At 44.2% G+C, this 205,286-nt stretch overlaps 4 protein-coding genes across 8 annotated transcripts; 3 read left to right on the forward strand and 1 right to left on the reverse strand.

The window, feature by feature from the left end:
- Nucleotides 1-3,780: 3,780 nt before the first annotated feature.
- On the forward strand, nucleotides 3,781-12,352 carry TAF13 (TATA-box binding protein associated factor 13). Its single transcript, XM_029063407.2, has 4 exons — nucleotides 3,781-3,857; nucleotides 7,109-7,187; nucleotides 8,656-8,753; nucleotides 9,537-12,352. Exons 1-4 carry the CDS (start codon nucleotides 3,831-3,833, stop codon nucleotides 9,705-9,707), a joined length of 375 nt encoding a protein of 124 aa, XP_028919240.1. The 5' UTR covers nucleotides 3,781-3,830; the 3' UTR covers nucleotides 9,708-12,352.
- A 5,494-nt stretch (nucleotides 12,353-17,846) lies between these two features.
- WDR47 (WD repeat domain 47) lies at nucleotides 17,847-87,750 on the forward strand. 2 transcript variants are annotated; one of them, XM_029062899.1, is made up of 15 exons: nucleotides 17,847-17,904; nucleotides 50,178-50,344; nucleotides 51,658-51,741; nucleotides 55,145-55,229; nucleotides 57,594-58,396; nucleotides 61,312-61,435; nucleotides 63,658-63,836; nucleotides 72,894-73,154; nucleotides 74,152-74,227; nucleotides 76,722-76,879; nucleotides 79,830-79,999; nucleotides 81,565-81,735; nucleotides 81,966-82,097; nucleotides 82,788-83,006; nucleotides 86,367-87,750. In XM_029062899.1, exons 2-15 carry the CDS (start codon nucleotides 50,187-50,189, stop codon nucleotides 86,507-86,509), a joined length of 2,763 nt encoding a protein of 920 aa, XP_028918732.1. In that variant the 5' UTR covers nucleotides 17,847-17,904; nucleotides 50,178-50,186; the 3' UTR covers nucleotides 86,510-87,750. The 2 variants fall into 2 exon arrangements, with proteins under 2 accessions (XP_028918732.1, XP_028918733.1); XM_029062900.1 differs by lacking the exon at nucleotides 17,847-17,904 and having other exon boundaries at nucleotides 50,255-50,344; nucleotides 51,658-51,740; nucleotides 55,143-55,229.
- A 5,388-nt stretch (nucleotides 87,751-93,138) lies between these two features.
- On the forward strand, nucleotides 93,139-124,069 carry CLCC1 (chloride channel CLIC like 1). Of its 2 annotated transcripts, none has more exons than XM_029063341.1 (13): nucleotides 93,139-93,162; nucleotides 106,293-106,435; nucleotides 108,848-108,961; nucleotides 113,329-113,436; nucleotides 116,579-116,800; nucleotides 117,009-117,149; nucleotides 118,434-118,524; nucleotides 119,544-119,641; nucleotides 120,217-120,363; nucleotides 121,802-122,131; nucleotides 122,657-122,734; nucleotides 123,332-123,589; nucleotides 123,824-124,069. In XM_029063341.1, the coding sequence occupies exons 2-13, from the start codon at nucleotides 106,304-106,306 to the stop codon at nucleotides 123,845-123,847; spliced, it is 1,743 nt and encodes a 580-aa protein (XP_028919174.1). In that variant the 5' UTR covers nucleotides 93,139-93,162; nucleotides 106,293-106,303; the 3' UTR covers nucleotides 123,848-124,069. The 2 variants fall into 2 exon arrangements, with proteins under 2 accessions (XP_028919174.1, XP_028919176.1); XM_029063343.2 differs by lacking the exon at nucleotides 93,139-93,162 and adding an exon at nucleotides 93,363-93,458.
- A 6,401-nt stretch (nucleotides 124,070-130,470) lies between these two features.
- Nucleotides 130,471-186,007, reverse strand: GPSM2 (G protein signaling modulator 2). Of its 3 annotated transcripts, XM_029062813.1 has the most exons (16): nucleotides 185,936-186,007; nucleotides 166,400-166,721; nucleotides 148,392-148,613; nucleotides 147,867-148,002; nucleotides 147,487-147,629; nucleotides 146,587-146,710; nucleotides 145,574-145,689; nucleotides 144,182-144,337; nucleotides 143,765-143,873; nucleotides 142,284-142,413; nucleotides 140,059-140,129; nucleotides 137,918-138,094; nucleotides 137,731-137,775; nucleotides 133,284-133,443; nucleotides 132,470-132,687; nucleotides 130,471-131,214 (listed from the first exon to the last, which is right to left on the reverse strand). In XM_029062813.1, exons 2-16 carry the CDS (start codon nucleotides 166,459-166,461, stop codon nucleotides 130,975-130,977), a joined length of 2,109 nt encoding a protein of 702 aa, XP_028918646.1. In that variant the 5' UTR covers nucleotides 166,462-166,721; nucleotides 185,936-186,007; the 3' UTR covers nucleotides 130,471-130,974. The 3 variants fall into 3 exon arrangements, with proteins under 3 accessions (XP_028918646.1, XP_028918647.1, XP_028918648.1); XM_029062814.1 differs by lacking the exon at nucleotides 137,731-137,775; XM_029062815.1 differs by lacking the exon at nucleotides 166,400-166,721 and having other exon boundaries at nucleotides 185,936-185,993.
- Nucleotides 186,008-205,286: the final 19,279 nt, after the last annotated feature.

The following is a 205,286-nucleotide window of genomic DNA, read 5'->3' on the forward strand; positions in this document are numbered from 1 at the left end:
AATGGCAGAGGCAGGATTAGAACCCATGTCCTCTGACTCCCAAGCCTGGGCTCTTGCCATTAAGCCATGCTGCTTCTCTATGTTGAGCCAAGTGCTTATTCCATCCCACCTTGAAGAGTGCATCATTCATTCATTCATTCATTCAATAGTATTTATTGAGCGTTTACTATGTGCAAAGCACTGTACTAAGCACTTGGAATGTACAATTCAGCAACAGATAGAGACAATCCCTGCCCAATGACGGGGTCACAGTCTAATCGGGGGCGACAGACGAAACCAAGACAACATAATCACGATAAATAGAATCAAGGTGATGTACACCTCATTAGCAAAATAAATAAGGTAATAAAAATGTATACAAATGAGCATTCATTGAATCGTATTTACTGTATGTGGAGAGCACTGTACTAAGCGCTTGGAATGCACAATTTGGCCACAGATAGAGACAATCCCTGCCCAACAACAGACTCACAGTCTAAACAGGGAGGGGACAGACAAAACAAAACAGTCTAGCATCGATATCATCAAGATAAATAGAATGATAGAGACATCATTAATATAATAGAGTAATAAATAATATATACACAGAGGCACAAGTGCTGTGGGGAGGGGAAGGGAAAGAGCAGAGGGCGGGAGAAGGGGGAATGGGGAGGAGGAGCGGAGGGAAAGGGAGGGCTCAGTCTGGGAAGGCCTCCTGGAGGAGGTGAGCTCTCAGTAGGGCTTTGAAGAGGGGGAGAGAGTTCGGCATCAGCCTCTGTGTCACTGTGCTCCCTGCTTCCTGCCTCTCCACTTCAAGTCATACTTCACTCTGCTGCCCAGATCATTTTTCTAAAAGAAAAGGAAAAAGTTCAGGCCATGTGTTCTAATCTTGCTGTATGACCTGGGGCAATTCACTTCATTTCTCTGGGCCTCAGTTCCCTCTTCTGTCAAGTGGGGCTTAAGACTGGGAGCCCCATGTGGGGCGAGGACTGGGTAAGCGCTCAGTACGGTGCTCTGCACACAGTAAGCACTCAATAAATACGATTGAATGAATGTGTCCAACTTGATCTTGTATCCACCCCAGCGCTTAGAACAGTGCTTGGCACATAGTAAGCGCTTAACAAACACCATAATTATTACTTATTATTATCTACCCCGGCGCTTAGAATGGTGCATAGCGCATAGTAAACTCTTATCAAATATCGTAATTATTCATTACTCTTGTCCACCCCAGTGCTTACAACAGTGCTTGACACTTAGCGAGCTCTTAAGAAACACCAAAATAGTTATCATCATCCACCCCGGCGCTTACAACAGTGCGCAACACATAGCAAACTCTTAACAAACACCAAAATAATTAGTTATCATCATCCACCCCAGCGCTTAGAAGAGTGCAGAGCACGTAGTAAACTCCTACCAAATACCATCATTATTCATTACTCTTATCCACCCTGGCGCTTAGAACACTGCTTGGCACATAGTAAGCTCTTAACACTACAATTATTCATCATCATCCACCCCGGCGCTTAGAACAGTGCCTAGCACGTAGTAAGCACTAACCAAATACCATCTTGTCTCCCCCCGATTAGACTGTAAGCCCGTCAAAAGGCAGGGACTGTCTCTGTTACCGATTTGTCCATTCCAAGCGCTTAGTACAGTGCCCTGCACATAGTAAGCGCTCAATAAATACTATTGAACGAATGAAAGAATCATTAGTCATGACTCTTAGCCACCCCAGCGCTTAGAACAGTGCTTGGCGCACAGTAAGCTCTTAACAAATACTATTATGATTCCTTATCATCATTATCATCATTCATTCAATAGTATTTATTGAACGGTCCCACCCCGGCGCTTAGAACAGTGAAGCAGCGTGGCTCAGTGGAAGGAGCCCAGGCTTGGGAGTCAGAGGTCATGGGTTCGAATCCCGGCTCTGCCACTTGTCAGCCGCGTGACTGTGGGCAAGTCACTTCACTTCTCTGGGCCTCAGTTACCTCATCTGTAAAATGGGGATTAACTGTGAGCCTCACATGGGACAACCTGATGACCCTGTATCTCCCCCAGCGCTTAGAACAGGGCTCTGCACATAGTAAGCGCTTAACAAATACCAACATTATTATCATCATCCACCCCAGTACTTAGAAGAGTGCAGAGCACGTAGTAAACTCTTAACAAATACCATCAATATTCATTCATTCAATAGTATTTATTGAGCGCTTATCCACCCCAGCGCTTAGAACAGTGCTTGGCGCACAATAAGCTCTTAACACGACAGTTATTAATTATCATCATCCACCCCAGCGCTTAGAACAGTGCCTAGCTCTTACCAAATAACATCATTATTCATGACTCTTATCCACCCCAGCGCTTAGAACAGTGCTTGGCGCACAGTAAGCTCTTAACACGACAGTTATTAATTATCATCACCAACCCCAGCGCTTAGAACAGTGCCTAGCTCTTACCAAATAACATCATTATTCATGACTCTTATCCACCCCAGCGCTTAGAACAGTGCTTGGCGCACAGTAAGCTCTTAACAAACACTAGAATGATTATCATCATTCATTCCCTCAATAGTATTTATTGAGCGCTTCCACCCCGGCGCTCAGTACAGTGGCCAGCACGTAGTAAACTCTTCCCAAATACCATCCTTAGTCATGACTCTGATCCACCCCGGCGCTTAGAACAGTGCCTAGCACGTAGTAAGCACTTCCCAAATACCGTCACTATTCATGACTCTGATCCACTCCGGCGCTTAGTACAGTGTCTAGCACGTAGTAAGCACTTCCCAAACACCATCATTAGTCATGACTCTGATCCACCCCAGCGCTTAGCACAGCGCTTGGCGCACGAGGCCTTAAAACAGACCCTATAAGGCTTAATTATCACCATTCATTCATTCAATAGTCTTTATTGAGCGCTTCCACCCCGGCGCTTAGTACAGTGCCTAGCACGTAGTAAACGTAGTAAACGTAGTAGAGAAGCAGCGTGGCTCAGTGGAAAGAGCACGGGCTTTGGAGTCAGAGGTCATGGGTTCGAATCCCGGCTCGGCCACTTGTCAGCTGTGTGACTTTGGGCAAGTCACTTCACTTCTCGGTGCCTCAGTTCCCTCATCTGTCAAATGGGGATTAAGACTGTGAGCCTCATGTGGGACAACCTGATTACCCTGTATCTACCCCAGCGCTTAGAACAGTGCTCGGCACATAGTAAGCGCTTAACAAATACCAACACTAATTAATTAATTAATTAACTCTTAATCCAGACACCATCGTTAGTCACGACTCTGATCCATCCCAGCGCTTACAACAGCGCTTGGCGCACGATAAGCTTTAACACTATGATGATTCATTATTATTATTATTATTATCTGCCCCGGCGCTCAGAAGAGCGCAGAGCACTGTACTAAACGCTCAACGGACGCCACTAAAAACAACAGACGGGAAACAAGGAGGACGCCCTGCTGGAGGGGGGGGGGGGAAACAGAACGCGCCGCGCATGCGCGGGGGGGGGGCAGAGCGCGCTGCGCATGCGCGAGGGTGGGAGGGGTGGAGGGGGGAGGGGTTGGGCTCGCGCGCAGGCGGGAGGCTGGGAGGGCGGGCAGAGCGCGCCGCGCATGCGCGAGGCTAGGAGGCGTCGGCTCGCGCGCAGGCGCGAGGCGGGGAGGCTGGGAGGGGTGGGCTCGCGCGCAGGCGCGAAGGGGGGAGGGGGCCCTCCCGCGCCCGGGAGCCGGCCGGCGCCGGAAGTGACGTCGGCGGAAGTGACGCGGGCGGGCGGTGCGGGGGCCATTAGGGCCGCCGAAGGAGCGGCGGGCGGGAAGCCAGGCAGGCGGCCGGGCAGGCGGCCGGGCGGGCGGGATGGCGGACGAGGAGGAGGATCCCACGGTGAGGTCATCGGCGCCGCCGCGCTCACTGCCCCGGGACAGCAAGAATAGCAGTGATGATGATGGTGGTATTTGTTGAGCGCCCACTCTGTGCCGAGCACCCTTCTAAGCGCTGGGAGAAACAATAACGGTGGCAATTGTTCAGCGCTTACTCTGTGCTGAGCACTCGCGTCTAAGCGCTGGGAGAAACAATGCTGGAGGCAATTATTAAGCGCTTACTCTGTGCCAAGCCCTCTTCTGAGCGCTAGGAAAAATAATAATGGTGGCAGTTATTAAGCGCTTACTCTGTGCCAAGCCCTCTTCTAAGCGCTAAGAGAAACAATGACGGTGGTATTTATTTGCTATTGTTTTAATGAGATGTTCTTCCCCTTTAATAATAATAACTATGGGATTTGTTAAGCACTTACTACGTGCAAAGCACTGTTCTAAGCGCTGGGGTAGAAACAGGGTAATCAGGTTGGTCCCACGTAGGGCTCACAGTCTTCATCCCCCATTTTACAGATGAGGTAACTGAGGCACCGAGAAGTGAAGTGACTTGCCCACAGTCACACAGCTGACAAGTGGCAGAGCCGGGATTCGAACCCACAACCTCTGACTCCCAAACCCGTGCTCTTTCCACCGAGCCACGCTGCTTCTCTATTTATTGCTATTGTTCTTGTCTGTCCGTCTCCCCCGATAAGAGTGTAAGCCCGTAAAGGAAGCGCTCAATAAATGCTATTGAATGAATGGTATTTGTTGAGCGCCTACTCTCTGCCGAGCACCGGTCATTCATTCAGTAGTATTTATCGAGCGCTCACCCTGTGCACAGCACATCATTCTTTTTCCCAACACTTAAAATTGTACATTCCAAGCGCTTAGTACAGTGCTCTGCATAGAGTAAGCGCTCGGAATGTAGAATTCTAAGCGTTGGGGAAAATAATGATGTTGGTATTCGTTAAGCGCTTATTCTGTGCCAAACACTCTTCTGAGCGCTGGGAAAAATAATAATGGTGGTATTTGTTCATTCATTCATTCAATAGTATTTATTGAGCGCTTACTATGTGCAGAGCACTGTACTAAGCGCTTGGGATGAACAAGTCGGCAACGGGTAGAGACAGTCCCTGCCGTTTGACGGGCTTACAGTCTAATCGGGGGAGACGGACAGACAAGAACGATGGCACTAAACAGCGTCAAGGGGAAGAACATCTCGTAAAAACAATGGCAACTAAATAGAATCAAGGCGATGTACAATTCATTAACAAAATAAACAGGGTAATGGAAATATATACAGTTGAGCGGACGAGTACAGTGCTGTGGGGATGGGAAGGGAGAGGTGGAGGAGCAGAGGGAAAATGTTCAGCATTTACTATGTGCAGAGCACTCTGCTAAGCGCTGGGAAAAATAACGGTGGAATTTGTTAAGCGCTTACTCTGTGCCGAGCACTGTTCTAAGCACTGGGAGAAACAATCGTGGTGGCATTTGTTAAGCGTTTACTATGTACCTAGCACTTTTCTAAGCGCTGGGAAAAGCAATAATGTTGGTATTTGTTAAGCGTTTACTATGTGCAGAGCACTTGTCTAAGGGCTGGGAAAAATAATAATGGTGGCATTTGTTAAGCGCTTACTCTGTGCTGAGCACTCTTCTAAGCGCTGGGAAAAGTAATGATGTTGGTATTTGTTCAGTGCTTAGGGGAAGCGGCATGGCTCAGTGGCAAGAGCCCGGGCTTGGGAGTCAGAGGTCATGGGTTTGAATCCTGGCTCTGCCGCTTGTCAACTGTGTGACTTGGGGCAAGTCACTTCACTGGGCCTCAGTTCCCTCATCTGTAAAATGGGGTTGAACACTGTGAGCCTCACGTGGGACAACCTCATTCCCCTGTATCTACCCCAGCGCTTAGAACGGTGCTCTGCACATAGTAAGCGCTTAACAAAGACCAACATTATTATTACTATGTGTCAAGCACCACTCTACACGCTGGCAAAGATAATGATTTTGGTATGTGTTAAGCGCTTACTATGTGCCAAGCACTGCTCTAAATGTTGGGAAAAGTAATAATGTGGGTATTTAAGCACTTACTATGTGCCGTGCACTCTTCTAAGCACTGGGAAAAGTAATAATGTTGGCATTTGTTAAGTGCTTACTATGTGCCGAGCACCGTTCATTCAGCGCTATGTGCTAAGCGCTTGGAATGGACAATTCTAAGCGTTGGGAAAAATAATGATGTTGGTATTTAAGTGCTCACTATGTACCAAGCACTCTTCTAAGCGCTGGGAAAAATAATAATGGTGGTATTTACTAAGTGCTTACTATGTGTTGAGCACCGTTCAACACACAGTACAGAAGCAGCATGGCTTACAGAAGGAATGTGGCTCAGTGGAAAGAACCTGGGCTTAGGAGTCTCAGGTCATGGGTTCGAATTCTGGCTCGGCCACTTGTCAGCTGTGTGACTGTGGGCAAGTCACTTCACTTCTCTGGGCCTCAGTTCCCTCATCTGTAAAATGGGGATGAAGACTGTGAGCCTCACGTGGGACAACCTGATTACCCTGTATCTACCCCAGTGCTTAGAACAGTGCTCTGCACATAGTAAGCACTTAACACATACCAACATTATTATTACCATTCTAAGCGCTGGTAAATATTATGATGCCGCTATTTGTTAAGCGCTTACTCTGTGCCGAGCACTGTTCTAAATGCTGGGAAAAGTAATAATAGTGGCATTTAAGCGTTTACTATGTGCTGAGCACTCTTCTGAGTGCTGGGAAAAGTAATGTTGGTATTTATTAAGCGCTTACTATGTGCAGAGCACTGTTCTAAGCGCTGGGGTGGGGTAGGTACAATGTGATCAGGTTGTCCCCCGTGGGGCTCCCAGTCTTCATCCCCAGTTTACAGCTGAGGGAATTGAGGTCCAGAGAAGTGAAGCGACTTGCCCAAAGTCACACAGCTGACGGTTGGCGGAGCCAGGATTAGAACCCACAACCTCTGACTCCAAAGCCCGGGCTCTTGCCACTGAGCCACGCTGTTGTTCGAGGCAGTGGCTCCTCTCCCATCCCTGCCCGGCCCTGGGCTGGTGGGAATTTCCTCGGGAATTTTGCACACCTCCAAGATCCGGCCTCTACCCGGTAAACTCCGTGCGGGCAGGAAACCCGTCGCCCAATTCTCTTCGATTCGACTCTCCCCAGTGCTTAGCTGAGGGCTCTGCACGCAGTAAGCGTTCAGTAAGTACCTTTGAGCGATGCAAACAACTGCCTCTTCTTTTCTCCCCCCTGGGCATTCCAGTTTGAAGAAGACAACGAAGAAGCCGGAGGGGGAGCAGACGGAGGGCAGGGGAAGAGGAAAAGGCTTTTCTCCAAAGAACGTAAGCTTCAGGGACGCGGCACAGTTCCCTCGTTGACTCTGCAGGACGCATTGAGGCCTGTCGTAATAATCATGATATTTCTTTAGTGCTTAACTCTATGCGAGAAGCATGTATGTTCATTCAGTCGTATTTATTGAGCGCCTATGTGCAGAGCACCGGACTAAGTGCTTGGAATGGACAATTCGGCAACAGATACAGTCCCTGACCAATGATGGGCTCACAGTCTAAAGAGAAGCAACGTGGCTCAGTGGAAAGACCGGGCTTGGGAATCAGAGGTCGTGGGTTCGAATCCCTGCTCCGCCACTTGTCAACTGTGTGACTGTCGGCAAGTCACTTCACTTCTGGGCCTCAGTTACCTCATCTGTAAAATGGGGATGAAGCCTGTGAGCCCCAAGAGGGACAGCCTGATCACCTTGTATCTCCCCAGTGCTTAGAACAGTGCTTGGTACATAGTAAGCGCTTAACAAATACCCACATTATTATTATAATTCCGCAACAGATAGAGACCATCCCTGCCCCGCAACGGGCTCACAGTCTAAAAAGGGGAGATGGGCAGCTAAACAAGTAGTCCAGTGTCAGTACCATCAAGGTAAATAGAATCATAGATGTATACACCTCATTAATAAAATAGGGTAATAAATAATATATACACAGAGACACAAGTGCTGTGGGGAGGGGAAGGGGAAAGAGCAGAGGGCAGGAGAAGGAGGAATGGGGAGGAGGAGCAGAGGGAAAGGGAGGGCTCAGTCTGGGAAGGCCTCCCGGAGGAGGTGAGCTCTCTAGAAGCATTGTGGCTCAGTGGAAGGAGCACGGGTTTGGGAGTCAGAGGTTATGGGTTCTAATCCCAACTCCGTCACTCATCAGCTGTGTGACTTGGGGCAAGTCAGTTGCCCAACTGTACTCAGTGCTTAGTACTCTTAGTACACTATGTGCTAAGTGCTCTGCACATAGTAACCGCTCAATAAATACAATTGAATGAGTGAGTTAACTTTTCTGTGCCTGTTCCCTCATCTGTAAAATGGGAGTTAAGACAGTGAGCCCCACGTGGGACGACCTGATTACCTCGTGTCTCCCCCCAGCGCTTAGAACAGTGCTTGGCACATAGGCGCTTAACAAATATAATCATCATTATCTGCCAGATATTGTTCTAAGTGCAGGGCTACATAAAAGATAATCAGGTTGGACACAGTCTCTGGCCCACAAACGGCTCCCAGTCTTAATCACCATTTTACAGATGAGGGAACTGAGGCACAGAGAAGTGAAGTGACCTGCCGCAGGTCACAGAGCAGATGATGTCTGCTTACTTGTATTGATGTCCATCTCCCCCCCACCCTCTAGACTGAGCTCACTGTGGGCAGGGATGGTCTCTATTGCTGTTTTGTACTTTTCCAATCTCGAACTCCAGTTTGAAGAATTTAGGGGACAAAGCAGGATCTGTTCAAGTGCAATTTTTTTTACCCCCCCGCAGTGAGGTGTATGATGTATGGATTTGGAGATGACCAGAACCCTTACACGGAATCGGTTGATATTCTTGAAGATCTTGTAATAGAGTTTATCACTGAAATGGTAAGATTTCTCAAGTGTTTATAGTACTCAGTTGGGGATTGAACTTTGTTTAAACTAACACTGGGGATTGAACTTTGTTTAAACTAACACTCGCAGTGTCCTATTTGAAAATATTGTCGGTGATATTTGAGTGCTTCGTGTGTGCAGCACGCTGTACTAGGCACTTGGGAGAAACTAGAGATGGAAGGTGTGATTCCTGTCGTCAGAGAGTTTACAGTCTAGCTGTGGAGACAGCTATTAAATTACAAGCAGGGGTTGCAAATGGATAAAAAGATCTGGATGTAAGTGGTGGGAAAGCACCTAAGTGCTTTAAGTAAGGATTAAAGACCTTTAAGTAGGATTAAAGACCCAAGTGCTATGACAATAAAGAAGGGAGGGAGAAATAGGGAGGGAGAACGGTGGGGAGAGGAGAGGTTAATGAGGGAAGGCTTTCTGGAGGAGATGTGATTTTTAGTAGGATTTTAGTAAGACGGGAATAGTGGTGGTCTCCTGGATATGAAGAGGGAGGGAGGTCCAAGCAGGAGGGCGCGAGCAAGAGAGACTGGAGCGAAACGGCGAGGCGATCAATGGAGTGAAATGTGCAGGCTGGGTTGTAGCAGGGGAGAGGGGGCCGATCGAGTGTTGCGGCAAGGAGTTGGTGCATAGGAATGAGATGGGTTCCCTCCTTTTAATTCCTCCTACTTTTATTGAGAAAGGGAGATGGAATTGTTTAGGGATCGCAGGGGAAAGGCCTATTTGGAATATTTTCCAGCTAACTGATCTTATCGCGTTTCCTCGTAACAGACGCACAAAGCGATGTCGATTGGACGACAAGGTCGGGTGCAGGTTGAAGATATCGTCTTCTTAATCCGTAAGGACCCAAGGAAGTTTGCCCGGGTTAAAGACTTGCTTACTATGAATGAAGAACTCAAACGAGCCAGGAAAGCTTTCGATGAAGCCAATTATGGATCTTGACATTTTTGTAATTTGTTGAACAGCCTTAGAGCCATCGTGTGTATGTATACTTTCCATTTGGCTAAGAATGCGTGGCCCCGAAACAAAGTAGCCAGACAGACACAGAGCTATAGCAGTATAAAAGGAAAGTGGATCGTAAACTCAAATTTTCAGGCTTTATTCTGACTTTCTAAATTTCAGATGGGCTTTTGGGGTCCTTAATTGTCCTTTATTTCCTAGACATGAAAGGTTTACGGATGTTTTAACAACGTTAGGGTAGCGCATTTTCTCTGACCTACGCTTCAGCATTCTGTTTTGGTGCTGTTGTGTTTTGCTTCTGGATGGTGACTTCAGACTTGAGTGAGAATTTTTAGTAGTCACGTGTATTTGTTCACCGCTCCTCTGTATGCTGGCCCCCTGGGAATGCACTAAGGATAACTTTTTCTTTGCAATGGTCTCTCTTTCTCCTTTCTAATAAACAACCCTAGGTATTTTTAAGTTGCCCCAAGCATTCTCCAAATTCATTTTTTCAATATGCCCGTTGGCTAGTTCTTCGTTTGGTTCCCCCCGCTTACGCCTGGAGATCTCCTCCTGTTCTCATGTTCCGTTGGGTTAGCGTTCAAGCCGCAGCCCACACTTCGATTTTCCTCACCGTTATCTCACGTTTCAGTCAGTCAGTGGTATTTATTGAGCAGTTAAACTTTGTGCAGAATGTCTGGGAGAGTTCAGTACAACAGAATTGGTAGACACAGTCCTTGCCCACAATGAGGTACAGTACTCCTAGATTGCTGCCCTAGCAAGGGCTGATTTGGGCTGATAATGATTTTAGTAGAGGTGCCAGGGCAATCTTTGACTGCAAATCAATAAAGACTTTCTAATTGGAGAATTATTTATGCCCTGGGGATTGTGCTGCAGTTGTTTATGTGGTCTGAGCCCCCTTTTTCGGTCTATGGTTTTGGAGAATTTAATTTGTCTTCAAGGTCCCAGAAAAATAGAGAATTTAATCTATCTGCAGGGTCCCCCCAAAAATAGGGAATTTTATTTAATCTGTCTGCAAGCTCTCCGAAAAATACCTGCTTAGGGATGTATTTTTTTTTTTACAATAGACCATGCCTGTATTACATGAGTAAGTCAGTGTTCCAAAAGGCTAATCATCTCTTGTAGTGATTTTACTTAATTTTCTTTCCTCAGTTCTAGAAGTGACTTATAATTAATGAGAATTGAATCAGTTGTGAAATTTTGTATGCAAGCCTAAAAAACAAAGGACCCTTCCCTGTTTTTTGTTTGTCAACAGTTTGTTTTGGGTCTGTGCATGCTGGATTTTAGGCAAGCCATTTGCACAAAGGAGTTCTTGAGAGGGAGTTTTGATTGTACTCTCCTCAGCGCTTAGTACAGTGCTCTGCACATAGTAAGCGTTCAGCACATACCACTGTTTTTGAGTCTTAAAGGTGATGTAATTTAGTCCCCGGTGGTAGAAAAATTGGTGGTTGGGATCAGTGGTGCCTATTGAGTGGAAAGCACTATAGTAAGTAAGCTCTTGGGAGAGTACAATACAAGAAGTTTTTAGGAAGGCTTTTCTGATTTTGATGTTGTGAAAATGCTTACTTGGGTAGAAACATTGACCTGTATGTGCTGCTATTATTTTTCTGAATATACAGTTGTGTGGGTTTGGGTATATTCTGTGTCTAAAATTTTTTGCACTTAATAGCTTATACATTTTGAGAAGTGAAATAACATTTGAGGGGATCATGGAAATCTTTTTTTATGAAGTCCTACATGTTTGCAAACTTATTTTGAGCGGTCAGCTGGCCTGTTCTGGGGGATTTTGCTGGAATAAACTTAAAAAGTTCTGAACCAGTAAGTGGCTGTATTCTGTCCTATGAGGTGGGTCTGTCTTTTCAGCGGTGTTCGTGTCTGTGACTCAGCTTGCCCAGCGTGCCCATGTGGATAACGAGCATCTCTTCAAATCAGGCGTGGAACAAATTCCACGCTGGTGCTGAGGTAGTTTTCCTTATCCCCTGGATGTCGTGATTCAAGTGTGGATAGAAGAAGAGAGGAGTTTGGAACCTCAGATACCTCTGGCACTTGTGGTTCCAGGATTTGGGAATGCGCCAGAGCAGGATGAACCTCTCCTGAGTGGTAGCAGTTGTAATAAAGTTCAATAAGCGCTTGCTGTGTGCGGAGCGCTGTGCTAAGCGCTGGGAGAGAATCCCTACAGTTGCATTTGTTTTGCAATGGTATTTAAGGGCCTACTCTGTCAAGCATTGTTCTAGGCGCTGGGGTAAATAGAAGGTAATCGGGCTGGACGTAGTCCCTTTTCCACTTACGGCTCACAGTCTGAGTGACTGTTTTTAGAGTTGGGGAAACTGAGGCACGGAGAAGTTAAGTGACACAGCAGATCAGGGCTGCCATCTCTGGACCCAATGTGACTGTCGCCTAGAAATCGCATTAGAGTACTATTATCTTCCCAAAAGAGTGGTGGGATTGATGTGTGGATTCCCCTCACTGACTTTTCCCAGACCATCTAACCTTCAGGAAGTGCTCTACCTTTATGATGGTGCATCAGAGTCATCAAGTGATTTAAAAATGCAAATGTCAATATGTGATCAAAGGAATGTAAAAGCAGAGTAATAAAAAAAGATTTTGAATGAGAATTTTTACCTATATATGTGAACACGGTACTTTATTGTCCAAGGTTTGTCCAAGTCTTACCTTGGATATCGTATTTAACAAAAAGGTATCTTGTGCTTAGCCTTCTGCTGTTATTTATTCTAAATAAATGTCATTGTGCTAAATTGAAATAGGCTTTAGTCGTTCTGTCAGTATTTCAGAGGGAAAGACCAGGAATGGCTTAAAGGTAGGTGAACTTGGCAGCGTTACCTGAAAGAGCTGAAACAGATGTCTTCCACACTTTCATTCAGTAGTATTTATTGAACACTTACTATGTGCAGAGCACTGTACTAAGCGCTTGGAATGTACAAATCGGCAACAGATGGAGACAGTCCTGTCAAATGCCTATGGACGGGTTGCCTGTGTAGTTATGAATTCATACATGGGCCTCAAAAAAATCTTCAGTGGTTACCTCTTCTCTGTCAACCAGAAACTTGTAACCGTTGTATTTGATCGATCAATCAGTCAATCAGTGGTATGTATTAAGCGCTTACTGTGTGTAGAGCCCTGTCCCTAAGCATTTGGGAGAGTGCAATACAACATAATTGGTAGATTGTTTCTTGCCTACAGAGGAAAGGAGAGAGATTGTTTCCTGTTTGTTTCCTGCCCCTCTACACCATAAGCAGTGTAGAGGGGGAGACATACATAAATAAATTAGAGATATGTGCATAAATGCCAACGGAGAAGGAGGAGGAGAAGGAGGTAGTACCGTGTGCCCAAAGGGTACAGATCCATGGCCATAAAGACACTCCGTTTTCTTCCTCTTGCTTATTCACGCTCTTCTTCCACATACCCCTCTTCATTTCTTTCCAACTAAGCTAATCGCTAGGGCTTATTCTCGTCTCACACCGCATACGGGGAGACACGTATAAGTAAATTAGAGATATGTGCATAAGGAGAAGGAGGTATTAGGAGGTAATACCGTGTGCCCAAAGGGTACAGATCCACGGCCATAAGACACTCCGTTTTCTTCCTCTTGCTTATTCACGCTCTTCTTCCACATACCCCTCTTCACTTCTTTCCAATTAACCTAATCGCTAAGGCTTATTCTCATCTCACACCGCATACTCCTTCTTCACATCCTTTTCCTTCCATACCCCCAGTCTAAAACTCCCCTTTCAAATCTGCCAGATGACAGCTCTCCATGTAATAAGAATAATCACAATAAAGAGGATGGTATTGGTTGAGCGCTTAACTATCTTCAAAGGCCTTCCGGAATCACAGTTCCAAAATGTTGTCCTCCATTAACTGCTTCTACTTCCAAGTTATAATCCCTCCACCTACCACTTCAGTACTTTTGCATCAATAGAAGCAGCGTGGCTCAGTGGAAAAAGCAAGGGTTAGGGAGTCAGAGGTGGGTTCTAATCCCGGCCCCACCACTTGTCAGCTGTGTGACTTTGAGCAAGCCACTTCACTTCTCTGGGCCTCAGTGACCTCATCTGGAAAATGGAGATGAAGACTGTGAGCCCCACGCGGGACAACCTGATGACCAGTGCAAGCGCTTAACAAATATCAACATTATTATTATCAATTGTACACTTGCGATTGGAAGTACAACCACCCATGGCATTTTTCTGTCCATATTGATACATACCTTACTATTTCAGGACTTACATATACCTATCCACGTCCTCTTTTTTTATGGTATTAATATGCTTACTCTGTGCCAGGCACTGTACTAAGCGATGGGGTAGATACAAGTTAATCGGCTTGGACACAGTCCCTGACCGATGTGGGGCTCGCCGTTTCAGTCCCCATTTACAGATGTGGTAACTGAGGCACAGTGAAGGGATTGCCCAAGGTCCCATAGCAGGCGAGTAGGGACCGGGGATTAGAACCCAGGTCCTTCTGACCGCCAGGCCTGTGCTCTGTCCACTAGGCCCTGCTGCATCCTGCTTCCCGTCTGCTTTCTCTTCCTCCACAGGGCCTCTTGTCTGATCTGATTGTGTTGTATCTGCCCCAGCGTTTGCCATAGCGCTTAGCGTTGCCGCGGCTTTCTCGGCCGGTTTCCTCTCTCTCTTCATTCCAAACTTCCATAGTACCGGTTTCGAGGTTTCTCTGTTCTCCCTCTCCCCAGAGAGGGACTTCCTCGAAATTGGTAAAGTGGAAAACGGATGGGTGGCCGGATTAATGGCCTCAAGCAAATGATCCAGTTGAGATTAGAGAGGCGAAGTGCACATAACCACAAATCTTCCGCTATTCTGCTTCTGCTAAGAGGCAGCATGGCTCATTGGAAAGAGCACAGGCTTGGGAGTCAAGAGGTCATGGGTTCGAATTCCGGCTCTGCCACTTGTCAGCTGTGTGACTGTGGGCAAGTCCCTTAACTTCTCAATGCCTCAGTTACCTCCTGCAAAATAGGGATTATCTGTGAGCCTCACATGGGACAACCTGATTACCCTGTATCTCCCCCAGCACTTAGAACAGTGCTCTGCACATAGCGCTTAAACACCAACATCATTATTATTGTTATTACCTTGAGCAACCAGCTTTGGGGGTTTGGTGAAAAGTCAGCGTTCGGCAATTGTCGGTGACCGCTGGTAAGTGCATCTTAGTTATATCGACGTGATCCCCTAAGCAAGGGAGTATGCTTCTTCCGTGAAGTTCAGTGAAATGTAATACAGACTCATTGATCGCTTGACCTCAGCAGTAATCCTGAAAATAGATGGAAGATCACAGGGGCTACCCAGCCAAACACGTGGCGGAGTGGATAAAGTCCGGGCATGGGAGTCAGAAGGTCGTGGGTTTTGATCCCGGTTCCGCCACTTGTCTGCTGTGTGACGTTGGGCTGGTCACGTCACTTCTCTGTGCCTCGGTGACCTCATCTGCAAAATGAGGATTGAGGCTGTGAGCCCCAGGAGGGACAGGGATTGTATCCAACCCGACTTGCTTAGATTCACGCTCCAGCCTGGCACACGGTAAGAGCTTAACAAATTCTACGATGATTATCTGCCAGTTTATGATTTTACCACACAGTATCGCCGTGATGCTGAGGTCACTAAGGCAGTATATAGATTTTGAAGATTAGACTTTTGCATCCATTTTGCAGTGGTCCATCCCTACCTGCTCTCTTGTTGCACTCACTGCACCAGTGAGGCAAGGATGAGAAGAATGTCAGCAGTGTCACATAAACTGGCATCGAAATCAACTACTTCGGGCAGGTTTTTCCACCCCGAAAACTTTGGGACAGGACCGAGGAGCATACATCACTATGACAGGAGCCTCCATCATCAGGATTCACTGAGCACTATTAGCCTTTCGCTAATAAAATCCCAGGTGGGGGAAGGCTGAGGGAGTCGATCGGTGGCCCGGGTGTTGGAAATTTCAGCTCTGCCACTTGTCTGTCCTGTGATCTTGGGCAGGTCCCCGAACTTCTCTGTGTCCGTTTCCTCATCTGTAAAATGGATAGTGGAGAGGGCACGGGCCTGGGACTCAGAAGGTCGTGGGTTCTAGCCACTCGTCTGCTGTGTGACCTGGGGTAAGTCACTTCTCTGGGCCTCAGTGACCTCATCTGTAAAACGGGGATTGAGGAGACTGGGAGCGCCCCACCCCGTGCGATGTGCTTGGCTCCACCCCAGCACTTACAACAGTGCCTGGCACATAGTGAGCGCTTCACAGATACCATGTTGATGATTATTCGACCGTATGCCCCTTGTGAGCCAGGGACGGTGATCGAGCTGATTGTGTCTCGGCCAGCTCTTCACCAATCCCGCTCCTCCGCCGCCCACCTCCTCACCGTCCCCCGTTCTCGCCTATCCCGCCGTCGACCCCTGGGCCACGTCCTCCCGCTGTCCCGGAACGCCTTCCCTCCTCACCTCCGCCAAACTCATTATCTTCCCCTCTTCAAAGCCCTACTGGGAGCTCACCTCCTCCAAGAGGCCTTCCCAGGCTGAGCCCCCCCTTTTCCCTCTGCTCCCCCTCTACCTCCCTCTTCACCTCCCGTCAGCTAAGCCCTCTTTTTCCCCCTTCCCCTCAGCACTGTGCTCATTCGCTCAACTGTATATATCTTCATTACCCTATTTATTTTGTTAATGAAATGTACATCATCCTGATTCTATTTATCGCTATTGTTTTTGTCTGTCTGTCTCCCCCGATTAGACTGTAAGCCCGTCAATGGGCAGGGATTGTCTCTATCTGTTGCCAATTTGTCCATTCCAAGTGCTTAGTACAGTGCTCTGCACATAGTAAGCGCTCAATAAATACTATTGAATGAATGAATGACTCCTCCTCCTCTGCTCCTCCTCCCCTCCCCATTACCCCTCCTCCCTTCCTCTGCTCTACCCCCTGCCCCTCCCCACAGCACTGGTCTATATTTTTTTGGTATTAAGCACTTACTACTACTACTACTAATGTTGGTATTTGTTAAGCGCTTACTATGTGCAGAGCACTGTTCTAAGCACTGGGGTAGACACAGGGGAATCAGGTTGTCCCACGTGGGGCTCACAGTCTTCATCCCCATCTTACAGATGAGGTAACTGAGGCACAGAGAAGTTAAGCGACTTGCCCACAGTCAGCTGCCAAGGGGCAGAGCGGCATTCGAACCCAGGACCTCTGACTCCCAAGCCCGGGCTCTTTCCACAGAGCCACGCTGCAAGCACTGTTCCAAGCGCTGGGGGGAATACAAGGCCATCGGGTTGTCCCACGTGGGGCTCACGGTCTTCATCCCCATTTTACAGATGAGGTCGCTGAGGCCCAGAGAAGTGAAGTGACTTGCCCACAGTCCCCCAGCTGACAAGGGGCAGAGGCGGGATTCGAACCCCTGACCTCCGACTCCCCAGCCCGGGCTCTTGCCACTGAGCCACGCTGCTTCTCCCCCTCCGGCTTCCCTCCCGTCGGGGAGGCCCCCGTGGCCGTGGGCGGCTCCCCCGCTCCCTCCCCCTCAGGGAGCCGCTTGGACGCCCCCGGCCCGTCGGCTACGGCGGCCCTCGTCGGGTCGGGCGCACGCGCGCTGGCTCTGGGGCGCACGCGCGCTGGCTCTGAGGCGCGCGGGTCGGGGCTGGCGCGCGGACTAGGGTGGGCGCACGCGCACTGGCTCTGAGGCGCGCGGGTTGGGGCGGGCGGGCGCGCGCTGGCTCTGAGGCGCGCGGGTCGGGGCTGGCGCGGGCACTGGGGCTGGCGCGGGCACTGGGGCTGGCGCGCGGACTGGGGTGGGCGCACGCGCGCTGGCTCTGAGGCGCGCGGGCGGGCCGTGAGGCGAGCGGGTGGGGACTGGCGCGGGCACCGCGGCGGGCGCACGCGCGCTGGCTCTGAGGCGCGCGGGCCGGGGTGGGCGCACGCGCCGTGGCTCTGAGGCGCTCGGGTCGGGGCTGGCGCGCGCGGGCCGGGGTGGGCGCACGCGCCGTGGCTCTGAGGCGCGCGCGCTGGGGCCGTTGCGCGGCTGGGGGCCGGCGCGCGGGCGGGGGCTGGCGCGGGCGGGGCGGGGCGGGGCTGAGGGGCGGGCGCAGGCGCGCTGCGGGAGCGCAGTGAGGGCGAGGCGGCCGGCGGCGGGGGCGGCGCGGGGCGGTGCGGTGCGGTGCGGGCTGCAGCCGCGGCGGGAGCCGGGACTCCGCAGGTCAGTCTCGGGAAGAGCGGGGCGGGGGCCCCGCCGCCCCCACCCCGCACGGGGAGTGGGGGGGGAGGGGAGGGGAGGGAAGGGGGGGCGCCCCACCAGCCTTTGTCTCCGGCTTCTCTCCCTCAGTCCTAATCGTTGGGCGCTTACTACGTGCACGGCACTGCGCTGAGCGCTTGGCACCCACAGTGCCCCGCCACGGGGCGGCCGGGCGATCGGTCTTCTTTAAGAAGGATAATAATAATATTCCATCGTGTTGAAGGAGCGCTTACTAGATGCAAAGCCCTGCGCTGAGCGCTTGGCACGGACGGTGGGACCCCAGAGGGACCCGCCCCGCCCCGCCCCGCCCTACAACGGCTGCGAGGCCTGCGGGGAGGCCGCACGCTCCGACCTTTTTAATAATAATATTCATTTCATCATATTGAGCGTTTATTATGTGCACAGCACTGGACTAAGCGCTTAGCATGCCCCAGAGAGGGACCATCCCCGCCCCACAACGGGCTTCGCGGCCTGCGGGGAGGCCGCTCGGGCCTCTTTAATAATAATATTCATTTAATCATCTTGATTGAGCGCTTACTAGGTGCGGAGCACTGCGCTGAGCGCTTGGCACGGACAGTGGGGCACCAGAGAGGCCCGCCCCGCCCCACAACGGGCTGCACGGCCTGCGGGGCGGCCGCTCGGTCTTTAATAATAATAATAATAATCATTTAATCATATTGTTTGAGCGCCTACTATGTGCACAGTACTGGACTGAGCGCTTGAAATGCACAATTCCGCACCAGAGACCAGTCCTGCTCCACAGCGGGCTTCACGGCCTGCGGGGCGGCCGCTCGGTCCTCTTTAATAATAATAATAATCATTTAATCGTGTTGATGGAGCGCTTACTAGGTGCACGGCACTGGACTGGGCGCTTAAAAGGCACCAGAGAGAGACCCGCCCTGCCCCACAACGGGCTTCACGGCCTGCGGGGCGGCCGCTCCGTCCTCTTTAATAATAATATTCATTTAATCATATTGACTGAGCGTTTACTATGTGCACAGCACTGGACTGAGCGCTTAAAAGGCACCCGAGAGAGACCCGCCCTGCCCCACAACGGGCTCCCAGGAGGGTCCGTCCTTGGCCTCCCCCGCCTCCAGCCCCCCCTGCCCTCAACTCTTTGTAGATTTCCCCCCCAAACCTGCCTTTTCGTCTTTTGAAAAGCCTCTGAGGCATTTTATTTCCGCCCGAGAAAGGCTCCGTGATAGAATGATTGTTAATGGGGGGCGATTGGAGTCCGCCCTAGAAGCAGGTGCCTGGAAGGAGAGAAATCGTGTAAATATGGCCTATGGGGGGGGGGGCCTCTGCGTTTTTCTCTTTGTTGTTATTATTGTTGTTAAAGAGGGAATTACCTGCATCCTGCTAGGCCTTCCTTTTTTTGCAAAAGACCTGACTATTTCAGTTTTTTTTGTTAGCCCGCTTGCAGCCCCCTGGGCTTCGGAAAGAACAAAGAGTGGAACTGGAAGTATAATGGGATGCAAATGTTAAACGTCTCATGCTTCGCCATTATATTTCTACAGCTTAAATTGCTTACTAATAGTCACGCTTGGGATGGCGTTGGGGTTTTTTTTGGGGGGGTGGGGGGTGAAATCCATTATTCTCCCTACGGTTTTTGTTTTTCGCTCATAAAGACCCCCAGAGAGGTTGTGATCATCACTGGTGTGGCCGTGGACAGCGCCTGGCACAGAGTAAGCACATTAATACCATAAAAAAAGAGGACGTGGATAGGTATATGGAAGTCCTGAAATAGTAAGGGATGCATCAGTATGTACTGAAAAATGCCACGGGTGGTTGTGCTTCCCATCGCAAGTGTACAATTGATAATAATAATAATGTTGGTATTTGTTGATTTGTGTCCTTTTTATTTTTCTTCTTTGCTGTGAAATCGAGTACCCTGCTCTTTGTTAGGTATAGCGAATGTTAATGCAAGAGAAAACCCTCCAACCCAAAATGCCGTGAAATCTGGGCCTCGGAAACCTGGTCTGTGGTCCTAGCTCTGTAAAATGGGGTGACGTTGTGTAAGTCACTGCCCTCTGCATTTTGGGGTCTCCCTTTTTGAACTAGGGGTATTAACTGCTAGGAACTTCAAAGGAGTATTGAGAAACGGCAGTTTTAATAAGTGCACCGGACTGAGCTTTGGGAAGGAGGTACGTGGTTGGGTTATGAACAGGATCCTGGCCCCCAAGAGGCTCGCGATCCAAGATGACGGAGGAGGAGCAGAGTGGCGACAAGCACATGAAGAAGGAGACGAAAAGATAAAAAGGCAGGGACGACGACAAGGCCCGAAGCAGTTGTGAGGTTTCAGGCTCCTCGTGGCTCAGATTAACGGTCACAACCGCCACTGCAGCCGGGCGGTGGCCTTCCCACCTTCTTAAAAAGCCCGGCCTTCCTGCTGCCCGTCCTTTCCAGACTGGAGCAGGGGCCCGGCCAAGTCTCCAATGAGATAATCCATGCGACCTGACTTGACCACCTAAAGGAGGGCAGTGAATCTTAATGAAAAGACCTGGGGATTTTTTTCCCCCCCAGCCTTATCCTTCTCCCCACTCTCATCCAGTAGCTGATCCCTAGCTTTTAATCCCCTCCTTCCATAGCCTTCTTCTTGTTATAGTCTTCTCTTGTTATATCCCGGCTAGACTACTTTGTCAGCCTTCTCTCTGATCTCCCTTCCTCCTCTCTCGCCCCGCTCCAGTCTATTCTTCACTCCGCTGTCCGGCTCATCTTCCTGCAGAAACGATCTGGGCCTGTCACTCCCCTTCTTAAACACCTCCAGTGGTTGCCTATCAACCTCCGCTCCAAACAAAAGCTCCTCACTCTAGGCTTCAAGGCTCTCCATCTCCTCGCCCCTTCCTACCTCTCCTCCCTTCTCTCTTTCTACCGCCCACCCCGCACGCTCCACTCCTCTGCCTCCCACCTCCTCACCATCCCTGGGTCTCTCCTATCCCGCCGTCGATCCCTGGGCCACGTCCTTCCGCGGTCCTGGAACGCCCTCCCTCCTCACCTCCGCCAGGCTAATTCTCTTACCCTCTTCAAAACCCTACTTAAAACTCACCTCCTCCAAGAGGCCTTCCCAGACTGAGCTTCCCTTCTCCCTCTACTCCCTCTATCGCCCCCCCTTCACCTCTCCGCAGCTTAACCCTCTTTTCCCCCCATCTCCCTCTGCTCCTCCCCCTCTCCCTTCCCATCCCCTCAGCACTGTACTCGTCTGCTCAACTGTATATATTTTCATTACCCTATTTGTTTTGTTAGTGAAATGTACATCGCCTTGATTCTATTTAGTTGCCATTGTTTTTACGAGATGTTCTTCCCCTCAACTCTATTTATCGCCATCGTTCTTGTCTGTCCGTCTCCCCCGATTAGACCGTAAGCCCGTCAAACGGCAGGGACCGTCTCTATCTGTTGCCGACTTGTTCATTCCAAGCGCTTAGTACAGTGCTCTGCACATAGTAAGCGCTCAATAAATACTATTGAATGAATGAATGAATTCTTCTGCCTATGCTCTCCAGCTGGACAGAAGCCCCTGTGTGAGAGAGAGAAGAGTTAAAGGGGTGAACGTGAACACCTGGGAAAAGGAGAGCGGTAGAATAATGCAAGTTAGAACGCGATCAGGCACTCTTCTTGCTCTTCAAGCCATCTCCGAAATGATCTTTGTGGAATAATGCAAGTTAGGATGGGATCAGGCACTCCTTTTGCTCTTTAAGCCTTCTCCGAAGTGATCTTTCTGTTTGAGAGCCATCCATGGATAAGGCTAAAACTACCTGATTACCCTGTATCTCCCCCAGCGCTTAGAACAGTGCTCTGCACATAGTAAGCGCTTAACAAATACCAACATTATTATTATTTCAAGGTTCCACGCAAATCAGGACCCTGATTCAGTTGCAGTGGGCCCTAAGATTGTGTGGATTCTGTGCATCTTAAGTGTTTGAATTTACAGTAGATGCACTTCTCTATCTACATCTTAAGTGGATGTCATCACAAAATATAGAGCAGGGAATGAGAAAATTGAATCTGTTCAGAAATTCTAGTTCGCTTTCCTCAGAAATAGAGTGTGAAAGGGTGTTGGTATGGAGGGGGCGAAGGAAGAGGCCAGAATGAAAATGTAAGCTGAATGTTTGCGGCTTGGTCACCTTCGAGTGGGAGACCACCGACTCTGAAATTCCACTCTGACCACAACCTCCTCACCTGCCTTCAGTCATCAGGGGTATTTATTGAGTGCTAACTGGTTGCCAGGCAGTGGACTTAGCCCATGAGGGGGTATGATACAATGGAATTGGTAGACGTAATCCTTGCTCACAAGGAGCTTTGACAATCTAGAGGAGGGTGCAGATGTTAAAAATAAATTCAGAGGGGAAATAGCGGGGCATAAGGATATCTTCTATCCTGATATATACTCGGAAGTACTGTGGCGCATAGAATTAGGTGCGGAGGTGATGCAGGAGGGAGAGAGAGTAGGGAAAATAAGGGCTTAGTCGGGGAAGGACCCTTGGAGGAGATTCATTCATTCATTTTATCGTATTTATTGAGCGTTTACTGTGTGCAGAACGCTGTACTAAGTGCTTGGGAGTGTACAGTCCATCAGTAAACAGTCACATTTCCTGCCCACGGCGGGTTTACAGTCCAGAGTGGGGGAGACAGGCATCAGTACAAATAAATAAAATTAGAGAGATGTACGTAAGTGCTGTGGGGCTGGGAGGGGGAAAGAACAAAGGGAACAAGTCAGGGCAATGCAGAAGGGAGTGGGAGAAGAGGACAGGGGAGCTTAGGGAAGGCCTCTTGCAGGAGATGTGCCTTCAGTAAGGCTTTGAAGGGGAGGGGAAAGTCAGATTTGAGGAAGGAGGGCGTTGCAGGCCAGAGGCAGGATGTGGGCCAGGGGTCAGGGACGAGATGGATGAGATGGAGGCACAGTGAGAAGGTGAGCCTTCGAGGAGTGAAGTGTGTGGGCTGGGTTAGTTGGAGAGTAGCGAGGTGAGGTAGGAGGGGGTAAGGTGATGGACTGCTGTAAAGCCAAGGGTGAGGAGTTTTTGTCTGTTGTGGAGGTGGATGGGCGACCACCGGAGTTTTTTGAGGCGTGGGGTGACGTGTCCTGAATGTTGTCGTAGAAGAATGATCTGGGCAGCAGAGTGAAGTATGGACTGGAGTGAGGAGAGACGGGAGGCTGGGAGGTCAGCAAGGAGGCTGATGCAGAAGCAGCGTGGCTCAGTGGAAAGAGCACGGGCTTGGGCGTCAGAGGTCATGGGTTCTAATCCCAGCTCCGCCACTTGTCAGCTTTGGGCAAGTCACTTAACTTGTCTGGGCCTCAGTTACCTCATCTGGAAAATGGGGATGAAGACTGTGAGCCACCCGTGGGGTAACCTGATCACCTTGTATCTCCCCCAGCGCTTAGGACAGTGCTTTGCATATAGTAAGCGCTTAACAAATACCAGCATTATTTATTATTATTATTTCCTCCAGGTGGGATAGGATGAGTGATTGCTTTGCACACAGTAAGTGCTCAATAAATGCAATTGAATGAGTGACGGTATTAACGTGATGGCAGCATGGATAGAGAGGAAAGGATGGATTTTAACAATGTTGTGAAGGTGGGACCGGCGTGATTTAGTGATGGATCGAATGTGTGGGTTGAATGAGAGAGAGGAGTCAAGGATAACGCCAAGGTGACAGACTTGTGAGATGGGAAGGATGGTGATGTGACTCAGTGATGGATTGAATATGTGAGTTGAATGAGAGAGGATAACGCCAAGGTTCCGGGCTTGTGAGACAGGAAGGATGGTGGTGCTGTCTACAATAATGGGAAAGTCAGGGGGAGGGCAGGGTTTTTGAGGGGGAGATGAGTTCTGTTATGGGCATGTTAAACTTGAGGTGACAGAAGGATATCCAAGTGGAGATGTCTTGAAGGCAGGAGGAAATGTGAGACTGCTGAGAGGGAGAGAGATCAGGGCTGGAGATGTAGATAGTAATAATGTTGGTATTTGTTAAGCACTTACTATGTGCTGAGCACTGTTCTAAGCACTGGGGGAGATACAGGGTCATCAGGTTGTCCCACGTGAGGCTCACAGTCTTCATCCCCATTTTACAGATGAGGGAACTGAGGCCCAGAGAAGTGAAGTGACTTACCCACAGTCACACAGCTGACAAGTGGCAGATCCGGATTCGAACCCATGACCTCTGACTCCCAAGCCTGGGCTCTTTCCACTGAGCCACATTGCTTCTCTAGATTTGGGTGTCTTCCACACAGAGGTGGTAGTTGAAGCCATGGGAGCGAATGAGTTCTCCAAGGGAGTGGGTGTAGCTGGAGAGTAGAAGGGGACCCAAACTGAACCTTGAGGGACCCCCCCCCCCCCAACAGGGGGTGGGAGGCAGAGGAGGAGCCCGTGAGAGAAACTGAGAATGAACCGTCAGAGAGATCAGAGGAGAGAACAAGGAGAAGACAGAGGCAGTGAAGCCAAGGTTGGATAACGCTTCCAGGAGAGGGGGTGGTCAGCAGTGTCAAAGGCAGCTGAGTGGTCGAGGAGGATTTTTAGGATGCCTTTGTAGGGTGGTGGTCTGTCTGATAGCAGCATGGCTTAGTGGAAAGAGCACGGGCTTGGGAGTCAGAAGACATGGGTTCTAATCCCGACTCCGCCCCTTGTCTGCTGTGTGACCTTGGGCAAGCCACTTCACTACTCTGGGCCTCAGTTACTTCATCTTAAAATGGAGATTAACCCTGTGAACCCCCCTTGGGACTCACCACACTTAGAACAGTGCTCGGCACAAAGTAAGCACTTAGCAGATAACATAATTATTGTTGTTTTTTATTTGAAGGGTGGGAGTTCCGGGCCTCGGGGAAGGCTACGCATAAGGGCTTGGCAGCGAGGTAATTGAAACTGAGGTACCACGAGTAGGTCGGCCTTAGATGAGCCAAGTTAAATTGGGACAGAAGAGCCTATCGAGTGCCTTGAAAGGAAGTAGTGTGGCCATGTGGAAAGAGTACAGGCCCGGGAGTCAGCTCCACCACCTGTCTGCTCTGTAACCTGGGGTAAGTCACTTCACCTTCCTGTGCCTCAGTTTCCTCATCTGTGAAATGTAAAATCTGTGAAATCCTCCTCTCTCTACTTAAGCTGTGAGCTCCATGTGGGACAGAGGGACCTTGCCCATATGCAGATTGTATCTGCCCCAGTGCTTAGTACAGTGCTTGGCATATAGTAAGCACTTAACAGATATTGTTAAAATTGCTGGTAAAGAATTTCTCTTTGATGTGGAGATGTATGGGCAACCACTGGAGGTTTTTGAGGGGTGGGAAGATAGAAAGTGAACTTGTTTTTAGGAAAATGAACTAGTCAACAGAGGGCAGTCTGAATTTGTATGGCCAGAAAGGGAGGTCAGGAAGGAGGCCATGCAAGTGGTCAGGGTGGGATTATATATATAGTAAGTGCTTGGATCAGCATGGTAGCTGTTTGGATGGATAGGAAAGGGCAGATTGAAGAGATATTGTGAAGATAGAATGGAAGAATCTGGTGACAGATGAGTTGAAAATACTGCCAAGGCTACAGGCTTGTGGGGCAGAGAAGATGCTATATAGTCTTTGAGAACAGCAATTGTGTGGGAAAATGAGGAGGTCTGTTTCCTACATGTTGTCTCCTGTCTGTTCCCACTCCAGTCCTGACTTGGCTCTTCTGCCCAGATCACTTTTCTGAAAAAACATTCTGTCCACTTCTCCCTACTCCTTAAGAACCTGCAGTGATTGTCCATCCACCTGCACATCAAGCGGAAACTCTGTACCATCAACTTTAAAACAATCAGCTTGTTCCCTTCCACCTTGCCTCCCCGCTTTCGTATTACAACTCCAGCCCGCACACTCTGCTCCTCTAACACCAACCTACTCATTGGACCTCGAGCTCATCCATCCTGCTGCTGCGTCCTCTGCCCGTTTTCTCCCTCTGACCTGGAACTCGGTCCCACTTCATAGACAACGCACCACCACTCTTTCCAGCTTCAAAGCCTTATTAAAATTATATCTCTCCAAGAGGGCTTTTCTGACTTGTACACTGTACACTCAACCCTGTGAGTTCGAATCCCGGCTCTGCCACTTGTTAGCTGTGTGACTGAGGGCAAGTCACTTAACTTCTCTGTGCCTCAGTTACCTCATCTGTAAAATGGGGATTAACTGTGAGCCTCACATGGGACAACCTGCTTACCCTGTATCTACCCCAGCGCTTAGAACAGTGCTCGGCACATAGTAAGCGCTTAACAAATACCAACATTATTATTATTATTATCACTTGGAAAAGTACAGTACAACAGTAAACAGTGACAATTCCTACCCACAGCGAGCTCACAGTCTAGATCCGGGGAGACAGACATTGATATACATAAGCAGACATCAATTGAGTCTATCAGGGAAACCCACGCTAAGTAAATTGTAGATGGGAGGAAGAAAGCGAGTGTAAATATATGTCATAGAGTAAATTATTGTAGCATCCGTATCCTACCACTAGATTATGAAATTCCCAAGAGCAGAGGTCATCTCTATGAACTCTTCTGTGCCTGTCAAATACCTAGTACACTGCTCTGCACAGTAGGCTCTCAATAAATACTACTGATTGAACAAATGGCCTGGCTGGCTGCATGATTCAGTAGAGTGAAATTTAATCTTAAAGAAATTGCAACATTTTAGTTAATTTCACTTTTTTCCGGATTGGTTCACCATTCAAAATATATAGGCTTAGGTTATTTAAACATCTTTTTAAATCAGAATGAGTTGCCGTTCCAAGTTCCTTGTATTTCTTGCCGTAATTGACTGTTAAGACTCTGTGGATTTGAGCTTGCTGAATTGTGGCAACTTTTTTACTGAATTAACTTTGTGGAAAGCACACTGTGCCTTGGAGACCAGGCTGTTCTAACCATTTATCCTCTTTGTGTTTTGTGTCTGGTGGGTACTTATCTATTTAAAAAACAAAACAAAAACGCAGTGTAGTTGCATTTTGGAAAATGCCTTGTCTTGGGAATCATCGAATCAGTGGGAAATGCTAGGTGCCCATCACTTGTGTAGGCAAATGGGATCTGAGCTCTCAGTGAGTCAGAAGACCCAATTTCCTAGAGATGAGATGTGGGGGACCTAGTTTTATCCTGGGTTTTGGAATCCTTGACTCCCTGAATCCTTCATGGAGTCACTGAGTTGGAAATCACCTTTTGGTGAATTGTGAATCTTTTAGAGTCATGCTATTCAAGATGTATCTGAACACCTTAAGAGGTTTCGATATTATTTCGGAATGCCCATAAAAAGGAAGTGATCCTTTGAGGTTAGATTGAAGAGGAAGAAAAAAAAGAAAGCCAAAGGAACTTGATGAAACCAAACCTAACCACAAGTACACACCACAAATCTTTTGGTTTGACTTTTTCTGGTTTTCTTTTTTATATTTTTAATTCATGCTAGTAACACTACAGTTTTTTAACCTTTAGTGTTAGTACTGTTATTGCAATAATAATATGAGAATAAAAGGACAACATTGTAGATGAGGTCTTAAAGGCCATTATTTTGAATACTCCAGTACACTAATATACTGTATTTTTTCACTGGTACATAAAATGAATAAATTTAGATATTTTTTATATGGCAATATACATATATGCACACACCTACATATACATATATCTCCCAAAAGACCCTTCATATTTGAAGATGTCTCTGCTGAATTTCCCTTATGGATGTTGGTGAATTGGGCAAGGTAGTTGGAGACATTTGCTTTGGAAATTCAATATATATTGTTTGTCTTTTTTTTTTTTAAAAGACTGGTATTTGTTACATGCTTACTATGTGCCAGCATTGACTTAAGCGCTGGGGTAGATATAAGATAATCAAGCTGGATGCAGCCCTTCCTTATCCCACCTGGGGCTCCCAGTCTTAATCCCCATTTTACAGATGAGGTAACTGAGGCCTAATGAAATGAAGTGACTTGTCCAGTCACACAGTGGACAAGTGGTGGAGTTATGATTATTATTACTATTATTATTATTATAGTATCTGTTAAGCTCTGGATTAGAACCCAGATCCTCTGACTCCCAGGCCCATCTTCTTTCCACTAGGCCAAGGTGCCTCTCTAATAATTAGAGCAGCGTAAGTGATTCTTAGAAATCGATCTAATTATTGTGTCAGATTATTGAAGTGAGGATCCGGTGGTTAATTCATTTTCTAATTTGCTACACTTCACGGTGACTGGAAATGAATTTTACTTTGGCTACCGGTGAAAGACTATCAGGCTCTTGAAGAAATGCATGTGTGTCTCTGGTTCTGCACAACCACAACATGTAAAATCCCAAAGCACGAATTGCTGACGTAGCCCCGGTCCGCAAGCCCCACCCCATTCCTCAGGGGAATTGAATTTGCTTCCCAAACATAAACTGGAAGCCCACGCCTCTGCTCGAGGTGAAAGCAGGCCAGAATTGAGACGTGATAGAAAACACTGCCTAAATCCAGTTAAGGATTCTGTTCTTCTGCCTCACCTGAATCCTGTGTTGTTTTCAGATGAGAAAGAGAAGCCCCCGCTCCCCAGTGATGGAGATGGTGGAGGTTATCATGGCTGTCGCTAAAGCCGAAATAGAATTTTAGCTCTGCTAAGGGGTAAGATTTTGGGGATTAAGCAGACCAGCACCAGTTTTCTAGAAACCAGATGAACTTTTATAAATCTTTGAAGGCCCCAGTAGTGGGGTATAGAAGGATTCAGCTTACTATAAGGATTGTTTTGAAGAAAAGAAAGCCTCAATCAGACCACTTTTTACTAAAATCGATAAACCACTCCTGCAGTCAACAGAGCCAGCTTCTACTTCAGCAACCTCCTGCTAAGACTCATAAACATAGTATAATCACTTATTTAATGTTGTGGTTTTATAGTTTGAAATACTTTGAGAATCAATAATAGCTTTCTGATGTTTGATTACCCAATGTGTTATTTTAAAGGAATTTCATATTATTTCTCCAGAGATTGTGGAATGGCTTCTGATTTCTAAAATGTAAGCGTCTGGGAAAACCTACCTCATGATTCAGCCGTTCATGCTATGTTCCTCTTTTTGAGGAATATACTGCAGCCGTGTCATGGGTTATACCTGTTTTTAAAGCCATTCAATAGTGGTGTAGTTAAGTTTCCATAAAAACTTTCTGTATTCATTTTTTAAACTTTAACAGTTGTATTCAAGATAATACAGTTTTCCCTCCCGACTCCTTCGTCATGTACTGATAATAATAATGATGGTATTTGTTAAGCTCATACTATGTGCCAAGCCCCATTCTAAGCTGACCAGTTTTTGCACTGCCAAGTTATCGTTCATCCTACCTCTAGGATTCTGTTGCTGTTGGCATCCTGGCATATGACCTGCCTAGGTTTGATTCTAAAAATAAAGCTTTTTGAACCATAGGTGGTTTTAAAGAAAGTTCAGAAATTGCCCACATATGTGAGAGAATCGGGCTACTGTGAATTATATACAGCCAAGTCTCAGTTTTCTGGGTCAGCCTCCAGAGAACCAGCAAAACAGAAATGCCGGAACATTTGAAAAAAATATGCCTCACCCTGAAGACTGAATATGTGTCTTTTTTTGGCAAGGGGGTGGGAGTGGGGGGTGGGAACCCCTTGTAGTGAAGGCTGCTGGGTTGAGCTGGGCTCAATATATCAAGGCCTGCTCTCACCACACGACCCTGCTCAACACTTCAAATCTCACCATGTAGCCTGACAGCTTGTTGCTTGGGTGCACCATTTCCTTCAGCATTTACTAGCACCACAGAGGGCTGTTTTTTGAAATAGTTGCATACTAAATCCTGGGTGGAAGATGTGGATCAACCTTTAGATCAGGGGTTGGCGACCTTTTTTATTTCTACAGAAGAGCCAGACAGAATGAAACTTTTGAGCAGTTGGTGCCCAAAGAACCATCCAATTTATTTCCTTACCCATGATGTCATCACATCACACTGTGCACAGCACGGAGGAATGTTGTCGTGCTACCAGGCTACTTCAGTCCAACAGCTGTTGCCGCCAGCAGGGTTGGAAAAGGGGAAGAGAGAGGGAGAAGTCAAAGGGGGAAAGGCATGGGAGAGGGGAAGGAGAGGTTGTGGGTGAGAGGGGAGAGGAAGGAGGAGAGGGAAGGGAAGATAAAGGTTGGGGAAGGAAAGGAATCGGCAACAGGAAGCCCATCCGAGACCCTCCACCCAGTGGAACCGCTTCTTTGACAGACTGATCTGATTCTCTTGTATCCACCTCAGTGTTTAGCCCATAGAAAGCACATAGAAGCAGCATGGCCTAGTGGAAACAACATAGGCCCGGAGGTAAGAAGACCTCGGTTTTAATCCTAGCTCCATCAGTTGTCTGCTGCATGACCTTGGGAAGGTCACTTAACTTCTCTGTGTCTGTGAAATCATCTGTAAAATGGGGATTAAATCCTCCCTCCAATTTAGACTGGAGCCTTATGTGAGACAGGGATTGTGTCCAATCCGATTATCTTGTCTTAGAACAGTGCTTGACAAATACTTAACAAATACCATAAAAAAATACCATCTGAACTATCTGACCTGGCCACTCTTCCTCCTCCTTTTGATCTGAACTATCAGATCTGGCCTCTCCTCTGCCTCCCACCCCCTAACTGTGGGGGCCCCTCAAGGTTCACTTCTGGGTCTCCTCCTATTCTCCATTTATATCCATTCCCTTGGAGAACCCATTCACTTCCATGGCTTCAACTACCACCTCTATGCGAATGATACCCCAAATTTTCATCTCCAACCCTCTCTGCAGTCTCATTCCCTCGAGCCTTCAAGACATCTCTACTTGGATGTCCTCCTGTCACCATGGCGTAGTATGAGAAGCAGCATGGCATAGTGGATAGAAAACGAGCCTGGGAGTCGGAAGGTCATGGGTTCTGATCCCACCTCTGCCACTTGTCTGCTGCATGACCTTGGGCAAGTCACTTCATTTGCCTGGGCTTCGTTTACCTCATCTGTAAAATGGAGAGTGAAACTGTGGGCCCCACATGGGACAGGGACTGTGTCCAACCCTATTTGCTTGTATCAACCACAGTGCTTAGTACAGCGCTAGGCACATAGTAAGCGCTTAACAAATACCATAATTGTTATTACCTTAAATTTAAGGTGTCTAAAACAGAGCTCCTTATCTTCCCACCCAAACCCTGTTTTCCCCCAACTTTCCCATCACTGTAGACAGCACCACTATCCTTCGTGTCTCACAAGACCGTCGCCTGTTGGTTCAGTCTTCACAACATCACTAAAATCTGCCCTTTCCTCCCCATCTACACTGCTCCCACGCTAATCCAACCACTTACCCTCTCCCTCCTGGATTATTGATTAGCCTCCTTGCTGATCCCCCTTCCTTCTGCCTCTCCCCATTCCAGCCCATGCTTCACTCTGCTGCCCTGATCATTTTTTTTACAAAACCGTTCAGGCCACGTTTTCCCTCCTCTTCAAGAACCTCCGGTGGTTTCCCATCCACCTCCGCATCAAACAGAAACACCTCACCATCAGCTTTAGATCACTCAAGCTCCTTGTCCCCTTGTACCTCACCTTGCTACTCTGCTACTACAACCCAGCCTGTACACTTCGCCTCTCAAATTCTAACCTCCTCACTGTACCTCGGTCTCATCTATCTCACCACCGATCTCTCGCCCACATCCTGCCTCTGTTCATGGACCGCCCTCCCTCCTCAAAGCTATCAGATTTGCCCCCTTCCCCCCATGTCAAAGCCTTATTAAAGGCACATCTCCTCCAAGAGGCCTTCCCCGATTAAGTCCTCTTTTCATTTTCTTCAACTCCCTTCTGTATCACCCTGACTTGCTCCTTTTATTCATCCCCCTCCCAGCCCCAGAGCACTTATGTGCCTATGTGTAATTTATTTGTATTAATGTCTGTCTCCCCATCTAGATTGTCAACTTTGTTGTGGGCAGGGAATGTGTCTGTTATATTGTACTCTCCCAACTGCTTCGTACAGTGCTCTGCACACACTAAGCGCTCTTTAAATATGATTGCATGACTGATTGACCTGCTCTTCCGAGGTCATAGACAAGATTGAAAGTTTCCAATCAGCCGAAATGGCCCAAAATGATGGCTTTCTAGCCTGTTCCGCTCTTGGAAGCCTGAACCCCTCCCAGTCTTCATTGTCCCTCAGATCTCTTCCCCCTTTTGGCCCCCGGGCCCAAAATGAAAAGTTGGCACCCGTGGCTGGAATGATCGGGAATAATGTCCAGTTTTTTTAGGTGTTTTTTTTTTGACCTCTCTAGTTGCACGTGTTTTATGTTTACCTCCCCTGTTAGAGTGTAAGCCCTTTGTGAGCAGGGAACGTATCTCTTGGTTATTCTGTACTTCCCAAGCGCCTAGTTCAAGGGCCCTCGGTAAATTCTGCTGCTTCCAGGGTACCATTCCAGCTGTAATTAATTCAAAGCGGGTGCTTTTTTACTCCAGGGGTGCCACAGCAACTGGGTGAGCTCTCATCAGCTCCTTTGCCAAGGAGCTGACTTGGCCCCGAGGCTACCTTATGGGGCTTGAACTTCAACCTTGCCCGGCCTTGGTGGACCAGGACTGTGGTTCGGGGAGGACACTGGCCAAGACATAGTCTACTTTAGGGGCTGGGAAATCATTTGAGGCTCTTCTGCCCCCCATCCCGGTCCACAGAACCCATCTCCCAGCTAGTGCAGAGAGACAGACACTGTGCTGAAACCCCCATTAGGCCTAGGAGACCTGGCTCAGTGGGGGTCCCCTGTAGTGACTTGGGGGCACTTTCAGATCCAAGCTGGGTCAGGTACATTTTTAAAGTTCACCCAAAGTATATGTTACCTTGAACCCCCTGTTGTAGATTGACTTTGCTCTATTTCTAATCCTAAAACAGTAGGAATTTAGCTCTGACTCAGAGTTTGGAAATAGGTGATGTTCAGCTGTAATTTTTCTCTGATCAACTGTGAATCAGAGGGGCAGTTGTCTAACCCCGATCTTTGCCCCACAATCCTTAACTTTTTTTTTTAATGGTAAATGTTAAGCACTTACTCTGTGTCAAGCACTATTCTAGGTTCTGGGGTAGATACAAGATAATCAAGCCGGGGGCATCCCTGTCCTACATGGGGCTCACAGTCAAACAAAAGGGAGAGCAGGTATTGACTCCACATTTCGCAGTTGAGGAAACTAAGGCACAGAGAAGGAAGTGACTTGCCCAAGGTCACACAGCAGGCAAGCAACTGAGTGGGATTAGAACCAAGGTCCTAGAGTTGGGCAGCAGTTGAGCACCCTGTCAGGTTGTCTTGTATTTTGAGCCTTCTTAGCTGAACCCGGGGTCTTTTCGTTTGGGATCTGGCATTCCTGAGCCCAGGTTCCCCAAGTCTGCATCTGTTAAGCCTGAGTGGGGTTTATGAACCCACTTCAGAACTGGAGTTCCTTTTAAAAAAAAAAAAATTTCAGGGCTGGTCAAGAATAGGAATAAGGGAGGTAACTTCTCCACACCCTTCCTAGCTTTAATTTGAGAAAGTAAGTAGCTACTTTATAATAATAATAATTGTGGTATTTGTTAAGCACTTACTATATGCCAGGCATTCTACTAAGCATTGGGGTGGGTACCAGCACATCAGGTTGGACACAGTGTCTGTCCCACATGAGACTCACAGCCGTTATCCCCATTTTACAGATGAGGTAATTGAGGCACGGAGAAGTTGAGTGACTAACCCAAGGTCCCACCACAGACAAGTGGCAGAGCCTGGATTAGAACCCAGGTCCTTCCTTCCCCCAGGCCTGTGCTCTATCCACCAGACCTTCCTACTTCACATGACAGAGAGTTGAAAGCTCCAGTACCTGACCCCAGGAAGTGCTTTGTTAACTCTCTCTCTCAAAAAAAAATCCTTAGAAAGGTTAAATGTATATTTCCAGATCCTGATTATAATGCCTTAACCCCAAACGATCCATCGGATGTATAAACAGGTGATGAGAGGCTGAGTGCCCTTTCAGATCCGACAGGATCAGACATCAAACGAGAATTAGATTTCACGGTAAAAAGATCAAAAGATGTGGAGACCGTTCAGGTTACGGGACGCAGCATGGCCTAGAGCATGAGCTAGGGAGACGGGACCTAGGTTCTAATTCCAGCCCTGCCCCTTGCTTGCTGTGTGACCCAGGCAAATCATTTGTCTTGGCCTCAGTTTCCTCAATTATAAAATGGGAATGAAATTCCTCTTCTCCCTTTTAGACTGTGAACTCCACCGATGGGATTGGAAGTCTGACCCGATTATCTTGTACTTAGTAAGCGCTTAACAAATACCATAATTGTTATTACCTTTAACTTAAGGTGTCTAAAACAGAGCTCCTTATCTTTAGTGAGTACTTAACCAATACCACAATTATTATTAGTCAAGTAGATACCAAACCTCACCAATGCTCTCTCGGTGCTATTTCCTAGTCTGATTACCCTGGATCTGTTCCAGTGCTTGGCACAGAGCTTGTTCCCTTGCAAGTGCTCCATAAATGTCATGATTTTTATTATACAGTGGAGTCAGCTGTATGGACTCATTCAGTCGTATTTATTTATTTCAAAACACTGTACTAAGTGCTTGGGAAAATATAGTAGAACAACAGACACATTTCTGCCCACAATGAGCTCACGGTCTAGACGGTGAGAGAGACAGTGATATAAATGTAATATATACTCCCTCCCTGACCAGGGTAGTCACCTATGCCCTTGGTTGTTGGTGGTGGTGGTTGTTTTAAATGGTATTTGTTAAGTGCTTACTATGTCTGGGAGTCAGGATCATGGGTTATAATCCTGACTCCGCCACCTGTCAGCTGTGTGACTTTGGGCAAGTCACTTAACTTCTCAGTGCCTCAGTGACCTCGTCTGTAAAATGAGGATTAAGACTGTGAGCCTCATGTGGGACAACATGATTACCCTGTATCTACCTCAGTGCTTAGAACAGTGCTTGGCACATAGCAAGCGCTTAACAAAGTGCTTATGTCTCAAACACTGCGCTAAGCACAGCAGTAGATACAGGCTAATCAGATTGGACACAGTCCATGTCAGTCGTATTTATTGAGCACTCACTGTGTGCAGAACACTGTACTAAGTGCTTAGGAGAGTACTATGTAAGAGACACATTCCCTGCCCACAATGACTTTACATTTAGAGGGCTCACAATCATAATCCCCATTTTAGAGATGAGGTAATTGAGGCACAGGCAAGTGAAGTGACTTGTCCAAGGTCACACAGCGGGCAGGTGGTGGAGCCAGGATTAGAACCTCGGTCCTTCTGACTCCCAAGCCTGTTCTCTATCCACCAGGCCATGCTGCTTCTCTGGTTTTGTACCCTTTAAGCTCTCGATAGTCTCTCTGGCAACAACCCCACATCACTTGTGTACATATGTCATTTATTTTCATCTCTTTCTCCCCCTCTAGACTGCAAGCTCCTTGTAGGCAAGGAAAATGTCTACCCACTCTGTTGTGTTGTTCTCTCCCAAGCACTTAGTAAAGTGCTGCTCAACAGACAGTGAGTGCTCAATAAATATCAGATTGATTGGCAGAGGAGAGCTTCACTTACTTTAAACATGTATAATTTCTTTACTTTAATTATTTCCTTTATCCTAGAAGGTAAATTGGAGCATTTGTTGAATCAAGAACTACCATCAGCAAAAATGGGCAGAAACCCTCCCTTGACCCCACAGCTCCCTCCAGTTATCGCCCCATCTCCCTCCTACCACTCCTCTCCGTCCTCCTTGAGCGAGCCATCTACACCCACTGTCTTAAATTCCTCTCCTCCAATTCTCTCCTGGACCCTCTCCAATCTGGCTTCTGTCCCCTTCATTCCATATAAACTGGCCTCTCGAAGGTCTCCAGTGATTTTATACTTCCGAATCCAATGGCCTCTAGTCCATCCTAATCCTCCGTGACCTCTGAGTTGCCTTCGACACTGGACCATCCCCTTCTCTTGGAAACATTATCCCATCTCAGTTTCACTGACACTGTCCTCTCCTGGTTCTACTCGTGTGTCTCTGGCCGTTCATTCCCAGTCTCCTTCGCGAGTATCTCCTCTGCCTCCTACCCCTAAACTGTGGGTATCCCTCAAGGTACAGTTCTGGGTCCTCTTCTATTCCCCATTTATGCCCACTCCTTAGGAGAACTCATTTGTTTCCAAGGCTTCATCTACCATCTCTGTGAATATGATACGCAGATCTCTGTCTCCTCCCCGATCTCTTTCCCTCTCTCCAAGATCGCGTCTCCTCCTGCCTTCAACACATCTCTACTTGAAAGAGCTCCCGTCACCTCACCTTCCTGTCAGAGAAGCAGCGTGGCTTAGTGGAAAGAGCCCGGGCTTTGGAGTCAGAGGTCATGGGTTCAAATCCCGGCTTGGCCACTTGTCAGCTGTGTGACTTTGGGCAAGTCACTTAGCTTCTCGGTGCCTCAGTTACCTCATCTGTAAAATGGGGATTAAGACTATGAGCCCCACGTGGGACAACCTGATTCCCTTGTGTCTACCCCAGCGCTTAGAACAGTGCTCGGCACATAGTAAGCACTTAACAACATTATCATTATTATTATTACCTCAAACTTAACATGTCTAAAGCAGAGCTCATCTTCCCATCCAAACCCTGTCCTCTCCCTCACTTTCCCATCACTGTAGATGGCACCACCATCCTTTCCGTCTCATAAATCCATAACCTTGCTGTCGTCCTTGACTCCTCTCTGCCATTCAACCCACATATTCAAACCATCACCAAATCCTGTCAGTCCCACCTTCATAACATCGCTAAAATCTGCCCTTTCCTTTCCATCCAGACTGCAACCACGTTAATGCAGTCATTCATCCGATCCCACCTGGATTACTGCATCAGCTTCCTTTCTGACCTCCCAACCTCCTGCCTCTCCCCACTCTAGTCCATACTTCACTCTGCTGCCCGGATCATTTTTCTTCAAAAACATTCAGGACATGTCACCCCCCTCCTCAAAAAACATTAGCGGTTGCCCATCCACCTCCGTTTCATATAACTCCTCACCATTGGCTTTAAAGCATTCCATCACCTTGCCCTCATCTACCTCACTTCTATCCTTCTACGACCCAGCCCACATACTTTCTACCTCCAGTGCTAACCTCACTGTGCCTCAGTCTCACCTCTCTTGCTGCCGACCCCAGCCCACATTTTGCCTCTGGCCTGGAACGCCTGCCCTCCATAAATCCAACAGATAATTACTCTCTTCCCCTTCAAAGCCTTATTGAAGGCACATCTCTTCCAAGAGAACTTCTAGTCTAAGCCCCACTTTTCCTCATCTCCCAAGCTTTTTTGCATCCCCCTGACTTTTGCTCCCTTTGCGCTTGTCCCCCCCACCACCCACAGCCCCAAGGCACGTATCTACATATCTGTTATTTTATTTATTTGTATTGATGTCTGTCTCCCATCTAGACTGTGATCTCAGTGTGGGCAGAGAATGTCACCGTTTATTATTAGTGTATTATACTTTTCCAAGAGCTTAGTATAGTGCTCTGCACACAGTAAGCACTTAATAAATACTATTGAATGAATGAACATACCATCAGGATAAAATTGTGCAACTTCGGGATTTTTGATTTATTTAAAAAAATCTGAACCAAACTGAGACCGTGGATTCATTTTTTTTTCTTAAGCTAGACAGACAAGTATGTAGGCTACATTTCCAGTATCCTGGAAACTCCATGCTGCACAACACCCTGAAGAATTCTCCTGGGATTTGTTTTAAAATCCCTATCTTAATCATGTTGGTTTAAACTAAAAGTAATTCACTTGCCTGGCTTAGACAAGATTATGCTTTCTCAAAATAGTCTGACCATATAACTGGGTAATTGTTTTTGCCAACTGCCTTGGCAGAAGCACACTAAGAATATGGGATATAGTAAAATAGTAAATAGTACAATGAATGATACTTTCTTTTTTATGTAAAGAATAATATATATTTTATATTAAGAATGATGGCATTGTAGTTTAGACTCTTATAAGGTATTTTGTCATATCAGTTTCCTTTGATGGATATTTAATAGCTTTAATAATTAAATATTATTGTTGATTCTTAGGTTACCCTTACAACTTGAAGAAAATACTCCTTAAGGAGTGGAAGTTAAAAGTATTATTTATTGAGGGCCTTCTATGGGCAGGCTACAATGCTAAATCTTTGGAAGAGTAAAAAGGATTAGTAGGCATGATCGCTGTGTCCTCATGGAGTTTATATCCCAATGAGGAACAAATACTAAAATAAATATGAAAGAATAGACAATATGAGTCCCCATTCAAGCCCTTATTTTCCCATCCTATTCGCCCTCCACTCTGTCATCTATGTTCTTGAGTGTGTACCCCTTAAGCACTTTGATGCCCCACCGCCCCACCCCCGCTGCTCCACAGCATTCATTCATTCATTCATTCATTTATTCTTGCAGGCCAGAGGTAGGACATGGGCCGGGGTCGTTGGAAGGACAGGCGAGAACGAGGCAGAGTGAGAAGGTTAGCACCAGAGGAGCCGAATGAGAGGGCTGAAATGTAGAAGAGAAGGGAGGTTAGGTAAGAAGGAGCAAGGTGATGAAGAGCTCTGAAGCCAATAGTGAGGAGTTTTTGCTTGATACGGAGGTTGATGGGCAACCACTGGAGATTTTTTGAGGAGGGGATGACATGCCCAGAACATTTCTGTAGAAAGAGAATCTGGGCAGCAGAGTGAAGTATAGACTGAAGTGGGGAGAGAGAGGAGTTGGGAGGTCAGAAAGGAGGCTGATGCAGTAATCCAGTCACGATAGGATGAGTGATTGAAACTAACTTGGTAGTGGTTTGGACAGAGAGGAAAGGGTGGATCTCGGTGATGTGATGGTGAGACCGGCAGGATTTGGTGATGGATTGGATATGTGGGATGAATGAGAAAGCGGAGTCAAGTGACACCAAGGTTGCACGCTTGTGAGATGGGAAGGATGGTTGTGCCGCCCACAGTGACGGGAAAGTTAGGGAGAGGTCAGGGTTTGAGTGGGTAGATAAAGAGCTCTGTCTTGGACATGTTGAGTTTTAGGTGGTGGGAGGACATCCAAGTAGATGCGAGGAGGAGATGTGAGCCTGGAGGGAGGGAGAACAGGGGAGGAGATATAGATTTGGGCATCCTCCTCTTAGAGATGATAGTTGAAGCCATGGGAGCGAATGAGTTCTCCAAGGGAGTTCTCCAAGTGAATGTAGATGGAAAATAGAAGGGGACCAAGAACTGAACCTTGAGGGACCCCCCCAGGGGGTGGGAGCGGGAGGAGGAACCCTTAAAGGAGACTGAGAATGACCGACCAGAGAGATAAGAGAAGAAACAGGGGAGGACAGAGTCAGTGAAGCCAAAGTTGGATAATGTATTGAGGAGAAGGGGGTGGTCCACAGTGTCAAAGGCAGCCGAGAGATCGAAGAGGATTAGGATGGAGTAGGAGTCGTTGGATTTGGCATGAAAGAGGTCATTGGTGACCTTTGAGAGGCCAGCTTCAGTGGGGTGGAGGGAGGGGAGTGACTTGAAAGCTTTATTAAAGGCACAGCTGCTCCGAACGGACTTCTGTGACTAAGCCCTCTTTTCCTTTTCTTCAGCTCCTTTCTCTGTTGCCCTGAGTTTCTCCCTTTATTCCCTTAGAGAAGCAACGTGGCTCAGTGGAAAGAGCCCGGGCTTGGGAGTCAGAGGTCATGGGTTCGAATCCCAGCTCTGCCACTTGTCAGCTGTGTGACTGTGGGCAAGTCACTTAACTTCTCTGGGCCTCAGTTCCCTCATCTGTAAAATGGGGATTAACTGCGAGCCTCACGTGGGACAACCCAATTACCCTGTATCTACCCCAGTGCTTAGAACAGGGCTCTGCACATAGTAAGCACATAACAAATACCAACATTAATTATTCATCTCACCTCCCAGGAACAAGAGCACTTAATTACATATTTGTAATTTATTTATATTAATGTCTCACTGTCTAGGTTGTAAATTTGTTGTGGGCAGGGAATATGTCTGTTGAATTGTACTCTCCCAAGTATTTAGTATAGTGTTTTGCACAAGAATGAATAAGAGGGAAGTTTGCGATTGCCTTAAAGCCAATGGTCAGGAGTTTCTGCTTAATGCTCTGAGAAATGGGCATTTGAATGGTTACAAAAAGCAGAGTAGTGATGTGTGCAAAATGACATTACAGAAAAGTGATCTGGGCAGCAGAATGAAATCTAGACTGGAGAGGGGAGAGACAGAAAACAGGGAGATCAGTGAGGCAATCAATGTAATAGTCAATCCAGGATAGGGAAATTTGTGGCCCAGTTTGGCGGCCGTTGTGGTTGAGAGAAAAGTGTGGATCCCCAAAATGTAGCAGAAGAAGAACTGACAGGCAATAGACTAAATATGGGGCTTGAAAGATCTGAAGGAGTCAAGAATTAATGCCAGAGAATTGCAGTTTGAGATATGGGGAGAAGGATGCAGTGGTGTCCCCTACGATAGGAAAGTTAGGGGAAAGAGAGGATCTAGGGAGTTTAAAGGACACTCCCCCGTCCCCCAACTGTCGGGACCCTTCAGGATTCAGTTCTGGGTCCCCTTCTATTCTCCATCGACACCCACTCCCTTGGAGAACTCAATCACTCCCATGGCTTCAACTACCACCTCTGTGTGGAAGGTACCCAAATCTACATCTCCAGCCCTGATCTCTCTCCCTCTCTGCAATCTCACATTTCCTCCTACCTTCAAGATGTCCTCCTGCCACCTCAAGCTTAACATGTCCAAAACAGAGCTCTTTATCTTCCCACCCAATCCCTGTCCTCCTGACTTTCCCATCAAAGTAGACGGCACCACCATCCTTCCTGTCTCACAAGCTTTGGCATAATCCTTGACTCCTTTCTCTCATTCAGCCCACATATTCAATCTGTTACCAAATTCTGTCGGTCCCACCTTCACGACACTGCTAAAATCCGCCCTTTCCTCTCCATCCATACTATCACCATGTTAATAAAATCACTCAACCTAGCCTGTCTAGATTACTGCATCAGCCTCCTTGCTGACCCACTATTTTTCCCCACTCTAGTCCATACTTCACTCTGCTGCCCGGTTCATTTTTCTACGGAAACGTTTTGGACACATCACCCCGCTCCTCAAAAAACTCCAGTGGTTGCCCATCCACCTTTGTATCAAACAAAAAGTCCTCTCCATTGGCTTTAAAGCTCTCCATCACCTTGACCCCGCCTACCTCGCTTCACTTCTCTCCTTCTACAACCCAGCCCACACACTTCGTACCTCTAGTGTTAACCTTCTCACTGTGCCTCGATCTCGCCCGTCTTGCTGCCGACCCCTAACCCATGTCCTGCCTCTGGCCTGCAACTCCCTCCCTTCTCTCATCCGGCAGACAACTGCTCTTCCTGGCTTGAAAGCCTTATTGAAGGCAAATTTCCTCCTAGAGGCCTTCCCAGACTAAACCTTACTTTTCCTCATCTCCCACTCCTTTCTGCATCCCCCTGACTTGCTCCCTTTGCTCTTCTCCCTTTCCAGCCCCGCAGCACATATGTCCATATCTATAATTTGTATTGATGTCTGACTCCCCACCGCTAGACTGTAAGCTCGTTGTGGGCAGGGAATGTGTCTGTTTATTGTTGTACTGTATTTTCCCAAGCCTTTAGTACAGTGTCTCGTACCCAGTAAATACTTAATAAGTATGATTGAATGAATGAATTTTGGAGGGATGATGCATGGATCATTTTTTTACAAAAACATTCAGTCTGTGAATTCACGCTCCTCAAAACCTCCAGTGACTGCCCAACCACCTCCGCATCAAACCAAAACTCCTCATCGTCAGCTTTAAAACACTCAGTCAGCTTGCCCAATCCTACCTCACCTTACTCATCCTGTAATACAGCCCAGCCTGCACACTCCCCTCCTGTAGCTCCAGCTTACTCACCGTGCCCAGTTCTCAACTACCTCACCCCCCGACCCCTTTCCCATGTCCTCTCCCTAGCCTGGAACTTCCTCCCCCTCTACATATGCCAGACTACCACTCTCCCCACCTCCTTCAAAGCATCATTAGAGTCACATCTCTTCCAAGAGGCCTTCCCTGATTAGCCCTGTTTTCCTGGTCTCCCTCTCCATTCTGTGTCATCTGTGCCCTTGGTTCTGTGACATTTGATATCTGCCCACCATCACCCCTGCAGCACTTATGTACATATCTTTAAATTATATATATTGCAGATGATTCATTTATATCCTTGTCTACCCCTCTAGACTGAAAACTCATTGTGGACAGGGAACATGTCTCCTAACTCTGCTGTACTGTCCCAAGCACTTAGTACAGTGCTCTGCACATAGTAAATGCTCAGTAAATACCATTAATCAATTAATTTAATTAATTAATGATGAGGCTTTCTTTTGGGCACATCTGAAGCTCAAAGTGCCAGCAGGGTATGTGTGCTAGAGATGTCTGGCTGGGATTGCGGAGGAGGTAAGTCAGGGTTCGTGAAGTAGATTTGGGAGTGATCAGCATGGGATGCTAGTTGAGGTCAAGAGAACAGATGTTTGCCAAGGGCAGGAAACGTCTGCCAATTCTCTTGTATCGTACTCTCCCAAGCGCTTAGTACAGTGTTCTGCACATAGTGAGTGTTCAATAGATGGGATTGATTGAGTGAATGAATGTTAATTAAAAAGGAGAAAAGGGGACCCAGAACAGAGAGGGCTTCTGTTAGGGCAGAGAGAGACTATGAAGGGAAATAAGGGAACTTAGAGAGGTGTCAGAAAAACCAAGGTGGGAGAGTGTTTTCTCCTAGAGAATGAGTAGTCCCTGGTGTCTAATGCAACTGAAAGGTCAGTCAATTGATCAGTGGTATTTATTGAGCACTTACCAAGTGCAGGGCACAGTACTAGCGTTTGGAAGAGTACAGTATAATGGAGTTGATAGACATGTTCTCTACCCACAACAAGGTTACAGTCTAGAGGATCCACATATCTGGGGGAAAGAAGTCTGGGATCCAAAGTTATGTGAATGAGATACATGGGTACATTTCTGCTTCCAAAATTGGGCTGGAAGGTAGCTTTGGAAACAAAGATATTCTTGGTAATTAGAAGAGGTGTTTCCTGAAGCTGAATTTTTCTCATTCTTATGGTGTGTCCTCTTCGATCATATTCTGAATCAGAGGAGTGTGCTGCCGGGGGGTTCTGGAGTATGGTAGAGTTCTCTTATGAATAAATGGGGACAGCCCCCTTCTTTTTTGGGGGACAGGGTTCTGTGAATGGACACATCTTGGTAGGCTGAGGATTAGGACAGAGATGGGTCTCATTGATTTACTATGGAGGAGATCATGGGTGACCTTACAGAGAGTGATTTCAAAGGAGTAAAGAGATGAGAATCCAGCTGCAGAGTCAAGAAAAGAATTGGGGGAAAGGAAAGCTGGCTCTCAATTGGAATGTTAAATATTTAAATAAAATACCTCAACTGTACTCTTTTGCTTCAGATTGTTATTCTGAAGCCCATCAGTATAGTAGGCTCTGTCCTTAAATAGAACAACGTGACCATGTGTGTCAGTCACGCATCAGTCTTATTAGTCATCTTTGCATGCATGAATAGGCTTGTCACATTGATAGGATCATCAGTAGGCCTCTTTGAAAGTGAAGGACAACTGGCCACAATTCCTTTTGTTTCACTGATAATTCCAAATGCTCTTTAAGGGCAGAATACCTCAGTAACGACTATTAATGAAAATTCCAAAGATTTTTTTTTTTTTACAGGTCACCAGTTTGCTCTAGAAATATTGACACATTGAGAGATTTTTTCAGTCAGTGGCATTTATTTGGCACTTACCATATGCAGAGCACTCTGCTAAGCACTTAGGAGAGTACAGCACAACTGAGTTGGTAGACAAAGCTTAGAGGGGGAGACAGACATCTAATGGAAAACCCTAACGACAAGGATGGGATTCAAAGCTGTGTGGCAGAGCACAGTGGATTAGCACTTGGCCACCCTGCTACCCTCTTTCCTGATTGATTTAGCTTTTTTCTTCTCAGTGCCATTGTCTCTTACCTTATGAATAAATTGCTCTGGCAAACAGAATGCAGTGTGCTGTTGTAGCATGACTTGGGCTACCCACTAAAATTGAAAAATTACAGTTAATACCATTTCTCATTTATTAAGCCTGACTCTGTCTTCTCAGGGCTAGTTTAGAGTGGTATTAAGCCTTCTGGGGATACTTCCAGATTGAAGTTGTGCTGCAGAGAGAATGTATCCCTCCCCTGCACCCCAATCAAAGATGTTATAGGACATCCTGAGGCTGAGAGGCACGGGGTCCCCTCAGCAGCTGGTGGAGATTCTGCTCTTCATTGTGGCTCTGCTGCTGCTGCTCAAGTCCCTTGACACTTTGGTAGTGTGACTGAAAAAGCCACATTGAAAGGCTGCGTAGCAGGTGGTAGCACCGAGCGCTGCCGTCTGGGCAGTGGATGTCCTTTGAATTGCCGTGAAATAAATGAAGCGTAAATCGGAGTGGGAGAGATGGCTTTAGACTCCCCACTTCAGGACTCCCAAGGGTGCTTTGTGGATAGAAGACTTGTCATTTCTAGGAGAGAAATGATTGTGTTCTAGTGTTTGCTTCTGATATGTCCAGATGTTTTCAGTTTCATGATTAAAGAAGGATACTTAAAGTCATGAGATTTGTGGTTTATTCTGTAAGAGTTCTGCTGTTTCGAATTGCATGGGAAATAATCTGTTTATAGTTGAGTAATTCAAATTAAAAATAACACTTTAGTAGCCCAGCAAAAGATCATCTTCTCTCTGATGATTTTGAGATGATTATACATTCATTGTACAAGTGTTTATTCATCTTTTTAGCTGTACCGGTACATATGCCTTAAATTTATAATCAGCAGTGTAGTCTTCGAACACACAAGATAGCGTTCATAAAAATATGTTTATGAAATATATATTTAGGTTATATATACACATATATCGGAAACGACTCAGACACTTAAATAAATATATCCACATATATCTAAAACAGTTTGAGTTCTAATCCTGGTTCTGCCACGTGTCTGCTGTGTGACCTTGGGCAACTCCCTTCGCTTCTCTGGGCCTCAGTTATCTCATCTGTAAAATGGGGATTAAGACTATGAGCCCCATGTGGGACAGGGACCGTGTCCACCCTGATTACCTTGTATCTACCCCAGCGCTTAAAACAGTGCCTGGCACATAGTGCTTAACAGATACCATCATTTTAAAATGTAAAGGAGTGCTTGAACAACAAATGTGCTATTGGAAAAGGAGGTTTAGAAAAGGAAAGTTCCAATGCTAAGTCAACCAGGGAGCTTTCTAATCCCTTAGATGCTTTGTATAATCGCCACCGCAACCAAATTGAAGGTATACAAAATGCTTGGCACACTCTCCAGATATATTTACACGGTCACCAAGAGCCAAGGGCGTAGTTCTGAACCCCGCCTTTTCTTTTCCCACTCTCAATGCTTTTGTTTTTCAGCTGGGAACTCTGGAGGTGTTTTAGAAGGATGGGAGATTAATTTCCACTCACCCCAACTGTAACTTCTGCCCCCCTCAAAACTAGTTTGTACTGTACTAAGAGCCTCCTGAAGCACTGGTGTACATATTTTTCCAACTCTAACACATACGCACTAACTCTTGTACAGATTCCCTTTTCCTTCTTCCTGTCCATATAATGTATTTTAGTTGCTGTCTCCCTTGCTGGATTGTAAGATTCTTCAGGGCAGTGATCATGTAGGCTTACTTGGTTGGACTTCCCCAGGTAATAATAATGATGACATTTGTTAAGTGCTTCCTATGCTCCAAGCACTGTTCTAAGCACTCCTCAGTGCAGTGCTGTCAGGTGCTCAGTGTTATTAAAATTCTAGTAATGTAGTTCAGCCAATATTGTTTCCTACAAATTTTTACTGACTAGAAGTTTGCTACTTTAAATGCTAAATGCACAAAACATAGCCATATTTTTCTAAAAATAGTCATACCTTCTCCGCTTGAATGCACTGTCCTTGTGGGAGCAGTCCTTAAGAACACACTTCTTTAGCTTTAAAATTCAGCTCTCCAACCACTACTTCCTGATTTTCCTACTCTCCCTTATTCCCCTGCCCCGCAAATCTGTCTTGTTCCCCCACTGTGATCCCCTATCTTTTGACCCCCTCCAGTTTTCCAAGTCATCGGGCCCCATCTGGTCTCTCTACCCAACCCTACCTTCTCTGGATACACAAATCCACACCCCTCAACGTCACCCTCTCTACCAAACTCACCTCACTCCCTTATCCCTTCATCTACCTCGTACCACCAACCTGCAGCCATTGTTCATCTCCACAGTATGCTTCCTCCTCTCTCACACAGGACCTGTGGGGTTCTGCTGGCAGAAATCTAGACACTAGGCCAAACTCATCCATCCCATTGTATCTTCACTTGCTTTAATTCTTCCCTCTTATCTCCCCAGCAATGGTATTTCTCCATCCCTGTTGAGTCCCATGCTCATTGCCCACGACAGTTGTTTCAGACTTTTAACTCCTTCCTCAAACCCCCTGCCTCCCAATGTCCATCCACTTTTGTCCCTAATGATTTGACCATGTAGTTCATTGATTAGATTGCAACCATTAGGCATGGCCTCTCTGAAATCTCCCCTAATAATAATAATAATTGGTAGTGATGTTTGCTAAGCACATGCTCTATTCCAGGCACTGTTCTAAGTGCTGGGGTGGTTACAAGCAAATCGGGTTGGACACAGTCCCTGTCCCACATGGGGCTTGTAATCTTAATCCCCATTTTACAGCTGAGATAACTGAGGCACAGAGAATTTAAGTGACTTGCCCAGGATCACACAGGAGAGAAGCGGCAGAGCTGGCATTAGGACCCAGGACCTACTGCCTTCCAGGCCCTACTGCCTCCCAGGCCCATGTTATATGCACTAGGTCATGCTGCTCCTTTACACTCTCTTCCTCCAACTCCCTCTTTTACTCTCCCGTCCTTTTGAGCTGTCTCTGAAAAGATCACCCGTCTCCTCTCAAATTCTGCCCCCTCTACCTGTGCTTCTAACTCCGTCCCTTTTCATTTTGTCACAGCAGTTGCCCCCCTCCCTTCTTCCCTCTCTGACCACCATCTTCAACTGTTCACTTTCCAGTGGCTCCTTCTCCACTGCTTTCAAGCATGTCCGAAATCCCCTATCTTAAAAAAACCCTCCCTTGACCCCACGGCTCCCTCCAGTTATTGCTCCAGCTCTCTTCTACCACTCCTCTCCAAACTCCTTGAGTTTGTCTACACTTGTCTCTCTACTGACTCTTTTCCAACTTTCTCCTCGACCTCCTGCCGTCTGGCTTCTCCTTCCCTCGCTTTCACAGAAATGGTCTTCTTTAAAGCCACCAACGTCCTTCTGGCCAAAACCAATGGCCACTACTCCATCTTATTCATTCAATAGTATTTATTGAGCACTTACTATGTGCAGAGCACTGTACTAAGCGCTTGGAATGAAAAAGTCGGCAACAGATAGAGACGGTCCCTGCCGTTTGAGGGGCTTACGGTCTAATCGGAGGAGACAGACAGACGAGAACAGTGGCAATAAATAGAGTCAAGGGGAAGAACATCTCGTAAAAACAATGGCAACTAAATAGAATCGAGGTGATGTACATTTCATTAACAAAATAAATAGGGTAATGAAAATATATACAGTTGAGCAGACAAGTACAGTGAGGATGGGAAGGGAGAGGGGGAGGAGCAGAGGGAAATGGGGGGAAAAGAGGGTTAAGCTGCGGAGAGGTGAAGGGGGGGTGGTAGAGGGAGTAGAGGGAGAAAGGGAGCTCAGTCTGGGAAGGCCTGAGTTTTAAGTAGGGTTTTGAAGAGGGGAAGAGAATCAGTTTGGCGGAAGTGAGGAGGGAGGGCATTCCAGGACCGCGGGAGGACGTGGCCCAGGGGTCGACAGCGGGATAGGCGAGACCGAGGGACGGTGAGGAGGTGGGCGGCAGAGGCTTCTCCTCTGCCTCCCACCCCCAAACTGTGGGAGGCCCTCAAAGTTCAGTTCATGGTTCCCTTCTATTCTCCGTCCACACCCACTCCCTTGGAGAACTCATTCGCTTCCATGTTTCTAGTGCAGATGATTCCCAAATGTACTTTTCTAGCCCCAACCTCTCTCCTCTCTGCAGTCTCACATTTCCTATCACCTGTCTCGTATTGATGAAATAGTTTCTGATGTTATTGGGAGTAATGGAGAGAGGAGGTGGGGCACTAGACACTTTGGAAGAAGGAAGTTCATATGATGGTATTTATTGAGTGCTTACTGTGGGCAGATCGCTGTACTAAGCGCTTGAGAAAGTACAGCACCAGATTCCCTGCCCACAAGCTTACAGTCTAGATGGGAGAGACAGACATCAATACAAATGGATAAATTACAGGTATGTATGTAAGCGCTATGGGGCTGGGAAAGGGGCAGAAAAAATGGAGCAAATCAGGGGTGATGGAGAAGGGAGTGGGAGAAGAGGAAAGGGATCGGGGGGAACCGGGACTGGTCTGCGAAGGCCTCTTGGAGGAACTGTGCCTTCAATAAGGGTTTGAAGTGGGGGAGAGTAATTGTCAGATTTGAGGAGGGAGGGAGGACATGGGTCAGGGATCAGCAGCGAGACAGGCGAAACCGAGGCACAATGAAAAGGCTAGCCCTAGAGCAAAGTGTGTGGGCTGGGTTGTAGAAGGAGAGTAGTGAGGTGAGCAAGGTAGTGGAGTGCTCTAAAGCCAGTGGTGAGGAGTTTTTGTTCGATGCGGAGGTGGATGGGCAACCATTGGAGTTTTTTGAGGATTGGGGTGACTTGACCTGAACAATTTTGTAGAAAAATGATCCGGGCAGCAGCGTGAAGTATGGACTGGAGTGGGGAGAGACAGGAGGCTGGGAAGTCAGCAAGGAGCCTGATGCTCCAGGGAGGAAAGGATAAGTGATTATATTAATGTGGTAGCAGTTTGGATGGAGAGGAAAGGGCAGATTTTAACGATTTTGTGAAGGTGGGACTGACAGGATTTATTGATGGATTGAATATGTGGGTTGTGTCTCCCCCCTTCTAGACTGTGAGCCCATTGTTGAGTAGGGATTGTCACTATCTGTTGCCAAATTGTACTTTTCAAGCACTTAATACAGTGCTCTGCACACAGTAAGCACTCAATAAATACGATTGGATGAATGAATGAATGAATGAGAGGAGTCAAGGATAACACCAAGGTTATGGGCTTGTGAAACAAGAAGATTGGTGGTGTCATCTACAGTGATGAAATTGAAGGTCCCGGGGTTGCCAAGGTGAAAGCAAGAGAGTGACTGAGTTGAGAATACTGGAGAGGAGAGTGTTGAGCTTCAAGGCCCTCCCATATAGGAAGGATGTTTAAATTTTTTACCCCCTGCACCAAAAGGAAGGTAGCATCTTACCCCTTCCCCAAAGTGTTCTTCAGACAGTTTGCTCTCCCCTTTTGTTGATGGCAAAACTGCGTGTATTTATTGTACTTAATTGTGTTCGGAGGGCTCTCCAAAATCAAATTAAAATGAAATGCTCTGAAGTACCCCATTGGCAACAAAGATATCCTTATCCTGTAAAAGTGATTGAAACTTGGCATTTTCTAATTTATTTTGTCACTGATATTAATTTTATGCTAAGATTGTCTGTTCCTAGAGACCAGGAGCTGAATTAGTTTAATTTGCTTTATTCAGCATTGTGTTTAAGGCCACTTAATAAATTGTGCATTTTTGATGTCTTAAAATTATTTTCAACCCAAGTTAACGATTTAAGTCCACTTGGCTCTGAAATGCTGTTAGGCACTGTTGTGATTATCAGTCAGTCAATCAGTGGTATTTATTGAGCACTTGCTTTTTTACTCTTTTTGTTAGTAGTATTTTGTTAAACACTTACTATATGCCAAGCACTGTACTAAGTATGGAGATAGATACAAGCTGATCAGATTGGACACAGTCCATGTCCCACATGTAGTCACCGTCCTAATCCCCATTTTGCAGATGAGGTTACTGAGGCATAGAGAAGCTAGGTTATTTGTCCAAAGTGACATAGCAGATAAGTGGTAAAACCGGGATTAGAATCCAGATCCCCTGACTTTCAGGCATGTGCTTTTTCCATTAGACCTTACTTCTCTTGCTGTTTGCACAGCACATGCGCTTGGGAGAGTACAGTTTAGTAGAATTGGTATTTTGCCTGCCCACAAGGAGTTTACAGTCTAAACTATTGTTTAGTTTCTAGACAGTTAATCTTCAAAAAATTATGGATCCGGTTTTTTTTTTTAAATTTTGTTTTCCCTTTCAATGTTTAGACCATCAACATGACGGCTGAAGAAACAGTAAATGTTAAAGAGGTTGAGATCATTAAATTAATCTTGGATTTCCTGAATTCAAAGAAGCTTCATATCAGCATGTTGGCTCTTGAGAAGGAAAGTGGAGTCATAAATGGCCTATTTTCAGATGATATGCTTTTTCTGAGGTATGTTTTAAGATTTTATTTCCTCATAGAAGTACTCTGAGATTTAAGTGATTTGAATTCCATGGATGAAATTTCAGTGTATTGTGACAGAAGATATACTTAGCCTTGAAATCAAGCTTTCCCTGTTAATAACCCATTTTATAACACTCATCCTTGCTATGAACAGACTCTTTCTAGAAATCTTTGGTACTTTCTACCTACCCAAGTTCATATAACAATGATATCCTTCTGCTTCTGTTCCAGCGTTTGAAGTGCCTCTTCCTTTATGTTAGTTTGAGCTCAGACTTTCAAGCTTCTGTGGTTCACCTCACCCTGAAATTGTGGGCATTGGCAACCACAGTCAGTGTTCACCTGTTCCTGACCTACTTTTACAGACTTGAGTCGTGTCTCTCATTTTTTTAGAGACTTGAATTGTGTGTCTCATATTTTTACAGACTTGAATCGTGTTTCTCTTCAGTCATCTTTTCAAGACTGAAGAGTTCTGATATTTTCAGTCTATTCTTGTGGAGATACTGCACCTTCTCGTTTATCATTTTAGTCCCCCTCCCCTGTCCCTTTCCTGCCCTGTTCTGTCCATTCTAAGATATGGTGATCAGAATTATATGCAGAGTTACAGGAGTAGCTCTTTTATGATTATATTTGTTTTCTCTAGGCTTCCAGTCTGATGGACTCATAATAATAACGGTGGCATTCGTTAAGTATTTGCTGTGTCCCAAGTACTGTACTAAGTGGTGGGGTAGATAGGGGATAATCATGTCGAGCACAGTCCCTGTTCATCATTGGGTTCACAATCTGAGGAGAGAGAGTAGGAATAGAATCCCCATTTTGCAGAGGAGGAAACTTGGGCACAGAGAAGTTAAATGACTTGCCCATAGTCACCCAGCAGGCAAATGGCAGAGCCGGAATTTGAAGCCAGATCCTCCAACTCCCAGACCTGTGCTCTTTCCACTAGGTCACTGCTTCCCCTCTTGTATTGTCCCCAAGGCTTAGTAAGTACTTTTTTTTAATGGTATTTGAGTGCTTACTATGTGCCAAGCACTGTTCTAAGCACTGGGGTAAAATCTAAAGTAATCAGGATGGGCACAGTCCGTATCCCGCAGAGGGTTCACAGTCTTAATCGCCATTTTACAGATGAGGTAGCTGAGGCTCAGAGAAGTGAAGTGGCTTCCCCAAGGTCACCCAGCAGGCAAGTGGGAGAGCTGGAATTAGAACCTAGGTCCTTTTGACTCTCAGGGTCGTGCTCTATCTTGGTAGATGATGAGTGATAGCATCACTGTTGTTATTAATTGCAATATGTTTGTTTTTTCATTCAGACAGCTAATCCTTGATGGACAGTGGGATGAAGTTCTTCAGTTCATTCAACCTCTTGAATGTATGGAAAAGTTTGACAAAAAAAGGTACAACTGTATTTAGAATTTTCATGCCATTGCCAATAGCTTTATTTAAGAGTTGCTGATGGAGTTGGGAAGCTTCAAGATGATTTTTAAGAGTAGTTTCTATTATAAAAAGCTTAAGTTTCTGTCCTCTGTGATACAAAATTTAAGTTCTCAAAAAATGAAGGAAATGATTTGCCAAGATTTGGTTCAGGCGATTAACATTTCTTGATACCTCTTTCCTTTTTTTAATTGTGGTGCTGCAATTGATGGACTCAGAGTAATGGAACAAGAAAGCAAGCAGAAACTCCAGTAAACAGTAAAAATTGAGAGAAGCAGCTTGATGATTTACTGATGATTCTTTCTAATTTCGGGACTATTTGGCACATCAGTTTTAAATTTGAAATCCATGACTTAATTTTTCTAAGAGATGAATATTTGTAATTATTTTTTAATTTTGACCCCTTGAAGTCTGAGAGCTAGGTTTTTTTGACTTTTTGGTATTGTTAGATGCATATATTGTAGAGAAGCAGCATGGCTCAGTGGAAAGAACCCGGGCTTGGGAGTCAGAGATCATGGGTTCGAAACCCGGATCCACCACTTGTCAGCTGTGTGACTGTGGGCAAGTCACTTCACTTCCCTGTTCCTCAGTTCCCTCATCTGTAAAATGGGGATTAACTGTGAGCCTCACGTGGGCCAACCTGATTACCTTGTATCTACCCCAGTGCTTAGAACAGTGCTCTGCACATAGTAAGCGCTTAACAAATACCAATATTATTATATATTTAAAGTGGGGAGGGAGAGATTATGGGGACTGCACTTCTTAAAGGAGGCTCCTGCAGTTCAGTGCTCTTGCCTCTGGCCATCAGTAGTATTTATTGAGCACTTACTGTGTGCAGAGCCCTGTGCTGAACATTTGAGAGCATTCAGTAGTTTTAGTAGACCCGCTTCCTGTCATTGAGGATCTTACAGTCTATTATTGGGGGAGACAAAGACATTATGCACCTAAGGGCTGTGGAGGTGGAGGAGAGGTTAGTATAAAGCGTTTAGAGGGTATGGATTGAAGTGTGAGGTAATGCAGAAGGGAGGGAGAATAGTGTGGGGAGATGAAAAATAGTCAAGGGAGACTTCATGGAGGAGATATGATTTTAGTAGGAACCTGAAGATGGAGAGAATGGTGGTTTGAGAGAGGATTCCAGGCGAGGGTGTGCCTGGAGAGGGGGAAGACTGGAGGCTGGGAGGTCATTGAGGAGCCTATTGCAGTAGTCGAGACAAGATTCTGCTGCCATTTCTTCCTCCCATTCTTCCCCCTGTTTTGCATCTCCCTTGATCCTAGAGGGGACTCCATGTTCCCTGTGTGCAGAGGAAACAGAGCACTGAGGGAGGTGGAGGGAGGAGAAGGAGGGGACATCAAGATGATAGAGAAGGACAAGGTGGGAATCTAGTGGGGTGCATGGAGAGGACCCCTAAGGCTTCTGGGACTAATGTCTGCTTCTCATGACCTGAGGGAGCAGTGGTATTAGCAGCAGTAAAGCTAGCAGGGAGACCATGGACAATGGCTAGGACCATTCTTGTACCTTGTGAGAGCTCCAGGGGTTCTCAGCCCTAAATCCCTGCTATCAAGTCACTGAGAAGAGCCTGGACTCCATGTCATCAGGATCCTAAAGCCCTCCTGTTCTTGCCTTCCTGGGATGAACAGAATTTGGGGCTCCCTGCTTAGTGAACCCCAATCTTGAACCCCTTGTTGTTCACCCTAGCACCCCCTCTGAACCTTAGGGATATCATTTGGTTTATAGCCAGCTGTCCCCCCTCCCAAGGTTGACTACAGGAAGCTCAGGATGAAAGGGCTGTCTCCCCATCAATCAGTCAAAGTAAAGTATCTCTTAGCATTCCCGATAAATGTATCTCCCAGGCACCCGGACTTCCCCAGCTCAAGGAACCCTACTGCAGGCAGACACGCCGGTTAGAGATCTGAATACGATTTCAATGGGTGCCCTGCAAGCATAACCAACCCACTAACAGGCAGCAAGTAACAGAATTCCAATCCTACTGGCTTTTCCTTTGTCTACCACTTTTCCCTTTCCCCCCAGGATCCTTTCTTTTTTCCTTTCAGCATCATGGTGCATACATTCTGTGCGTTTCCGTAATTCTTTCCAAGAGTCCCAGGTTCCAGGCTTCTCTTCTCTGAGTCCTTTCCTTAAGATCTCTGGGTGCCAGGGTAGTTTTCCTGATGATCTTCCCAGTTTTTTCTCATAGAAGCCTCACTTGTCTGGAGTCCTGAATTCAAGACCCTAAAACTTCTGAATATCTTAACCAGGAGCACTGATGAATGAACGAGCATATCCTAACATGTGCCCTTCCAGGATTGCAGCTTAAACTTTCTGCCCCCAAAATGGCTGAGGGAGTCCTTCCCTAACTACCTGGCCCACCATGTCCTTTTCCAGTCCTTCCCTCTGATTGCCTACATTCCAGGTGACTTGCTTAAAAGGTCTGGTACCTTCTTCAGTTAACCTTCCCTCAGGGAGCAGAGATTGGGAGTGAGAGAACTAGGGTGGTTTAGTGGAAAGAACACGGGCCTGGGAATCAGAAGACCTGGGTTAAAATCCTGGCAGAGTTGCCTGCTGTATTACCTTCAGCAAGTCACTTCACTTCTCCGGGCCTCAGTTACCTCATCTGTAAAATGGGGACTAAGACTGTGAGCCCCATGGGGGACAGGGACTGCGTTCAGCCTGATTAAGTTGTATCTACCCCAGTGCTTACATTGCTTGTCACATAGTAAGCACTAAAGAGATACCATAAAAAACAACCGAAAAAGTTTCTTTCTGGGTTTCTCCCCGCCTTGGGTAGGGCTAGGTTGAGTGACTGTCACACCCTCCTCCCACTTCTTCTGATCCTGGAGAGGAGAGGACACTAATTTTCTCAGCAAAGTGAGAAAACCCAAATTCCCTAAGGGGACTTTGATCTTGGAAAAGCCTGATTACTGTATCCTCAATCATCTTTCCTTCTCTTAATGAACACATTTCAGCATGTACACAACAATCAATGTTATGATGTGTTTTATTATAATGTAAGCCACGAAGCCTATTTTAACGAGCACACCCTGTCACTTTAGTGTGGTGCTTGCCACAGAGTGGCTAGAGCACGGGCCTGGAACCACAGGATCATGGGTTCTAATCCCAGCTCTGCCACTTGTCTGCTGTGTGACCTTGGGCAAGTCCCTTAACTTCTATGTGCCTCGGTTCCTCAGCTATAAAATGGGGATAACAACTACGTGGACAGGGACTGTGTCAAACCCGATTATCTTGTATATACCCCAGCATCAAGAACAGTGTCTGGCACATAGAAAGCGCTTAACAAATATCATTAACAGATACAATTATTATTTGTACTATTTCTTTATCTACCTCCCACTGTTGTTTGCTCATAGGTTTCGCTATATTATCCTGAAGCAGAAGTTTTTAGAAGCCCTATGTGTGAACAATGCAATGTCAGCTGAAGATGAACCTCAGCATGTAAGATTTTTATTCCTGAAGGTTTGCGCCAGTCTTGTTTGCAGTTATATATTTTCAGTTCATGAAAATTAAAAAGAAGAGGCAAAGCCTCAGTCTGGCATGATGGGTAGAGGGGTGGCAAGATTCTCCAACGTGATTTTTGCAAGTACAACTTAAAATCTATGATTTTTGCAAATACAAATTAAAATCGACCCTTTTCCCCTATACTCAGTCCCATAACTTTACTTGAACAAAGGTGATAGTGACAGTTTATACAGTAATTTCTAGAAGAGCCAAATGATTACCATGAACTACCATGAAAAGCCAGTAGGATTGGAATTTTGTTCCTTGTTGCCTGTTAGTGGGTTGGTTAAATCAACATTTTAATTTGATCTTTCCAAGGAGAGAAGAGTTTAGTTGATGTTTTCACTCTAGTTAGCCTATTATATTTTGAGTGTTAAAACAAACTATTTAAATATATTCTTGGTATTAAAATAAGAAAATGGGAAATTAGGTAACAAATAGACCATTAAGTACTATCTTCTTAAAGGGAGTGGTTTCAGTTTAGAGGCACGCATGTTAAAACATCAGATTAGGGGTTCTGCACTGCAGACAGTTTGTGTTCAGTCAGTATTTGTTGATTACCTAGGCCCTGCATTGTACAGGGAGAATCCAAATAGTTTTATAGGTGTAGCCCCTCCCCTCCCCAAGCTGAACAGTGTATTGGGGAAGACATATACTAAAATATATTCCAAGCAGGGGGAAAGCAATAGAGTATGACGATATGTATATAAGCACTAAAAGTAGGGGTTGGGTGGTGTGAGTACCCAGGTATTTCATTCATTCATTCCCTCATTCATTACTATGTGCAGAGCACTGTACTAATCGCTTGGAATGTACAGTTCGGCAACAGATAGAGACAATCCGTGCCCATTGACAGGCTCACAGTCTAATCGGGGGAAACGGACAAAAACAAGACAACATAATCACGATAAATAGAATCAAGGGGATGTATACCTCATTAACAAAATAATGTTACAGGTAATAAAAAATATATACAAATGAGCACAGTGCTGAAGTGCTGAATTGGTAGCTAGGGGATATAAATCGGAAGGAAGAACATTTCCTCAGGGAAGGTCTCCTATCAAAGATGTGATTTCAGAAGGACTTTGAAGATGGAAAGAGCAGTGGTCTGCCAGCTGAGCAGAGGGAAAGTGGGCAAGGCCAAAGGGAAACTTTGACTGAGAGATTACTACCTTTCTGAACGGAATAGACTTCAGTTCTGTTATGCATATATCTAGTACCAAGAAAGTAACTGGTTTTTCACATGTCAATGAATGAAAGGCGTTATGTAGGACAAAGATCTCATTTGGCAAGATGTCTTAATGGGTCATTTTTAAAAGGAATGTAGCACCTGGTACAGCTCCAGTATTCTAAAAATTCGTAATAATGATTATGATGAAGATGAAAAAATAGATGACTCATGGATACTTTCAGATGTCATTTTGAAATGGCCAGTGACGATAAGTGATGGAAGAAAATGACCATATTTGCTCTCATAATTTGCCCGGTTTTAACACAGTTTTTGTTTTACTGAGACGTGGGTGGGGTAGTTATGTGGGTCACAGCAGGCTTAAATCTTGTTATAAGGGGAGGAGAAAAAAGAAGAAGAAGAGGGGGAAAAGGAAGGCTAAGGCACTTGTGACCATCTCTTACTTCACTTGCACTCTTCCAAGTGCTGCATTCAGTTGGCTCTCCGTGAATTAACTCCCTCTCCCTGCTGCCTTGTCGTGGGCTCACTCTCTTCTGGTGAGTTCAGCTATCAATGCTGACGATTACGTGGTACAAAAATAATCTTTTATTTTACTGTGAAAGAAGATCTATCCATTCTACCAAAAATTAAGTGACCACCTTCTTTCAGAGTTTAACCAAATTAATTCGTTCAGTTGTATTTATTGAGTGCTTACTGTGTGCAGAGCACTGTTCTAAGCGCTCGGGAAAGTACAACAGTACACAGTAACATTCCCTGCCCAAATGCCATGTGCAAGTGGAATCTCACCTACTACTCAGCTTTGTCCAGAGCTTTTACATACACCAACTCTGAGTCACACTGACATCCATGAAAATAATTATTTTAGCCTGAGTTGCACCTTAGTGACTATCCTCTATTTTACCAAATCACTTGATTGAACATTTTGCGAAAGAGAAGAGCATTGCTGAAGTGCTAGCGTGAAAGCCAGAATAGGAGATGTTTATGTTTTCTAAAAAGTATATAATTTTACTCTGTAGAAGATTAGTTCTTGGCAATGTAGGAAGTAACTTTAATTTTAAATATATGTGGGTTATCTTTCAGTTTTTAAAATTGATTTTGATATTTGCCCTTAGTTGGAATTTACCATGCAGGAAGCGGTGCAGTGCCTACATGCCCTAGAAGAATACTGTCCTTCTAAAGATGATTACAGCAAACTCTGTTTGCTATTGACGTTGCCTCGCCTAACTAATCATGCAGAATTCAAGGACTGGAATCCCAGCACTGCCCGGGTCCACTGTTTTGAAGAGGCTTGTGTCATGGTGGCGGAGTTCATTCCCGCTGACAGGAAGCTTAGCGAAGCTGGTTTTAAAGCCAGTAATAATCGCTTATTTCAGCTGGTAATGAAAGGCCTACTCTATGAATGTTGTGTGGAATTTTGTCAGAGTAAAGCCACGGGAGAAGAAATTACTGAAAGCGAAGTGTTGCTCGGCATCGACCTTTTGTGCGGCAACGGGTGTGACGATTTGGATCTGAGCTTACTGTCCTGGCTTCAGAATCTCCCATCTACTGTCTTCTCCTGTGCTTTTGAGCAAAAGATGCTGAACATTCACGTCGATAAGCTTCTGAAACCTACAAAAGCGGCGTATGCCGATCTTTTGACACCGCTTATCAGCAAGCTTTCTCCTTACCCGTCATCCCCAATGAGACGGCCTCAGTCAGCTGACGCCTACATGACCCGCTCTCTGAACCCTGCCTTAGATGGGCTGACTTGCGGATTAGCCAGTCAAGATAAACGGATCTCAGACCTCGGAAACAAAACTTCACCAATGTCACACTCCTTTGCCAACTTCCATTATCCGGGGGTGCAAAATCTCACTAGAAGTCTCATGCTTGAGAATACAGAATGTCACAGTATTTATGAAGAGTCACCTGAGCGGTAAGTGTCTTCAGGTAGTCACAAGAATAATTTCTAGGTTTTGATTAAAAAAAAAAAAGCCCTGAAATTCATTGACTGCATTATTTACATGCATGCAGTGGAATCTTTGGAATTTCTGATAACCAACGGATGAAATCGGTTCATAAATATTAAAGAAAGGAGTAAGAAATGACTGTTAACTTTTAAGAATTAATTTTCAGACTATCTTTTTTAGTAGAAAAGTGCAGAAACAGACTAGGGAAAACAGCCAATGCAGCCTAGCCAAAGCAGCTTCTGCCAACGTCACACATGACAGTAGATGGGAGAGCAACCAGGACTGTGGGTTTTGTTTCAGCCTTTTCAATTAAGCGTCTTCAGCACCTCAAACCCACTATTTCTAAAACCATTCCTCATCTTAGCTCCTAACCCCACTCCTCCCTCTTTCCTCCATCCTAGAAGTCCCCAATCCTGGTGTCGTCCTTGACTCTTTGTTGTCACGCTCCGCCTAAAGCCATAACATTTCCTGGATCTGCCCTTTCCTTTCAAACAAAGGACCACCATACTCTGGGACAAGCTCCGATCATGCCTCGGCTAAACTGTTGCATCAGCCTTTCATTTATCCATTCATTTGTATTTATTAAGCGCTTACTGTGTGCAGGTCACTGTACTGAGTGCTTGGGAAAGTACATGAAGACGTGTGGTGTAATGGATAGAGTATAAGTCTGGAGTCAGAAGATCATGGGTTCTAATCCAGGATCCACTACTGGTCTGCTTTGTGACCTTGGACAAGTCACTTCACTTCTCTGGTCCTCAGTTACCTCATCTGAAAAGTTGTGATTGACTCTGTGCGTCTCACGTGGAACAGGGACTTTGTCCAACCCAATTTGCTTGTATCCACCCCAGTGCTTAGTACAGTGTCTGGCTCATAGTAAGCACTTAACAAGTACCATAGTTATTATTATTATTGCATCAGGCAGACCATAGCTCTCTCCACAACTATATGCCTCCTAAGAACCCACCTTCTCCACTAACCTTTGCCATAGCATCCCTTCATCCGTCTCTAGAACATCTGAACTTATGTGCACCCTCCTCCTTAGCTCTCCACTTAAGTCGTGTGTTTTGACAGTGCTATAAATGTTTTTATGTGTGCCTTCTCCGTTAAGAGTGTATGTTCCTTGGGGACAGAGAGCAAATGACTTCACTGTTCTGTGCTTCCCAAAGGCCTGGTAGAGTGCAGTGAACTACGTAGTGTTCAATAAATGCTGCTCTTGCTGCTATTACCATTACTTTTCCTTATTCTAAAAGAGCCTATTCTGATCTTCTTCCCTCTCTGACTGCCTCATCTGCTCACTCTGTGCCTCCCAACACACTCACATTATTACTATCATTATTAATTTTATTGACTGAGCGCTTACGGTGTGCAAAGCATTGTGCTAAGCGCTTGGGAGAGTACAGTATAGCATCAAGCACACTCCCCGCCCACAACAAGCTCACATTCTAGCTCATGGTCTAAATGTCTCCCCTTTCCTAAAATTATCCTCTCTGCATCCCGCTGCACCGTCCCTCGCTCCATCTCCCTCTGTCCAGTTCTTTTCCCAACTCTTCAGATGCTTATGTGTGCCCGCTGCCTCAACTTCTTTTTCTCCAACTCCCTCCTCGACCCTTTACCATTTGGATTCCTTCTCTTTGACTCCATTCAGACCGCTCTTACCACCGACCCCTTTCCCACATCCTCCCCCTCCATATATGCCAGACCACCACTCATCCTATCTTCAGAGACTTATTAAAGTCACATCTCCCCCAAGAGGCTTTTCCCGATTAAGCCATCTCCGTTCTGCATCATCTTCGCACTTGCATCTGTACCCTTTGGGCACTTGATATTTGCCCCACCTTCAACCCCATAGCACTTAGGTACATAATTTAGTCATTTTATATTAATGTCTGTCTCCCACTCTAGACTGAAAGGGAACATGACTCTGTTGTATCGTACTCTCCCAGACACTTAGTACAGGGCTCTGCACGCAGTAATTGCTCAATAAATGCCATTGGTCAATTAATTGACTAACTTGGTAGCAGACTGCATTTAAGGGTTGAGAGAGAGAGGAGCCAAGATTCACACCGGGGCTGGGGGCTTCAGAGACAGGGAAGAGGTACTATTAACCTTGATGGGAAAGTTATTCTAAACCAGTTCACCTATTGTGGTAATAATAAAAATAATTATGTCAGTTGCTAATCAGTCAGTAGTATTTACTGAGTGCTTACTGCAGAGGTGATAAACATGTTCCCTGCCCAGAAGGAGCATACTACAGTGTACTGCTACTTCAGGTCTCTCTAAGTGGTGGGATGGTCAGGGCGGCTGCTTATGGGCACCATGTTCTCTCCCCGACTGAATTTCTCCTCCCAGGACGTAGATGGCTGCTCTGCTCTCTTTCCCTCAAGGCAGGGTGGTATGGGCCGAAACAGTGGTGGGCTGTTAGGGAAGGGGGAGAAAAAGAGGGAACTGGACAGGGCAACCCCGGGACAAGATGGAGTGCAGTCTTGTCGTGGCTAACCCGATCACATCCAAGTGGCCGCGGTTGCTTATTCACTCATTCACCTCCCTGGTCTACCTCATGACGTTATTGAGGCCCTGTCGGGTCAGGTAACCTGAGCATTTGGATTTGGAAGTCTTGTTCACGAACAGGGCTTAGAGACTGTTCTAGAATTTTCTCCACCAAGTATTCCCTTAGGCTTTGGCTATAAAATTAGATTTGTCACTTGGATGCTGTAACTTTATTTTTTTACTCTTATATAGCGTTCTATAAATTTTATGGAAACATGACCATAACAATGAATTTTTTCAAGATGCTTCTCTCATACAGAAATGCTCTTTTCACACTGTTTTTAGTCCAACTATTTCCTTTCCTTTTTTTCTTGTTTCCTTGATGTTGGAATAGTGATACTCCAGTGGAGGCCCAACAACCCATTGGCAGTGAAGCCTTGGGACAGAGTTCAGTCTCAGAAAAAGAGCCAGCCCCTGGAGCCCCAAATCAAGGACCAGTCAAGCAAGAAAGAAACGAGGTAATGGTTTATCCTTTTAAATAGCAAATTTCCAAGCTCTCCATTTTAAAAAGTTGTATTTTGTTGACTTTTATTTCTTCTCTCCCTTTGGGAGTTGGAGCTTCCCTTTTTCTTGTAACTCAGGGGAGAAAAGCAGTTGTTTATATAGGGCATTTCTTAAAATAATGTAAATGAGAATGGTAGTATCTAACGTTATGTTAAATCACTATTTTTCACGCGCTAAGTATGTTTCGCAACTCATTCATTCAATAGTATTTATTGAGCACTTACTGTGTGCAGAGCACTGTACTAAGCGCTTGGAATGAACAAGTCGGCAACAGATAGAGACAGTCCTTGCCGTTTGACGGGCTTACGGTCTAATCGGGGGAGATGGACAGACGAGAACAATGGCAATAAATAGAGTCGAGGGGAAGAACATCTCGTAAAAACAATGGCAACTAAATAGAATCAAGGCAATGTACAATTCATTAACAAAATAAATAGGGTAATGGAAATATATACAGTTGAGCGGACGAGTACAGTGCTGTGGGGATGGGAAGGGAGAAGTGGAGGAGCAGAGGGAAAGGGGGAAAAGGGAGTTTAGCTGCGGAGAGGTAAGGGGGAGGTGGTAGAGGGAGTAGAGGGAGAAGAGGAGCTCATAAAGTATAGAACATAAGAATATCTTTTAAACTGGGGTTGTTATCTGTAACCTGCAGCCCAAGGAGTAAGCAATGTTTAAGGACCTTAGAGTGGGTGAAAATACATCTAAAGAGATAAATAGCACAAAGATGATGTATTATGCTATATACTATTATATATTTATGGTACAGAGCAATACTACCTTCTATCCAAGTTTTGTTAGGAGAAAGGGTACCTGATTCTTCTTTTTTTTTAAGAATCTGTATTATCTTCAAAAACAAAATGAGGTAATGGTATCTGGATTTTTTTTGTGAGGATTTTTAGTGTTTATTTTAAATTGAATTCTTGGCAGGGAAAAACTGGTCAATTTAAAATCGCCAAGGTAAAACATTTGGGTTAGAATTTTTCAGAAAAGATACCATATTATTCAGATTGTTTGCACATTTTTTCCAGTCTTCCTAAACATGTGTTCATCATTTTTGGAGTTGCTACTTCCCAAAGGGTGAACGATGACTATAAGTTCCACAGAGAGTAGTTAATAACGAATTGGCTGAGAGAAGAATCATTTTTTATCTTTCATCCAATCTGACCATTTGTTTTTACTTTTTTTTTAACCTATATAAATATAATGAATGGGAAACAAATGGTATTGTGGTATTGTCAGTAGGATACGGTACTGTAATATTTTACCAAATCAAGCAGACTAGAGAAGTGGCATGGCCATATAGAAAGCCTGGGTTCTCTTCCTGGCTTTTCCACTTGTCTGCTGTGTGGCCTTGGGCAAGTCACTTAACTTCTCTGGGCCTCAGTTCTCTCATCTGTAAAATGGGAATTGAGACTTGTGAGCCACGCATGGGATTGTCGTGTATCTACCCTATCTCTTAGTATGGTCCCTGGCATGTAGCATGCACTTAATTGATACTATTAAAAATACAGATATAGTTTTTTCTTCAGCCTTTGAGAAATATTGTTGGAGAGTAGGCTCTTCTGATGATCCATACCAAATAATGGCAGTCAGTGTAATACTTGAAATGGGGACTCTGCATGGCAGTCATTGCCATTGGCTCCAGAGAACTGCCAGAGATTCTGGGCTGATCAGAAACACCACAATGCCTGGAAAGGAAAGAAGAATGGAAATATAATGGAAAAGTGACCAGTGTATATTGCTCAGCAGTGAAGCCTTGATGTATGTGATGTCCTTTTCCGGCTTTTGCACAGGCATTTTTCTAGATTAGATGCCTTGGCGAACAGCTGTGCTTAAAATTCTGCCCTGCCTTCTCCTATTTTTAACAGAGGTTAAATAGTAAACTGGATAAGTAAGGTTTTCTGAATTTTTTTCCTTCTTGATAATGTCACATTATGGAATTTTTATATTTAAGTTAAACACAATTGGCCCAGATGTCTAATTGAGTATTTTATAGAGCATCCAATTTATTTTGGGCATTCAGATATTTTTTTTAAGCCAGTGCCTAAGTATACTCCTGGGCAGGAGGGATATTTGATTGTGTTTGGAAGTAACTGCAACTGGTTAAATAGGTGTATGTTTTACTGGGGTTTGAGTGAAAAAGAATGTATTTGAATCACTTAATTCTAATGTTTTTAAGCTTCGAGATTCAACAGAGCAATTTCAAGAATATTACAGGCAGAGACTGCGCTACCAACAGCACTTAGAACAGAAGGAACAACAACGCCAAATATACCAACAAATGTTACTTGAAGGAGGTGTAAATCAGGAAGACGGAGCTGACCAGCAACAGAATCTTACAGAGCAGTTTCTTAATAGGTTGGGTGTTTTTTTTTTTACATTTTAAAAATTTTCTTTTGTTATAAAATGACCACTTTAAAATACATATAAGGACTACTGATGTATAGAACTTTGAGTGTACATTATGTTCCCAAATAGTTCGTCTAAAGTATTAGAATCTGGACCAGTGAGGGGTCCTCAAGAGATCATCTAGTCTGGCCCCAGGCTTCCAGAATAATCTGCATTGAAATCTCCCAGATCAGTTGCCTGTCCTGTTCCTCAAGATAGCGATCAACCCAGATTCCACTCCCTGTCCCTATATTTAGCGAGCCATTCCCCATTTTGATTCTTTACTGGATCAAATGATTTTGATCCATTTTGATTACTTTCTGGATCATTCGTTTGTTTTTATTGAATTTTTGAAAATAATATATTTTCCAATTATCCAGTCTATCACTGTGAATTCTGCCCCAATATCATTATTTATCCCTGCCCTATAAAAGCTTGTGAACCAGTTTTAGAAGTAATTGGCAAGGTCCCTACCCTTGAGGGGCTTCCATTTCCAGAGATGTTAGTCATCTTTCTGAAGTGAGCGTGTTTTTCAATCGCGGAAAGTCATTAGTGCAAATATATCGGAGCCGAAGTCCAAAATATATATTCCTATGTACACATTAAAGTGTTGTGGATGAAATCAGAAATCTAGTAATATTATGTCCATTGCTTGTTTCCAATAGATGGGAGTATTATACTTGCCCTAGAAAGGCATTCGATAGATATCAATCAATCGGTTATATTTATTGAGCACTTGTAGAGTGCAGAGCCCTGTACTAAGTGCTTGAGAGAGTACACTATAACAGAGTTGGTAGACACTTCCCCTGCCCCAGATGAGCTTAGAGTCTAGAGGGGGATACAGACATGAATGTACATAAATAAATTATGGATATATACGTAAGTACTATGGGGCTAAAGGAGAGGTGAATCAAGGGTACAAATCCCATATCAGAGGTGACACAGAAGGGAATGGGATAAGACGAAATGAGGACTTAATAAGGGAAGGCCCTCTTGGAGGAGCTATGCCTTCAATAAGACTTTGAAGGTGGGGAGAGTTATTGTCAGATTTGAGGAGGGAGGGTATTCCAGTCCAGAGGCAGGACGTGGGTGAGGGGTTGGTGGTGAGGTAGATGAGATGGAAGCGCGGTGAGTAGGTTGGCATTAGATGAGTGAAGTGTGCCAGCTGGATTGTAGCAGGAAAGCGTGAGAGATGAAGTAGGAGGGGGCAAGGCGATTGAGTGCTAGCCTACGGTCAGGAGTTTCTGTTTGAACTAGAGGTAGATGGGCAACAACTGGAGGTTCTTGAGTGGGGAAACAGGGACTGAACGGGGACTGATATGGTGCGTTCTGTCCGGAGGCAAGTGTCTTAAGTGCCCTGCTGGGTTAGGAGATTATAGTGAACCGGAATTTCTCCAGCTCCAGCACGGTACTGCCCCAGCTACTTGCCACCACAGGCCGAAGCCTTCAGAGGCTGCTCAGTCCTGGGCCAGGAGATAATTCTGCCCTGGGAGCAGAGAAGTTGCACAGCTTTGTGGGAACCCCTGGCCCAGAGTAATCAACAACCCCAATGCCTCTCCTTCCCCTCCATGAACCTGAGAGAAGTACTGCATCCTAGCACCTCCCCTGTCCAGTTTGGAGCAGCCAGAACCACCTGGGCACTCTAACTGTAGTATTCATTAAGCACTTACACTGTGCCGAGGACTGCCCTAAGTGCTGGGGCAAATAAAATACCGTCAGATGAGACACAGTCCCTGTCCCACATGGGGCTCACTGCGTAAGCAACTACTTCAGCCTAAACCAAGGTTTTCATCTCGGTGTCTGGCTCCTGCAGAACCAGGGATGTGTTAACCCCTGGACGAAACCTCAGCCCAGGCTGGGACAGTTTGCAGGGACAACTTGGATAGTCACATCAATCAATCAATCGGTATTTATTGAGCACTTACTCTGTGCAGAGCACTGAATTAAGTGCTGGGGAGAGAACAGTGCAATAGCGTTGGTAAGCAAGGAGCTTACAAGCTAGAGAGGGAGACAGACTTTAAAATAAATTACAAATGTGTATATAAGTGCTCTGCGGCTGAGGGTGGGATGATTATCAAGTTCAAAAGGAGTGTCTCTCCAAGAGCATAAGCAATGCAGAAGGGAGAGTGAGTCGGGGAATCGTGAGGGCCTAATCGAAGAAGGTCTCTGAGAGGAGATGTGACCTTAGGATGGCTTTGAAAGCGGGGAGACTGGTTGTCTGTCATGTATGAAAGGGGAGGGACCTCCAGTGCTGAGGAGGATGTGGGGAAAGGGTCGGAGGGGAGATTTGACGAACTTGAGGTACGGTGAGTAGGTTGGCATTACAGAATGCGCGGACTGGGTTGTGGCAGGAGATCACTTAGGAAGAGGGGAATTGATTGAATGCCTTAAAGCCAATGATAAGGAGTTTCTCTGTTATTTAGAGGTAGATGGGCAACCAGGGGAGGTTTTCGGAGACTGGGGAGACATGGGCTGAACATTTTATAGGAGAATGATCCAGGCAGCATAGCGAAATGTAGGCTGGAGAGGGAAGAGATGGAAGGCAGGGAGGTCAGTGAGAAGACTGATGCAGTAGTCCAGGCAGGATATAAGTGCTTGGATCAGCATGGTAGCAGTTTGGATGGAGAGGATGGGGCAGATTCAAGAGATTTTGTGAGGATCAAGCTGCCGGGCCCAACAGAACCAAATATACAAGCGATACCGTCTTGATTGCTTTTGTAAGGTTTGCAAGCTAGATTGCCAGCGACTTTATTTTTCTAGTATCTTGATAGCAAAGTTAAATTTATCAGTTTATCGGTTCCAGGGTATCCATCTTCCTCTTTCTATATCGACTGAACAACGTTGAGTGTGGGGGCTCTACATCTGCCCTCCGTGAATTGTTGGCTGTGAATTGTTGAGCCGGTGGCTCTGCAGCATCGTATGCCAGTACCTGATGCATGCCGTCAGCTACCTTCAGCCAAGTCCTTCCCATTTTTTGTTGGATTTTCCACACTTCTATTTTAGGTGATGCACACCCCTGCCAAGTCCTGAGGCTAAGCCCTGTGGAAGATGAAATCAAAAAGCTATCTTTTCTGAAACCTTCATCAGTTTTGAACCTGACCCTGTTGAGCTTTTGAATCTACATTAGAGTTCTCTTGGCATGCTAGTGGGTATGTGGCCTAAAAGGTATTTGGGGCATGTTGGAAAAGCCTATTGCTGGGCCTGGTCTCCCACTTTGGGCAGGAACACACTGTATACATAGCATATTCCATTTTTTTGTGTGCCTTATGGAAGGCACATCTCCTCCAAGTGGCCTTCCCTGGCTAAGCCTTCATTTCCTCTTCTCCCATTCCCTTCTGAGCCACCCTTGCACTAAGATTTGCACCCTTTATTCACCACTCCTCAGCCCCAGAGCACTAATGTACATATTGATTATTCATTATTATTATTGATTATTTATATTAATGTCCGTCTCCCCCTCTGGACTATAAGCTCATTATGGGCAGGGAACATGTCCGCCAACTCTGTTATATTGTATTCTTCCAAGCACACACAGTAAGTGTTCAGTAAATAACGATTGAGTGATTGTTAAGCGCATACTAGGAGCCAGGCCCTGTCCTAAGTGCTAGGGTAGATACAAACTGATTAGGTTGGACACAGTCCATCTCCCACATGGGGCTCACAGTCTTAATTCCCATTTTACAGGTAATGTAAGTGAGGTACAGGGAAGTGACGTGACATGCCCAAGGTCACATAGACAAATGGCAGTACCAGGCTTAAAACCCAGGTCCCTCTTCCTCCCAGACCCGTGCTCTGTCCACTAGGTCACACTGCTTCTGTTTCTAAACATACTTTAGTAAATGGAAAAACATGGCAAGGTCAACAGTGGGCAGAAGCACGAGTGGTTTGAGAAGCCTTTGAAGAAGTGGAAAGGAGAAAATGTAAGAAGAAGTTCACACCAAAAAGAATAGAGACCAGACGGCTTTGCAGGTGGCAGATGGTCGAGGAGGGATGGGTTGTTGCTTGAGTCTTCAATTTCCCTTTGCTCGTTATTGCCTGCTCCCCACCCTTTCCAACTGGCATGACTCCATAGCCGGCAGATGGATTGGGAAAAGCTTGATCATTAATGAGTTAACTGTGGCATTTCTAGGTAAATTTAGAAAAGGCATAGTGTTAAATCAGGAAAGTGTGTTTAAGGCAATAAAAGTTTGCAATTTTCCTGGCAAAGTTGAAAGGTGACCTTTTTTCATATTTTGAAAACAGAAGGTGCTTTCTCCATTTCATGATGACACCTTTTGGAAACTGATTGTTTAATCAGGATTATTCAAACCTGTCATATCTCTTTTACTGTTGCCTCCGTCTATGATCCATAGCTTTATGTTAAAAGAAAGGCTCATCACCACTTGGTTTGCCACCAAACTCTGTGATTGGCTGGGATTTCCCTACCAATCACAGAACTCAGATCCAGGAATTTGGGCAGGGAATTAAATAATAATTGTGGTGTTTGTTAAACTGTCGCTAAGTGGCAAGCAGTGAAGTAAGCACTGGAGTGACTATGAGATAGTCGAGCAGGACACAGCCCCTGTCCCACATGATGCACACAGTCTGAAGAGGGAGGGTGAAAAAGTATTGGATCCCCAATTTACTGATGAGGAAACTGAGGCACAGGGAAGTTGAGCGACCCTCCCAAGGTCACACAGCAGGTAGGTGGCAGATCCGGGATTAGAACCCAGGTCCTCTGACTCCCAGGCCCAGTTTCTTTTCCCTTTCCTCTGCTGGTTGCTCACTAAGGAGCTGCTACAACTCCTGTTTCCTTTCTCAATTCCCAGTACTGGCAGGACCCAGGCAGCTCTAGCAGCAGAAGGAAGGAGGAGTTAGCTGCCGGATCCCTGGCTAATGCTGCAGGTTGGGCTAAAATCCCAGCATGAATTCTAAAAGAGCCAGCAGGAAAAACTATCCAGCCGGGAACCGGGCAGAGCAACAGGGCTGGGAGATTCCTGCAGAGTGCGGAAACAGGAGTGCATACCTTTCATTCATTCATTCAGTCCTATTTATTGAGCACTTACTGTGTGCAGAGCATTGTGCTAAGTGCTTGGAAGAGTACAATAGAACAATAAGTAGTCATATTCCCTGCCCACAGCGCATTTACAGTTCAGAGCAGGAGACAGACATTAATCTAAATAAAGAAGTACTCCGGAATCCATGCTAAAGGAAGAAACGATCCATACCTATCTTCCGCTGATGCAAAGACTGCTGTTTTGTCTGGACCCGGGAACAGAGATGCCCCTGTGGGCATTTTCCTTTCTGCCAAGGTATTCTTGGGTGAGAGGCTAAGTGAGGAGTGTGAATATGATTAGCAAAGGGGCAGGGGAGCCACTAGGAAGAGACCCGCGTTTTGGAGGTGGAGCCTGGAGAAAGGGTGACGCTGGGTGTGTGATACTGGCTTAAGTACATAACCCTCCCAGAAGTCAGGTATCTCTGCTGGTGGAGGGTATAGAGCAGTCCAAAGCTTGATAGGAGAATGACCAACTGACTAATGACTGACACCAGTCAGTCAAAGGTTCTCATTAATGAGAAGTCCGGGCCTCTCCAAGGTAGGAGATATGCGTAGCCAATCACATAGAGAGACAGTGAAAACCGCTTAATTAGAAATAAGTCCCAACAGAAGCCTGTCGCGTGCATTTAAGCATAGCCAAGTTTCAGTATTTTGCAGGGATGTTATCCCTTTAAACCTTCCATCCAGAGACAGCCCTACGAGTATTCCCCAAGACAGTGTATATGAAAAACTTCAGGAGAGTAGAGTGCAGCTTAGTTTTTTTCAGGCTTGGAGGTATTCCGACGATGGGGATTCCTATTGAATAGGGAGTGGGAGAGATCCGAAATGCTAGTGACTGAATGTGTGGACCTCTCGTTGTCGTTGGTCGTATGTATAGTTGTTCTTCAGGTTCCAAGGTGATACTGCTGATGATGAGAATGCAGCCAGAGTTGTGTGCCATTGAGAGACAATCCCTTGCCCACTATATCGACAAAAATAGTTGGGCAACCTTACTGGCCTTTTATTTTTCTTGGTGAATATTTTATCACTAAGTTGGGCTGCTCCGGGTTAGGCGGAGGGAAAAGGTATATAGCTTACTGTCATCAGGAGGACACGGGCTTGAAGGACACAGGTTTTTGAGTAGTAGTGATGAGTTTCCCTGAACTATCTGCATTCTGTTTCATGTCCCCTGCCTCTGCCCAGCAGTAAGTATTGCAAGGTGACTGGCAGGAGCAGGAGGTGCAGCTAACATATGCGAGACACCGCCGCAGCAGCAAGACACTGCTCTCCCTCCACCCCTTGCTTAAATCAGTATTAGGTGTGGCTCTAAAGTCGGATTTGGTAAGGGCTTGGAAAAGGCTGTGTCTTCTGTTTTTCTTGCAAAGAAGCAAAACCAATGCAAAATAGAAAAAAGAAAAATAAGATCCTACAGAAGTGCCTAGAGACTATACAATGCTAATTTTCCTATTAATCTCTTGAATAATGGGTTCCACCTTTCCACCCAGCCAACCTCCTTCCCCTCACTCCTTACCCTTTCCCATTGCTTAGCTCCTTAGCAATAAAGCCAATCCTTTCAAGAGACTTTCCTCACATAATGGCTATAATACAACCACATTTTAAGGACACTTCAAACTTAAAATCTAAAATTACTTAGTTTAGCTTGAGCATCACCCTGGTCACACAGCATTGCATCCTGCCATTAGGTCTACGCACATGTCCTATTCAGCAAAGAGGTGTGGAGGCAAACCTAATTTGATGGTACGCTATTGTCTTTTTGTCCAAGATCCTTTCCTTCCACCTGAAGTTGAGTGCGGCATATAGGGAAATCAGATGAGAAGCAGCGTGGCACAGTAGATAGATCATGGGCCTGGGAGTCAGAAGGTCATGGGTTCTAATCCCATCTCCGCAACCTGTCTGCTGTGTGACCTTGGGCAAGTCACTTCTTCTTTGTGCCTCAGTTACCTCATCTGTAAAATGGAGATTGAGACTTGGAGCCCCCTGTGGGATGGGGATTCTGTCCAGTCTAATTTGCTTGTATCCACCCCGCACTTAGTACAGTGCCTGGCACAAAGTAAGCGCTTAATAAGTACTACAGTCATTATCATTATTATTATTATTCATCTGTAAAATGGGGATTGAGATTGTGAGCCCCACGTGGGACAGGGATTGTGTCCAACCTGATTTGCTTGGATCCACCCCAGCACTTAGTGCCTGGCAAATAGTAAGCGCTTAACAAATACCATTAATATCATTATTATATTAATATCTGTCTCCCTGTCTAGACTGTGAGCCCTTTGTGGGCAGAGAATGTATCTTTTTACTGTTATTTTGTACTCTCCCAAGCTCTTAGTACAGTGCTCTGCACACAGTAAGTGCTCAATAAATGCGAATGAATGAATGAATGTAAGTTTCTTGAGGTCCGCGATTATGTCTCCTAACTCCTGTTATACTTTCCCAAGTGCCTAATAGAGTGCACTGCACAGAGTAAGCACTCAGTAAGTACCACTTTGACTGAGTGATGTCTGGGGTAGGTCCAGATCTCACAACTATAAATAGAAACTTGGGCATTATCACAATAGGCCTTCATTTGGCCTGGATCTTGACACCATATTGCTCTTCCTGATCCTGACAGGAAATATTAGAATCCGTAATTCATTTACATTAATGTCTGACCCCTCCCTAAGCTCCTTGTGGGCAAGGAATTTGTTTACCAAGCCTGCTGTATTGTACTCTCTATATTGAGAAGCAATGTGGCCTAGTGGAAAAAGCATGGGCTTGGAAGTCAGAGGATCTGGGTTCTAATCCCCATTCTGCCACATGCTTTCTGTCTGTTCTTGGACGAATCACAACCTCTCTGTGCTTCAGCTTCTTCAACTGCAAAATGGGGTTTCAGTACCTGTTATCCCTCCTGCTTAGATTGTGTGCCTCAAGTGGGACAGGGACTCTGTCGACCCTAATAACTTGTATCTGCCCCAGCATTTAGAACAGTTCATAAACCCATAATAAACGGTTAATAGAAACTGTAATTACAAATACTCTCAAGCACTTAGTACGGTGCTCTTCACAGAGTCAGTGCTAAATAAATGATTGATTGATTGAATCTGCCTATTTTAGTACTTGTTAAAAGCTGTGGTAGAGACCAATGATAAGTCACGGAAAAGGAAGTTGAATTTCAGGACTAAAATGGAGATATTGGGAATATCTCCTTATTTCATTTATGTATGCTCTCCCAGCTAACACAGATAACTGAACAGATTGAAGTTTAAATGTTTTTGGCAATTGATAACTTTGGAACAATTTGTTTTTCACTTTTCCCACTTAATGTTAAGTTGTCATCTGGGGCTATTCAGAGGGGCCCCTCTGGAAAGAGCCTAAATCAACCTGGGTCAATTGAAGGCATCCCCCATGTCTGTTATGGCCCCTGAGGCGGTTTAGTCCCCAGAAGCTCTGGCGCCATTTGGGGATGCAGACCGGCGCCATTGTTACCAAGCAATGAGATGTTTCTAAGCCACATTCCCCTGCTGCCCATCCAACAATAAAAAAAAATAGCAGGGGATGACAAAATGACATTCTGCTATTCATCCAATAGCACGTGTGGAGTATTTAATGAGTACAGAGCACTGTACAAGACACTTGGGAGGATGCAATAGAAGTTAAAGGCACAGGAGCTGACTTAAGACATCTGTTTTGATAGAGTGTGACATTAAATGGTTATCGAACAACTTTTTATGCACTATTTCATGTCAAAAACAAGGATGCCGAGTTAAGTGTTTGGCTTTTGTTCGGGCTTATGACGAAACAGTGAAAAGCACAACTGGGTACTTGCTCTCTGTAAGCAAGCAGTCTGCTCTCTCTCACACTGGCATTCCTCTCAGCAAAGCAGCAGATAATCCCAATTGTAATCTTTCCATTTTTGTAGTCATTAATTTTTCCTACTTTTCAAATTTCTTGTCTTTGGGGGAAAAAGGGACCAATGATTTTGGTTATTAAAAAATGATTTTTCTACCTTACAGATCTATTCAGAAGCTGGGAGAATTAAATATTGGTATGGACAGTCTTGGAAATGAAGTTTCAACACTCACCCAGCAATGTAATGGGAATAAAGGAAATGCCTCCAGTAGTACTTCAACGTCTAATTTTGCAGTGCCGCCTCAAGACACTAGTCTGAGGGTAGTCCAGGACCCCCAGAGTATTAGTACAAGCACTCCTCGAAAGAATGGTTCCGTAAGTCAGATACCTTTCCTCGAAGAATCACCTGTCCGCGGAATGCAGAGGTGAGCATTTTGACTGTGCTGAACTTTCATGCCCCTGGGGAGTCGTCAGCTTTGAAATATAGAATTGAATTTCTTGTAGTTGCCTGCGACTAGTTCATTCACCTAATAACATAAAATACCCCACGTTCGTTTACCGCTGTCACCTGCCATTCTCTTCCAGTGTTTCACTCACTTTCCATTTTTTTTTATGCACTATTACTGCTGTTATATCACAATCAACCAATCAATCAATTAGTGGTATTTATTGAGGGCTTACTGTGTGCAGAGTTCTGTACTAAGCACTTGTCAGCTTTGTGACTTTGGGCAAGTCACTTAACTTCTCTGTGTCTCTATTACCTGTAAAATGGGGATTAAGACTGTGAGCCCCACGTGGGACAACCTGATCACCTTGTATCCTCTCCAGTGCTTAGAATAGTGCTTTGCACATAGTAAGCGCTTAACAAAAGCCTCATCATCGTCATCATTTATTCCTCTAAGGCATTCCCATCTCTTCTGATATTGTGCCACCAGAATTATCCCCAGAGGCATTCTCTCATTTTCTGTGGGTTTTTTTTTCCCTGACCCATTCATTCACCCTCATTAAGGTTCAGAGCACATTTAGAATGCCATAAGCAGTGATTTCAGTACCTTAAGCCCTGCCAGAATGTGTGTTTTCACAGAGTGTTTCAGCTAGAAGATGATATGAGAGCTGGGGCAGCAAGCCCTTCTGGATAGATACGATGTGCCATGGTGTCAGAAGAATCAGATGTTTGCTGTGGTACAATTAATACTTCAACTTGCATTTTCCTTAATGGGGTTCCGCAAGAATGCAACCCCACATGTTGAGAGATCTGGTGTGCTAGTCTCAGCAACAGCATTAAATTACTGTTTGTCACCCAATTTTTCATGAGCCAGGACTCGTTCTTTCCCTCCGGTAAATCGGTGGAGAAGTGCCAATCTGCGTATCTGCTTTTTGCTTTGGAAATTAACTGTTGGCATTTTCATGTGAATATTTCAGCTCAACAGACCATTCCGTCATTCAGCCACATTTCGGAGAGTCTTCGGGTACTCTCTCAAGGGCAAGAGGCGAAGAGGTAATTCTTTTAAAGGAGCCTGTATTGTTTTTATACAAAGTAATAAGCATCAAATCTCAATGTTTGGTTTATGGAAATGTGATTCCAAGGACAGTAGTGAGCTTGTTTCTCCCCTATAATATTAATTATGGTATTAAGCTCCTACTAGATGTCAAATTTTGTGCTAAATTGGGGATAGTTATAAGATAATCAGAACCTGCTTAAGGTTTGAGAAGTAGAGAGAGGCCGCTACTTTTTGCCCGTTATGTTTGAATTGATGAGACAGGCACAGAGCTTGGGCAAGTCACTTCTCGATGCTTCAGTTACCTCATTCGTAAAATGGGGATTAAGACTGCAAGCCCCATATGGGACATGGACTGCGTCCGGCCTGGTTATCGTGTATCTGCCCCGGCGCTTAGTACAGTGCCTGGCACATAATGCTTAACAAATGCCATCTAAAAGCATTGTCTAAAGTCACAGATGGGACTTGGAGTAGACAGAATTTGACTCCCAGGCCCATGCTCTTTTCCACTAGCTTTTCTATTTTGAATGACATTTAATTCAGGTCTCTTAGAGCAAAGGGATAATTAAACCCACATCAGTCATCACAGCCTACTATTTAAAACATCTTTGTCCTAATTAACAACTGTCTACCTGCTCTTCAAAGGAAGGGAGAACTGAGCCCATTATGTCAGTTACAGAACTGCTTCTTATGTAGACCATTTACACAAGGGTGACAGAGTCTTTTTTCAGGAACAACAAGTGAATCTCAATCCTAAGATTTGAGGACTAAAGATTTGGATAGAAGATTTGATGAGAGTGCTGGCTATTGTTTCACCTTTCCTTAGGTGTCAGATGCCAACCTTCCGTCCACCTATTCTTAGATGGTGAACCCCTTGAGCCCTGGGGTCTACGTCTAATTCTCAACTATCTCTATATTCTTTCACAGCATTTAGTACAGCGCTTTGTAAACGGGTACTTAGTAAATACTTCTATTACTATTACTATTAAGAAGCAGCATGATCTAGTGGAAAGAGCCCAGGCCTGGGAATCAGAAAGACCTGGGTTCTAAATCCTAGTTCTGCCACTTGCCTGCTGCGTAACCTTGGGCAAGTAATGTCACTTTTCTGTGCCTTAGTTACTGTGCCTGTAAAACGGGGTTAAGACTGTAGTTCCTGTGTGGGTCAAGGACTGTGTCCAACCAGATTAGCTTGTATCTATTCCAGCGCTTATTACAGTGACTAGCACATAATAAGCGCTCAATACCATTTAATTTATATATTAGTATATTTTAGTCATAGTATAAATATACATATATATATATATTATATATATATTTACACACTGTTACTATTAGTGGCTTCTTCAGTATAACTCATACCTCTTGTCCCTGCCAAGTTGTGTTCTCACTGGAGCATGGACTGCAGTGAGCAAATAGGCAGGCAGGGATGCAGCGGACTGTGAAGTGCACATGCAGTCTTAACCAGCTAAAGGCAGAAGTTTAACTAGAACCCAAGTCACCTGATTTCCAGATTAGTTCTCTGTCCTCCGTAGCCCAGGGCCATACGTTGTACAAGTGTGAATGAGAAAAACACTGCTGTGGTGCAAAAAAGAAATTCAGAGAACTTGAATTTAGGATGAAAACATTCAGAGTAATTAAATTTTACAAGTTTGAAAAAGTACTGTATGATTTTAATCATGCAACGGATGTAGTTGGTTGCCAGAAATCATCCTATACCATTACATTTTCCTCTCTATCTTGTAGGTGATTATCATTGATTCTAACAGTCTTTTCTGCTCCCTTCTTTTGCGTCTTGTTTTCAGTTATGGGATTGGTTCACAAACTATAGACCATTCAGGAAAAGAATGAATAATTTTATAATGATTGAATATATTCATTATTCCAAGTACAAATGTCTAGAAAAAACCTAAGTATTCAATCATCAAGCAAGACTGATAGGTTTAGTGTATTATGAACGAGTATTTCGAACATCAGTTTATGTTAGGGAGAATTCCAAAAAATGGTAAGACATAGTCCCTGTTCTGTTGATTTTTGTTTTTTATATAAGACCCATGCCTGAAAAATCTCTCAAAGATTATAAATTCAGATTAGTTAATTCCATTAGTTAGAGCAATTATTGGTGTCTTTTTCTCCCGCCGAGCAGCATTTTGTTTATGAATCCTGAAAAACATATAAACCAAGATCTTGATTATGGGAGAACCTCACTAATATCTTTCTTAAAGCATCTTTGCCTGAGCCTAATAACATGGTTCCAAGATCTCTCTATTTTTGATCCAGTAAGAAAAGTAGGAAATCTGGTCATCTGAAGAATTCAAATATTTCTGTGCCACCTCAACCTAGTTTTGCAGTGAATGAAGAGTGGGAGAGACCGTAGGCCTCTTTTAAGAAAGGACCATATGATTGTACAGCGCCTAAGTAATGAGACATCTCCAATAGTTTAAAGTACAGTGTTTTCCAAGTTGGATAATTAACTTTAAAGCCTTCCTTCCACAGGATGACAAATCAAAAAAACAATTTGTTTGTATTAACACCCTAGAAGACACACAAGCTGTCAGAGCTGTGGCTTTTCATCCAAGTGGGGGTTTGTATGCTGTTGGTTCAAATTCCAAAACTCTGAGAGTGTGTGGCTATCCAGAAGCAATTGATCCCAGGTAAGCTTGTGCAAACAAGGCTTCACAGTGTACTTGAGTCTTTCTGAGTTGCCATGTGCAGACCCCTTCTTGGGTCTGTCTTCTTTCTTTGCCTCTCTTGATTAACGGCCTAAGTATTTGTCCCCGGGTCATCGGCTATGCCTGGGCTATGATGAGAGGCTCTAGTGGTGAGTGCCTTTGTTTAGATTTTCAAAAATAATAAACCGCTGACTTTCAACAATGTGAATTCAGGGGCCAAAGTGCATCTTCCGTATGATCCTAAAAATTGGATTCATCTCCATTGTCAGTTGGGAAATATTATACTTTAGCTCATATTCCTACCTTATTCTTGGATTTGCAAGTAGCTTAATGGTTTCCTTTCTATTCTGTAATAATTCCTATGCTGATACTTTTTAATTATTGTGTAAAAAATGATATAAACCAGAATTTTTAAACAGGAGCCAGAAGGAGCATTTTTCTGTCTTCAGTTTTGAAGCCTAATGTACTAGTTCTTATATATGTCCAGTTCTAATTTGGTTTTTCATGTGATCCCATAGTTAGAATATTTTCTGCATTTCAAGTTTGTATTTTTGTGCTATTTTTTCCCCTTTCATTTGGGGTTAAAATCCATAAGGAGTTCCTACTCAGGGTCCCTCTTCCCACTGTGGTCTGACTCAATTTTGCTATTAACTTGGACACAATTGCTGGTTTTCACTGGGTTCTTAAGATGAACAGAACACTATTCTAAGCACTTTGGATTCTGCTTTAAAAGGTTGGTAGGAAGATTTGTTCCTTAAGTTTTAGTTTTTTAAAAGTTTAAAAGATGGATGTGGTCTCCTTCTCAGGTGGTGTCCTGCCCCACATATATCATCCAAATCAGTTACCATGTTGTTATTTTGAAGGAACCCTGAAAGGCTCCCTTATTGCCCCTCAAAAGTCCAACATCAGTCCAACAGTGGTATTTATGGAGCCTTCACGGTGTGCACTTTAGTGAGCACTCAGAAGAGTCCAATACAACATAGTTGGAAGACACGTTCCCTGCCCACAAGGAACTTACAGTATCTTAAAACAGACTTGACAAATCCCCAGCCCTTGTTCAGAGGGCAATACGTCAGGCCATTCTTCCTGGCACACCGGCCTGTGATACAACCTGGTTGCCTCCGATCCCGTTTTTGGGTCACTTTCTACTCTTACGTGTGTTACCCCCTCCCTCTTTCACACTGTTGCACTTTTGGGCCCTGGCCCTGGCCCTGCCCCTCGGTCCCTGCCTCAACTTGGGCTGGCGTTTCAAGGAAGGGCCCACAACAGGTGGCCAAAGGGATTATGTTGTGGAGCAGCTGTAGTCTAGGAGATTGTGACTGAAAATGATGCACACATTAATCAGGGAGGAACGGCCTTTTTTGTGTGCACAGAAAGGCTAGGACTGGGACTCCCAAAATGGCCTTTTCAGCCACACACTTTATCATCAGTGGTGTCTCTTCACAGGCGAAGAACAATTTATTCTTTATGCTCTCCCAAATGCTTAGTGCAGTGCTCAGCACGAGTTGGCCCTCATGAAATACTTTGAATTGGTTGGGGTTAATTAGGAAAGAGAAGAGCTCAGATCCACACCGGTTCATGAGGCTTTGGATTTCTGTGTTTCAGAAAGGACGGAAAACGCCCATGCTTTGGGGGCAAAAGACTGTGAATGACATGTAGAAAGCCAACAATCTCCCCGCCACCCCCTAATGAACATATGGTCAGAGTGGGCAAGAACTGCCAGATTGGCATGGAAATTGGCTTTTGTTTTTCCTGAACATAGAGACCCTAGATCTGTTCGTTTGTGACAGATATCACTGGGGCTTCACTCTCAGTGACAGAGAAAATGGTTGTGATGTCCTTAGAGGAGCAGGAAAGTATTCTATGAGATTTGCTCTTCCCACCTCAAAATGACAACTTTCTGAGATGACTTCTGTTAGTATTGTACCTGGGGTATATCAGTGTCTTGCAGTGGACTTTATAGTTACACAGTAAGAACTGCAGTGGTATTTATTGAACACTTTACTATGTGCAGAATACTGTGCTAAGCACTTGGGAGAGTACACTCTAAATTATCTTGGTTCCACAGAGTAAAAATAGCTCTCCATCGGGAGTTTTTCTGGCTTCTCTATAGGTCCCTATTAATCTTCCCTTTTGTGTTCTCTCCCTTTCTCCTCTCCCCCTGGCCCTGTCTTCCCTGGGAGCTCTACAGCAGCCCCAGATTTGCGGTGGGGGGCCATGCTCCCCAATCTCGAAGCAAGAGCCCTGTTCTCTACCCCTCCCTCCAGTTTCTCTGCAGGCAGTAAATGATTTTAACACAGCATAGCTTGAGTCTGTTTCTAAGGCGTGACTTGCGTGTCACACAAGAAAACAAAATAGTATCAGAAGCATCATGAAGACTCCCTGAGCTTGCAAAGCATGATGTGAGATTAGAGGGTGCACTTGCCCCACCCTGACCCAGAGAAAGGAAGCATAACGAAACACATGAAAATAAAGTAGACATTTAATTGTATAACGATTAGATTTCTGGTTGGTGCACTGAATGATTTGCGAGCCCTAACTGCAAATTTAGTACATGTAGTGTAATCAGTCCATTGAAGTTTTATTAGACGCTTTCAAATTTAGGGCTTTGGATGAGGGGGGAAATTCACATTTTTTAAAAAGGTAATTGATTTTTTTTCTGTAAGATTTAGAAATACGGAAGCCTGTTGCCTGACCTTCAGAAGAACCAAGAATTTAGACTTTGACACGGTTTTATTGGTAGAAGTAATGGTATATATTGAGCACTTACTGAATGCAGTACGCTGTAACAAGTGTTTATGAATTGCACCAGTAGCACAAGATAGGTGCCCTGCCCACCAGGGACTTTCTGTTACTAAAAGAGTTTTTAGGTAAAAGATTCCCAAATGAAAATTCCAGGGTCATCTTTCACTAAGACATTTTCTCTTCCCAGTGGCTATAGCACTCCTAAGCAGCCAGTTGTACGTTTTAAAAGGAACAAGCATCATAAAGGATCCATCTACTGTGTGGCGTGGAGCCCCTGTGGGCAATTATTGGCTACTGGATCGAATGACAAATATGTCAAAGTACTTCCTTTCAATGCAGAGACCTGTAATGCCACAGGTAGGACATGTAGTTTACAAACAGAGCCTAACGGGTATCGCGCGGTCCATTCTGTGCTCCAGACATAATAGTCTTTTAAGTGCTTACTAGGTGCCAAGCACTGTTCTGAGCTCTGGGGTAGGCACGAAGTAATCAGGTTGGACACAGTCCCTATCCCACGGAGGGTTCACAGTCTAAATCCCCATTTTACAGATGAGGTAACTGAGGCACAGAGAAGTTAAGTGACCTGCCCAAGGTCATACAGCAGCCAAGTGGCAGAGCCGGGATTAAAAACCACATCCCCCAACAGTCAAATCTGTGCTTTTGTCAGTAGGCCATGCTGCTTCCCAGTGTCCATGTTGTTCATGGGGATGAGCTTGGGGCTGGGCTCTGAGGGGATAGCACTTCAACAGAGCATGACTTCCAGGGCCAAAAGACCTCAACCTGGCTCTTAGTGGAGTGTCCCTTTTCTCTGTTGGAAGCTTTTCTTTGGTCCGGCACCATCTGGTCTAAGGGGCAGGGGCAAGTTAGCTGTGACAACCACCCCTGTGCAAAAAGCTATGGCAGTAAAGCTGCCGACCCCTTGGGTAAACTCTCTGAGGGCTGGAGGCGATTCTCCAGTTATTTCCCTCAATGGGTGCTCTATAAAACTGAAGTCATTTTTCCTGAAGTGAATTTTTACTAAAATTTAATAGCGATATCACTTTTTGACACTTCCGATGCAACTTACATTTCACAAATGTAGAGTTTTTTCTCAGTTGTGCAATTTTAATGTCAACTCTAGAGCCTAGCCTTGGGCAGTTACCTTTAATCCAAGAGTAACTTTGGAATATTTCCCAGTGACTTTGGAATATTTCCCCCAAAATATGCTAATGGAAAATTTCCACTTATGCCTCTGCCTGCCAAACTATTTTCTGGTCAAGAAAAGACACAAGAGAGAGCATCAGTGTGGTCAAGCAAACTTTTCTTGTCAGTTATACTAGACCTCACAAGGTCGCTGAGAGGAGCAATGTATAATGTAGAAAAATAAATTACATGCTATCGATTGCTCTGAAATATAAACAGACCTATTTGATTTAATCACTGTGATATTTCTTAAACACTTGCTTGGTGCCAAGCACCATACTAAGCACTAGGGTAAATACAGGATAAACAAGTTGAATGCAGTCCTCATCCCTAATTTTCTTCCATACAATACTAACAGTATCTGTTATTCTGATGCCTAGAGCCTCCTCAAAATTATATTGTCTTCAATTATCTGGATATTTCATATGGATGGGGTTTTTATGTATTTATTGAAATGAATGAAATGAATGTATTTATTCAGCTGCCTGCAGGGGTAGATGGATTTTTATTTTTAGTTGTGGAATATTGCATAGATTTTTTCTCTTTTTTTTTAATCAATACTAACTTGGCTCTTCGATACAGTAGGCCCTTTTCAAGCTAAAATTTAGTTCTAAATTCAAAAACAAGTATATATTAGTGTATCTTTCCCGGAGGCAGATTTCAGACGCTCATTCTATTGTGGTAGTATATAGTATCAGGATTTCCGAGTTTAAAAAAAAAAAATTCCAATATTGTTTCAGGACCTGATCTGGAGTTCAGTATGCATGATGGGACAATTAGAGATTTGGCTTTTATGGAAGGCCCAGAAAGTGGTGGAGCAATTTTGATAAGCGCCGGAGCAGGAGATTGTAATATTTACACAACAGATTGTCAGCGTGGACAGGGCTTGCATGCTCTGAGTGGTCATACAGGTATGTAATTCTTGGTCTTGGTTACATTTTGTCTTTGTTTCATGAGCATTTCTTTTGCCATAATAACTGGAAACATGCAATGGACATTTTACAGAGTTAGCTATTGGAATCAATTTTATATCATTTGGCGTGAATTACAACAATTTATTGCCCAAAGGAAAAGTATGTGCTATTATGGAAACTCAGGATTTTTTTTGTTTTTTTCAATTACTGTTATTTTCAACCAACAGGTCACATTTTAGCACTTTACACTTGGAGTGGATGGATGATTGCATCCGGTTCCCAAGACAAGACTGTCAGATTCTGGGACCTGCGAGTTCCTAGCTGTGTTCGTGTTGTAGGCACAACATTCCATGGAACTGGTAGGACTCTTCTGGGACTAGTAAGATTACTAGTAAACCAGGAAATTTTCTTCAACCTGCTGTTGGTTTTAGGTTTGACATGGCTTATAGTTACAGATCCTTAAGTAAAGGAATAATGTCCCAAGTAAAAGCGTCTAGTTCCACAACATTCACATGAGAGCACCTGATAAACCAGGCTCTATCTGTACCAAAGCCACTCCCAAGTAAAAAGGTGACCTCAGAAGCAGCAAAATAATGCTTTCAGGCCTCTAGTGTGTTTCAGTATATTTCCACGTTTTAAATAGTACAAGCTTACTGGCAGCTGAAACACAGGAATACTCTGACGCAGTAAAAATAATAATAGTAATTATGGTATTTATTAAGCGCTTAGTATGTGCCAGGCACTGTACTAAGCACTGGGGTGGATACATGCAAATGAGGTTGGATACAGTCCCTGTGCCACATGGGGCTCACAGTCCCGATCCCCATTTTACAGATGAGGTAACTGAGGCACAGAGAAGTTAGATGACTTGCCAAAGATCACACAGCAGACAAGTGGCAGAGCCAGGATTAGAACCCATAACCTTCTGACTCCCAGGCCAATGTTGTATTCACTAGGCCATGCTGCTTCTCTAAAAAGCAACGTCCATGTGAATGCAGTGATTTCAGACTGGTTTTCTTTGTGAAACTTTCCCTTTTTTCACCTCGCAGGAAGTGCAGTGGCATCGGTGGCTGTCGATCCCAGTGGCCGACTCTTAGCTACGGGTCAAGAAGATTCCAGCTGCATGCTGTATGACATCAGAGGAGGCCGGATGGTCCAGAGTTATCATCCCCATTCCAGTGACGTTCGTTCTGTTCGCTTCTCTCCCGGTGCTCACTATTTGCTTACGGGTTCCTACGATATGAAAATCAAAGTGACAGACCTGCAAGGTACGGTGATTTAATCCGATACGTCAGCGAAAGGAAGTTTTCTCGATACGGAACTGAGATTGGTTTGGATATGATATAGTCTGTTTAGTCTTCATGAGAAGCTGTCGAAATCAGTGTAAAATCATTCCTCTGATACTCCTCCCTCCTCACCTGAAGTAATGCAGTGGTTAAGCTTGCCCTGTTTTATGCCGTTTTCTTTTTGAGGCCTGAAGTGTTTTCAGATTATGAAAGTGCACTTTTAGAAATATGCGTATTAGTTAAATTCCTGACCCTCAAGGGGGTCACAGTCTAAGGGGAAGGAGGAAGAGGGGCTTGGAGAGTGACACATGAGAAAGGTGATGCAACAAAAACACAAAAACAACATAAAAGACGAGGCTCAGAGTCAAACAGGCCTGATCAGGAGCCTTCTGGTGCTGCCGCTCAGGTCATCTAGGGTCCAGTGACCACGTGAGTCATCCCAGCGTCTTAAAATTTGTGGCGGCCTAGCTTTTGAGTCCCTTGCGTATATGTAAAAGAAGCAGCGTTGATTAGTGGAAAGAGCCCCGGGCCTGGGGTTATAGACTGTGAGCCCATCATTGGTCAGGGATTGTCTCCATCTGTTGCCGAATTGTACATTCCAAGCGCTTAGTACAGTGCTCTGCACATAGTAAGTGCTCCATACATACTATTGAATGAATGAATGAATAAGTCCAAGGAGCTGGGCTCTAATCCGGGCTCCACTGCTTGCTTGCTGTGTGACCTAGGGCAAGTCACTTTACTTCTCTGGCCCTCAGTTCCCTCATCTGCAAAATAGGGATTCAAAACCTGTTCTCCCTCCTACTTAGAATGTGAGTCCCATTTGGGGGCTGATTATCTTGTATCTACCCCAGTGCTTTGTACAATGCTTGGCATATCATAAGTGTTTAACAAATACCACAATCATTATGTAAAAGTTTTTTAGAACCTGATTGTACATTTACCTCAGTAACATTTCGATTGTATATCTGGCCCTCCTTTCCTCTGTTATTCAATAGTATTTATTGAGCGCTTACTATGTGCAGAGCACTGTACCAAGCGCTTGGGATGAACAAGTCGGCAACAGATAGAGACAGTCCCTGCCGTTTGACGGGCTTACAGTCTAATCGGGGGAGACAGACAGACAAGAACAATGGCAATAAACAGCGTCAAGGGGAAGAACATCTCGTAAAAACCGATGGCAACTAAATAGAATCAAGGCGATGTACAATTCATTAACAAAATAAATAGGGTAACGAAAATATATACAGTTGAGCGGACGAGTACAGTGCTGTGGGGAGGGGAAGGGAGAGGTGGAGGAGCAGAGGGAAAAGGGGAAAATGAGGCTTTAGCTGCGGAGAGGTAAAGGGGGGATGGCAGAGGGAGTAGAGGGGGAAGAGGAGCTCAGTCTGGGAACGCCTCTTGGAGGAGGTGATTTTTAAGTAGGGTTTTGAAGAGGGAAAGAGAATCAGTTTGGCGGAGGTGAGGAGGGAGGGCGTTCCAGGACCGCGGGAGGACGTGACCCAGGGGTCGACGGCGGGATAGGCGAGACCGAGGGACGGTGAGGAGGTGGGCGGTGGAGGAACGGAGCATGCGGGGTGGGCGGTAGAAAGAGAGAAGGGAGGAGAGGTAGGAAGGGGCAAGGTGATGGAGAGCCTTGAAGCCTAGAGTGAGGAGTTTTTGTTTGGAGCGGAGGTCGATAGGCAACCACTGGAGGTTTGTAAGAAGGGGAGTGACATGCCCAGAGCATTTCTGCAGGAAGATGAACCGGGCAGCGGAGTGAAGAATAGACTGGAGCGGGGCGAGAGAGGAGGAAGGGAGGTCAGAGAGAAGGCTGACACAGTAGTCTAGCCGGGATATAACGAGAGCCCGTAATAGTAAGGTAGCCGTTTGGGTGGAGAGGAAAGGGCGGATCTTGGCGATATTGTAGAGGTGAAACCGGCAGGTCTTGGTAACGGATAGGATGTGTGGGGTGAACGAGAGGGACGAGTCAAGGATGACACCGAGATTGCGGGCCCGAGAGACGGGAAGGATGGTCGTGCCATCCACGGTGATAGAGAAGTCTGGGAGAGGACCGGGTTTGGGAGGGAAGATGAGGAGCTCAGTCTTGCTCATGTTGAGTTTTAGGTGGCGGGCCGACATCCAGGTGGAGACGTCCCGGAGGCAGGAGGAGATGCGAGCCTGAAGGGAGGGGGAGAGGACAGGGGCGGAGATGTAGATCTGTGTGTCATCTGCGTAGAGATGGTAGTCAAAGCCGTAAGAGCGAATGAGCTCACCGAGGGAGTGAGTGTAAATGGAGAACAGAAGAGGGCCAATAACTGACCCTTGAGGAACTCCAACAGTTAAAGGATGGGAGGGGGAGGAGGCTCCAGCGAAGGAGACCGAGAATGATCGGCCAGAGAGGTAAGAGGAGAACCAGGAGAGGACAGAGTCCGTGAAGCCAAGGTGAGCCAAGGTTATCTGGTGTTGACTTTTTATACCATTCTTCTTTCTCTCTTCCTGATCTCCCTTTGTCAGTATTCACGTGGCAGATTCAGCTGTTCCAAATTGTAATGCCCTGAAAGTGCTTAGCATTCTAACACTAAAAGAGCAGTAAATATTCCGATCTCAGTTTGTTGAGGTTGACTCTTAATGAAAGATGCCAAATTAAAGTCACAGGACCTTTTCAGAAAACAAATGATGTTAGATGTTTCAAAGAATACTTGGGATACTTTTTAGAACTTGGATGGGAGCCTTCTAGCTGGAGATCCCATGAGAGAAGGTGGGTATTTCCTAAAATCTTCAGAGGCTCTCACCATCTCCCCTCCCCAACCTTCCCTTAGTTAGCCAGCTGAAAGGTTGGCCTCCTTGCCTGTATAACCTACGTGGTCTGGAGATGGAAGCTCTCTCCAGATTTCCTCCCCATACCATCTAATTAGCCTATTCCTGGTTATAGTGACGGTTGTTCCCATTAAACCAAAGGCAAACTGATCTTTTCCAGCGGCCGACAAACGTTGGAGCCAGTTTAAGGCATTAGTGGACCTCTGACCAGTGGAAATAAGGTGGCAGGCTGGAGTTTGTTCCCTCCACTTAGCTTCAGCATGCCTCCGCCCCAAGCTCTGGCTTCTTTTCTCCCCGGCATTTCCAGGATTTTTCTGGCCCACAGCGGGCAATGCCACCCGGGAGCTAGAGCGGGAGAACTGTTGAGGTGCCGTTAAGTCAGCCACCTACAGCGGCATGAAGTTCCCTCAGGGCACAGAGAACTAGGCCCTGGGCATATCTCTACTTTCTCATCAGGTGAAGCAGCCTTATCTAATCTTGGATTTTTGAGCGTGTGTGGCTATGTGCGCATGTGCCCATCCTAAGCAATATTTTCTTGTCTTTTAGGGGACCTCACCAAGCAGCTTCCAATCATGGTAGTCGGAGAGCACAAGGATAAAGTGATTCAATGCAGATGGCATACCCAGGACCTCTCCTTCTTGTCATCTTCGGCAGACAGAACTGTAACCCTCTGGACGTACAACGGCTAAAGCGCACCTGTGGGCCACTTAGGCAGATCAAGCACAGAGACTTCAGACTACTGAACTGTAAAAATTAGGAGTTAAAAGGAGCAGCAGGCAACCGGGAGAGCGGCTTAACAAGAGGAGGCACTCGGGTGACAGTTTAGCTCATTGCTAGGTGGTGTTGGTGTTTAGTATTATTTTTGCAGTGCTTTCAAGTCTTCCATGTTGAACTCACGCTGCTGTGCCTCTTATAGTCTTGTTGCCAAAATCTGTTGGAAGAGCTCTTTTGTTGTCACTGTGCACTCTAAGTAAGATTAATGATGTGTTTACAGTTAAGAACTTAAATGCATTCCTTGGTCTTTGACTACATGAGGATTTTCTAGATACACTAAAAGTGAACCTTAAGCAATTCAAAATATGGACTGCAACTCCACAAAATCAACTTCAGTGGTCATTTTTATTTTTATTTTTTTGCCGTTTTCACACATCCATTGTATGCCTCACTTGTCAGGTAGAGGTCAGACTTTTATATGCCTCCAAACGTTACCCAGGTGATTTTAGTACATGTAAGGATGAAGCAAAAGGATGGATAACTGCTTCTTTGTTTCAGCTCAGTGGATGGGTTTTTCTTTTTCATTTAAACCAGGGACAATTTTGCTGTTTTTTGGCATAGATTTTTTTTTTTTTTCAGTAAGCTAAAAGGTAAAATGTTGGCTTCAGAAACCAGTAACACTCCACTGTTTTGAGTGCAACAGGATACCTCCATTAACTGATGTTCTGTAGAAGAAACAGATGCAACTAATGCAGCACTTGATGGTACCACACATTTTCTGGCTAGCATTTTTCCTCTTAAAAACAGAAACCTGCAGATTTTAACCACGGACTTGTAGAATGGCTTGAAATGCTATGCCTGCATGATAATTTCAAAAATAAAAAAAAAGGAATTTTCCGGTCCAAAAGCTTATTTGGAATTGTTTTCTTGCACTGTTGTATGTAAAGCGGAGATATGGTTTTGTTTCTACAGAACTGTAGAATCTAATGTTTATGTATTGTTATATTTTCATATTGTATAGTTATTTTACTTTTAAGTTATGATAAATATTAGGTTATTTTATTTATTTAAAATGCAATTGTGTTTTAGTTCTAATAATAACTAAACTGTCTGTGCACTGTAGCAAGCGTTTTTTAACGGTTATATACAAGTGGAAAGGATATTAGAAGTGTAACTGTGCTATAATCTCAATAAAGACATCTTGACACCTAAAAAATCCTTGTCTTCTATTTAGGTTTTATAGCGTGTGTTTGCCTCCTTTCTTAAATTTACCTGATTGCAAGGTGATCAAATGGACAGAACACTGGACTGATAGTTGCTACTTGCAAAGTATGTTTCTGGGTAACGTAACATAGGTCTCTTGCTTTTATACCTTTGCCCAAGACTCTTGACTCATTCATTCAGTCAGTTATATTTATTGAGCACTTACTATGTGCAGAGCACTGTACTAAGGACTAGGGAAAGTTAACTGTAACAATAAGCAGACACATTCCCTGCCCACAATCAGAGGATTCTCTGAGCGTTTGCATGAGTCTCCTAAGGGTTTGAGGGAAGGGGTGTGGGAGAGATGCGGATGTCATTGTGTTCTCCGAGGCTCTCTTTACCTGAATATCTTGGAAATAGGCCCCCAGGCCCTCTATCCTTATCTGTGGGGCTCCTACGGCCTAAGTGGATTAGTCAATCAATGGCATTTATTGACCCCTTATTTTGTCCAGACACAAGGAACTTACAATCTATCTCACAATGCACCCAGAACCCCTAGACTTGACCGGTGTGGTAGAGGGGGCTCCAACCAGAGCATGGTGCTTTAAAATCCTTTTCCCCTAGCTTGAAACTCTCCCCTAGCAAATTCACCAGCCTTTCCCCTTATTCAAAGTCCTCCTGAAAGCCCAAAGACCTTCCCCAGTCAATCCCCAGCACCTCAGCTGAGGTAAATCCGTCAGCCATCTCTAGCACTTACCTACTTCTGCTCATCTTTAGCATTTAAGTATATGCATTTCTTCACTTGTACATTCAAATCCTTTGATTACTCTCTAAAAATTTTTAAATCTGTTTTCCCCCACCCATCAGAGAGGGAGCTTCTTGGGAGCAGGCAATGTGCCGTTGTCTTGTTGTACAGCCCAAGCGTTACCTCAGCTGTGAGCCCCATCCAACCTGATTTACTTGTATCTTCTCCAGTGTTTTAAACAGTGCTTGGCATGTGGCACTTAAGTAGTAATATCATCGCCATTATTAGTAGTAATATTTAAGCACTGTGTGTAAAATATTACTATTACTGCTACTGAGGAGGCCTGGCAGGAAAATTGCAGAGAAGGAAGCATGGATTTGAAGCCCCATGTTTAAGTGGGCTGGTTTCACCTAAAGTCTGGGGGCAACCCAAAAGGAGCCTGGCTTGTCTGATAGTCGTGAGAAAGTTCACCCCCATGAGGAGAGGATGGGATGGTGAGGAAAGAGCTAGGAGGAGGCATTTAGGTTTGGCCATTGCTATGGTGTACTTTATTCACCTGCTCTCCTGAGACCCAGCCAGCAGAGCTCTCCATGTGGCAAATATCCGTCCCTCTCTGTTTAAACTATATCTGAAGTAAAAGTGAGTTTATTTGAAGGTTAACTTTTGTGGTATTTTGTGGGGGGGTATTTGTTAAGAGTTTACTATGTTTGATACTGGGGTAGATACAACTTAATTAGGTTGGAACACAGTCCCCCCATCCCAGTTTCACAGTCTCAATAGGAGGGAAAGCAGGAGAACTGAGGCACAGAAAAGTTAAGTCATTTGCTCAAGGTCACACAGCAATAACTGGAAGAGCTGGGATTAGAACCCAGGTCCTCTGACTCCCAAGTCCATATTCTTTCCCACTGATCATGCTGTTTCTGCTTATCAGATCCTCAGTATAGGCTTTAAATATAACCTTGTAAACTTCAGCTTCAGTCATTACTGTAGTAATCCTTTACAGTTTGTGGTAATGACTGATTCTCAACTTGGTCTTGTCTTGTTCAGACCGCAAGCTCGTGGGCAGGGAATGTCTACCAACTCTGTTATATTGTGCACTCCCAAGCGCTTAGTACAGTGCTCTGCACACAGTAAAGCACTCAGGATTAATTGATTCAGGAAAGTGGTTTGGACATGTCACCCTTACAGAACTATCGACTGGCCCCTGGCTTATACTTTTAATCTTGTATTTTCCTTGGATAGACCTAAATTTCAGATGGGTGACTTTGGTCAGGTGATTTGCTAGCATTAGCAACAACAGCTGTTCTTTATTTGGATCCTTCCACACAACCCCACCCAACTACCAGCACCTGATTCAAACCTGCATCCTAATACCAACCTACTACTTTGCTGTGGGTCTGGTAAAATACAAGTGTGCCTGTTTCTAACTCCCGTCCCGCAGGTCCACTTGTGATTTCAAGCTACCTATTTTTGATCTCAGCTCCAAAGCAGATGGTGCTCAACTGGGACCCAGGCTGTATAAAGAGCTCCGCTCCGGCTTCCTAGATAACAGTACTAGAGAGTCAACTGGAAACTGCAAAGTCAACTAAAAAACCAACCTTAAAAAAAGAGGACAAAGGAGTCCAAAGACCTCTACTGCAGATTATCAACACCTGGGGATTCTTCAAGGCACCATACGGTTAGGGCGGGGGGTGCTGCAGTGGGAACTCAAACCAGCAAGAGTAAGGAGGAAAAGAAAGGCAATCCTGGAGTGGCCCCCAAGGCCACGAACATGCTGTGCCTAGCACTATATGTAGCAAGGACCAACCACCACCAACGAGGACCCAGAACACAGTTCACGAGCATCAAAATTGTGCTACCTACGAGACGTGTGACAGTGTTCGACAGTAGGATACCTGCCGCTTCCCCTATGGTGAGGATTTAAACACGTTTTATAAATATGAACTATTTTTTTCCTCTCTTTGTATTTCATTCATTCAATAGTATTTATTGAGTGCTTACTATGTGCAGAGCACATAGCACTAAGCTCTTGGAATGTACAATTTGGCAAGAGAGACAGTCCCTGCCCAATGACAGGCTCACAGTCTCATCGGGGGAGATGGACAAAAAAAAAGACAACTTAATCATGATGAATAGAATCAAGGGGATGTACACCTCATTAAAATAAATAGGGTAATAAAAACATATATACAAATGAGCACAGTGCTGAGGGGAGGGGGAGCAGAGGGAAATTATGCTCTTACTATATTCAAGCACTGTTCCAAGTGTTGAGGAAGGTAGAAATCCATCAGGTTGGACACAGTCCCTATCCCACATGGGGCTGACAGCCTAAGTAGGAGGGAGAAGAGGTAACAGATCCCCATTTTACAATTGAGGAAACTGAGTCATGAAATGTCTTGCCCAAGGTCACAGAGCAGACAAGTGGCTGAAGGGGGGATTGGAACCTAGGTCCTTCTGATTCCCATTAGGCTACTCTGCTTCTGACTGTAGTAGGAAATGAGCGAGGCAAGGTGATGGAGTGCTTTAGAACCAATATTAGCTTCGGAGAGGGCCCAATTTGAGTCCCGCTGCTGAAAGCTGCTTGCCTAGAGCATCAGCAGATCCAGGCAGTGACTAGAGAAAGCTCCATTTTGTTGTGAGAAGCGGCGTGACCTAGTGGAAACAGCACAGGCTTAAGAGTCAGAGGACATGGGTTCTAATCCCGCCCTACCACCTGTGTGCTGTGTGACCTTGGGTAACCCACTGGGCTTCTCTGTGCTTCAGTTACCTCATCTGTGAAATGGGGATGAAGACTCTGGGCTCCACGTAGGACAACCTGATTACCGTGTATCTACCCCCAGCGTTCAGAACGGTGCGGTACATAGTAAGCACTTAAGAAATACCATCATCATTATCAGGGCTCAGAACAGTGCTTGACACAGAGTAGGCATTTAAGAAATGCCATCATCATTATGAGGGCTTAGAACAGTGCTTGACACAGAGTAGGCATTTAAGAAATGCCATCATCATTATGAGGGCTTAGAACAGTGCTTGGCACAGAGTAAGTGCTTAAGAAATACCATCATCATTATGAGGGCTTAGAACAGTGCTTGGCACAGAGTAAGTGCTTAAGAAATACCATCATCATTATGAGGGCTTAGAACAGTGCTTGGCACAGAGTAGGCACTTAAGAAATACCATCATCATTATGAGGGCTTAAAAAGTGCTTGGCACAGAGTAAGTGCTTAATACCATCATTATTATGAGGGCTTAGAACAGTGGTTGGCACAGAATAGGTGCTTAAGAAATGCCATCATCATTATGAGGGCTTAGAACAGTGCTTGGCACAGAGTAGGCACTTAAGAAATACCATCATCATTATGAGGGCTTAAAAAGTGCTTGGCACAGAGTAAGTGCTTAATACCATCATTATTATGAGGGCTTAGAACAGTGGTTGGCACAGAATAGGTGCTTAAGAAATGCCATCATCATTATGAGGGCTTAGAACAGTGCTTGGCACAGAGTAGGCACTTAAGAAATACCATCATCATTATGAGGGCTTAAAAAGTGCTTGGCACAGAGTAAGTGCTTAAGAAATACCATCATCATTATGAGGGCTTAGAACAGTGCTTGGCACAGAGTAAGTGCTTAAGAAATACCATCATCATTATGAGGGCTTAGAACAGTGCTTGGCACAGAGTAGGCACTTAAGAAATACCATCATCATTATGAGGGCTTAAAAAGTGCTTGGCACAGAGTAAGTGCTTAATACCATCATTATTATGAGGGCTTAGAACAGTGGTTGGCACAGAATAGGTGCTTAAGAAATGCCATCATCATTATGAGGGCTTAGAACAGTGCTTGGCACAGAGTAGGCGCTTAAGAAATATTATCCTTAAGAGGGCTTAAAACAGTGCTTGGCACAAAGTGCTTAATACCATCATTATTATGAGGGCTCTGAACAGTGCTTGGCATAGAGTAAGTGCTTAAAAAATACCATCATCATTATCAGGGCTCAGAACAGTGCTTGGCACAGAGTAGGCGCTTACCAAATACCATCATCCTTATTATTGCTGTGAGCCCCTTGTTGGATGGGGATGATCTCTATCTGTAGCTGAATTGTCCATTCCAAGCATTCAGTCAGTAAGACTGAATGAAGGAAATGGGATCGAATGAATGAATGAATGAATGAATGAATGGGAATGAATGAATGAAAGGGGATTGAATGAATGAATGAAGTGGGATGGAATGAATGAATGAATGGGATTGATTGAATGAATGAATGAAATGGGATTGAATGAATGGATGAAATGGGATTGAATGAATGGATGAATGAATGCATGAAATGGGATTGAACGAATGAAGGAAATTCATTCATTCATTCAATAGTATTTATTGAGCGCTTACTATGTGCAGAGCACTGTACTAAGCGCTTGGGATGAACAAGTCGGCAACAGATAGAGACAGTCCCTGCCGTTTGACGGGCTTACGGTCTAATCGGGGGAGACGGACAGACAAGAACAATGGCACTGAATGAATGAATGAAGGAAATGGGATTGAATGAATGAACGAAGGAAATGGGATTGAATGAATGAAGGAAATGGGATTGAATGAATGAAAAGGAAATGGAATTGAATGAATGAAGGAAGGAAATGGGATTGATTGAATGAATGAATGAACGAACGAACGAACGAACGAACGGTAAGGCCGTGGTCCCGAGGCGGCGCGCGCCCGCCGGCCCTTAGCCCCGCCCCCTCCCGTGCTCGCGCGCGTCCTGATCGCCAGGGGAGCCGGTGGAGCGCCGAGACTGTCGATGCGGCCGGGCCGGGCGTTGGGCGGCTCGGCGCTCGGCGCCATTTTGTCCGGGGGGGGGGAGGGGCCGGGGGCGGGGGGAGGGGTCGGGGGACGTGGGGCTCGCGCTGGTTTTGTCCCCCGGCGGGGCGCGAGGCGCGGGGCGCGAGGCGCAGGGCCCGGACCCGCCCCCATCCCGGCTTCCGGTGAGAGGCCCCGCGCCTCAGGCGGCGGGGGGAGGCCCGGGAGGCGGCGGCGGCGGCGGCGGGGGGTGGCCCGCCCGCATGGGCTTCTCTCATCATCATCATCATCATCATCATGATGTGGGGGTTTGTTAAGCGCTTACTCTGTGCCAAGCGCTCTTCTCACCGCTGGGGGACATACAAGGTCATCAGGTGGTGACCGTAATGATGATGGTGTTTAAAGTGCTTACTCTGTGCCAAGCGCTGTTCTCAGCGCTGGGGGGACATATAAGGTGATGACTTAATAAGGATGATGCTGTTTAAATGCTTACTCTCTGCCAAGCACTGTTCCCAGCGCTGGGGGACATACAAGGTCATGAGGTGGTGACTTGATGAGGGTGTTTAAGTGCTTACTCTGTGCCAAGCGCTGTTCTCAGCGCTGGGGGACATACAAAGTCATGAGGTGGTGACTTAATGAGGATGAGGTTGTGACTTAATGAGGATGATGGTGTTTAAGTGCTTACTCTGTGCCAAGCACTGTTCTAAGCGCTGGGGGAGATACAAGGTCATGAGGTGGTGACTTAATGAGGATGAGGTTGTGACTTAATGAGGATGATGGTGTTTAAGTGCTTACTCTGTGCCAAGCGCTGTTCTCAGAGCTGGGGGAGATACAAAGTCTTGAGGCGGTGACTTAATGAGGATGAGTTTGTGACTTAATGAGGATGATGGTGTTTAAGTGCTTACTCTGTGCCAAGCACTGTTCTAAACACTGGGGGAGATACAAGGTCATGAGGTGGTGACTTAATAAGGATGATGGTGTTTAAGTGCTTACTCTGTGCCAAGCACTGTTCTCAGCACTGGGAGAGTTACAAGGTGATGAGGTGGTGACTTAATGAGGATGAGGTTGTGCCTTAATGAGGATGATGGTGTTTAAGTGCTTACTCTGTGCCAAGCGCTGTTCTCAGCCCTGGGGGAGATACAAGGTGATGAGGTGGTGACCTAATGATGATGCTGTTTAAGTGCTTACTTTGTGCCAAGCGCTGTTCTAAGCGCTGGGGGAGATACAAGGTCATGAGCTGGTGACTTAATGAGGATGGTGTTTAAGTGCTTACTCTGTGCCAAGCGCTGTTCTCAGCACGGGGGGACAAACAAGGCGATGAGGTGGTGACTTAATGAGGATGATGGTGTTTAAGTGCTTACTCTGTGCCAAGCACTGTAAGCGCTGGGGGAGATACAAGGTCATGAGCTGGTGACTTAATGAGGATGAGGTTGTGACTTAATGAGGATGATGGTGTTTAAGTGCTTACTCTGTGCCAAGCACTGTTCTCAGCGCTGGGGGAGATACAAGGTCATGAGGTGGTGACTTAATAAGGATGATGGTGTTTAAGTGCTTACTGTGTGCCAAGCACTGGTCTCAGCGCTGGGGGACATACAAGGTGATGACTTAATAAGGATGATGGTGACTGAGCTTCTCCTTTTCCCTCTGCTCCCTCTCCCCCCCCCCCCCCCCCTTTACCTCCCCTCAGCTGAGCCCCCTTTCCTTCTGCTCCTCCCTCTTCCCCTCCCCTCAGCACTGTGCTCATTTGTGTGTATGATTTATGACCCTATTTATTTTGTTAAAGAGGTGTACATCCCCTTTATTCTATTTACCCTGATAATGTTGTCTCGTTTTTGTTTCACTCAGTTTTGCTCTGCCATCTGTCTCCCCCGATTAGTCTGTGAGCCCACACTGGGTGGGGATGGTGTGTATCTGTTGCCAAATTGTACATTCCAAGTGCTTAGTCCAGTGCTCTGCACATAGTAAGCGCTCAATAAATATGATTGAATGAATGAATGAACTAGTATGTGCTAACACTTTTCTAAACGCTGGGGTAGATACAATAATAATGTTGGTATTGGTTAAGCGCTTACTATGTGCAGAGCACCGTTCTAAGCGCTGGGGTAGACACAGGGGAATCAGGTTGTCCCACGTGGGGCTCACAGTCTTAATCCCCATTTTACAGATGAGGTAACTGAGGCACCGAGAAGTTAAGTGACTTGCCCAAAGTCACACAGCTGACAAGTGGCAGAGGCGGGATTAGAACCCACGACCTCGGACACCCAGGCTCTTGCCACTAGGCCACGCTGCTTCTCTAACCATAATGATGATGATGATAATGGTGGTATTTGCTAAGTGCTTACTGTGAGCTACTGCGTAGGCAATCTCCCTGCCCACTTTATCGAGGAGATTTGCAGTTTGTGTGACCCATTCAATGGGAACCAGCAGCAGGTCAGGTCAGGCTCTTTTGGTGGGTTTGGGAATAATAATGCTAATTATGGTATTTAAGTACATACTATGTGCCGGGCACTATACTAAGCACTGGGCTGGATAAAGCAAATGGAGTTGGGCACAGTCCCCACCCCTTGTGAGGCTCACAGTCTCAATTCCCATTATTCATTCATTCAATAGTATTTATTGAGCGCTTACTGTGTGCACTATACTAAACACTTGGAATGTACAAATTGGCAACAGATAGAGACAATCCCTGCCCACTGACGGGCTTACAGTCTAATCGAGGGAGACGGACAAAAACAATAGCAGTAAATAGAATCAAGGGGATGTACATCTCATTAAAACAATAGCAATAAATAGAATCAAGGGGATGTACATCTCATTAACAAAATAAATAGAGTAATAAAAATATATAAATGAGCGGACGAGCACAGTGCTGAGGGGAGGGGAAGGGAGAGAGGGAGGAGCAGAGGGAAAAGGGGGCTTAGCTGAGAGGAGGTGAAGGGGGGGTAGAGAGGCAGCAGAGGCAGCAGAGGGAAAAGGGGAAGCTCAGTCTGGGAAGGCCTCTTGGAGGAGGTGAGCTCTCAGTAGGGCTTTGAAGAGGGGAAGAGAATGAGTTTGGCGGAGGTGAGGAAGGAGGGCCTTACAGGACCGCGGGAGGACGTGGCCCGGAGGTCGATGACGGGATAGGTGAGAACGGGGGACAGTGAGGAGGTGGGCGGCAGAGGAGCGGAGCGTGCGGGGTGGCCAGTAGAAAGAGAGAAGGGAGGAGAGGTAGGAGGGGGCAAGGGGATGGAGAGCCTTGAAGCCTAGAGTGAAGAGTTTTAGTTTCGTGTAGAGGTTGATAGACAACCACTGGAGGTTTTTAAGAAGGGGAGTGACATGCCCAGAGCGTTTCTGCAGGAAGATGAGGCGGGCAGTGGAATGAAGAATAGACTGGAGCGGGGAGAGACAGGAGGAAGGGAGATCAGAGAGAAGGCTGACACAATAATCCAGCCGGGATATTATGAGAGCCCGTACCAGTAAAATGGCCGTTTGGGTGGAGAGGAAAGGGCGGATCTTGGCGATATTACAAAGGTGAGACCGGCAGGTCTTGGTGACGGATCGGATGTGTGGGGTGAATGAGAGAGCCGAGTCAAAGAAGACACCGAGGTTGCGGGCTTGAGAGACGGGAAGGATGGTCGTACCATCCACGGTGATAGGGAAGTCAGGAAGAGGACAGGGCTTGGGAGAGAAGATGAGGAGCTCAGTTTTGGACATGTTGAGTTTTAGATGGCGAGCAGACATCCAGCTGGAGACGTCTTGGAGGCAGGAGGAGATACAAGCCTGAAGAGAGGAGGTGAGGACAGGGGCGGAGATGTAGATCTGTGTGTCATCTGCGTAGAGATGGTAGTCATAGCCGTGAGAGTGAATGAGTTCACCAAGGGAGTGAGTGTAAATGGAGAACAGAAGAGGGCCAAGAACTGACCCTTGAGGAACTCCTACAGTTAGAGGATGGGAGGGGGAGGAGGAGCCTGCGAAGGAGACCAAGAATGAACGGCCAGAAAGATAAGAGGAGAACAAGGAGAGGACGGAGTCCGTGAAGCCAAGGTGAGATAAGGTGCAGAGGAGAAGGGGATGGTCGACAGTGTCAAAGGCAGCTGAGAAGTCAAGGAGGATTAGAATAGAGTTGGAGCTATTGGATTTGGCAAGAAGGAGGTCATGGGTGACCTTAGAGCAGTCTCGGTAGAGTGGAGGGGACGGAAGCCAGAGTGGAGGAGGTCCAGGAGATAATTGGAGTTAAGGAATTCTAGGCAGCCAGTGTAGACGACTCGTTCTAGGAGCTTGGAAAGGAAGGGTAGGAGGGAGATAGGGCGATAAGTGGAAGGGGAAGTGGGGTCGAGAGAGCGTTTTTTTGGGATGGGGAGACATGGGCATGTTTGAAGGCAGAGGGAAAGAAGCCATTGGAGAGTGAGCGGTTAAAGATAGAAGTTAAGCGGGGGGGAGGGCAGGGGTGATGGTTTTTATAAGGTAAGTGGGAATGGGGTCTGAAGCACAGATGGAGGGGGTGGCACTTGCAAGGAGGGAGGAGATCTCTGAGGATACTGCAGGGAAAGATGGGAAAGTAGGGGAGAGGGTTGCAGGGGGTAGGGGGAGGCAGAAGAGGGAGGGGTGACTTTGGGGAACTCAGATCTGATTGTGTTAATTTTTGTGATGAAGTAGGTGGCCAGATCGTTGGGAGTGAGGGGTGGAGGGAGGGGGAGGAACAGGGGGCCTGAGGAGAGAGTTAAAGGTCCGGAACAATTGGCGGGGGTGACGGGCATGGGTGTCGATGAGGGAGGAAAAGAAGCTTTGCCTGGCGGAGGAGAGGGCAGAGTTAAGGCAGGAAAGGATAAAATTGAAATGGATAAGGTCGGCTTGGTGCTTGGACCTTCGCCAGCAGCACTCGGCAACTCGAGCATAGGAGCGTAGCAGGCGGACAGAGGCAGTGACCCAGGGCTGTGTGTTAGTGGAGCGAGAACGGCGGAGGGATTATACTTATGAGGTCATTATCCATATATGATGTCACTGAGGTCCAGCGAAGTGACTTGCCCAAGGTCCCAAAGCAGACAAGTGGCAGTGGGGATTAGAACCCAGGTCCTTCTGACTCTCCAGCCTGGGCTCTATCCCCTCTAATAATAATAATGATGGTATTTGTGAAGCACTTAGTATGTGCCAGGCATTGTACTAAGCAATGGGGCGTCTACAAGCAAATGGAGTCGGACCCAGCCCCCGTCCCACGTGGGGCTCACAGCCTCAATCCCCATTTGACAGGTGGTAATGTTGGTATTTAAGCGCTTACTATGTGCAGAGCACTTTTCTAAGCGCTGAGTTAGATACAGGGTAATCAGCTTGTCCCCCCTGAGGCTCACAATCTTCATCCCCATTTTACAGAGGTCACTGAGGTACAGAGAAGTGAAGTGACTTGCCCATAGTCACACAACTGACAAGTGGCAGAGCTGGGATTCGAACCCTTGACCTCTGACTCCCAAGCCCGGGCTCTTTTCACTGAGCCACGCTGCTTCTTCAATGTTGCCTATCCTCAAGAAGCTTTCGGTGTGGGGGACTGTATGATGAGGTCACAGGCCCAGTGAAGTGACTTGTCCAAGGTCACCCAGCAGACAAGCGGCGGAGCTGGGATTAGAACCCATGACCTTCCGACTCCCAGGCCCGTGCGCGATCCACTCCACCACGCTGCTGTTTCTCCTGCGGGGTGTAGCCGAACCCTTGGCAGCGAGAGGAATAAACAGCATCAGGCAGGTGCTCTCTTGGTCTCTGCAGAGAGGCTCTCCTGCTGGCTTCACCAGCGCTTATCGATGAATGTGTGGATGCTGTCGCAATGCTCGGGTCAAAGAGCTGCTTTAGTGAGAATTCGGAGGAAAGTGCAAAGATGAATGATTTTATTTAGTCCTCTGGATTACTTTCATTACCAAAAAAACCAGGTTTGGGCATACTGAGAGCTCACCTCCTCCAAGAGACCTTCCCAGACTGAGCTTCCCCTTTTCCCTCTGCTCCCTCTGCTGCCTCTCTACCCCCTCCTTCACTTCCCCTCAGCTAAGCCCTCTTTTCCCCCCTTTCCCTCTGCTCCTCCCCCTCTCCCTTCCCCTCCCCTCAGCACTGTGCTCATTTGTATATATTATTTATTACCCTATTTATTTTATTAATGAGGTTTATATCCCCTTGATTCTATTTATCGTGATTAAATTGTCTTGTTTTGGTCTCTCTAACTCCCCCAATTACACTGTGAACCCGTCAGTGGGCAGGGATCGTCTCTATCTGTTGCTGAATTGTCCGTTCCAAGTGCTTAGTCCAGTGCTCTGCACATAGTAAGCGCTGAATGAATGCTCTGCTTAAACAAAAAAAAAGCCGGAAAACAAAACTTAATCCTGTGGATGCCAGGCCTAATCCTGCAGAGCATCCTTAATTTTAGGCAGCACTTACGGTGTGCAGAACACTGTACTAAGCGCTTGGGAGACTATGATACAACAGGGATCATAGATACAAGGAGAAGCAGCCTGGCCTAGTGAACAGAGCATGGACCTGGCGGGCGGAAAGACCTCGTTCTAGTCCCGGCTCCGCCGCTTGTCTGTTTGGGACCTTGGGCAGGTTGCTTAACTTCTCTGTGCCTAGGTTACCTTATCTGTAAAATGGGGATTAAAACTGTGAGTTCCAAGTGGGACGTGGACTGTGTCCAACCTGATTAGCGTGCAAGCAGCGTGGCTCAGTGGAAAGAGCCCGGACTTGAGAGTCAGAGGTCATGGGTTCTAATCCCAGCTCCGCTACATGTCGGCTGTGTGACCTTGGACAAGTCACTTAACTTCTCTGTGCCCCAGTTCCCTTCATCTATAAAATGGGGATAAAGACTGTGAGCCCTACGTGGGACAACCTGATTTCCTTGTATCTACCCCAGCACTTAGAACAGTGCTTGGCACATAGTAAGCGCTTAACAAATAACATTTATTTATTTTTATTTTATTTTTACTCCAGCAACCTGGCAGTACAGTATAGTACTTGACACATAGTAAGCACTTAACAAATGCCATGAAAAAAAAAATCCCTGTTCACTAGGATTTCCAGTCAAGCAAGACAGAGACCAGAAAATAAATTTCAGGTGGGGAAGTGGCAAAATATAAATATAAAGATAGGCATATATATTGTGGTTACGGGGTGACTATCAAAGTGCTTAAGGGGTTCAGAGACGGGTGCCTAGGTGATACACAAGGGAGGTCAAAGAGGGTGGAGAAGCAAGGGGTTAGGGAAGGCTGTGGGAGGAGAAGTGATTTTAGTAAAAAAAAAAAAAATAGTATTTATTGAGCGCTTACTATGTGCAGAGCACTGTACTAAGCGCTTGGAATGAACAAGTCGGCAACAGATAGAGACAATCCCTGCCCTTTGATGGGCTTAGTAAGGAATTGAAGATGGGCAGAGTGGTGGCTGTCAGGTATGAAGGGGGTAGCTCAGTGGAAAGAGTCCGGGCTTGGGAGTCAGAGGTCATGGGTTCGATTTCCGGCTCCACCACTAGTCAGCTGTGTGACTTTGGTCAAGTTACTTAACTTCTCTGGGCCTCAGTTACCTTATCTGTAAAATGGGGATGAAAACTGTGAGCCCCACGTGGGACAACCTGATCACCTTGTATCCTCTCCAGGGCTTAGAACAGTGCTTTGCACACAGTAAGCACTCAACAAATGCCATCATTATTATTGTACTCTCCAAAGTACTTAGGACAGGGCTCTGCACACAGTAAGCGCTGAAAAATACATTGATTTCCTGGCCGTCTGGTGTGAAATTTGGGGGCAAGACTGATGTCCACAATTGACACTCTCCATCCCTTGCAGCTTTGGGCAGGATCAGCTCAATTCCAAGTGTTGCCTTTCTCCTCTCCATATGCATGTGAACTTCCCTCCATATGTGTCTGTTTTTACCTCAGGGTCCCCCCCTGGTTGCCCCTGAACTCAGAATTTAAAGTTCTTGCTCCATTCAATAAGGCATAGTGGGCTAGCCTTATGTAAGTCACAGAAATGTCATCTCATTTCTGTATTTAAAGAGATTTAAGCAAGACCCATTGGTAAAACATTTGTTTAATAAGCAAAGCCCATGACAAATTTCATGGTAGACCATCTTTATGTGTCGGTTTGTCCAGAAAACCTCAGCATCCCTACCTCCATTTCTCCCCCACTCTGTCAAACTTTGCTCTCCCTTAGTCTGTCAGTTTTCAGCTCATTATTTCCGCAGGAAGCTTTTCCTTATTCCTGTAATGTAAAAAAAAAAAATCCTGACCCTCAAGTTTGATGTCTAACCAGTTCATTCACCATAATGCCCTCATGTTCCTTGTCAATGTGATCTTCATCTCCGGTTTGATTGAAAAGTCCTTGGCTGTAGAGATCGGGGCTAACTGTAATTCCCACAGAGTTTAGTAGATTACGTTCTCTGTAATGGTGATGTTTAAGTGGAATAAATTAGGTGAGCTTTCAAGGTCGTTTCCAGCTTTGTGAATACCAAATAGGTGGCACTTATTAATAATAATAATGGTAATAATGGAATTAAGCATTTACTATATGCTAGGCACTGTATTAAATGCTGGGATGGATACAAGCAGATCAGGTTGGACACAGTCCCTGTCCCACATGGGACACCCAGTCTCAATCCCCATTTTACAGATGAGGTAACTGAAGTGAAGTGACTCGCCCAAGGTCACACAGACAAGTAAAGGAGCCGATGTAAAGCCGTAGCAGTTTGCAGTTTGGAAACATTGTAGGTCGTGAATCCTGCCACTTAGTCTGCAGAGGTTTTCTTGATGGTTATGGTGATGACTTCTGAACCCTTCTTCCCCAGTCCCTGAAAGTGTTAGAAAAATGGTAAAGCTCCAGGATCCGATGGCGTTCCTGCAGAAATCGCCAGGGGATCGAATCCTCAGAAATAATAATAATAATGTTGGTATTTGTTAAGCGCTTACTATGTGCAGAGCACTGTTCTAAGCGCTGGGGTAGATAGGGCAGGCTAGTTGGGGAGATCGAATCATTTTTAATCCTACGGTTCCATGATTGAGGATGTGAAAAGAACTTGGGAGCTGGTATCAGGGAGTGTTATCTACTAGGAAACTTCCAGCTCAGCAGGTGGTTAAAGTCTCCAGACAAGTATAATCCAGAAACAGCTGGGTAGTAATGAATATTCTCTTGCAGCTGATTTTGAATTGCTCTGCGGAGTCAGTATAGTAGTAGGGCCTAGCAGCATGGCCTAGTGGATAGAGCACAGGCCTGGGGATCAGAAGGTCATGGATTCTAATCCCGGCTAGGTCGCTCATCTGCTGTACGACCTTGGGCAAGTTGCTTAGCTTCTCTGTGCCTCAGTTCCCTCATCTGGAAAATGGGGATTAAGACCGTGAGCCTCACGAGGGTCAATTTCTTGTAGCTACCCCAGCGCTTAGAACGGTGCCTGGCACTTAGTAAGTGCTTAATACATTCAGTTATTATTATTAACAAATATAATAATTATTACCAATTATTAGTAATAGGCTGGATTTTTTTAAGCTTAAGGTAATGTACTATACCGGGAAACCCTTCAGTCACCAAGATTTGCCTCTGCTGTAGAGAATTCAACTAAGCAGGATACTTTGCTGTGGTGCTTATTCAGATGAAGAAGTAGAAAACCAAATGAAGAAGGCCAGCATGGCTTTGGGGGGGGGGATTAGTAGACCAGTGACAGAGCACCAAGTTTTACACCAAACTAAAGGGTTACAGAGCAGAAATGGTGTCCGGTCTTTAATTCCACTGACACCAGAACCTCCCGGAGAAGGTACATTGGCTTCAGGAGGCATTTTCAACAGCAAAGAGTTGGACAAGATCAGTAACGAGGTCCTGAAGGACAATCGTTTCACCATTGAGACAGCACTTTTCACAGCACAGTTTTGCCAAGTGGGACACAGAAGAAGAATACATGACAATGGGATTTCAGGGCAGCTCCTGTTCAGCTGTTAGGAGGCACATACAAACCTGGGAGGCTGAGCTCCTAGTTTAAAGACATAGCGTTTTGGTTTTTTTAGGGTATTTGTTAAGCGCTTACTACGTGCCAGCCACTGTACTAAGCACTGGGGTAGATTCAAGGTAATCAGATTGGGCCCTGTACAGGGCTCACAGTCTTACTCCCCATTTCACAGATGAGGTGATTGAGGCCCAGAGAAGTGACTCGGCTGAGGTCACGCAGCAGGCAGGCATCAGAGCTGGGATTAGAACCCAGGTCCTCTGACTCCCAGGCCCATGCGCTTTCCACTAGACCATGCTGCTTCTCCATTAAGAACGATGTCAAGCTTGGTCTTGCCTATCCCGCCGTCGACCCCTGGGCCACGTCCTCCCGCGGTCCTGGAACGCCCTCCCTCCTCACCTCCGCCAAACTGATTCTCTTCCCCTCTTCAAAACCCTACTTAAAAACTCACCTCCTCCAAGAGGCCTTCCCAGACTGAGCTCCTCTTCTCCCTCTACTCCCTCTGCCACCCCCCCTTTACCTCTCCGCAGCTAAACCCTCTTTTTCCCCTTTTCCCTCTGCTCCTCCACCTCTCCCTTCCCATCCCCACAGCACTGTACTCGTCCGCTCAACTGTATATATTTCCATTACCCTATTTATTTTGTTAATGAATTGTACATCGCCTCGATTCTATTTAGTTGCCATTGTTTTTACAAGATGTTCTTCCCCTTGACTCTATTTATTGCCATTGTTCTCGTCTGTCCGTCTCCCCCGATTAGACTGTAAGCCCGTCAAACGGCAGGGACTGTCTCTATCTGTTGCCAACTTGTTCATCCCAAGCACTTAGTACAGTGCTCTGCACATAGTAAGCGCTCAATAAATACTATTGAATGAATGAATGAATGAATATGTGCTATGACAGTGGACTGTTGGGAGACAAAAGCAACTACACGCTCAGTTTGCAGGGCAGCAGTCAGGAGGAAGATGGCTCTGCTTAGCCGGAGGTCTGAGGAAGATGGGAATGTTAGTGATTGGGATGAAAGTCACTTAAATGTTTACTCTTAGGGTCATGTCGCCACACCCCATCCCTGCCATTTGCTCATTGGCATTTAACTACAAAATGTCCTTTCCTCTGCTTGCTACCGAGAATGTATGTGTTAGTGTGTACCTGTTCCGTGTTTTGACTGCTGTTAGAGGAAGCCTGTCGCTTGATTGGAAAAGACTGGCCTGCTACCGTTATGCTTCCAGTTCAGACAGCAGTGAGAACTGAAAGAGACTGAGAATGTAAAGCGTATTGCACTTTGTGTTTCTTTTCTTCCTACCCTGTCCCTTCAACCCTGTCAACCTTCTCACTGTACGTCCATCTCTTCTGTCTCGCCGCCGATCTCTCGCCCACATCCTACCTCTGGCCTGGAATGCCCTCCCTCTTCATATCAGACAGATAATTGGTCTCCCCCACGTCAAAGCCTTTTTGAAGGCACATCTCCTCCAAGAAGCCTTCCCTAAGAGCTCCTCTCCTTTTCTCCCATTCTTTTCTGCACCGCTCTTACTTGCTGTTCATCCTCCCTCCCAACCCCACAGCACATAAGTATATATCTAATTTATTCATCTTTTTATTTATATTACTGTCTCCCCCACTGGACTGTAATTCATTGTGGGTAGGAATATGTCTATTGTTATATTGTACTCTCCCAAGCACTTAGCACAATGTGAGCACTCAATAAATATGATTAGATGAATGAATAAATGTCCCCAAACCTTTTCCACAACCCAAATGCACCTGCCCCTTACCCTGCTAAGTACAGACTGCAACATGCTCCCCTCCCCGGTGACTTTTTAAATAAATCATTATCATTATTATATGCTTACTGCGTGTAGTACTAAGCATACTAAGCATTAAGTGCTTAGGAGAGTACAGTACAGTAGAGTTGGAAGAGTCTAGGTGGGGAGGCAGACAATAAAGAAATTACAGATAAGAGGAATGGTGGAATGTAAGGATATATCCATAAGGGTTGTGGGGCTGTAGGTAGGGTGGTGGTGTGGTCTACAGAGAGAGGGAAGTCTGGTGGAGGATGCAGTTTGGCTGGGAAGATGAGAAGCTCTACTTCTGATGTTAAGTTTAGCGTTTCGGTGGGACCTTTAAGTAGAGCTGTCCTGAAAGCAAGAGGAAATGTGAGTCTGCAGAGAAACAGTGAGGTCAGGACTGGAAAGATAAATTTGGGAATCACTTCTAGAGGTGGTAGTCGAAGCTATGGGAGAGAATGGAAGGGGATGTAGAACTGAGCCATGAGGGACTCTCACAGTTAAGGGGTGGAGGCAGAGGAGGAGCCCTCGAAAGAGACTGAGAAGGAGAGGCCAGAGAGATAGGAAGAGAGCCAGGAGAGGACATTTTTCCTAGTACTGATCTTGCCCCTGCCAGCTTACTTTTACCTTTGGCTAAGAGGGGGTTTTGAAAACTACAGTAGACCCTGCAGATCTCAGGTCTGCCCTAAGCCATGTTTCCCAGTGTGTTTTTGGCTAAAATGTTGCTTGGACTAGAGGACATTCTTCCAAAAATGAGTCCTGTCTGGGGTTAGCCTGGTGGGGTACCAGAAGAAACTACACATGCAGGTGGCATCAGACTGAGTAAATACTACAGCATGCGTTTCCTCGGCAAGATTTCATGAGAACAAACACAATCTTATTTTTTAGGAGCATTGATGTGTGTTTACGAGTTCTCAATGGAAAGTGTATCATCAGTGTTCTTCGGTCTTTGTGCTGATTTACCCACAATCAAGGGCGAGAAATAATTATCTTCAGTGTCAAATTTAAAAAGTGAAGGCAGTCATATATTGCAAGAATACTCAATTGAGATATTTTGCGTTTGTAGTCGCCTTGATTTTTATTCTTAGTAAAATAGTTTTCAGTCTTTTTCTCTGGTTATGTCTCTTAAATATGGTGCTGATTGCACTGATACACATTTGCAGCAGTGTTCTTATTTGAGAATTCTCTCTTCATTGTTTGCATATTTTGAATTTTTGCAGAATTGGTAAAATCAGGAGCAGTGAAATCATTTCTCAAGATCCAAAGTTGTTTGCATCAGGTTACATGGCTGTTTTAATTTTACTCAGGTTTATTCAAGATGCTGTATTCTCTGCTCCTGTGTGTATTTCTGTTTATGGTACCTGGTTGTGCTCAGGATGATGAATGGATTGATCCCACAGATATGCTTAACTATGATGCGGCTTCTGGAACGATGAGAAAAACTTCACAGGTATTTTTATTTCAATTGCATTTGTTTTCTGTGTCCTTATTTTCATCTGGTAAACAAAAATATTAGTGAGATCAGCTTTTGTGTGTGACTTCAGTCTTGCACATATTACTTTATTAGCATCAGAAGCCCAGAAAAAGAGTATAAATAACAAAATATTTACCAGATGTATTTGGTTTTAGAAAACTCAAAATGTTTATTTTTTAATGACTTAGCTTTCTGGTACAAGAATTTTTTTTAACTAATGGCCTTGTATTTATAAATTCAAGCAGTTACTAGCATTTAAGTGCTTACTGTGTGCAGAGTACTGTACTAAGCGCTTGAGAAAGTACAACATGATTGAAGTTGGTAGACATGAGTGAATCCTTCTCACAAAGAGCATAGTCTGCCCTGGGAGACAGGCATTTAAGTAGATTAGGGATAGGGGAAACAGAATATAAGAATATTTACATAAGTATTGTGGAGCTGGGCTGAGTATCAAAATCCATAAGGAGTACACAGTCAGAGTCATTGCGGAAGGGGAGGGCGGGTAGCAGAAATAAAGGGATTAGTCTGGGAAGGCTTCTTGGAGGAGGTGTAATTTCTAGGAGAGTTTTGAAGGTGAGGAGAGTGGATATGAAGAGGGAGGGAGTTCCAGGCCTGAAGGAGAATGAGGGGAAGGAGGTGGGTGGCGGGAGGTTGAGATTGAGATACAGAGAAAAGGTTGGTGTTAGAGGAATGGAGTGGGCAGGTTGGGTTGTAGTAGGAGGGCAATGAGGAGAGGTAGGAGGGCAAGGGGTGGTCCGAGTGCTTTAAAGCTAATGGTGAGTTTCTGTTTGACGTGGAGGTGGAAGGGCAACCACTAGAGATTCTTGAGTAGGGGAACTTGAACTGATCGTTTTTTTGGAAAATGATCCAGGCAGCAGAGTGAAGTATGGACTGGAGTTGGGAGAGACAGGAGGCAGGGAGGCCCACAAAGAGGCTGATGCGATAATCAAGGTGGGAAATAGAGTGCTTGGATGAACGTGTTAGCAGAAAGGGTGGATTCTAGAGGTTCTGTGCATGTAGAACTCAAAGGATTTGGTAACATGGAGTGGGTGGGTTGAGTGAGAGAGATGAGTGGAGGATAAAGCCAAGATTATGGCTTGGGAGATGGAGGGTAGTGGAGTTGTCTAGAGTGAAGGGAAAGTCACGGGGAGAACAGAGTTTGGGTAAGAAGATGAGGAGTTCTGTTTGGCTATGTTAAGTTTGAGGTTTTGGCGGGACAACAGGTAGAGATGACTTAACTGGAGAAGGAAATGGGAGGCTGCAGAGAAGGTGGGAGATCAGGGCCGGAGAGGGAAATTTGGGAATCATCTGGGTAGAGATGGTAGAGAAAGCAGTGGGAGCAGATGAGTCCTCCAAGGGAGTGGGTGTAGATGGAGAATCGAAGAGGGCCTTGAGGGACAGAAACTGGTAGGCAGAGAAGGAGACCGAGAGAGAGCGGCCAGACAGATGGGAGGAGAACCACTAGGGGATGATGTTAGTGAAGACAAGATTAGATAATGTTTCCCCGAGAAGGGGATGGTCCACAATGTTGAAAGCAGCAAAAAGATTGAGGAGAATAGGAGTTTGGAGAAGAATGGTAGGAGGGAGATGGGGTAATAACCAGAGGATGCTATGAGGTCAGGGAAGGGTTTATTTTTTTTTAGGATAGGGAGTTTCATTCACTGTTGTATTTTTTGAGCGCTTAGTGTGTGCAGAGCACTGTACTAAGCGTTTGGAAAGTACAATTGGGCAACAGAGACAATCCCTACCCAACAACGGGCTCATGGTCTTGAAGACATGAGCTGGCTTGCAAGAAGTAGGAAAGGAGCCATTGATAAGTGAATGGTTGAAGATGGGTTCAGGGAGGGGGGGCAGTTATTTTGAGGTGATAAGGTACAGGGTCCAAAGCTCAGTGAAGAGGGTAGAATTTGAGAGGAGGCAGGAGATCTTTTGAAGATCCTGCTGGGAAAGGTGAGAGAGCTGGAAAGGAGGCAGGAGGAAGGAGGGACTGGAGAAAAGCAGGGGAGATTTTTTTTAGGAAGATCACACCTGGTGGTTTCAGTTGTTTGGAGAAAGTAATTTGGCCAGGTCACTAGGGAAAGACGTGGAGGAGGGCAGGGGACAGGGAGCTAAACATCTCAGTCAAATGAATAGGGGTCATTTTCAAATGTGAAAAATCAACCCCACAACATTTTATTGAGGCTGTCAGAGTTTTTTAGGAACTAAGTTAGATCCAACGTTGTTACTGTTAAATTTCAGATAAGAAACTTTGGGGTTGGAGAGTAGATTTCTAGTTGGTGGTAGGTCCTAATCAGCGAGACCTTTTATTTCATTTTCATTTATTAAAAATATTTTATTATGTCTGGTCTCTCGTGTTGATTGTAAACACTCCTCTTTACTCTGTTGTAGATGAATGCCATTCAACCAGAAAAAGAGATGGAAATGAGTGTTGCTCCTTCCCACAAATCATGCGATGATGAAATATCAGAATGTTACAACAAACTTGCTGCCTTAAATCATAAGGTTAGAATTTCTTCGATAATGTTGTGTTCTATCAAAAGACTCTTATGGGTGTAAATTTTTCTAACTCTTGGCCAAAGAAGCATTTTCCTTATGTCACTGCAGGGTTGTGCACCGTTGCAACTTGATTATACTCTTCCAGAATGTGTTTTTGTCCTCGGGTGCATCTTCCGATTGACTTGGCTGCAGTCATTCAAGTTCCACTATAGAACTAGCCTCAACATTCAGCTGAGTCTTACTCTGTAAATTCCTCTCTGCCCACTCACCCCTCAATCCCTTTTCTAGTTCCGAGTTCCTTTCTTAATCCCTTCTACCCCTCAAACTCAGCTTGTCTCCCAACCCGGGTTCCAGTATTTTTTTTTTTAACCTGTAATGCACAATGTGCCTACTTCCCCTGCCAGAAAAATGCAAAGAGGAAAATGTTATCTTCCAGCCATTGGTCACAGCCAGTACCATTACCAGCTCCAGTACCATTCTCCTGTATACAGTATGTGCTCAGGGAAGATCACTGATGATGATAATTGTGGTACTTTTTAAGCGCTTACTCTGTGCCAAGCACTGTTCTAAGTACTGGCATAGTTTATGACAGGCGGGTCTTGATTCTATTTATTTGCTATTGTTCTTGTCTGTCTGTCTCCCCCGATTAGACTGTAAACCCATCAAAGGGCAGGGACTGTCTATCTGTTACCGATTTGTACATTCCAAGCGCTTAGTACAGTGCTATGCACATAGTAAGCGCTCAATAAATACTATTGAATGAATGAATGGGTCGGACACAGTCCCCGTCCCACATGGAGCTCACAGTCTTAATCCCCATTTTACAGATGAGGGAATTGAGGTCCAGAGAAGTTAGGTGGCTTGCACACAGCAGACATGTGGCAGAGCCAGGATTTAGAAAGAACTTTCTACTAGGCCACGCTGCTTCCCACAGTTGATCAGTTGGTTGACTAAGGTGGAGAGCAAGATGGAGGCAAATAAACTCATAAAGATTTGCAAATCAATGAAAGTAAATTAATTAGCCTTGCAGCCTAGTCAATAAGTAAGCTCCAAACACGGAATTATAAAGTGGTGAGGACCGTAAGAAGTCATTTAGTCCATTTCCCCACCTTCAGGCCAAGCCCGTGAAAACTATCTCAGTGAAAAAGATTGCTGTCTGCACCCTCTACCCCCCCACCACCTCTCCGCAGCTAAACCCTCTTCTCCCCCCCTTTCCCTCTCCTACTCCCCCTCTCCCGTCCCACCCCCTCGGCACTGTACTCGTCCGCTCAACTGTATATATCTTCATCACCCTATTTATTTTGTTTAATGAGATGTACATCACCCTGATTCTGTTTATTTGCCATTGTTTTTATGAGATGTTCTTCCCCTTGATTCTATTTATTGCCATTGTTCTTGTCTGCCTGTCTCCCCCGATTAGATTGTAAGCCCGTCAAAGGGCAGGAACTGTCTCTATCTGTTGCCAACTTGTACATTCCAAGTGCTTAGTACAGTGCTCTGCAGTGCTCTGCAGTGCACTGCAAGAGAAGCAGCGTGGCTCAGTGGAAAGAGCATGGGCTTTGGAGTCAGGGCTCATGAGTTCGAATCCCAGCTCTGCCACTTGTCAGCTGTGTGACTGTGGGCAAGTCACTTAACTTCTCTGTGCCTCAGTTCCCTCCATCTGTAAAATGGGGATGAAGACTGTGAGCCCCACGTGGGACAACCTGATTCCCCTATGTCTACCCCAGCGCTTAGAACAGTGCTCGGCACATAGTAAGCGCTTAACAAATACCAACATTATTATAGTAAGCACTCAATAAATACTATTGAATGAATGAATGAATGAATGAAAGGATTCGATAGTCGTTCAGTGTTACTGTCTTTAGAGAGCTCGATTCAAAGTAAAAAAACCCTGGGGAATGAAGGCCTTTTGAAAAATCAATGTGAATGTTGAAAACATTTCTAAAAGTGGCTTTTTGAAAAGACATTTTGATGGAGATTAAGGCAGGCATACATAGTTTATAAGGAGAGAGGTATGTTAGATTAAGGAACTTTAATCCCATTCTGCTCTACGGGGCAATTTATTGATTTTACCAATCCATATACAGTGTTATTATATATTGATTTAAACTTCTCATAAAAGCATACCCTCGGTTACAGCCATCTGGCAATACATGCAACTTGGAGATCTATCATAGTGTAATTGCTGATGTTTCCCAGAGCACATAAACCTTGCCCCAACATCCCACCGAGTGGTCGATAAATCCGCTCCCTCTCTGCTTCACTCCTACTGCTCTCCCTAATCAGTCAATCGGTGGTATTTATTGAGCTCTGAATGTGTGCAAAGCACTGTTCTAAGTGCTTGGGAGAGTACGTACAATAGAGTTGGTAGGTTCCCTGCCTTCAAGGAGCTTACAGTCTGAGCACCGGTGCCCAGTGTGACACATGTGACATCAGGGATGTACAGGCAAGAAAGACATTTGCTGTCACCCCAGTCCCTATTAGATTGTAGAACTGGTTTGGGGACAGGGAGCCCACCAACTGCTGATGTAGCAGAGCACTTCCCTTTTAAAGATGGGCATAGGATCATTTAGTGTTATCGACAAAAATTAGACAAATTAGGGAGGATTCTTTTAAAGATGGGCATAGGGTCATTTAGTATTATTGACAAAAATTAGACAAATTAGGGAGGGTTCATTTAGTCGATGAAGAGACGAAAGACTCTGAGAGAACGGGGTCAAAAAACAGAACAGTAGGAAAGCGGCGAGCAGCCCGTTCGCCCCGGTGGGGTACAAGTGACCGCAGGACCCCGATCCCTGGCTGCCCTGCCAGCTTTATTGGTACGGCGGAACCCCATGCTGGCGTAGGGAGCCTAATCGGGGCTAGGCACACGTAGTAACAGTAGCCAGTCAGCACTTTCATGATCCCGTGACACCCGACCGGCCCGCGCGAGAGTGGCATGCGAGGATTTAAGTGGCGCATGGTGGAGGAGTTTCACATGGCGCGGCCATTTTACAGTCCACATGCACAGGCAATGGCGCAGGCATTTTACAGTTAACATGGCGCAGGTCCCAAGACGCGGGCTTGAGGCTGACCTCACCATCACCATTTTGAGGCGGTTCACACCATCTTGAGGCAGTCCACAACAGCTCCAATATAGGACTTGATTAGCTCATATCTACCCCAGCATGTTAGTACAGTGCTTGGCCCTTAGTAAGGGTTTAATAAATACCATTATTGTTATTGTTGTTGTTATTAAGATGTGCACAAGAGCAATGGAAGTTGTGAGTACGCAAGTGCTCAAATGAAGTAGAAATGCTCTAGTGGGAGAAGGAGAGAAAAGAGAGTTGGGAGATTTAACAGGGAGTCCTCCTGGAGGAAATGTAACCTCAGAAGGATCTTGAAGATGGTGAAAAGTGACTCCTGGATGTGAAGAGGAAGGAAGTTCCAAGCTGGAGAAGGCATGAGGAAGATGTCTACAACGAGAGAGATGAGAACGAGACACAATGAATAGGTTGGCTTCAGAGGAGCAAATCTAAGTGGTGGGGGAAGAGAGTTGATTGAATAATAATAATTCTGGTATTTAAGTGCTTACTTGGTGCCAAGCACTGTACAGTACACTGTACACTGGGGCAAAGCCAAGACCATCAGGTCCCACCTGGGGCTCACAGTGTAAGAAGGGAGAACAGATACTGAATCCCCATTTTGCAGAGAAATGACTTGCCCAAGGTCACACAGCAGGTTCTTGGCAGAGCTGGGATTGGAGCCCAGGTCCTCTGATTCCCAGGCCAATGCTGTTTCCACTGTTGATCAAATGCCTTGGTCGTGAGTTTCTGCTTGATGTTGAGAGAAATGGACAGCCGTTGGAGGTTTTTTGAAGAGTGGGAGGTGTGGGTGGAATGATGTTTAGAAAAACGATCAGAGTGCAGGGTGGACTGAAGGCAAAGAGATGCAGTAGCCGAGTTGGGAATATGAGAAGTGCTTGAACCCAGTGAGATGTCCAGTTTTGGTGGAGAAGGTGCATATTCTTCTGATGTTTTGAACAAAGAAGCCACAGGATCGATCAACAGACTGACTCTGGAAGTCGAAAAAGAGTGAGAGGAGCCGAAGATAATGCCTCAGTAAGACCAAGTCGTGGGCTTGACAGATAGGAAGATGGAAGGGGCAGGGGGTATCGGAGGGAAGATGGAGAGCAACCAGGGAGGAGGAGGTAGTCGATGCCGGGGGAGTGGAAGAAGTCCCCAAAGGAGTGAGCGTAGAGTACATAGGGCGTCTAAATTGTTAAACATTATAGTATTCATGATTGACTCTAGCAGCCTGATTTTTGTTACCCTTAGATTAAGCTTTCAGTAATGTCAACTGATTATCTAGAGTGCAATGTCATATATTTGCAGATGAACAACTGCGAGAAGAAAACGACAGGCAATCATGAAAGCCAGAGCAATTCTGTTTTTAGAAGATACTTGAATAAAATTTTAAATGAAGCTGGAAGACTTGGACTGGTGAGTATTTAGTAATGCTACCCGGACGCATGTAACTGAAGGGATTTTAAAAATATAAATCTGTAGATTTTCGAATGTGAAGCAAATATCCAAATTAAGAGCGGTTGTTGAAAATTCTTATTAATGGAATTTTGCACCCACCTTCTGCAGAGGACTGTGCTAGGTGCTTGTGACAAGTCAAAGGCGCGGTCCCTGCCATCCCGTTGCTGAGTGGGGAAAATCAGGAAGAGAAGAGGGTTTAGGATGGAAGATGCAAGTTCAGTTTTTGATATATTAAGTGAAAGGTGCAGACGTTATCCCGAGGGAGGTGTTCGGAAGGCAAAAGGAAGTATTGGAATGGTGAGCGGTTAAGAAGTCAGGGCAGCCAATGTAGGTTTGAGAGTCATTCGCATAGAGAAGGAAGTTGCAATCATGTATCTGGTGTGCTTCCTGAAAGAAGTGCAATGTGTGAGCGTTCAGAATTGAGTCTTGAGAGACTCTCCAACCTGAAGAGAGAGGAGCAGACCAGTCACAAAGGAAAAGTGAGATCTGGGGAAAACACTGGACAACTCAGGCTGGGGCAAGGACCATCAGCTCTATCTGGAGTAACGGGAAGATCAGGGCAGAGAAGAGGCTTATGTTTTGCCAGAAGGGGGTCCTCTGAAGCTCTGGGGAGTGCAGAAGGTGACTCTTTCTAGAAGAAAGTTTGAAAGAGAAAGTGGAGGCAGAGGGTTTATACAAGCCTCTGTAGTTTAGGCAGGAAAGGGAAAAAGGAAGTGGGGCAATAGCCAGAAGATGTGATAGGGTCAAGGGATTTTTTTTGTTTTTTCCCTCTCAGTGCATAGGTAGATTTGTCTATCTTTAAAAGCAAAGGGGAAGGAGCCAGAAAAGGAAAACTTGTCTGCAGCAAATGGTAAATAATGATGGCATTTATTAAGTGCTTACAATGTGCAAAGCACTCTTCTAAGCCCTGGGGGGGATACAAGGTGATCAGATTGTTCCATGTGGGACTCATAGTCTTCATCCCCATTTTACAGATGAGGTCACTGAGGCACAGAGAAGTGAAGTGACTTGCCCATAGTCACACGGCTGACAAGCGGCAGAGCCATGACCTCTGACTCCCAAGCCCAGACTCTTTCCACTGAGCCACGCTTATCACCACCAAGAATTAGGAGGATGAAAATGTAGAGGTTCAAGAGAGGCTTGAGTAAAATTATGGATGAGCTGTTCAAAATAAGAGTACCAGTTTCCCCACAGCACTTATATACAGATCTCTATAAATGATGTAGTATAAATTATTTGCATAAATGTCTGTCTCTCCCTCTGAACTGTGAGCTCACTGTGGGCAGGAAATGTGGCTACCACCTCTGTTGTAGTATACCAAGCACTCAGTACTGGGCCATGCACTCAGGAAGCACTTAGTAAATGCCATTGATTGATTCTGGAGGGAAGGAGAGGGACGTTGATATTTTTGACTGTTAGGATGGATGTCCAAGGGGGACATTTAGGTTCCTGCAAGCCTCCCTTTTCTGCTGTCGGATACAGAATACCGTGCTATACTGTGATGGGCCAGGGGTCTGATCCAGAAATGACGGTTCTTGTGTTTTCTTCAGAGAGATTGACAATAACAGTAAGAACGGGGAGAATTTTGGGAGAGAGCAGTTTTAAGAGGTGCGAGAATTGGCGTTCAAGGCACAGGAGAGTTAACTTTGAGCAATAAGTGGGAGACAACTGGGAAGGAGGAGGATGTGACTAAAGGGAGGTTAGGGAGGGGGAAGAACACCAAAGAAGGGGAAAGGGTTCCCCTTTACGGAACTTTAGTCTGATGGCCGCTTTTTTGCTGATAGTTTACAAGGGCTTCAGAGTTGGAGGAGGGGGAGGTGGAAGGAAAGCGATGGGGAGGCGTAGTACCAGTATTTTGGTAGGGAAAGGACAGTATCCTGGCTAGACTACTGTGTCAGCCTTCTCTCTGATCTCCGTTCCTCCTCTCTCGCCCCGCTCCAGTCTGTTCTTCACTCCGCTGCCCGGCTCATCTTCCTGCAGAAATGCTTTGGGCATGTCACTCCCCTTCTTACAAACCTCCAGTGGTTGCCTATCCACCTCCGCTCCAAACAAAAACTCCTCACTCTAGGCTTCAAGGCTCTCCATCACCTTGCCCCTTCCTACCTCTCCTCCCTTCTCTCTTTCTACCGCCCACCCCGCACTCTCCACTCCTCTGCCGCCCACTTCCTCACCATCCCTCGGTCTCGCCTATCCCGCCATCGACCCCTGGGCCGCGTCCTCCTGTGGTCCTGGATTACCCTTCCTCCTCACCTCCGACAATCTAATTCTCTTCCCCTCTTCAGATCCCTACTTAAAGCTCACCTCCTCCAAGAGACCTTCCCAGACTGAGCTCCCCCATTTTTCCCTCTGCTCCCTCTACCCACCCCCCCCTTACCTCTCCACAGCTAAATCCTCTTCTCCCCCCTTTCCCTCTCCTCCTCCCCCTCTCCCGTCCCACCCCCTCAACACTGTACTCGTCTGCTCAACTGTATATATCTTCATCACCCTATTTATTTTGTTTAATGAGATGTACATCACCCTGATTCTGTTTATTTGCCATTGTTTTTATGAGATGTTCTTCCCCTTGACTCTATTTATTGCCATTGTTCTTGTCTGCCTGTCTCCCCCGATTAGACTGTAAGCCCGTCAAAGGGCAGGGACTGTATCTGTTGCCGATTTGTACATTCCAAGCACTTAGTACAGTGCTCTGCACATAGTCAGTGCTCAATAAATACTATTGAATGAATTGGAAAGGGTGAACTTAGAGTGGCAAAGATTTTTCCATCCCATCCACGTAGTTAGGTGGAGAAGCTGAAGAAGCAGATCGTGAGGATGATCCAGGATCGTGGCATTTCGAATATCAAAGCGTTCAAAGCCACATTAGTGAGCGTGGACTGAAATATTTTTGTGGCTTCCCTCATGAAACACAGATGTGCTACAAGAAAATAGGATGGTCTATCCTGCCTCGTTGCATAGATCACACATAGATAAAAGAAAATCCATGAAACTTACAGAATAAACGATTGTTGAATGCCTCCAAATAGAAGTTGCCCTTACACTTTCGGCTCTGAGTTTTTGGATTCAAATTTCAAACTTTTTGTTTTGTGCTGCAACATTACAGCCTACTGAGGATAGCGGCGATATGCACTACGATGCTGAGATTATCCTTACAAGACAGACGGTGATAGAAATCCAAAAGTTTCTCAGTGGAGAAGATTGGAAATCAGGAGCTTTGGATGATGCATTAAGCGATATCCTAATTAATTTTAAAAGTCATAATTTTGAAGTTTGGAAATGGCGCTTTGAGGACACCTTTGGAGTGGATCCATATAATGTATTTATGGTAAGATGAAAGAGAACATCATTACTGTTTTTTTAATCCTCTTTCTTTATATTCCCCTCTATAGATCATGCTAAAACATCACTGTAAATCCACCCTCAAACATGTAATGTATATTTGGTTAAAATTGAGTATGAATCATTTTTAGATTTTCTCTGAGCAATCCCAGAGATTTCTTTGTCTTTTCTGATCATGTATTTATCTTCAATAGGTTCTTCTGTGTTTGGTGTGCGTTGTTATAATAATAGCTACTGAGTTATGGACACACGTTCGTTGGTATACTCAGTTGAAACGGATTTTATTCATCAGTTTCCTAATCAGTTTTGGATGGAACTGGATGTATTTATATAAGGTATCTTCTTTAGCCTTATAATAATTATGGCATTTGTTAAGCACTTATTATGTGCCAAGCTCTGTAACTAAGCACTGGGGTGGATCCAAGCAAATCGGGTTGAATACGGTCCCTGTCCCACATGGGGCTCTTAGTCTCAATCCCCATTTTACAGATGAGTTAACTGAGGCCCAGAGAAGCGAAGTGACTTGCCCATGGTCACACAGCAGACAAGTGACAGAGCCGGGATTGGAACCCATGACCTTCTGACTCCCAGGCCCATGCTTTATCCACTACACCATGCTGCTTATAAATATGGAATGATTGATAGAATGAGTATTTGTTACATTCAGCTGTTTTCCACGGGAGAACTGTGTAGAGTAAAATAATAATGGAATAGATCTAGGATAACCCCTTGTAGAAAGGGAGGCAAGTCGCCCGTATTAGGGGCCTCAAATTGCTGTGGCTTAGAGTATGGAAGTGGGAGTCAGGAGGCCTGAGTGTTGTAGGAGAATGGAAGGAAACTTCACCTTAGGTAAAACTTGTGCTAGAGTTTCATTCTGAGGTGCATGCCACTCATGTATACGCAAACAGGCTCGAAGATAATGCAGCACACCAAACCTAAACAGGCTCGTGTTATCCAGAAGGATGTCTTTTGAGTCCTTAATCACATTCTAGCCCAAGTGGGCATTGAAAGCACATGTTTCAGAGGAATTTAGCCTACCTACCTCAGTGTCTAGAGGAATAATAATAGGTGATATTTAAGTGCTAACTATGTGCCTAGCACTGCCGGGGTTAGATGTAAGATCATCAGATCCCACTTGGGATCCCAAGTGGGGCTCACAGTCTAGGACGGAGAACAGGTATTGAACCCCCGTTTTGCAGATGATGGAACTGGGACACAGAAGTTAAATGACTTACTCAAGGCGACACAGCCGGTAGAATCAGAATTAGAACCCAGCTCCTCTGACTCTCAGGCTCATACTCTTCCACTAGTCCATGCTGCTTCTCTGTGAGTCTTGGGCACATTAGTGCTTAGTCAACACTGTAAAAAATATTTGATGTTTTTCACTTACCAGTTTGGCTAACACCTTAAGACCAGTTTAGTAGGAGGAGGAATGAATATTTTGGAAGGAATTTTGAAAAATGCACTATTTTCAGGCTAGCAATCATTTGCTTATTCGCTCTTCTCTGGGTAGGCGGGGAGAAAGAGTTTGTAATGCAGTTGATTGGAATGCGTCGGGCAGGTAAACTATTATCTTTAAAATTAGCAGCCCGTCAAATTTTTCTTTTGGTCTTGGTTAGGTAGCTTTTGCTCAACATCAAGCTGAAGTTGCCAAGATGGAACCATTGCATGATGTGTGTGCTGAGATGAACTGGAGTGGAAGTCTTTTTGGTGAGATGCTCAGTACACTTTACTTGACTAGTTTATTTTTCCTTTGGAAAGAAATATAGAGGAGATTTGTATGCAAATTGATTGATGCCAGCCCAAAGTAGCAGAGTGTAATGAAAAATTTGATGGCTCTCATGTAAATGTAATGGACACGATAATTGTCTAATTTACTTTGAATTCAAGAACGTAGAGCAAATCATCAGCTTGTTCAGACTTCTGACTTTGGGGTGGTCTGACTTTCTAATGGTGTTATCAATGAAACTCACCATGGTACATTCGTTGTGGATTGCCTTCCTTGTAGATGAAATCAGTTGTCGTCATAACCCAAGGCTGCCAGATTAGGCGATTCCCTGTCACTTGAGAGACAGGACTGTAGCTGTGTGTGCGGCCTCCTTTGCTGAAGCAAACTGGGCTCTGAAGACATTAGATTCCTGCTCTGTTGTCAAGGGAACAAAATAAATCAGGCCATGACTACTTCCTCTACTCTATTCTTAAGCGTTTCTAATTTTTAAAGGAGGGCCAAGTTCCCAAAGTAGAAAAAAAAAAATTAAAAGACCATAGAATGAAGAAATCGTCCACATTCTTCATTTAGGATCACATCTAACCAATTTTTACATATGGAATGATTTTCTAGGAAGCACTGATTTTGAAATGGCAGAAGTAATTTCTCCATATAAGACACTTGTATAAATTTAAATGGATTTTAAGATAAGCTTCCAGAGCTCTAAGCTTGTCGAGGACAGGGAACATGCCTCCATAACTGTGTTGTGCTCTCCCAAGCACTTAATACAGTGCTGTGCACACTGTAAGCACTCAATCATTGATGATCGTGATCTTTTTTGATCTCATTTAACATAGAGAATTAAGCAGCCTCGATAACTTTATTGACAAACTTTAGACAACTGAAGGAATATGAAATTAGTAGTCTAAGGCCAAATGTCCCAACCCAAAGTGGCCTGAAATCTGTGTATTTGAAACATTTTCGATTTCTGAGTGTTTTGACTTTTATTTTTTAAGTGTAGAGTGGATTCGAAGCTCATGGACATTTAAGGATGACCCTTGCCAGAAGTACTACGAATTGTTATTAGTAAACCCAATTTGGCTGGTTCCGCCAACAAAGGTAGAGAATTTTCTCTGGTTTCTGAGGCTTCAGTAAAGAACATAATGAGAGTTGCCATCCCCCAGGCAAGTAGGTCACCCCAACCCGGAGTCCGGCACTATCACCCAAAGACTCCAGAAGGAACTGTCCGGCGAAGGTTTCCATCCCTGACGCTGCACTTGTGGTTAGGGTTGTTAGAGATGTAACCCCCCATAAGCCTGGTGGAATCTTTGTAAACCCTTCTCAAGCCATCTCACAACCATATCTTTCCCCTCAAATGACTCTTTTTGGGTCATGAATCTTACTTAAACGCTTAATACGCCTAGTGATATTATGTACTTATGCAACTTCCTGTGGTTCCCTCTAGTTATCACCCGTGAGGTGAAGTGCTGTATTTATCTTGAAGCTCCAACTTTCAAGCTCCATTGCTGCCCCTCAGCCTAGGGTAATGAGATTTGACTCTCACACTGATAACTGTACATATCAGTTCTGTCCCGTCAGTCTTTGAATTGCCAACCTGAAGAGCACTGCTCTTTCGGGCTGTCCTCATGGTCAGTTACCAAGTTTTATATCTGAATTCTTGATTTTTCTCATAGGCACTGGCTGTGACATTTACTAACTTTGTTACGGAGCCACTGAAGCATATAGGACAAGGCACTGGCGAATTTATTAAAGCACTCATGAAGGAAATACCAATCTTGCTTCAGATTCCAGTGTTAATCATGATGGCTTTGGCCGTGCTGGTTAGTATTTACCTTTCGATTGCATCATTGGGATTTGGGAAGAAAAGGCAATGGTAAATGCGTCGTTAGGGTTTAGATGACTGCGTACGTCAATAAGGGTTCTATGCAAACATAATTACCGCTAATGAGGCTTGTTTCTGGGAGAGAAACTTGTCTTTCGAAAGCAGGATTCTGGTCACATTTCTTCCCAGGACCAGGCGAAACCAAACTGCCACCAGCCTGCAGTAGCAGTCCCAGGAGAAAAGCTTTAAGGAGCACGTAGCATGAAATCTCCACTTCCAAACCTGCTAAGCAACCCTTGCGTTAGCGAGTCTGGCTAGTTGACAGAGCGTATTCCAGGGCCACGATCCGGTGGAGAGGAGACAGTAAGGTGGTAGGGTCTTGGGCAGCAGCGGCGGCGGCTAATCACGCAAACTCCTGGACCTGACAGGAACTGTGTTCTGGCAGAGATGGCCTGCCTCCACCAGGGCCACCCAGTGTCTTCCAGCCCTGTCCAACCAGAGCCAAAAATAATTCCAAAAATAATTTGAACTCCACAGTGCGCGGCTGCACCCAGACCAGGGACAGACCGTGACACCCGGCCCCGGCCGGCTTCTCTCTGTCACATTTTTCCGCATGCCCAGCTCTGTCATAATACAGTGGGCTGGATTTTAGCAGCAGCAAGAGAGGGAAAGAAGATACGAAAAACCCATTGAATTCAACGCAATGAGCCAGAAAAGGACAAAGGAAGAGTGAGGAGGTAGCAGATGGGGCATTGGTAAACATTTGAAGAAAGAGGCAGACTAGGGTGATCCAGTGTTTTAAGATTCACCCAGGTCCTTAATTTTTCGGGGGGGCGGGGGGGAGACAGCTCAATCCTCTGAACTTAATCAGATTAAATACCAGTGCCTTCCGCACTCACGCAAATGCACTAAGAAATGACTTTCAAATACACATGTAAAAGGTGTTGTTCCAAGGCCAGAAAATCCTTTGAAAGTATGTAAAGTGGAATATTGCTGCCAAGAGCAACAATTAGATTATATGTTCCAAGTTGATTTCATGTTATAACCTTTGAATTGCCATCTATGTAATCCCCTTAAATGTTCCCTCCCTAGATCTAGCCATCAAAGTAGATTTGTCAAGGGAAATCCTCATTTTATAAGAATGCTTTATGAATTGCTAATTAATCTGAATAAAGAAACTGTGAGCCCCATGCAGGGCAGGGACTGTGCTCAACCTGATTAGCTTGTTTCTACCCCAGTGTTTAGAACAGTGTTTGACGCATAATAAGGGCTTAACAGATACCAGAAAAAAAGGAGAAAATGTTTATTAACTTATATGGGAGAACCTTTGCCCAAATCTAAACTTGATATGCTTGCACGGTCATTTCTCAAGTGAGAAGTGAATTCAAAACTTGACCTAGCAACGTTTAAACCCTCGGAACTGTTGTTTTGGGTAGGGTTTCTGTTTTGGGATAGGAAGAACATCAGGTGACACCATCAGATACCTAAGAGGTCCAGAAAGAGAGCCCCCCCGGTCGCTGCAGCCAGGTGACAGCCGGCGGTGGAAGGAAATTGCCTACGATCGGCGTGGCGCGGCTGGTGACGCCGGGGACCTCTATCCTGAGGAGCAAGCCGCCCGCAGAGCGGAAGACTATCAAGGCGGAGATGCTCTGATGGAGAGGGACGCCCACCTGAGATTTCGCAGTCGCAGGAGGAGCCCCGAAGTGTTGCGAGCGGGGGACGTCTCAGATGGACCAGGAGAACGGCTCCCTGAGCGGGAACCCAGCGTAAGTTGAGCGGTTGGGGCCCGGAATGTCACAGAATGCCAGGGCAAGAGCTTCTAGTTGGGTATGTTTTGAATGGGGAAATCTATTTAAATACAGAAGACTGTTTTTCATCTTCAGATGGTTTGGTTTGGCCCATAATCCAAGTGCACCGGCTCAGAGTGAAAGTTAGAGTGCTAAAATCAAGCTGTCCCAGTTTTTGGAGACCAGTTTAGGGGCTCATCATGGGCAGGGAATGTGTCCGCTAATTACCCTCTCAAGTGCTTAGGACAGTACTCTGTACATAGGAAGCATTAAGTAAATACCATTGATGGATTGGTTGATCTGTATGTAACCTTTCACAAAGAAGGTTAATCAAAATTTTATTAATTTTAATGCAGAGACAATGAAGATTAAAAGAACAGAAAACTACATGGAGAGTTTTCAGTAGAGCTCAGTTTTAGGAGAGGAAATTGAAATAGCCTCAAAATTTTGCTTTAATACGGTACCTCACAGTCAAGATAAACACGTCCTTCCATGCCATTTCAGATGCCAAAACATAGTCAGAAAAAACATGAGGATTTTCCACCAGAAGAAGCACAAAAAGAGAACAGTTTGGACAAATTGGTAAGTAGAATGTTTTTAAAAATTTTCCTTATAGTGAATTTGAAAGAGCACCAATTTTGGATTATCCACTGGGAAAAGAGAGTTGAAATCACAAGGAGGGCCAAAACCTCTTGGTCTCAGTGAGTCTTGAAGACCATTAGTGTCTTTCTTCTCTCTGTATTAGCTCCACCCCTACCCAGAATGCCAGAAAGACCCTCACATCACACCACTCCTTAGACTGTAAATAGAAATCCCAGTTTCAGCTACAGCTTTACTCTCAAATACCCATGCTTGTTGTGAATAGGTTGAGATTAGAATAAAATGGTTACCGATGAACTTGTTAGCCTTTTAATGCCCGCAACCACGGCCTTAAAAGAGTGAAATTCTGTGAACTCTCGAGCCTTAATCCCGTGGATGGGTTTCATGACCCGCCTACCTGACTTCCACAGCTTAATAACCTTTACAGAGCGATTCATTTTGGGCACTAGAATACATTATAAGCACGCACATCTTGGGTGTTTTTTTTTTAAAAAAAAAAACTAGTCAATATCAACTTCATAGGCAGACCCACCCTAAGTAAATGGTTTTTAATGCCTACGGGTTGTACATTTTTTGCAGCCTAAGTCACCTGTGGTGGCTACAGTGCAGAAGGAGAGTCTGGAAGCTCCTGGAAGCCGCATGGATACAGTCCAGCCCGGAAAGCCTCCACTGCCGCCTCAATCGCTGGGCAACCCCGGAGAGGAGCCCGAGGCCTGGCCCGGAGCAGAAGCCAAAAACGGCAGCCTCAGCAGCCAGCCCCCCGATCCATCGGGCGGATCTGCGATTCGGGAAAGCAGCCACCTGGGCCAGCGGGTGACACAGACACAGGAAGAAACCGTGAGATCTGCTGTCCCTTTTTCTGCCCTCTGTCTTTAACACATCCCGTTGCTCCGGGCAACTGCCAAATGTAGCAGTGGGGTTTTGGGTGACTTGACTGAAACCCTCATAATGAAGAGCTAAATGTTGTCAGGGCAGGGGCCGACTCTTTGAGACACTATTTCATTTCCTTTCCTTTTACTTTTTGTTCGGTAGCACACACCCTAAAGACTTTCAACATTTCTTTTGTATTAGGACTTAAGACCAAGCAAGGCCTGAGAATATTTCACGGACACCAAGGCCTGAGAGTATTTCACGGACACCCTCTGATTTTCAGCAGCTTCTCCTGTTGATACCAGCGTGCCACATTCATTCTCTTCTCCTTTTATGAGGAAACTCTAGTCTGGAATGGAAATTTATTCTTCCAACCATGGTCTGCCTGCCCCTCTTTGTAAAGCCCTGGAACAAGATGCTAAATAAACAAGTTTAGTTACTTTTGAAGTGTTTAGTTTCTTGATAAGTAAAGTAAAAGGTCAATCAATCGATGGTATCTGTTGATTGCTGACTGTGTGCGGAGCACTGTAGAGGGGAGGCGGACTTTAACATAAATTACCATTGGTGAGGTGCATAAGTGCTATGGGGCTGGGAGGGGGATGAATATAAAAGTGCTTAGGAGGAACAGACCTGAGTGTAGGTGATACAGAAGCAAGATGTTGTTCAGGGGTGGCCTTTTGGAGATAATGTGCTTTTAGAAGGGCTTCGGAAGTTTGATCTGTTGTATATGAAGGGGGAGGGAGTTCCAGACCAGAGGGAAGAAATGAGCAAGGGGCGGATGGCAAGTTAGGCAAAATTGAGGCGCAGTGAGTAGGTAGGCATTAGAGAAGCAAAGTGCTCAGGCTGGGTTGTAGTAGGACATCAGCGAGATATGGTAGGATGGGGAGAACTGATTGAGAGCTTTAAAACCAAGGGTAAGGAGTTTCTGTTTTGACATTCAACTGTCCCAGGAGACCTACCACCATCGTGATGTGCGGTTTGAGGGAAGAAGAGTAGCTCTGTTTTACACTTGTCGAGTTCAAGTTGGTGGCAGGACAACCAAGTGCAAGTGTCTTGGAGGCAGGAGGAGATGTGGGATGGCAGATCAGATGAGAGGTTGAGAGATTTGTTTGAGAATTATCTGCATAATAATTGGGATATTTGTTAAGGGCCAGGCACTGTGCTGAGATTTGGGATTGATCAATCCATCCATCAGAGGCACTTATTAAGCACTTACTGTGGGCAGAGCACCGTAATAAGTTCTCGGGGGAGTATATTAGATAATCCAGTCAGGCACACTCTCCCACATGGAGTGCAGTCAATAATAATTATAATTCTAGTACTTGGCTATGTTGAAAACACTGTGCAAAGCACTGGGGTAGAAAGAAAACAAGCTGGGTCCACTTAAGGCTCACAGTCTAACTAGGAGGGAGAACAGGTTTGTATCCCCATTTTGCAGATGAGAGAACTGAGGTACAGACAAGTAGAGACTTGCCCATGGTCAGCAAGTAAACTGTGGCGCTGGGATTAGAAGACCCTAGGTCCTGCGACTCCTAGGCATGTGCTTTTTCCACTAGGCCATGCTGTTTCTGTATAAGAGAAGAGGTATTGAATCTCCATTTTACAGATGAGGAGACTGAGGCACAGAGAAGCTATGTCAGTTGTCAAACACAGCAGGCATGCGCTAGAGCTGGAATTAGAACCCAGATCCCCTGACTCCCTGGCCTGTGCCCTTTCTACTCTTGGTCTATTATTATTAATTATTATTAATCATATTTATTGAGCACTTACTGTGTAACAAGCACTGGATAAGCGCTTGGGAGAGTACATTCTAACATCAAACACATTCCCTGCCCACAGCGGGCTCACAGTCTAGAGGGCGAGACGGACATTAATATAAATAAATAGATAATTATGCATATGTGCCATGGGGAAGGGAGAGTGGACAAATGAAAGAGCAAGTACGAGCAATGCAGAGGGGAGTGGGAGAAGAGGAGAGGAGGGCTTAGGGAAGGCTTCCTGGAGGAGATGGGCCTTCAATTAGGTTTCGAAGGCGGGGAGAGCAGTTATCTGATATGAAGAGGGAGGGCTTTCTAGGCCAGGGGTAGGACGCGGGGGAGAGGTCGGCAGCAAGATAGACAAGATCAAGGTGCAGTGAGAAGGTTGGCACCAGAGGAATGAAGCGTGTGGGCTGCGTTGGAGGAGTGTAGTGAGGTGAGATGGGAGGGGGCAAGGTGGTTGTGCTTTAAAGCCAATGGTGAAGAGTTTTTGCTTGATGCGGAGGTGGCTGGGCCACCGCTGGAGTTCCTTGAGTGGGGAAACGTGGTCTGAACTCTTGAAGGAAAATGTGATTTGGGTGGCAGAGTGGAGTATGGATCGGAGTGGGCAGAGACAAGAGGCAGGGAGGTCAGCAAGGAGGCTGACCTAATAATCAAGGCAGGATAAGATGTGGTCGCATTAATGTGGCAGCAGTTTGGAGAGGAAGGGGCGGATTTTGGTGACGTAAAGGTAGTGATGTTGTGACAGGATGTAGTGATGGACTGGAGATGATAGTTGAAGCCGTACATGCAGATGAGCCCCTGGGGAGAGAGTGCAGAGCGAGCTGAGCGGGAAATCCAGAGGGAGGCTTGTGGGATGCCCACAGTAAGAGGATGGAACAGAGGAGTGGTCAGAGAGGTGGGAAAACAAGATCACGCTGCGTCGGCAAACCCAAAGCCTTAACCCAAATCTCTCCGGGAGGGAGAGGACCGTGGGGTCAGAAGCAGCTGAGAAGTGGAGGAGGATCCGGTGGGCTAGAGCCTTCTGGGCTTAGCTATGGGGAGATGGTTGGGAGACCTGAGAGGGAGTGCGGGCTCGATGGAGTGAAGGGGTGGGAAGCCTGGCTGCGGGGGTGAGGGGGGAAGAAGGCAGTGGGTGTGGACCACCCATTCCAGGAGTCTGGATGGCAATGGGGACAGGGAGATGAGGCGAGAGCTGGAAGGGGCCATGGTCTTGAGAGACAACCACGTTCGAAGGCACCTGGGAAGGAGCCATCTGCCACGGCACGGTTGAAAGTAGCAGTGAGGGAGTGGAGGTGAGAGGGAGCAAGGAATAGGGTCAGAGGCTCATGTAGAGAGACTGAATTTGGAGAGTAGGCAGGAGAACTCCTTTGAGGAACAGCTGGGAAGCAGGAGAAAGATGAGGAAGTGAAAGAGTGCTAAGGGGGCGATGGGGGAATTCTGGAACTCGTTGATTTTACAGATAGAGAAGGCGAGCTCACCATGGGTTAGTAGGGTGGCCGGGGGCCTCAGGAGTTGGAATTTTGGAAAAGCTGGTTGGGCTTGTGAGAGTCGGAGGAACAGCAGATTTGCCGAGCAGAAAAGGACTGAGTTTAGAGGTGCTACAGAGAGAATTTGTAGGGGCACAAGTTGGCCCAGAGCAGGATTTCCAACAGTGAGTTTAACGGTGCGGGAGGGTGAACTGGGTTGGTGCTCCGGGTCTAGAGGGGTGGGAGAGCAACAAAGGGATTTGCTCGGGGGGAGGCATACAGGAGTTGAGATGGGTTGAAGGGGTCAACTAATGTCCCTGTGACTATGTGCTCCTCCCTGTCCCCAGCCTTGTGCTCAGCTTTGCCCCCCCGCCTCCCAATATTCACTGATGAGAGATGTGGCTACCCCTTCACTCCCCCACCAGCAAGCTATAGGTCATCGTATCTGGAGTTGTACTTTCCAAGTGCCTAGTACAGTGCTCTGCACACAATAAGCGTTCAATAAATGCGATTGAATGGAGAGCACGAACTCGACTTTTCAGAGATTGGTAGGGGGCAGAGAGGACAAGGTGGCGTTGGGAGGAGTGGCTTTTTGCAGAGGTTCTGATGCCCTGCCAGCCTTTCCCTTCTTCCATCTCACCTGCTCCAAGCTTCTGGAAACCAAGATCGCTCCTATAACAATTTCCCCTTCCAAAGAGAATCGGTTGGGAGAGGGAAACCTACTTATCATGGTTGTTTTAAGGTTTAGGGTCATGGTCTGGGCTTGTCATCTATGCAACTGTTAAATTGAGAGGAAAATTCCATGTATAATTAGCAGTTCCTTTTGTTTCTGTGAGTCAAGTGGAAGGCAAGTACCCCGGCAGACAGAGAGCGTCCGACCAGTGCTACTTTAGCGTGAGCGGCAAACCAAGTCAGCGTGGTTTGAAGCTGGGCGTTAGGTACTGCAAGCACTCACCGAACAGGATCCCCATTGGGCGTGAGATAGCCATCCAATTCATGCCAAATAAGGCTCCTGTTTGGTGTCCGCCCCCCACCCCCAGAAAATTACCATTTTGCCAGAAGCAAGAAGAATGAAACATTTCCACTAATTTAGCTCGTGATCCTTTCTTGTACCTTCTCTTTGCAGGTACCAGATTTGACTGGTGCTGAACTCTTCTTTTTGATTACTGAGCTTTCCCTTGCTAGAGAGGAAAAGGAAATTCCACTGCTGGTACTGAGTGCAGATGTTTTTTTAAAAGCAAGTTGTCGACGGCCACTTTCAGTGTGTACTGGGAAAACCAATCCAAGGTCTGGGTATGTTAATGAGAGATCCCAGTAAAGCTAAGGGCGATACAGATCTGCAGATCTTCAGGAAAATTTAAGTGGTGGAGAGAGGAGGGAAACCCCCGGGGCTACTTTTGGTGAGTGTTTACATTTATCTTTTAAACCTACCCAAATCTGGTGAATCAAATTCTATTTTTGCGGTTAGATTGAGTTCAGTATTCTTATGGACAATTTTCTTCTATAAGCAGAGTTTGGAAACTTTGAAATTAGTTGCTTCCAATCAGCTCTACTGTTTACCGTTTCCCATTTCTCTTTGCAAAGGAAAGATTCCCATCGGTATAAGTGATTAAACCACACCCTGTTCGTGGCTCAGTGGAAAGAGCCCGGGCTTTGGAGTCAGAGGTCATGAGTTCGAATCCCAGCTCTGCCACTTGTCAGCTGTGTGACTGTGGGCAAGTCACTTAACTTCTCTGTGCCTCAGTTACCTCATCTTTAAAATGGGGATTAAGACTGTGAGCCCCACGTGGGACAACCTGCTTCCCCTATGTCTACCCCAGCGCTTAGAACAGTGCTCGGCACATAGTAAGCGCTTAACAAATACCAACATTATTATTATTATTATTACTTGAAGGAATTCATTCATTCAGTAGTATTTGAGCGCTTACTATGTGCAGAGCACTGGACTAAGCGCTTGGAATGGACAATTCGGCAACAGATAGAGACAATCCCTGCCCATTGACGGGCTTACAGTCTAATCGAGGGAAGTTGTATGGGATGAAGTTGGGTTTCCCGGTTGAGGGTGGGAGCCTTAAGCTCTCCTTGCACAATATGGCAGGGTGGGAGTTAGTAGTAGTTGTCCTTCTATTTTATACTTTGGGCTGGGGGGCAAAGCAGTTTATTCCTAGGGAACTAGAAGCAATAAGTATTATCCAGCCTCCATATATGATGTTCATTCATTCAATCGTCTTTATTGAGTGCTTACTATGTGCAGAGCACTGTACTAAGCGCTTGGAATGTACAATTCGGCAACAGAGACAATCCCCACCCAATGACAGGCTCACAGTCTAATGAGGGAGACAGTAAAACCAAACAAGTAGGCATCATGTCTAATAATGTTCCTCATGGGATGATGATGTGAATTGTGAAAATGTTCCTAGAGACTTAAATTTCATGTGAGTTCCCGTTCCTGACTTGGCTGAGTGTGCCGGGTAATTAAAAATGATACTGTAGGTCTCCTAGGGGCTTTTCTGAACCCTCCCCCCAGCCCAGCTGCAGCTCCTGGGGTCAGACACTGGGTCCCACCTGCCTCAGTGCTCTCTGGTCCACAGGGCCTGGGCTCCTTGGACTCTGCGACCAACCCCCACCCAGCTGCTTCAGGAGCTTGGAATCCCTGCCACATAGTTGCTGCTGTCCCCATGCCCCCCTCTCTCCCAAGGCTGTGGCCATTAATCACTCACCGTGTTCATTGGCTGTGACTGCAGCCTCGGGAGCTGAGTTTATCAGCATGTCTTGAATAGGTACCATCACTTTTTCTTTTTAAGGAAGGAGTGGGATGAGGAAAACCGGTCAGAATAGCGGGAACTGTTCTGTTCTGTCAGATCTAACGTATTGTGGTCGTGGGGCACCATATCTGTATTAAACCTGTCAATAGTGAGGGATAGGTTTCTCAGCCACAATGAACTCCACAGAGCGGTGCCTAAATTTATAGCTGGTTTTGGATTTTTGTTTTCATTTAGCACACCTGAGATGCTATAGGGAAGACCGTGAATAAAGTACAAAGATGCAGTAGGTTTGCCCAGGGTGTGTTTTTTTTCCACTACAGTTTTTGGATAGAATGCTATTAGGAAACATTCTTTCGACAAAGCGTGTCTAGATGGAACAAGGTGCAGTGCGGCTTGTGTGTTTTAGACGCAGCATCGTCAGGGCTCTGGAATTACAGTGTAAATTCTAGTGCTGTTTTTGATTGTTATCGCTTTAGGGTCTCCCCCCCCTTCCTTTTAGCAGCAGCTGACACCGATGACTAGGTCTCGACAAGTCAAACTTTTACCAAGAGCAGAAGCTGGAACAGACCTCGTCTGCCCCCCGTGATCCCAAGAATACTTAAGGAATAGTGCTCAACCTCAGTTAAGGTGACATTTCTTTTCCTCTCCTGCAGTTCTCGTCACGCTGGGGCTTTACCCAAGTGCGGCTTCAGCTGTTTTTTCCACACGGTTGTTACAATCTCTGAGGTGAGGATGTACGTCCCTCTGAATGCAAGGGATTTTCTAGATGAGCGGTGTGGCTGCCAGAGCAGAAGCTTCCAACTCTGACTAGTGGTGATGGGTTAGAAATGTCGGTCTAGAAAGAATGCCATAAAAGACAGTGGTATAGGAGGATTTTTATTCCTCATGTTCATTGTGAACCATGGCTTTAGGAATACAGAAAATGAGATTAGAAAAAATACCACTTTGAACAAGTCACAATTCTGATCAGTCATTTTGTCTGAATTAGGTACAGTAATCTACTGTATTAGCTGACCACCACCCTCTGCACTACAGATCTAACTACGTATAAAAAAAGTACCATTAAGATCAAAGATCAAAAAAAATCCAGCAAGATGAAACCTTCAAGATTTATCCAGATGGGAGTTGACACACTCAGTCGATCCCAAACAATAACTACAACGCTAGCTACCACCCCATCTCAAATGAATGTTACTTCATTATCATGAGGTAAAACAATGAACATATTTACAGAAATTCTAAAAAAAAATGTTTTAAACTGAATTACAGTGCTATAAATTCTCCTTTTAGGGAAAAGCTACTGTCTTTCCCTTCAATGTACTGGAAGAAAACAAGACTCTGCCCTGCCCAGAGTCCCAGTGCTAGTGGTCCCCCAATTTTTGTCCTGAACTCTGAAATTCCAACAAGGCACTGCCTTGCAAAAGTCCCTTTAGTTCAACTTTTGTCCCTCTGTTGGGGTCTCTCTGTAACAGAACTCTCTGTTCATCCATCCTCTTTGCCTGGGACCGCAAAATGAGGCTGAAGAAGTCCTCATCAGGGACTGTTGGCCCCTTGGTAGCAGCAGGGGGTGGAGCACATCTTTGATCATCTAATCTGGATCCCTAAAGATGCAAGAGAAAGCACAAAATTGAATTGCTGTAAAATGAGAATATAGGCATAGCAATGCAACAAGACAATGTTCCTTGTTATATTTACCCTGATTTTTTTTTTTTCCTTTGGGTATCAGTTTCTTCTGAGTGGACCAGGAACAATAGTGGCCCACAAGATTTAGCCATTTAAAAAATCTTAGGATGCTCTTTTTTTTTAGATTTTGGATTCAATGCCTGCTCCTTTGTTCACCCTCTTTGATATTACAAAACTTTTTCACTGACATTTTCAAAAATAACCTGTACATGAAATTGAAGATTTTCCTTTAACGCCACTCCATTAAAGCACGTACTCCTGTCCACCAGGGAGGGGCTGCACACTTGTCGTCATGTAAGGTATTGTTCTGGCCTTATGATTCTTAAAAATGGACTAGAAATTTAATAATGTGCAAGACAAGGAACCACTTGTGCTCAATAATATTCATTTTTAAAAATGGGATAATTGCACTTGTGATATGACAGGCTGTTCCTGACCTAAGAGAAGGTGAGACAAGATATACATTTTAAAGTTAGGATCAAGTTGGATTTTCAACTTCCTTGGATAGATAATTCTTTTCTTTGCTCTGTCATTCCTACTTAGACTTAACAAAATCACTTCAAGCCTACAATTAATATTACAATTTGGCCTGCTTTCAGGCTATTTTACTGCTTTAAAGGCATTATAGACTTAAGGGGGCTTATATTCTCTTTCCCCTTCACGAGGGTCCGATGGGGCTGGATGACTGCTGATCATCCATCCTGTTGCTTTGAAATCAGCTTAACAAGTCAAAGAACCCTTCGTCTCCGATTGTATCAGGACTTATTTTCTGAAAGATTCAGAGAAAAGCAGATTGTATTGTAATATTCCCTGTACTATTGCATCACAAATTCGGGGGTTTTTTAGCCTTTATTTAAGAAATAGTCCAAAAAGGAAAAGTTCCAGCACAAACTGCATTCTGACACCAACGTGTAGGCATGGCAGTCAGGGGGTAGAAATGCTCAGAGAACTGTCAAAGCAGCAAGAATGGATCAATTTCCTCCCTCCCACCTGCCTATTTCATTCCTCCGCCGCCTCCCCCCTACCCCACAGAAAAAAAAGTAGAGAGGGCGATGACAGAGCAAAACAAACCAAAGAAAGTTTTTTAGTAGACGTGGGGCAAGAACACGTCAAAGAATATCTCCCAAAATTTTCAGCTGGACTAGAGCTTTCTTCTACAGAAAAGGGCCGTACCTGACATTTGATGAGGATATCGAAGAAGTCGTCATCGGGCTCCCTACAGTCATTAGCCATAAGGTGACTGAGAACGGACTGGTTGTTGTGCTGATTCAGACGCAGCCCCGGTAAGTTGCTAAAACTGGCTCTCTGATCGTCGAGGCGACGGCTCTGTGAGCTAGCTAGAAGGTCCAAAAACTCATCCGTGTGCGGAGACAGCAGAGAAGCCGACCGAGCTACGGCAGAGAAAGACGGAGTGGTCTCAGACCTTATGACCTAAACCAGGCATGAGCCAGAAGGACAAACTTCCTCCTGGGCAAAGTCTATCTCTGGCCTTAAAGAAAAGAGAATCCATGAGAGGATACTACTGTGTGCCCCAAGTAGTGCATAATTCTTTCAAGCCCCCAGCACCATCTAGTGCCTTGCTTTAGACCATAGCTTTTTATCTAGAAAAGCAACAGTTACACGCTTTGGAGGATTATCGTCATCAAATGCCTTTCAGTTGTTTCTGATTCACAGCAACTCTATGGATCTGTTTTCTCTAGGACATCCTATCTTCTGCCAAAATCCATCCCTTGCTAACGGTTCTTCCGTTAAGGTTAGAGTTCTGTACGATAATCAGTCATTTTCCAGATTTCTGTGCATGCTCCCGTACCTGGACATTACTATTACAAATTGACTTTTCACTTGTAGACTCTCTTCAGTAATTATATGTACACAGTCCTATTTCCTGTTCACTTGGTATGCCAGCTTGTAGGTGGCCAACCAGGAAGTGCCCGAACCCTCTTTAGCCAACCATAATGGGAGTGTTGTACTTGAAAGAAAGTCTTACATTTTCGCATTGTTTTGGCGGGAGTAGAGGAAGTTGCTGCTGTTCCTATCAGTCGGTTCTTCTCCTGTAAGCAACACCGCTGATCATCCATCCTGTTGCTTTGAAATCGGCTTAACAAGTCAAAGAACCCTTCGTCTCCGATTGTATCGGGACTTATTTTCTGAAAGATTCAGAGACAAGCAGATTGTATTGTAATATTCCCTGTACTATTCCAAATTAGAGCAAATGCTTCTCTATGGAAATAGTCATGCTGCTTTAATTTTGCATGGTATTTACACATTTTCCTTCAGACACTGGAAGTACACAGACACCACAATTAAATATGGACTAGAAAAAGTGATCTGTAAACAAGATACCATAAGAAAGAGCAGCTGGCAGATTTTGTTTTCCAAAGAACGGGAATCATTTTAACCCTGCCAAGAGGAGTTTTTGTTGTATTTTTTCTGTCCTGATTGATCTGAGCCTTTAGATGTTCAGAAAATGGTTCTCTTTTCAGTCTGTACATCACCGAGATAGTTCCAAAATGCTCTCGGGATAAGCAAGAAGAACACTGAAAAGAAAATATTACACCTGGCAGATGAGTGTGCTTTTCTAGCTTTTAACCTACATAAGCAGTTGACTGAATTAAAGCCAGGTGGAATTTAGCAAAGTGCTGATTAAAAGCCCCTGGCCAAAAAGAAAAATATGAACTTGGGCAAGAATCAAGTCTCCGGAGACAATAATAAGCATGGTTGTTCTCCTAGTAGTGGCAAGATGCATGTGTGATATAAAACTTTTCATCAGGTAATAAATGTTTAGCCTTAATTCCCACCTGTATATTTTCTCCCAGTGCTTAGTACTGTGCTTTGTACACAGTAAGCACTTACTAAATCCTATTACTACGCCCAGGTCTGTTTGCTTTGATCACGTACCTCTGCAAGAAATCTTTACATGCCCAAAGTGTATAATTTATGAAAGGGAAAATGATGAAAATCCTTTTGTCTAGGACTCGATGTTTAAGTACGGGCATATCCCAGGTCACAGCTGCCTTACCGATACATACAACCACAATTCGTACCTATGATCAACACCACCGTTGTCCTTGACTTCTCAGTCTTTGAACTCTCACGTTCAATCTACTGCCAGATAATAACTACTGTGGCATTTGTTAAGCATTTAGTATGGGCCAAGCACTGTACTAAGCATGGGGTAGATACAACATAATCAGGTCCCACAAGGGGCTCAGCTTAAGTAGGAGGGAGGACAGGTACTGAATCCCCATTTGACAGATGAGGGAACTGAGACCCAGAGAAGTTAAGTAACTTGCCTATATTCACACAGCAGGTAAGTGGTGGAGCCAAGATTAGAACTAAATTCCTCTGACTCCCAGGCCCGTGCTCTTTCCATTAGGCCATGCTGTGTCTCATTCTTTCTATACAATATAAGCTAGATCTGCTCCTTCACTACAAGAATTCTGATTATATTTTGGGCTAGATGATTAGATCAGCCTCTTCCCTGGGCTTCCTTCTGCTCCAACCTACTAAACAATGCTGCAAGAGTCATCTTCCTGAAGGGTTGCTTGGCCCATGTCATGCCATACCACTTACAGTTGGCTCTGAGGCTCTCTTATACCTGGCCCCCACCAAACCTAGCTGCTCTCTTGGGTGGCTATTCCCCATAATTCTTTGTTAATAATAATAATGATGGTATTTGTTAAGGATTATGTGCCAAGTACTGTTCTAAGCACTAGGATAGATACAAGATAATCGGGTTGTCCCACGAGGGGCTCACTGTCTCAATCCCCATTTTACAGATGAGGGAACTGAGGCACAGACAAGTTAAGTGACTTGCCCAAAGTCACACAGCAGTCAAGTGGCAGAGCCGGGATTAGAACCTGCCTCCTCTGACTCCCAAGCCTGTACTCTTTCCAGTAAGCCACGCTGCTTCGCCAATCTGAAACTCCCTCTTCCCTCATTCCGAAACTCTCCTAGATCCTCAAGTACTCCAACAAGGCTTCCTTGAGTTAACTTCCCAGTATCAACGGTGCTTAGCGCTTAGAACAGTGCTTCGCACAGAGTAAGCACTTAAATTCCATCATTATTATTATATACACCCACTTGGGTATACATTCTTATTCAATTCCACCAATGATTATTAAGTGCTGCCTTGCACTAAGCGCTTGGGAGGGTATAATACAACAGACTTTGTTGTATTCACATTTTAGAGGGGGAGTCAGACACTAAAACGAATCACAGGTATGTACGTAAATGCCGGGGGGCTGATGGTGGATTGAGGATCACCGTGCATTCAATTATATAACTACTACTCAACTTACAAATATTTCCATTTCTGCCTCCCTCCCTGAGTGTAAGTTCCTTGTGGACAGGGGCCAAGTCACTTTATTCTGTAAGAAATCAGTGGACTTGGTGCAGAACACTGTATTAAGTGCTTGGGAGAGTACACTATAACAGTTGGTAGACATGTTCCCTGTCCACTTACATTCTAAGGGGGGGGGGAGACAGATATTAATACAAAAAAATTATGGACAGGAACATAAGTGCTGTGGGGGTGAGGTGAATTCCAGGTGCATACATGACACTAGAGGGAGAGGGAATTAAGGAAAAGAGAGTGTTTGTGATCTCCAAGGAAGTTCTCTTGGAGGAGATGTGACCTCAATAAGACTTTGAAGGTGGGGATGGTGGTGTGGTGTATATAGAGGGGGAGGGAGTGCCAGGCCTGAGGAAGGATGTGGGAGAAGGGTTGGCAGAGAGAGAGAAGAGACTGCGTCACAGTGAGCAGGCTGGCACTGGAGGAGCGAAGCGTGTACGCTGGACTGTAATAGGAGAGCAGGGGGATGAATTGACTTTTAAAGCCGATGATAAGGAGTTACCGTTTAACGCAGAGGTGACTGGGTGGTGGGAAGATGTGGACTGAATCTTTTTTTATAAGAATGAGCCGGGCAGAAGAGTGAAGTAAGGACTGGAGTGGGGAGACACACAGGAAGCAAGGAAGTCAGTGAGGAGGCAGGTGCAGCAGTCAAGGCAGGATAGGATAAGTGCTTGGATTAATGCGGCAGCAGTTTGGATGGAGAAAAAAGGATTTGCTGACAGGATGAATATGGGGTGGAATAAGAGCTGAGTCGAGGCTAATGCCAAGATTACGGGTTTGGGAGAGGAAGAGCAGGGATATTGTCTACAGTCCTGGGAAAGATAGGGAAGGACAGGTTTGGGTGGTAAGACAAGGAGTTCTGTTCCGATAAGTTTAGTTTAAGGTGGGTCATCAGGGAGAGATGTCCTGAAGGCAGAAGAAAACATGAGACTGCAGAGCTGGAGGTGAGTTTGGGGATCATCTTTCTAAGGATGGTAGTTGAAGCCATGGGAGCAAATAAGTTCTCCAAGGGAGTAGGTGTAAGTGGAGAAGAGACGGGGACCCAGAACTGAGCCTTGAGAGAAGCCCAGTGACAGGCAGAAGGTGGGAGGTAAAAGACTGAGGAGAACCAGGAGAGGACAGTGTCAGTGAAGCCAAGCTTGTTTCAAGGAGAAAGGAGTGGTCCACAGTGACAAAGGCAACTGAAATATCTAGGAGGATTACGGAGTAGAGGTGAAGAGCCGCTTTCCAAAAACCTAACTGGGTGTACACTGCACCAAGTCGGTGTTCAATAAATACTACCACCAACACCAATATTCAGATTAAAGCCACCCCAAGACACCTGCAACCCAGGGATAGAGCCATTATTATTTGGCAGCTCCACAATCCGATACATTATTGCACGATGCCAGAACAGATGAAGTGTAATCTCTCTACGACTAGCTAAAATTTGGGGGTTAAGCAATCTTGCATAAATTACAAAGACAGATTAATAAAATCGAAGAGCCTGAAGAGAGAGGAATTCAAAGGTGTGAAGAGGTGTTTGGGAAATTAGCTGGTTTACAAGGCATTCTGAGGACACCAGAAAGATATCTTTCAATCTAAAGTGAATAAATTCTTTACTACTGCTGAAAAACCACTACCCCAATCCGCAAAACCATCTATTTTTACAGCTTCCTGCAAAGATTCATAATCAGACTCTAACTCCATTTAAAATTGGAATACTATGATCTGAATTACTTTATTAACACAGATTAATTAGCTTATTGGAACAGTAGACGGCACAAACACATCTTATATTTCTCCGGAGGTTTGGGAATGGATCTCAACATATTACATGGAAGTCTATGGAAAAAATACCCAACCCCCGGTTCAGCCCCATTTTCAAGGAACAACTCCGCGGTATCTGGAGGTATGCCTGTTCTGCAGCATGGGGATGGGAAGAATGGGGAGCAGGAAACAAACTCCTCGTGGCCAGGGATCGTGCCTGCCAACTTTCCTGTCATTACCAAACCCTTAGTACAACGCCTCGCACACAGTAAGCATCAAATATCACTGACTGAACAAGGGGTGGGGATGAGCAGAGGGATTTTTTTCTTACCTGTAGGACTTGGTCATCGTGTCGGTGCTGGTTCTGGATCGGTACCTAACAAATTGCACGTAAGTGAATAAGAAGAATAGTCTACGACACGAGCGTTCACGATACTTCACGTCTGAGGATCACATTACCACTGTATCCCGTGGCACGCCTACATAAGAACAGTAGCCCGGGAACCGTAAGAGCATACCCTGTGTGAGCTTGGCAGTCGATGGTCCATGGAATTCCTGGAATCCTGCAGAACTTTGGTGGAGGAATTATTCTTGTATTTCTTCCCCTTTAGTCTGCTGACAAACAGCAGCTTCGCCGAAGGTTTAACAAGAAGAGGTTTCTGCTTTGCAAGAATTTCACTGTTCCAGTTTTGAGCCTACCGAGATTTTGAAAAGTAGATATAAAACAATTCCGTTTTCTTATATCAACTACTGCATCCTGCCATCTTTACGAATTAATTTCATTCATTCGACACCCCCAGGGGAAAAAAAAAATGGTCATGCCTCATCGCTTTGGCAAATGTATTCTCCAAAACAGATATTTTCATATAAGAACATAGGATTTAATTATTGCACACTCGAACTAGGAAGTCTAGTGCTTTTAAAAAGATACTGAGTCAGGGAGCCCCAACCTAATCGAGGAGAAAAATCAATACGTATTTAATGAGTGAACTCTTGTGGCTCTAAGTTCTGAGGATGAAGAAGTTCCCAATTTTTGGAAGTAATGAAGGAACCTATCACTAAGTCGGCAAAGCAGGATGTCAGATATAATCCTAATGTCAACTGAGCAGTGACCCTTTAGAGTTTCATCTTTAAGCAATGTGCTTACTTTGACAGCACTGTCATTAACATTTGGGTTTAGCAAAAGGTCTGCAAACACTTTCTGCAGTATAGCATGGCAAGTCCTGTTGGGACTTGTTGATTTATTCTCTTTTCTGCATTCACCCTATTATTTCTTTCCTTCTGTGTTTGTCTTCAGTTTCCTCTTTTAGGCTGGGAGTCCCCTGTGGACTAGGAACTGCATCTAATTCAATCTCCGTTTTACCATTCCTGACATGCAGTATAATAATCTTCATAGCACTGTTCTAGGCACTTGGGACATCTAGAGTTGGAAATACTAGATGCAAAGAGCTTACAGTCTTTTTAACCCATCAAGCAAGTAGTTTAGAAAGCAAACCTGGCTGACAAAAAAAATGGGATTATTTCAGAGGTAAAAATAGGCAGCTGCCTTTAGGAAGATTCCTTCATCAAAGCAGTTTCAGAACATCAAACGCTTCTTTAAAAAAAGATGATGCAAGTCTGCTTTTATGATAGAGAGATTTCAATTTATACATGTAAGTGTATGGGGAAAAAACCTACCCCATGATACAGCCCTATTTTTCAGGACCACAACCCCACTGTATCGTGAGGTGTGCCTCTTTTGGAGCATGGGGGTGGCAAAAATGGGGAGTAGGAAAGCCCCTTGGGAACTGTAAGCTCATTATGGGCAGAGGTTGTGTCTACCAACTCTACATTCCCAAGTACTTAGTACAGTGTTCTAAACACAGTAAGTGCTCCATAAATGCCAATTATTGATTGGAAAAGACTGCACAGTTGGGGACAATTGGGGACCTAAACAATTCCTGTAATCACAACACAATTCTTCACCCTTTCTTATCCTGTCAGGTCAATCAATGAATGGTATATACTGAGCTCTTACTGTGCACAGAGCACCGTACTTAGCACCTGGGAGAGTGCAACACAAACAGAGTTGGTAGACGAGTCGGGTAACCTATATTTTGGAAACTATAGTCTATAGCATCAACATTTCACCCAAAGTACTGCCGTCTTCAACTATGACGAACCCTCCCTGACCCTTCCAACCCCACTCAACCTTCCTTATCCCCATCAACGCAGGGCCAAGCCATGCCGGTGGAGGATTGAGAAGCAGCAGTCGAGCAGGTGACAAGGAGATCAACTACTTTGTGCCTCCAAACCTGGATACTCTTTTCTTGCAGTACCCCCTGAATTCACACTTTTGGCCATAATAATGGGTAACTGAGGCATAGGAAGTGAAGTGACTTGCCCAAGGTCACACAGCAGTCACGTGGTGAAGCCAACATTAGGACTTGGTTCCTTCTCTCGGGCCCGTGCTCTATCCACTAGACCACACTGCTTCTCATGTATTGGTCTGTAGTACCCCCAGGGGGTCCCAAACCCCCACGACAACTTCCACAGTTTACACTAACCACCATCTAGTTTCCTAACTTCACATAGGATTAAACTGAATTAAGTCACAAATAAAAAAGTCATCAGGAAAAGCTGACCTTACACTCCTCCGAATCACAGACAAATGACCAACCTTTTCTGGGGTCAACTTCATAAGTTCCATGTTTTCCATACTGTGGCGGCGTCCCACCTTGGGGCGGGCCCCTATAGGAGAAAGCAAAATTCGAAATTCAAATAAAGCAAATCTTCCAGTAAGGTTCTTCAAGCTGCAGATGCCGGTACTGAAGGATAAAAAGTCACAAAAAAGAATGCAGTGCAGAGGGACAAACATGTAAAAGAAGGGGAAAGGCTAAATTCCTGGGATTTTTAGTCAACTTTAATAATCATTTTCCTTCCCCTAATTACATAAAACATCCCCAAATAAATGCTTCAATTTGGCGATTTGAGGCTCTAGCTTTACATTACACTAAAATCGCACCCTAATTTAGAAAAAAAATTTTTTAATTACTGGTTTTAACACCACGTATGTTGCCCCTGTAGTTTGAAGAATAGAGTACACTGTGAAATTTAAATAGAAAACACAGAATCGAAATACAGTGTGGACAAAAAGATGACATTAACAAACCATGATTTCCCATTTGTGCCATAAGTAGAAATAATAAACAGCAAAAATTAAAAATAAATTTGTTTCTTCCTTTGGGGTTGAGATTACAATATTTCCTCCAAGAAGCCTTCGCTGACTAATCTCTCATTTCCCCACCCTATTCACCTGCTCTTCTGTGTGGCCTATGCACTTCTGTCTGCTCCCCTTAAACAATTAGATAAGCACCCTAATCCCAGCCCCACAACATTTATGTACATATCCTTGGACTCTGCTACTTCTCCTATCTGTAATTTATTTGAATGTCTGATTCCTCCACTAGATTGTAAACTTCCTGAGGGCAGGGATTGTGTCTACCAACTCTACTGTACTGTACACCCTCCCAAGCACTTAAAGTAGACACTCAAATAACACTGATTGGAAGATGGGTCAATCTCCATATCCAGTCAATCCTGGACCTGTTCAAATATTAAGGTCAGGCGCTGATAAATACCAACTTTGTAGAAATCATCAACCGTGAGGGATTACTAATATGTGACAAAATTACTAATAAGTGACAATTTTGAGTTTTCTACCCTTTAAAATCTTAAATTCCAGATCCACTTTGAAAAGCAGGAAATGAAATTTTTTCCTCTCCAACCACTTCTTCCCTCTTTGGTGTGAACAATTAGAACAAAACAAATAATGAAGCAGAAAAGAAATCTATAACGTTAAAGACTTTAAAATGTGTTTGCTGAAGTCACTGTGTTCTTTCCTAAAGTGTGACCATGGTCCTTTTACATCCCTAGGAAAACTGGAGACAAAGAGAGAGGGATAAAATTCTTTTTAAATATAATTAAAAATTAGCCCAGACAACAGATTTGCTGCCACACCAAAAAAAAGAGACAAAAAATTTTCAATAAAATGACTAAAAAGTAGGACAAATAGCAGAATTCATTACAGTTATAATGTGTGTTAACATTACACTGATCTTCCTCTGCACCTCCAGTTCATGAGAGTCACGGCACTGCATTTAATTTTACGAATCTACAAGATGCTTTTTAAAGTCAAATGATTTAGGAAAGGCACGGAAGTCTAAGTTACACAGTTTTAATTTTATTTTAAAATGTCCCCAGGGCTTCAAGGATCGAGAGTGCCCGGGAGGGGATTGGGGGGGGGGGGAGGAAAACACGGACAGAGTAGGAAATGAACTGCACTGATAACTGGAGCAACCCCCTGCCTCCCCCACAATACAACAAGAGCAGAGCCCAGGCAAAAGCCAACCTCCTTACTTCTAAAATCTAAGAAGAATTATAGCAATTCTCAATGAAGACCAATTCCCTCTAGATTGTCAGCTCGTGGTGGGCAAGGAACAAGACTACCAACCCTGTTGTTCCGTATTCTCCCCAGCGCTTAGCTTAGTGCAGTGTTCTGCACACAGTAAGCACACAATAAATACCACGGGTGATGATGATTACCTAGAACAGTCAAGTGGATACCCAGGGACCACCCCAGCCTTACAGATTAGTATTTACCTGATATTTTCTTAATGGTTTTGGTCAGTGATCTATAAATTGTTTTCACTGTGGATTAAGTGCACATCATTCACTGGGACTACCTGTCCTTGCCTAGAAAAATTGTGAGCCCCTTTGTGGGACATTTACCTTAATTAATTTTCTCATAATTACCTCAGAGTTTAATACAATGTTTCATCCATAAGAGCTTAATAAACATTAGAAAACAATGCTGAACCTGAGTTCCATAAGTTAGGCACTCACCATGAAAGTCGTTATCTGTTTCATGATTTTCAGACATCAATGAGCTATCTGTGTTGTAGCTCAAACCAAGAACCATTTGCAGATCGGAAAGATTAAGTCTGGCCGTTAGCTCACCATTTTTATCCCCGATCTGAAACAACAAAAGAATAATTTTAAAAGAATTAAGAGTCCTTCAAAGAAATATGATCATGAAAATTAAGAATACTTACCTGAGGTCTTCCAACTACTAAAATTAAGACAAAATACTAAATTCACTTCCTTTATAACAAAGGTTCCAAGTTAAATTATCTATTTTATTTACTCTGCAAATACTTGTATGCCTGCCTAATCCTTGTGGACTGTGAGCTCCTTGTGGAATTTGCCTACCAACTCTATTACATTGTACTTTCCCAAACGCTTAGTAGAGGGCTCTTAGTACAGTACTGACTGATTGTGAGCATGGCATGTCATTTGCATTTTAGTACTGCCCCATGCACTGCACACAGTAGGACACAGTAGGTACTCAGTAAGTACTACTAATACTAAAATATTAACTTTCACACTTTTGTTTACTAATTGCACTCTGAAGTTTCTAAAAGCTAGGAATCTGCATAAATTTATACTGTTTTAACCACAAATCTCCCATTTGTTACTGAACAATAAAGTGAGACTAACACTAAGATTAGTCTCTCAACCTAATGATTCTACTCCAAACACTGTCCTACTAACATATTATTTTGAATGTCAATACTGGCTCAGGTGTTCTGCAGGGTAACGGTATCACAATAGCAATTTTTGTATACTACAGTTCTGTCACTCTAAACTTCAGGCATTTTAAAACATGGTAAATTGGGCTGATTGTGTCAATGTAGATTGAGCACAGTGACTCAATAATGAAGAACTGTGCAGTCAAACCATATGATCCCAGTTCCTTGTCTCCATTAGGTGGGAAGAAGCCAGTTAAATAAACCAGAAAAGAACACGACCTTTCATATGTCCACAGGAAAACAACAAAAAACAGAAAAGGGAAATGAATCCAAAAATGTCAGTGAAATAATACTGGGCCTCGATCTTCTCCCTCTCCCTCTCTACCCCTTGCTCTCAACCTCCCTCCGGCTTTATATCCAAAAGATTACCATCTCCCCATCTTCAAAGCCCAGCTAAAATTATTGACGGTAATTTTGTTTTCCCAAGAGGACACCAATCTAGAACAATTCCTTCAATATGCTGAGGTGGTACAGGGATGAAACCAACTGTTTTGACAAATAATTCTACCTCCGTTCACTTGTCATCAAAAATAGCTTCACCAAAGTCAGTGCAAAGAGGTTACTACCCAGAGGCTACTGTTTCTGCTTTTGAATGACTTTATATGAAGACAGCTATGTAATCCACCCTTCCACCTAGCCATATAGAAACACTTTAGGTAGGGGAGGGAGAAAGAAACTGCATTTCTTTAAACCCATTTGTAACTCGAGATAGATAAAAGAAAGTTTCAGTCATACCTCTCTGGAAATTTCCAGGTGTTTTTCGGCAAAATGCATAGCTTGATCATGATTTCCTAATGCTGTATATGCATTCCCTAAACTCCAACAGGCTCTCCCTTCACCAATCCTGCAACACAAATCAGTAAATATTATTCTACTGCAGAAGGCCAGGCTGCCTAGCACTAACTCAAGATATTACGAAGTCCTAGCATTTTATCTTTCATTCAAATGTGTAGAATATGCTCCTGATATAAATATGCTCCCAAAGAACCAATATACCCTAGAATATCTTGAGTTCAGGGTCCAGTTGTGAACTTTGATACTAGGAAATTTATTGAAAAAATATTTAAAATCATATCTTGCCTATGCAATCAGAAAGATTCCTTAAAAAATTAATAGGGCAAACAAAAATTAGACAGTCTTGGCAAATTTTACCTATCATTCAACTCCTGAGCTATTGTTAGGTGCTTCAGATGATAATCAATGGCTTTTTCATAGTCTTGAAGCAGAGTGTACGTATTTCCAAGGCTATAACAAGACTGTGCTTCTATGGCTCTATCTTTAAGTTGTCTGGCCAGTTGTAGCGTCTTCCTGAAAACAAAGATACATTAATTTCTAAAAATAAATATAGTCTCAGTTAACACAAATGAAAAAATAAGTCATTATCCTCTGCTTATAAAGTCTGTGCTACTCTATTCTACTTTTATGAATGTGAATCTTTTATTTTGAAAATTAAGTGAGGAATAGACAAGCAAAATTTGGGAAACAGAGGAAAATATATATTATTGTTAATAATACTAGTGGCATTACTACAAACCTGTAACAAGGCACTGAAATAAACCCTGTGGTAAATGCAAGAATAGCAAATAAAGACAATACCCCGACCCACAGGGGGCAAAAGTTTTGAGGATGTTATTTTATAGATGATGAATGGGAAAAAATATAGAAATGTGAAAATCAATTGACTAAAATGTTCAGTGGGCTAATTTTCAGTACTATATTTTTCTGTAAATGCATCCCTTCATTCAAATAACTTCTGTTATTTTAGTAAACACATTGAGGATGATTTGCATTTCACAACTGCTTTATGGATTAAAATGTTTGCCCAAAATTAAAACATTTACCAAATAAAACCTTGGATTTTTCCCTTTGCATGCTATTGTTGAAGATAACCAAACAAAAGGGTATTTTTATTATATGAAAAGCAGCAAAAGTGCATAGACAAAAATGTTTGGAAGCAAAGAGAATTAGCATGATAGAAGAATGTGATAAGAATTTTCTGTTCAATCATTCATTCAGTTGTATTTACTGAGCGCTTACTGTGTGCAGAGCACTGTAAAAACGATCACTCAACAAGTCTTTATTCACTTCACAGTGACAGTCACCTTTTTAATGACTAATATGCAAACCTCAGTTACATTTCTGTTTAATACCAAAATGTAAATATATAAGTTGCTCTGAAAATGTGAACACCTAGGGAAAGATTATCTAATAGTAAAATTAAGCTCCGGTGTGTTGTATATATTTAATACAGACATCTGAACTTTAATAGAAGTCCTCTAGACTGTGAGCTAGCTGTGGGCAGGGAATGTGTCTGATATTATACGATACTCTCCCAAGCGCTTAGTACAGTGCTTTGTACACAATAAGCGCTCAAAAAATACGATTAACAACAAAAGTCCTGAAATTGCTGCCAAACGATATCAATAAAAGCGAATTAAATATTCAAGCTTCTGTCTTAAAGAATAACTTCAAAAAATCCAGGCGAGGATTGCTGTTCATTCAGAATTTGCATTTTGCGTTTGTGTATAAAAATAACGAACTAACTTGTAGTATTCCGCAGCAGTTTCAAATTCTCCAAGGAACACAAATGCATTTCCAAGGTTGCTATATGCTCTTCTTTCAGCTGCTTTATCTCCAAACTCCTTTGCAATAAGAAGCCTCTGAAAGAGAAAATATCAATTTTGGTCATGTACATGATTGCAGGGTGCTTTGTCCTATATTAAGCAAACTCCATAAAGCTCATCCAAAGCTTCAAGAAGCTCAAGACTGGCATATCTTTGAGAGGTGACTAAACTTAGATACCTAAAGACGGGTGACTCTAAGATGCCATAAGAGGATGTTGATGATGATCTAATGTCTCACCAAAAAAAAAAAGGATGAGACTTGGCCCTGAGATTTCAGGACCGAGAACGTACGGAGAGGAAATTATAGTGTCGGTGGCTCACACAGTGGTATCCGCACTCTCTCGTACCTGCCAGCCATGTTCCCGCTGGGGCGTGGAATGTCACGAGCAAGTTGGCAGCACACTGTGAATTATCCGTGTGGTCTTCGCCTATGCTACCCAGCTCCAGGCAGAACTGGGGCTAGAACTCGGGTCTCACGATTCCCAGAGGAGTGCTGGACCAACAGCGAGGCTAACCATCAGACAGATTATAAGCTCACCTTGAGCGAGGAACATGTCGGCCAGCTCTGGTGAATTGTATTCTCCCAAGTGCTTGGTACAGTGCTCTGCACAAAGTAAGAGCTCAGTAAATATGACTGAATGGAATACATTTGAATGGAATGAACGGAAAGCTGGATTTCAAAGCACTTTTGCTCCGTATACGAAGACAGAGATTAACCTGTACCTGGGAGAATTAAGCTCATTTACTTTTCAGGCCTATGCATAAAGAAAAGTCTCAGAGAAACTGAATCAGGGCTGCAACCAGTTTATAGTTGTTTTAAAAAAATCTTAATGCAAACCCCAACAGTAGCTGGGAGAGCAATGACCATTAGCGAGTGGATATTCTTCCTGAAATTATTGATTGTCTGAGGCCATGCCACAGTCATGATCATACCTGTTCGTGAGACAAAACAGCATCCTTAAAGTTACCCAGAAGATAATGAGTGTTTCCCAGATTTCCAAAGGCTCTGCCCTGGGCTGCTCGGTCTCCTAATGCAGTGACTAACGACAGATTTTCCCTAAGTGTCAAAGAAACAAATACTGATAAACGTTTGGAAATAGCATTTCTATTTAGACTGGGTCCTATCTAATTCCGAGTCCTGTAATGTCCCCATCACTAAAACTAGGTTAATACATATGATACACAACTACAAAACTCCAGGTTTTTCTTCAGGGATATGACCAAGACTACCTTGTTTGGTTTGGGTGCATTTTGTACTGGAACAGGGGGAAAGATTGGGTTTGGATAGAGGTACAGAGATACTTAAATCGAAAATCATTTCTTTCGCAGTGGTTACGACGTTCAAACTCTGCATTTTCCATTCTTTGCTTGGAACACAGAATCAATCTTTCAATGTCATTTTATACACTGCCACTAGATGGTACTATTCCAATTATAAGAGAATACACATTTAAGGAGTTGAAAAAGATTCCAATTTTAAGGGAACCTGGAGCTTTGAACATGTAAAATATTGAATTCCATATTCAGTTAGGTCCTGAATATCGAGAAGCAGAGTTGGCAAAGTAGTCAGAGGGTCTGGATTCTAATTCTGGTTCTTCCACTTACTTGCTCTATGACCTTGGTCAAGTCATTTAACTTCTCTATGCCTCAGTTTCCTGTAAAATGAGGAGGATTTGCTGTTCTCCCCCCCCCACCTACATTATGAGGTATTTTGTATCTACCGCTGGGCTTAATACAATGTTTGGCACACAGTAAGCAAATACCACAGTGATTATCGTTATTGAAGTGGAAGATGACACAAAGGCCCCAAAACGATAATACTGCTCTACTCACTCATAGTAATCCACAGCTTTCTGCAAAGCCATCTTCACCTCTTCTGGAAATTCTCCTGGATCATGAGTTCCAAGAGAGCAAAGACTTTTTCCTTTGGAGTGGTATACATTCCCCAAATTATAAAGGGCTCTTGCTTCCCCAACCTAAATTGGGATTCAAAGTAGGTAAAATTTTAAATCTCAGGCCATTCCTCTGAAAAAAATTTCATCTATTTCACAGGGTAAATGAAAATGTTGATTTTCCCATCTGAGCCACCACTGTACTTTTCACTTATTTTACCCAAGTCATAAAGACATACTGTGTATGTCGGGGAAAAACAAAAACAGAAAGTCTTAGAACATTTTTTATATCATAAGATCAAATATTCCATTATTTTTTACCTTGTCATTAAGCTCTCTGGAAATGTCGAGGTGTCTCTGACAACAAACTACAGCTTCATCAAAATTCCCAAGCACTTTTAAAGTGTTTCCTAGATTACCACTAGCTTTAGCTTCACCTAATTTGTCTCCAATCGTCCTGAAAATAAAAGGGAAGACACGTGTGATCATCTAATTTTAGCAGACACTACACTGAAACAACTGGTAACAGCCAAATATAACATTTTCTTTCCAAGCAAATTAAGAAAAGTCAGGAGTATATGTGGATTTAGATCCCCTTTCAAGAAGATAAAGTTCGACCATTTGGGCATTAAAATAGATTGAAACAGACCATTCCAAATATCATTTTTTAAGTTTCAATTCTGGTTCACAGTTATGATTCAACCTAAAGTTCAGATGACTTTTTTTGAAGTGCCATATGTTTTGGGGGTTTTTTTTGTCTAAAATACCCACAATTCCAAACAATTTAACAAAATTGGCTATGACAACAGAAGGCTAGAGAAGTACCAGAAATGGGAAAGATGTTACCTTGCAAGGGTTAAGTCATGATGATGATACTCTAAAGCTTTGGCATAGTCGTGCAAGTAGAAATAGGCATTGCCCAACTGGCTATAAATAGCACTTAGTGTTTTTAGGTCTTCGGTTCCTACTTGAACTGCGGCCTCAAAGAACGAAACACCGGCCCGGCAGTCTCCTGCTTTACAGAGTCGCTCCCCTTCCAAGGCTAGCTCCAGACAAGAAGCTTCCATTCTACAAAATTACACAGGAGAGACACTGATGACATTTCATTGCAGATTAAGCATTTCCATCTTCAACTAATGCAATCCAAATGCGGCAAGTGATTTTAATGGGCTCCTCGATAAGAAGAGTCTCCTCAACATTTCAAGTACCCTTATATATAAATATCATTGAGACAAAATTTATTTGGACTTCTTTTCTTAATTTGAGGATAAGCCAGGGCACAGATCCTTAAATATAATGTAATCTGTTACCCAGGATAGCTCTTTACATGGATTCCAACCTAAAGTCTGTTATAATGAACCACCTCCACAAGTGTGACAGCTTGATATTCTCAGAAATACTTCCTTCCTTTTATATACCACTTCTCCAGGATATAGGAAGCTAGAATTAAAGGACTGAAAAAAAATTCCTTGGAAACAGGAGCCAACTTTTCATTTTGAAGAGAAAGAGGTTGGTGGGGGGTTGGGGGGGGGGGAAGAGGAGACTTTGGGAGTGCATGGGTAGATTTACAGAGAGAATGGGTCAGAAAAATCAATTTTAGGGGTTTTATCATCCCTGCTGAAGTCTTGTTAGAGTTCTGGGATGAACAAGACTAGAAATGCAACCCAAAAAGTTGAGGGAACAAAGGCCCGTTCCTTCCATGGAACCGGCACAGGTAACTGAAAACTTGACTTTCTGGTGGCAAGGATGACCTGCAGTTGGATTCAATCAATGAAGAATACTTAGCATAATCTATAATCAATAGTTCTTACCGAGTGCTTACTCAGTGTGGAGCACTATTCTCAGCATTTGGGACAGTACAAGGAGTGTGGCCCTATGATGTACTGGATAGAGCATGGGCCGGAGAGTCAGAAAGTCATGGGTTCTAATCCCAGCTCCGCCACTTGCCTGTGTGACCTTGGGCAAGTCACTTCATTTCTCTGGGCCTCAATTACCTCATCTGTAAACTGGGGGTTACGACTGTGAGCCCAATGTGGGACATGACTGCCTCTATCTACCCCAGTGCTTGGCCCCAAAGTGAGCCCTTAACAAATACCACAATTATTATTATTAGTGGAAAGAACACAGGCTTGGGAATGAGAAGACCTGGGTTCTCACCCCAGTTCTGCCAATTCTCTGCTGTGTGACCTTGGGCAAATCACTTAATTTCCCTTTGCTTCTGTTTCCTCATCTGTAAAATGGGGGATAAATCTTACTCCTTCCTACCTAGACTTTGAGTTCTATGTGGGACAGGGACTGTGCCCAACCTGATTATCTTGTATCTACCCTAGTGCTTAGTGCAGTTCCTGGCACAGAGGAAGTGCTTAACAACTACCGCTGGCATATAAACTGTTTCAGATCACCATTATCCACAGCACTGAGTAACTACTGTTTGCAGAGCACTAGGCTACGTACTTGAGAAGCATAAAACAGAAAACATCCTCCCTGGTGTTCTCCAACCATGAAACTTTAAAAAAATGCATTCAGCAAAATTTGCAAAAATTATTCAGCAACATGCCAATTATTTCTTCTCTTCTAGTAATGTCTCTAATCTATAAAATCTCCATGTTATGTAAATCAGATATAAATAGGACTTAAGTAGAAACACTTTACTGAAGGAAAGAGAATGACTTTGGCCAGGAATTTTATGGTTGAGGGATAATTGCTATAAAAAGAACAAGTGAGTAGAGACAATTCAGAAGGAATGTATCGCAAAAGGGATAAGAGGCCTTCAAGAATCTTTCCTGCTACAGAGTTAGAATACTGCTCTTGTTTAAAATGCTATCTATAGTTCCAGCTTGTGTACATAATTGACACCTGGCTTCTTCCATTTATGGAGCCGACAGACTCTGCAGACAAGATTACATGAATGCAAATCTAAGTAGAGAATACCTAAATAGCACATGCAATCTGTACAAGCTGGATATTATGCTCACTGGGGCCCTGCAAGTTGTGTGGCCCATAGCCGTCAAAACCATGAGACCTTCCTTATTGGTAAGTCAATTCCAGAATGTACTGAATGTCCTTTTTATGCAGACCAACCAACAACATAAGCATGAATAATTCATTTTTCCAGGTTGGTAGAGGTGTGAGCCTTGCTAGAATCTAGCTTGAGTTTGGCTCGGGCTGGTTCAACCCAACCCTGCAGGAGATCTCATATGATTCAAGATCAGGAGAGGCATGGACAGGGCAATCACTGAATTGCTATTCTCCAGATCCCACAAAACAGGATGGGGGGATGGTGGTAGATGCAAAACAAAAATCAAAAACAAGGTAAATGTATGGAATTTGTTACCGCAAGAAGTAGTGCTAACCAAAAATGATCGATAGTTCAAGAGGGGCCTGGATAAATTCAAGGACTCAAGGGTCCATAATGGGTAACTGGAGGAAAAACACAGGAGATGCAGAGAGAAATATCAGGGATAACAGAAGTAAGCCTAGGAGAGCAACCATCACTTGGTTCCTCTAAGAATCTGGCTGTCACTGGTGGAGACAGAGCAGTGGATTGGAGAGACCATCTGTCTTACTCGATAAAGTAGTCTGATGTTTTTGAGGACCTGCAGGCTGACTCAAGTCTGAGCAGGACTTTATCTACGAGATATCTATATTAGGCAGTCAAGCTTACTGCAAAGAGCATGGGCCTGGGAGTTAGAAGACCTGCTCTGTTACTGGCCTGTGGTGTGTGCGTTTAAGCTCGTTAAGGGCTGGGAATGTATCTCTTAAATTATGCTCTCCCAAGTGCTTGGTACTGTGCTCGGCAAATAGTAATCATTCAGTAAACACCACTGATTGATCGTGGAATATTTTAGGTTGGAGCCCTCTGTAGGACAGTGACCACGTCTAATCTCCACCGTGTCTTCTTAATAGATGCTATCACTATCAATCATTTTTGAGTGCTCACCATGTGCACAGCACTGCACTAAGCACTTGGGAGAGTACACTGTAACAGGGATGGGAGACATATTCCCTGACCACTAGGAGCTTACAGTGTAGAAGGGGAGGCAGATATTAAAATAAATTAGATATGTACAAAAGTGCTCGGGGGCCCAGGGCAGGTTGCATAAAGGGTACAAATGCATGCACAAAGGCAGTGCAAAAGGAAGAGGGAATGTGGGAAATGAGGACTTAATCAGGGAAGGCTTCTTGGAGGAGATGTGATTTTAATAATGCTTGGAAAGTGGGGAGTGTGACCATCTACTGAATGGCAGGAAAGTCGGTGAGGACAAGTCCCTCATTTTCCTTACACTCTCTCCTTTCTGCATCATCTATGCCCTTAGATTTGTACCCTTCGAATCCTTGATATTCACTCCATCCTCAGCTCCACAGCACTTTTGTACATATCTGAAATTCATTTAAATGTCTGTCTCCCTCCCCTAGACTATAAATAAGCTCTTTGTGGCAGAGAGCAGGTCTACCAACTCTGTCATGTTGTACTCTCCCAAGTGCTTAGTACAGTGGTTTTGCACACAGTAACCACTCAAATATTATTGATTGACTCATAGGGACCCCGGGCAAGTCGCTTCAAATCTTCATGCTTTTTCCTCATCTGCAAAATGGGGAGAGTGATACTTGCTTCTATCTCAAAGGGATGTGTTTTGTGAGGCTAAAATGAGATATTTGATGCGAAAATACTAAGTGCTATAAATTTACAAGGTGTCAACTAAGAGCTTGGAGCTGCATCCAGCCCATTACCAGATGGAGCAAAAAGTAAAAATATATACACATTTCATTTCACATGAGACTACACCACTTGTAAATATGCTAATAAACATGATACAGGTCAATTTTGACAAAAGAGAACCTTTCTCAATAAATGTCTTAAACGTTAGATACCGGGGACTGTGAAAAACAAATATTCTGATGATACGTGGCCCTCGAGAGTTGACCAAAACTCCAGTCCAATAATTCCCTACCCTAATCTATCTTCGATCATTTAGGGGCAGGAGCAGATCCAGGTTTTCTGACTGGGGCATTTTAGCAATTAATTTTCTCAGTATCGTTAACAAAGAGGAATACTAAAGAACTCTCTTTGTAATTCAGGTTTCAGGGCACATGGTCTCACAGTGGTATACAAGGATGTGGGACCCAGGCATCCGGTACTGCAGTCTCACATTTTTTGGCCAACCACCAGCTAACAGGTCTAAAGAAGGTAAAGTGGGAGATGGGTTAATGGCCTGGGTTAGAAAAGAAATAATCCATAAAGAAATAACTTCTGGCCCCCGATTAGAAAGGAGGAACACCTCTCCCTCAGTATTTCTGGGGTATGCTGAATGACAGCTAGAAAGCTCTCAGGGAGGCGGAGGAATCACCAGGATCTGCCATTGTCAGGTACTCTCTAACAGCAGACAACCTTCTTAGATGATTTAAGATCCTTTTTAGTGCTGGGATATTTTAAATTTCACTCATTAATGTCCATTTTCAGAGCATACAATTCTAAGATTTAACAAGCTTCTCACATTTATACCACTTCATCTTTTCTTATAGAGGGCATAATCAATTAATTTGACTGTTTACAGAAAACACTATTATTCATTACTGCTAAAAGGGAAAACAAGCCCCAAAATACTATGATTTATTTTCTTCCCATGTCCCCCTTTTCAGAGAGAAAATAAATTATGACAATTCAGTGTATTTGAAGTATTTCTCTGAATAGCAGAAAAAATATCCAAGAAAAATTCCTAAACAAAAATCAAATGAAATTACAATACGGGGTCGATAAACTCTCTACCACAGTAGCCCAAGAAAACTTTTCAAAAACAAGGTTATTTACAGTATTTCTGACCATTTTTCTCTAGGAAGCTTGGCAGCTGAGAGGAATGCATCATAATCATATAAATACTTTTTCTTGAAAAAAAAAGGGAGTTCAAACAATAGAATCAAAGCTTTATATACAGTAGTTTGCAGGTGTTTGAAGAGAAATGTGAATGTAAATGCCAGAAACGACACATAAAGCATATTTACCAAGTAAACTGAACCAGGTGAAGTGAAAATAACTTTAGGTTAGAAATCAGAAGAACCAGTTTCTAATTCCAGTTCTTCCTAGAAGCTGTGTCATTTTGGGCAAGGTAACTTGTTGGGTTACCCCTTTAATTTGGAGGTAAGAACCTTTAGGAGGGCAACAGAAAAGTTCTGCCACTCACTGAACCTTTTGGCCTGGGAGCTGACCCACGGTAGATCTGGTCCGCTGGAGTCATTTTGGGTGCCTTAGGAATCTCTTAGCAGCAACTCACACACGCCCGGCCTGAAGCCGACAAAGGAGACCACGGTACGAGCAAGGGGGAGCCCAGTAATTCATAACTAGAGTGGGGAGGTCCTGAATGCCACAGTGGAAACAAACAGCGGCTACTGGAAACCTCTTCAAGAAATCCACAGGGAGGACTTATTTGGGTTCATTTTGCAAAACAAAACAAAACAAAAAAAACTGGATGCATTAATCAGGTTTCATTCAGTAAAGTTAATGAATAGATATTTTAAAACTAAAAAAAAGGGATGGGAAGAATACAGCCCTGTGCTCTACACAGTTTCAAAGTTTCAGTTTCAGAAATCCCAACTGTGTGGATTGGTGGAAACCTTTTTTATTGTTAGAAAAACTGCACAAAATTTATAATCATTCTGTTATCACAACACATTTCCTCTTTAATTCTCCTTCTCCCAAATAATATCTCCCAACTACCACTTCAAAACCTATATACCAGTGACACTTTTTCACTCAGAGAGCACGCCCACACAAATTGACTTCCCCTAATATTTAAGCACTTGTCCATTTTTTTCCTGTCTCTTCAACTTGTAAATTATTTTGGGTCTGTCTCCCCTACAACACTGTAAGCTCCTTGAGGACAAAAATCAGATCCTCTAATTCTACTATACTCTCCCAAGCACTTAGTCCGAGTACTCCCAAGCAGTACTATGCACACAGTAGGTGCTCCAAAAATACTAGTGATTGACTGATTGAAAATTCCAGGCAGTTCACAGGTTCTGCAAAAGTCCCCAAGGATGTACCGGGTGAGCACAAAGCTCCATCCCAGCTCGGCTGGAATAGCCCTGCAACTCTTACTCCCGCTCTGCTCCACGGGGTATTATGTGTTCAGAAGGTGGGCCACATCAAATCAACAATGAGAGCTCACCCCTTGAGTTATTACAGAGTGCAGCAAATTGTATTATGGCCTGCAGGGTCCATGGGGGAACACCAGCTGCTCAGCTCTGCCTTTGGAAAATAATGATTGTGGAATTTGTTAGGTGCTTATCATGTGCCAAACACCATACTGAGGGCTGGGTTGGACAAAAAGCTAATCAGGTTGGACAGCCTTTTTTTTTTAATGGTATTTCTAAAGCGATTACTAAGTGTCAAACAATCATTCAGTCATTCAACAGCATTTATTGAGCAGCGTGGCTCAGTGGAAAGAGCCCGGGCTTTGGAGTCAGAGGTCATGGGTTCGAATCCCGCTCTACCACTTGTCAGCTGTGTGACTGTGGGCAAGTCACTTCACTTCTCTGTGCCTCAGTTCCCTCATCTGTAAAATGGGGATTACGACTGTGAGCCCCAAGTGGGACAACTTGATTCCCCTTTGCCTACCCCAGCGCTTAGAACAGTGCTCTGCACATAATAAGCGCTTAACAAATACCAACATTATTATTATTATTGAGCGCTTACTACGTGCAGAGCATTGTACTAAGTGCTTGGAAAGTACAAATCGGCAACAGATAGAGACAGTCCCTGCTCATTGACGGGCTTACAGTCTATTCTAAGTGCTGGAGGAGATACAAAGTTAATTAGGTTGAACAGAGTCCCTGTCCCAGCATGGGGCTCACATTCCAAGTAGAAGGGAGAACAGAAGAACTGAGGCACAGAGAAATGAAGTGACTTGCTCAAGGTCACAAAGCCAGGAAAATAAAACAAAAGCCTGCAGGATTACCCTGGGCTTCAGATGAAGTTAAAAAGCAGACAATCATCTGAGATAGAAAAATTGCACTAAATGTACAATCAAACATTTTGCTGACAAAGTTTTCCACCCAGGCCCTTGCTCTTTTGACTAGGCCATGCTGCTGTCCCTTGTCCACCATGGGGCTCAGAATCTAAACAGATGTGTGGAAATGAAATCATTTCTGATTTGGGCCAACTCACTTGGGCTTTTAGGTGTCTCTGCCACTGTGCCACAACTAGGTGGACCCAGACCAGCACTGGGAGGTTGCCAGGACTGGAAGACAGATCAAATTGGCTGCAGACTGTAACCTTGTTGTGGGCAGGGTATGTGTCTGTTTATTGTTGTACTGTACTCTCCCAAGTGCTTAGTAGAGTGCTCTGCAGAGAGTAAGCACTCAATAAATATGACTGAATGAATGAATTGGCTCTGAGATGAGACCTGGATTTCTGACTTGTGCAAGGTTCTAAAAGGAGGAAGGTACACTGAGAATGAGTTACCTTGGTGTTGTGCTTTTGGAAATTTAAAAAAAAAACAGGTTTTTCCATAAATTGAGACTAAATTTTCTCCTGAAAACAGGGGCTTCTAAACTGATAACTCAAATTAGAAAGAAAAGAATAAGCACCCTAAATTAACCTCAGGTTTAAATTAACTTCATTCTGTAAAAATAACATAATTAAAGAAACAAGCTGGTTTCAGTATTGTTACCACCACAACACAACTACTTCCATTTTTGATCTGTATTTACTTTTAAAGAAACATACTGCTTTAGACAGCAACATTGAGGTTCAAACCTGAAGAAAAAAACTCAAATGTCTTCTGAACTACATTCTACATGGCATCCATCTACTTAATAATCAAAATTGAATCTTCACAAAAGCATCATTACAACTCTGGAAAAAAATATTAAGATTCAATTAGCCTTATGGAAAATACACATTTAAAACTCATACTTTTTTAAATGTTCAAGTTTGAAGAAATTATTCCTTAATGAGTAAGAAAGAAATGAATGTGACTACTGCCCTATGAGTAAGATTTCAGGAAAATAAGACAAAAACCTGAAGGATTACGCTGGGCTTCAGATGAAGTAAAAAAGCAATCATCTGAGGTAGCAGAATGTTTGATTATACATTTAGTGCAATTTTTCTGACAATAAGAAGAAAGTTTTCCACCAATCCACACAGTTGCCAAGCATTTCCAGGAATTATCATCATGAACACCGTACAAAACCTGATTGCCTAGTCTCCTCTAGCTGGAAATTCACAGCTTTGCAACAGCATTTTCAGCTAGAGCATACCCAAGCTACCTACAAAAAAAGCATAACCTACCCACTCTCTGAAATTCCACAGCCTAAGTAGAGGGACATGACAGACCTGCTTAGCTTTTGTGATCATCAAACTGTTTCTGAATTGCAGCAAGAAAAAGTTTAGAGAAGGAACACTCAAAAAGAAACCTCTTAAGCATGAATTTCTAAACTACTGAGCTATTGTAGCCATCTACAGAATCAACAAAAATTTAAAAATGATTCCAGAAGCTAGCAAATACCTACTTAAATTATATAGTCATCTCCTCTCATTTTAGAATTGCTAAGTATAGGGTACTCGGAAAACAACAAATGATTAGTAGAGTATGTTTATCAGCACAAAAGATTTAAAATGTAAACACTTCACTGGAAAATCTTAACTGATCTTATCCTGGGTGGTTTTCTAAGGACCCCTAATGCTACCTGGCACAGTCAATTAGTTTGCTGTCTGTCATTAGGCTTAGTACAGTGCTTTGCACATATTAAGTGCTCAATAAATACCACTGATTGACTGAGTAACCTTCAAAGAATTCAGCAGTGATCAACAATAAACTCCCTTTACTTCCGGGTAGCAACTTGTTCACTATAATTACAGGCTATGTACAGTCTGTTTTCTTTATTTGTATTTCATGGACTTTTCAGTTGTACTTTAGGTCCTTGGGGTACTGTACTGGGCAAGCAGTGTAAAAAAAAAAAACAACTCAAAATATACTTAGTGCTGAACACATTATAAAGACATGGTCCCAGAGTTTGTGAAACTAAGACTTCTTTAAAATTCCAAAATAAAGCACAAAGATAAGACTATAAACTCTTTGTGGCCAGGAAACAGTTGTATTGGACTCTCCCAAGCACTGAGTATAGTGCTCTGCACATGGTAAGTGCTCAGAAGACACCTTTAATTTCAGTTTAAGGCTGTCATTTTTCTCAAAATAAAATGATTTGTATGAAAAATAAAAATAAAAGGATTAACCACTTGCATAGTCAAACAGATTTCAAAAGAGAGGTCACAACTTCTCTATGCCTCTTCTCATGTTCTCCCTCCTACTTAGACTGTGAGTCCCAAGTGGGACAGGGGGTGTGTCCAACTTAATTAACTTGTATCTTCCCCAGAGTTTATAACAGTGGTTGACACATAGTAAGTGCTTCATAAATAATAATAATGATAATTCTGGTATTTGTTAAGTGCTTATTGTCTGCTAAAAGACAGAGGAACTAATCACTCACCTCAGAGACGGCTTTTCCAGAAAAGGCTAATTAGATTTATTATTAGTTTATCATATTAGAACCACTGATTTCCCAACTATAAAATTCTGCTATAATACAAAGCCACTGCAGACAGAAATGTAAACAGTACTTTCGACTGGTCTTCACTTTCACAATTTAAAACAAAATGCACTTTATTCTATAAAAGGAAAGGGCTGAGTGACTACGGTAACAATTACTGATTTCAATAAAAAAAAAGTCATCAATGCTTTTGTTTCAATGGAACTGTTAAATATAGTAAGTAGCTAATAGGTAAACAAAGATGGTTTACTTATAATTTTTAGATATCATCAGTTACTTCAAAAGTAATTTGATATCTTGTGTTCCTGACTGAATTGAATTCATCATTCGCTAATCAAATATATTACAGAGGAACACAATAACTCAAAGGATAAGAAATCATGCCATCACCAGATGCTAGAGCGACTGCCAAGTGTCATTTCCGAATTTCAGGGGAAGTAAACATTACTAAAGAAATCACATTAAAAAATTGCAATTTGTCTATAATAAAGAGGCCTTTCACTTTATACAAATTCACACTTATGATGATGATTATGACATTTGTTAAGGACTGTCAAGCACTGTTCTAAGCACTGGGGTAGATACAAGCCAATCAGGTTGGACACCATCCCTGTTCCACAGTCTGTCTCCATTTTACAGATGAGGTAACTGAGACAAAGAGGAAGAGCAGTGATTTGCCCAAGGTCATACAGCAGATACAAGGCAGAGCCGGAATTAGAACCCAGGTCCTTCTGACTTCCAGGCCCGTGCTCTATCCACTACGTCATGCTAATTCACGCAAGTGGTGTGGACATCACCTTGCCCCCTCCTACCTCACCTCTCTTCTTTCTACTGCCCACCCCGCACCCTCCGCTCCTCAGCCACTCACCTCCTCTCTGGGCCTCGTTCTCACCTGTCCCGCCGTCGACCCCTATCCCACGTCCTACCGATGACCTGGAATGCCCTCCCTCCTCACATCCACCAAACTAACTCTCTCCCCCTCTTCAAAGCCCTTCTGAGAGCTCACCTCCTCCAGAAAGCCTTCCCAGACTGAGCCCCCCTTTCCCTCTGCTCCTCCTCCCCTCCCCATCGCCCCTACTCCCTCTGCTCTACCCCCTTCCCCTCCCCACAGCACTTGTATTTATTTGCACATATTTACTACTCTATTTTATTAATGATGAGCATTTATCTGTGGTTCTATTTATCTACTGTGATGATAGTGATGCCTGTCTACTTGTTTTGTTTTGTTGTCTGTCTCCTTCTAGACTGTGAGACCATTGTTGGGTAGGGATTATTCTACCTGTTGCTGAACTGCACTTTCCAAGCACTTAGTACAGTTCTCTGCACACAATAAATGCTCAATAAATACGATTGAATGACTGAACCTACATTGTCATCATGGTTATTTATTGAGTGCTTACTGTAAAGCTCTGTATTTAATGTTTGGAAGAGTACAACATAATTGGTAGACACAGTCCTGCCCACAACAAGTTTATAGTCTACATGAAACTGTATTCTCTTTTGTTATGCCATTTCTAAGAATAATAATAATAATAATGTTGGTACTTGTTAAGTGCTTACTATGTGCAGAGCACTGTTTTAAGCGCTGGGGTAGGCACAGGGGAATCAGGTTGTCCCATATGGGGCTCACAGTCTTCATCCCCATTTTACAGATGAGGGAACTGAGGCACAGAGAAGTGAGTGACTTGCCTACAGTCACACAGCTGACAAAGGGCAGAGTTGGGATTCAAACCCATGACCTCTGACTCCCAAGCCCGGGCTCTTTCCACTGACCGTGAGTCCCATGCAGGATGGGGACCGGGTCCCGTCCGATTAGCCGGTATCTGACCCTACCTCTTAGTAGAGGGCCTGTCCTAGAGTAAGCACTTGACAAATGCCAGGATTAAAAAAGGAAAGAGCGCTCAGACCGGCCAATTGGCTGAGTGGGAGGGGGCAGATTCCGGAGATGTTATGAAGAAGGGACAGACGGGATTTTGGGGATCGGGATCAGATGGGGGGGTCGAAAGGAGATACAGGTGCCAGGGTGGTGCGGTCACCTGTGAGGAGAGGAGGGGATTTGTAAAAACGAGGGACATCTGTTTTTAGTTCCTTGATCCATGAGCTCAAAAGGTGCACTAAGAAGCACTGTTCTCAAAAATGAGAACCATTTTGAGGAGCTGAGACTTGGTTTTTTGTCTCTGAAATAATTTATTTAGGACACTGCTTTTACATTTCATAGTAGAAGATGCTCACTTTTGGACTGGAATCTAAGCCAACACTCCTAACCCGCCTACCCACCTCCTCCACCCCACCTCCACCACACACACACTTCCCACTTTGTAAAATTGAACTCACTTCACTTTATGTTGCTTTTTTCTCAGAAACCATTCTCACTGTAAGATGGAGGCCTGCAAATTTTTCTTAATTATGATCTATTCACTAAGGAAAATACTTTTCCAAATGTATATTTCTGAAAAATTACACAATTTTATTTAGACCCCTTTCTTATTCTCAAATCGTACCTTTGTGACAAAGATTTTATAAGCAGCAGCATGGCTTTAGTGCAAAGAGCATGGGTCTAGTAGCCAGAAGATCTGGGTTCTAATCCTGATTCTACCACTTAGCTGCTGTGATCTTGGACAAGTCACTCTTCTGTGCCTCAGTTACCTCATCTATAAAATGGGGATTAAATCCTCCTCCCTCTAATTCAGACTGTGAGCCCCATGTGGGACATGGACTGTGTCCAACTTGACTGTTATAACTATTCCAGTGTTTAGTCTAGTGTGTGCCTGGGACCTATAAAGCACTTAAATACCATTTAAGAAAATATATTCTATTTCCCTTGTGGTTTTTGCTCCAAAGCTTCATCCTATTTCTTTCATTTATCCAGTTGCCTTTATCTTTGTATAAATCTATTTTCTTTCATTTAAAAAAGTTCATTTCAAGATTTTTATCTTTTCACCTTGGGTTCCCTGAATCCAGACAGCAATCGCCAAAGTGGATTCCAAATGGCTTGGAAGATTTCTTTTTAAAAAAGGCCTTAGAGAACTATGGTGGGAGAAGAGATAACCCATGTTGAGATTGCTACCAGAACCTCTGTCTGTGACTGCTATCACCCCTAGACTGTGAGTTTATTGTAGGCAGAGAATCTGTGTGTCATCGTATTGGACTCTCCCGAGCACTTAGTACAGTGCTTGGCACACAGTAAGCACTCAATAAATATTATTGAATGAATGAATAGCAGGGTTGTGTGGTGGCCACAGGGAGGGATGCTAGACTGATGAAGAACTTGACCACCAAAAGAAAAATCCAACTTCCTGGAAGACAAATCTTTTCGCTAGGTCTTCCCTAGCGCTCAAAAAATTGTGACAGTCAAATGGCTTACTGTACACCTGAGTGAAACTCCTCCTCTGCCTTCCACCCTCCAACTGCAGGTGTCCCTCAAGGTTCAGTTCTGGATCCCCTTCTATTCTCCATCTACGCCCACTCTCTTGGAGAACTCATTTGCTCCCATGGCTTCAACTACCGTATCTATACGGATGATTCCCAAATCTACATCTCCAGCTCTGATCTCTCTCCATCTCTGCAGTCTTGCATTTTCTCCTGCCTTCGAGGCATCTGTACTTGGATGTCCTCCTGTCACGTCAAGCTTAAGGTGTCCAAAACATAAACTCCTTATCTTCCCAGCCAAATCCTGTCCTTCCCCTGACTTTCCCATCACTGTAGATGGCACTACCATCCTTCCTGTTTCACATAACACTGACCTTATCCATGACTCTTTTTCATTCAATCCACATATTCATTCTATCACTAAATCCTGTTGATTCAACCTTCACAACATTGCTAACATCTGCCCTTTCCTCTCCATCCATCTTAATCCAAGTACCTATCCTATCCCACCTTGATGATTATCCACCAACCTACCTCCCCCCCACTTCAGTCCATAGAATCATTTTTCTACAAAAATGTTTAAGCAACATTTCCCCACTCATCAAGAACCTCCAGTGGTTGCCCATCCACCTCTGCATAGAACAGAAACTTCTTACCACTTGCTTTAAAGCAGTCATTGGCTTTGCCCCCTCCACTTCACCTTGCTACTCACCTACTTACAACCCAGATCACATACTTCGCTCCTCTAATGCCAACCTACTCACTGTACCTCTAGACTGTAAGTTCAATGGGGGCAGGGAATATATGTGGTATTGCTGTTCTGTACCCTCCCAAGTGCTTACTACAGTGCTCTGCACACAGTAAGCGCTCAATAAATACAAATGATTGATTGCTTCAATCGCATCTATCTTGCCGCTGACCCCTCACCCCCGTCCTGCCTCTGGCCTGAATGCCCTCCCTCTTCATATCTGACACAATTACCCTCCCCAGTTTCAAAACCTTATTGAAGGCACACCTCCTCCAAAAGGCCTTCCCTAAGCCCTCATTTCTTTTTCTCCCACTTCCTTCTGCATCTCCCTTATTTGCTCCCTTTATCCACACCACCCCCACAGCACTTAGGTACATATCTGTGATTTATTTTTACTACCACCTGCCTCCCCCTCTAGACTGTAAGCTTGCTATGGGTAGAGAATGTGTCTGTTTTATTGTTTTGTTGCATTCTTCCAAGCGCTTAGTACAGTCCTCTGCATTCACTAAGCACTCGATAAATGACTGATGATTAAAATGTCAGAGGAGAGCTCCCTCCTCACCTCCATCTCTCTGCCCCATCGCGGGTTGCCGGTGATGTGGTTGGTTGTTACTGGGATTGTGGGAGCACAGCATTGTCAAGGAAAGTAGCAGAAAAATAGGGAGACCTGACACCACAGTGGAAATTATCCCCCTGAACAGCCGCCTTGCAGTAGTCACGCTGCCTTTCTATCAGCTTGCTGAGAGATGGCAGTTAGGATCACATTGCCAGGAACATGACACTCTGCCACGTCAGCCTTTTAGTCACCTAGGTCCAGGTTGATCCGGGCCTGCTGACGAGGGCCTTGTCCGCTCCTACTTCACTGTACTCCTCTCCTACTACAACCCAGCACCACACACTTTGCTCCTCTAACGCTAATCTTCTCATGGTAACTCGATCTCCTCTATCTTACTGCTGACCCCTCACCCACATCCCGCCTCTGGCCTGGAACGCCCTCCCTCCTCAAATCTGACGGACAATTACTCTCCCCCTCTTCAAAGTCTTATTGAAGACACATCTTCTCCAAGAAGCCTTCCCTGACTAAAGCTCCCCTTTCCTCTTCTCCCACTCCCTTCTGCATCTCCCTGACTTGCTCCCATTATTCATCTCCCATCCCAGTCCCACAGCACTTATGTACATATCTGTCACTTATATTGATGTCTCTCTCCCCTCTCTAAACTGTAAGCTTGTTGGGGGCAGGGAATGTGTCTGCTTATTGTTGTATTGTACTTTCCCAAGTGCTTAATACAGTGCTCTGCACACAATAAGCGCTCAATACAATTGAATGAATGAATGGGACCATGGTGCCACCTCCAGCAAAGGCAAAGCAACCACAATACTCCACAGGGCACCAGGAAGAGTGGAAGTTCGCTCTAGCTCTACTAAATGCCAAGGTCTGTTCTGACCGGACTGGTGCCCACATCTTAGCAGTTCCAAACTTGGGGCAACGCACTCATCCCAGGGCTACCTGTTTGGGGGTGTTTTTGCTGTGGAGATCATTCATGTAAAATTTTAGATTTTTTTTTTTTTGACATAGCATTAGCGTAAAATCCAGAGAAATTGGTACTAGTTTATGAATGTGAATCAGCACATTATGTCCTGGAAATTCTTTCGCTGGATCTGCTATAAAAAAAAAAAGTGACGTGCTGCCCCACCAGGAGGAACAAAAGAACCCACATTCCCCAGTGTCAGGGCATGAACTGGTTTTTAAGTCAGGACCAATGTAACGAGAACCCTATGTGCTACATAACTGGGACGAGTTGGAGGGTGAAATGGGTTCCTATCCCCCTCTTCTCCATGGTGATTAATCTGCCCACTTTTACTATTTATTTCACTACAGTCAACAGCCAGTTATACCTGTTTGAGCTTGAACACCTCCAGGTGTCCTTTCCCAGCTCCCTGTTTGTGGCTAAGGCCGGGGAAGGTGACAGAAGGAAGGAAAAGAGTGGGAAGCATGGCAGGTAAGGTGCTGCCCCAGACTAGAAAACCCAGGCCAAACCAGAAGTGTCTGGAGCTTCATTTCCATGGGGATTTTGTCAAGCAACTGCTGCAGTTAGTTCCCTTGGTTCAGTCATATAGCTCTCTCCTCCCTACTTATTCTTGCTTTTCTCCTACTCCTACCAGGCCCACGCGTTTCACTCTTCTAACACTAACCTTCCTTCTGGGCCTCAAACTCATCCCTCTCACCACTGACTCCTTGCTCACACTTCCTCCTCCTCCTTCATAGCCAACATACCAGTACTTTCCCCATCTCCAAAGTCCCACTGAAATTACAGTTCCTCTAGAAAGCCTTCCCTTACTAGTCTCTACATATTTCCATGCCTGTGTCATGTCTGCACTTGAGTTCATACCCACTAAGCACCCCCAGCCCCTCTCTCCACAGTACTTATGCATATAGCTTTACACTAGGTTCATTCATTCAATCAAATTTATTGAGCACTTCCTGTGCATAGAATACTGTATTAAGCACTTGGAAAGTGCAATTTAGCAACAGAGACAATCCCTACCCAACAACGGGCTCACAGTCTAAAAGGGGAGAGACAGACATCAAAACAAGTAAACAAGCATCAACAGCATGAATATTAATAAATAGAATTACAGAATTATAGTTGCTTCCCCTACCTGTAATTTATTTTAGTGTCTGTCTTCCCCAACAGATGGTGAGTTTCTTGAGGGTAGGGATCAGGTCTATTATTACTCTCTCCCCCAAGCATTCAGCACAGTGCTCTGGACCAAATAAGTACTTAATAAATACTACTGATTGACTGACTGAATTCAATTCTCAGCAGCCTAGAGGACTAACTGCATATGTGAAGCAGCACCTTCGAGAAGTGAGCCTTAGGGTACTTCTGATTCAGTGTTCACTTCCAAGCCGGTTAGGATCTAGATATTGCAGCTTGGAATGTTCCTCTCAATAGGTACGCAGACCTCCAGAGCAAAGCTCCTAACTATTCCTCACCCTTGTTTCTCATGCTTCTTGTTGTGGTTATTTTTTAATGGTAGCTCAAGTGCTTACTATGTAGACACTGTACTAAGTGCTGGAGTAGGTACGAGCTAATCAAGTTGGACAAAAATCGATGTCCCGTGAAGGCTCACAATCTTAATCCCCTTTTGCAGGTGAGGTAACTGAACCACAGAGAAGTTAGGTCACTCACCCAAAGTCACACAGCAGACAAGTGGTGGAGCTAGGATTAATCAATGGTAATCAATTAATCTGGGTGCAGAGCACTGTACTAAGCATTTGAGAGTATGATACAACAGAATTAGCGGACATGTTCCCTGCCCATAACAAATTTACAGTCTAGAGGGGGAGACATATTAATATGAATATGTAATTTTTGCACATATTTTAAAATTATATAAGTCCTTTGGGGTTGGGGTGGGGTGAATAGAACTCAGGTCCTTCTGATTCCAAAGTTTGTGCTCCATCCACTAGGCTACACTGCTTCTTCTGTTTCTGATCCATGGTTTACATCTTTTCCCCAGCTTAAAAAAGTCTTCTCTACCAATTACTTTTTACACTGCTATCCTTTTGCTAAATACCGCAATCTTATTCAAGAGCATTCAATAACATCACTTAATACTCTCTTGGCTACAAATATGAATCAATCAACGGTATTTACTGAGCACTTACTCTACTCAGCGCACTGCACTAAGCACCTGGGAGAGTACATTACAATAGCGTGTAGTCAAAACCCTTGCAAGAAGATTTTGATCTATTGCTAATGGCTGGTGATGTATATTTTTCACTTATTGCTTTCGTTTCTAACTAGAATCGCAGCTTTAGATATATGCTCTTTTGAAACATAAAAAATTCCATTTTTACATGCAATTATTCACCAAAAGCTGCAGTTTCCCCCAAAATGCAAATACTTTTCACTAACAGTTTGATGGACAATCAAATTACAAGTTGGGAAGCAAGACATATAGCATAGCTTTAAAACAGTAATTCTTTTTAATATTCTAGTGGCGCCCCACAACTATTTTTCTTTATAGAAAGCTAATTTATATTATACATTTTCAAGAAAGTTTTTGTACATTAGAACATTTACAGAAGGTAAGGGATCCTTTTAGTTGCCTTAAATCTTCATAATTATTTCACTTAAAGCAGGATATAACATTTTGTCTAAACTCTAAGAAAAGACAGTCTTACCTGTAACGAACATGAAAAGAATGATCTTCTCGCATGTTTATTAAAACCCCACTTTCCTCCATTGAGGCACATTATCAATAGAGAGAGTACGGAATGTGTTTACTGCATCCACGCCAAGTCCTTTATTGTGCAGAATTGTTTTCGGTACCTTGTCCCAGTTAGTATATTAATAGATTGGTGTTAATACATCCTAAGCAGCTGTTGCAACATTCTTCTTTATTAGTACCGAAAGGAGATCAATGTCAGACACAGCTTAAAGCTTCAGAAATGTGTCCCAAATTCTTGCATCTCTGGCCCTTTCAGTTCCACCTCAGCTGCAGTTCTGCAAAAGGAATACAAGATGCTTTGCTTGAAGTCCCAATTCAAAAGAACATCTCATAGTAATCCTCAAATACATCACCTATACATTGTGAACTTCCGTCAGTTCCTTGAGAGATGAGGGAAAGGCTTTTAGCTGTAACTACGGTAGGTCTTTCAAGCAGTACTTGAGCAAGTAAGAGAAGTCAGCCTCTACCGTAACTTCCACGCTAAATAGGAAGCTTTAATTAAAATAACAGTCGTTCATTTTGAGCCAATTCTTTCAGTTGTAAGAAAAAGGAACAATTAGGCATAGCAATTTCAAGATCAGTAAGTGCCACACTAAGAAAAATAATGGATCCATACTCCAGTTACACATACAAAAATATCAGATTAGCTGCAGTACTGTAATTCTAATAGTATAGGCGATTCTAAACTCACTCTTAGGTTGATCCATTATGAGCTGGGGAAACTCCCAGATTGAAATCATTCATAATCTATGTTACAAAATAATGGTGGTGATGGTCAAGGTATTTATGACTGCCGGTGGAAACAATGCAGTTGAGGAAAATACAAGGGAGCACAAGATACAATCACCACCCAGAAGAAGCTTACACTCTACATTTCTATTACACTAATGTATTCCTACATATTCTTTTCAAATTATTTTCTCCACCACAAAGGTATATTTATTTCCAGAAGGGAGACTCAAGGTACTAGTTTTTTTTTTATTAGTTTGGCTTTCTCTACTCAAGGAGAAGGGATGGGGGAGAACTGGGAGTCAGAAGACCCAGGTTCCTTGCCGAATGTGTGACCCTGGGAACATCACTCTACCTCACTGTACCTCAGGTTCCTCATTTGTAAAATGGGTATAAAAATCCTGCTCTCCTTTCCTTTTAGACAGGCAGCCCCAGGTAAAACCCAATCTATTTTCTTTAGAACTGTGTTGACACACAGTGAGCACTTTAAAATACCAGTATTATTATTTTGAGCCAGCCCAATCCAGTTCTGGATCTACCCTACACAGTGATTATTTCTTTTCAAGTGTAAGATTAGCAGTAGTAGTGCATTCTAGAATAAGTGTTACAGAAGTGATGATGGGTAAAGAGCTGGAAAAATATGGGAGGGAGGACCTGGAATCAGATGCCAATGGGAGACAAAATACCAATTTCACCTCTGCCATCTGAGGCACGGGGGAGCAACTGCTCTAAATGCAAAACACAACCTTAATTGGGAAGGTTAGTGTCCCTGATGTCAGGTGGGTATTTTTCAGTAACCTACTGTATGCTCTTTAGAAGAATGTAAATGCTTATTTGATGCTATTGATGCCTACCTTTTTTGTTTTGATGTCTGTCTCCCCCCTTCTAGACCGTGGGCCTGTTGTTGGGTAGGGATTTTCTCTATCTGTTGCTGAATTGTACTTTCCAAGCGATTAGTACAGTGAGCAGTAAGTGCTCAATAAATACGACAATGAATTTGCCTCTCTGATCTATTATTCTAAAGATGGAATAGAGTGAACAATAAAGGTGAAGCAATACTGTCCTCAGTGTAAGATTTTTTAAAGAAATTTACATAACAGTTTTCAATCTTGTATAAGGATCAATCAACAGTTCAGAACAGTTTTTAAAATATAGATTAGAGTACTTAAGGGAAGCAAAGAAATATAGTCAAACTTAAGGAGGGCATTTGTAACTATAGAGAGCTTTATACACTTGAAATGGCCTTATAATAGAAGAAAAAAATCTGGCATCTATTTTAACAACAACTCAGAGGTCATGGGTTCGAATTCTCGCTCTGCCACTTGTCAGCTGTGTGACTGTGGGCAAGTCACTTCACTTCTCTGTGCCTCAGCTACCTCAGCTACCTCATCTGTAAAATGGGGATTAACTGTGAGCCTCACGTGGGACAACCTGATTACCTTGTATCTACCCCAGCGCTTAGAACAGTGCTCTGCACATAGTAAGTGTTTTACAAATACCAACATTATTATCCATCACTCTGGATGGGAGACTCCATTGTCATTATAATCGTAATAATAATTTTGGTATTTGTTAACTACTTGCCATGTGCTCAGCACTATACCAATTACTGGGATAGGTACAAGATAATCAAGTCAAGTACAGTTCCTGTTTAATATGAGGCTCACTGTCTAAGGGGGAGGAAAAACAGACACTGACAATAATATTAGCACTTCGTATAGAGCCTGGCAATAGTGATTAATATCATTTAAAAAAACCCAAAATACATATCTATCAAAAACACCTTGATTATGGTGTAAATTAAGCGAGGCTTGAGACAGAAAAATATTTCCTTACTTTAAAAAATCAATAAAATGCTCTTAAACTCCCTTAACTATCCTTATATACCAAATCAAGAACCACTCAGGTCAGAACCCACAGTGGGTGATGACCAATAAATGAATATCACTTGTTTGGCTCTGTCTCTATAGTCATTCATTAGCAAGTGAGATTACCATACTAATAAATGATGAGTGTTTTGTCTATACTCCCAGGGGGAACTGTTGATGGACACTTGAGAATAATAACTCCAAAGGATGATTTTTGAAGGAAATGAGGGACTACTTGAGTAACAATTCTTCTCTTTGTAATTGAAAATGTTCATTTTGAACATGAGGAAATCCCAATTCATTTCCACTTCGTGGGGGAAAAGACCATTGTAAAATTTCAAATGAAATTTACTCATCTTTGAATTGGAAATGTTTGTTTTTCAACATCTTTCTTGGATCAACTCTTTCCTATTGAGATGTCCTTTGCCCCACGGCTAAAACTAACGGTTAAAGATGCGGTGTGGTTTAATTATCTTTGGTACTGACCCGCCCCCTGTCATGTACCTGTATGAGTGTACAGTACAAAAAAGTTGGTAGAAATGTCCCTGCCCATAATGAGTTACAGGTTTGGGAGTGGGGGGAGATGACAAGACTTAATATAAAATTACAAATATATACATAAATGCTAGGGCTAAGGATGGGGTGAATCATATTTTCTGTGTGCAAAGCATTGTACTAAGTGCTTGGGAAAGTACAATACAGCAATAAAGAGAGAGAATCCCTGCTCACAAGCACCTTACAGTCTAGAGGGGGAGACACAAACAACACAAGTAAACAGACATCAATATAATTAAATAAAATTACAGATATATACATAAATGCTGTGGGGCAGGGGTGGGGGGAGAGCAAAAGGGAGCAAGTCAGGGTGCCACGGAAGGGAGTGGGAAATGAAGAAAAGTGGGGCTTAGTCTGGGAAGGCCTCTTGGAGGGCTCCCGAGTCCATGTGGTGGCCGATTCGGCTGGGACCAAGGAACCGCTGCCTGGGAGGAGGGCTATAGTAATGGTAGGAGTTTGGATAGAGAGGAAAGGGCGGATTTTAGCCACGTTGAGAAGGTGAGACCCACAGGATTTGATGACAGATTGGATATGTGGTTTGAATGAGAGAGCAGAGTCAAGGACAACACTGAAGTTATGGGCTTGTGAGATGGGAAGGATGTCAATTAGTAGTATTTATTGTCTACTGTGTGCAGAACAACATACTGAGAGCTTGGGAGAGTACAATGTAACAATTGACATATTCCCTTCCCAAGACGAGTTTACAGTCCAGAGGGGTGATAACAAGTGCTTAAAGATCCTAAGTGAAGTGAAGAAAGCTGTGAGGTATGTGAACCCACCTGTGAACCTCTCCTTAAACTCAGAAATACCAAACGGGTCCATCTAGCCCAGTATACATATACCCCAGGTGACAACCACACCATCTCTTCTGTAAACTCATTATGGGCAGGGAATGTGGCTGCTAATTCTGTTGTACCATACTTTTCCAAACACTTAATACGGTTTTCTGCACACATTAAGCATTCAATAAATACGACTGCTTGATTAGACATACAATTCAGGTAGGATTGCTTGATCTCTTGGCCGGCGTGACAAACAATACTGCTTGACACTTTACACTCATATACACACACAATAAACAAATAAAAATAACTCCTACATTCCAGTAGAGGACTAAAATAAATCCCTCCCAGCTTCCTCCTCCCTACTTGGGCTAATGAGATTAAGTGATCAACAATGGATAACTCTTGGAGGAAACCGCTCACAGATTGTGTCAGATTTTCAAGATGTAGAATAAACTCTGAGTTGATAAATACACACACAAAAAAAATTGAAGGGAGGTGGAATTTACAGTTGAGAATCGTATCTTATTCCAAGGGAATCTTTGAATAAGGACATCATCAAGCTTCAACAATTTGATGCATCATTATAAGGTGCTGAAACAGATGAAGTCATGATTTCAGCTAAAATCTGTAGATTAATAACTGTATTGAGTACATGCTGTGTGCAGAGCACTGCACTTGGAAGAGTGCCATACAGTAACGTTGGTAGCCTGTTCCCTGCCTACAGGAAACTTCTACAGAGGGAGGCAGGCATTAATGTAAATAAATTATGGATATGTACTTCAGTGCTGTGGGGCTGAGTGGGGGTGAATAGCAAGTGCTTAAGGAGCACAGTGCTTAAAGGTTTTGAAAAAGGGAGAGTAAGGGCAATGAAGGAATCAATGTTATTCATTGAGAGCTTAATATGTGCAGAAATCTGTACTAAGTGCTTGGAAGAATACAACATATTTGTTAGACAAGTACATATTTGTTAGAAAAGTTCCCTGCCCACAAAAAGAAATAAAAAAATTATGGGTATGTATATAAATGCTGGGGGCAAAAATCAAGTGCTTATATGAAGTATTTGGGTACAGATTCAAGTGCACATGATACACAGAAGGGAAAGAGTCGGGAAATGAGGGCTTAGTCAGGGAGGGCCTCTTGGAGGAAAAGTTATTTTTAATTAGGTTTCAAAGGTGGGAAGAGTGGTGGTCTGCCATATGTGGAGGGGAGGAAGTTCCAGGTCAAAGGGATGATGTGGAAAATGAGTGGAGGGGAAGGTAGTTGAGATTGAGGCACAGTTGGCAAGATGGAACTAGAGAAGCAAAGTGTGAGGGCTGGCCGTACTAAGAAACCAGTGATGTTAGAGGAGGCAAGCTGATTGAGTGTTTTAAAGCAGAAAGAGTTTCTATTTGTGATGCAGGGGTGGATGTGCAACCACTGGAAGTTCTTTAGGAGTGGGAAGATACAAATTGTACTTTTTTTAAAGTGATCCAGGCAGAATCATTCATTCGATAGGATTTATTGAGCACTTATGTGCAGAGCACTGTACTAAGCGCTTGGAATGTACAATTTGGCAACAGATAGAGATCATCCCTGCCCAATAACGGGCTCACAGTCTAAATGGGGGAGACAGACAGCAAAGCAAAACAGAATAAAACAAAACAACATCATCAAGATAAATAGAATCAAGGAGAGATATACCTCATTAACAAAATAAACAGGATAATAATATATACAATTATGCCCAGTGCTGAGGGAAGGGGAAGGGGGAAGAGCAGGGGAGAGGGAGGAAGGGGAGGGGAAGAGGAGCAGAGGGGAAAGGGGGGCTCAGTCTGGGAAGGCCTCCTGGAGGAGGTGAGCTCTCAGTAGGGCCTTGAAGTGGGGAAGAGAGTTAGTTTGGCAGAGGTGAGGAGGGAGGGCATTCCAGGATAGCAGTAGGACATGGGCCAGAAGTCAACGGCAGCATAGGCATGAACGGAGGACGGTGAGGAGGTGGGCAGCAGAGGGTGGGCAGTAAAAAGAGAGAAGAGAGGTGAGGTAGGAGGGGGCAAGGTGATGGAGAGCTTTGAAGCCAAGAGTTTTTCTTTCGTGCGATGGTTGATAGGCAACCACTGGAGGTTTTTGAGGAGGGGTGTGACATGCCCAGAGTGTTTCTGCAGGAAGATAATCCGGGTAGCGGAATGAAGAATAGACTAGAGTGGGGACAGATGTGGACTGGCCTTTTTTTAGTTGGAAAAGGACACTTCAGGAGATGTGATTTGGGGATGGCTTTGAAGATGGGGAAAGTGAGAGACGGCTCCAGGTCAGAGGGAAAATTGTGGGTACAGAACTGGCAATGAGATAGACAAGATCATGGTACATTGAATAGACTGGTTTTGGAGGAGCCAAGTTTTCACGAGAGTTGAAAAACCATTAGAGTAAGCAGAACAAAAGCTTCCATTTTTGCTCTATCTTGCAAACCTCAAACCTATTACAAGTCCTCTTTAAAACATTGGGATACTATTCGTTAAGTTACTTTAGGAAATCCTAAATAGTAGTTTAGTAATAGCATTCTAGCATGCAGAGGAGTTTCATATTTTCGCAGAAATTCCAGAATGGACACTAATTTAGAAAATGTAAGCTTATGAAAATACCTCCTCCATGACACAGTTGCTTATGAGAAACAGCATGATGTAGTAGATAAAGCATGGGCCCGGGAGTCAGTCAGAAGGTCATGGGTTCTAATCCCAGATCTGCCACTTGTCTGCTGTGTGACCTTGAGCAAGTCACTTTACTGGGCCTCAGTTACCTCACCTGTAAAATGGGGATTGAGATTGTGAACCCCACGTGGGACAGGGACTATGTCCAACCCACTTTGCTTATATCCAGCCCAACGCGTAGTATAGTGCCTGGCAAATAGTAAGCGCTTAAATAACAATTATTACAATATCAAGGAGCATCACCACTCTGTCCACTTGTGTACTCTGCGCTGGCACTTAGTACAGTGATCTACAACCAGTAAATGTTTAATACTATTATTACTGTATCATGGGTAGAACTACATTCTGTCTTCCTACACCAACATGTTGTAGGCATGTTTGCAAATGCTGGCAGCCTTCTTTAATACTCATCTTCTATCTACTCCAAGGAAATCTCCACAAAACAGAAGAGCAAGGACTCATAAGCAAAGAACTGCCTTTACTTTAATCCCACCCTCACAGTGCCTGAAGAAAATAGCAATAACAAAGGAACTTGTCTTTTGAAGTCATAGGTGCATTTAAATTGGAAACCTTCTGTTTGAATCACTTCCAAGGAAATTGAATTAGCACAGGAAATCCTATACTAAGGATTTCTTTACTACAGAGACACTTTACTGGACATGCCAATTCACAGCAATTACTGCTATAGCTTTCCAGGAGATTGAGTAATTTCACCATCAACCATATCATAAATATGGGATAAAAGGTTCACACCCCTTGGGATTGTTATGCAGGACAAAGGTTAAGCCTTAACTTTTGGGGGGGGGCAAACAGGGGACTTGGGGCCCAAGGACTTACTGACCATTTCATGAACCTCAGTATGACAAAAATGGCCCTAAATGTTCTTTGTCAATAAAATGCTGCCATGTCACACCAACCAAAACTACATTAGGCACGAAGATACACTATTTGGTAGCACTCTGGATTCCCATTAGTTTTTTTAATATCTAAGCATACTTTGATATATTAGTTTCTCCATTGATTTTCTCTGATTTTGGTGAAAGAAAAAAAAAACTGGTGACAGCATATTCTTAGTTTTCATGGATTAATTTTTTTAACTCCCTGGACAAATTAGAATTATGTATTAATAAGAAGGTTTAAACTATTTTAAGAAATCATTTATAAGTAGGAGAATGAACAAATGTAAATATCAAGCATAAGAGTTTAAGGAAAAAAATACCTTAGGAATTGGCTTTAGGAAACAGTAACTTGTTTGCTTCTTCACTCAACCAGTTAACTCAAAAAGCCAAATTGATTCATTTGAAAAAGTTTGCCTTTTCCTCCAATAAGGGGAAAGGGCCCTTCTTTCCTTATTTTATTGTAAAGCGACTCTCGTCCCCCTCTCATGAACACAACGCTGTTACAGGAATCAACAATAAGAGCGAATCCATGGCAACAACCCAGAGTTCCCCTCTAAAACCCCTCCAGGATCCTGACAAGCTGAACTCTCACCCAAATTGACTTCAACTACCAGTTGTCTTTCCGAGCTACTATGTGGAAATTGGAATTTTTAAAGAATCCTTTACACATATGCCACATTTGACATTATATGGAGTGGCGATGAGGCCAGAGTACACCTATTGGGGAAAAATCTGGCCGAAGAAACTTTTATCAGCTCGTGGTTTCCAGTCAAACTGTTTTATATATAAAGGACATAACAGAGCTGCAGACGGTTCAGAGAAGGGCAACCAAAATGATTAGGGGATGGAGGGGCTCTTGTGGGGAAAATGATTGTTGGAGTCTCCATTCGAGGAGGCTAGCTAAGCTTCAATCCTGAGGCCTCAGGATCAAGGACCTGCTCCAAGGAATTGATTACAGCGATAGTGGTTTTCACAACCCCACTTATACTTTTGTTCCGACACGTTCATGTGCCCACAGAGGCATGGTCTGCAATCAGCAAGAAGGAAAGCAGGGTTGCAGCACACTGCAAAGAGCACACAAAGGTTTTTAATGCCAAGAACCTATTTACCGCCCCAGCGATCACCACCTAGTACTAAAAAGCGGGGCTGTAATCCCGGCAGTTGCCTTGTAAACCGCTGCAGTGAAGTGCACACCAAGGTTTTTGACATGAAGGAAAAAAAAAAGGAAAAGGTTAAGTTTCTCCAGCCTGCAGAGATGAAGGCTGACAAGGAATCTGACAAATATACAGAAACAGGATGGGTGTGGCCCAGGTAGACATGGAATTGCTGTTCACCAAATCCCACAAAACCAGGAACAGGGACAGGCACTAAAGCTAAAATAAGCAAAACAAACTAAAGGAAAACTTCTCACATCAGATGGTACGCAGAAGTTGTGTAGGCAGCAAATATCAAGAGCTAGAAGCATGGCATAATGGATATGGCACGGGTCTGGGAGTCAGAAGGTCACGGGTTCTAATCCCAGCTCCTCCACATATAGGCTGTGTGACCTTGGGCAAGTCAGTTCACTTTGCTGTTACCTCAGTTATCTCATCTGGAAAATGGGGATGGAGACTGTGAGCCCCACGTGGGACAGGGACTATGTCCAACCCGATTTACTTGGATCCACCCCTGCGCTTAGTACAGAGACTGGCACAGAGTAAGTGCTTAACAAATATCACAATTATTATCATTATTAAGAAGGATTTGGATGAGAAGGCCATAATATGTCATTAAAGGGACATTCAAGGCATACCCCCATCTCGAATGACCATACTATGTTAACTCCAGAGACTTGGCTGACACTAATTGCTACCAGTAGGCCTGTATCCATCAGCCCTGCCCAACTTAAGTCAAATCCCTACAGGGGATTTGACCTCTTCCCCGCTCTCCACACCCCTCCCTCCTCCTGCACCTCCAAACACAGGCTTGAAACCCAACTTCTCCACTTGCTTCACCTGAGGTCAGAGACAGAAGCGGGACAGATTAGATCTGAGAGATGGGGCAGAGATTTTAGGTGGACTTGGGCAAACCAGACTCTCCTGCCCTGATTCTAGGCTGCATTTCACTGAAAATGTAGTTCAGCTGTTTTCTCCGCCCACCTTCCCCACCCCTCCCTGAACACAACCTAGGAGGCAGCTGCTCAGTCTGGGCAGGGTCTGTGTCTAGCACCTCGGCTATATTGTGCTCTCCCACGTGCTTAGTACAATGCTCTGCGCACAGTAAGTGCTCAGTAAATATGTACAATTGATCTGAAAGCAGTACTCTGTACTCTCACAGTGAATTGAAAAGGATAAGTCCACCAAGGAGCTCTGCCTCTTTTACTTCACCCCAATTCTGGACTGCTTTAGGATGAAACAGAAAAATATGGAAGTCGGCGTGAAAGCACAACCCACAATACTGCCATTTTAAAAAAAATGGTACTTGTTAAGCACCTACTTTGTGCCAGACTGAAGAACTAAGAGCTGGAGTAGATACAAGCTGATCAGGTTGGGCATAGTCTATGTCCCGTGTGGGGCTCACAGTCTTAAACCCTATTTTACAGATGAGGTAACTGAGGCACACAGAAGTTAAGTGACTTGCCCATGGTCTCGCAGTGGACAAGTGGCAGAGCCTTCTGATTCCCAGGCCCATGTTCTATCAACTATGCCTCGCTGCTTCTCATCCACGCATATCCATGTTTTAGGGGAATATAATATGGATGCATCAGCATAGATGCATAGAGATGCATAGAGAAGCAGCGTGGCGCAGTGGAAAGAGCACGGGCTTTGGAGTCAGGGCTCATGAGTTCGAATCCCAGCTCTGCCACTTGTCAGCTGTGTGACTGTGGGCAAGTCACTTCACTTCTCTGTGCCTCAGTTCCCTCATCTGTAAAATGGGGATTAAGACTGTGAGCCCCACGTGGGACAACCTGATTCCCCTGTGTCTACCCCAGCGCTTAGAACAGTGCTCTGCACATAGTAAGCGCTTAACAAATACCAACATTATTATTATCAGGAAGTTTGTCCGTATTACAAGAACATCCATAAGGATGACTGTCAAGGAAGGCAACGATTATAATTTTCCCTCAAAAATCCTCTGGTGCCATTGTTGGGGACAGTCACTAGACCCATTTAAGACATTCATTTTAAAGATTCTTTAAAACACTGAAACAAAAAAAGAGGCTGACAAGTTAGAAGGAAATCTTTTTTCACAAAATAGGATAATATTCTTATGGTATTTTCAAATAAGTATCACCAAATACCACTGACTGCTGGCTACCTCTCATCAATTGCACAGTATCATTCATATTGGTACTATTCATTTTATAAGCAAGTAATTCATAATTTAAAGAGGAACGCTACAAGAACTCCTTTAAAATTTAGAAATACAATATGCATTAATGGTCATGACAGAACATAGTTATACTTCTTATCTAAATAAAACAGTTCAAACTTTCTACATGTACTGAAAACTTTAGAGCCGAGATACTCCCTACTCCCTCTCCCTTGCCTATGCATTTGGATCTACATCAGAGCAGCAGCATGGCTCAGTGGCAAGAGCCTGGGCTTGGGAGTCAGAGGTCACGAGTTCTAATCCCGGCTCCGCCGCTTGTCAGCTTTGTGACCCTGGGCAAGTCACTCAACTTCTCTGGGCCTCAGTTCCCTCATCTGTAAAATGGGGGATGAAGACTGTGAGCCCTACGTGAGACAACCTGATTACCTTTTATCTACCCCAGCGCTTAGAACAGTGCTTGGCACATAGTAAGCGCTTAACAAATACCAACATTATTATTATCTTTTAAGCTCTTGATATTCGCCCAACCCACAGAGTCTCAGCACTTATTTTATTAATGATGTGTATTTATCTATGATTCTATTTATCTTTTTTGATGGTATTGATACCTGTCTACTTTTATTGTCTGTCTCCCCCTTCTAGACTGAGCCAGTTGTTGGGTAGGGATTGTCTCTATCTGTTGCCAAACTGTACTTTCCAAGCGCTTTGTACAGTGCTCTGCATACAATAAGCACTCAATAAATACAAGTGAATGAATGTACTGTTCTCACCAGATCCATAATGAATTTCAGTGACTCTAGACTGCCAGATCCTTTTGGGCAGGGAATGTGTCTGTTAACTCTGTTATACTGTGCTCTCCCAAGAGCTTGGTATAGTGCTCTGTACAGAATAAGTACTCAATATATATACATATCTGATTGATACCAACTCTACTGTATTCTTCCAAGTGCTTAGTCCGGTGCTTTGTACATAAAAAGTGCTCAAATTCATTATCAATTTAAAAAGTTTAAAATTGTAATCATAAACTTGAAAATGTCATGAGCTCATTTTCCAGATCAAAATAATCTTGTAAATCACCCAAATCAATGGTACCGAGGGCTTACTGTGGGCAGACTTTACTAAGTGCTTGGGAAAGTACAACACGAGCTGGTAGATGCGATCTCTGCCTATAAGGGAGCTTGCAGTCTACAGAGGAAGACGGACACTAAAGAACTAAAGGCCAAAATCATGGTCTGAAAAGGTAATCTTAGCATCTTTCCATATCAGAAGTCGTAAGAAATTTAATGTTTAGAAAGGATATGGTGCAAGCATTTTTGAACAAAAGGAGATTTGTGCAAAACAGTAGGAGAGGGGATGTTCTGCACAGATCTCCCCACTCCTTAAATACAGTCACTGGTTGTCTGTTCCTCTCTACATCAAACACAAATACCTGACCATTGGCTTAAAAAAAAAAAAAAAAAAAAACCCACTCAATCCACTCTCTTCAACTAAACCCCAGTTCAGACTCTTTGTCCCTCTGAGGAGTCCTGCCGTCAACCCCTTGCTCAAGCCTTCCTCCCTGTCAGGAACCCTGCATCCGACAACCACAGGTCTTCCCACCTTTAAAGCCATTCTGAATCACGTCTCCTCTAGGAGGCCTTCCCCGATTAATTTCTGTTCTCACCAGGTTATAAATCTATCCTCTTCACACCAACTACGCATCTATGTTCTATCCACAGCCACCCTATACAAATTTTGCTTACCCTAGTAAACCATTCATTTATGTATGTATCCACTTTCCATTTTATTTTTACCCTCCTATCCCGATTACTTCAGTGTCCATATTCCCCACCACCACGCAGGCTTCTTGAGGCCAGGGATTATATCTAACTCCCCTTTACTCTCCCAAGTGTAGGAGCTTAATAAATACTACTGGTTGACAGAGGGGTGCAGATGAGCAACTGTTGTGTGCAGAGCACTGTACTTAGCACTTGGAAAGTATAATATGACTGAATTGGTAGACTTGATCCCTACCCTCAAGGAGTTTACAGACGACAGGGGCAGCTGAACATTAAAAGAGAATAGGAATAAAGGTAATAGAGTCAAAGACTATTTATACAAATAATGTGGGGATGGGGTGAATATCAAAGTGCTTAAGGGGTACTGAGACAAGTGCCTAGTCGACACAGAGGAGAGAGCAGATACAAGAAATAAGAAGATTAAGTCTGGGAAGGTCTCTTGGACAGGATGTGACTTTTGGAGGGTTTTGAAGTTGGGAACAGTTGGGATATAGAGGAGGGAGTTCCAGTCCTTCAGGAGAACATGGGCACAGGGTCACTGGCCGGATAGACAAGATCAAGGTATGGAGAAAGTAGACTGGCTTGAGAGAAGTGAAGCGTGTGGGCTGGGATGTGGTAGATCAGCAAGATATGTAGGGTGAGAGCTAAATGAGTGTCTTAAAGCCGGCAGAGGTGGATGGGTAACCATCGGAGGTTTCATAGAAATGGGGAGATGTTTCAGGAAAATGACCTGAGCAGCAGAGTCAAATATGTGCTGGAGAGGAGTGCCACAGGAGTCACAGCAGGAGATAAGTGCTTGGATCAGCATGGTGGTAGTGCGAATGGAGAGGAAAGAGTAGATTCTACAGATGTTGTGAAGGAAGAACTAACAAGATATCGTGACAGACAATGTGTGGGTTGAACAAGAGAGATGAGTAGAGGGTAGTAATGATAACAACAGTGCACAGGAGAGACATGACTAGCAGGCATGACAGACGACTGTAAGCTTCCTGCAGACCACAAGCTTCTGGGCAGAACTCAACTTCCATTTATCATACTCTACTCTCCCAAGCACTTAGCACAGTGCTCTGCCACTCAATAAGCACTCAATAAATACCACTGATTGACTTGTTGAAGATGATTCCCAAAATGCTAACTTAAGGGGTGGGTGAAATATATTAGTATCAGGTGAATGGAGCTTTTTAGTTGTGGGGGGAAGGAGAGGGAAGAGCTATGTACTCAAACTTGCTGGGCAAAGGTTGGAAATGATCTATAGGCAGGAGATGGAAAATCAGCATTAGGTGCTAATACTAAGATAAACAAAGAAGAGCTGGCTGTTAACCAAAGGGCAAAATGAAGGCCTTCAGGTAGTTGTAAAATAGGAAACAACTTTAAAATGTTAAGTGATTCATTATATTTTATACACAGTTAATGGGAAAATTTAAAAACTTCAATAAAACAGCCAGTAGGCACTGCTGTAAGTTTCATTACAAATCCTATCATAAAGTAAAACAATAAAAAATTCTAAAGTATATGCAGCACCTCAGCAGACATCACAAAATAATTTTACTGGTGCATAAAGCTTAATTTTCTCCATTAATTCCTATCCTTTATCTTCCCAATAAAAAAGAATGTATATCTGTGTACATATTTGAGTAGCTCTGTGTCTACATAAGAATAAAATAATTCTCATTAGCAATAGGCAAGTCAGTGCAGGAAAGTGGGTGTGGCCAAATAAAATGAAGTAACCAAATGTTCATAATAGGTTTTCTTAAACAGTAGTGTGTCTTTTTCAACAGGGCCCAACGTTATCAGTTGGGAAAATTAAACTTAAAATTCATACGTACACATTTAAAATTCAGTTTCCTATTTCTCGTTAAAGCTAATTTTAAATGTGAAAATTCTAAACCAATAGATTCTGAAAATCGGTGGGAATGGCTTCTCTTTAAAGTTTTCACCCATATAAAACCCTCTCAAAATCTTCAAAACGACTCTATTCCTTTTTTTAGCATTTTATTTTACAGCCTATACGTTTTCCCAATTCTATTTTGGACAAACAAATCCAGTTCTAGGGTTATAGATAATGAGGAAAAAAAATGATTGAAATAGTGTCAAAAAGTTTCAGAGATGTACAAGCCAAGGAAATGTAACAATTCCTTTTCACACATTTAAAACGTACTTATAGTAACACTAGCAAAATACAAAGCAAAAGCTGCATAACTCTAACTTGTTATGAACATCATTAACATTTTCATTCACTAAAAAAAATATGTTGGCCCCAAATTAAATAAATGCCGAAACAAAACGCAAACCAAGATTTCAGTTTAAAAAAATTAGTTTCACTAAAATGTGTATAATTTTATAGTGGTTTACCATGATCTACAATGCACTCTACAACACACAAAAAATTTCCAAATTGCTATTTTCTCACTGCATTCTTTTTGGGTAAATATTATCTGCTTTAATAAAAGGAATATAAATTTGACTACATTTCCTATACAGGAAATTCTGTACATTTAACACAAAAGGGAAGAAATTCTGTGGATCTTTATTTTTTAAAACTAGTGCAAAAGTGTACAATAAGATTTCTTAGGGGGACAGGAATTAAGGACTTTTCAAAAGTCAAATTTGTCTCTCTCTGCCAAACTCGTTAGCAAAATATTACTGTTTAGCTTTATAATACAGGGTTGTACAAGTTAAAGGGAAACTACTCATTAAAATTATAATAATATTCCTTTTTCTCCTTTTCCACCAAAACGAAATTCAGAGTTTAAAAGCAAGTGTGAGCACTGTTTTTGTAATGCCAAAATTAACAGATTCATTATAAATGATCAAACTCCCGAAGGCCAGACAATTTAAGTGCAAGCAGCTCTGGTTTAGAATTCTTCGCACAAAGTTACTTAAGCCTGTCTAAATCCTCTGCCCTAAATTCTCTCATCTCATTAATTGCTCTTTATCGTTTCTAAATAGAGCCCCTACTTAATTTTTCATTTAATTCTCTTCTAGCTTAGAGGGCATATTTGGAAACGAACAAAATGAACAGCAATAGCTTCTGCCAGCTTTCAAAAGAGAGGATGAATATCTGACCCACATCCAAACAATGAAAAGAATCTGGAGAGGGGGAAGGAGGAGAGGTTCCTTTCCAAACAATGTGGATATTTGGAAAATGACTCCTTTTTTCTTCTTAACCTGAGATCACTTTGTGATTTAGGGCAAATAAGTACTAAAATAGTGTTCACGAACAATGAAGAGGTATCTCTGCACTATATTTTCTTCTCAGAAAATTCTTTATTTCCCTCCAGATAGACACCTGAGGTACGACTAATTTATATTCAGTACCATACCAATGGAATGCAGGAAAATAAAAAAAAGGTATGTATATTCTTTTTGTTTAAATGAGGATTTTGATTTATTTCAAAATTTCAGAATTGCCCCCAAAAAAGTAATATTCCCATACCTTCAATTTGTGAAATTTTATAAGCCTCAAGAGTTTGAACCATGAATGGAGGCCCATACGGCTAGGTTTGTTCCGTTTTGGTTTTTTTTTTTGAATAGTATTTGTTAGGCACTTACTATGTGCCAGGCACTCTACTAAACGCCAGGGTATATAAAAAGCTAATCAGGTTGGACATAGTCCCTGTCCCACAAAGGGCTTTCAGTCTTAATTCCCATTTTATGGATGAGTTAACTGAGGGACAGAGAAGCAAAGCAACTTGCCAAAGGTCACACAGAAGACAAGTGACAGACCCGGAATCAGAACCCAGGCTTTCTGATTCCCAGGCCTGTGCTCTTTCCACTAGGGAACGCCGCTTCACAGCATTCACTGCAAAAGAATGCAGCTTGAAGAGTTACAGTGATAATTATAAGTTTCTATATGTGTCTTTAGAGAAAAAAATGGAAGGAAAATAGGTATTTTAAAAAGAGTAAAATCCTACAGCTTAAAAGTCAAGGTTACCTGCTGGCAAGTCACTCAGAGTAACTCTGCTTTAACCAGGATACCGGACTTCAGGACCAAACCAGAAATTTAACAATGTCCAATTCTTGGATCTACTGGAGCAAGAAGAAGCAGCCAAAAAGAACTAGGCGGTGCCGTCACTTAAGGGAAAACTCCAATCAATCATATCTGAGCGCTTATTGTGTGCAGGGCGCTGTACTTAGCACTTGAGCGAGTCCAACGCACACTGATATTCCCTATCCTCACGAGTTTAACTCCACATTCTTTACAGTGTGGAAGGGCGTTATATGCAGGGGAAAAAAATTATAATCCATTTAAATAAAATCATCTTATTCCAAAATACCCCTCACTCCTGCCGATGAGGGGGGAGGGATTAACAATTCATCCCCCAAGCCTGCCAATTTAAGGTGCCTGTGGCCGAGTTTGTAAAGTGTCCTAAATTCATGAATACGTTAAGGGGGGTTTTCATGAAAATTGCAAGGCTAAGGGGTTTGGCACTAATTTTTTCAAAAGACTTGGAAAGGGGAGAAGTTAACAGACAGCAACAAGTGCCTACCTTCAACCCCTGTTTACCTGCTGGGTGGCCCCTGGTCAACTAAAACTGTTTTCGGGGACAAGGAACAGGGGCGACTCGGTGATCAAAAGTGACCACAAGTGGCTATTTGATATTCACGGATCAAAGGTGGAGATCTCCCGTGCAGTACTAAAATGAAAGCTTCCAAAGCAGCGGTCGGACGTTGGTTTCCTAAATTTCCCTCGAAGCAACTACCAACTCTAAAGGTCCACAGTCCAAACCAATTTATACATTAGGAACAGGAAAAGTTTCCACCCGCTTCCACTAAACAGCCTGTCCAATATCGATCGGGATTTCCAACACTCGCCTACCAAATATTTTCCTTTTAAAAGGTGTTTAAAAGAGGAGCAGAATAGTCTTTTTGCTACAAAAGACCCCGGGCTTGGGAGTCAGAGGTTGTGGGTTCTAATCCCGACGTCGCCACTTGTCAGCTCTGCGACTTTGGGCAAGTCATTTAACTTCTCTGTGCCTCAAGGTCCTCAGCTGTAAAATGGGGGTGAAGACTGGGAGCCCCACGGGTGACAACCTAATTTATGACCCTATTTATTTTGTTAATGAGGTGTACCTCCCCTCGATTCTATTTATTGTGATAATGTTGTCTTGTTTTTGTTTCCTTTTGTTTTACTCTGCTGTCTCCCCGGATTAGACTGAGGCCATCACTGGACAGGGACTGTCTCTGTTGCCGAACTGTCCATTCCAAGCGCTTAGTCCAGTGCTCTGCACATAGTAAGCGCTCAATAAATACTATTGAATGAATGAATTACCTCGTATCTCCCCCAGCGTTTAGTACAGTGCTTGGCATAGAGTCCCATCAGTGGGCAGGGATGGCCTCTATTTCTGAATTGTCCATTCCAAGCGCTTAGTCCAGTGCTCTGCACCTAGTAAGCGCTCAATAAATACTATTGAATGAGTAGTAAGCGTTTATCATCATTATTATTTTAAAAATCAAAGAGATTACAACCATCGGTGCCACTGTTTCATTAGTATTTACTGAGAGCTCATTAGGTGCTGAGCACTGGACTAAGCGCTTGGAATGGACAATTGGGCAACAGATAGAGACAGTCCCTGCCCAATGATGGGCTCACAGTCTAATGGGGGGAGAAAGAGGGCAGACAAAACAGAAGGAAACAAAAACAAGACAACGTTATCACGATAAACAAAATCAAGGGGATGCACACCTCATTCACAAAATAAATAGGGTCATAAATAAAATATACAAATGAGTCCGGAAACACGCCGGCTTTCCTCGTGGCTTTCTCTTAGCGCTAGGGGAAAATTAAACATCGGTGGACCTTCCTACTTCGACTGCCCTGAATCCCACCCACTAAACTGACCAATAAAAGAGAAACTAAAAAGTAACCAAGGAGAAATTCAAGCGTCCCAGCGCACGCACCCCACCCCGGCAGAGGTGACCCACACCTGCCCTTTCACAAGATAAGAAGTCGGTGGTCTGGATAATAATAAAAATGTTGAAATATATCTTTATCCCCCTATTTAGTTTGTTTAATGAGATGTACATCACCCTGTTTCTATTTATTTGCCATTGTTTTTATGAGATGTTCTTCCCCTTGACTCTATTTATTGCCATTGTTCTTGTCTGCCTGTCTCCCCCCGATTAGACTGTAAATCCGTCAAAGGGCAGGGACTGTCTCTATCTGTTGCCGACTTGTCCATTCCAAGCGCTTAGTACAGTGCTCTGCACATAGTAAGCGCTGAATAAACACTACTGAATGAATGAATGCGGAGTCAGAGGTCGTGGGTTCGAATCCCCTAACAGCTGGGTGACTGTGGGCAAGTCACTTCACTGTTTCCTCCTCTGGAAAATGGGGATGAAGACTGGGAGCCTCACGAGGGACCACCTGATGACCCTGGATCCCCCCCAGCGCTTAGAACAGTACTCTACACATAGTAAGCCCTCAATAAACACTATTGAATGAATGAATGCGGAGTCAGAGGTCGTGGGTTCGAATCCCCGAACAACTGGGTGACTGTGGGCAAGTCGCTTCACTGTTTTCTCCTCTGGAAAATGAGGATGAAGACTGGGAGCCTCACAAGGGACCACCTGATGACCCTGGATCCCTTCCCAGAACAGTGCTCTGCACAGAGGAAGCGCTTCACCAATACCAACATTATTATTCATTCATTCATTCGTATTTATTGAGCGCTTCCTCTGTGCAGAGCACTGTACTAAGCGCTTGGAATGAACAAGTCGGCAACAGATAGAGACAGTCCCTGCCGTTGGACGGGGAGAGGCGCCCGCTCCGCCCCTGTCGTGAGGAGAAAAGCGCCTCCCCCCCCCCCCCCCCCAGGACCGGCCGGCTGCAGGGAGGAGGAGGCCCGTCCGGTTTAAAGTGTCCCCCGACCCGACCCCGTTTACCTGGGCAGAGTCCGGTTAGGAGGAGGGGGGTCCCCGGGGTGTCCGCCCTGCCGCCGCCGCCGCCGCCTCCGCCGCCCGCCGGGCCCGGGCCCGGGCCCCCGCCCCAGGCAGCCCCACGCCCAGCGCCCGGCGCGCGCCCCCCGGCCCGTGACGTCAGCCAGGCTCGCCGCCCACCGCTCAGCCCCCTCGCTCCGCCGCCCCGCGGGCGCCCAACGGCTCCCCCGACGCTCTGCGCCTGCGCCAAGGACAGTCTCTCTCTCTCTCTCTCTCTCTCTCTCTCTCTCTCTCTCTCTCTCTCTCTCTCTCTCTCTCTCTCTCTCCCTCTCTCTCTCTCTCCCTCTCCCTCTCTCTCTCCCTCCCCTCTCTCCTTCCTCCCTCTCTCTCTCTCTCTCTCCCCCGCCCCCTGAGCCGCCTTTCAAACTGAAAGCCTCCCGCGTTTTTCGGTCGGGCCAATGGGAGGGCGCCTGCGCGGCGTGAGGGCGAGGCGCGCGAGACGCCCCTCTCTCCCTCCGTCCTTCAGTCATTCATTCAATCACTCAGTCAGTCTGTCAGTCAGCCATTCATTCAGTCAGTCCGTGGGTCATTCATACATTCAGTCAGTCAGTTAGTCACTTAGTTATTCAGTCAGTCAGGCAGGCATTCATTCAGTCAGTCAGTCATTCAGTCAGTCAGTTGGTCATTCATACATTCAGTCAGTTAGTCATTTATTCATTCAGTCTGGCAGTCGTCATTCATTCAGTCAGTCAGGCATTCATTCATTCAGTCCGTCATTCAGTCATTCGGTCGGTCGGGCATTCATTCATTCAGTCAGTCAGTCAGTCATTCAGTCAGTCAGTCAGTTAGTCATTCATACATTGTCAGTCAGTTAGTCATTTATTCATTCAGTCTGGCAGTCGTCATTCAGTCAGTCAGTCAGGCATTCGTTCATTCAGTCCATCATTCAGTCATTCGGTCGGTCAGGCATTCATTCAGTCAGGCATTCATTCAGTCAAGCAGGCATTCATTCAATCAGGCAGGCATTCATTCATTCAGTCAGTCAGGCATTCATTCAGTCAGTCAGGCATTCATTCAGTCAGTCAGGCAAGCATTCATTCATTCAGTCAGTCAGTTAGTCATTCATTCATTTAGTTAGTCAGTCAATTAGTCATTTATTCATCTAGTCAGGCAGACATTCATTCACTCAGTCAGTCAGTCAGGCATTCATTCAGTCAGTCAGTCAGTTAGTCATTCATTTATTTAGTTAGTCAGTCAGTCAATTAGTCATTTATTCATTTAGTCAGGCAGACATTCATTCACTCAGTCAGTCATTCAGTCAGTCAGTTAGTCATTCAGTCAGTCATTCATTCAGGCAGGCAGGCAGGCAGTCAGTCAGTAATTCAGTCAGTCAGTCATTCGGTCATTCATTCATTCATTCATTTAATAGTATTGATTGAGCGCTTACTGTGTGCAGAGCACTGTACTAAGCACTTGGAATGGTCAATTCGGCAACAGATAGAGGCCATCTCTGCCCACTGATGGGCTCACTGTCTAGAATAAGAATAATAATGTTGGGTTTTGTTAATAATAATATGGATTAATTAGCTAATAATATTAATTATATCAATTAATTGGTTAATAATGATGGTATTGGTATTTGTTAATAATATTAGTTATATTATTTAATTAGTTAATAATAATGATGATGTTGGTATTTGTTAAGCACTTACTATATGCCAAGCACTGTTCTAAGCACTGGGGGAGAAACAGGGTCATCAGGTTGTCCCACTTAAGGCTCACAGTCTTCATCCCCATTTTATAGATGATGGAACTGAGGCACCGAGAAGACAAGTGACTTGCCCAAAGTGACCCAGCTGATAGGTGGTAGAGCCGGGCTTAGAACCCACAACCTCTGACTCCTAAGCACGGGCTCTTTCCACTGACCCACACTGCTTCAATAATAATTAGTTAATAATAATAATGATAATGTTGGTATTTGTTAAGCGCTTACTATATGCAGAGCACTATTCTAAGCGCTGGGGGAGATACAGGGTAATCAGGTTGTCCCACATGAGGCTCACAGGCTTCATCCCCATTTTACAGATGAGGTAACTGAGGCACAGAGAAGTTGTGGCTTGCCCACAGTCACAAAGCTGACAGGTGGCAGAGCAGGGATTCGAATCCATGACCTCTGACTCCCAACCCCGGGCTCTTTCCACTGAGCCACGCTGGCAGGCAGACAACAAAACAAAAGAGAGCAAAACAAAAACAAGACAACATCATCAAGATATATAGAATCACCTCATTAACAAAATAAATAGGGTAATAGTCATTCAGTCAGTCATTCATTCAATCATCTGTATGGAGAATAATAATAATAATAATGTTGGTATTTGTTAAGCGCTTACTATGTGCCGAGCACTGTTCTAAGCGCTGGGGTAGACATAGGGGAATCAGGTTGTCCCACGTGGGGCTCACAGTCTTCATCCCCATTTTACAGATGAGGGAACTGAGGCACAGAGAAGTTAAGTGACTCGCCCACAGTCACACAGCCGACAAGTGGCAGAGCTGGGATTCGAACTCATGAGCCCTGACTCCAAAGCCCGCGCTCTTTCCACTGAGCCACGAGAAGCAGCATAGCTCAGTGGAAAGAGCCTGCCTTGGGAGTCAGGGATCATGGGTTCAAATCCCCACTCCGCCCCTTGCCAGCTGGGTGACTTTGGGCAAGTCACTAAACTCCTCTGGGCCTCAGTGACCTCATCTGGAAAATGGGCATTAAGACGGTGAGCCCCACATGGGGCAACCTGATCAACTCGTATCCTCCCCAGCGCTTAGAACAGTGCTTTCAAACACTTAACAAATGCCATCATTATTATCATTACTACTGACCAATTAATGTGCGCAGAGCACTGTACTAAGCGCTTAGAATATACAATTCAGCAACAGAGACCATTCCTACCCAACAACGGGCTCACAGTCCACCAGTCTCACAGAATGGGCAGGAGGAAGGAGAAGGCCGATTCCCAAGTCCAGACACAAAGTTCCACATAAAATATGCCCTGTCTAAAATTAAAGGCTGCTTCTGAAGCAGAGAGAAGCAGCGTGGCTCAGTGGAAAGAGCACAGGCTTTGGACTCAGAGGTCATGGGTTCGAATCCCAGCTCTGCCACTTGTCACCTGTGTGACTTTGGGCAAGTCACTCAACTTCTCGGTGCCTCAGTTACCTCATCTGTAAAATGGGGATTAAGACTGTGAGCCCCACGTGAGACAACCTGATTCCCGTGTCTACCCCAGTGCTTAGAACAGTGCTTGGCACCTAGTAAGCGCTTAACAGATACCAACATTATTATTCTGCCCTATTCCGGTCCTTCTGCCATCTAATAAGATTCATTTATTCAATCGTATTTATTGAGCACTTACTGTGTGCAGAGCACTATACTAAGCTCTTGGAATGTATAATTCGGTAACAGATAGAGACAATCCCTACCCAACAACGGGCTCCCAGTCTGAACGGGAGAGACAGACAACAAAACAAGAGTGGTTTTTGTTAAGCCCTTGATGCGGCCCTAAGGGCTGGGGCAGGCCCAAAGTCATCAGGGCCCCGGGGGAGGCTCATGGTCTAAGTAGGAGGGAGAACAGGTATTGAATCCCCATTTTGCTGATGAGGAACTGAGGCACAGAGAGACTTTAAGGGACTTGTCTAAACTTGCACAGTGGGTATTTGGCAGGGCTGGGGTTAGAACCCAGGTGGTCTGACTCCCAGGCCTGGGCTCTTCCCATTAGATCATACTGTTTCTCATTCACCTTTCAGTTGTGGGAAGGAAAATAACATATACATAAATAAGAATAGTTGTAAAAATACATGCATCTATTGGATATATATATCGGTTGCATCCGTGAATATAGATAACCTGTTGATCTTTGTTTTTTGCATCTGTATTTGCTTTTCCTCTGGTTTATGCAGGAAAGAGGAAAAGATCTCCCACTCCTTCCTCAAGAAGCCACCTTGGAGACCACACCCAAAAATAGTTTGGTGAAGCAGTGTGGTTTAGTGGCCACAGAGTCAGAGGACCTGGGTTCTAAACCCAGCTCCGCCACTCATCTGCTTTATGATCTTGGGTAAGTCCCAGAACTTCTCTGTGCTTCAGTTTCCTCATCTGTAAAATGGGGATTCATGCCTACCTATGCCTACCCGTGTGGGCTGGGACTGGGTAGTGTTTATTACAGGTGCCTGGGCACATAATAAGTGCTGAATAACTAGCATTTAAAAAAATGGGTGCGAACACAACAGAGATCCTGCCATTGCTACCCCTACCAGTTTCTCTGCAAAGCCTTTTGCTAAGGAAGCCACCTGCTCCTTTTAAGAAAGGACAGTCCAGTTTTAAGAGGTCCTTACTCTGTCCATTACCAGTATGGAGCAGGATATTTTTATGTGTCTTTTGTCATTTGCAGCACCAGTCTCCCCCTCACCCGGCTTCTGCTGCCGAGTTCTGTGTCTCAGATGTGGTGTTAGAAGAATTCCTGCAGCCCAGGATGGGGAATGAAACAGCTTTGGAGCAACCTGAGGGTTCAGGCATTACCCTAGAGAAATGTTCTAGGATCAAGCAAAATTGGCATACATCTGGAGATTGGCCCAGGTGACTTCACGTTACATCATGTGCCTGGCATAACATGCATCATGTCACATCCATCAACTTGTTCTACCACCTTATCTATTACTGGGAACAAAGAGACCCAGCAGGAGCCTATAAGAAGGTGGCCTTCATTCAATTCAGTCATAGTTATTGAGCTCTTAATGTGTGCAAACCATCATCAAGACTGTAAGCTCACTGTGGGCAAGGAACATGTCTACCAACTCTGTTATATTGAACTCTCGAAAGCGCTTAGTACAGTGCTCTGCACATAGTAAGCACTCAATAAATACCACTGATTGACTGATCATCACTACTGTAAAAACGATTAGTAAGTACTCAATAAATACCATTGATTGACTGATCATCACTACCGAAAAACAATTCAAATCCACAGTGTCCGGGAGGTAGGCTATACTTCTCCCCTTTCCCCAGTGCTTAAATCTATTAAATTTAGGCAAGTCCCACTTTGGTCTCTTTCTGCAGTGTGACCTAGTGGAAAAAGTAGTCCTGGGAGTCAGAGGACCTGGGTTCTAATCCCAGCTCTGCCGTGTACCTGTTGTGTGATCTTGGGAAAGTCACTTTGCTCCCCTGGGCCTCAGTTCCCTCATCTGCAAAATGGGGATTCAATACCTATTCTCCCTCCTACTTTAGATCGCAAATCCCATGTGGGATCTGATCATCTTGTATCTACCCCAGCACTTAGTACAGGGCTTGGCACATAGTCAGTGCTTAACAAATATTGTTGTTGTTATTACTATTATGTAAATGACCACATCCTTGAGGTCCAAACAACCTTAATTTCCTACTAACTCCAGTAGGGAAGGGGTCAGAAAAGTGGCTCTGCAATATTTTCATGGGCACAGCCCAGAGCGTGCCTTAGTGGATAAACCACGGGCCTGGGAATCAGAAGGACCTGGGTTCTAATGCTGGCTCCACCGCGTGTCTGCTGTGTGACCTTCGGCAAGTCATTTAACTTCTCTGATCCTCAGTTACCTCACCTGTAAAATGGGGATTAAGAGTGTGAGTCCCAGGTGGGATGGACTGTGTCCAACCTGATGACCTTATATCTACCCCAGCACTTAGAACAGTCCTTGGCACATAGTAAGTGCTTTAACACGTACCATAATAATAATGCTAATTATTATTATTAGAAGAGATTGTTTCTCAGTGAACAATATTCAGAGATACAATTGTACTGTCAGCAGCATCACTGCTGAGCACAAAAAACAACTCTATTTAGCGTCTTCTGCTCTTACCTGACTTCACCTCTCTTCTAAGGTGCTTGTTTATTTTCTAAGGTGGGTGAGTCAGAATCACTAGCAGAGATCTGCATGCAAACAGAGCCCCTCCTCCTCCTCCTTGCCCCACCTCTGTCCCAGGGAGGGACTCCTAACCTGCAGAAAGCCTGGGAATTTTGCAGGTTCAATAAGTAAAATTTGATGTTCTGGATTCAATCAATTAATCAATCAACCATATTTATTCAGCACTTACTAACCTTGAGGCCTCTCATTCATTCATTCAGTCGTATTTATTGAGCGCTTACTGTGTGCAGAGCACTGTCCTAAGTGCTTGGAAAGTACAAATTCAGCAGCAAATACAGATAATCCCTGCCCTACAACGGGCTCACAGTCTAGAAGCGGAGAGACAGACATTGAAACAAATAAACAGGCATCAACAGCATCAATGTAAATAAATAGAATTATAGATAATTATAAATTATAATTATAGAATTATAAATAGCATTTTAGATTCAGCATATCGTTGTGGGTAGAGCATGGGCCTGGGAGTCAGAAGGTCATGGTTTCTAATCCCAGCCCCGCCATTTATCTGCTGTGTGGCCTCGGGCAAGTCACTTCACTTCTCTGTGCTTCAGCTACCTCATCGGTAAAATGGAGATTAAGATTGTGAACCCCATGTGGGACAGGGACTTTGTCCAGCCCGATTTGCTAGTAACCACCCCACCTCTTACTACAGTGCCTGGAACATAGTAGGTGCTTAACAAATACCACAATTATTATTCAACCCTCACATTCAATTAATCAGTAAATCCTGTTGGTTCAACCTTTGCAACATTGCTAAAATCCGCCCTTTCTTCTCCATCCAAACTGCTACCACATTAATAATAATAATGTTGGTTCTTGTTAAGCGCTTACTGTGTGCCCAGCACTGTTCTAAGCGCTGGGGTAGGTACAGGGTAATCAGGTTGTCCCACGTGAGGCTCACGGTCTTCATCCCCATTTTATTCATTCATTCATTCAATAGTATTTATTGAGCGCTTACTATGTGCAGAGCACTGTACTAAGCGCTTGGAATGAACAAGTCGGCAACAGATAGAGACAGCCCCTGCCCTTTGACGGGCTTACAGTCTAATCGGGGGAGACAGGCAGACAAGAACAATGGCAATAAATAGAGTCAAGGGGAAGAACATCTCGTAAAAACAATGGCAACTAGGTCACTGAGGCACCGAGAAGTCAAATGACTTGCCCAAAGTCACACAGCTGACAAGTGGCGGATCTGGGATTAGAACCCACAACCTCTGACTCCCAAGCCCTGCTCCTTCCACTGAGCCACACTGCTTCTCTAATCCAAGCACTTACCCTAACCAGGCTTGACGACTGTTATAAGTCTCCTTGCTGACCTCCCTATTTTCAGTCTCTCCCCATTCCAGTCCACAATTCACTCTGCTACTTGGATCATTTTTCTACAGAAACATTCAGGCCATCTTTCCCCACTCCTCAAGACCCTCCACCTCTGCATCAAACAGAAACTCCGTATCACTGGCTTCAAAACACTCATTCACCTTGCCCCCCTCCTACCTCACCTCACTACTCTCCTACTACAACCCAGCCGGCACACTTTGCTCTTCTAATGCCAACCTACTCACTGTACCTCGATCACAGCTATCTCGCCGCCTACCTCTCGCCAATGCCCTGCCTCTGGCCTGGAACGCCCTCTTTTTTCATATCCGACAATTACTTTCCCCTCCTTCAAAGTCCTATTGAAGACACATCTCCTTCAAGAGGCCTTCCCTAAGCCCCCCTTTCCTTTCCTCCCACTCCCTTCTGCATAGCCCTGACTTGCTCTCTTTACTCATCGCCCCCCTCAGCCCCACAGCACTTATGTACATATCCGTAATTTATTTATTTATACTATTGTCTCTCTCCCCCACTTTACACTGTAAGCTCGTTTTGCCTTAAATTGTCATGTTGTACTCTCCCAAGTGCTCACTAAAGTGTTCTGCACATGGTAACCATTTGATAAATTGACTGATGAACTACAGATGCAAGAGACAAACAGCAGTCTTTCCTTGCACTTCTATTCTGCACAGCCAATTCCACAGAAAATACTGGGGAAAGATTTGCCGCAGCAGCAAATGGATACCCCTACACACTCCTACACACTCTCCTGAGACTCCATACGCTGTAGGAGAGTGGGAAGACCGGGTTCCCTTTCCTTGCCACTCTACTATTCCACCTTAAAAACTTTATTAAGGTCCCACCTCCTCCAAGAGGCCTTCCCTGATTAAGGCCTCATTTCCCTAGCTCCCTCTCCCTTCTGTGTCATTTATGCACTTGGATCTGTGATGTTTGGGCATTTCACATTCACCCCCACATTCAACACCACAGCTCTTAGGTACAGAAAGTGCTCAACAAATGCCTTTGATTGATTGATTAACTGAGAGGGGTTTCCATGGAGCCTCCCCTAGCCTCCTCCCCAGCTAAGAGATGAAATCGGTTAAATTAATCAGAGCTGGTAGGCACGGTCCCTGGCCACAAGGACCTTACAGCCTAGAAGAGGAGGCTGACATTAATATGAATGAATAAATTACAGATATACTACAGCTCCATAAATGCTGTGGGGCTGAAGGTGGGGTGAATTATAATAATGTTGGTATTTGTTAAGCGCTTACTATGTGCAGAGCACTGTTCTAAGCACTGGGGTAGATACAGGGTAATCAGGTTGTCCCACGTGATGCTCACAGTCTTAATCCCCATTTTACAGATGAGGTAACTGAGGCACAGAGAAGTTAAGTGACTTGCCCAAAGGCGCACAGCTGACAAGTGGCAGAGCCGGGATTTGAACCCATGACCAGAGTGACATGGATTCTGAAGAGAAGAAAATCAGAAATTCAGTATTACCTAGTCAATTAGCAGTGTAAATTTGCAACACTTTTAACGACCTTTTATACCTTCATTTGGATATAATGAATTATTTCTCTGCTCTCTCTCTCTCTCTCTATATATATATACCTGATACACTGATACATATCTATATTGATACCTGCTTACTTGTTCTGATGTCTGCCTTCCCCCTTCCAGACTGTAAACCCAGTGTGGGCAGGGATTATCTTTCTTTATTGCTGAACTGTACTTTCCAAGTGCTTAGCACACAGTAAGCGCTCAATAAATACGATTGAATGAATGAATAGAATATCAAGTGCTTAAAGGGTACAGAACCAAGGGAAAGGGGGATGCAGAAGAGAGGGGAAGCTGTGGAACAGAGGGTTTAATTGGGGAAGGCCTCTTGGAGGCGATGCGATCTTAATAAGGTTTTGAAGGTGGGGAGAGTGGTGATCTGGTGTTTATGGAGGTGGAGGGTGTTCCAGGTCAGAGGAGGATGTGGACAAGGGGTCAGCGCTGAGATAGATGAGATAGAGGCTTAGTGAGCAAGCTAGCACTAGAGGAGCAAAGTGTGTGGGCTGGGCTGTAGTAGAAAATCAGTGAGGTAAGGTAGGAGAGGGAGAACTGATTGATTGCTTTAAAGCCGATGGTAAAGGGTTTCTGTCTGACATTGAGAACCTCCCTGTAATTGGTGCAGGCATGCATGGCAAGCTCTAAGCCCCGGCTTTGTGTGCTTAGGATCATGTCCAAAAGAGAACTCCTCATCTTTCCACCCTAACCCTGGCGGCCTCCTGTTTTCCTCTCACTACAGAAAACTCCACTATCCTTTCTGCCTCATAAGCCGTAAACTTGGCATTAGCATCGACTGATCTCTCTCATACAAACCACACAGTCTGTCACCAAATTATCTTGGTTCTACTTTCACAGTATCACTAAAATCTGTTTCCTCTCCATCCAAACCGCTACTTCACTGATTCAAGCACTTATTTTAAACCACCTTGACTCCTGCATTGGCCTCCTTGCTTGGTCTCCTTGCCTCCTGTCTCTCTCCACTTCAGTCCATACTTCCCTCTGTTGCCTGGATCATTTAAAAAAAAAAATTCAGTCTACGTTTCCCCACTTCTCAAAAACCTCCAGTGGTTACCCATCCATTTCCACATTAATAAGAAACTCTTTATCACAGGCTTCAAAGCACTCAATCAGCTGTCCCCCTCCTACTTCACCTCACTGATTTCCTACTTCAACCCAACTAGCACACTTCAATTCTCTAAAGCCTATCTACTCACTGTTCCTTGATCTTGTCTATCTCGCTGCCTACCCTTTGCCCACATCTTTCCTCTGACCTGGAACTCCCTCTCTTCATATACAACGGACCACCACATTCCTCACCTTCAAAACTTTACTAAAATCACATCTTCTCTAAGGGGCCTTTCCCTACGAAGGCCTCATCTCCCCTATTCCCTCTCTCTTCTGTGTCCCTCTTGCATTCAGATCTGAGCCCTTTAAGCACTTGATAATTCACCCCACCCGCAGCCCCATGGCACTTGGGTACATATCCACAATTTATTATAATTTTATCTCTCCCGCTCTTGAATGTAAGTTCCTTGTGAGCAGAGATCATTTCTACCAACTCTGTCACACTGTACTCTCCCATGTACTAAGCACTCAATAAATACCACTGTTTAATTGATTAACTGATCAAGTCCATGAAGTACAGTTGCTTTTATCATGAATTCTCACTGTGGGAAGGTGTAGGTGACTGTTCATTCATTCAATCATTCATTTATTGAGTGCTTACTGTGTATTAAGCACTTGGGAGAGTATGATATAACAAAAAAACAAACACATTTCCTGTCCATAACAAGCTTAAAGTCTAGAGAGAGAGAGAGAGAGACCATCAATTCAAATAAATTACAGTGTTCAGTGTGGCAGTTCACATTTACAACACATCCAGAGAGGGCCTGAGGTCAGTATCATAATATTCAAGAGTATATCCTATTGGTCGGTCACAATGAAAGTTAGTTTGCTTATGAGCCAGGGAGTTTACCCATCTGAACAACAGTTTAGGACATTATCCCTCTAAACTCTGAAGCTGAGATTATAAAAGTGCTCAGAGGATCTTTCTGATAAGCACATCCTGGAAATTTAAATGGTTATCTTGAAGTTCTCTCCTCCTTAGTGTTAATACTCCGTCCCAGGCTTAGTACCTCTTTTCCTCCAAAGGTTCCTATATCACAGCAAGCGTCACCCCCAAAACTTCCAATGGGCACCTCCAAAACAAACTAAAAGCATTCACTTTGCAGAAACGACGATCAGTCAACAGTATTTATTCTTCGCTTACTCTATTCAGGACATTGCACAGAGAGCTTGGGAAGATACAAAAAGAATTTAGCAGACATGAGCCTTGAAGGAAAGGAGCTTACAACCATAAGGGAAACACAGACATTAAAATGAATTCCGGGTAGACGGAAGCAATGAAGTTTAAAGATACGTACCTAAGTGCTTGGGGCGTTCTGGGAGAGATGTGTCCATGGGAGTAGCTGTGGTTCGGAGCCGACTCGACAGTGTAAGACAAGACGAGACATAAGTGCTACCACAGGCCAGAGGGTGTGGCTGAATTCCCAAGAGCTTAGGTGACTTGAAACTGCTGAGGTAGGAAGAAAAATAGGGTATAGGAATGAGAGATTAATCAGGAATGACCTTCTAGAGGAAATGTGATTTGCCTAGGGTTTTGAAGATGATGAGAGGAACAGACTGCTGGATGTGAAGGGAGGGAATTCCACGCAGAATGGAGGGTAGGAGCAAGAGATTAACTTCATTCATTTGAATCTAACTCAGTGCTTATAACAGTGTTTGACACATAGTAATTCCTACAAATACCCTAAAAAAGAGATGAATGAGGAGAGCAATAAAATTGAGGCACGGTGAGGAAAATTGGATTGAAAGAATAGAAATGTGCAAGCAGGGTTGTAGTAGAAATGATGTCAGTTGAATGAGGTACGTTTAGAACCTAAGTGATATATGGACAAGATTTGGTCAGGTGCAAGGCAATCTAAACTGCCATCATCTCACCTAAAAAAATCTTTTTGGAGTATTTTAAATTGCTCTTTAAGAACTTCTACATAATCCATCAAGCTTAGCACAAGTTTTTAACTTTCTGCTTGTGAGAAATGGTTATCTTACATTTGCTCTGATACCATCAGACAACACCTCAGGCAAGATCAAATGAAATCAGATTGGATGTTAGATAATAAAAAAAACCACAATGGAAACTGGAATAGGTAATGTGACACCCCTTGGAGAACTCAATCCTTCCCATTGTTTTAACTTCTTCCTCTTTGCTGATGATTCCCTAATTTACCTCTCCACTCTCAGCAGTCTCCATTTTCTCTAGTCATCAGGACATTTCTACTTCGATGTCCCACCAACATATCAAAACATGTCCAAAACAGAATTCCTCATTTTCTCACCGAAACCCTGTCCTCCCTCCAACTTGGCCATCACTGTACATAACACTACCTTCCTACCTTGGCATTAGCCTTGACATCTCTCTCATTCAGCCTGCCTTTTCAATCTGTCACAAAATCCTGTCAGTTCTACCTCCACCACATCGCTAAGATCCTCCCTTTCCTCTCCACCCAAACCGCTACTTTGCTAATCCAAGCTCATCATATGCTGCCTTGATTTCTGCATTACCTTCCTCACTGACATCACTGCCTTTTGTCTCTCTCCACTCCAGTCCATATTTCACTTTGCCGCCCAGGTCAGTATGGCGTTATGGATAGAGCACGGGCCTGGGCGTCAGAAGGTCATGGGTTCTAAACCCGGCTCTGCCACTTGTCTGCTGTGTGACCTTGGGCAAGTCACTTCACTTCTCTGGGCCTCTGTTCCCTTATCTCTAAAATGAGGATTGAGACTGTGAGCTCCACATATGGCAGGGACCATGTCCACCCCGATTTGTTTGTAATCATCTCAGCGCTTAGCAAAGTGCCAGGCACATAGTAAGCACTCAAAAATACCACAATCATTATTATTATCTTAATTTTAAAAATTCAGTTCGTCTCTCCATTTCTCAAAAACCTCCAGTGGTTGCTCATCCACCTCCACATCAACAGAAACTTCTCACCATCAGATTTAAATCACTCAATCAGCTTGCCCCCTCCTACTTCACCTCTCTGATCTCCTACTGCAACTCAGCCTGCACACTTCATTTGTCTAATGCCGTCTACTCACTGAACCTCGATTTCATCTCCCTTGCTGCCAACCCTTTGCCTATGTCCTCCCTCTGGCCTGGAACTCCCTCCTTCTTCATAAAGAATAATCCACCCCTCCCCCTGCTTTTCACAGCTTTATTAACACTATATCACCTCCAAGAGGCCTTCCCTGACTAAGCCTTAGATCCCCCTACTTCCTCTCTGTTCTGGATGGCTTATGAACTTAGATCTGTATGCTTTAAGTACTTGATAGTCACCCTACTCTCAGCCCCACAGCACTTATGTACATACATGTAATGTATTTTACTGTCTGCCCCTTTATTCCTTTTGGGCAGGGAATGTGTCTACCAACTCTGTTGTATTATACTTCCCTAAGGGCTTAGTACAGTGCTCTGCACACAGTAAATGCTCACCAAATACCACGGATTAACTGATAAATATTTCCAAGTGGTGTTACTAAAGATACTGTCTTCAGGATGACAAATGAAACCTTGATCCTAATAACAAGGAGATAAAAACATTTCCAAAATGTCCTAAATAGGTTAAGGAAAAACCTCAATTCTTACAATTGTATTTTATCTACATTAACTTCTTCCAACACCCTGTGGGGCATCATGATCTAATGTTTTGAATACTAGACTTCCAACACTAAACTCTACCACCGACTTGACATGACACTCTCCATTGGTTCATTCTAGACTGTAAGCCCCTTGTGGGCTCGATTATATTGTACCCCCCTGAGTGCTTACTACAGTGCTCTGCACCCAGTAACCACTCAATAAATATGATTGATTTTTTTGGTTCCTCAAAAATAAAATAGTGGTACTCATCCAGCTCCCCAGAGGTGCTTTATTAGTGTTTTCGGAGTGGCTTCATGTACTCAGATAAAAGGTGTCCAAAGTATTATTACGTGTAGCACACATTCTTCTTTGCTTCCTGCATTAAATTGTTCAGGGATGTCCTGGGTTTGTCATCAACAGCCAGGGTTCCTTCTCAGAGGTGATTGAATACCTGTGCTGGTGTTGTAAGTTGTAATTAATGTTTACAAAGTGCATTGCTATGCTCTGATAAAAAGATCATAGGATAAATGTAAAGTGTTATTACCTGTTGCATATGTTCTTCACTTCCTGTCCTAAATTCGGTTGGTATTTTGCTAAACAGCAAGTGGACTGGTTCAGTGGTGGGTGAGGAAATACCTACATCACAGGCATGTTGAGCAGCTTATTTGATTATTGTTTGTAAAGAGTTTTGTGATTTGTAGCAGGGGCACTGGAAGCTCCGATTATTATTTTTCTCCAAGGTCACAATTTACAAACCATCCCTTCCTTTAGCTTATGCAGAAATTGACGAGCTAGCATACGCCTTCCAAATACTGAAGTAGAGATATAGTTAGCTCGTTATCATATTAAGGGCTTACTATGTGTAGGACATTTTGCTTCAGAGTCGGGTTATATGCAAACATAGCTGATCAGATGCTGTCATGGTTCCACATGGGGCTCACAATTAGGTGGGAGTAGAAGACGGATAAATAGAATTATAAGCAATAGAGTCAACAAGCCAAGATGAGGTCAGGACAAGGAAAGGAAAAGATCTTGAAGGTGTGTGTGTGTGGTTGGGGGCAGGGAGGAAGGGGCAGTCTGAGATTTTCTTCAGCTCCAGGTAAAGAAGTCCTTAATTACAAACCATTCCAACTTCCCCAAGCTTTAAAAATTGAAACTTCATTTCCGTCACAATCATCATCATCATCGGTATTTATTAAGCACTTGTTATGTGCAGAACACTGTACTGAGCACTTGGGAGAGTGAAATACAGCGGAGTTGGCAGACATGTTCCCTGCCCATATTGAGCTCACAGTCTAGAGGGGGAGATAGGCATGAGAAAGAGAGACACAGTGAGAGATTAAGACAGAGAGTGAAAAAAAAAGTGTTTTTTTGGTTTTAAAGACACACTAAGAGAGTAAAGTACCTCCTTTATCCCTTTGCTCAATTAAAGTAAGCAATAAGCTCTTGAATAGAACCACACATATTTGAGGGACCTGAGATGCAGGGCTGGCCTCCCATTTTTTTGAGGTGACCCACGTGGCCAGTGATGTAATCACTCAGCTCTTCAGGTGATATAATTAGGCAATTTATCATTCAGCTCTTTGGACAATTAGCATGAAGATTTTAAAAATCCTCCTAGCATGGCGTAGAGGATGGTGCAAGCACCTTCTGGTCATGGGTTCTAATGCCGCCTTGGCCACTTGTCTGTTGTGTGACCTTGGACAAGTCACTTTACGTCTCTGGGCTTCAGTTCCCTTATCTGTAAAATGAGGATTGAGACTGTGAGCCCTACATAAGACAGGCACTCTGTCCAACCCGATTTGCTTGTAACCACCCCAGGGCTTAGTACAAGTGCCTGGCACACAGTAAGTGCTTAACAGATACCATAATTTATTATTATTATTATTATTATTATTATATATCTTAAAGCAGTTAAGATTTTTCTTAACTTCAGTTCCTTTATCTGTAAAATGAGGATTGAGTGGATAGAGCACGGGCCTGGGAGTCAGAAGGACCTGGGTTCTAATCCCGACTCTACCACATGCCTGCTGTGTGACCTTGGGCAAATCGCTTTACTTCTCTGTGCCTCAGTTCCCTCACCTGTAAAATGGGGATGAAGACTGTGAACCCCACGTGGGACAGGGACTGTGTCCAGCCCGATTTGCTTGTGACCACCCCAGTGCTTAGTACATTGCCTAGCACACAATAAGTGCTTAACAAATACCATATTTTTTTATTATTAGATATATTAAAGCAGTTAAGATTTTTCCCGGTGTAACGAGAATGTCACCATCTGATGTACAGTGATTTGGAAGCAGACAGAACCACACTGCGGTACCTAAAAGTATTTAGAATATATCATTATAAATATAGCTATATTCTCTTGACCATAAGCAGTTGGTGACATATAAAATGTAATAATAAGTATAGTAATAATAGCAGCAGCAGGAGTAAAAATAGTAGTATTGTAAAGGTATTTATTGAAATATTTTTAGGTGCCATGTATTTAGTGATTGGAAATGTATAACAGAAGCATGAGACACATTCCTGATTCACACGGAGCTTCCGTCTTAATGGAGACGGAAAAATATTTACAAATGGATTAAGCAGAATAGACTGGAAAATTGATGATATGTCTACACATGTGTTAAACAAACAAATAAATAAATCTGTAAATGCTAGAGGTGGCTGATGGTTTGGTTTGACTTGGGCTTTGAGAATTAAAGAGCCTCCCGCCCTTTCCCTCTCCTCCTCCCCCCCCCGACCCTCTGCTCTTCCCCCTTCCCCTCCCCTCAGCACTGTGCTTACTTGTATATAGTATTTATTACCCTATTTATTTTGTTAATGAGGTGCATATCTCTTTGATTCTATTTATCTTGATGATGTCTTGTTTTGTTTTGTTCTGTTTTGCTTTGCTGTCTGTCTCCCCTGTTTAGACTGTGAGCCCGTCACTGGGCAGGGATTGTCTCTATCTGTTGCTGAACTGTACATTCCAAGTTCTTAGTTAAGTGCTCTGCACATAGTAAGCGCTCAATAAATATTACTGAATGAATGAATTGAAGCTGTTAAGTGCTTATTATGTGCCAAGCACTGTTCTAAGCACTGGGGGAAGATATATTATCAGGTGATCCTAAGTGGGTCTCACAGTCTTAATCCCCATTTTACAGATGAGGTAAAAGGCAGAGAGAAGTGAGGTGACTTGCCCAAAGTCACACAGCTGACAAGTGGCAGAGCCAGGATTAGAATGACCTGACTCCCAAACCCATGGTCTTTCCAGTGGGTGGATGGTAGGGGAGACAGAGCAGTGTGGTGGCATTTGAGAGTGGGGAGTGGGGCAAAGAGCTGCTGAAAAGCTATGGACAGATGGTGATGAGGCATAAGGGCAGGGATATACAGTAATGAGTTTAGGGCAAAGACAAGATAGGTGTACAGAAAAATGACCTAATAGGTTGGGTCAGGGGGATGAAAAGGCACACAATTGGTTAGTGAAGGTTGCATTTTGAAAATGTTCATCTCCGAGGATTTTAAATACTTGGGAACAGATGACTTCTTCCAGGGAGTGGGTTTAAATGGAGAAGAGAAAGGGAACCAGAACTGAGCCTCGAAGCACCTCCAAAGTTAGGGGTGGGAAGCAGACGACTAGGTGAAAGAGACCAAGAAGGAGTAGCCAGAGAGATTGGAGGGGAACTAGGAGGAGTGTCAAGGATACCAAGGTTAGATAGTGTTTCCAGAAGAAGGCAGTGATCCAGAGTGTCAAAGCCTACTGAGAAATCTAGCAGGAATAGGATTTGGAAAGGAAGAGGTCATTGATGACCTTGGACAGCAGTTTCAGTGGAGTGGAGGTGGGGGGGATGTAGATTGTAGAGGGTTGAGAAGAGAGCTGGAGGAGATGGAGTGGAGGCAGCAGGTGAAGACAACTTATTCTGGGAGTTTGAAAAGGAAGGATATGAGGGAAATGGAGTGATACTGGAGGGTTTGGGAGGGCCAAGGGAGGGTTTGGGGGGGATAGTACAAAGGACAAACTATATATATACATATATATATATAGATGTGTTTGTGTGTATACATATACATATGTATCTCAATTAATCATATTTATTGAGCACTTACTGTATGCAGAGCACTGTACTGATTGGGAGAATACGATATAACACAGTAAGTAGACATGTTCCCTGCTCACAGCAATATATATATGTTATATGTTTACATATACATATAGTATAAACTACATATGATTAGACTGTAAGCCCATCATTGGGCAGGGATTGTCTTTGTTGCCAAATTGTACATTCCAAGTGCTTAGTACAGTGCTCTGCACACAGGAAGTGCTCAATAAATATTATTGAATGAATGAATAAATAGTATGCTACATACACTACAGCTATATATTTATATAAATATGAAACAAAAGTCACTATCAGGTGCCCAAAGTGCAAAATCCAGTCGTAGTTCATGCATAGATAGCTAGCATTAAAATATACAGCCTTTTTAAATCTGCTACCTATGGTATGTTACATTGCTGTATTTATTGACTGAAGCCTACTGATGACTGAATCGCAATGTGTCCTAAAGGATCAAGAAGGAATAAAGGAGTGGAAGTTGAAGAAAAAATTCCACAACAGTGTTTTTTTCCTGGAAACTGGAGCTTGGAGCGGCTGAACTGTCATTGGGAGGGAGGAGTTAGAAAAAGCTACTTCATTCTATTTAAACTTTTCATTTAAACATTCTATTAAACAGTCCATTTCAACTTTCTATAGTGGATGTCTGCCCTTCTTTGCTTTTGATTGTAGACTTTTAAGCACTTACTGGGTATTCTTTATTTCTCCTATAAACAAAAGTAATAAAAATCTTCCTTTTGGAAAAAAAAATTTGTATAAAAGATAAAACTGCAATTTGTAAATGAAAGAAATGCAACTATGAAATTGGATGTAGATAATAAATCCATTTTCCTTCAGAGCATTGAGTTGGTTTGCAGTTCTATTGCAGTGCCTTCCTCATGTCATTAAAAAATAACGGGATCAACCGGGAACCAAACCGAATTGCAGTGTATATGATTACAGTTCAAGAGCAGTTGCACTGAGACAAAAGCACCTCACTAACTCAGATACAGTTAACAGATACGATTACACCAGGTGAAGCAAAAGGTAAAACAGAGGAGACCAATATTGTATTTCAGTCAACACAATTTCATTTGGAAAATTGAATACCGTATGGTAAGCACAAAATTCCAGAGTTCCCAACTTGCAAGGCACTGCCTGGGATGTGAACCTAGATGTTTCCTGAGTGTGAAAAACTGCACCTCTGAACTAGTAAAAGGAAAAAAAGCAAAAATAAAAAGAACATTTTCAGCGTATATGTTTTCAAATATTATTGTGCCATAGCACATCACTTTTTTGGATGTAAGAAGTCTCTAAAGTCGTCTTCTGGCAGATAGGGGTTTTAAGGAGAAACAGTGTCACAACGATTTGGAAGTTTTATTTCTTTGTTTTGCCATTTGTATTTCAATAAAACAGAGAAAAAGAAAGATAATCTGGAAGCAGAATAAATTCAACTGGATCACAAAGCAGGTTATCTGTCTGGATCAGCCAGCCCCCAGCTTCCAAGGCACCATAAAGTAAGGGAGCTTCTATTTCACTGGAGGATGTATAGTGTTACCTAGTAAACTAACACTGAAATGATGTTAGCACATGATACAGAATGCAGCATACTATTAGGTGTAGCAGGAAATGGGGATGGATTTTATGTAAAGATTCTCCTTGCTCATCATCACATCCCTGTCACCAGGGCTGACTCTACCAAATAGTTAACTAGGCAACTATGCAAGATTCCATTTAGCAAATACCATAACTAACTCCTTTCTCATCT

The sequence above is a fragment of the Ornithorhynchus anatinus genome, chromosome 4 (assembly GCF_004115215.2).
Source record: "Ornithorhynchus anatinus isolate Pmale09 chromosome 4, mOrnAna1.pri.v4, whole genome shotgun sequence".
NCBI lineage: Eukaryota > Metazoa > Chordata > Mammalia > Monotremata > Ornithorhynchidae > Ornithorhynchus > Ornithorhynchus anatinus.

What these genes read in the sequence shown, in the direction of transcription:
- TAF13 (XM_029063407.2), top strand. Translation starts at nt 3,831, where the DNA reads ATGGCGGACGAGGAGGAGGATCCCACG. An exon ending in AAGGCTTTTCTCCAAAGAAC is followed by an intron (nt 7,188 to 8,655) that starts GTAAGCTTCAGG and finishes ACCCCCCCGCAG; the next exon opens with TGAGGTGTATGATGTATGGA. An exon ending in TAGAGTTTATCACTGAAATG is followed by an intron (nt 8,754 to 9,536) that starts GTAAGATTTCTC and finishes TCCTCGTAACAG; the next exon opens with ACGCACAAAGCGATGTCGAT.
- WDR47 (XM_029062899.1), top strand. Translation starts at nt 50,187, where the DNA reads ATGACGGCTGAAGAAACAGTAAATGTTAAAGAGGTTGAGATCATTAAA. An exon ending in GAAAAGTTTGACAAAAAAAG is followed by an intron (nt 51,742 to 55,144) that starts GTACAACTGTAT and finishes GTTTGCTCATAG; the next exon opens with GTTTCGCTATATTATCCTGA. An exon ending in ACAGAGCAGTTTCTTAATAG is followed by an intron (nt 63,837 to 72,893) that starts GTTGGGTGTTTT and finishes TCTACCTTACAG; the next exon opens with ATCTATTCAGAAGCTGGGAG.
- CLCC1 (XM_029063341.1), top strand. Translation starts at nt 106,304, where the DNA reads ATGCTGTATTCTCTGCTCCTGTGTGTATTTCTGTTTATGGTACCTGGT. An exon ending in CGATGAGAAAAACTTCACAG is followed by an intron (nt 106,436 to 108,847) that starts GTATTTTTATTT and finishes ACTCTGTTGTAG; the next exon opens with ATGAATGCCATTCAACCAGA. An exon ending in AGAACAGTTTGGACAAATTG is followed by an intron (nt 122,735 to 123,331) that starts GTAAGTAGAATG and finishes CATTTTTTGCAG; the next exon opens with CCTAAGTCACCTGTGGTGGC.
- GPSM2 (XM_029062813.1), bottom strand. Translation starts at nt 166,461, where the DNA reads ATGGAGGAAAGTGGGGTTTTAATAAACATGCGAGAAGATCATTCTTTT. An exon ending in CTGTTTTGTCTCACGAACAG is followed by an intron (nt 145,690 to 146,586) that starts GTATGATCATGA and finishes TTTCTCTTTCAG; the next exon opens with AGGCTTCTTATTGCAAAGGA. An exon ending in AACAGATAACGACTTTCATG is followed by an intron (nt 140,130 to 142,283) that starts GTGAGTGCCTAA and finishes TTTCTCCTATAG; the next exon opens with GGGCCCGCCCCAAGGTGGGA.